This window comes from Diaporthe citri, assembly GCF_014595645.1.
Source record: "Diaporthe citri strain NFHF-8-4 chromosome Unknown scaffold_4, whole genome shotgun sequence".
NCBI lineage: Eukaryota > Fungi > Ascomycota > Sordariomycetes > Diaporthales > Diaporthaceae > Diaporthe > Diaporthe citri.
The window spans coordinates 4254497-4533189 of NW_025064849.1; the positions used below are offsets into that span (position 1 = coordinate 4254497).

General features: G+C 48.9%; 64 protein-coding genes across 64 annotated transcripts; 37 read left to right on the forward strand and 27 right to left on the reverse strand.

The window, feature by feature from the left end:
* Positions 1-219: 219 nt before the first annotated feature.
* Positions 220-603, forward strand: INS49_010318 (uncharacterized protein; the record flags this gene model as incomplete). The annotated part of the gene is made up of 1 exon (XM_043171044.1): positions 220-603. One exon carries the CDS (start codon positions 220-222, stop codon positions 601-603), a length of 384 nt encoding a protein of 127 aa, XP_043025609.1.
* A 6513-nt stretch (positions 604-7116) lies between these two features.
* On the forward strand, positions 7117-11567 carry INS49_010319 (uncharacterized protein; the record flags this gene model as incomplete). The annotated part of the gene is made up of 6 exons (XM_043171045.1): positions 7117-7483; positions 7542-7699; positions 7769-9391; positions 9528-9726; positions 9885-11477; positions 11533-11567. The coding sequence occupies 6 exons, from the start codon at positions 7117-7119 to the stop codon at positions 11565-11567; spliced, it is 3975 nt and encodes a 1324-aa protein (XP_043025610.1).
* Positions 11568-13223: 1656 nt separating this feature from the next.
* Positions 13224-16530, forward strand: INS49_010320 (uncharacterized protein; the record flags this gene model as incomplete). Its single annotated transcript, XM_043171046.1, has 7 exons — positions 13224-13574; positions 13670-14176; positions 14262-14304; positions 14370-14917; positions 14979-15398; positions 15459-16070; positions 16126-16530. The coding sequence occupies 7 exons, from the start codon at positions 13224-13226 to the stop codon at positions 16528-16530; spliced, it is 2886 nt and encodes a 961-aa protein (XP_043025611.1).
* Positions 16531-17160: 630 nt separating this feature from the next.
* Positions 17161-17640, reverse strand: INS49_010321 (uncharacterized protein; the record flags this gene model as incomplete). The annotated part of the gene is made up of 1 exon (XM_043171047.1): positions 17161-17640. The coding sequence occupies one exon, from the start codon at positions 17638-17640 to the stop codon at positions 17161-17163; it is 480 nt and encodes a 159-aa protein (XP_043025612.1).
* A 26179-nt stretch (positions 17641-43819) lies between these two features.
* On the forward strand, positions 43820-45423 carry INS49_010322 (uncharacterized protein; the record flags this gene model as incomplete). The annotated part of the gene is made up of 5 exons (XM_043171048.1): positions 43820-44065; positions 44147-44212; positions 44310-44906; positions 45003-45232; positions 45291-45423. 5 exons carry the CDS (start codon positions 43820-43822, stop codon positions 45421-45423), a joined length of 1272 nt encoding a protein of 423 aa, XP_043025613.1.
* A 3848-nt stretch (positions 45424-49271) lies between these two features.
* On the forward strand, positions 49272-53352 carry INS49_010323 (uncharacterized protein; the record flags this gene model as incomplete). Its single annotated transcript, XM_043171049.1, has 2 exons — positions 49272-52108; positions 52167-53352. 2 exons carry the CDS (start codon positions 49272-49274, stop codon positions 53350-53352), a joined length of 4023 nt encoding a protein of 1340 aa, XP_043025614.1.
* A 5333-nt stretch (positions 53353-58685) lies between these two features.
* Positions 58686-60098, forward strand: INS49_010324 (uncharacterized protein; the record flags this gene model as incomplete). The annotated part of the gene is made up of 2 exons (XM_043171050.1): positions 58686-59993; positions 60051-60098. The coding sequence occupies 2 exons, from the start codon at positions 58686-58688 to the stop codon at positions 60096-60098; spliced, it is 1356 nt and encodes a 451-aa protein (XP_043025615.1).
* A 2264-nt stretch (positions 60099-62362) lies between these two features.
* INS49_010325 (uncharacterized protein) lies at positions 62363-66972 on the forward strand (the record flags this gene model as incomplete). The annotated part of the gene is made up of 2 exons (XM_043171051.1): positions 62363-66219; positions 66285-66972. 2 exons carry the CDS (start codon positions 62363-62365, stop codon positions 66970-66972), a joined length of 4545 nt encoding a protein of 1514 aa, XP_043025616.1.
* A 6202-nt stretch (positions 66973-73174) lies between these two features.
* Positions 73175-74385, forward strand: INS49_010326 (uncharacterized protein; the record flags this gene model as incomplete). The annotated part of the gene is made up of 5 exons (XM_043171052.1): positions 73175-73280; positions 73499-73570; positions 73685-74004; positions 74069-74231; positions 74294-74385. The coding sequence occupies 5 exons, from the start codon at positions 73175-73177 to the stop codon at positions 74383-74385; spliced, it is 753 nt and encodes a 250-aa protein (XP_043025617.1).
* A 5504-nt stretch (positions 74386-79889) lies between these two features.
* Positions 79890-85165, forward strand: INS49_010327 (uncharacterized protein; the record flags this gene model as incomplete). Its single annotated transcript, XM_043171053.1, has 2 exons — positions 79890-81062; positions 83603-85165. 2 exons carry the CDS (start codon positions 79890-79892, stop codon positions 85163-85165), a joined length of 2736 nt encoding a protein of 911 aa, XP_043025618.1.
* A 942-nt stretch (positions 85166-86107) lies between these two features.
* INS49_010328 (uncharacterized protein) lies at positions 86108-90710 on the reverse strand (the record flags this gene model as incomplete). The annotated part of the gene is made up of 9 exons (XM_043171054.1): positions 86108-86487; positions 86560-86716; positions 86786-86917; positions 86976-87446; positions 87506-88972; positions 89037-89083; positions 89158-89332; positions 89397-89405; positions 89655-90710. The coding sequence occupies 9 exons, from the start codon at positions 90708-90710 to the stop codon at positions 86108-86110; spliced, it is 3894 nt and encodes a 1297-aa protein (XP_043025619.1).
* A 1003-nt stretch (positions 90711-91713) lies between these two features.
* On the forward strand, positions 91714-93131 carry INS49_010329 (uncharacterized protein; the record flags this gene model as incomplete). Its single annotated transcript, XM_043171055.1, has 2 exons — positions 91714-92268; positions 92322-93131. The coding sequence occupies 2 exons, from the start codon at positions 91714-91716 to the stop codon at positions 93129-93131; spliced, it is 1365 nt and encodes a 454-aa protein (XP_043025620.1).
* Positions 93132-94245: 1114 nt separating this feature from the next.
* Positions 94246-95678, forward strand: INS49_010330 (uncharacterized protein; the record flags this gene model as incomplete). Its single annotated transcript, XM_043171056.1, has 3 exons — positions 94246-94311; positions 94408-94727; positions 94811-95678. The coding sequence occupies 3 exons, from the start codon at positions 94246-94248 to the stop codon at positions 95676-95678; spliced, it is 1254 nt and encodes a 417-aa protein (XP_043025621.1).
* Positions 95679-96213: 535 nt separating this feature from the next.
* Positions 96214-97433, reverse strand: INS49_010331 (uncharacterized protein; the record flags this gene model as incomplete). Its single annotated transcript, XM_043171057.1, has 3 exons — positions 96214-96614; positions 96686-97188; positions 97255-97433. 3 exons carry the CDS (start codon positions 97431-97433, stop codon positions 96214-96216), a joined length of 1083 nt encoding a protein of 360 aa, XP_043025622.1.
* A 2609-nt stretch (positions 97434-100042) lies between these two features.
* INS49_010332 (uncharacterized protein) lies at positions 100043-101145 on the reverse strand (the record flags this gene model as incomplete). Its single annotated transcript, XM_043171058.1, has 2 exons — positions 100043-100049; positions 100145-101145. 2 exons carry the CDS (start codon positions 101143-101145, stop codon positions 100043-100045), a joined length of 1008 nt encoding a protein of 335 aa, XP_043025623.1.
* A 3779-nt stretch (positions 101146-104924) lies between these two features.
* INS49_010333 (uncharacterized protein) lies at positions 104925-108769 on the forward strand (the record flags this gene model as incomplete). Its single annotated transcript, XM_043171059.1, has 7 exons — positions 104925-105329; positions 106374-106488; positions 106618-106672; positions 106796-106814; positions 106888-107216; positions 107273-108496; positions 108550-108769. The coding sequence occupies 7 exons, from the start codon at positions 104925-104927 to the stop codon at positions 108767-108769; spliced, it is 2367 nt and encodes a 788-aa protein (XP_043025624.1).
* A 772-nt stretch (positions 108770-109541) lies between these two features.
* On the reverse strand, positions 109542-110663 carry INS49_010334 (uncharacterized protein; the record flags this gene model as incomplete). Its single annotated transcript, XM_043171060.1, has 3 exons — positions 109542-109906; positions 109978-110391; positions 110435-110663. The coding sequence occupies 3 exons, from the start codon at positions 110661-110663 to the stop codon at positions 109542-109544; spliced, it is 1008 nt and encodes a 335-aa protein (XP_043025625.1).
* Positions 110664-111386: 723 nt separating this feature from the next.
* On the reverse strand, positions 111387-112902 carry INS49_010335 (uncharacterized protein; the record flags this gene model as incomplete). The annotated part of the gene is made up of 2 exons (XM_043171061.1): positions 111387-112597; positions 112641-112902. 2 exons carry the CDS (start codon positions 112900-112902, stop codon positions 111387-111389), a joined length of 1473 nt encoding a protein of 490 aa, XP_043025626.1.
* Positions 112903-113304: 402 nt separating this feature from the next.
* On the forward strand, positions 113305-114689 carry INS49_010336 (uncharacterized protein; the record flags this gene model as incomplete). Its single annotated transcript, XM_043171062.1, has 3 exons — positions 113305-114205; positions 114327-114484; positions 114546-114689. 3 exons carry the CDS (start codon positions 113305-113307, stop codon positions 114687-114689), a joined length of 1203 nt encoding a protein of 400 aa, XP_043025627.1.
* A 237-nt stretch (positions 114690-114926) lies between these two features.
* INS49_010337 (uncharacterized protein) lies at positions 114927-117106 on the reverse strand (the record flags this gene model as incomplete). Its single annotated transcript, XM_043171063.1, has 4 exons — positions 114927-115364; positions 115478-115925; positions 116097-116855; positions 117084-117106. The coding sequence occupies 4 exons, from the start codon at positions 117104-117106 to the stop codon at positions 114927-114929; spliced, it is 1668 nt and encodes a 555-aa protein (XP_043025628.1).
* A 771-nt stretch (positions 117107-117877) lies between these two features.
* INS49_010338 (uncharacterized protein) lies at positions 117878-119445 on the forward strand (the record flags this gene model as incomplete). Its single annotated transcript, XM_043171064.1, has 4 exons — positions 117878-118153; positions 118327-118492; positions 118587-118637; positions 118709-119445. The coding sequence occupies 4 exons, from the start codon at positions 117878-117880 to the stop codon at positions 119443-119445; spliced, it is 1230 nt and encodes a 409-aa protein (XP_043025629.1).
* A 478-nt stretch (positions 119446-119923) lies between these two features.
* Positions 119924-120870, reverse strand: INS49_010339 (uncharacterized protein; the record flags this gene model as incomplete). The annotated part of the gene is made up of 4 exons (XM_043171065.1): positions 119924-120041; positions 120109-120238; positions 120512-120695; positions 120775-120870. 4 exons carry the CDS (start codon positions 120868-120870, stop codon positions 119924-119926), a joined length of 528 nt encoding a protein of 175 aa, XP_043025630.1.
* A 996-nt stretch (positions 120871-121866) lies between these two features.
* On the forward strand, positions 121867-122544 carry INS49_010340 (uncharacterized protein; the record flags this gene model as incomplete). Its single annotated transcript, XM_043171066.1, has 3 exons — positions 121867-121898; positions 121972-122041; positions 122110-122544. The coding sequence occupies 3 exons, from the start codon at positions 121867-121869 to the stop codon at positions 122542-122544; spliced, it is 537 nt and encodes a 178-aa protein (XP_043025631.1).
* A 186-nt stretch (positions 122545-122730) lies between these two features.
* INS49_010341 (uncharacterized protein) lies at positions 122731-123618 on the reverse strand (the record flags this gene model as incomplete). Its single annotated transcript, XM_043171067.1, has 3 exons — positions 122731-123158; positions 123249-123460; positions 123533-123618. 3 exons carry the CDS (start codon positions 123616-123618, stop codon positions 122731-122733), a joined length of 726 nt encoding a protein of 241 aa, XP_043025632.1.
* A 2613-nt stretch (positions 123619-126231) lies between these two features.
* On the reverse strand, positions 126232-129431 carry INS49_010342 (uncharacterized protein; the record flags this gene model as incomplete). The annotated part of the gene is made up of 8 exons (XM_043171068.1): positions 126232-126419; positions 126484-126578; positions 126656-127077; positions 127170-127246; positions 127344-127473; positions 127528-127658; positions 127759-128325; positions 129236-129431. The coding sequence occupies 8 exons, from the start codon at positions 129429-129431 to the stop codon at positions 126232-126234; spliced, it is 1806 nt and encodes a 601-aa protein (XP_043025633.1).
* A 1139-nt stretch (positions 129432-130570) lies between these two features.
* Positions 130571-132317, forward strand: INS49_010343 (uncharacterized protein; the record flags this gene model as incomplete). Its single annotated transcript, XM_043171069.1, has 6 exons — positions 130571-130747; positions 130811-130949; positions 131013-131234; positions 131295-131362; positions 131436-131752; positions 131825-132317. 6 exons carry the CDS (start codon positions 130571-130573, stop codon positions 132315-132317), a joined length of 1416 nt encoding a protein of 471 aa, XP_043025634.1.
* Positions 132318-132907: 590 nt separating this feature from the next.
* Positions 132908-135227, forward strand: INS49_010344 (uncharacterized protein; the record flags this gene model as incomplete). Its single annotated transcript, XM_043171070.1, has 8 exons — positions 132908-132974; positions 133065-133302; positions 133365-133876; positions 134051-134268; positions 134337-134513; positions 134566-134652; positions 134738-134827; positions 134889-135227. The coding sequence occupies 8 exons, from the start codon at positions 132908-132910 to the stop codon at positions 135225-135227; spliced, it is 1728 nt and encodes a 575-aa protein (XP_043025635.1).
* A 248-nt stretch (positions 135228-135475) lies between these two features.
* On the reverse strand, positions 135476-136504 carry INS49_010345 (uncharacterized protein; the record flags this gene model as incomplete). Its single annotated transcript, XM_043171071.1, has 2 exons — positions 135476-135755; positions 135801-136504. 2 exons carry the CDS (start codon positions 136502-136504, stop codon positions 135476-135478), a joined length of 984 nt encoding a protein of 327 aa, XP_043025636.1.
* A 913-nt stretch (positions 136505-137417) lies between these two features.
* INS49_010346 (uncharacterized protein) lies at positions 137418-138117 on the reverse strand (the record flags this gene model as incomplete). The annotated part of the gene is made up of 2 exons (XM_043171072.1): positions 137418-137773; positions 137829-138117. 2 exons carry the CDS (start codon positions 138115-138117, stop codon positions 137418-137420), a joined length of 645 nt encoding a protein of 214 aa, XP_043025637.1.
* A 940-nt stretch (positions 138118-139057) lies between these two features.
* Positions 139058-140447, reverse strand: INS49_010347 (uncharacterized protein; the record flags this gene model as incomplete). The annotated part of the gene is made up of 3 exons (XM_043171073.1): positions 139058-139538; positions 139605-139780; positions 140427-140447. 3 exons carry the CDS (start codon positions 140445-140447, stop codon positions 139058-139060), a joined length of 678 nt encoding a protein of 225 aa, XP_043025638.1.
* A 1657-nt stretch (positions 140448-142104) lies between these two features.
* Positions 142105-143007, forward strand: INS49_010348 (uncharacterized protein; the record flags this gene model as incomplete). The annotated part of the gene is made up of 3 exons (XM_043171074.1): positions 142105-142161; positions 142228-142674; positions 142747-143007. The coding sequence occupies 3 exons, from the start codon at positions 142105-142107 to the stop codon at positions 143005-143007; spliced, it is 765 nt and encodes a 254-aa protein (XP_043025639.1).
* A 674-nt stretch (positions 143008-143681) lies between these two features.
* INS49_010349 (uncharacterized protein) lies at positions 143682-145155 on the reverse strand (the record flags this gene model as incomplete). Its single annotated transcript, XM_043171075.1, has 3 exons — positions 143682-144299; positions 144355-144840; positions 144925-145155. 3 exons carry the CDS (start codon positions 145153-145155, stop codon positions 143682-143684), a joined length of 1335 nt encoding a protein of 444 aa, XP_043025640.1.
* A 557-nt stretch (positions 145156-145712) lies between these two features.
* INS49_010350 (uncharacterized protein) lies at positions 145713-145956 on the reverse strand (the record flags this gene model as incomplete). Its single annotated transcript, XM_043171076.1, has 2 exons — positions 145713-145833; positions 145892-145956. The coding sequence occupies 2 exons, from the start codon at positions 145954-145956 to the stop codon at positions 145713-145715; spliced, it is 186 nt and encodes a 61-aa protein (XP_043025641.1).
* A 664-nt stretch (positions 145957-146620) lies between these two features.
* INS49_010351 (uncharacterized protein) lies at positions 146621-147218 on the reverse strand (the record flags this gene model as incomplete). Its single annotated transcript, XM_043171077.1, has 2 exons — positions 146621-146929; positions 147048-147218. 2 exons carry the CDS (start codon positions 147216-147218, stop codon positions 146621-146623), a joined length of 480 nt encoding a protein of 159 aa, XP_043025642.1.
* Positions 147219-149316: 2098 nt separating this feature from the next.
* INS49_010352 (uncharacterized protein) lies at positions 149317-150143 on the forward strand (the record flags this gene model as incomplete). The annotated part of the gene is made up of 2 exons (XM_043171078.1): positions 149317-149764; positions 149824-150143. 2 exons carry the CDS (start codon positions 149317-149319, stop codon positions 150141-150143), a joined length of 768 nt encoding a protein of 255 aa, XP_043025643.1.
* Positions 150144-151411: 1268 nt separating this feature from the next.
* INS49_010353 (uncharacterized protein) lies at positions 151412-152867 on the forward strand (the record flags this gene model as incomplete). The annotated part of the gene is made up of 3 exons (XM_043171079.1): positions 151412-151582; positions 151674-152272; positions 152459-152867. 3 exons carry the CDS (start codon positions 151412-151414, stop codon positions 152865-152867), a joined length of 1179 nt encoding a protein of 392 aa, XP_043025644.1.
* A 1166-nt stretch (positions 152868-154033) lies between these two features.
* Positions 154034-155233, forward strand: INS49_010354 (uncharacterized protein; the record flags this gene model as incomplete). The annotated part of the gene is made up of 3 exons (XM_043171080.1): positions 154034-154394; positions 154448-154534; positions 154632-155233. The coding sequence occupies 3 exons, from the start codon at positions 154034-154036 to the stop codon at positions 155231-155233; spliced, it is 1050 nt and encodes a 349-aa protein (XP_043025645.1).
* A 2609-nt stretch (positions 155234-157842) lies between these two features.
* INS49_010355 (uncharacterized protein) lies at positions 157843-159928 on the forward strand (the record flags this gene model as incomplete). Its single annotated transcript, XM_043171081.1, has 3 exons — positions 157843-159268; positions 159369-159533; positions 159594-159928. The coding sequence occupies 3 exons, from the start codon at positions 157843-157845 to the stop codon at positions 159926-159928; spliced, it is 1926 nt and encodes a 641-aa protein (XP_043025646.1).
* Positions 159929-161475: 1547 nt separating this feature from the next.
* Positions 161476-164250, reverse strand: INS49_010356 (uncharacterized protein; the record flags this gene model as incomplete). Its single annotated transcript, XM_043171082.1, has 4 exons — positions 161476-163106; positions 163170-163719; positions 163775-163920; positions 163977-164250. 4 exons carry the CDS (start codon positions 164248-164250, stop codon positions 161476-161478), a joined length of 2601 nt encoding a protein of 866 aa, XP_043025647.1.
* Positions 164251-168015: 3765 nt separating this feature from the next.
* INS49_010357 (uncharacterized protein) lies at positions 168016-169662 on the forward strand (the record flags this gene model as incomplete). Its single annotated transcript, XM_043171083.1, has 3 exons — positions 168016-168591; positions 168669-169465; positions 169539-169662. The coding sequence occupies 3 exons, from the start codon at positions 168016-168018 to the stop codon at positions 169660-169662; spliced, it is 1497 nt and encodes a 498-aa protein (XP_043025648.1).
* Positions 169663-172122: 2460 nt separating this feature from the next.
* INS49_010358 (uncharacterized protein) lies at positions 172123-172716 on the forward strand (the record flags this gene model as incomplete). The annotated part of the gene is made up of 2 exons (XM_043171084.1): positions 172123-172362; positions 172420-172716. The coding sequence occupies 2 exons, from the start codon at positions 172123-172125 to the stop codon at positions 172714-172716; spliced, it is 537 nt and encodes a 178-aa protein (XP_043025649.1).
* Positions 172717-172905: 189 nt separating this feature from the next.
* INS49_010359 (uncharacterized protein) lies at positions 172906-174638 on the reverse strand (the record flags this gene model as incomplete). The annotated part of the gene is made up of 3 exons (XM_043171085.1): positions 172906-173181; positions 173320-174375; positions 174438-174638. The coding sequence occupies 3 exons, from the start codon at positions 174636-174638 to the stop codon at positions 172906-172908; spliced, it is 1533 nt and encodes a 510-aa protein (XP_043025650.1).
* Positions 174639-176355: 1717 nt separating this feature from the next.
* Positions 176356-177073, forward strand: INS49_010360 (uncharacterized protein; the record flags this gene model as incomplete). Its single annotated transcript, XM_043171086.1, has 2 exons — positions 176356-176720; positions 176788-177073. The coding sequence occupies 2 exons, from the start codon at positions 176356-176358 to the stop codon at positions 177071-177073; spliced, it is 651 nt and encodes a 216-aa protein (XP_043025651.1).
* A 1951-nt stretch (positions 177074-179024) lies between these two features.
* INS49_010361 (uncharacterized protein) lies at positions 179025-179938 on the reverse strand (the record flags this gene model as incomplete). Its single annotated transcript, XM_043171087.1, has 2 exons — positions 179025-179509; positions 179743-179938. 2 exons carry the CDS (start codon positions 179936-179938, stop codon positions 179025-179027), a joined length of 681 nt encoding a protein of 226 aa, XP_043025652.1.
* Positions 179939-181450: 1512 nt separating this feature from the next.
* INS49_010362 (uncharacterized protein) lies at positions 181451-183649 on the reverse strand (the record flags this gene model as incomplete). The annotated part of the gene is made up of 5 exons (XM_043171088.1): positions 181451-181985; positions 182066-182594; positions 182694-182919; positions 183078-183506; positions 183572-183649. 5 exons carry the CDS (start codon positions 183647-183649, stop codon positions 181451-181453), a joined length of 1797 nt encoding a protein of 598 aa, XP_043025653.1.
* Positions 183650-189408: 5759 nt separating this feature from the next.
* Positions 189409-189886, forward strand: INS49_010363 (uncharacterized protein; the record flags this gene model as incomplete). Its single annotated transcript, XM_043171089.1, has 2 exons — positions 189409-189621; positions 189701-189886. The coding sequence occupies 2 exons, from the start codon at positions 189409-189411 to the stop codon at positions 189884-189886; spliced, it is 399 nt and encodes a 132-aa protein (XP_043025654.1).
* A 257-nt stretch (positions 189887-190143) lies between these two features.
* On the reverse strand, positions 190144-191943 carry INS49_010364 (uncharacterized protein; the record flags this gene model as incomplete). The annotated part of the gene is made up of 1 exon (XM_043171090.1): positions 190144-191943. The coding sequence occupies one exon, from the start codon at positions 191941-191943 to the stop codon at positions 190144-190146; it is 1800 nt and encodes a 599-aa protein (XP_043025655.1).
* A 524-nt stretch (positions 191944-192467) lies between these two features.
* On the reverse strand, positions 192468-193354 carry INS49_010365 (uncharacterized protein; the record flags this gene model as incomplete). The annotated part of the gene is made up of 3 exons (XM_043171091.1): positions 192468-192981; positions 193039-193144; positions 193207-193354. The coding sequence occupies 3 exons, from the start codon at positions 193352-193354 to the stop codon at positions 192468-192470; spliced, it is 768 nt and encodes a 255-aa protein (XP_043025656.1).
* Positions 193355-194449: 1095 nt separating this feature from the next.
* INS49_010366 (uncharacterized protein) lies at positions 194450-196981 on the forward strand (the record flags this gene model as incomplete). Its single annotated transcript, XM_043171092.1, has 3 exons — positions 194450-195564; positions 195624-195920; positions 196006-196981. The coding sequence occupies 3 exons, from the start codon at positions 194450-194452 to the stop codon at positions 196979-196981; spliced, it is 2388 nt and encodes a 795-aa protein (XP_043025657.1).
* Positions 196982-197684: 703 nt separating this feature from the next.
* Positions 197685-198961, forward strand: INS49_010367 (uncharacterized protein; the record flags this gene model as incomplete). The annotated part of the gene is made up of 3 exons (XM_043171093.1): positions 197685-198081; positions 198145-198429; positions 198504-198961. 3 exons carry the CDS (start codon positions 197685-197687, stop codon positions 198959-198961), a joined length of 1140 nt encoding a protein of 379 aa, XP_043025658.1.
* Positions 198962-199461: 500 nt separating this feature from the next.
* On the reverse strand, positions 199462-204405 carry INS49_010368 (uncharacterized protein; the record flags this gene model as incomplete). Its single annotated transcript, XM_043171094.1, has 2 exons — positions 199462-203927; positions 204378-204405. 2 exons carry the CDS (start codon positions 204403-204405, stop codon positions 199462-199464), a joined length of 4494 nt encoding a protein of 1497 aa, XP_043025659.1.
* A 270-nt stretch (positions 204406-204675) lies between these two features.
* On the forward strand, positions 204676-205635 carry INS49_010369 (uncharacterized protein; the record flags this gene model as incomplete). Its single annotated transcript, XM_043171095.1, has 2 exons — positions 204676-204801; positions 204952-205635. 2 exons carry the CDS (start codon positions 204676-204678, stop codon positions 205633-205635), a joined length of 810 nt encoding a protein of 269 aa, XP_043025660.1.
* A 5696-nt stretch (positions 205636-211331) lies between these two features.
* On the reverse strand, positions 211332-211694 carry INS49_010370 (uncharacterized protein; the record flags this gene model as incomplete). Its single annotated transcript, XM_043171096.1, has 1 exon — positions 211332-211694. The coding sequence occupies one exon, from the start codon at positions 211692-211694 to the stop codon at positions 211332-211334; it is 363 nt and encodes a 120-aa protein (XP_043025661.1).
* A 6507-nt stretch (positions 211695-218201) lies between these two features.
* Positions 218202-220036, forward strand: INS49_010371 (uncharacterized protein; the record flags this gene model as incomplete). The annotated part of the gene is made up of 4 exons (XM_043171097.1): positions 218202-218274; positions 218330-218347; positions 218435-219342; positions 219425-220036. The coding sequence occupies 4 exons, from the start codon at positions 218202-218204 to the stop codon at positions 220034-220036; spliced, it is 1611 nt and encodes a 536-aa protein (XP_043025662.1).
* A 1796-nt stretch (positions 220037-221832) lies between these two features.
* On the forward strand, positions 221833-223062 carry INS49_010372 (uncharacterized protein; the record flags this gene model as incomplete). Its single annotated transcript, XM_043171098.1, has 1 exon — positions 221833-223062. The coding sequence occupies one exon, from the start codon at positions 221833-221835 to the stop codon at positions 223060-223062; it is 1230 nt and encodes a 409-aa protein (XP_043025663.1).
* A 1246-nt stretch (positions 223063-224308) lies between these two features.
* Positions 224309-226999, forward strand: INS49_010373 (uncharacterized protein; the record flags this gene model as incomplete). Its single annotated transcript, XM_043171099.1, has 3 exons — positions 224309-225642; positions 225694-226191; positions 226267-226999. The coding sequence occupies 3 exons, from the start codon at positions 224309-224311 to the stop codon at positions 226997-226999; spliced, it is 2565 nt and encodes an 854-aa protein (XP_043025664.1).
* A 2175-nt stretch (positions 227000-229174) lies between these two features.
* Positions 229175-229975, forward strand: INS49_010374 (uncharacterized protein; the record flags this gene model as incomplete). Its single annotated transcript, XM_043171100.1, has 2 exons — positions 229175-229515; positions 229576-229975. 2 exons carry the CDS (start codon positions 229175-229177, stop codon positions 229973-229975), a joined length of 741 nt encoding a protein of 246 aa, XP_043025665.1.
* A 2898-nt stretch (positions 229976-232873) lies between these two features.
* INS49_010375 (uncharacterized protein) lies at positions 232874-234596 on the reverse strand (the record flags this gene model as incomplete). The annotated part of the gene is made up of 4 exons (XM_043171101.1): positions 232874-233097; positions 233179-233512; positions 233589-234436; positions 234527-234596. 4 exons carry the CDS (start codon positions 234594-234596, stop codon positions 232874-232876), a joined length of 1476 nt encoding a protein of 491 aa, XP_043025666.1.
* Positions 234597-240301: 5705 nt separating this feature from the next.
* INS49_010376 (uncharacterized protein) lies at positions 240302-242381 on the forward strand (the record flags this gene model as incomplete). The annotated part of the gene is made up of 6 exons (XM_043171102.1): positions 240302-241340; positions 241400-241488; positions 241574-241646; positions 241732-241775; positions 241835-242149; positions 242178-242381. 6 exons carry the CDS (start codon positions 240302-240304, stop codon positions 242379-242381), a joined length of 1764 nt encoding a protein of 587 aa, XP_043025667.1.
* Positions 242382-242960: 579 nt separating this feature from the next.
* Positions 242961-243403, forward strand: INS49_010377 (uncharacterized protein; the record flags this gene model as incomplete). The annotated part of the gene is made up of 2 exons (XM_043171103.1): positions 242961-243231; positions 243372-243403. 2 exons carry the CDS (start codon positions 242961-242963, stop codon positions 243401-243403), a joined length of 303 nt encoding a protein of 100 aa, XP_043025668.1.
* A 245-nt stretch (positions 243404-243648) lies between these two features.
* Positions 243649-244121, reverse strand: INS49_010378 (uncharacterized protein; the record flags this gene model as incomplete). Its single annotated transcript, XM_043171104.1, has 2 exons — positions 243649-243988; positions 244084-244121. 2 exons carry the CDS (start codon positions 244119-244121, stop codon positions 243649-243651), a joined length of 378 nt encoding a protein of 125 aa, XP_043025669.1.
* Positions 244122-245371: 1250 nt separating this feature from the next.
* INS49_010379 (uncharacterized protein) lies at positions 245372-247600 on the forward strand (the record flags this gene model as incomplete). The annotated part of the gene is made up of 3 exons (XM_043171105.1): positions 245372-245423; positions 245660-245977; positions 246036-247600. 3 exons carry the CDS (start codon positions 245372-245374, stop codon positions 247598-247600), a joined length of 1935 nt encoding a protein of 644 aa, XP_043025670.1.
* A 1340-nt stretch (positions 247601-248940) lies between these two features.
* Positions 248941-250001, reverse strand: INS49_010380 (uncharacterized protein; the record flags this gene model as incomplete). The annotated part of the gene is made up of 3 exons (XM_043171106.1): positions 248941-249375; positions 249440-249607; positions 249693-250001. The coding sequence occupies 3 exons, from the start codon at positions 249999-250001 to the stop codon at positions 248941-248943; spliced, it is 912 nt and encodes a 303-aa protein (XP_043025671.1).
* A 1287-nt stretch (positions 250002-251288) lies between these two features.
* Positions 251289-252594, forward strand: INS49_010381 (uncharacterized protein; the record flags this gene model as incomplete). Its single annotated transcript, XM_043171107.1, has 3 exons — positions 251289-251911; positions 252013-252247; positions 252316-252594. 3 exons carry the CDS (start codon positions 251289-251291, stop codon positions 252592-252594), a joined length of 1137 nt encoding a protein of 378 aa, XP_043025672.1.
* Between the last annotated feature and the right edge of the window lie 26099 nt (positions 252595-278693).

Sequence of the window (278693 nt, forward strand, 5' to 3'; positions counted from 1 at the left end):
ATTACGCCCAGAGGGCAGTGCCTCTGGTGTTTTGGGCTGCAACGCTGCTTATGTAAGCAGCTGCCTGCCCGCTATCTACGGATCCACAAGGCTACGTGCCCCATAGGGGATAACTAAAGTAGCTGTGCAAAGGCAAGGGTCGTACTTGCCAACAAGAGCAATACTTATATGTTGTTCTACGGCAAAGCTGGTCCCGACGTGGCTGTTCAAGAGCGAGAAATGGACGAGGTACATTTCGACAGCGTCACCTCCCTTGAGCGCCGCGATGCGCAGATGCTTGGCGGCCTGTTCAAGCAAGGAGCAAGAGTCCCGAAGGCCTTTGAGTATGGCGACGACGACGAAGAGGACGAGGATGAAAATGAACTACTGAAACAACGGAAAAGAAAATCTGACATAATTCGGAAGATCAGGAAGAGGTCCCAGTCAATGGCAGAGGAAGAAGGTCTCCCAGCACAAGGGACGTCCGGGGAGTCGTCCGTCACAGAGGACCCAATGAAGAAGGAGCCGCTCCCGGCGGCCAAGAAGTCTAAACAGAGCTTCAAGGAAGGCCAAAGGACCCCAAAGCGCAAGGCTAGCGCAGAGAATGATATTGTATCAACTTAGGGAGGCGGGTCGCCATCGCGGAGGGATTGAATTCGTGTTAGACTCCTCAGCCTTAGTATCTAATGCACAAGCCAATACTCATGAGACCCGAAAGTAATTCCCGCGTTGTTGTATAACCGCATTCTTCTATGATGGTTTGCACTAACATCTAGCTTTCTCTTCTATATCAACGGTAATTCCTAGTATAGACTTAAAACGAGACACTCTGTTGACTTCCAGATAGGTTAGTAGGCAGTAGACACCTATTGTAAAAGAGTATTAGATCGTCTCCCAAGCTAGGAGTCTGGCCGTTTGTGGCCACGCTTGCATACATCAGTCATGTCCACTGACAACCGAGCCATGCCTCTAGTATGCGACATAGTCTCAAGTACTTCCTCGTTTGAATAAATCTCTACCCAAAACGAGGGAACGAAAATAAAGGGCCCTCAATATCTTACAAGTTTGGTAGACCTGGGGAGCACTATATGGTAATGATGAGTCTCCACCTCCGAACACAACTCTGGAACTGAACTTTAAGATATTGTGATACCTTGCTTCTTCTGCTACTCATACGAGGCCGACAAGCAGACTGTCTCGGGAGTCCCTTGCCTAAAGCCTTGGGTAGCTAATGAGACGAAGCCTACTTCATGTTCAGGCTCTGCGCCAGTGCGAAGCATAAAAGGTCACCGAGGTCCCATTACTAGTATCAAGTCTTGGCGTCGGAGGACGTTCACACGTCGCTGCACCTGTTCCCTCGTCACACGTACAAGTCACTACGATTTCAGGAGACCCCCAAGCTCTGAGGCTGTGAATCTCAGCGCAGGCGGGCTTGCGCTTCGACCATGCGACGCCAGCCATTCCTTGGGCGGTGGCGGCCAACGAGAAAAAAAAATACGACGGCAGCCAGTGCAGCATGACGTAGGTCCAGGAAGCTTGCTCCCACCCGGATCCTTCGAGGAGCGAACAGAGCATCAAGCCAGCACAGAGTGCAGCTCCGTTGCATATTACCTAAATCCTAGCAGTCACAGACCAGCCACATGGGCGTGCAGTAGTGTGCGCCAAATCCTGATGCCGGTGACCGACGTATACAGACAGGTATGCTGGCGTCGTGGGGGGAGCGTGCGAGGCGGTCGCCAGAGCTGACGAGCTAGGCAAGGCAGGCAGGCTGGTAGCTCTGCAGGGCGGTCGGAAGCCCGGTCTGGACAAGGTCGAGGTCGGCGGCCGGGAGAGACAGGGACACACATAGACTAAGCAGCTCCCCCTGGTGGGATCGGCCGAGTGTGGGATCGGACGGGCACCATCGAGTTCCCTCGAATCTCATAAATGCGGGTGCTACCAGGCTGTGCAGAGATGATGGGCATTTGACACTTGGCTGTCTATCAGACCTGTCTGGACTGTCTAGGCTGTCTGACTGACTGTCAGGATACGCCATTTGCGTACCCGCGATGGGAAGAGGCGTCGTAATGAGCAAGGCCGTGCCAGCATGCCGATTTTGTGATCAAATCTCGCCGGGCCACGCGCCTCGGGAGATCCCAAGCAGAAGGGATCAACTACTTGTGGGGGGCGGGTCTAATGAGGAAGCACACGCGTTACAGGGCTGTGTGTAGTACATGACTTTGGTGGTCGGCGGCAGCAAAATGACCCTGGACGAGGTGGAACGTCAAGGTCCGGCGGCGGCAGCGGCATGGTTGTGAGCTCTTCCCAGACGGGCGAGACCTTGTTGTTTCTCCGGGGCGGTGAATTCTGGGAGCGACGCCAGGCGTCCCGAAGTGCAATATGACCATGCGGCGGCGTGTGACGGCGGCGTGGACTGGTCAATGCATTGGAGCAATATGTGATGGCTGGTATTGACGAGCCAGACCGGGGTGGACGTTCATTCCGAAAACAGTCATGTGAGCCCCAGGGCAGGAGGGAGACGGGAGATTCAGGTCCGCAGGCCCCGAGATGGCTGCCGGAAAGGCCGGGACGGTCATCTCTGATCAATATTGACTATTGGGTAAGATGAACAAAAGGGCCAAGAGGATCGGTCCTTGGTGCTGAGAATGAGATCGCATTCCAGCTGCCAGTCTGGCAGTCTGCCTTTGGTGGCCCAACATCGGACACGGCCACACAGGTGTCGTCAGAGTAGCCCACCAGGTTGACGCAGCGGCGGTGAGGAGCGAGTGAAGGTGGTAATAATTGAATGAAATGAACATGATGTCGAGGTTGAATTGCAGGGAGGACCCACCTGGCGAGGTCAACGCCAAGCTTTTCCTACCGGGGCCCAACGGCTTGGGACCGCGAGTGTGGGGTCTTGTCAAGGACGAGTGCCGTCCCCAGCAGCATCACCCTGTTGTTGTTTCTTGCTCAGTCATGAGCAGTAGATCGCAGGCCAAGGCGCCTTGGACGGGCCTTGGACGGGCCTTGGCGTAATGGCACGTCTTGAGAGCAAGCACAAGGAGACACTTGACGCCGAGCTTGGACAGGCTGTTTGGCATGCTCGACTGGCATTGATCTGTCAATACCCAACGGCATGCCGAGTGGATACCGAGGGGCCGGAAAGCGGCTTCTCGACCTGGGCCGAAGTCTTGGGAGCGGCCAAACTCCGAGAGCTGGGAGCGGGTTTGCTGGGAGGGTGGTTTCATTCTCTCTCTTCTCCTCTGAAACGACTTGATATGTGTTAGCCTCGTCACCCTCACCGAAGACGCTGATTCTGCCGTGTATCGCGTGTTGCCAAGACCGCAGGGCAAGCCTCAGCCACAGGAGAACAGGCCCAGCGGGGAGAAAGAAAAAAAAAAAAGGACCTTTGCCCAGACCCGAGAGAAGGACGCACAGTAGCAGCCTCTTGGATGACTACTGCGAAGATCGCCGCTAATGCGGCGGACGGGGCAGGTACGAGGTGGCAGGTGCATAAAGGATGCGCCCAGCTACCCTTGGGGGTGCACTACCTTCATCCGAACCTGCCGCAGGTCCAGGAGCATGTCAGTGGCGGGTAATCAGCTAGTCTATCTCGTCAGCAGGAGAAGACGGTGATGCTGTGCAGTATTCCACAGACACACAGCACGGCGGCACAGCGATCTGGTGGAGACTGTGAGCAGCTGAGCGCCTGCAGGGCGGGACTGCTCCACAATGCCTACAGAATAGGCAGCTTTTGCACGCATCTACAGTAGCCTGAACCGTATATCCAGTACCTAGGTAGTCTACACAGTAATCCTGTCATGTGCCCAGGGCCTCGAGGGCCTTCCGTTCATCCAGCCAGCGTGCTGTCGACGATGCTCATCAGGGTCCTGGGGACCTCGGGGCTGGGGTGGGGCGACACCAGCTCGGGAGGGGAGAAACACACCTTGGGCTTACTGGCGTATTGCCCCGTGTCCCACGGATTTCGTATCCGTACCTGCGTTTGAGCTGTGCCTTTTTGCCATAGCTGGCTGGATATGCCTTTGCGACCCCCCGACCTCCACCCTGTCAGTGAGGAGGAGGCCCGGGAACCAACCATCCCGTCCAGACTTGGGAGCCAGCCCCCCCGCCAATGCACCCGCTGCGCTTCGCTTTGCTTCACTCGCAAGCACGGCGCTTCTTGTGACTTGACCCCAAGCGCAGCCACACAGAAGCACACAAATACATGGCCCGGCAGCCCTGGGTGGCGGGCGGTCAGGCGTGACCAAGCCCAAGACAGCCACGCCCCAGCAGGTGACCCGGGTGCAGGCGGACGGTGCAGACGGCACGGGCGGGTACTTGGGTGCACGGCAACGACGGCATCAACAATGACAGCCATTTCGGTATGTAGCGCGGCCAGGCTACTGCGTGCGTGCAGTACTCGCGCGTTCCAAGCTCACCTAGCCTCGACCAAGTGTACCCGGAGCCACCTCCACCTGGGCGGCTCGCCTAACTCTTCTCTGTGGGCGTGCGAAATCACAGGCCGGTGACCCGCCGACTAGTGCCGCAGAGGACTGCGCTCGAGAGGCGGCAAGCAGGGCGAGGGGGCCAAAACACGCGACGACAACGACACCGAAGAAGACGACGAATGCTGGGGAAAATCTTACTTGAACACCCCCCGGACAAGGTTGCTGCCAATCGAGATGCCTGACCTGCCGGCGTGGGCAGGATCCGTGACCTGAGGACGCCCTGCTATACCTTCATCTTCATTACCACGCCTCATGCTTCAGGCGTGCCAAGCGGTCGTGCTCGTCGGCACTCCTGGTCTGGAAACCTTATCACCACACACATGAAAGGAGTCAAGCAGAATTGGGACACAGAGAAAATGCCATGTAGACCTCGGATCCCTGGGCTCTGGGTTGCTAGGCCTTCGAGGCCCAGAGCATGCGGATCATAGACTAATAAACCAAGGTGCCTACCTAGGCAAGGTAGGCAAGGTAGGCATTTGGAATGGGCCGAATGCTCAGGGAGGCACAAAAACAAGAAAGGACGGCGAGGGGGCCAAGCCTTCTTTTATCCTGCTAGAATCGATCCGATGCCAAATCGACATGGCTGCCGGCCCCTGGCCTGCAGCAGCGCAGCAGCTTCACACGCCTCCCAGCGGCGCCTCGCCTGTTTCTGCAAAGCAGCCAAAAGCTATTAATTGTAACGAGGTCGCCTTCCACGGGCATCCCACCCCGGCTGGTCTAGATCCCGTCCTGGAAGCCAGCCTCTCAACACTCTTCTTCCTCTCCTTCGCCCTCGCCTTCTCTGTTTTCGCGGGATTGCGGTCTCGGGAAGCTACCTACCCATACCATACCCACCCAGCTGGACGGCGCAACCGCTATCCTCGGTCTCGGGCAGTAACGTCACCACTCGCGCCCGCGCACCTCGCCAGACACTGTTGACCACTGTACTGAACTGACTCGTCCTGGCCTTGCCTTGCCTTGCCTGGCATACAACTCCTCTCTTATACCTTGCCATTCGCTCTGCCGTACCTGCTTGCTGCACTTATTACTGACTGCGTCCAACGTCCACCTCACCATCGTCACTGGGTTGTCCTGGCAAGCTTACGCACACAGGCGCGCAGAGACTGGCAACGGTGTCGCCGTCGACGGCCAACCATTGGGATTGTCCCAGCCCCCCCCTTGTACACAGAGCTGGGCGGCGATCTGGAACCCACTCGTTTGCTGCTCCTGCCCTACAATACGACCAAGGCAGATGGCACATGTGCATGCACAGGTCACGGCACTGCTTGACTTGTCTTAGGACACGACCATCTTGATACCAACACGACCAAAACAGCAACAGCAGCAGCACATCACGGGGCTGAACTGAGATCTGCGACCTCTCTGCCGGCGGATTAGACGCCACATGCCATTTTACCTCGAGACGAAACCTGGATGCCAGATGGAGCCGCGCAAGAGCAGCAGCAAGTTGGTGACCTGACGTATGAGTGCCCAGACCCTTGTCGCGCGGATCACGTACGTCTCTTGCATCAATAATCCGTGCAAGTTCACACCTTCAGCGTCTCCTGCAACTCCGAACCTTCTCTCCTTCGCCTCGCCTCCTTTTCACCCTCTTTTGAAACCAGGCGCTACCCGTGCCAAAACCTCGCCTACGTCCCCGACCGTCGATTCGCACCGGCCGGCCTTGCTGAGCGCTGCACCGAGCGAGTTTGCGCCGCAGCACCACGACCGTTGTCGCTCGACGTCAAGCTGCACGCACGGTTTCTCGCAGGAGCGTCACCGAGCGTCTGAACAAGCAGCACCTCTCGTTCACTCTGTGTGAGGCCGTCTCTCACTAAGCGTCGTTGGCACACCAGCCTGTGAGAAAAATCTTTCCTTTTTCCATACCTTTGGTCTCAAATCACATGAATTGGGGAGTCGGTGAGAAGTGAGAACGGAGCCTTTGTCCCACGGCGCAGCAGACACAGAAGACAGCGCCGTGCTATCCGGAGCAGTCTTTGACCACAGAGCAAGACAGCTATTTCGAGGCCAAAACTCATCCAGCAACAGCACACAGCCCGCCCTTGACGTATTCGCCCGCTGATTGTCTGGCGCCTCCCGTCCCAGTTATTGCCTTTTTCTGGCACGGCCGAGACCCCTTCCAGCCCAGAGACATTCGGGCGGCTGGCTGGCTGACACCACTCCCATTTTTAGGGGGAGCGTGAAGGAAAAGGGCGACGCGCAATTAAGGGATCTCTGGGGAGGACAAAAATGGGTCGAAGTCGCGGTAGGGCTCCTCCATCTCCATTTCCCCTTGCCCTTTTCGACCACCCTTTGCGCGCAACTGCTTCACTAGCCTCGCCTCGCCTCCGCCCCCAGTCTCGCTCTCCTTCGCCCTCAACCAACAACCCAGAATCCCCCCCATGAATTCGCATGCTGCACCGCATGATAGCCTGACACATCGCCGCGCATCCTGTCAACCCCCCACCCTTACCACTGCACCAGAACGCACTTGCACCCACCTCAACCCCATACGCCAAATTTCCCAGTCACTCTAGGCGCCCCCCGCCGGTCAACTTACTGCTGCACTGCGGCCGCCCTGCGGGACGATCTGTCGGCGCCCCCTGTCCTGTTTAATCTTCCTTCTTAATCAGTGCTGATGGTTCGCAAATAATCACCAGTCCTCTCGTTTATGTCCCAGTTGTCTGGGCATAGCAGACAAAACTCACATAGTTCGACGCCCAACTCATCGCCTCCCCACGACGGCCCCAACCCGCTGCGTGCGCCGAACCCACACCGCAACTCGACACCTATACAGCCCTCGTCCCCGATCCACCCCTCGTCGCCCGTAGACACGCCCGCGACAAGCAACCCCCGGGGCAGGAATCGCAGTAACTCTGGCCGCCCCTTGTCCATGGTACAGACCTTCCAGCCGCCCCTCATGGACGTCGGCGACGATACGCCCCCGGAGCTGCAGCCCATCTTCACCTTCCTGAACAGCCATTCCAACAAGCTATACCAGGAGGGCTACTTCCTGAAGCTTGACGATCAGAACACACGTAGGTTCATGTCGCCAGTCCGCCCCTCGATCCTGGCTCTAACAATGCCCTCCTGCAGATGGGCGGCCCAACCCAGACCGAACATGGACGGAATGCTTTGCGCAGCTCGTGGGGACGGTCCTGTCGCTGTGGGACGCCGCAGAACTCGATGCGGCCGGTGAGGATGGCGAGGTGCTGCCAAAGTTCATCAACCTGACAGATGCCTCGATAAAAATGGTAATTGACAGCTAGCGAAGCGCGGAAATAAGTGCATACATATATATTAGGCACTAACGAGTGTTGCAGATCGAATCATTACCCACGAGATCCAATGGCGAGCAACCACTGCAAAATATCCTAAGCATATCGACGGCGGGGAGGAATCGATACCTGCTTCATTTCAACTCGCACCATTCCTTACTGCAATGGACAGCAGGCATCCGGTTGGCCATGTTCGAGCATTCGACCTTGCAAGAAGCGTACACGGGCGCATTGATTGCCGGTAAGGGCAAGCACGTGAACAACATCAACCTCATTATGGAGAGGGCAAGATTCAAGACAGAGGCATGGGTGCGCGTGCGGTTTGGTGCTGGAGTCCCGTGGCGACGCTGTTGGTGTGTCATATCACCGCCGGACGAGAAGGAGTTCCAGCGGCACATGAAGGAGATGAAGAAGAGGTCACCGTACGACCATTCGAAACCACCCGTGCTCAAAGGCGACGTCAAGTTCTACGACACCAAAAAGGACGGAAAGAAACAGAAGAAAACCAAGCCGATCGCCTCCATAACGGACGCCTTCTCCTGTTACGCAATCTACCCCCAGGCCAAGTCCCTAATCGACGCCTCGACCCTGATCAAGATCGAGTGCAACATCACCATTCACTCCGATCCGCCCTCGTCGACCGAAGGTTTCGTCTTCATCATGCCTGAAGTGCCCCCAGCCGTCAATGGGTTCGAGATGCTGCTCAGATTCATGTTCCCGACTTGGGATACTTTTGGCTTGTACGGCCGCCCTGGGCGTCTGGTGGCGAGTGTCCTGGACTCGAGATCGCTCATGTTCGCCATGCCGAAACACAGAAGATACGGCTACTTGGAGATACTCGACGTGACGAATCTGATTCTCACCGAAGGCAGTGGCTCATGGTCGGAGCGGGAATGGAAGAAGAAGCTGAAAGAGCTGACGGGTCAGAGGATGAACGCCGTGGATGACACGCCAGCGGCGGCCCGCAGTGACAGCCGCAGGAGCAAGCGCCTCAGTATCGGCCCTTCTATGCCAGGTGCTGCGAGGTCTAGAGGCGTGGGTTTTGCGGACGATGGGCCTTCTGTGCGAACTTCTCGCTCTTTCTCTGCCTCGACCCCTGGCCAGCGCAATGACTCAGCTCCGCCCGGCGACAGGGCTCGTGCACCCAACTCCATGGCTGGAGTGACTGGCCATCAGCGCAACAGCTCAGACACCCAAATACGGGGCCCAACCAGTCTGGAAGGCTTCGCGCCACATCTCCATGACGAACGGCAAGGCCCAACGCCGCCGCGTGGCCACACGCCCGTACGCTTCGCAAATGACCTTGCTTCGACACCAGAACGTGTCAGTTCGGAGGATGACCAGCCAGAGATGGCCCCGCCAGTGCGAGATCTGGAGGGGCTACACAACATGAGCACTCCGGAACCTGTTCAGGCACCACCATCCTTTCAACATGCGGCTACAGCTCGTCCACAGAGGGCATATCATTCCCCAGAGCTCCGGAGAGCCACGAGCCGTTTGTCGAGCGCGACCCTGCAGCAGTTGGGCGTTGCGCTCCAGACTGGCACAGATCCTGCACTGATGGAAGGCGGCGGAGAGAGGTACAGTGATGAGCAGAGCGCGTCATCCACGTCTGGGCAAGCAGACCCTCGGGGCTTAGCGGTACATACCAACGCTTATGCTAACTCGGTAGGAATGTCTGCTAATGAGAACCGATCTCGTGAAGGACTGAGTGTCCCGGGCGGTAACCCCACTCCGCCGCGGTCTCCGGGCATGCCACCACCGCAGATGAGTCTGGAACAGAAGAGGTCCAGATCACCTCTAGCACCGGGTGCTCATGGGGATGGACAGAGACGGCCGTCTCCCGGACCAGGCCCAGGGCAAGGGCCGGGGCCCGGACCAGGTCACTACCCGCCGAATCAAGGTGGCAGGGGCCAATATCCTCCTGGCCCAGGGCCACCAGGGTCACGCGGGCCTCCGCCTCCGCCTCATGGTGGCCGAGGCCGTGGAATGCCACCACCTGGGTATTCACAAGACAACAGGGGGCCACCACCTGGGATGATGGGGCCACCTGGACCGCATCAACATTACCAGAATCCTGGGGCTGGCGGCCCTCCGCCTAATAGTCGAAGGACGCCACCACCCGGAGCTCAGCGGAGGCCACTTCCACCGTTGCAGACAGTCGGATCTCCGCCCATCCACCGGAAGCCTCTGCCCGCACGGACGGATAGTCTTCAGTCCAAGGCAGCATCTTCACGCCAAGGCTCCTCGCGAAGCAACACGGGCGACGTGACGCCTGTTTCCCCGTCGACTAACAGCAGTCTGCGCAACCACATCCTAGACGAAGCTGCGTTCCAACTGGTCAACTCCCCCGAGGCGCACCCCCGTGATCATGACCAGCAGGATGTCATGCGGCAAAGGCAGCGTCAGGGAACCATGAGGAGCGAGGCTAGTAGCAACTACGATGACACCGCATCGACGGATAGCCCTGACTATGCTAGCACCCGGAAGTCGACTGAGACGCAAGAATCCAGGGAGAGATCCCGTGCCGGTGTGTTGAAAACGGTTGGAGACACAGCAGCGTCGGACTCCGGTTCTGGCAGATCACGGGTCGACATGCCGGACATCAACTTTGGCCCTACGCTCAATCTTGCCCATGGCGCCGAGCGGACTGTTCCCGGTGGGCCTTGGGTCCCACCCAACCCGCCCGCAGCCCAGCCTCCGAGGTCATTTTCTCCTGGACCGAGGAAGACACCCATTCCCACGACACCTAGTGCCAACATCACCCCTTTCACAGCTGAGATCAGCCACGCACGTAACGAGTCCGAGGATACGCTCAAGCGTCGAAGCATTGCCTGGCAGCCTGGTGTAGCTGTAGGCGGGGGAAGCGGCAGGGACGGAGCTCTCTCTCCTGAGGAGTTTGTAGCGCAACGAGCGGCAGCGGCGACAACCCCACAGTACGCTCACCAGCGCACTCCCTCGGGCAACGCGTTGGCAAACATGGCGCCTTCTCCGCCAATGAGGCGCAGCGCAAGTCAGGATCATCTCAGCAAACGGCACTCGAGGTCAGGCAGCGCGGATCTGCTACAGCGCCCTTCCTCCCGAGGGTCAGGTAATATCCTGGGGATGAGCGGCAGCGGAGGAGCCAGCACGACTCTGTCAGCACGCGAGCAAGAGCATCTAGCCCGGACTACGGGAACGCCATTGATCAGCATGGCTACCAACAGCAGCCCGGCACAGGCCCAGGGGCCAGGTCTCGTGGGAGCAATTGATGCGCGTGAGAGAGAAAAGGCTCAGATGAAGCAGGGCTATCAATCTCAGACCGTCCAGAACGCCATCCACCAGCGCCAGCAGCAGCAACACGCGCAGCAGCAACAGCAGCAGTACGCTCAGCAGCAGCAATACTCGCAACAGCAGCAGCAATATGCCCAGCAGCAGATGTACGGAGCGGCGTCAAACATGAGCATGGGCAACGTGAGCAACATGGGCATGAGCCCGATGAATGCTCAAGCCCCGTCAATGTATGGTGGCGGCATGGGAATGCAGAGTAACATGGGTTACAACGCGGGTGTGGGTCGTGGAGGATACCCTGGACAGCAACCCGGCCCGCCACGGTCAGCCACTCTGTCTCCTCCCCCTGTTGGGATAGGCATGCCTGTGAGCCCCATCAGCCCACGCTCAATGAGCCCAGGGCCCCGCTACGCCATGAGCCCTCCACCTCTGCAGCCAGGTGGTCCTCAGTACGGCCACCCTCAGGGTGGGTACGGGAATCCTGGTATGCAGCCGCCGATGCGCATGAACAGCCCCGGCCCCGGACAGGGGCCGATGAGAATGGGCTCTCCAGGCCCTGGTCAAGGTCCGATGAGGATGGCTTCTCCAGGTCCCGGACAAGGTCCAATGCGGATGAACAGTCCGGGCCCGGGTGCAGGACCGATGAGGATGCAGAGTCCAGGCCCAGGCCAGATGCGGAAAGCATCTCCTGGCCCAGGGGGCTTCAGCCGACCCATGATGATGCCTCCTCCAGGACAGTTCGTGCCGCAGGGTCCTCGTACTCCAGGCACCCCAGGCACACCGAGAGGGCCTATGCCGCCGCATCATCAAGGACATGCCTTTTGATGAGGTGAGAGTATCGCAATCGATGAACCCGGTCTCAACAAGCAAACCGTAAATGGCGGCGTTGAGATGGGGTGTCATCGACTACGGGCTAAAGCTTGAACAAGATAGATCGGAAGAGCGGGTGTAACACATATACATACACACACACACACACACACACACACGCACACAATATGTGCATATTGGAGGGGCGGGAGAAGGCCGGGGGTTTTCTTGACAGCAAAGAGAGCGTTTAGCATAGCATGACACCGCATGGCTTGGAGTGAAGCGGCTTTTGGTATACCGGGCGAATGATGACCTCCTTTGTGCATCATCAGATTTTTGCTGTTTTCACTGTATATTCAACGGCCTCAGCTAGGCGTACAAAAAGCGAAATTCGTCTCTTTTTACCATGTGTCTCTCCGGCTGAGTTCTCGGGGTGTAGTCTCGAGCATTAGTGCCAGGCCAGTTGATTTGGTCTATCTTCGTGCAACCCCGTGGTGCATTGATGACGTCTTATACGTCTCCCACGGTGATACGGCAACGGGGCTTGCATATGTCCGCATCTCTAGATTTACTCACCAAGCGTAGCGGAGTGACCTGAGCCCTGCGACAGACATCTCTGATGCGCCTCCCAAGAAAGTATTCAGTAATCCAAGTACCTACCTGCTCCATGGGTCTTGGGGTCAAATTTGTATCTTGGTGCTGTACATATAGACTATGTGAGTCCACACAGAGCTTGTTTTATTCACACCTCAGGTGACATAGCCCACATTTGAACCAGACGTAGAGATCGAGACGCTACGTAACTACTGCACGCTCGAGCTTGTCTGGCCAGGTTAGGAAGACCCCCTCATGACCTGCGACAACATACCGAGGCTAATTCCCCGTGGCCCCCAGGTCGTATGCTGGTTGCTGATTAAGAGTGCGAAGCTTAGCATCACTGCATCCAAGCCCTGGCCTATCAAGCTCGACGCTTAACATCGTGGGCCATGAGGCTCTGCCTCAGTGCCGGCGCGGAAGAGCGGAGATGGAGGGTGACGAGTACCGTCGGGTGAGGGCAGCTTCGCCAATTCGCCCGCAGTGGGTTGCTTCGGGATGCGAAGGTGCGTTAGTTTTGTTGTTCGAACTACTCCGGAATACGGCATGTTGGTGGTTTGTTTGCTTCACCTATGTATATCAACGTCATTTATGAGCTGAATCTCAAGCCACGCCTTGTCTTCACAACCTCTGGTCCGGTAGGTAACGCATCAATTTTAGGTAGAATTTGAACGGATAGAGAAACTTATAAAGACAAGTTCCATGGAGCCCCAGATGATTAGAACCCCGTTCAGCTCTCACCATGATGTATCGTGAGGGACATCCTATGCTCCCACTCATCATACAGTATCTTTGATAAAGTGCTCGACACCATATTGAACTAGCCATGGCCTGTCCCTACAAGAAAGAGCCAAACCTGAAGCCAGACAATGTCGTCGAGCCCAGCATCGACGGCCCCGGGGAGCCGATCCCTCACCCGCCCGAGAAGTGGCTGATCGGAAACGCGGGCGAGATCGACCCGACCTTCTTCATCTCGTCGGTGTGGCGCCTCGCCGACATCTACGGGCCAATATTCAGCCTCAAGCTCTTCGGCAGGACCGTCGTCGTCGTCTCGAGTTACGAACTGGTCAACGAGGTCTGCGACGAGTCCCGCTTTGAGAAGACGACCAAGGGAAACCTCGAGACGCTGCGGGCCCTGGTCGGGGGCGGGCTGTTCACTGCCTACTCGGATGAACATGTGAGTGCTTCCTGCCAGGATTGAATGAAGCACTCTTCGCTGCTTCCCTCCCCCACGGCACCAAACCTATTTCTCACTGTGCTGCCCTACCCCAGGACTGGTACGTCGGTCACCGCATCCTGATCCCGGCGATGGGCCCCATCGCGGTGCGGCGCATGTTCGACCAGATGGTCGACTGCGTGTCGCAGATGGTCCTCAAGTGGGACCGGCTGGGGCCGGACCACGAGGTCTCCGGGCCCGATGACTTCTCGCGGCTCACGTTCGACATCATCGTCCTGTGCGCCATGAACTACCGCTTCAACTGCTTCTACGCCGAGGAGCCGCCGCGCTTCATGACGGCCATGGCCGAGGCGCTGGTAGAGGCGGGCAAGGCGACCAACCGCGTGGCCGTCGAGAACGCGCTGCGGTACTTCTCGCGGAGGAGGATGGCGGAGAACATTGAGTATATGCATAGCGTCTGTGACGGTGTCATTGCCGAGAGGAAAGCGAGCCCGCGGCCGGAGCTGAATGATCTTTTGAATGTCATGATGTTCGGGAAGGATCCTGTTTCTGGGGAGTCGATGTCTGATGAGCTGATTTCGCATGAGTTCCTGACATTCCTGGTGAGTGTGTTGCCTCGACCAAACACAGCCTTGTGTTTGAGTGACTTCTGGGTTTGGATTTGATATTAGCTGACACGCTGAACAGATAGCTGGCCACGAGACGACCAGTGGCACTATGAATTTCATGAGTAAGTGTCGTCGTCTCAGAGGCAACCATCCACCATCCAGACATATCCACTTACAAACAATACAGTGTACAACCTCTTGAAGCATCCAGACAAGCTGCAAAAATGCTACCAAGAAGTCGACGAGGTCCTAGGCGACAACGCCATAGAGCTCGAGCACATTCCGCGGCTGAAATATCTCTGGGCAACTATGCGCGAAACACTGCGCTACCTGGGCCCCATCTCGTCCATCCAACGCCACAGGAAGCGCGAGACGGTCATCGGCGGCAAGTATAGGATCCAGCCGGACTGGGCCGTCATGCTCAATTTCCGGGGCCTGCACCACGACACGAGCGTCTACGGCGCCGACGCCGGCGAGTTCCGGCCGGAGCGCTTCCTCGAGGGCGGTTGGGAGCAGAACCCGCAGAACGCGTGGAAGGCCTTCGGGACCGGGGCGAGGGGCTGTCCGGGCAAGGCCATCGCCGAGCAGGAGATGATCTTGGCCTGGGCGCTGGTCTTCCAGCGCTTCAACATCGAGCTGGCTGACCCAGAGTACCAGCTCAAGATCAAGCCGACGCTGACCATCAAGCCTGATGATTTCAAGTTCAAGGTCCGACGACGTCAGGGCAAGGACAGGGTGGGTAGACCGAGGGAATCCTGTACGACTTGGAACATCTGCTGATAATGGAGTGCTACAGATGGTCGGTCTGGCTGGAGCACCGCATAAGGACAAGGTGTATCCCGCGGCTGGCCAGAGAAAGACAGCCAAGCACGATGCTTCCAAGGGATCGGATGTCGACAGGAGGGCCGACCTGAAGCCGCTGTCCATCTTCTTCGGTGGCATCAGTAACACGTGCAAGACTTATGGGGGGGACTTCCAGCACGACGCACCGAGCTTTGGTTTCCAAGTTCCAGACGGGGTTCGCAACCTCGACGAGGCCGTCGAAAACCTGCCCAAGGACAAGCCTGTCCTGATCATCACCTCCTCGTACGAGGGTCAACCCCCTGACAACGCAAAGGGCTTCGTCGCATGGCTCGAGACCCGGGCTGCCGCCGGGGACGACAGCCTGCTGAAGGGTGTGAGCTACGCCGTCTTTGGGGCCGGCAACAAGGACTGGGTGAGGACATTTCATCGCGGTCACGGGGACCTCGAAGGAGTACCTGACCGGCTTTGTAAGTTTCTGTGTCTTTTTGTTCTCACCAAGTTCCTGCGAGTCGTTGCTCACAAGAGACGACAACAGCAAGATGAGCACATGACCGCCTACGAGCTCATCGGCACCCGCGTCGAACTCGCCACGCCGGCATCCCAGCGCCAGATCGCCACGCTGGCCACGAAGCTGCCCGGCTCTGAGGAGCTCAAGACCCTCGCGTCGGACGCAACCGCCTATCGCAGCAACGTCCTGGAGAAACGCGTCTCGGTCCTAGACCTTCTCGAAGAATTCCCCAGCTGCGACCTGTCCTTCGCCGAGTACCTCGCGATGCTGCAGCCCCTAGCGCCGAGGCAGTACTCCATCTCGTCGTCGCCTCTTGCCTATCCCCCGGTGCCGAGCACCGCCTCCTTCCCTGGACATACGGCGGCGGACGACGACAGCACCACCTGCCTGACGTGCTCCATCATCTACGACGTGCTCGACGGCGCCCCTGCCCTGTCCGGCCGCGGGTCCTTCACCGGCGTCGCCAGCTCATACCTCTCGAACCTTCCTCCCGGATCACGCCTCCGCTGCTCAGTCCGCGGCACCGCCTCGTCCAAATTCCGCCTGCCGCCTGACCCAAAGACCCCTGTGGTCATGGTCGCAGCCGGCACGGGCATAGCGCCGATGCGAGCCTTCGTCCAAGAGCGGGCAGCGGTCGCGGGCGCGCGGGGGAGGACCCGCCGCCCTTGGCCCCGCTGTGCTGTTCTACGGCTGCAGGGACCACGAAGAAGACTTCTTGTACGGGGACGAGCTGGCGGCGTGGGAGGCCGCCGGGGCCGTGAGGGTTCGGCCGGCGTTCTCGAGGCGCGCGCCGCAGGAGCAGGCGACGGCCCACGTGGACGAGGTCGTATGGGCGGAGAGGGAGGAGGTGAGGGACCTGTTCAAGGCCGGGGCGCGGGTCCTCGTCTGCGGGAGCGCGAGCAGGCTCGGCCGGAGTACTCATGATGTGTGCGTGCGCATCTACCGCGAGGGTCACCCGGAGGTGTCTGCCGAGGAGGCCGAGGAGTGGATGTTGAAGCAGAAGGAGGATCGTTATTTGAGTGATGTTTTCGGGTAGAGTTTGTCTTTGGCTGACTGCTTGTCCATTAGGACTGGCGCTGTGCCGACACCGGGTTGTAGGCATCTTGTCCTTGGTCGCTGCGACGGTTCTGTACCATCGCTTGCTGTCAATTCGTATTCAACATAGGGCCGCACAATTCTCAGCGTGTGACATAAACCCTGCTGTCCAGGAAAAAGGCAAGGAGAGCGCACGCAGATGAATGGTAAAATCAGACCTTGAGAATTGCTAGCCTAGCATGCTCGACCCACAAGACCTGAACCATTTGAGTCCCTGGGGCAAGACGTTCTTGTACTCAATCTACCATTTCGTGCGTATGAATCCCCAGAAACGCTGAACAGTGACTTCTTCTAAACACGCTTTTCGACACCGTGTGCTAGTACTCGCTCGATGTGCAACCTCCTGTAATGCCTTCTTACTAAGGCATTCCTGGTAGGGCACCGTTGTGTCCATCAAATTCATAAACGGTCCTCCGGTGATGGTGTTTCAATATCAAGTCTCCAAACGTCTCCTCGCAGACGTCACAGGGAAGAAGAAGCTGAATTGGGTATTTAGTCAGTAAGATAATCAGAAAGCTTCGGTCGAAGGCAATCAGGTAGGTCCAAGAAGCCTACACATACCCTTGGACGGTTATTTGACAAGTCCGCCGCCTTGGCCACCAGTCAGATTCGTGCGAACAATGTAGAAGCCCATCAGGCCCTCCGAGTCGTCTCCAAGGTTTGAACCAGAGGTGTACTCCAATACCTCCTGTCTGAGCTCTTCAAACCCTCGCGGCACGGGCTCTGGGAGGATGGCGGTCGTGATGAGAAGCTGAGAATGAACGAAGGCGTAACTGTATGTCACGAAGACCCAGGACGATGTTTGGGACATGACAAACGGGACGACCACGAAGATGCCGCTGCTGTCTTTGGCGTCGCCTCTCATGGCGACCAACCTTTTGCGGAGTACATTCGAGGCCTTGTCTGAGGGGGCCCCCCTGTCGTCAAAAGGGTATTGTGGAGGAGTTGTACCGATGTCCGACCCCTTGTAGTCGCCTTTCTCTGCGAGGTAGTTGTCGAGGGTCTCCGGACGGACTCTGAAGCCCCGGAGAGCCGTGATCATGACAGACATGATGTGGTTTGTACCGGGTGTGCTGTGTGACGTATATGGACTAATTGTATGGTGAGTATGAAGCAGAGTATGAGTTGATTGCGAGCGATGTTCTGTCAGAGCTTGTGCGCGTTTCTGTCTTTTGAAAATGTTGATCTTTGGTGGAAGACGGTGGAATGCGTGGCTAGCACAGGTAGCCTCAATGCATCTTGCTGTACGTGAGAAGGCGCGGCTGCCGAATCTGCCATTCTGATATTTTCAGCAGGTTGTAGGTCAAGCCTGCCTTTCCGAAAAGGCCCCCCATGGTGTTGGACCACCCTGCTTGGAGTATACCTGATGACCTCAGAGTTGGAAAGGCTAACTATTAGTAGGTCTCTCGTACGTATGATAATCGTATGGGAAGCAATCATATATTAGTATTGTTCTGTTTAAGTTCTAAAAGGCTATATACCTTAAAAGGGATAATTAAAGTAGCCTTTTAAGTATAAGGGTTATACTTATTAATATTTATAGTTTTTCTCTTCTTTTAATAAGTATATATAATTCTTATTATAATTAATTTAAAATTATAATTTATTATATATTATATATATATAATCTTTATTATAAGAAAGCATTATTAAAAAGGCTTAAAATTATAATTTATAAGTTTTAAAGTAAATTTTAATAATTTTTATTATTATATTATTTTTTAAACTTATAATCTTTATTATTATATTATTCTTTAAATATTATATTTATTATTTTTAATATTTAGCTTTTAAGATTGCTTTTTTATAAAGATTATTAACTTTTATATAAAAGCCTTAATTTTAAATTTTTTTTTATAAGGAAAGTTAATATTTATAAAGTTAATATTAAATCTTTTAGCTTATATTTATTTTTATTATATATCTTTATAATATAAATATTATTATTTTTATTTTTATTTTTATTATTAAAATGTACTTAATATTGCTTTAAATTAATTTTTTTAGCTATTTTTTATTTTCTTAAAATTAAGCATTATAAGTAGCTTAATTATTTATTAAGTTCTTTTTTTACTTTTTATTATTTTTTTTAATTTTCTTAATAATTATCTTTTACTTAAATTACTTAAATAATAATATATATTTCTTAATAAATCCTTTTATATATAAGCCTTATATATGCTTATTAATAATTTAATGCAAAAAGTTTTAAACTTAAGTTAATATAATAATTTAATTCTTTAATAGCTAAATTTTTTTAGTTTAATATATATAAAAAATATTTAAAATTAAAATTCCTATTAAGTTATTTATTGCAAAAATTATAATAATTTAATATTTAAGATAATAATTACTTTAATAGTTTTTATTATTAAAAATGCTATATAGTTTTATATTAAAAGTTTTAATGCTTTTAATATAAATATATAGCTTTTTAATTATATTATTAAAAGATATTTACTTATTTTAATATTAAAAGTTATTAATAATTTAAATAATAATTATTATAATAATATTATTTAAGAAAAGTATTTTAGCTTAAGTTATAGCTATAGCCTTTAGCTTATTAATTTTAATAATTTTATAAAAGTTAACTTTAATAAGTAGCTTATTTTTTTTAATGCTTAATATAAAAGTAAAGTTAAAGGCAATCTTTATAATCTTTATTAAAATTTTATTAGCTTACTTTTAATTATCTTTATTATTAATAATAATTAAATTATTATTAATATTAAGTAAATAAAAGTTATTATTATTAATATTTTTATTAATATTTATTAAATAAGTAAGTAAATAAAAGTTATTATTATTAATATCTTTATTAATATTTATTAAATAAGTGTTATTAATAATAATTTTATTATAAGAATTAATAAAATTAATAAGCTTATCTTTATTTTTATTAATTAAGGTAATTTTAGCTCTTTTTATAGCCTTAATAATAATTCTAATTTTTATTTTATTGCTTATTAGGAATATAGTTATAATGTTTGTTTTATTAATTAAGGTTATAATTATGATGTTTATTTTATTAATTGGGGTTGTAATTATAATATTTATAAGGGAATTTTAATTTTATTTAAGGGTTGCAGTAGGGCTACTTTTAATAGTAATTATATTAATGGTAATTATGGCAATAATTGTATTAAGTATATCCTTAACGTGGGTAGTAAATATAATGTTTGCTGGATAATTTTGCTTATTATTATTATTTTTATAAGGCATGTTAATAAAAGTATTAAATAACTTTTATAAGTTATTATTAATATTCTTTATTATAATAAAAAGAAAAAGATTTTATAGGAATTTAATAATTAAAATAAATATTTATAATATAAAACTTTATAATTATTATATAATAATTATTAGTTTATTCTTTAGTTATAAGAAAAGTTAATAAGTTATAAATAAATTTAATAAAAGTTAATTTTAATATTATTATTAATAAATAGTAGTAAAAGGTAATAATAATAATAAGATTAACTTTAAAATAATGATTATTAATAATATTAATAATTATAAGGTTATCTTTATATATAATAAGGTATTAAGAAGGTTTTAATTAAAGTATGGAAGGTTAAAGTTTATATTAAGGGTTTGAGTTTGGTATAAGGTTTTGCAGCTAGCAATGGCGAGGTTAAAAGGAAAAGGTGCTAGCAGTAAGTTGCTCCTTTCTTAGCAAAAAGGGGTTACTTTAAGTTTTTTAATTAACTTATTTATTTATATATAAAGCTTATTATTATTAATAAGCTTTTATAATGCAATGTTTAAAGTTAGTTTTATTATTATATTAGCAAGGTTATTTTTCCTATTTATTTACCTTACTTTAATAATTTCTCTTATTTTATATAACTTTTATAATAATATAATATTAATTATAAGGCATTTTTTCTTTATTATTCTTAGCTTTATAAGGTATTTATATAAGTTATATAAGTTTATATAAATAATTAAAGGTATATTTAATAATAAGAGTTATTTTATAGCTATTTTAATTATTATAATTAGGAAGATTTTAATATTTACTTTATTTATTATATTATAAATTTTGCTTATTAATATATTTTAAATAATATATTTATACTTTATTAATAATTAATAGAGAATATTACTTATTATTATAAATTCTTTGGTTTTTTTATAAGTTTTATTTATAAGGATGATAATATATTTAAGTTAAGATATTAAATCTTAGTTATTTGCGAATAATTTATTTATAAATATAAAAAGTTTTATTATTTTAAGATTTAAGGGTATATATTTAATTCCTTGCATAGCATTATTTATTTATTATAATAATTATATATTTAAGCTTTTATAATTTTCTACCTTTAAGTTTTATATTTATATAGCTATTAAAAAATTATATAAAGCTTTTAATTAATAAATTAAAGCTATATATGCTTTATAAGCTTTTTATTTAAGGTATTTTTAAGGAGTATTTTTAATTATTATATTAATAATTGCAAGTTTATTAATTTATTTTTTTTAATAAATAGTAATTAAGCTAATGGTATTTATAATTATATAAGCTTTATTATAATTTATTAAGTTTTTAAGTATTAGCTTTTATTTTAATTTTCCTTGCAATTTTATAACTTTTATCTTAATTTCCTCCTTATTTTAAAATTTTAATATAAATAAAATTAATATATTATTTATTTGCATGCTTATTATTTTAAAAAATTATATGGGCTTTATAATTATTAAGTAAGAATTATATATAAAGTAGTTTATTTTAAGCTTTTATTAATAATATTTTTAATATATATTAAATTAATAAATATTAAATTTTGCTATGTTATATAAAGGTTAAATGATATAAATGATTATATTTAAAGGGTATTTATTTTTTAATTTTTTTAATAGCTTTATAAGAATTATTTTATATAGTTTTAACTTTGCTTAAGGGTAGGCTTAAGTAATATCTTAAAGTATAAGAATTATGCCTTTTTTTTAAATTAATAAAGGGGTAAATATAAGGATTATTTATTAACTTATTTTTTAAATAATTAAGCTTTATATTAGGATTAATTCCTTTTTATTATTATTATAACCTTAAATAATAAATTAAGATTTTTTATATAGTTTTATGGTTTTGCCTTTTATCTTTTATATTATGTAAAACTTAAAAAAATGATATTTATTATATTGTTTTGTTAATTATTTCTTAATTTAAAAGATATTTTTAATAATAAAGTTATTAATTTTTATTTTATTAAACTCTTTAAATAGTAAGCTTAATATTATAATAATTCCGTTTTATCTTAATTTAATTACTAAGTTATAATTTTTATTTTCTTTTTTTAAAATATATAATATAATAATGCAATCTTTTATTTTTAATAATAATAGTTGCATAATAAATTATATTTAAGGTTTTATAATTAGGTTTTTTGCTTATAAGGGTTGTATTTCCTTATTATTATTTTAATAGTATGATTAAATAATTGTTAATTTAAATATTACGGCTTTATTTAATATATTTAAGGTTATATTATAGCTATTTATAATAATAACCTTATATAAATTTTTTTATCCTTTTCTTTCTCTTTATATGCAAACTTTGCATTATAGTAAATATTTTATGCTAAAAATAAGTTTAACCTTAGTATTTAATATATTTTATACTTATTATTTAGCTATAGTTTTTTATAACATCTTTATAATTTTTAAAATAACCTTTGCTTACTTTTATATTAATAATAATAATAATAATTTATATAATACTTATAAGTAAGCATTAAAAACTAAGAGCATAAAGATTAATTTATTTAGTTTAATAATATTATTAATAGCTTTTATAATTATTTATAAAATAATATTATTATTTATATTATTATATAATTTAATATATAGAATTTTATATATTTATTTAAGGGCTTAATAATATTTCTTAACTTTCTTAATAAATTAATATATCTTTATGGGAACTTATTTACATTTAATTTTCATTATTTATGCCTTTAAATGAAATTTTAAGGATATAAAGTTTATTTCTATATTATATTTAATGATATTTAATAATTCTTAGTATATATTAATTTAAAGCATTTGCAGTATTTATTATGTAATCTTTATAAATATAAATTTTAAGAATTTCGCTCCTTAAAAAATAATAGCTTAGTTTATAATGTAAAGAACTAAGCGTTTGCTTAAATATATTATATTAATTAAGATTTCATAATTAAATTTATAATTATTATATAATATAAACTTAAAACGCCTAAGCATAAATTTATTTATTTAATAATAATAATATATCTTCTTAATCTTTATTATTGCTTATTTATTAATATTTAAATTACCGGCTTTTTTAAGCATTTAGCATAATTAATTTATTAATAAGTATTTAAAGCAATAATAAAGTCTCCTTATTTTTATCTTTAAAAAGAAATATATAGCATTAATAATTTAGTTTAAGAAAAACTATAAGTAATTTTATTTTTTAAATATTAATATAATAATTATATCGTTAAAGGAAACCATTTTATTTATAATATTATTATAATATACTAAAAACGAGCCACCCAAACAATGGGGAATAGGTTCTACTAAACCCTCTTAAGGGTAACTTAAGAAGGAGCTTTAATATAATAAAGAGGGAAGATAAAAATAAAAGGGAACTAAAGAAAGAAAAAAGATAAATATTTTAAAAATTCTTAAAAATAAGAAAAGCTTAATTAAAGCACTAAATATATATAAAAAGAAAAGAGTTAATTTCTTAAAAGAATGTTTAAAATAAGCATAAAAGCTAGCTTTTTATAATTAATTAAAATTTAATATAATATTATTTCTTACGTAATTCCTTATATTTATTAACATACCCCTTTTTAAGTACTTTATAATAAGTATTGCAAAGATTATTAAAATAAAACTTTATTATTTTTAATTAAGCTTATAGGTTTTAAAATTTATTTCGCTATAATCCTAATTATTATTGCTATTTTTAATTCCTTACTTATTTATCTTATTATAGCTTTTATTCTTTTATAAAAGCTTTAAATATTCTTAAAACCTACTTAATAATATATTTGCTAATTATATTTTCTTAATTATTAAAGTTTACTTTAATAGCTAATATTAACATAGTTATTAAAAATTTAAATACCTTTATAAAATAAAAAGTAAATTTTTTTTTTTTTTAATTATTGCATTAAGCATAGCATATTAGCTTTACTAACTTTTGCTTTTACTTTTTGCAAAGCTTTCGCTTTTGCTTTTACTTTTTATAATATTTTTACTTTTAATATTTATGCTTTGCATTTAATTACTTAATTAGCTTACTTATAAGCCTTTTAAATTATTTTTAAGTAAACTTTATTATTATTTTAATTATTTTAAATTAATTAATATACTTTAAGTTTTATTTATATTTATTATTAAAATAAATAAGTAAAAAAGATTTTTATATATATTAAAATAAGCATTTCTTATTAATTTTAAAATATTTTATAATATAATATTTAAGCTAAAGGCTTATTTAATTAAAGTTATGCTTAGCTAATTTTAAGCTATTTAAAAGTTTATATCTTGCTATATATTAAACATTTAAAATTAAGTTATTAAATTAATTTATATTAAAGATATTATTTCCTTTATGCCCTTTTTATAATTAATAGCAATCTTAATATATTATAATTTAAATAGCTGCTGCTAAATAATATCCCTTTATAATAAAAGCCTACTTCTTGCTTTAATTACTTTTATACTATTAATCTTAATAAAGGGAATTAATATAGGTATTTAAATAGCTTTACTAATCCTGTTAAGCTTTAATTAAATAGCAAATATTTAAGTGGTAATGCTAATAATAGCTTTAGGCATTTTATAATATATAATTTTAATTAAAAAAGCCTTAACTTAATCCTATACCTTTTAATTATTCTTTTCTTAATTTTCCTTAAAGTAATTTTTAATAAACTTAGCAATATACTATTTATAAAATACTTTATTAATTTATTTTAATCTTAATATAAACTTTTTATTAAAATCTTATATTTTATCTTTTAAGGTAATTATTAAATATTTATAAATAAATGCTTTAACATCCTTATTTATTTTACTCTTTTTATTTCTTAATATAAAACTATTTTATAATAAGTAGTAATTTTTTATTTTATTAAAAATTACTATTATTTAATAATTAAATATATAAATAAATATAATAATAAATTTATAATCTTTTATTAATTTATATTATTAATATTTCTTAAGTAAGGTATTATTATAATATAAAGGTTTTTTAAGTAAGAATATAATATTTTAAAAGTTAAAAAGTTATTAAATTATAAGGGCTATAATATACTAAGTTTTTAATTCTTTATATTTATAAAGCATTCCTTTTATATTAAAGAAATTAAGGGTAAGGAAGGCTTAATATTATTTTATTAAATTTATTAACTTAGCTAATTTTCTTAGCTTAAGGTAAAGATTAATGCTTAGGAAATATTCTTATATTATCTTTATAAGCTTATTATTAAATGCTATTTATTTTATATTAAAGAATAATAGTTAATTAAGGGTTTAGGATTGCTAAATATTATTTAAGCAAACCTTATTTATAATAATTTTTATTTTAAAGAAATCTTTAAAAAAATTAATATTTACTTTTTAAGCAAAATTTTATTAATTTTAAATATTTATAATATTTAGAAATTATAATGCTTTGCTAAGTAAGTTTTTAAAGTTATTAAAGTAAGGAAGTTTTAAAATTGTTAATATTAAATTATTCTTTTTTAAATTAATAAGCTTAATTATTAAAATTAAGGCATTAAGATTTTAAGGTATTTTATAATATAAGGGTAATTAAAAGCGCTTTTTTACCTTATCTTTTTAATTAAAAGATATCTTAGCTTTTAATTATAAAGAAAAAAGGTAAAGAAAATAAATAATAAAATAAAGAATAAATAATAAAAGTTAAGTAATAAAAAGAGAAAGTATAGCAATAAAAAAAGCCTTGCACCCTTAAGGATTATTATATAGGTAATTAAGGTAAAGAGGGTTAGAAATAAGAAAGAAATGTAATTAATATTTAGCTATAACTTAAAGTAGCTTTTATAAATAACTATTATTTATCCTTAAATAAAAATTAAGTAAGGGAAAAGATTAATATATTAAAAATATATTATTATTAAAATAATTAAATAATAACCAACCTTTAACTTTTAATTAATAATAATATAAAGATAAAAAAAAGAAAAAGAAGAAAGAAAAAGAAAGAGAGCTTAGCTATAAATAAATAAGTATAGCAGTATATATAAGCTAAAATAATAAAAGCTAATAACTTATTACCTTTAAATTAAATAATTACATTAATTAAAAGAAAGAAGCAATAAAAAGGCTTATAAGTTATTATTAAAAGCTATTAATTTATTATTTTATTAATAATTAAAATAAAAGGGTATATAATCTTTTATTTTTTTTAAATAATAGCTAATTATAAAGTACTCCCCTTTTAATTTATAAATTTATTAAATATAAATTAAAATAAATTACTTAGCTAAAATTTCTTTATAATAAAAAAATAAACAACTTTTTTATAAGCAAGGAATTAAAAATAAATAATTCCTTTTTAGTAAAAAATTAACCTTAATTAAAAGCAAAGTAATAAATCACTTTTTTTAATAATAAGGTAGTTTATTATTAACATTGCTTACCTTCTCTTATTATAGTAACTTTATATATATAAATTTCCTTTTCTCCCTTAAGTTTTTTCTTTTTCCTTTCTTTTTTTAATATTTTCTTAACTTTAATTAGCTTTTAAATTAAGCTAAAATTAAAATAAAATACCATAATCCTCTTATCTTTAAATATCTTTTTATAATAACATTTTTATTATTAAACCCTTCTTAATTAAAGTTAAGAAGTTTAATATAAAAGGATTTCCTTTTTTCTTTTTAAGCTATTTATTATAACCTATAAGCTAAGCAAATTTTAATTAAGGGCATTTATACTTCCTTTAAGCTAAAAGGCATCTTTAATAAAGATTAATTTATTAAGACTATCCTTTATAATGCTTTTATAAAAAGCATTTATATATATAAGATTATTAATATTAAATAAAATTAATATCTTACTTAGCAATTTACTAATTTTACCTTTAAAAAAGTAATTAAGGAATTATTTAATAAATTTCTTAATAAGCTATAAAAAGAATAGTTTTTAAATAATATTAAGAATTTAATTAAAAGCTATATAAATATTATTATTATTAAGAAAAGTAATAAGGCTTTTTATAAAAAGTATATAATAGCAATATATAATTACTTTAATTACTATCATTAAATAGCTCTGCTTATAGCCTTTTATAGCCATTAAAACGCTTCTCCTTATAAGTATTACCTAAAGCGCATAAATTATAACTTTTCTTTAATTATAAATAAAAACATTTTTATTATAATTCTCTTCTTTAATTACCACTTTTTATATAATTTTTATAATAATGCTTATATTAACTATATTTATTATATTAATAAATTTAATTATACCTTTAATAAATATAATAATATAAAAAAAGTATAAAAGGCTATAATAGTTAAGTAAGTAAAGTTTAAGGATATGCTTAGCTTTATAATTACTATTAATAAGATAGCATAGCTTAAAGAAATAATTAGCTTTAATATTATTTAAAATAAGGAGGCTAGCATTATTTAAAATTAATAATTATAACCCTATAATATAAAATTCTTATTATATTAATTATAAAAGTAAGCTTTTAATAAGATATAAATAATAATTAAGATAAAAGGAAAAAGGGAAAAATAAATTAAGTTATTAAAAGAAAAAGAAAGTTTTTAATCTTAGCAAGAAAATAATAAATAAGTATATAATAAATTTTATAATGCGTTTTTTAAAAATATAATATTTTATATTTAAACCTAAGGCTAAATTTAATTAAGTAAATAAATATATATAAAAAAAAAAATTCCATATTATAATAAATATATGTATATATATATATAAGAAAAGATAACCCCCCCCCCCTTAAATAAATACTTAAGCTAAGATTTAAAAGTATCGCTAAGCTAGTTATATTAAGAATATTAAGGGTTATTTAATTAAAGCAAAGGAATATTAATAAATTATAAAGGCTTATTTCTTAAGTTTCTTTATTTTATATATAAGCATATTATAAGTTTAACATTTTAAATATTAAAGTTTAAAAAATTTAATAAATTTAAGGTTATAAATAATTAATATACTTAGGTAATAAATAAAGATATATTTAATTAATCTTAATAATAATTAAAGTTAAGGTTATTTAAGATAAAGTTAAATAAATTAAAATTTATTAAAATATTTAAAAAGGGGTTATTATTTATAATATCCATAAGGTTGGTTTCCTAAAGCAAATAAGATTTAGGTTCTTATATCTTAAAATAGTTAATAAATCTTTTTAATTATTTTAGTAAAAATATACCTAAAAGGTAAATATTATTAAGTATTTAAAGTTTATAAATATTATTATAATAAATCTTATAAATAATAAAAGAATTAAATTAATAATAAGTTAATTTTTAAAATAAGGAATAATTAGCTTTTCTTTACTTATTAATAAGCAAAACTAAGTTATTTTTTTTAAAGAAATAAGTTAAGGAAAACCATAATATATATCTTATTATATAACTTTCTTTTTATAGTTTAAAATTAATTTAATTATTGCTTTTATATCCTATAAGAAATTAAAGAGTAATTAAAGCTAAAAATTAAAAGCATTTTAAGTAAATATATTTAAAGTTTAGGTTTAAATATATTATATAAGAATAATAATCTTAATTAAAATAATTAATTTAAAGCTATAAAAAAGATAAAAGGGACTTTTTTTATAAAATTTCTTAAGTAAAGTTTAATTAATAAAAAGGGCATAAAGTAAGATTTATACTTAGCCTTTAATCCCTTTATTAAGCATTTTCCTAATAGTAATAATAATAATAAAATATTTATATTTAATAATATTATTAGCATAAGGGTTATATATTAAGATTATAATCTTCTTAACTTTAATTATTAAGAAATATTAAGCAAATTAACTTATATTTTCTTATTCCTTATTTATTATTACCTTTATTAAAAGCCCTTATTTAAAAAGGAATTTTTAAATAAAGAACTTTTTAATACTTTTTAAGTTAGCTACCTTAAAAAGCATAGCTTTAACTTATTTTATTAAATTATATTATCCTTTAATTAGCTTATTATATTCTTAATTAAAAGGTAAATATTAAATATTAATATAAATCTTAATAAATAGTTAATTTAGCATAATTAAAATAATTTTATTATTATAAATTTAAATATTTTATTTATTATAATAAGAATAGTTAGCAATAGCCTTTTTAATATTAATATATATTTCTTTTTAATAATATATAGCTTAAATTTAAAAATAAGTAATATCCCTTTTATAATGCTTAAAAAGAGCATAATAGTTCTTAATAATTTCCTATCTTTAATTAAAATTATTAATAACTTATTATTATAATAAATCCTTTTTAAGTTATTTTTAAAAAGTTTTTTTATAAATAAAAAAATAATAAGCCTTTTTATAAAAGAATAATTATTGCTATAATATTAGGTTTTTAAAATAAATTTTATAATAAAGGTATTAAGCAATCTTAAGTAATTCTTTTAATTAAAAATAACTATTAAGTAATAATAATTCTTAATTAAATAATTAAAGTTAAGATAATTAATTAAGGAAAGCATTATATTAATTCTTAATATCTCCTTTAAATTTATAATTTACTTTATTTAATAGCCCTAGTGGCTTTTTAAAAAGTATATTTATAATAATATTCTTAAAATCTTTAATATAATAAATAATGAAATTATATATCTTAATTATAGCTAGCTACCTTATAATATAAGTACTTAATATATTTAAAGCAAATCCCTTTAATTATTAAACTAAGATATTTAAATTTATCTTTAAGATAAAATAAATACTATAAATATAAAAGCATAAATACTTAATTATATATAAGATAGCTTTACATTTTTATTTTATTATATTATATAGCTTTTTAGCTTTTATTTAAATATTACTTTTATATTAAACTAGGTATTATAATTTATTTTTAATTTATATAAAGTATATACCTTATTTCTTAAGATTTATATTTATTATAAAAATAATTTCATTATTAAAATAGTTAATATTAACTAAGTATGGCTTTAAAGTAATTATAGCTTTAAGAGCATTTATAGCTTTTTAATAATTTAAAGTTTATTAATAAGGCATACTTTTCTTTAAAAGGTTAAATAATAGCTTAATAATAATTTTATAAAAAGGCATTTATGCTTTATAAAAGTTTAATATGCTTAAAAAGGATTTAAGCTTAATTATATTCTTATAAATATTCTATTTATTGATTTTAATAATCTTCTTATTTAATAAAAATTAATTAAGTATTTTATAAGTATAGCTAATAATATTAACTTATTACTTATATTATTTTAATTTAATAGCATTAATTACCTCTTTAGCTAGCTTAAAATTATAAAGAATATTATTAAGATTCTTAATATACTTAGCTATATATTTTTAAACCTTTAATAAGGTAAATACTTCTTTATTTTTATAGTTTATTTTTAAACCCTTAATTATAATATTATTAAGAAAGGGTTTGCATATTATAAGAATTAAGTTATAAAAGATTTAAATTATATATTATATAAATTAAGCAATAAAATTCATAGCTTTTATAAATAAGCTATATTATTAAAATAATTTAATTAAAGTAAAAAAAATTATAATATCTTAACTTTTCTTATTTAGCTTAATTTAATTATATCTTAAGAAAAAGTTAAAAAGGAATAATATTTTATATATTATAAACTTCTTAGCAAACTTATTTATTAATAGCGGGATAAAGGCATCTTTAATTATAACTTTATTAACTTTTAAGATATTATTAATAAATTAATAACTAAAGTCCTTTTTTTCCATAAGAAATTATTAATTCTTATAAGCAATATAAAATTCCTTAATAACTTTATTAGCTTATTAATCCTTAAGCATTTTAATAGCTATTTCCCTTAAGGCTTTTAAAAGTTAAATTATCTTTACTTAATATGCTTTATAAGAAATTATTTAAATAAATTATAATGGCGCTATATTAATATTAATTTAAGTAATATAAGATTAATTCTATATTAAAAATTTCTCTTAATTAAAGAGTAAATAAGTAAATATTTCTTTTTCTTACTTTAAAAAAGAGTTATAATTTTTTTATAAAAGAATATTTAATTAATTAGGCATTAATTTTAATTCCTTATTAATTAAAGAGAACTTAGGCTAAATTTAAGCATTATATTTACTTTTATAATTCTTATTTATAGTTAATTTTATTTCTTTTTTATAAGTAGGTTTTTAGTTAATTATGCCCTTAGAAATAATATTATTAAAAGGATAATTATTTATAAAATGGACTTTAATGCCTACTTGCTTATAAAGAGTCTTAATTAAAGGTTAAATAGTTTTATTAATTAATTTAATAGTAATTAAAGCAAAAGGAATCTTATTAACTTATTTTTTAATATATATAGCTCTTTTCTATAAATAAGCATTATAAATATAAGTTAATATTTATTAACCTTCCTTTTTAGCTTAATAAATCTTTTAAACCTTAGCTTAAAAATCTTTTATAAATATAGAAATTAAACTTCTTATATCCTTATTTAAAAGGGTGCTTAAAACCTTTTTATTTTTTTTTATCTTAATATTAAAATAAGTTAATATAATTAATATATTAATTAATATTAAGCTTTAATTAAGGCTTAAAGAAAGTAAAGAAATGCTTTTAAAAGTTAATAAGTACTTTTAAGGAACCTAAGCTTCCTTAAGTAAAGTTACTTTAAAGGGCTTTTAATTCTTTCATTTTAAATTATATATTACCTTAATATTACTAAGGGTAAGATGGGTATAAAGATATTTCTTTAATTATTTAAATATTAAGTTTATATTTAGGAAAAAGGGCATTTTTAAAAGGATATAATATAAGGTATTAAAGGTTTTATTATTAATAATAAAGAATATAGCTTTAATTTTATTTAAATTAATATAAATTCATTCTTTTATAACTTTAATTAAAAATAAGAAATCCCTATTATATATTATTAAGTTTATATTATTAAGCAAAGCATATAAAAGTTTATTATATTTATAATATAATAAGAGCAAAAGATTTATCTTAGCTTTAATATTTAAAAAAGCAGGCTATAAAGAATAACTATTTACCCTTATATGGATTATTAAGTAAGCTAAATTAAAACATCCTTAATTAATTATATTTATAGTAAATATAGTAATAAAGTTAACTTAGTATTAAATAATTTGTAATAAATTAATTAAAGTATTAGCCTTAATATTATCTTTTAAGAAAGCAATTACGCTAACTTTAAAAAATAAGTCTTTAATATAATTCCCAAGATGCACTAACTTAAAAGATACCTTTAATAAAATATACGCTCTAAATTATACTGCTAATAAGTACTTAATTAGGGTTAAATTAATATTACTAAGCATTAAGATATTTATGGCACTTATTTTAATGGTTATGGTTAAAATTACTTGGATTGCTTTTTCTTTAAGTAATAAGGGTTATATAATATGCTTTTTTAATTTTAGGTTTATTATATTTGCTAAGCTTGCTCTTATTATAAAAAACTTAGCGTTTTTCTTTTAAGTTTAATTTTAATTAATAAATAAGTTTTTTCTTTCCTTTATCTTTTTTTTATTCCTTAATTATAACTTATTATTAATAATTTAAAATTAATTATTTTTCGCCTCTTTAAAGTTTTTAAATTAAGCATAATTAGCCTTTATAATTTTTATAACTTTATCTTAATCTTTAATATTCTTAGCTATATGCTTTTTCTTAATTATAGCAATATTTATTTAAGAAAGCTTATTATTATTTATAATTATAAGCTCTTTTTTAATATAAATTATATAATTTATAAAATTTATAATTACTAAGATTAAGCTAACTTTCTTTTAATTATTAAGCTTTTAAATTACTTTTAAGGCTCTTAATAAGGCTTTTTCTTTAAATAAAGGATTTATTTTAATAAGCTTGCAATATTTAATTATATAAGATAAATTAAACCTTTTTTTTTTAAATAAGAACTTTAATTAGCTATAAATATATCTTTTTAAATTATAGTTATTTTAATTATAATATAATTAAATATAAGTAGGGTTTAAATACTTTAAAAGGCTAGCTTAAATATCTTTAGGTAAGCTAAAGAATATTAATAATTTCTTTAGCTTAGGAGTTATTAATAAGCTATTTAAAGAAAGTTATTTAAGCTTATTATATTAATATATATTATGGTTTTAAGAAGTATAGTTATAGTAAACTTTAAATAACTTATTTTTTTTAAAAAAAAGCGTTAAAATTATAGCTTATACCTTATTATTATTAAGGTTATTTTAATTAAGTCTTGCTAAAGGCTATTAAATAAAATTTATAACCCTTAACTTAATTATTTTAAAATTGCTTTGCTATTTATTATAAAAAAAAGCTTTAATATTTTATTAAAATAACTTAAATTTATCTTTAAACTTAATTAAGTTAAGTTTTAACTTTATAAATCTTTTAATAAATTTATTTATATTTTATAAATTCTAATTATGTTTTTTAATAATATTAATATAATTAAATTTAAATAAAAATTATTAAGCTTATAAGTTTTTATTTTAAAGGTAATTTAAAAAATTAAAATTATTTTAACTTTCTTAAAAAAAATTTAGCCTTTTTAAATTAAATAAATTTTAATTAAAATTATTTCATATAAATAAATACTTATCTTACTTAAAATACTTAAGTTCTTAATTAATAACTTTTAATAAAGCATACTTAAAGTTTAGCTAAAGAATATTCCTTGCTAACTTATAAATAATTCCTTTCCTTGCTAACTATTTTTTTAAATATAATAAAAGCATCTTATAAAAGAGCTAAGTTATAATAAAAAAAATATTATTTATATTATTAAGTTTTTAATTATATTTTATAATCTTTTCTTTTTATGCTTTTAAATTATTATAAGGGTTATTATAAATAATATCTTTAATAATTATAATTAAGTCTGCATAATAAGTTTAATTATTAAATTTATAAAAAGTAAAAAGCTTTTTCTTTTAGTTTTTTTAAATAAATTATTTAGCAATAATGCTTTTAATTACTTTTACTAAATTTAAAATAATATAATATTGCTTAAATAATTTTAAGATTTAATTATTTAAGTAGGAAAATTAATAAGCAATAATCTTAAGGCTATTTAAAACCTTAATAATATTAATTTTATTAAACTTTAAAGTATTTAAATTATAAATTATAAATAAAGCTACTTATAACAAAATCATTGCATTAATAAAAAGTAAAACTTTTAAAATATTAATTTAAATCTTTAACCTATTATTAATAATAAACTATAAAGTTTAATTAAAGCAAGGCTAATGCTTTAATTAATAATAAATAAAATTAAATCTCTCTTTTCCCTTAATAAATTTCTTAAGATTCCTTTCTTAGCTTTAAGTAAAAAAAGATAAATAGTTTTTAAGGTTTAGAAATACTTTTAAAATAAAAGTAAATTTAAAAAAACTTTAAGCTTAAAAATATAATATATATACTATAATAATTCTTATTAAGATAATAATAAGATAAAGAAACTTAAAAGTAATAATATCTTTAATTAAAGCAATTGCTTTTAAGGAATTTATTTTTAATATTATTATAAAATATTTAAATTAAAATTTAAAGGATAAAGGTATTAATAAATATAATAAATAAAATAAACTTAATAAAAAAATATTTTATTAAGAAATAAGAATTATAAAGTTATAATAAAGAAAGCCCTTTAAATTTATATTTAATGCCTTATTTATTAATATTATATTAAACCCTTAGTAAATTAAATTTAAGTTTAATTAAAACTTAAATAAAGTTATACTTTAAGTTTAAATCTTTTATATAATTTAATTAATATAAAAATGCATAATATAATGCTATTTATTAAATCTATAAGTAAGCAAGGTAAGTATCTTAATTTTATATTATAGCTTTCTTTATTTTAAACTTAAGGTTATAATAGCAATAATAAATATTAATTAAGAGTTTAAAGCACTTTTAATTAATATTAAGTAATATTTATAAAGTTTAAATTTATTATTTTAATCTTAAGTTTATATTATTGCTATATTTTAAGCATAATCTTTAATAAAAAACTTAAAATAAGTTTAAAGCTTAATAATATATTAGCATAAAATTAAGATAATATTCCATTTAAATATTAAAAGCATAAAAGATACCCTAAGATTAAAAAATAATCCTAAGGTACTTATAATATTATTATAAGTTTAATTATACCTAACTCTTCTTTATAATAAGTTAAAGATAAACGCAAGCTTTAATTAAAGCTTTAAGTTAAAATATAAAATAATTTAGCAATATTTAATATAAAAATAAAAAAAAAAGAATTAATAAATAATTAACTTATAGCTAACTTCCTGTTTTTCTTATTATTAATTAAAAATATATAAAACTAAAATTAGCCTAAGCTAAATTACTAATAAAAACAAGCTACTTAAATAATGAAAAATAGGTTTTGCTAAATCCTCTTAAGAATAATTTAAAAAGAAGCTTTAATATAATAAAAAGGGAAGATAAAAATAAAAGAAAACCAAAGAAAGAGAAAAGATAAATATTTTAAAAATTCTTAAAAATAAGAAAAGCTTAATTAAAGCACTAAATATATATAAAAAGAGAAGAGTTAATTTCTTAAAAGAATATTTAGAATAAGCGTAAAAGCTAGCTTTTTATAGCCAGCCGGAATTTAGCGCAATACCATTTCTTACGTAATTCCCTGCACCCGCCAACAATACTTAAAGCTTATTTATATTTATTAAATAAAGTAAAAATAAGGTTTATATTTAAATAATATGGAAATTAATATAATTAATTAAAGTAGAAACTTTAATTATGCTAAATAAATTAATAGTTATTTTATTACTAAATTTAACTTTAGCTTTTCTTATAATAATTATATTAATTTAATACTTTAAGTTTTTTTATTATAGTATAGGGAATTGCTTATATTTAACTATGGATATTAATAATGCTCTTATATTTAGCAAGATTCCTTAAAAATAAGTTTAATTATATTTATTCTTTAAGATAAATTGGCTGGCTATAATAATTATCTTTATTTAAAAGATATTATCTTTAATAATTTAATATATAAACGCTTTATTAACCAAGAAATTAATATTTATATAATGAATTTCTTTATTAAATCCTACCTTTATAATATAAGTATTATCATTATAATTATTATTTTAATCTTATTTATCTTTATATTTATAAAATTTATCTTTATTATTTATCTTATATTCCTTAAACTTACTTAAAAAAGTATTAAAGTTATTATTATAACCTTTATATTTATATTATATTAAATAGCTTTTTCTTATTAAATATTGCTTATTAGCTAAATATTTAGTTAATTAACATTCTTTCTTTTTATAAATATAATATCTTTTCTTTTAAAATTATCCTCTTTTTTCTTCTTTATAAGCATTATTACTTTAAGCTTTATAGCCAATGCTATAAAATCTTAGCTATTTAAAGCTTAAATAACTTAAATTTAATTATCTAAATCTTTAATTTCCTTAAAATGCTTAAGATTATAATTATCATCCTTTCCTTAGCTTTTAGCTGTTATTATTGGCAAATATAACCCTTGTACTTAAAAGGCTACTTTAGTTATCCCTTCCAAGGCACATAGCCTTTTAAAACTTAAATAGAAAAACATTAATATATAATTGCTTTTTATATAATTATTATATATATAAGAGATTTATTAATATTAATTAATAATTATAGGTATTATAAATTAATAAGGTAAAAAAGATAACTTTATAAGGATTTCCTTAATTTAAAAATTATATCTTCCTTATTAATAAGTATTATATAGTAATAATTACTTCTTTAAGCCTTTTTATATTATTAAACTCTTTAAGTAAATATTATAAAGATTAAATAAATTAAGTAGCATTTCTTATAATATTTATATATATATTTATTACTATTTAAAAAATATATATTTATTATATATAAAACTTTATTAAAAATAAACTTATTTTTAACTTTTCTTTAAAACTTAGCAGAATTTAATAAAAACCCTGTTTTATTAATAAATAAAGCTTGCAATTATTGTAACTGCAAAGCTATTGCAATTGCAGAGCTAATGCAATATTACATTATAAATAAGCGTAAGTTATACATTATGTTTTTAGTTAATGTAAAAGGATTTAATAATAAAAGAAAGCCTTAGCTTTTAAGGCCTAAAGAAATTAATAACTTCTTTTTTTTAATAATTATAACTTGCTTTTAAATATTATTTACTTTATTAATTTTATTTTTTATAATATTTATTATAAAAACTTATAAGTATAATTAATAATGCTAAAAAGCTATTAATTTTTATTAAAAAGTATATAATTAATAAAATATTTATTTAAATTTTAATTAACTTAGCTTATTATAAATATATTAACTTAAAATTATAATTTATAACCCTTATATAAAAAGTATTAATAAAATACTTAATTACTTATTTAATAAATATTTTAATAAATTATATATAATAAAATCTTTATAATAATAATTTATTTATTATTTATTATAAGAATTATATAATATAAATATAAGTAATATTTAAAGTATTATTAAATTTTTATTATAAGCTAGCCTTGGGTTTTCTATTGTAAGGTATTTAAATAGGGTTTATATTTAAAGTGTAAAGGAAAAGATTTACTTTCCATTTATACCCACGTTAAAGCTTATTTTTATAAGGCCAAAGCCTATTAATTAATTATAATAAGCAAAGCCTAAATCATAATATATCCTCCTTTTTTAAGTTCTTATAGCAAGCCTTAAAGGGCAGCTATATAATAAAAAATAAAAAACATTATAATTTAATTATAAATTAAACATTACTCTTTACCTAGCTATTTAATTATACCTTAGTGCCTTTTAATTATACTAAAGGCTTAACTTATTATTTATAATTAACACACCTTAATCTTTATAATTTAATATATTAATTAAAGTAAGTTAATAAAAAATGATTATTTAAGTATAAGCTAATAGCTAAATTAATAGCATTTTTATAATTCTTTAATATAAGCTTTTTATATAAGCTTTTTTATTTAAAACTTTAAGATTATAAATTTATTATATAATTTATAATTAATTAATGCTTAATTATAAGTAATTTACTTTATTAATAGAAATTTCTTAAATTTTAAGTATTTTTATAGCGCTAAACTAGCTAATATATAGTTAATTTATTTTAAGCTTAAGTTAATATTAAGTTAATATTATTTTTAAGCCTTACCTTATAAAAAAAATTTTATACCCCCTTAAATAAACTCTTTTTCTTTATTAACTTTAATTAATAAAAGCTATATTTTTATTTTTTTATAATAATTAAGATAATTATACTTATAATGGCTAAGTTAGCTATATATAAAATACTTAACTTTGCTTATTAAAATTATTATAATATTAATATTTATTGCTTTATTATTTTAAGGTTAAGTATTATTCTTTTTTGTTATAATGCTAAAAATACCCTTATATTATTATAAGGCAAAGTAAAAGGCCTTAAATATATTTAACTATTCTTTATAATTAAGTTAAGCTTTTATTATAAAGGTTAAGTTATTAATTATTAATAATATTTTATATTTATTTAATTAACTTTAAGCCTTTATTATATAAGTTAATTAATTAAATTAAGTAAAAAATTCTGCTATTCTCTCTTTATAACGCTATTATAATATAATTAAGCTAAGCTTAATATGCCTTTGCTTAAAAAAGTCTTTAAGCGTAAAGCAAATCTTCTTTAAGAAGCTCTTTAATTGCCTTTTAAATATTTTTATAAAATTAATATAAGGTAAAAATTAATTATAAAAAGTTCTTAGCTAATTAAATATATAAAAAAATTAAGCTCTTTTAATATTAATTACTTTTTTATTTATTATAAATTTAGCCCTTATCTTTATTAATTAAGTTGCTAAATATTCTTAAAATAAAAGTTTTTTTAAATAAGAAAGGGTTTAATAAGCTGCCATTATTCTTTTTAAGTCTTATTATATTAAGTTTTATATAATTATATTATAAGTTTATAATGCAAAAGAACTTTAAATATATATTATAAGCTAACCTTAAGTTATTTACCATAAAGTATTTAAATAAGATTTATATTTAAAGTATAAAAAAAAAGGTTTACTTTCCGTTTATATTTATATTAAAGCTTATTTTTATAAGGCTAAAGCTTATTAATTAATTATAATAAATAAAGCTTAAATTATAACAATTTTTATTAATAATATTTAAAAGTTTTTTTTTAAATATAAAATATTTATATAAAATATAATAATTAATTTATAATATTATAATTAATTATTATAATTTAAGTTAAGAAAAAATTAAAATAAATTAATAATAAGCTTTATAATATTTTATTAATCTTAAAATTAAATATAAATAAATATTATATATAATTTTAAAAATAATAATTATAAATATAATCTTTATAAAAATTATAAATAAATTTTAAATAATAATAATTATTAAAAGAATAATTTTTAAAATAATTTTTATTATTATTATTAACTTTAAATATATAATTATAAAACTTAAATTTAATAATATAATTTATTAAAAATTAATATAATTAATAAAGTTTATTATTATTAATAAAAAAATAAAAATAAAGCTTATATTAAATATATATATTATATTTAATATAATTTTAAGTTATTTTAAAAATATCTTTATTAAATAAAAAGTATAATTTATATAAAATTTTTTTTTATAATATATTTTTAATAAATATTTAAATTTAATAAAATTAATATAATTTATAAAAATTTTTAATAATTTTTATAAATATATTAAAAATTTATATAATTTATTAAATAATAAAATAAAAATATTTTTTAATATTTATTATTATATTAAAATTTAATTAAATTAATTTTTTATAATTTTTTTTTTAAATATTTAAAAATTAAATTAAAATTTATTATTTTTATTTTATAAATTAAATTTAATATATTTATAATAATATATTTTAAAATTAAAATATATTTTAATATAAATTTTAATTATTAATATTATTATATAAATTAAATAATAATAATATTTATAAAAATAAAAATATAAAATTTAAATAAAAATTTATATAAAATTTTATATTTAATATTTAATAAATTATAATTTTATTAATAAATATTAAATTAAAATTATATTTAAAAAATAATATAAAAATAATAATAATTAAAGCTTATAAAAAAAATTTTAAATTAAAAATAACTTTTTTTAAGTTAGCTTAATTATATAAAAAATTATTTTTAAACTTAAAACTTATAATAAAAATATAATTTAATTATATAATTATAATTTATATTATAAATAAAGTTTTAAATTAATATTATATTAATTATAAATATAATAAATAAAAGTTAAAAAAAAAATAATAATTATAATCTTAAGTATTTTAAGGAAATTAAAGATTTAATTAATTAAATTTAAGCTATTTAAGCTTTAAATAATTAAAATTTTATAGCATTAATTATAAAGCTTAAAGTAATAATGCTTATAAAAAAAGAAAAAAAAGATAATTTTTAAAAAAATATATTATATTTATAAAAAGAAAAAATATTAATAATTAAATATTTAATTAATAAGCAATATTTAATAAAAAAAAAGCTATTTAATATAATATAAATATAAAGGTTATAATAATAACTTTATATTTTTTTAAGTAAGTTTAAGGAATAATATAATAATAAAAATTATAAGTTTAAAAAATAATATAATAATAAAAATTATTAAAACTTACTTTAAAACTTATAAATTATAATTTTAAGCTTTTTTAATAATATTTTCTTATAATAAAATTATATATATATAATATATAATAAATTATAATTTTAAATTAATTATAATAAAGATTATATATATTTATTAAAAAAAGAGAAAAATTATAAATATTAATAAATATAATTTTTATACTTAAAAAGTTACTTTAATTATCTCTTTTAAAGTATATAACCTTTTAAAACTTAAATAAAAAAATATTAATATATAATTATATTTATAATTAATATAATATTAATTTAAAATTTTATTTATAATATAAATTATAATTATATAATTAAGTTATATTTTTATTATAAATTTTAAGTATAAAAATAATTTTTTATATAATTAAATTAATTTAAAAAAAGTTATTTTTAATTTAAAAACTTTTTTATAAGCTTTAATTATTATTATTTTTAAATTATTTTTTTAATATAATTTTAATTTAATATTTATTAATAAAATTATAATTTATTAAATATTAAATATAAAATTTTATATAAAATTTTATTTAAATTTTATATTTTTATTTTTATAAATATTATTATTATTTAATTTATATAATAATATTAATAATTAAAATTTATATTAAAATATATTTTAATTTTAAAATATATTATTATAAATATATTAATTTAATTTATAAAATAAAAATAATAAGCCTTAATTTAATCTTTAAATATTTAAAAAAAATTATATAAAATTAACTTAATTAAATTTTAATATAATAATAAATATTAAAAATATTTTTATTTTATTATTTAATAAATTATATAAATTTTTAATATATTTATAAAAATTATTAAAAGTTTTTATAAATTATATTAACTTTATTAAATTTAAATATTTATTAAAAATATATTATAAAAAAAAATTTTATATAAATTATACTTTTTATTTAATAAAAATATTTTTAAAATAACTTAAAATTATATTAAATATAATATATATTTTTAATATAAGCTTTATTTTTATTTTTTTATTAATAATAATAAATTTTATTAATTATATTAATTTTTAATAAATTATATTATTAAATTTAAATTTTATAATTATATATTTAAAGTTAATAATAATAATAAAAATTATTTTAAGAATTATTTTTTTAATAATTATTATTATTTAAAGCTTATTTATAATTTTTATAAAAATTATATTTATAATTATTATTTTTAAAATTATATATAATATTTATTTATATTTAATTTTAAAATTAATAAAATATTATAAAGCTTATTATTAATTTATTTTAATTTTTCTTTAATTTAAATTATAATAATTAATTATAATATTATAAATTAATTATTATATTTTATATAAATACTTTATATTTAAAGAAAAACTTTTAAGTATTATTAATAAAAATTTAATAATATTTTAAATATTATTTATATTTATATTATATAATTTTTATAATAATAATAAAAAATTATTATTATTATAAAAATTTTATTATATATAATTTATTAAAATATTTATTAAATAAATAATTAAGTATTTTATTAATATTTTTTATATAAGAATTATAAATTATAATTTTAAGTTAATATATTTATAATAAATTAAGTTAATTAAAGTTTAAGTAAGCATTTTATTAATTATATATTTTTTAATAAAAATTAATAACTTTTTAATATTATTAATTATATTTATAAATTTTTATAATAAATATTATAAGAAATAAAATTAATAAAATAAAGAAATATTAATAAAATAAATAATGCTTAAAAGTAAATTAATAATAATAATTTAATAATAAGTAAGTTATAATTATTAAAAAAAAAAGTTATTAATTTTTTTAAGCTTTAAAAGTTAAGGCTTTCTTTTATTATTAAGTCTTTTTATATTAGCTAAAAGTATAATGCATAACTTATATTTACTTATAATATAGCATTATATTAACTTTAATAATTATAATAATTATAAGCTTTATTTATTAATAAAATAAAGCTTTATTAAGTTTTATTAAGTTTTAAAAAAGAATTAAAAATAAGTTTATAATAAGTTTATTTTTAATAAAGTTTTATATATAATAAATATATATTTCTTAAATAATAATAAATATATATATAAATATTATAAGGAATATTATTTAATTTATTTAATTTTTATAATATTTACTTAAGGAATTTAATAATATAAGGAGGCTTAAAGAAGCAATTATTATTATATAATGCTTATTAATAAAAAGAATATAATTTTTAAGTTAAGGAAATCTTTATAAAGTTGCCTTTTTTACTTTATTAATTTATAATGCTTATAATTATTAATTAATATTAATAAGTTTCTTATATATATAATAATTATATGGGAAGTAATTATATATTAATATTATTTTATTTAAATTCTAAGAGGCTATATGCCCCGGAGGGGATAACTAAAGTAGCCTTTTAAGTGCGAGGGTCGTACTTGCCAACACTAACCCCCTCGTGCTTGCTCTGTCGATCATTGAGGTGTGAGCCATCATCGCTCATGCCTGCTGTAATGACTACCAAAAGATGTATGCAGTGAGTAGGTTCCAAAGCAAAAGCAGATATAAAAAGTGTATCGTAATTGGACATCTGCTAATTCTGAGGGTTGTAGAGATTACCTGGTTCCCCTCGATCCAGACGAAACCCCATCCGAAATGATGAGAATAACATGTGATAATGCATTGTATTTGGAGATGCCTATAAAAGAGTAACAGAGAGCCACGAGGGCTTCGCTGAAGACATGAGGGACGAAGATGCAGGAACTACCGAGTGATACGCCCTGATCCATAAGTCAAGTGGAGACCATGACCAGAGGTAAGTTCTACTCGAGTGTGATGAGTGAGAAGAGAAGATGGTCATAGACCGCAGAGGCATCATGTGCCAACTCAACGCTTAAGGTGCTACCCATTTTGGATAACAGTTCTTTGCTTTCTGAATACTGTCTCACCAAAAGCAGAATCGATGATATACTAATATGTATCTTGTGACACTGTCGTTGGTGTGCATCACTGCTGTTCTTGAGACATGCTCTGGACGTTGCTCACACACTGCTCATGTGTCCTGAACCATGGTCCGTCCCTCTCGAGGCGACATGAAATCCCCACGAGGACATTCAACCATATCCACTCCTGCGTCCCTTAGAATTGAACAGACAAATCTTCCATTATCGGTTGAGCTCACGACATAGCAACCTGAAAGCCTCACATCTCGAAGTGTTGCGGTTTGATAGGGGTTCCAATGATGCAAGCGCATGAGCGTTGAAGATTTCAAACACTGACTTGATGGTTCCTGTAGTTCGACCGTATGCGATGTCTACGAAACCATGGCTGCAGACTCACCGAGTATCAGTCCGACGGTACACTCAGAAGACGGACACCGCGGCGACGACCGGCCATTGATGCCACACGGTACCGAGTGGAACGGGAAGGACCTTCTTGGGCTGGTCCGTGATGACAGCAGCCCCTTTGCCAACATCTGGGACGTCAGGATTCTGCTTGAAGAGGTTGAGACACAAGTCCAAGCTCAAGTAGTTGACATCCCAGAAGTCCACGCTGGCGCGAACAACTACGTGCGTGCTGTAACGACTGACCTGGCCAGCGGCACTCCTGTGCGATCTGCTGCTTGATGCTAACCATGAGAATGGGGACAGGGTTTCCACCTCGGGCTCTCTGATGATAGAGATGTGATGGCGCGTGTCGCGAGGGCTGATGTGCTCGTGAACATGCCGAACTATGACGGCTTTCCTCTGACCTGGCTACACAACTGAGTGGCTGCGAGATTTGAAACGTTGCTGACTTAGAACTTTGGCAAAGAGGTCACTCCTCACCCAAGCAGCCAGGAGTCGCTCAGCCTTGTTGAACAAGCCATTGCCGGCCGCCTTCGTCGCCACATGGCTTTTCTGGGCGAACTTCCAGCCCGTGGAGTGGATGCCCAAGATGTTCCCGCTGCACCCTGCTGGCAACCGAGACTTCTGCATCGCCATGCTTGAGGCAAAATTTGAAGGCTTGATCGGCAATCAAGGTGACAGGATCGGGTGGGAGGAAGATAAGCTGACTGTCGGCCCACTAGCATCCGCTGCAAAACAATCACTTCTCCGCCTCATACCCCTGATCCTCCCAGAGGGCGACGACGAGGTCCTGTACCGGCTTGTGCTCCAGCACGACGACTTTGGCCTCCACAGTATTTCGGTCGACGTGGACGAGGCAGGGGAGCTCAGCCTGACTTCAGTGTATGACTGGGAGACGGGCTGTATCATCCCAGTCATCCTTAGCGAAATCGAGTTCTCGATCGCTGGGTGCCGCCTGATCGTCGACGAGAAGGGCGAGCCGTCGGTCCATCTACGGTCGGACCAGGAGCGTGAGCCGGAGCGGAGCGCCCAGAATCAACGATACTCTGCTGATTTCCTGAACGTGAGTCCAGCCCCCTTTCTCTGGTCCTGTGTCATAACCCATCTGCTCCTACCACACCTTCCTTCGTAAGCTGACATGTGTGCGGGAGGATCACAGGCAATCTACGAGTGCTCACCTTACCTCAAGAGGGTCCTGCGCGCCGGCAACGATGCTCGGCGGCTGTGGTCCACTCTGAAGCGGTGGAAAGGAGACAGCCCTGAAGAATTCTTTGGCCAGCTTGGGTCATGGGCTGAGGCACGGATGGGCGAGATGGGAGCAGAGATCCCTGCCGCTCACCAACCGGACCTGACTGAACAAGCAGGACCCAAAGTAGAAAAGAATGCATTGTATGTGTAATGTACAGAACTCGCAGTCAGTAGACAGGCGTCTGATACACTATGGCAGCCAGAATTCAAGATTTGAGTGTACCAGCTCGCTACAGGACATGACTCTCGGGTTCAGAGCGTTGGCAACCTATGTGCTTGTTTTGACCTTCCACCTGCTGAATATCATCACCGCCGAGAATTTTTCTCCTTGAGTTGACAGCGACCTTCTAGGTGTAAGAGAAGAGGCTGTTCCCATGGCGTTGCCCGTCGTCGAAGCGTGTGAGGCTGGAACCGACGGCTCAGCAACCCACTGTCCGTGCCCCGGATGAGCGAGTGATGCGCAGTAGATCGCCTTGCCCGTCCGATATCACGTGGTGAGAAGTGATGAATCAGACACAAAATTCTCACAGGTCCATGAAAGTATACTGTATACCAGGGGTGCATCGCCTTCAGAGTGGAGTGAGGGCTGTTCTGGTTTGTGGGGGCTTACACCAGGCGGTCTGTCCATCATCGGATCCCAATACCACGGCCCTTTGTCATGAGAGCAGACCCCTGTTCAATCGAAGCCGCCATGCCGTTCTCCGGGAAATAGGGCGTCTACCCGAGAGCAGCCCCTGAATATCTCTCCGAAATAAGGCGCACCCTCTTGTCTGTCAGTAAACAGGTCTACCCGTCCTCACCTCGCCTCCGAGGAGGGGCAGACCTGGGGCCATGATTGAATGATGATGGTGTTTCGAAATGAACAAATTAGATTTCGCCCTTCGCGCATGCCGAAACCCAATCGCTCTGAATCAGGTCACAGGGCGGGATGGATGGGATGTGCGGTGCGGTGCAGTGCAGTGCAGACACCTGCGATCATCGGACCCGAGAGCCAAAATGCCACCCACCCCTATGCGAGCATACGTGTAGGTACGTATTAACAGTAGTCTGTTCTAATAGTGTATACTAGGGAACGGGAAGGAGACATCTAGATCGAATTCCCATGTGCGATTGCGGTACGGTGGACATGGGCCCAGGAACCGCTCACGGACGGCTTTTTCTGGCTGGGCCAAGCCAAAAAAATAGATAAAAAAGTTGGTTTGATCTACGGTGCATGCACAACACAACTCCTCCAGATTGCAACATGGCGGCTGCCGCGATACCACCGATACCACAGTACCGGCCCCGCCCAGCCGTACGCGAAACACGATTCGCAGGGACGAGCTGGACCCAGTGCTCGATCGATTACCGAGCAGGACTCCCAAGGACTCAAGGAGCGCGCCCGTCCGGGCTACGAAAGAGCATCTTGTTGTCGTGGACGGCAGCAAGATTAGGAGCCGTCTGTGCAATAGATCTATCACACCTATAGTACACAAAACCAGTGGACTAAGGCAGCCTCATCGTGTGCTATGCTAGACCACATGCGAGTAACAATAATACTCGAGGCGTCGGTGGCTTGCAGAATGCTGCTGGGTGCATGTCCCACCAGCAGGCGGACAGCACAGTAAGAAAATCCCGGCGGATCCAAAGTCGTCCCAGGCTCCCCCTTGTCACTCCCTTTGCCATCTTTTTTCACTTGGTATTCCTCGCCTCGCTGTGGATGGAAATAGAACAGAAGAGGAGGAACCCCCGGCGAACAATCTACGCGACAAACTTGAAGTCCCCAATTTTATTTTAGCACATGCAAATTTACCCGTATTCCGGTCCACCAGATGTTACAGTAGCTGCCGGTCCTCCTTTTCAATTTTTTTGACAAGCGGAAAAGGCTCTCTGACAGGGCGCCTATCGCGTGCTACTGTCACGGCTTTACAACGTGCCCGTTGCCCGTGCCCTATTCCCGCCTGACCGCCTGTCTCTTTTCCTCACAGCCAAAGTGGGCGAGTGGTGAGTCCATGTTGAACCTAGGACAGACGGACGGACGGACAGACAAGCACGAGACCAAACACACGAGCGACACGGGCACAGGCACAACACGCGCGCACAACCACACCACAGCCCGTGTGCGCTCTGTGTGGCGCGCGCTCCCGTGGTGTGCGGTGATGCCCGTGCCACAGTCATTCAACAACATGGCCCGTCCGGGCCATTCTCGAGAGTTGCAGGCAGACAATGAATGAATGCTACAGTAGCCCACCGACAACCCCCCTCCTCATCCCAAGAGAACAAACGACATTAGGGGGCAATGTATGTATGTGTGTGCTCGAATAATAGTCTGGGAATATCCGTGCTGCATCAGAAACCCTCGCCAAGGCCACAAGGCGCCCAGCCTACTGCCGTACACACACAATTTGTCGCCCGGTGGACGTCGGGGGCCCTGGGCGCTGCTGTTGGTCTAGTTCAGGTCAATGATCGTCGAGGCCAAATCCCCGCGCCGGATCGGGACACTCTCTCGAAGGAAGAGACGGCGGACAGGGCGACCGCGAATGACTGGACAGCCAGCAGCGGCACAGAGGCAGGCGGGCTCGTGTCGGTCGTCGATCAGCTGCAAATAGCCCAGCTGGGCCACCACCACCACCTCCTCCTCAGCTGAGTCCTTCGTTGGCAGAGCAAGGCACAGCGGCAAGGCAACGCTGCAGCATATTGGGGGCTTGCATTGCGTTCCCGCGTAGAACTATTCACTCCCGTGCGAGCGACTCACTCACTCTACATACACGCACATGCAAGGCCAGCAGGCCGTATTGACTGACTAAATGACAAAATGATTGAGTGCTTGACTGACCGACCGACCGTTCTGTTCATTTCCTCTGCGTCCGGACGGCCCGCTAATCACCCATCGATACTCGGCTCCGCACAACCCCTCCCCCTTCTCTCCTCTCGTCTCCTCTCCCCGTTGTGCGTGCGTTGCGACTGACCCCTGTGCCGCTTTGTTGTTGCTGTTGGAACTTGTACCAGAATTTCAAGTTTTCGATCGACTCCCTGGCCCTATCCTATCGCGCGAGGCGGATTTCTGCAATAGCCCTCTCGTCTTATACCCCAAGAAATCCATGTCCACGCTGCCTGTTAGACTTTCCCTGCTTACCCCAAAAACCACAATCAACAACCCCCCCCCCAATTGCCACTCAAGTTGTAGACTACCTACATACCTAGTCTCCCCCGTCACCCGTCACCCACTCAGCCACTACGTCAACCCATCTCTCTATCCGGCACTTGGGTGATCGCATGGGGGAAGCATGCCTGGCTAGCACGGCCTCATAAGTTGAATTTGCAACCCTTCCCTGCAGAGCCGAGAGAGCCACTGCCCGCACTCCCTGCGCGGTGAAGTCACATCATACCACCGACAGTCGAAACGCCAATCTCCAGCAGTCCGGTTTGTTTCGTGACAGAGACCCCCCTGGGCCCTGGACTGGGGGGGCCTGGCTGTGGCGTGTCCGTGTCTTGGATCCACCCACCAAGCGCTTCCGAGCGACTGAGCGAGACATAGAGAGATAGAGAGGGACGGTGTTCGTTTTCGGGCTGTCGGGGCAAACCAATCAATCCCACCTCAGAACTTCCACACTACCTAGCCTACTCCTTCCAAGCCTCCACCCGCACAACGCACATCGTATTCCCTCGTCCCTCAACCGCCGCCCCCCGAAGTCTTTGATCAGACCTCTCGAACAGCCTCCTCCCCCGCCACCAAGCACCGTTTGCCAGCTACTCCGGAACGAGCCACCAAGATCGCTGCTCGGACAGCCTGCCACTCTCCTGCGGCGGCGCCATTGTACAACTAGCGTACCGCTTGATCGGAGACGAGATTACACTGTGTTCGCCTCGCCCGCCCTCTGCCGGCCAGAGCCCGAACAGACTCACTGCGACGCTCCGGTACGAGGCCACGAGGTGAACGGGCGGTGGCCTCTCTTGTACCCTTTTTTTTCGACGGCGGCAAACAAGACCAATCCTATCCCATCATCACTACAGCCGCGGGCCTGTCTCCATCAGCTCCTCTTATCCCCCCCCCCCCCTCCAGCCTCGGCTGTTGAACCGAGACCCCGACCTGCTTCGTTCGAGGAGAGCTGTCCTGTCAGTTGATCCAGTGCGCGAGTGTCTTGCGTTTTGATTAAGATCCACCCGGCTGCTTGACAGCTTCCATGACTTTGGCAATGAGATGAACGGATCAACGCTGACGACGGCCGCTCCGGCTGTCAAGCCCAGCGCGATCCACCGCTCTCATTCCTCGCCAGACCTCTTTCTCGATGCAGCCCCGCTGACAAAGTCCTCGCTGAGTATCAGCTCCCCAAACGAGTTCGACCACGGTTTCAGCGAAGCCGCCACCGCCCAGGGTGACTCCCAGTCCGAGCCGGCCACTCGAAGCTTCGAGGTGCCTTCTTTCGATTTCGGCTCAGACGTCGAGACACATCTGCCTTTCGAGTCGAAACTGTCTAAACCGCAGGTCGTCAAGCCGGATGACAAGGCAGTAAGCCCGCGCTGGCCAAGCAAGCTTCTGGAGCCTATGGCTGTTCCGAAGGCCGCCACGACCAAGTCGAGCCGGTCCAAGTCGATCGCCGACCGCCCACGGTCATGGTTACCCAGCAAGTCAGCAGACGGAACCGAGAAGGCCTCGGTGCTGAAGAAGGCGAGGAAGCCGGACGATAATGAGAGGGCAAAGGACGACAAAGACGCTGGCAAAACCACCGAAAAGACCGAGAAACCCGAGAAAACCGAGACGCCAAAGTTTCTTACAACTAGGGACAGGTCGTCCTCGTTCGCCGATTTCGCCCGCAAATCCTGGATCGCATCATCCAGATCGCCGTCGCCCAAAGCAGATGGAGAAAGAAAGGCATCGTCGAGGGGTGATGATGCGGCAGTGGAAGCCGAGGCGCCAAAGAAAGACGCGTCACTCTTATCGCCCAACAAGCTCGGCCGACGCCGTCTCACAGCCAGCAGCCCCAGCGGCAGCGAGAGGAGCAAGTCGTCAGATTCGCTGAGTGGCACCAGCCGAGCCCTGAATAGGGCCAGCGTTTACTTTGGGAAAATAAAGCAGAAACCACCACAGGACATACCGAAAGACGGTACCCACCTAGTAGTGCCCTCCCAAGGGTCACCATCGAAGAATGAGGCCGTTTCTCCAGCGACATCTTTAGGGACACCCGAAAAATTAAATCCGCGGCTCTCGTCGCAGACCGCTCTGTCCTCGACATCGGATACCAGCAGCGGTGGTACGGGCAGCACCGGCATAACGGAACCCTCGCAAAATTCGGAGACGATGGCACAGAGGTCACAACCGCCGCGCGATCCTTTGTGGGCGGCCTTCCGGCGGCTCGACTCGGAATTCTCCATATTCCTGGGCAAGTCGTCTACGGCTCAGAGGGTCCTTGTTGCCAGGAACACGCTGATACCATTCTTACGGAACCACGGCAACCACACCTCCAATAAGGACAATAACTTGCTGTCCCCCGAAGACATCGACAGGCGGGCGACGATCTTGCACAAGTGGTGGAACGGCTTGCTCGACCTGCTTGACGGCTCTGCTATCAAGAATGCTGGTGCTCCTGCCATGAGCTTCGCGGCCATCCAGGCGAATAGCTCAAGTGCCGCCATGCAGCCCGTGGCGGGGGTCGACCGGCCCGGACTGCTCGAACTCATAACTTTAATCATGATGCGCCCTGAGTGGAGGCTGAGTACGCCCGGCTTCCGCCCTCTCAAGGATCGCTCTCCGCGCGAGGTTGTACGCGGCCGCGCCGACACCAAGGACTCGATTGATTTCATTGCCGAGTCTGCTGAGCACAACGTCCGGACCATGTTCGTCAACAATCTGCTGACGCAAATGTCAATCGTCGTTGAGAAGATGTCCAGCAGGCATGCTCCCGTCTCGCTGGTAACTTTCTGTGGCAAGGCTTGTGCATATGCGTTTTTCTTCATCCCTGGGATTGCCGAGGTGCTTGTCCGCCTGTGGGGCCTAACGCCAGATTTATTGAGACGAGTCGCGGACGAGTTCAGTTTGCCCAGGAGGAGCAAAGGTGAAAGCGAAGACATTGTCTCTCTGTTTCCTTCGACGTTACACAAGCTGGGCTGGACCTCCGTCAAGACAATGACGGATAATTTGCGATTGACGACCAAGCTGTCTTTGGTAGCCGCCAAAATCCCTTGGCATGGTCCATGGATCTCCAGATGGCGCGGCGGCGACACGGATCTCTTCTTCATCTTCTGCAAGTACTATTACATTCTTGCAGAGGACTTTATGCCGATGGATTTGCCGTTGTTTGAGAAGGCACGCGCGCCGGCGTACGCGCTCATACACGCACAGCTCCTGAGCGTGCTGGATACGACCATCCACCACCGCCAGGCGGCATTCGACAACATGATGGCACCGAACGTGCTGGACTCGGCGAATGGCGCGGACGCCATGGCCGCCGCTCTGGCTCAGTTGCCACCCAGCAACCTCCTAAGGGGCATGGACGAGAACCGGCTGATCGTCCTGCTAAAGGACATGCTTGGAGACAACTCGGTCGGGGGCCTGGAATCCGGCGCCAGGCAGACTTTTGCCACGGCGTTCATGGGCATCCTGAAAGCGGCGACTAAGAAGACACCGGTCTTCAAGCAGGCCCCAGTCCTCGTGCTTGTCGACTTTTTACAAGAAGTTCTGCAGGCATTCGACACATATGCTGGGTATAGCGATCCCAGTATCAAAGGCCGGCCAGAGGAGGCGGCCGTCGCCATGGACCATATAGATTGGAATTTCTGGCTCGACGTCTTCCACAAAATCCTCTTTGAATCCAACAGCACCATGTCGGAGATCCGGATCCTGTCGTTTTTGTACTCGGCATGGGATGTCCTTGCCGCCGACCCCTCCAGGAAAGAGAAGCTGTGCACTGGTTGGTTACTTACCGAGGAAGTTTTTGACAAATTCTTCAACAACTACACGCCTATGGTGCGCGCTTACTTTATGCGCCTGCTATGTTGGAGGATATGTCGCGACCAAGGCAGCGCTAATGAGTTGGATATGTGAGTTGATCTCGTGCCCATCCTGCGAAAGAGTACCGAACTAATGACCCTTGTGCAGGAAAATATTTATGCTTGTTTCTGAGCGGCTCAAGAAAGTATGGTCGCACTATCTCTGGCTGAAGCAGGACGCCGAATCGTCGAATAAGTTGCTCCCTTCGACAGCGCCAGCCCACCCACAGCCTGGCAAACGGTTTATGATCATCCGCATGGAAATGACACCTCCTCAGACTGGCTTGTTGCAGGCTGGTTTCGACACAATGAATGGCACTTTAGGCTTCGGAGGCGTCGACTACAGCAGCCCCGGGTCGGGTGACAGCGGCGACAACTCGAACGAGCCAGGCGAGGGGACGTACAAGAAGAGGTGGTCCATTTTCGGCAAGATGTTGAGCTTCGCCTCGACAAGTGCTCCTGGAGGCTCTGCGACTGCGAATGCGCCCAGGCGAAACAACTCAGCGGACGAACTCGAAATCGCACGGCGTGCCACAGCAACAGCACGGTCCGGCCCTCCAACTCCGCCCAAGGGCTCGCTGCCTGAATCTGATGCGTCTTCGACTGGATCCAGCCCGGTGTATGAATCGACGCAGTTTGTCTTCAAGTTCACTCTAGGCGCTCTCCCGTGGAATCCTGCGCCAGACATGATGGGGCATGCCGGCAGCTTACTGTCGATGCTCCCGCGCGAGCGCGTGCTGACGAGGCCGCGCCTTCCAGCCCCAGCTCAGGCAAGAGTCAGCGCACGAGCGGCGTCGACTGGCGGGCGAAGCGACAGCCCGCCACCGCCAGCTGCGGGCATGCCCCGTCCCGAGAGGATGCACTCGGGGCTTTCTCAGGGGGGCTTGGTAAACGAGGCCCGCAATGCTGCGACCCTCAATGCGGAGAACGAAGCTGCGGATACGAAAGACAGCAGCAGCTTTTCCGTCGCTCCCAACCTGCCACCGATCGAGCGGGTGACGAGCGTCGAATCCAATCATGACGGGTCAATGAAGAGCGCGACATCCGATGAGAGCAACCGACTCGAGATCCCGCGCGGCAGATCCGAGGTCGAACGACAGGTCGTGCAGCCTGTGGAACCCACTGGATTCTTGCGCCAGCGAGCGACATACACTGGGCGTGCGCTGGCGGAGTGGGGCATCGTCGTGAACGAGTGCAACTCGTTCGTGGAGAGGCGCCGCGACGAGGGCGTGTGTGGGCTGCAAGAGGTCGAGGTGCCCAGTCTGGGGGTCGAAAACCTGCGGCGCATGGGTTAGAAGCCCTCTGCGCATGACGGGTCTCGACACCAGGGGCCCTCACGGCCCGAGAATGAAGACGACATCTACGATAAGCTTCGGAGCTGGATTGCGAAGAAGCGGTCCATAAGCATATATGTTCGACCTTCTGAGAAAGCGAACAGGCAACTGAGTTGGCCAGGCTTGCCACGGCCTGGGGCCAGAAGGAGGAGCGACGCGTGACGTTTGCACCTGCAGCTTTTTACCTTGCATTGCACCACACATTGGCTCCTTCCGACATCCACAAAAGGGAGCGACGAATGGGTATTAATGTGTAGCGGCCAAAGCTCGATCTGCGACTTGGTATTTTGCATTCATCCCTTCCTTTGGGAGCAAACACCGCATTGTATTTTGGAAGATATCATTGCTGTTGGGTTGGAGTTCTTCCCTGCATTATCTGGCGTTCCATGGATCTGTTTTTATGGGGTGTCTACGAACACGGCATTTTAGAAGGGTCGGGGGCGGGGACGGTGGAGGCCTTTCTCTTTTTGTGCGCAGAGCAGCGAAGTCCTGAAATTGGCATTGTCACGTCTTTGGAAGGCTGTCGGGTCTCTTTCTGTCTACGAAGGGATTCGTGTATCAAATAAACACCTGTGTGGGACAGGCATTCTGCGGCACATCCGAACTCAAGTGAAATCATGAGCTACCCACCCACTGGTACTTACATGCACCTACCTTCTCGTGCTACCTAGGCTGTCACAGCAATTTTGCCTCTGCCCTCTTTACCATCCACATGATTTCGTCCTGGGCGACATCGTGCAGCGGGACCTACCAAAACGAGTAACGCTCGAAGACGGATTCCACGAGGAGTTACCAGAGTGGCCCCAGACGCAAGAGAACACACAAGCACTCGCTTGTCGAGGTCCACGGGGACGGACTCATACTCGCTCGGTAGGTAGGCATTGACCACGAAGATGACACCTGAGCATTCTGGCAGGTCATACATCGTCGAACATATTGTCCGAGCACGATGTGCTGCCTGGCCTGAGGATACTGCCGAGGTCTCAGCCCTGTGACCTGGATAGCGCGGGCTCCCAGCACCACGATCATGGCCCAAAACCTGCACTTGCAGAGCTCCTGCTCCTCGTCCCACACCCAAATCGACAAGCCAAACCAGTCTGGCCAGCCGGTCAGCGCGGCAAGTCAATCGTCGAACCGAACGCTCACGATCTCTGACACTGACTCGTTACCGTGCGCGGAGATCAGAAGCAGATGAGGTCGATCGTACGACGCTTGGATCAGACCCGCGGTGGCACGGTGGCACGAGACAGTAGCCGCACAGCTCCTTTGTGGTCGAACGACGACCTGATAGCGCCTCGCCCACGCCGCACAGGGTGCGGGGGCAGCCGTGGACGATGCAAGGCATGTGGCTCTCGAGTCCCCCAGGACGCTGCACCGCAGGGTCCAAGAACCGGACGGCACGCCCATATAGAAAAGCCTCGCCCTCCGCACTCTTCCACTCAAGCCTCTCCACACGAATGCCGGGCGGGCGGCGGGATGGCGATCGCAGGAGGGCGATCGCAGGGCGAGACAGGCGGCATTCCAGCATATGCGTCTCGAAGCTGCACCGCCATGTTTCTAGTCGTGGCCCATTCCAGAGCTAGACATAGTCTGGCCCGGGCGAGAGGTCCATGTGGCATCGCCGGGGGTGCCAGGCTGTGCACACGCGTCACTGGCATTCTTTTGCGCCGGGGTGGCCACATTCCGGGGGCCGGCCATGCAGTAGCCCCAGGCTCTGCCCTTCCGTGCGGGTGGTCCGGCGGGATGGGTGTTTCGAGGCCGCGGCGGGAGACGGCAACTACGTGCCAAGCGCAATTGGATTCTCCGGGGGTGCCGCCGCCGCTGAGAGGAGTCTGGGGGAAATGGAGCTAGCAGCCCAGGAGCTGATTTCTCGACGCCATGAGACTCTGAATTTCCCTATCTGCTCGGTGCCGTCGCACAGAATGGCAATGAGGCGTCATCTTGGCGCTGGTCATGTTCGGCTTCACACTTGGAAAACGTAGGTAGTCGTTTCTCAGCAGGTTTCTAGAAGTGCGCACGTACGGTATTATTAGCCCCCAGCGTTGCATCTCGTGTGGTTGGTTGCTGGGTACCTCCCGTATGCTCAGCTCCTCGGCAGCGTATTCACACACACTCCAGGGCCGGGCGAGGCGAGGATAGCCATGCTTGTTGAGATGAACCCCGATCGGTCTCAGCCGAGGGCGGAAACAGATTGTGACTGATACCGGAGGTCGAGATGGCCAAATGGTAATAAGTAATACACAATACCTAGGCAGGTATGAAAGACCGCGCGTACATTGCTTACGGCTGCCAGCCAGATCCAGCTATCTGCTTCGGTTGTTGCGTTGCTGGGGAGGAGGAATCGATTGCGACTGCTTGAGAGGGGAGAAAAGTGAATGCCCTAAAAGAGAAGGAAGCCGACCCGGCGGGTCCACATCGCCGGGCTCATCACGGTAGCAGAAGTCTAACGGTTGGCAACGCAAATGAAAGCCTTGGGTGAACATACGACCAGAGCCGATGATCAGCATCAGTTATTGCCTGTTTCATAATTGAGGGCATTTCTTGTTTGGGAATCATGCGCTGTTGATGCAGCCAGGACGAGACTCGCCAACGTCGCCTCGGTGGTCGAGGTGGACACTCAATATTGGGAATTGCGAGCAGCGGAAATGAGGACCAGGAGGCTTGCTGAATCCTGGGGCCGCGGATATCAACTCTCCACCTCCGTGACGACGGCAGAGAGCATCAGCCAGCGGCCAACGCCCAAAAGAGATGGTGCGATACTCGCGCGGCCTTGGGCCATCGCAATGAGTTGGCAGATTAGGGACGTCAACTAGGAGAATTATTGGCCTTCATTTCGTCGATCAGATCGCGGGGAGGGCCTATGGATGGATGGCCTGTCAGGCCTGCCCCCCTCCTCTCCCCCCCCAAGAGGGGCGGCGGTCCTCGGTTGTGTCCCCAGAGTCTGTGCATACACAAAAACCTTGATGTGGTACATTGCATGGCTTTACGTACGTACATAGATAGACAGATAGATAGATTGGGCGCAGGTAACCGTGCGGCCGGACCAGGGCCAGGGCACTGAGAGAATAATGATACGGCAACGGCAGAACGGGTGATGTCTTTCTGTCATGACCAGGACAAGATCCGAACCAAGCTGCAGGGTTGCCACTCGACAGAAGCCAATTAGAACCAGTCCTTGATGCTCCAAGTGTTCTAAAGCCTTATGACGTTGCTGAGGAACTTTGCATCAATGGGAATTTTAAAATTGGGTTTCTTTTCTTGGATGCCCAGGCGAGCTGGCGGTTGTGAACAGGGCTGAGCCGGTTCGGCAACAGCCTGTGATGTGCTGTTTGGGAGGTCGGCACGGCGGCTGGACGGCCAGCGCAGATGAAGAGATGCAAATTGCGCCTCCCCCGTGGCTGCGAGTCCAACCTGTCAGCCTGCCAACCAGGACGCCAAGAGGCACGACATCAACAACTGGGCCGCCGGTGCTGCGGCGTGGTCTCCTTCCAGATGCAGGCTACGATGGTAGCCAATGTTTAGGACCACGAAATCGAGCATCCAGCCCCTCCACGATGGCACTGGCCGGCCGGGTCAGGTGCAGCCCGACCAATACCAGCCGCCCTTCCAAATGCTTGGCTTAGCCTGGGAAATTTGGGGTTCCCAAAGGGGACTAAGTCAGGTACAGGGCCAGAAGCCGGGGTCGAGGTGGTGTGGCCCCATGGAAAGGTTTGTGTCGATCTGAGCAAGGGAGGGGTCAGCCGACATCAATCTCAACCAAGGGAGAGAGATGACAACACACGACCAACCACCATCAACACCCGCGATATGGCGAGATGGCAGAGGCGGCTGAGATTGACGATGGGTCAAAAGGACAAAGCACTGTTGCCCACTGGCTCCAGCCATCGCGGCAGCCGTAGGCACGTCCTTCAACGCGGCAACTGATCGTCCAACAAAGAACATCTGCCACCGTGGAGATCCTCATCATGGCTGCCACCGCCGCCCTGTATGCTCGCTCTCGCTTTATCCCTTCCTCCTCACTCTCTAGCCAAAGTGTGCAACGACCGCATAACGACCGAGTGTCTATGATCGTCTGTCAGTCCCCGCATTTTTATTAAGAGTAGAACCGAGCATCATCAGTGCTCCACGTCGTCCTCCTTGAGTCCCCGAAGTATACAGAGAGCCCCCTTTCGCAACATCACAGTCTAGCTGCGCCTCCTTCCAGGAGTCCTCTCTGCGACCATACCCAAGCCCTTTTTAGGTCTCTGAGCCGGTGAGTCCCATCCTGATTGCGCTGGTGCAGGCCGGATCTGCACTCTGGCCCTCGCCGGCATCCTGGGCTCGACGGCACCGTCACATTCGTATGGCCGTGTCGCCGGGCAGAGGGGGGTTTGCCCGCAGAGGCTTGGCCCTCGTGTCGTGCGTCTGTTCTCGTGCGTTGCAGTCGTTGCAGCCGGGCCCTGCTGCTAAAAGTCAATCGGCGTCGCCCATCTCCTAGTCTGGTCTGACCCTCCCCTGGGCTAATTTAATCTCGCGTGCAACAGGGCCCACCCCATATCCCATCCCGTTGACAGCCACGAGACCCCTGGCCGTCGAGCTCTGGATAATCTCCCGTCCTGGCTCCATCTCTCATTTCCAGCTTTGCTCCTTCGCCCACACGCACCACGCGCCCGCACGCCCTCACGCCCACACGGCACCCCAGGCCACGCTGCCGCTCCCTCTTTTGCGCCTCTCCCCTTTCCCGACCCCTGTCCCTCCCACAGGTTCCGCTCATAATCCTCGCCGGTCCCTCTCGTTCAAGTGCCCACTGTCCTCCTCGCGAGACTCCTCACCCTTCTGGTCCCACGGCATCGCGTCGCTTCCTCCGTCCAACAGAGAGTCGTTGCTCTCTACCACATTCTTTTGGAACTCGCGAACAACCTCGACACTACGTCTAGTCTCGTCGTCCGTTCGTTCGTTAATTCCCAGCATCTCGTCCTGCTCGATCCATCTCGAACAGGTACCCGGATTCGCAACCTCATTAAACGTCGTTCATCTAAACAAAAAAAAATGTGAGCCAGTCCCTGCCCATTTTGTGTGTATCTCGAGAGAGCGATACATGGTCGAGACTGGAAGGCCCTCGCTACTGTGCTCTGGAGTGACTTTGCCGGGGCCCGCAATCCTCGTCTATCATTTTGGCACTATCCCACAGTGCAATTGCGGTCCTGTCGCAGGGACCATGTCGATGTTCAGGACGCATACTGACATGGCTGTTTAGCTCTCACACACCAAAGTAGTATCAGACATCTTCAGGAAAATCTGACCCAGAACTCAAAATGAAGGGAGCTCTTAACATTGCCATTGCAGCATCTCTGGCTGCCGGTGTTACCGCCCAGCCTCACGCGCACCATCACCGACACCAGCACGCCAAGAAGCACGACCAGGCCCCTCATGTGGTCCAGCTTAAGCAGCGCGGACCCTCCCCCGTCCTGAACGAGCGGGATGTGGTCGTGGTCTACGAGACCCCCCTCGAGACGGCTTACGTGCTGGGCGGCGAGTCAATCACTCCCGAGGAGGCGGAGGATTGTCTGAGGGACAAGCTGTGCGAAATCGTTGGAGAGTCGGAGCCCACCTTTGTCACCCCAACGCCGACGCCGACACCGACCCCGAGCCAGCCGTCCACCTCGGCTGCCAAGTCAACTTCCGCGGCCGCTGGCGAATTCTTCGAGGCCAAGGTCAACAAGGTCGCCACTCCCTCGAGCAGCTCCGCCGAGCCCGCCTCGTCTTCGCCTGCTCCCAAGGCCACTTCGAGCTCGTCCTCCTCGGGCGCATCCGGCATCGACGCGGACTTCCCCGACGGAGAGATCGACTGCAGCACGCTGCCCACCGAGTACGGCGCCGTTGCTGTCACCCAGGTTAATCACTCTGGATGGGGTGGTCTTCTGAACGTTGGCACTGGTGCCTTCACCGTGGGCTCCACCAAGGCCATCTCCAGCTACTCGGCCCCTGACGGTGGTCTGGAGCCCGGCATGTTCGGCACCTACCAGTGCCCTGAGGGCTACGACATGGCTCAGTGGCCTGAGGGCGCCCAGGGCGCCACCGGCCAGTCCATTGGTGGCCTCTGGTGCGGCCTCGACAACAAGCTCTACCTCACCCGCCCTGACAGCACCAAGAAGCTCTGCCAGAAAGGTGCAGGCAACGTCAAGGTCGTCAACAAGCTGAGCGACAAGGTGTCCCTGTGCAAGACCTCTTACCCCGGTAAGGAGGATATGATCCTGTCAAACGTTGTCGAGGGTGGTGCCACCTACAACCTCTACAACCCCTACCAGAACCAGTCGTACGTGTGGGGTGGAGCTTCTACCTCTGCTCAGTACTACGTCAACCTGAAGGGCCTCGACAAGGACATTGCTTGCCAGTGGACCAGCCCCAAACCTTACTCCAACAATGCTGGCAACTGGGCCGGTGTCAACCTGGGCACCAGCGTGAACGACGATGGCACGACCTTCCTGTCCATCTTCCACAACACGCCCACCAGCAACACTCCCCTGGACTTCAACATCGAGCTGAGCGGCGACGTCAGCCAGAAGTGCACGTACTCGTACTCGTCCAACTCCTTCAGCCCTAGCAACGGCAACGGCTGCACGGTATGTCACTTTTCCCTCTGACCGTGGTTACGCCGGACTTGACTAACTCTGTGACAGGTCGCTGCGCAAGCCGGTGGCACCATCTTCGTGACTCTTTCCAACTAAGCGCCATGTCATGATGATACGCCTTCTCGCGATTTCCTGTTCAGCGTCATTTTCTACTTGATACCTCGAGAGACGGCGGATTCCGCAGTCTCAGTCCCGGCCTGATTCCCCACCACTGGGGGGTTCTTGGCTAGCACCTGAGGCCCGGAACGCCTACTATACTTATATGTGCACATAATTGCTATTGTATTATTTCTAAAAGGAAACGGTGTCGACAGCCCTGCCGTCCAGTCGCACTCGGGACAAAACTCGCGTCTCGACCAACAGGGTTGGAAATCCTGTGCGGATCCAACCCTTTGAAGCAACCCTGCATACGACTGGACGACGAGCGGCAGTGCAACATGTCGATTGGGGCTCCGCAGATCATTTCGACCAATCCACTGTGGCCATCTCGTCAGACAACATGGGTATATGTGGAGGGCTTTATTTATTCAAATTCTTTGGCGATCTGGTTGTCATGTTTGGATACATTGATGATGATGGGCGGAGCGAGTCTGGCCTGCCAGGCCTTTCAAAACCGGGCAGGAACAGCCTCAAGTCGTCGACCTCGGGGGGATTGGGGTTGGCAGGAGTTGGGGAGAAGGGTGTGTCTGATTGATGGCAGGATATGTCGGATGCAAAGAGAAGATGAAAGGCGCCAAGGGGCTGAACTTGCATCTGCGAAGGAGGCCGTTCTCTCCGGGGGGCCAGATTCTGATCTTGACCAAGCCCACTTAGCCTACATTGCCAGAGCGGAAATCAAGATGTCAATTCTTTCTTTTTCCTTTGTACAGCTTTGGGGCCAAGACGCCTGCCTGCCGGTCCAATTCACCGCTGTCGACGCCGTTTCTTGAGGGAGAACAAAACTACCTTAAATGCGTCTCATTATATACACACAACATTTGGATCGGAACTTTGACCAAGGCGTTTGTGATCAGTGAGATGTGTTGTGTCTACAAGCTGTCCTATGTCAGATTCTCTCCTGTGCCATGAGCTACCTGGCTATGTAGTTGTACCACTCATTGTAGATCTCCATCCGATGTCATACATGCTTGCGTAGACAAGGTGTCGTCGAAGGCGTTGTTAAATGTGAGGTGAGGCTCAAAGTCCCTGATGGCGTGGGGGAGCCGGGTTCTCTGCTCCGGAGACTCGGGACATTTCCAGGGTGTGACATCAGGAAACTCCACCGCACAGGGAAAGGCGCCGTTGAAACTTGATGCTCGCGGTTGAAACAAACTCGCACTGCGGCCTACCAACGTGGGCCTAAAACCTTTGGCTCTGGCTCTCGCAGTGCTGCTTGCTGCCCACCACCTCGCTCTCCCGAGCTTATCCACGCGTCAGGCAGCCAGTTGCATGAAGCTTGGAAGTCGTCCACTGAGCCTGGCCGGAAGAACTGGTCACACGTGCCTGCATCTAGCTGTAATCGACTTTGGAGTACACAGTTGTCAATATGTGAAGGTTGGAGTTAGTTTCCCGCCCGCTCATGGAGAATGCCCCCAAAGGCCCCTACCCTGCCTGACGCAGCTACGGTGGAGCCAGCGTGGCTCTAGTGACGAGGAGTGTTTCAAGCTCCTGAGGTCTGGAAGCTTGTGCGCCGAATCAGGCTGGAGCCACTCGGAGCTGTGAGCGAGGGCTATCTCACGCTAGGCCTACACCGTCGTGTTGAGGGGACGCCCTCTCCTGGTGCAGCAGAGCGCGGGAGGACCCACACTGTCTGACTGGGCGAGGCAGGCTGGCAGGCACAGGCAGGCACAGGGCAGGGCCAAGGCCAAGGCGCCTACGGCCCACGGCCCACGGCTAGGGGAGCTGTGCTGTCAGTTGCGTACCTCTCTATTCTTAGCTTGGTTTGCACAGTACCTAGGTACCAGGCACGGACAACATACGCCTGCGGTTTGCCCGTACCTATGCCGTATGCCTCAGAACTCGGGCGCCCTGAGACGAGACGACGCCACCCATGCCATCCATCGCCTGGGTTAGCATAAGCAGACCCATCCTTTGACAGGACCTGACCTGCCTTCGACGACGACGACGACACTTCATCGTTTTCCCACTATTCGTACAGAACCATTATCGCAAAGCCCCTCCCGCATCGCCATTTGTACTGCTTGCCTTTCTGACCGCGCATCGTGTCCACTCAGCGCCCTCCTCTCATCGACCCGCGACTTAGCCAGCTCGAAGCACCAGCTCGGACCCTCCTCCTCCCCGATCGACACGCAGACAGACAGACACACACCTCTCTCCCCAATCCCCTCCTTCATGATTACCACAACGCTCCGGCCGACACGATGAAGGCCTGGGGAGCTTACAAGGCTGTCGCCTTGCTGCTGACTGCCCTCTGTACGACGCCACTGGCTGTCCAAGCCAAGGACGACCCAAACATCGCCGTCAAGGAATTCCCACACTACCCTCAGAACCTCAACTACTTCGACCAGTCCGATATAATCCTCTTCCAAGACATCAGCGACCAGAATGTATACCAGTCCAATGACGGCGGCAAGACATGGGACCGCGTGTCCGATGTCCCCGAGGGCAAGGCCTTTGCCCTCGTCATGCACGAGTTCAGCAAAGAGCGGGCCTACATCCTGACCGAGGGCGTGACACACTACATGACCCTCGACCGTGGCAAGACCTGGAAGACATTCTTCACCGATGCCGAGATGAGCATATTCCGAGGCGAGATCTTCAACTTCCACGCCAGCGACCCCGACCGCATTATATTCAATGGCATGGACTGCCAGAGCATCTTCTGTGACGAGATAGCAATGTACACGACAGATGGCTTCAGGAGCGACGCCAAGTTCCTCCGCGGCAATACCGCAGGGTGCTGGTGGGCAAAGTCCTCGGATCTGTTCACAACAGGCCAGGAGGATCTGGACAAGCAGCGCATCCTGTGCGCCGTGAGGGACTCCTTCTCCCCGCTGAGATCAGATACCCGCCTGCTCATCTCGGACAACTTCTTCTCTGCCAAGGACTCCAAGGGCGCGATACAGGAATTCGAGCCGAACCTGGACACCAACAGGCCCGTACAGGGCATTGTGAATGTCGCTGCCGTCAAGAAGTTCCTCCTGGTCGCCACAACTTCCCTCAACACGGACGAGATGGCATTGTTTGTCACCGACGACACGCTCAAGTGGCACCGGGCCATGTTCCCTACAGACCACCGCATCGATCAAGAGGCGTATACCGTGTTGGAGAGCACAAATTACAGCATCCAGGTTGATGTCATGACCACGCGCCCGTCCAACCCCATGGGTGTCATGTTCACGAGCAACTCCAACGGCACGTTCTTCACTCGCAACATTGAGCACACAAATCGTAACATGATGGGCCATGTCGACTTTGAGAAGATCGCCGGTATACAGGGAATATTCTTGGTCAACAAGGTGGACAACTACGATGAGGTGGAGAAGAGCTTCTTGGCCGAGAAGAAGATCATTTCGGAGATTACCCATGACGATGGGCGAACCTTTGATTACGTCCAGACGCACGACGCTGGCGACAGGATCCATCTGCACTCCGTAACGCAGCTGATCAACGTTGGCAGGGTCTTCTCAAGTCCGGCCCCTGGGTTGATCATGGCCAATGGCAATCCCGGAGACTACCTGAAGCCTTATTCCGAAGCAAAGCTGTACATCTCCGACGATGCCGGCATGCATTGGTTGGAGGGACCTTTCGGGCCACACAAGTACGAGTTCGGTGATCAGGGTAACATTTTGGTGGCAATCCACGACTCTAACAAGGATGACGTCGGTGAATTCAAGTACTCGCTTAACCACGGAAAGGACTGGAAGACCGTCGACCTACCGAACGGTCTCAAGATCAAGCCCTGGGTTCTGACAACGACCCCTGATTCCACGAGTCTCAAATTCATCCTCACTGGTCAGACTGGCGACGATGATAATCCCAAGTTCCACGTTATTTCCATCGACTTTGAGGGTCTGCACGAGCGTACCTGTGAGAAAGGGGATATGGAGGACTGGTGGGCTAGGGTGGATAAAGATGGCAAGCCTACGTGTCTCATGGGCCACACGCAGAAGTACACGCGCAGAAAGAAGGACGCCGACTGCTTTATGAAACAGGAATTCCACCTGGTCACGGTCGAGACGACCGACTGTGACTGCACCGATGACGACTTTGAATGCGACTACAACTTCCGCAGGAAGGATGGGCAGTGTGAGGCCGCCGGCCCGGTCATCGCACCAGATGGCGCTTGCAAGAATGCAGGCCCGGACGATACCTTCAAGGGCTCGTCGGGGTGGCGTTTGATCCCCGGAAATACGTGCAAGAGGACGTCTGGCAAGCAGAAGGACGACCCGGTGGAGCGCAAGTGTGGCGAATCGCAGTCTCCGCCCAAGGCTCCCGGCAGCGGCAAGGTCGAGGCGTCACAGTACGTCTTCAAGAACTCCAGAGATGTCGAGAAGCTTTATCTTGAGCGCGGCGAGTCGAGCTCTTCGGACGACGAGACCATCATCGCAAGAGCTGACGGAAAGATCATGATTACTCATGACGCCGGCAAGACCTGGAAGGAGCCCGATGCCTTGAAAAGCCAGTACTGGAGGATCGTTCCGCATACATTCTTCAAGGATATGGCCTTTTTCATCAAGACAGATGGAAAGGTTACCTACACGATTAACAGAGGTAGTACCTTCGATGAATTCGAGGCGCCCACGAAGCCCAACCCGAAGTCTCGGTACTCGCCACTTTCGTTCCACCCCGACAAGAGAGACTGGATCATCTGGGTCGGCCAAAAGTGCACATCCGACGGCGACAACTGCTACGATGAGGCCTCGCTCTCCAAGGATCGTGGTGATAACTGGAAGACCATCATGCGCTATGTTAACCGGTGCGAGTTCACCGGATCCAGCGCTTTCAGATTCCGCAAGAACGACCAGATCATCTGCAGGGCCAGGCAGCGGGAAGACAGCGACGTTAACGACAATCCCTGGGTCCTTGTTGGCAGCAACGACTTCTTCGATACCAAGAAGGTGCTCCAAGATGATGTCAAGGACTTCGCGACCATGTCGGAGTTTATCGTTGTGGCAACCCAGAACACCACCAAGAACACCCTCCGGGCTCTCACCAGTCTCGACGGCGAAACATATGCCGAGGCACACTTCCCCTACAACTTCGAGGTCCCTCACCAGCACGCATACACCGTTCTCGACAGCTCCACTCACGCCATCAACCTGTTTGTGGCCACCGAGACGTCAGATGACGTACAACACGGAGACATCATGAAGAGTAACTCGAACGGCACCTCTTACGTCATGTCCATCTCGGGTGTCAATTGTGACAAGAATTACTTTGTGGACTTTGAGAAGATGCTGGGCCTCGAGGGCGTCACGATGGTCAACATCTACGCAAATCGGGACAAGAAGAATGAGCCAAAGAAGCTTCGCACTCAGATCAGTCATAACGATGGCGCTGAGTGGGCTTACCTGCCGCCTCCTGACAGGGATTCTGAGGACAAGAAGTTTGACTGCAGTGGTAAGGGCGATGAGAAGTGTGCTCTGCACATCCATGGCTACACCGAACGCAGGGACCACCGCAAGACATTCTCATCCGCTGGAGCCGTTGGCCTCATGTTTGGCTGGGGCAATGTTGGTCCGTACCTGGGCAAGCTCGAGGAGTCCGACACGTACATGACCACCGACGCCGGCATCAGCTGGAAACAAGTCAGGAAAGGCCGCTGGCTTTGGCAGTATGGAGACCAGGGCTCTACTATTGTAATAGTGCCACTGGAGAAGAAGACGAAAACTGCATCGTACACCATGGACGAGGGTAAGACGTGGACCGACTTCGAGTTTGCTCAAGATGAGAGGAAGGTCATCGATTTCACCACACAAGCATCTGGCGTCTCGCGGAAGTTCGTTGTGTGGACAGAGGACGGCGACGACACCCAAGCTACGACCCTCGACTTCACGGGATTGGCTGATCGGCCGTGCGAGCAAAAGGACGACCCTGCAGAGTCCGACTACCGCATCTGGTCGCCCAACCACCCACTCCAGGGCGACGACTGCCTCTTCGGGCATGTGACGCAGTACATGCGCAAGAAAGTAGACAAGCAGTGTTACAACGGGTACAGGATACAGCACGTCTACAACGTCCAGAACTGCACCTGCAGTCGACGGGACTACGAATGGTCAGTCGCTAGCATCCTCCACCCTGCCGCCGCATGCGTGACCCACTTACTAACGTCACCAACAGCGACTACAATTACGAGCTTGACAACCACGGCTCGTGCCAACTGGTCAAGGGCCTCCAGCCAGTTGACCATATCCAGTGGTGCAAGGATGACCCGTCCCGAGAAGTATACTATGAACCAACAGGCTATCGCAAGATCCCCCTGTCGACGTGCCAAGACGGCATGGAATTTGACAAGCAGGCCCCCCAGCACATCTGCCCAGGAAAAGAGGACGAGTATGCAAAGAAGCACCGCATCTCAGGCGTGGGGCTGTTCTTCGCCATCACGGTCCCCTTCGCGGTGGCCGCGGCGGCCGGGTGGTACGTGTACACCAACTATAGCCACAAATTCGGCCAGATCAGGCTGGGCGAGCCGTCCAACGCTTCCCCGGCGGGGTTCGGCGGCGGGGCATTCGACTCGGACTCGCCCTGGGTGCGGTACCCAGTCGTTGCGGTCAGCGCGGCGGCTGCTGTGGCAGGCGCGGTGCCGCTGGTCGTCGTGGCGGTGTGGAGGGCCGGCGTCGCGGCCTTCGACAGGTGGCGTTATGGAAGCGGCGTCGGCGGTGGCTGGAGCAGTCTCAACGGCGGCGGCGGCGGTAGGAACAGGCCATTCACGACCCGGGACAGCTTCGCGCGCGGGAGGGGCGACTACGCCCACGTCGACGACGACGAGGGGGAGTTACTTGGGGAGGACAGTGATGAGGAGGTATAGATGGTGTGTCGTTGCAGGCGGCTAGGGCTTGTCGCCAGCAGGGAAGGTTGGTGGGCAGAGGGAAGGGCAAGAGGAGGGAGAGTCTTGGGTGGTGGTGTTGGGTAAACTGGGCCGGCCGGTGTGAGTGATGGGTGTGGGGGCTGGCTGGGTGGAACGGATGGTTCAAGCGGTGTGGGGGGCACATTGTCTAGGCATAAGGCGCTGGGGAAATCGATTATTATTCTTGTTTGTTGTCGTGTCTGCTACAGGTTGGAACAGTGAATGGACGTCCGTCGTCTGTCTTGTGCCTCACTTTATGTCGAGAAGAATACGGTGAGGTGTCTGTGCAACGTCCAAGGCCCGCTTGATGTTTGAGAATGGGATGGAAAAGACTGAGGGAAGAGACAACAACGCTACTGGCCCGAAAGGATGGTCACCCTCAGAAACATGAGAGAGTGAACCGTGGCCTGCGGGCAGAGGAGGCAGAGCAAGTCTCCATACAGACTCCTGGGGCTAGCGCGCGTCTGCTCGTGATGACTGACGGGGACAAGGCATCGAAGAAGGCTGTCTATGTGGGTACAAGTCGTGTGCGCGGCTCGTGGGCACAGCCTGGACACTCTGTGGGCCGAGTTTGTGAGCACCCAGGGAACAGTGGACGCCAGATGCAAGTGCATTATATGTTGCTCTGTGGGCTATGCTGCCGCTGTGCCTCGCCTGGCAAGCACGATGAGTCCGCCGTACTGTCGTCTCGGTCCCGCAAGCTCCCGCCAACGAATCCACCCCTCCCCCTTTTCTTTTTCTTTTCTTTTCTCTGTCTCTCTTCCCCCCTCCCCTCTCCCCACCTCTCTCTTTCCAGTCAAAGCTTCTTCTGGGCGGGAACGTGAAGAGAGTATGCGAGACTGTGATGATGGAGGGGGGGAGTGGTCTGTGACATCACGCTCGAGGGAGGGTGTTTTGTCTCATTGTGCCTGCAAAGGACAGCGTCTAGCTTGGACTGGATTCCTGGTCCCATTGATGTTGTCTGTGGATGGGTGAGGACCTGTGTGGGCGGGCTGGCTGGCCTGCCCATCCATGTGAAGCTCACCTTGACTCCCTCTGGCTTTCTGACCGGATCTCCTGACTGGATACCTGACCGACTGGCTGACTGATCTACTACAGCTGGAACCTGAAGAACGTCTGGGTTGGTTGAGGTCATGTTTAACCGGCGTCTCTGAGTTCATCATTGGTGTTGACCGGTCCAGAAGTTCCAAGGACTGACATCGCCGCAGGGGTGGAAGATCGCTCTTCCTGCCGCCGCTCGTTTCGACGTGTCATCTCGCCAGAGCGCCGTGCTGCAACCAGCGGCAGAGATTGCTCAGAGCACCGTAGGGGAGCGAGGCAGGCAGGGAGAGCACGAGGAAGAGCCCCGTCAGGCAAGAGCTCAACACTCGCAGTCGCTACTCCTCAAAGGCGGATGGCTTCCTTGTCCTTGGCTGTGGAACGCGGGTACGCTGCCCGCTTGCCAGTCGTCACTGGTGACGGAAGAATTCTGGAAGACGTGGGCTCCCGCGACAAGCATGAGGCTGGGCGGAACGGTGCTCCCGCGGCAGCACATTCCGGGGCGGCCACCCTCGCGTCGATTGGCTGCTTGCATGCGAGAGACGAGTCACTTAATTCTCGCTGTAATTAAGTGACTTGTTGCTCGCTGTAGGATGGCAGCATATCGCAAATTTCGGTCCTTTTCCACAGACGCACAAGCACGGCGCGATCGGAGGAAGAACACTCGACTGCAAGGAGTAGGCGCATGATATACTGTCGTTTGGTTGGTCTGATCCGGGTGGATTCATCAGGATGTGCCTTCTTCGCACACAGAGATGTTTCTCGGGACCGGAGGTTGAACCACAGAGACTTGGTCACAAAAGTAGCCCGCGCATTTGTCGTCTGCTGTCAAAACGAGAGGGCTCAACTGGTATGGTGTACCAGGATGGTGTGCTTGTCACTCAACCAATGTCCAGACGCAAGCTGCATGCAGGTGACTCTATGCATGCAGCTAACAAGCGCGCCCGTGATCCTCTCCAGGCGTGCGTCAGACGGAAACCAAAAATTGACAGCGCATCCCAATCGGACCGTAACCCAGCAGCCAAGGACTTGGGGCGATGTCGACGTCTGATCTGTGCGACTTCTGCCTGTGTGTCTGCCTGGCAGAGCCGCACGTTGGGAGGCCATTCTTATCTATGATTGCCCCTTTCTCCCACGAGAAATAGGGCCAAGCCATTCGTTGAGACTGATCCTTCGGCCCGCGCCGTGAAACAGACTCATGCCTGTACGCTGCCCTACGCGAAGTGCGTCTCACATCGTTCCAAAAGTAAGGGGGTGTGTGGGGGGAGGGGGAGGGGGTTCAGTCGAATTGTCAGACCTTGGTGTAGCCCGAGAATTGGCATGGGATGTTGCACACAACGCATGCAGTCCAGTGATCCTTGTCACAGCCTTAAAAGGACCCCATAGCCAGAGGGTCCGGGGCTGAAGACCAACAGAACTGACCCAAGGCTCTGGGCCGATGGAGCAATAGTTGCAGCAAGCAGGCATTACAATGATATGCAGGGCTCTTTTGCAGGATCTGACTGATATCGTGTCTGTTGGGACAGCGCGACAGTCCTCGGAGTAAAGTTTGTTCGCGAAGCGACGGTTGTGATGCTGACTTGCGCCTTGCAATTGGACCGCTAGAGTCGCTGCAAGACGGGCTGAGCGTTGCAGAGTGTGGACAGACTAATATTTTTTGGGTATAGAATCTGTATGGGCATTCTTGTTGCATCAAATCAAGTCTTGTACCAGACCGTCGGTTCAGAGCACCGACCACAAGACTCGCTGCGGATGAACCGGAGGCAACCAGTCGCGACGCAACTTGGGACCGCCCTGGCCTGATTCGCCGAGGACCGAACTTCCTTCATCTCGTTTCGCAATGCTTGCGGTCATCCTCATGGCAACCAAGGATAGATCAACCGTCTCCAGCCCGATGCAGACGACCGGTCGCACTCGCCAATACCGGCGGAGCTTCATCAAGCCGACCGCCCGCCCGCCCTTCCCCGGGGTTAAGTGGTCCTCGGTATGGATGAATAAAGTTTGCAAAGTATTCCTTCAGTCTCTCCAATGCAGTCGGCACGGTTCCTTTGATCCATCCATAAGCATTGGCAGGGTGAGGTTGAGGTTGGAGTCATCCACCGGGTCGTAGAGGATTCAACTCAAATTCATGCGTACACACAACCCATATTTTGCACAATCCCTGAACCTTGCAGAGTCTTATTATGATGATAGCCTCTTATCATGAGAGGGAATTTGGGGGCAAAATGATCGAGATGGATCAACAGACGCGGAGTGTTTGCAACTGACCCGGCGCGATACCTATCGCTGCGTGTCTCCCGTCCATGCATGGGAGATTGGATTCCAGTCCGAACGTTCTCTTCTCGTCAAATGATACGCGGATACCTGCGAGTCTACGGTACGATGCAAGGCAAATGCTCGCCCACAGGTAGCCCTCACTGTGATAGAAACGCGAAGCTTCATCTCGAGAATTGAGCTATCACAGTTTTGGACAGCGTGACAAATACAGTCACAATTAGATTAACCTCTCAAGGATACTGACGAATCATAGGCAAGTTTGCTTGACCAGAAGACCAGAATAGACGCTTGACAGTTCGCAGGAGGTGGTGTCCAGCCGTCCAGGCATTGTTCTGACACTCGCACACAGCACGGGTTTAACGATGTCATCTATCCGCGTTGAATTGTTGTTACGGACGTAGCAGAGTTCTCTCTTTCTCGATGCGAGAGTTTTACCCAACATGAACACAGGTGAGGCTGATCTGGACATTATACCCAAGAAAATTATTGGTTGGAGCTGGCTCCGAGACTGAGGTTGTGTGACTCTGCCATGTCGTACGACGGGACTGAGACATCGGTAGGCGAGGGAGGACACCCGTCCTCGTGTTTCTCAAATTATTCGATGAGGATTCAGAGCGCGCGGCCGAGACATTCTAGAAGCCGGAGGCAGCTCGGGCGAGGTCGCGGGTCTCAAAACACGACCACTGCTCGACACAGCATAGCTATACATGACCTGCGCCTGCATTCGAACTATTCCTTCCTTATTAACTTGGAACAGCCAAAGACGGGTCCTTGCAAAATAATGCAGACCAGACCATCACAACGGCTCGGTGCAGCCTAGGCCGGCACAATGTCCAACATGGACAGCACCGCCCCAAGGCAGAAGCTTCATATCAGGCAGCGAGCCAGCCCACAAACAACTAGCCTGAACACAAATGTGGAGAACAGAGGGTCGATAGAAAGGAGAAGAAGAAGAGTTCGACAGCCTCCCTCACCGGGTGCGCGCACATTGCGAGCATTCTCCGACTCACAACCGCGGGTAGCCAATGCAGATGCAACCTCGGTAGAGGGCCACAGCATCTGAAGCCAACGGCTGCGCAGCGGGTGATCATGTTGTTGGCAATAGTTTGCAGTGATTCTCGGCTCTCATTTGTCGTCCTCGCGGTGAAGACCAGCCGTAGGCCTTGTCCAGGTGCGCGATGTGCCACACCACCTCGTCCCCGAAATGGGCTCCGCATGCAGTGGCCCAACGCGCCGGTAGCCTGTTGAAATCAACTTGGCCATTTCAGGGGGGAAGAGATACCTCCGTGCTATCCAATCCGTCTCTGCGTTGTATTGGGGGCTCGTTCTGATGGAAAGATGTTGGGTCTTTCGGGAGGGTACGCCGTGCGTTGGGACACTGGGCGCTCTGTTCATGTGATGGACAGCGGGAGATGATGGGAAGTATAAAGGGGGCCTAAGCCTCATGAGATGCCTTCAGGTTCTCAACTCGTATACTGAACTTGTGGTAGCACACCTAGGGAGTTTCATTGCTCGTTCTTACTCGGTTTCTTTGGAGTCACATCTCCTTCCCGACACGCACCCGCAAACTTCAAGTTCGCCCCGCGTACGACTATTGAAAGTGTCAATAGCAGTTTGTTGAGTCTCACCCATAGTTTCCAATTGGTATTGACGTCCGCGTCATCAGCTTCTTCACCTGCCTCTACGTTGGTACTCCACAAGCCTATATTCGGCCCGCTGGTTGCTGACCACCACTCAGGTTTTGTCTCACTACGACCTCGCAATCCTTCTGCCCATAATACCCAGTGTTCCAAGTCAGATATTTTTGGACACATAGGCAAAAACGCAATATATCTATCGCTCTGTTCCCTGCCTTGACACTGCGGACTTGGTTCGTGAGGGACGGACAAGTTCGCCCTCACTCTCACTCGCGCCCGCTCCCCTCCCTCGAGCCACAATACCTTTCGCGAGGTACTGCAAGACATCAACCTGCTTCTCGCTCACCCAAGCAAGTTACTCCTGGTATTCAAACTTCAATTGATTCACGCTGCATACGTTCAAATCCTCGAACAGCGCGAATATTTGAAGCCTTTCAACACAGAACAGAACCCAGTCCTTGGGGGTGCCACTCACCTGAAATACAACTCGACTCCTTGAAATTGTCTTGAAAGCACAAATAAGCACAGAAACGACAGAAAGATGTCCACAGCTACCAGATTCATGCTCTCGAGAGCTCTTAGGAGATCCCTCCCACACCACAAACTGCTGCTTCCTCAACAGCGAGGCCTGGCTACCTATGTTGACGACAAAACCGCCCGCCCAGGTCATGAGTACCCAGCAAATGGATTCCTGAAGAACGCATCTTTCAATAATCATCACCCTGTCTCGACGGCTGTTTCCTGGGGTGAAGAGTTCTGGCGCAACGTTCCTGTGTACAGAGATGTGTCCAGCAAAGACTTCCTTTCGTACAGCTGGAGTGTGAGTGACTTCCCAAACGCGCCGATGGTTCTCATTTTCCACTCTCCTGTGTAGTGCCTTCGGCTAATTTAAATCTTGTGAAACAGACCAAAAACACTATTGATAGCCATCACAGGCTCAACCACTTCCTGAACTCCGTGGTACCTGATGAGATCCCAGACGGTGCAGGAACCCAGTCCAAGGAGGAATTCATGGAGGATGTGCATGATGGCATCAAAGTATCTACAATGTCCCTACGCATCACGCAAGTCAACCATTCCTAGTCATTCCTATTCTGGTCTCAAGAATCATACTAATATTGAATCACAGACCCTATCTACTCAGCCGCATCAACTGGCAGGACCCCAGAAATGACCCAATCTTCCGTCAATTCATCCCCTTGCAATCTTTGATGGTTCCAGACCATCCGAAACTATCACTGGACTCCTTGCACGAAGATGCCGACTCGGTGGTCAAAGGTCTGGTTCACAGATATCCAGACAAGGCGTTGTTCCTCGGTGAGTAAAGAAACGTCTACACTGGTTCCACATTGGCGTGCAGCTTACGCGATTTGGCAGCGGTGTCCGTGTGCCCTACGTATTGCACTTTTTGCACTCGGTCGTATGCCGTTGGAGCCGACACCGAGTCCGTCACAAAGCACAGCTTCAAACCCGGACGCCGTCGATGGGACGAGGTCTTCGCCTACATCGAGGCTAACCCACACTGCAAGACATAGTGATTTCAGGGGGAGACTCGTTCTATATCCAACCCGAACACATTCGCACTATCGGGGACCGCCTAATCAACAGTAAGTGATCTGGCTAAGAGTTTGTTCACGTCGGATGTCTAGGCGACAGTCCACACTGCACCTGTTCTTCCAAGGCCAAAAGTTCGAACAGATGGTCACTGACACTTGCTCCAGTCCCCCACATCCGCCGCTTCCGCTTCGCCTCCAAGGGACTTGCGGTCGCGCCCATGCGGTTTGTTGACCCGGTAGACGACTGGACCAACGCGCTCATCGGCGTGTCACAGAAGGCGAGGAATGCCGGCAAGTCAATGGCTCTACACACGCATTTCAACCACCCGAATGAGTTCTCGTGGGTCACGGAAGCCGCGGCACAGAAGCTTTACGCGGCAGGTGTGACAGTCCGGAACCAGACTGTGCTGCTAAAGGGCGTCAACGACGACGTCCATACCATGTCGACGCTTATCAGGAAGCTGGCGGACAACAATGTCACGCCGGTGAGTGGCCCATCACGTCGTACCATTTTTGTGACATATTTATTGATCCATTTCACCCTCACAGTACTATGTCTACATCTGCGACATGGTCCCGAACGCCGAGCACTACCGCACGCCGCTCCAGACCCTGCTCGACCTCGAGGCCCAGATTCGGGGCTCCATCGCAGGCTTCATGACGCCGCAGTTCATTGTTGACCTGCCAGGCGGCGGCGAAAGCGCCTCGCTTCGTCCTACCTGTTCTACGACCGCGAAACCGGCGTGTCGAGGTTCGAGGCCCCGGCGGTCACAGCCGCGGCCGATGCTCACGGCGGGAGGGATAAGGCGGAGGTGTTTGAATACTACGACCCCATCGGTCAGGACGCTCGCGTAATTCTGGATTAGCAGGGCCGATTTAGCTCCTACTGACGGTTGGCGAGGGTGCAGCAAGTCGAGGAGAGGTTCTCATTGTACTTATCACATGTCATCGCCACTCAGCACTTGCTTCATTTTGGTTCTGCTTCGCTTCAAAGCGACCATGTCCAGGTGGTGGAGAGTTCTTGGGAGACTGGATCACTTGTTACTTAGGTTTCCAAATTCTAATCTTGTTCTAACAAGTATACAGTATTGCTGGTAGTGAAGCAACAGTAAGATACTCCAAGTCTGGCCGTTGACGATTGATAGTGCGGTGGTGTATGGCTTGGGCTGTACATCCCTGTCAATCGGTGTAAGACGATTGGCTGGTGTCCTGAGTCTGCCAAGCCAGGACCCCTGTCCCCCAAGGCTTGACAGCTGGCCTGCCATGGACAGATTTGGGACAGGAACCTCAGCTGCTCCTCTACAAAATGAACCAGATAGATGAGCCCAGCAGCCCATCTTCCCCATGGGCGTCGTGCAGGATTGAACCCTTGGACAGGCGTTGATCCCTTGACAGGCGTAGATCCCTCCTGCTCGTGCAATCTCGCCAAAGTGTGCGTGCTGCAGCCCCCGGCCGGTCCGAGGGCCAATGCTGTTTGAGTAAGCTGGCGTCCCATCCGCAGATGTTCTGCTCACATGACCTGTTGTAGACGCGGGCGTGGGTGACGCGGCAGAGAGAGGCATTTTCTAGCGCTTGCGTGAGAGTTGATATCTCATCATCCCAAGAGCCGGGCTGTGGGCGGGGACACCGTCGGGACCGCAATCCCGAGGGAATGGATGGGGGGGATGAGAATGGCATGATGGGGGAGAACATGTGAGTCCCTGCACTCCACCCAAAATTGGCCCTATGGGTCCTTCCATACCGAGAATAGATTTACGCTGCATTTTCTCGCGTCTGTGTGTTCGCGATCGATGAATGCCTTTGCCACCTCCCTCGATCGTAACGCCGGAGACCCGCTCCGAGGCCGACCCTGTGGGGGCCATCTCCCTCCGGCCATCCAGACATTGCGATAAATATCGCATGGTAATTGGGGAGCAGGCGGAGAGATGCCGTCAAGGTTCTCGTCAGGGACTCGAGCCTCCTGTTTACATCTCGTGCCAGTGTCTTCATCAGGTGTCAATCTCCCCTGTCCCTACCCACGTCTTCTCCGAAGGTGCTTTCCTTGCTCGGCTTTGCCCGGATGGGCTCGTTCTGATTAGCAGTATTTTGGACGCCTCTCAGAGAGATTTGTCGCAGGCATCGACCTCGACTCATCTGACGCCAGCATATGACCCGGTTTGTGAGGGGTTTTCTAGATGATGTTCTATTCCGATGAGCTGGTCCACCGCGGGCGAGAAGTTGTTCGCTGTTGCAGTGTGCGGTTTCAGCAGTAATGTGATTAGCATGGAGTACCAGACTCTGTACTCAAGGAGTGTTAGCAAGAGATCAGAGTTTGAATGTCTCGGGTAAGGTCGGCGGCGACTCCTGCTGGGCTTCAAATGTTGTGGATCAGAGTCACCTTTGTTAATGACCAAGCTTCCATTGTAGTACCAGACAATATGCGATCACTGACTTGCTTTGGCGCCTGTGACACCAATAAGATCCGTCACACGGTCATCAGCAGGTGACAACTTACAGTTTCTCCATGTCTTTGGGGCGCTCACGTACTTCGAGCAGCACATCTTGAACACGTGAATTCGTCCCAGCCGGGCGGATGAAGAGGAATGGAAGCATGAATTCTGCGTAAATAATGTTCACCGCAGCATAAAGTAAGAGGGCATATGCACAAGATTAGCAGGACTCAGCGGTCCACGTCGATCCGCCTCCCGGCAGAGCTGAAATGTAAAACTGCTCATTACGAACAGCACTGAAATGAACCGGTGTGTTTCAGATATGCCTTGAGCCGTACACCTTGTTATCAAATTCTACGACTGTACGAAAGTATCGCGCAAGATTTAAGCTTATTTGTGCGTGGGAACACTCTTGGCTGCGATCCCACGAAAGGACGTATTTATTAGGCCTCCCAATGAGACAGGAAGTCTGCCAGTGCCGGCTGAATCCTGAGCTGAAGATGCCACGAATAAGGTTCAACCCAGCTCTCGACGAAGAGGCTCTTGCCTCCGGGCCGGGTTCCCGCCCGGGGGGGGGGGGCGTTTACCGGTGGCTCAAGCCATGAATACCAATGCCTGGCTCCGGCTGAAGATTCTCAACAGTTCTGAGCGCTATTGTACTGAGCAGTAGAACACGCGCTAGGCAGGACGCACCGGACTGCGCGAACCACCCTGGCGACGAGCGACCTGTTTCCAACGCCCTTCGAAGGGGGGCAGGCAGCAGAGAATGTGACAAGTCACGACAGCGACTATGGCAGGCCCGACGCCCACGTCTCAGGTGCCTGCGCCTGGGTAAGCAACAGGGCTCGAGGTGGGAAATTCCCCGACGGTTTCGCCTTCCAAGGAACATTCGCGCCCTGGGGGGGGGGGTCCTGTCACAGAGGGCGTTGGACAAACATCACACCGCTTCAGAGCAGAGGAAGCCAAGATTCCTGCAGGCAGCCAGCCGGGCGAACATTTGGGGGAGGGCCCGAGCTTGTTGTTGGTGATGTGTTGGTGTTCCATCAGCTGAGGAGAACAAAAGCATGCGCGACATCGATTTTTAATTTCCACCACCGCTGCTCGTGGTGGCGTGTGGAGAAGCCAGTCCTGGAGCCCCGGGGTCTCTGCAGGCGCTCAAACGTCACGATACGAACACAGGTGCGACCCCAGATTCACAGGTCCCTTTCCTTTTTGTCCAATTCTTCTCCCCTTTCCATAATCCTTGGGCTGATCTACGACCGGATGGGCGAGGGAGCGAAAGCAAGATGTGCTGTCATGCGGGGCCAGTGAGGAGCCTGAGGCTGCTGTTGGCGGGCACGCGACTCGTGGCCCAGGTACCATGCCGCAGTGGTGCAGGATTCGGCGTGGTCCTTCTGTGTCAATCCATCTTGGCCCTTGCAGCGGCGCCCTCTAGCACCGAGTCAATCGACGACACATGTCGTTGCCTCACCATCCTCATGTGGGTGCACACACACACAACACATGCGCATACACCTACCCAAGTAGAGCTTGCTGCTTTTGGCGCGAGCTCGGCCTGCTTGACTAACAGTAAGGCGTCACACTTGGGCGGGGCCTGTTGCCACCAGCAGCGTCCAGGCGCATCGCCCACCCGGGACCGGAACAGGCACAATGCAGGAACCAGAGGCTCTTTTTTGCAGGGACTTGGCTGGCTGTCACCACGTGCGCTCCCGAGACGAGCACATCTTTCGAGAACAATCAGTCACGTAGTTCCCGGACACGTGGACGGTTTCGCCTGAACCAGCCTCATCGCCACTTTTTGCTCACTCACTTACTCACTGACTAGTCGTGGCTCGTCGTAACCATCACCAGCCACCCCGTCCCTCGGCCAACTGCCCATGAGCTGGACGGGACAGTACCAGATTCAATAGTTCGCGGGCGACACTCGCGATACGGCCACATCGGGGCCGCACGAAGCTCAAGTGCCCACCGCAGTATCCTCTAACGCCGCCAGCGAGACGCCGGACCGTCCCAAAGGGTCCATCATCCCCACACAGCTGCGGCGTCTTGCGCGTGCAGTCTCTTCAGCACCAAAAGGACTTTCTTTCCTTTTGCAGGCGTGCCGAGGGTCAGTCCCTCAACCGGGTGGGTGCTGGGCTGACTGGCCGACCACTGGGGCCATCACGGCAGATACCGTAGCATCTATCTATCCGTATGCACGACTTTTTCCCGTGAGCCCCTTCGTGACGGCCCATCGCCTGCCCGCCCAGCTCCCAGCAGATTGAGGCTCCATCAAATCGTGCTTAGCGCTCGTCGGTGGAGCTTCTAGGCGCTAGCTCCGACCACGAATCTCCGCCTCTGTTCGGCCATTTGAGGAGGGCTGAGGTAATGAAGGGAAGTGCAAGAAGGGACCGCCTGGTTCGCTGGTGCTGACCCAAGCCACCAGCGCGCTCGTTGGACCGACATGGGGAGGAGCCAGCATCAGTGTGCTGAGCGCTGGCCTCGTAGAATCACCAGCATCGTCACATTCTTCGTCAACGTCGACCGGGACTGTTGATCTGCCAGAATGCCAGATTCCGTACACAGTAGTGCCAAACTTTGTGCGTCGCGCGCCGATCGAGAATGTTGTGCATAGGCGGCTATAGCAGCGACATGGGGGGGCTATATGTCTGCTCGGCGAATGTGTCTGCTATGGCGCGGTGCACAGACTGGGCCGGCCGGCCGTGCCCAGTCCATTGTCGTTTGTTTCTTCTTTCAATCACGATTGCACGGTAGCCACATGTTCCTCATGCGTGCGAGAGGGTGGCAGCACGGGAATGGGAGAAGAGGGTGAGAGAGGGTGAGAGAGAGCGCCCGGCGTCGGACACAGGAGTTGTACGGGATGGTCTAGACGAGATGAAAAGCAGCAGATCCGTGCGCCTCGGGAGGTGTGCTTGTGCTGCGGGTGACACAGCAGAGCACAAGTTGTGAAACTGTTGATCCTGTGCAGCGGCACCACGTTCCTCTGCAGGCGGCCAATGGCCAACCTCCCGGAGCGGAGTACGAGCAGAGCGTAAGACGCCTTCGTGATGTGATATGGGCTTTTGGACGTGCCTCGACTGTTCTGTCTGCCCGCCCACAACAGACTCGCTCCCAGGCAAGCCATGCCAGCCAACCGGGACCGAGGCATCGAGGCGATTGGTAGGTGGCTTGCTGAAACTCGAGGAGGATTGTCTTGGGGTGGCGCTGCACTAGAGCAGCCCGACCCACACCTGACAAGAGCAGAAACAACAGGTTCAGACGACGAGCTGCGGCGTCAAGCTCCTCCGGCCCTGTTGCCAGAGACCTGCCATCCAGCCGAGGCCGTGCCAGCTGCCAGGGGTGCCCATGCCCAGCGAAGCTCCAACGTCGGCCGGCGGTGATCAGCAAGCTTTGGTCCTGCTGGGAACTGTCCAGTCGAATCGCCGTCTGCAGGGACAGGATCTTGGGACGAGGCGTGGGCTCTAACAGTTGTAACCGCAGGCGCCAGAGTCTGAGCGCCGGCTGTTTTCTTCTGCGTCCCGACTTTTTATATACTGCTCAGTGGCCCGTCAGTAGACGACGAGACGTTTGGCAGCAAAGGGGATTCGACTCACTCTCGAGAACCACTCGACTCAACTCACGGGAGAGCCGGCGTGGTTCGTGTGTTCAGGCCAGCCAGACGGGACAGACCCACCTCTGGACGTGCTTCTCTTCCCTTTTACTTTTTTTTTTTGGTTTCCCACCCGGCGGCGACAGAAGGAAGCGGTCCCTTGGATGGATGTACCTTGCAGGCTCGGGGTCGCAGCAAGCCATCACATGCAGCTGCCGGCTCGCAGGTGGAGCCGGGCAACCCACATGAGGGCCTGCAGCTTGGGCAAATTGCAACCCCCAACCAAATTATCACTGTGCTAAGAAAGAGTAGCGAAGCAGCCCCCCTGCAAGCCCAGCCCACAGCTAGCGAAATGGGCAGCCTCCCTCTCGAAGATCCCGAGCCGCTCACTGCACGCGCGGTGCAAGGGGTCGACGAAGCAGTCGGCACGGGTATTGCCCAATCTGGGGTTCCCACGGATGCCACATCACGTACCAGCCTCGATGCTCCGACTTCGTTTACCGGTACCGTGGAGGATTTAGGGCGTGATGAGCCGGCACAGCCAGAAGAAAACAACCCCCAGCGCCCTCCATATCTTCTAATAAGCACTGGCCCCGGCCCGCCCTCACTGTCCCCTTCCTCCATCAACAGCGGCGTCTTCCAAGAAGGCCTGAACCGACTACACTCCTTCCAGGACCTCGCCAGACTCCGCCTGAAGCACGCGACCCAGATCGAGTGCTACGAGACGACCGTCCTCCAGCTGCCAGAGACGAGCGACAGTGAACTTTACGACCTCCGGGACCGCCGGTGGGCCCATCTGGATCTCACAGAGTACGAGGGCGGGGACGACTTAGGGGCTGGCTTAAGCGCAACGGACTCCCCTTTATCGAGCTCACCATCCACCTCGACCTCGACATCGACCTTCCTCGACAGTCCCTCACTCGCAGAACGCCGCCCGTTCTCGTTTGAGGCCTTCTTCGACGCCTCGCCAGAGAGCCCTGAGGGCTCTCCGACCCTGCCGCGCCGCAACGACTCCCGCCACACCACCATCACCTACCGCCACATGCCTCCCAAGACGATGCCTGAGCTGTCCGGGCTCGGCGACGGCGGCGGAGGGTCGGGCTTCCTGTCGTCGACGTGGGCGTCCTCCAGCGGGGGGAGCGCGACGGGCCCTCACCACCACCACAGCAGCGCTCACCTGAGGCCACGCTCGGCACCGAAGAACCTCTCGCGCACGTCGAACCCATTCACCGGGCTCTGGGGCAGGAAAGGGCAGCAGCAGCAGCACCAGGTGCAGCAAGATGACGTTCCCGTGGGGAGGCTGGGCGAGGCCGGCATGGACTCGGGCATGCCCTGGAAGCGAATCAGCGACGACGGGACGGCGGTCGAGGTCCACGAGGGCAGGACGACACCGCCGCGGTCTGCTTCCGGGGCGCCAAATGGCTGGAAGGATGCGAAGGAGCCGGCCAACGCATCGGAGGGCGGAGGACCACCACCACTGACGCGCGAGGAGTTTGAGGCGCTACCCTTGGCGATACAGCGAAAGGTACGTTGGTTGGAGATTCATCAAAACACACAAAACAACAAAGAACATGGGTCACGGTCGTTTCTCACCTTTTTGTTCTTCTTTCTTACTCTTGACCCCTGCGTGCCCACCCGCTCTCCCCAGCCGAAACGTCGTCGCGCGGCACCGCAAATGCAATGGGGCCCGATTCCTCAGCTGCCGGGTTTCGAACGGCCCTTCCATCGCGCCAGCGCGTCAGCACTTGCTGGACTTTCCCCCGTCCCGACATTCCAGTGGCCCGCGGGCGGTGCATTCCGGCCCCATTGGTCCTATGGTTGCCCGTCTCCTCCCTCCCTCTCCCTTTTCCCTTGTCCCTCCCCAGCAGGCATTTTTGGTTTCAAGGAAAGACGTGCACCCAATTGGGAGGCGGCGAAGTCGCGCCGCATGATTGTTTATCAACCCGTCACCTGCGCGGCCCAATGGCACGTCGCGGAGGCACGCATGGTGCCCTGTCCAATAACGCATGCAGCCACTTGTTCATCCGGCTGCATATTTCAGGGGCGGGGGCCATGGCAGTGTGTATGTTTGAGTGTCACGATGATCCACAGCAGGGCACTGCACGACACAGAACAGGCATGACGAGGGGCCACGGCATCTGCACTGATACTACGGAAGTCGGTTGTTCAGATGACAGGCGGGAGAAAAGCCAAGCCCGGGGGCAGACACCGGAATTGTTCCCCCTGACCGCGAAGGCAAGGCCCCCGGGTCGGGGTGGTCAATTCGGCGTTTGAGGTCGTGGAAGACTAGGGCTTTCAAGGCTTAGGTGCCAGCGACCGTTGGATCGGAGTGACAGAGAGGCGCAAGGCCGCCTGAGCCTGTGCGCAAACGAGCCGCAATGTCGGGCTCTGGAAGGTAGTGAGGCGGCGGTTTCTATTCTGAAGCAGCCTCGTCACGCCTTCACCATCCGACCGCAATCACAAGGCTCGTCATGACCAGCAGTGCTCTGCTTCCTGCCTCTTCCTTCTGTCTCCTTCCCTCTCCTGGTTATTGTGGGCCGGGGCCCTTAGCTATGACGACTGGCCTCCCCATCGGTACCGGGAAAAGAAAGGGGGACCAGATGGAGGTTTCCGTGGGCCTGCAGATGCCCCTGGCCCTGGGCCCTGGGCTCTGGGTGCTGGGGTCCCGGCTCGCAGGGTTGCTTGGGGTTCCTGAGCCTCTGAGCCTTCCTTCCTTGCCAGTGCGTGGCTGAATTGGGAAGGGATCCAACAGACGGCCCAATTGCGACAGGTCCCAACTCTGCCATGATCGCCAGTGCTCTTCAATCTGCTTTCCCATTCCATCGCACCGCATGAACTCTCGGTTATTTGCCTTGCCCAGCACTTGCTCAACCCCGGGGTTTTTTTTTTTGTGGTTTGCGGAAACGCGCCTTGTTGGTCCCTTATTTGTTTTCTGAAAACTAAACTCTGTTTCCCTCCCCCCTCTCTCTGTTCGTTCGATATTCTCGTCTGTGCTCGATTGAACTCGATCAATTCTGCCCAAGAGGAGCGTTTCTTTTATGTTGCCTTCTTACACAAGCTCTCACGCATACACACACCTCCATTCTCACCCCCCACCCACACCTTCTGCGGGCGTGTTCCTCGAGGATCGATAGGGTTCGACAGTTCCTGGGGCCGACCAAGCTCGAGCCAGTCGCAAAGTGGTGAGCCAAGCCCCGAGCTGTGCGTTGCTGCGCGTCTGGCTGTACCTTGTCACAGCTGGCAGCTCTCATCACCACCGCCTTCGCTTCACAACCAATGCACGCACCACATTCCTGCCTTTTTGTTATTTTGTATCCGTTCATTCAGCCTCCAGGTTGCAGTATTCCCGCCATCATTCTCCGGGCGCGAGTCGCGCTCCGCTTCCGCCCCCCCCCCCCCCCCATCCCCCCCGCGCTGCGTGCCCAGTTGGTTCCGCAGCAGTGGATGGCGGAACTTGCCATGCCCTGCCACGCCCCTGCCATGCAGAGCTAGGCGGAGAGAGAAATACATGTGCAATTCGAGGATTAGGAAGCTCGTGTTTGTTCGTCACCGGTTGGGGGGACCGGTGGGCCTTTCCTTTCCTCGACTCGCATTTGCAGGATGGGGTCGCCCGCCTCGCCGGCGTATAGTAACTGCAGGAGCCAGGGCGCTTGGGCACCCAGCACACCCCAGAGCATGCCGGATGCCCCGTACACATACATCCCTGCTCCCATGCAATGCTCCTGCATGCCTCGATAGCCCCGTCCCACTCGAGCACTGCAGCAACTGCGCAAGCGAAGCTCTGGCCCGCTGTTCCTGTCCGCTGGCCCCTCCGTTCCTGTTGGAGCTACCAGACTTCACCTTCTCGCACGAGTCGTGCCCCATGTCCCCAAGGCGTCAACAACCTCTGTGCCTTTTTATACTCCTCCTCCTCGTCTTGTGTCTTTCCTGTGTACCGTCCCGATTCCATCTTCACTCCCATGTTCTGCCTGCACATCAATGATGCCACTCGTGTCCGCCCAAGGCTAACATTCACCTCTCCTGCTTCAGTACTTCTCCACACTTGAACGTCTTCGTTTTGCACAGGAATCCACCGACGTAGACGACATCTACAACCATTACGACGATATCACAACCCAAAAGAACAAGCGCCGGAAACACAACTCCAAGCGCAGCGCTCCAGATCCATACGCCATCCGCGACTCACCATCAACAGCCGTATCAGACTCTTCCTGGTTCTTGAATCACCCAGACAAGGCCAGGAAGACACAGCTGTCGAGGCAGGAGCAGTGTGAGCTGGTCAAGCACCTGCGTGCTAGTGTCATCCTCGACGCTGCGGACGAGGCAATATACAAGCTCCGCCACAAGACCAGCAACCTGACCCTGACGCCCACCCCAGAAATTGACTGCTCCACGAGCACGCTGTCAACGAGGCGTGGAAGTTTCGATTCGCTCACAGACGCAATGGCTCAGTCCCAGGCCGCTAGCCGGGAGGACCCCGCCAGAGAGAGCCTGTACGAGAGCTTCCGGTGGCTGGACGAGGAAGAAGACCTGGACCTCCGGCTCTTCCTGGATGACTACCATGCGAACCTGCGGGAGGAGCTCCCACACGCGACCAAGAGCAGGCGGCCGTCTTTCCGACGCCACCTGTCAATATCCAAGCGCCCCTTTGGCCAACCGACGGTGTCCGGCAGCCAGTCGGATACGAGGGACAGTGACACAGCGCCAACGTCTCCGTCCTACAACACAGGTCTTCCACAGCAGCAGCCCAATGGTACACAACATGCACAACGGTTATCTCGCACGCTGTCACTAATGAACCCGAGGCAGCAGCATGTGCGGTCAGAATCCCTTACAGGCATAGACCCTGGCGCGGCCCACTACCAAGATCCCGAGGCCCGGCTGAAGCTCCGGGTGTACCTGGCATCCCCACAAAAGTTCGACGAGGCCATTGAGTTCGGCTTCCCGGCAACAGACTCCGTCCAAGCACCCTCAACCCTGTCGAACCGGCGTTCCATGGTCAGGAAACGGCAATCACGGCTGCAGCTGAAGGACGACTCGGCTGACCACATGCGGTCGTTCCTGGACGACGGCGACGACGAGGACCTGAGCGATGATGACGACGACGACGACGACGACGCAAGCAGCATCTCGGACCCGGACTCGCCCAGGACGCCCCACCTAGGCGGCCTGACGCCTCCCCCGGGCCACCACCGCCCGACAAGGGTGCTAACCGACCCGCTCCAGGCAGCTCAGCGCGGCGGCCTGGCGGTGCGGGAGCCCAACGACGCATATGCGCAGATCCCAGCCAACTCGCGGGAGATGACCCTGCGGATGACGCTGACAAGGCCGGACCTGAGGGCGGACGACGAGCAGATCTACGGATGGCAGGCCGCGCAGCAGGCGGCCTACGCGCCACCCGCGGGGAGGAAGAGCCAGCAGTCCAACGCCGCGAGGGGCGACGAGCTGTCACCGCCGAGCTTGCCCTCGTCGCAGCAGCAGGGCCCGAGCTACATGTCCCAGGGCCGGACGCCCAAGGAGAGCATCGAGGCGATCCTGACAGGCACCGACCACTGGAGCCCCGAGGTGGCAGCCAGCGGCGACAAAGGTTTCATGAAGAGGATCTTCAACCGCGTTAGGAGGGCTTAGTGGACTCTTCGCCTGCGGTGTCCCGAGGTGGGGCACATTTACCCTCGATCTCGGTTCTCGAAGGACTTGAGCCGTCCTGAGTAATGGAGTGCTCCCTTCTGTCTTACCGCACGCGACGGCTGCGGTATCAGGAGGTGGCCGGACGAGAGGATCCGGCAGATGTGGCGAAACGGGAAGTTTTTGGAGGTCATAGAGAGGAGACATTTTGCGGATCAGCCGGCTCTCGAGTGTCATGAAACACCATCACCCATGGCATACAAAAACACAATCGTTATCATTATCCCAAAAGGCATTCTCATCATATCTCGGCGAAGGGTTTCTGGGTCAAATCAAATGGAATTGGAAGAGGCGCAGTTCGTTCATATTGAGTCCTTGTTTCGTATTTCCTTATGTGCGTTGAGCGAAAGAAGCCTTGCTTTATTGTACTGTATTTATGTAGCCCATTACTGCAAAACTCAAGTGCTGAGTATTGCCAGTAAACTAGTTCATCGATGCGCTATTTTGAAAGGATCTCTTTGGTGAACGTATAGACAGGCATTGATTGGATCAACGACAGTGTTCCGCGCCAATTCCCTTTGCAATTCCACAGTCAATCATATAGCCAGCCTCTGAGGCCGAGTCAAGATGAAGCCGCGACACCGCCCCTGACACTCCCCTGGTGCCTTCACACCACGCAATCCCATCAGGGCTGGCTATAGTGAACACAACGCATTGGCTTGGCGCTCAAGGGGCGTCAGGCCGATCAGGACGTATCCGGTCATATCACAGGGACAACGGGAGTCAAAGCGTGCAGGATCCAGAGCCGCCTGTGGGACAATAGATCCGCCGGCCATGTCATGCCATCCATCCCGCCTGCCCACCCACATGAATAGCATAAGGGTGTATCTAAGAACCCAGGAACCGAGGCAGCCAGCGCCTCCGATTCGCCCTGGCACCTCGGGCCTAGACACCACCACGCCCACTACTCCCTCCTCGCGACATCCCACGCCTCCGACTCTGCCGCGGGCCGGGCCCAGCACCCCCAAACGGACCCCCAACTGCCGGCGCCCCCTTCCTCCTCACGCCGTCGCGGACCTCGCTCTCCTCCAACCGCTGGCGCCTCATCGCCTCGCGCACCGCGTGCTTCATGTCCCTGACGGCCCCGCCCGCGCGCGCCCGCAGCCTCCTGCTGCTCCACCCGCTGCCCAGCCAGAGGCGGTACAGCGGCGCGGCGGTGACGGCGCGGGCGGCGGCGTACCGCAGGGCCGAGGAGGCGGCCGCGCGCGCAAAGGGGCTGAAGGCCGGGATGATCACCGCCAGGACGGCGCCGAAGGAGACGGTGACTGGATGCATGCGTGCGTCAGCTATGCATTTCTTTTCTCATTTTCCGTCAGGACATATGGGGTAAGACGTACACATTATCAGGATCTGCCTCTTGAAGGTTATGGGCCAGAAGGACGCGATCTCGTCGGGCACCGGCCGCGAGTCGTCGCCCGCGCCCGGTGATGGGTCCTCGCCTGTGAGCTCCACGGCGTTCATCCCGAAGAGGCTGCTCATGAACGACAGCGGCAGCTGGCATTTTTGTTAGCTTGCGTTCTCTGACGTGAGAGAAGAGCTTAATTGGTGGGTGGTGCTCCATACGAAAAGGATCGTCATGACCGTAAAGACCATGATGGCCTTGCCCTGGCGCACCGTCTCCTCCCCTTGCTTCATAGCCTCGTAAGCCTGAACCACACTTGCTTGCTGCTGCTTCAAGCCGAGGAGGTCGTTCACCTGGGTTACGGTCAGTCTGAGTGAGGTCGATGAGGCAAATAGAAAGAACTTGACCCACATTCTCCGCCGTGCTGAGCGCGCTGGCCTTCAACCCCTCAAGCTCTTTGATTCTGTCCTCGACCTCGGAAAGCAGATCCGCCTTGCGAGACTCAAACGACTTGATCTGATCCGCCACAATGCTCTGCACGTCGACGGGCGTAGCGGAGCCGATCTGCCTCGGGAGGTTCGCGGGATTCACACTGAGCACGTCCTCGGCGAACCTGACGAACCGCTTGATCACCTCCTGCTGCTGCCCCACGACATGAAGCATAATGTCCAGCTCGTCGATTATGTCGCGGATCTCGCGCTGGAGCTCGGCCTCTGGGGTCACGTCGAGGAGAGCCAGCATGATCCTAGGGTCGACTTTGTCTTCGGCCTCGGATTGGTAGATGCTTGGGTCGACCTTGTCCTCGACTCCACTCTGGTAGATCGCTGTGAGGCGCTCTGAGAGGCTCCACAGATGTTTGAAGGCAACGGCTTGTTTGTGAGTCTGTCATGGCGTTAGTGTATCATGCTGTGTCAGTAAGGCAAGGCTGGTGCGTAACATACAACACGGCCAATGCTCTCGGCGAACATGTCCATGACTTGAGGTCTTTTGTCGGCCGTCCGGGCCCTGTTAAAGAAGGTATTGAAACACTCGTCCAGTATGATCAGGGCAAGGTCGAAGACAGATCGGACATGATTGTCCGGGTTACTGCGCGTCTTCACTCTTGTCCGGATGGACTGATGCACTCCAGAGTCGTCCTTGTAGGACACTCCATATCTCTGAGGAAAGCACGTAAGTATTGTATCCTTGTCCAACACCCACATCCACAACTGGTCAACCATGATTGCTCGCGGTACTTTGCGAATGTCTGCGTCGCACTGCGCGCACCCGTAGGCTTGTTCGAATTCGCCGTGGCGACTCCACTGCCAGTTCTCCGAGTCTGTCGTGTCGGCCTGGTCACTGATAGGACGGGTCTGATTGTTCACCGATGACGGCGTCTTCTTGTCGCATATGTGAGCTGTGTCTTGCGGTCGAAACTTATGCGCGAACTCCGCGTTGGTGTGCCGATAGACGACTTGGTCCCGGTCTCGACTTCGTGTTGTACGCAGTCTCCAAAAATACGCTTGGTCTAGGGTCCGTCGGGGGTGAAGAGGAGGATCGGAGAAAAGGTCCTTCTCCATGATTCTCTGGTCGGGGTATGTCATGATTTGTTCGTAGAGCCTTGCGGCCTTGATCAATACTTTGGCGAGCTTCTTTCTAGGTTGGGGACACCCGTATTCATCGACCTTGATTCCCTGGAATATCGTTGTGGGTGATTTGAAGATTTGTCCTAGGGATCCGTTCATGCCTGGACCTGCGCTGTGGGACTGAAGGTTGGCTGCCCCTTCGCCTTGGAACTCTTCTGGGTCTTGGTCATTCTCGTCTTCAAGCCCTCTTCTGCGGTCAGCTATTTCCCTGGCCTTCTTGATCTGTTCCCAAAAGATGTCGTCCAGGGCGTGTGGAGTCGGATAGCCCTTCCCAGCTTCCTTAATCCTCCATAGAGCGTTGTCCCAGTCAAATGCCAGCTGCTCTTTTTGATCAATGGCCTGGTCCGGGACGAACTTTTGGAGTATCTGAGGGATTTCCTGGGCACGTGCTTTCTCTAGTAGAGCATTTTTCAAGGCCTTGACCAAGATGTCTTCGAAGCACTCGTCCCGAATTCTCTGCCATAGGGTGTGTGGGAGACCTGAGGGCATTGTTGCGGTGCTGTCTTTTCGAATCTTCTCCCACAAAATCTTGGCCAGGGCTTGCAGTATCTCGTCCCTGTCTGTCCCTCGTGTCCTGTAATAGTTCGGTTCTTTATGACCCGTAGCTGTCGGAGCAGGACGGTGCTGGGCTAATTTGAGCAGACCCCTTCGATCGTCTTTCCGGATTTCCTTCCACATCTGGGCAGTCTCTCTCAAATCCAGTTCGTGCTCATCTGCGAGTCTTTCAATCAGGTTTGCAGCCTGATTTCGTCTTCTGTCTGTTTCCCAGTGGAGAAATGGCATCTGGATGATTCGTGGATGATTCGTTAAAGAAGTGGGATTGAGAATTGTCAACAGTCAGACTTACAAACAGGACGAGGCTGTTCTCTCCTTTGCGGTAAGCATCATCGGCATCTGGGGGCCACGGTGAGCATTGTGTCCCCGCTGAGGCATTTTTTACAGTATCTTCGGCGCGAACGTAGACGTACCTGTTGATATTTTCTCGCACATTGGACGCAAGTGGCGGTTATGAACCATCGAGTGCGGCTCATTACCATGCTCTTGGCCCCTCCAGCAGTCATCTCGCAAGACTAGTTTGGTTGAGGGATAAAAGTCGTGCCCTGGCTCGGGATAAGGCTCGTCAAAGTAGCTTGCAATAGCTTGCTGAGACCGAGTTAGAGTTCTGCACTGCTAGGTCTCTCACTCAAGAGTGGTCAGATGTTCGTACCTCAGCCCACTGTGAAGTCTCGTCAGTTTCATATTGTTGTGCCAGAAGACACTGTCTTGCAGGGGGTAACTAGAGGTTTGGGGGAGCGGAGGATTGATTTTGGTGGAGGCATCTGTTTGAGGTACTGGTTCACTACGGTTACGACCATACTCTACGCCCAGTGACACCATTTCTCCTTTTTCGACGCCCAAATTGTGTTGGCAGATGCTCAAAGGGGTGGTGATAATTGTTCAAAGGAAGGAGAGGATACCGACTTACCTGCATATTGTTGACAGGAATATGATAGTATCTCAGCTTGCTAGGGCAAAGTTCATCCTCTGTAGTCGACTTGACGGTCCTTTCGAATTTACCCCTATTGAACTTTCCTCCCTTCAATACCCCGTTCAAGAGGTGAAACATGGAAAGCTGTTGGTCAGGAAATCGGCCCTTGAAAATCTCATCTCCGACGTCTTCCCAGTCGGGCTCCATGACGTTGCCCATGACTGACGCTGCTCTCGAACCCGAGGTCCTCGGGCGCTCAAGTAGAATCAGCTGTGCTTTGACATCTCTTTTGAGTTCATAGGACGTCATGGGGTCGTCCTCTGGCATGGCTTCCTTGCTCTTTTCACGCTCGTCGTCGACGATTTTCTTCAGCATTCGCGAGAAGTCGTCGTGTTCTGTGAGGCTGCCCTGGGTCAGGTTCGTGTTACGGCGCCGTTCTTTGGTCAATGGAGGACCGGGATCCTGAGCTGAACCGGGTGCAACACCTCGGCCCTCTGGTTGGCGCGGGCTCCCAGGTGTCCCAGGGGGCACCATCAGGCGGAAGTGGGTCGTATCGATTCTAAGTCTTTCGACATTGCTGATGTTCTTTTTGTTCTCCTCTCTCCACGCCACAAGGCTACGCTGAACCTCGCGTACCAGACCCCTAAGAGCCGGGGTCCTGCGCAGAACGGATATCCTTTTCAGTTCCGCCTGCAGGCTCAAGGCCGTGACATATCTCATTCCTGGCTGGTACTCATCTGGATCTACGAAGCCCACAGGCGGCGTTTTCGAGTTGTTCTTCTGAACCGGTTCGGTGTCTTTGGTCTCCAGGGCCTCGGCTTGTGCCCAGATAGGATCTCTAGGGTTAGACAAGACTTGAAGCCGCCTGTTGATTCCGAGGCAGCCAAAGAAATGACATCGTAGGTCGCGGATATCCCGTAAGTCATGTGGCTCGACTGATAGGCAAGGGCTTTGCAAGTCGTTCGTTGACAGCAGTTTCTCCAAAGACTCCCGCGCGGTCGCGTAAATCGCAGGGTCATCTTCCTCGGGCGACCGAAAGGGTTGGGCAGACATGATGTCGCATGAGTCTGGATGGCACTGGATCCATTGACACACATCCACACACAATCTGGTCCTTGAGTTGGGGATTGGATCCTATTTACGACCATTCAGCCAGAATTGATGAGGCTGGCAAGAAGCCGGGGCGTGGTTTCTGTTAGCATCCAAAAGAGGATGGATCGCTGTGGGATCGCAGCATTAGAGCGGCGTCACGCATGCGACTCGCTTCCTCCAGGCAGATGCAATGTAACCTGGAAGGCAATTGTATTCCTTCCGCGACTTAGCCTCGGACCAGCCCGCAGCCTCGTAGGTGGGAGTGCATCCATTGTTGAAATTGACCACTCTGGTTTTCCGAGGACAAGGCCTGTCGACTGGTTCGAGTGATTTGCGACGGTCTGTTCAGCTCATGCAGCCACACCACGCTTTAAAGCTCACGTCGGCTCCGCACGTTGTTGTGCTTCATCTTCGTCCTCCGATGGGGACGACCCCTTGTTTTCCAACACCGGAAAGGTTCGTGCAGGTGGTGTCAGACGGAATGTCCATTGGGCAGCAGCACATGTCGAAGTACTCAGACACAGCAGTGGGCACGCCCCTGGTTGTGTGCGACGGAACAGGGACCTCAACCACTTACTTTTGATTGCGTCTTGACTCATATTGAGTGATGCTATGGAATTTTTGGTGGAATAGTGACCAGAACCCTTTTAGAGGCCCGCCAGCAATATTTGCAATATTCCGTGGCCCCCAGCGACGTTCGACCGGGGTTAGACCCTTAGAGGCCCTTGGCTTCGACTGGCTCTACCCGGACCCCCTTAACTCGGCGGACGGCACTACGGCACTCAAGGGATACGGGCCAAGACGATCGCCATGACGAAGGACCCCCTGGGTTTTGTTTGTCAATAATCAATCTTGAGCAATGCACTGACACTCAGCAATGGGAGCTTTACTCGTTCTCTATCGTTTCTTCGCCCTGCCTCCCTAGGCCGGCCTACCCCTCGATCGACCGACAACAACCATTAACATGTTCCCGCGCGTCGCGGGCCCCCAGCGCCTGGCGTTGGTGGCGGTTCTCGTCCTCCTGGTCTGGTGCGCGATCGCGTGGATGTTCCTGCCCTACGACAGCCCCTTCTTCTCTTTCTGGCGACTCACGTCATCAAAGGTTTCTGGGACCTTTCGCTCCTCGAATGCCGACGAACGCCTACTGCTCGAGCTGCCCGGCCAGTTCCCCTTCACGGACGAGGAGGTCGCGTACATCGTGAAGACGGGCTACGGCACCCAGGATCGAGTCCCGGCGCTGCTCGAGGCGTCAGGGGCCCTCAAGGCAGGGAGCGAATACGGAGACAACATATTAGTCGTAGGGGACTATGCTACAAAACTCGAGTTGAAAGGGAGGACCGTTATCATACACGACGTGGTTGCAGCGGCGATCGAGCACGAGGCTGTCGCCAGGACAGAGATCCAGAGCACAGAACGTATATACAAATACGGGAATATGACATTGGCGATACAACAAGGCCGGAAGGAAGATGCGGAACAGTCGTCCAAGGCCGTGGGGTGGGAGTTGGATGCTCTCAAGGTACGGGGCCTGCAAATTGGTGCCCGATTATCCAGCTGACCATGATAACCCAGTTCATACCCAGTCTTGAATTGGCGTGGAAAACCATGCCTGGAAAGAAATGGTACATCATGCAGGATGACGATACCTTCATTATTCGACCGTCGCTCTACCGATTCCTCGAGCACCTCGACGCTTCAAAGGGGATGTATCTCGGCAACGCCATCGGTGACTACAAGACCAGGTTTGCGCACGGGGGCTCGAGCTTCATCCTCTCTCACGAGACCATGAGAAGCTTGTTCGACGACAACCCCGAAGTCGTCTCGGAGGCTTACGTCGCATCTGTCGACGAGACGTGGGGCGACAAGCTGATTGCGACGACGTTGAACAAGATCGGGGTCTATATTAGCGAGAGGTACGGTCACTTCTTCAACGGGGAGAGGCCGTTGATCACAAAAGCGTCCGCAGATCGGTTCTGCTCGCCGGTCGTCTCCTTCCACGGATTGGCACAGCCGGCGCAGATGAAAGATGTCGGCAAGACGTTTGCCCAGATCGAGGAGCCGGTGTTCTGGAAGGACCTGTGGGAAATATACGGGCAGCCGGACCTGGATGCGCTCGGCAAGAACCCAATACGGTCTGGTCAGGACCATGTTGGCAGGCAGGACGATATCACCATGATCAACCACGCAGGCTCGGTGGACAAGTGTCTGAGCTCCTGCGTGAGCCAGCCCAAGAAGTGCCTGGCATGGGCGTGGGATAAGACGACGGAGCTGTGCATTTTGAGCCCATGGGTCGTTGTTGGGGAGGACAAGCCTCCGGAGCGTTACTCTGGGCTCAACGTAGACCAGGTGAAGAAGCTGGTGAGCCAGTGTGGCAAATACTAAAGGTGGTACGCACGGCACGCCCTCCTGGCCAGTGTCCTTCATATGCCATGACCGATCTGATCTGCCTTGTTACTGCGGAGTTTGGGGCTTTTGGGAAAGCCAAAGTGGAACTTTGATACCCTGCGCACGTGTTTTCTGCCGAGCCTGTTGACCATGTTTTTCTCATTCGTATATTGAAAATAATAATACCAAAAGCGAGCAGTTTACATAGACACACGAGTACGAGTGCTAGCCATCAGGCACTAATACCAGTAAAATCTATCAAGATCCCGGTAATGCCAGGGTCCCAGGCCGGAGATAAGATGCGTCAGCCGCGCTTAGCCATCCCAGAGCTGTGCGTGTGGCTTGTTCGGATGACGAAAGCGAGTGCAGGAAGGTGTGTGTCTGGGCTGGACTATAGCTTCCCATGCAGCCCCGCGAATCGTACTGACGTCAGGCGACAGAGGCCCCAAGCTCGGCCGATGGAACACGCACCGCGAGGATGAGTGCGAGCACCTGGGAGGCGGAGGGCCACCTGCGCCAGACCTCAACGAACCTCGCGAGAGCATGCTAAAATTACCTGCCACACTATCCCGTGAGCTGAGATGAGCTTGGCCTAGGCAGGGGCGGGCTGGCCTGATGACGGGAGGATTTGCCTTCCCAAGGGAGCGTCTTTTCCTTTGACAACACAACTAGGCCACGACACAATCCAAACATCTCGCCCCACTTGCTTGCTTCTTGTGTCTTCGAAAACCTGTGAACCACCTTGTTGCCGATACACAGTTGTTCTTGAGCCACCGTAGCGGGACGTGCTATTGGGGCTTGGTCGCTCCTGTCCCACCTCGCAAAGCCAAACTCTCATAAATTGTCACAGAACGCCTCCAGGTGAAGGTACGATCCGGAACCCCACTTACCCACTCCCACACCTGACCTTATTGTCGCTTGCCGATCTCGCCTAGCAAAGACCCTCCCGAGGGCCTCAGGGGGCAAACTGGACCTACTGGACCTGCCTTCCGTACTCGAGTGCTGACACTGTCACTTACACTGCGGGCAGACATTCGGCAGCATAGACCAAGAAACCCGGACTCATCCCAAGACATCCCGGCCTGAACCACACTGCACACAGACATTCAACATGGCCGACACCGCACAGCAAAATGCGCAGGCGGCCCAGAGCGGCAGCTGGTCCGCCTTTCTCAAGGTATGTCGGCGCACCCCGACCCCCCAAGGCGGTTGGTACACGCCCATGGGCAGCAAAGGACTCGACACTGACCTCGGTGGCTCCCCGGGCCTATAGTCCATCGCCTCCTTCAACGGCGACCTGTCCAGCCTCACCGCACCGCCCTTCATCCTCTCCGGGACCAGCTTGACCGAGTTCAGCTCCTACTGGTGCGAACACCCATCAATATTCGTCGCCCCCGCCAAGGAGGCCGACCCTGAGAAGCGGGCACTGCTGGTGCTCAAGTGGTTCTTGACCACCCTAAAGCAGCAGTACGCCAGCAGGAGCGAGCAATATGGCAACGAGAAGAAACCCCTCAACCCCTTCCTCGGGGAGCTGTTCCTGGGGAAATGGGAGGACGAGGCCGGCACCACAGAGCTCATCAGCGAGCAGGTCAGGTAGGAAGACCCATGCGGCGCCTTGCTTGTGCATACTCGACCCCTGGTGCACGACTCGGGCTAACTCCTGCGCTTCCATACAGCCACCACCCACCCGCCACAGCCTACAGCATCACCAACCTGCCCACGGGCGTCCACCTTGAAGGATTCAACGCACAAAAGGCAAGCTTCAGCAAGACGATCAACATCAAGCAGATCGGCCATGCCATTCTCACGGTGCCCATCCCCGACAAGGAAGGCGAGAAGGAGACGTTCCTCATCTCGCTCCCCAGCCTGCACGTCGAGGGCCTGATCTTCGGTTCGCCCTTTATCGAGCTCGATGGCGCGTCCTACATCACGTCCTCGTCAGGCTACACGGCCAAGATCGACTACAGCGGCAAGGGGTGGCTCTCGGGCAAGAAGAACAGCTTCACGGCGGCGCTGTACCCAACGGGCAAGGAGAAGGACGTGGTGTACAGCGTGACGGGCCAGTGGACCAAGGCCTTCGAGATCCACTCTGGCCCCGCTAAGCACGCATCCTCGTCCAACCTGGTCGACAGCTACGACGCCGTGGCCGCCAAGTCGACGCCGTTGTCCGTCGCCCCCATCGAGGCCCAGCACCCGCTCGAGTCGCGGCGCGCCTGGCAGAAGGTCGCGGCCGGCATCCTCAAGGGCGATATGGACGCCGTCGGCCGCGAGAAGGGCAAGATCGAGACGGCCCAGCGCGAGCTGCGCGCCAAGGAGAAGGCAGAGGGCCGCATGTGGCAGCGCCGCTACTTTACCGTCCGCACCGACCCGGACCCCATCCTCGCCGACCTCGCCAAGTACGTCGGCGTCCCCGACCACGGCGACGGTGACAAGACCGGCGGCGTGTGGCGATTCGACGCCGCGAAGGCGGACAAGGTCAGGGCCGAGCCCCCGCTGGACGAGGAGGCCATCGCCGCCTTCGCGCAGGCGCACCTGGGCCAGTGAGCCGGCTGGGCGTGACCGTGTGGACACTGCGTGTGGGGGGGGGGGGGGAGATGTGTATATTCTTTCTAGGTTAGGCGGGCATCTTCGGGATAGGAAACAGTAGCCAATATCAGATTTGATGGTTTGTAAGGAAGGCGTGGCGGTCTGTCGATTTTGCATGTGTATATGCTCAAGCCAGGGACTACAACACCGCACTAGCCAAACCAGTCCCCAGGCGTGGCAGAATCGGGACACATCATATAGTACAGGAGCAATAAGGAAGTTGTTTGTAATGTCACTCATGATTCAAAGGAAAGTCTCGTTACATCAGGTAGTGAAAGATCATGCTCAGGTATTGATTATTTCTTTTTCATTTTGAGGTATCACCAATGGAGGTCTTTTTCCAGGTCAACTTCCTAGATGCAGCAAACCAACCGCCACCATTCCTATTTATGCTCCTAACCGCCCGGCTTCAACGCTCATGTCATCTCATTCAGCTTCATAAAGCATTCCCGTAGATACTATAGCCAGACCAGACACGTAACAAATACCCAGTTTACAGCTTGTTCTCGGTGTTGAAGTCGTTGAGGGCGACCTCGAGACGCTTGGTCATGGTCTTCTCACCCTCGCGCACCCAGACACGGGGGTCGAAGTACTTCTTGTTGGGCTTGTCGGCGCCGTCGGGGTTGCCGACGGTGGTCAGGAGGTAGTCCTTCTTGTTGAGGACGTAGTCCCGGATTCCGGACAGGTAGGCGAACTGCATGTCGGTGTCCAGGTTGACCTTGACCACGCCCAGCTTGATGGCCTGCAGGTACTCGTCCTTGCTGGAGCCGGAGCCGCCGTGGAAGACGAAGAAGACGGGCTTGTCCTCCTTCTTGGACAGCTGCTCCTTGACGTACGCCTGGTGCTTGCCCAGGAGCTCGGGGTGCAGCTTGACGTTGCCAGGCTTGTACACACCTGGGGAGTGACGTATTAGTGACTGCATCGCATGCTGGTGAGTGGGGCAAACGCAGAGGGGGTGTGCTCACCGTGGACGTTGCCGAAGCCAGCGGCAATGGAGAAGTAGGGGCTGATGGGCTCGAGGGCCTTGACGATGGCCAGGATGTCCTCGGGCTGGGTGTACAGCGAGTTGTTGTCAACGTCCTCGTTGTTCACACCGTCCTCCTCACCACCAGTGATGCCGATCTCCATCTCCAGCCACTGCTTCATGGGGGCAGCGCGCTTCAGGTAGGCGGCGGTGGTCTGGATGTTGTAGTCGACGGGCTCCTCGGACAGGTCGATCATGTGAGAGGAGAAGAGGGGCTCGCCGTGCTCCTTGAAGTACTTCTCGTCGGCGTCGAGCAGACCGTCGAGCCATGGCAGAAGCTTCTTGGCGCAGTGGTCGGTGTGCAGGACGACGGGGATGCCGTATGTGGGAGCAATGGCTCGGATGAAGTGTGCTGCTGCGATGCCACCGGCAATGGAGGCAGTCTGGTCCTTGTTGTCAACGCCCTTACCGGCGAAGTAGGCGGCACCACCCTGGGATGTTTGCCTTGACAGGAGCCGTTAGCCGCCGCGGGCGGGGACATGTCTGGGGCCTGAGGGGTAGAAAACTCACAGGATGATGGGGGACTTGGCGTCACGAGCACCCTCGAGAGCAGAGACGACAGTCGAGCTGGAGGTCACGTTGATGGCGGGGATGGCGAACTGGTGCTCCCGAGCATACTTGAAGAGGGCGAGCACATCGTCACCGACGATGACACCGGACTTGCGGGACAAAACGTCTTGGGCACCCATTTTGTTGAGGCTTGGTGGGGTTGCTTTCAAGGTGGGATAGAAGAGGTCGTGAGTAGGAGCGTTGTTCTGATGGCAGAGTAGAGTAGAGCAAGATGGTCTCGGTCACGGCTGAGGTGAAAAACGTAGGGGAGAGCTAGTTATAAACAGATGGAGTGAACCTGGTGGCGTGTCAGTGGGGCTGAGGAGACTGAGTCGCAGAAATTGTAATGCGATGAGGTGTTTCTTATGAAGTGAGCGATAAATTCTCCTGGCCGGTACGACCTAGGTATGACACAAATGGGTGGGAGCTTCCGAGTGGGCTTGGAGGGGTACGTGGGTAGGGGACGTTCTCTGGGCCTGTGTCTGGGTGTCTGGGTCTGCAGCTGCCAGGAGCCGGAGCCAGGAGCAGCCCACCTTGGACTCGCTGCCCAGGTGGGCGGAACATGGCAGATGCTTGCTTGTGGACTGTGAAAGTGGACTCCGGACGGGCCTGAGCACGGTGAGGCTGATGCGCCGTCCTCTGCGGCCTCTTCCCACCTACAGTCCACTTTTACAAACAGGCTTGACATCATTTGCACATCCCCAGACCGGGGCTCCAGGATGACTTCATGGCCTGACGGTATATGAAGTGAGCGTTGGCGATGGTCGACCAAGCACTGGCCTCCCTATCCACGGCCGTCCCGGGCGAGAGGATCGAGCGAAGCGACGAACCTTCGAGACGTGCCGGTGCAGAGGCGAGGCGAGGGGAGTGGTGTCATGGCGGGGTAACAAAGCTCGTTTTCTCGAGGCGTTTTTGTCCAACAGGAGAAAGGCTGTCTGGGAGCTTGGGGGGTCTTGACTCACAGGATAGGATATAGAGGCGCTATGTTCAATCGCACTTGACACACAATACCTGAAGGAATCTTGAGTCAATTGGGAGAACGAGCTTGTCAATTTCAACACAGCCAAGGTGGGGTCTGCCCGATGTTTAAATCATCGTCATAGCTCCCCCTCCCCCTTGGCCCTTTCCCTCTCGTCTTTCCCGAGCTGCCAGCTACCCCGCCGAAACTCGGCAGCGGCACTCCCCCTAACGGAATCAAACGGAAGTAGCGGCAGAAAGACGAAAACGGGCCCTGGCATAATATGCACATGCCGCCTGCTTAGCATGTGGCATATGGACATTGGGACATTTACCTATGAGATGCGATCAGGGGGTGTTCTGCGGTACAAAGACCAGGACTCGTCCCGGGTTTGCAGTTCTGACTGAGTCTCACTCCAGCATCCCACCTCGGGAATCCACCGCCGTCGACCTGGCCCAGGGGCCCGAGACCAGCCGGCACCACCGAACAATAGCAGCACGATCCCAACATCCAACTACCGACTGATCTATAAGATACATATACGTTCTGTTTGGCTTGCCATTTTGAGTGTTCCTATCGGACCGTCGCCGAAATGTAGCGAGAATTTGCTGTCTGGCGCCAGTTCCCGACGGGCCCTTGGGCGGCTTATGTCCATGACAGGCCAAGAGTCAGACCATTCCTCTCATGACTACGGAGATGAGTGGTGAGCAGTTAACATGGATTGTACGCCCCTCCGTGCAGTTGCTTCAGCCGCATCCACAGCCTTCCTCTGAAAGAATTCTCCTCGCCTGGGAGCCTCGGGAGTGTCATGTGCAAGACGAATGGAAGTCTGAAGGACGTCTTACTTTGTGAACAAGATTGACAAGAACACTGCACGTTCGCGTCGACCGAGATCGATGTAACCATCCATGGTGGTTCAGACCATCTGCCTGTCATGCCCGAACGTCTGATTGTCGCACAAGACCGGGCTTACATGCAGCATTGCTGCTCAGACACCGCTCAAATACAGATGTGCATCCTGAGCATCGTCTGGCATTCATCCTGGCCGGTTGCTTGAGCGTGGACGTCGGGAATTCAGGTGAGAGCACCCGTGAACTGAGACGTGGGCCAGACCTGCCCTATCACATGCCTCGAGCACAAGGAGCATGCTGCTGCAAGACCGCCTGCCTTGTTCGCGCATGAAATGCCCACGAGATGAATGAGCATCTTGTGTCTCGCAAAAGACCTCAGGCCTTGCATTCTTCGCCTCCTGGGAATGCAGCCTAGTGCGGCATCCCCACTTGATCTCACACCTGGTCTCTGATGATGGGCCGGGCCTGGAACAGCGCCTTTCAGGTCCAACAGCCGAACCACGAATTCTGCTCTAAACTTCTGTACCACAGGATAGCCCTCTGATTCTGGACAGCAACGTACGACCGCATTCACAAAGGTTGAGAACCAGACAAAATGTGCGTCAAAGATACAGAATGCCTCGCGGAGACTAGCCATGGCAAGTGAAGATGGCGATATGAGTGACCAAGCACGCCCGAGGGCAGCCCTGGGATTGACGGGCTCTAGAACAACCACTGCATGAGGTGATACACCACGAGTGGTAGCCAAACCACTTGCAGACCGAGATTTCCATAGCTTGCACGCCCTTCAACGCCATTTCCAGCCGGCAAGATCCGTCCTTGACAAGTGTAATCGCCAGAGAACACGCCACGGGATCGCAGACCGTCAAGCCCGGAGCAGTCAAACGAGGAGACGGTAGACTGAACTTCAAAGTTCCCGGTGACATCAAGCCTAAGCGTTTCATTGCCTGTAAGGCCATCGCTAGAGGGTTATGATGAGTTTGGTCAGTATCCGTCGCAATTGAGACGGGACTTCTTAAGTTTCGCACATTTTGATACTCACAAGAATGATGTTTCGAATTGCCCACGAAAGACCATCTCAGAGATATTCCCCGAAGGCCATATCCACAACGAGGAAGAGGACGAAAGAGACTCATTTCTCAGTACCAACTTGGGGTTATCCACAATCCGAATGACATCCATTTTCCAACTCGTCATATCCGCCGACATACTTAAATTCTCCAAATCTGCATTGTCGTGTATTTCCAACACTTTCAATGCTTGTATTGCCGGTACACTCATTTCCGTCATGTTGTTGTTTGCTGCGATGAACGTGTCCATGGCTAGACCCGAGTTGATGTTGTAGGGGCCACGATATGAACTCATGTCCCGCAGGCCAGTGATGTTCAGGAGACCAACAGAGGAAACGTCACTGTCGCTGTATTGGAGCGGCTCAGCGAAATCCAGGGACAAACCGCCACTTCCATGGCCCTCCAGCTCACCAGTGTGCAGTATACCAAGGCTGAGTTGGTACATTGATGGATTGTTGCTGAAAGACATGCGGCTGATGTTGTGGGCGCCGGCGAAGATATCTGTGAGGCCTGTGAGATTGGTGTTCGAGATCTGGACCTGGGTCTCCGGGATATCTGGCGACGGCCTGAATGCCGACATGACCTGAAAGTCTGCACGCGACAAGAGCGCGGTGTCCAGGATGATGATCGAGTTCACGGAGGTCAATGATTGGAAGGAGATGCTCCTCAACGAAGGAAGGTCGCTGAGCTCGACGACCTTGGCAACCGCAAGATTGGGAAGTGAGAGCTCAGCGAGACTGGCCAGACCTGACAGAGTGAAGTTTCCTGTGTTGTAGAGTTCGAAGCCACCGTTCATCGCAAGGTGCAATGAGTCCATAGACACGTTCATCAGGTTGGGCAAGTCTACAAGAGATATTGAATGAGCGCCCTGTAGTTTCGGGAAGACGATCTCGGTGAAGGTCGTCAGATTCTCAAAAATGACATTCTCGCCGACTTCCCAAGAGGTCCGGACTGGAGAAGGTTGCAAGTCCATCGCAGGCAGTTGACGGGCACGGCGCGAGTTGCAGGCTGCCAGTGATGTCGGATACTCCATTTAGAGTGATTTGGCCAGCTGCACTCCCACTTATAAGCAAATCTCCCGTTACTGTGCCACAGTCATTGAAACCATCAGCGTCTTCTTGGCTTGTGATTTGGACGTTCGCGCAACGAGATGGGTCAGTATTCATGATTTCTGGCCAAATCCGCAACTTGTGTTTTGGGTGAGACCGCGAATGGCGATGACGTGAAGAGCCTTTGCTGCTGAGTTGAACCGTCCAGTATTGACAAGTTCACAAGAGGGTTTCGTAATACCTGTGACCGAGAAAGTCCAGCTGCGGTCCGTGTGCGGTCTCTCGGAAGGCCACACACTAATCAATTCTATACACATGAATGCGTAACATCGTGCAGGCAGAATGTCCTGGAGTTGGGGTTCGGTGGCGCCGGTCATTTAAGAACCAACTCGCAAGGAGAGAGTCGCAATGCCAAGAAGCAACTGCTGGGCTTTGAGCAGTGCTTCCGAGGCAGCATGCGATAGTGCGTTCTTAATATTCTGGCTGTGCCGCTCAATACTAGTACACCGCCGCTTCTATGGAGCCATTCATGGATCCCTACAAGTAAAACCTCTCGTTTATTCGTGTCTCTAGGGTCAAGAAGTTCCAGTCTCGCATCAGATATCTGGAATAGCTGGAATAAGATGAGACGAAATGGAACGGCTAGCTTCTGGTTCGTTCTCTTCACAAATCCAGACAATCTTGAGCTCGGTAAAAGCTCAAGCCCGAAATTGTAAGGTATAAATCTGAGTTGAGGGAGATTCAGGGTATTGTTGAATAGTACAGATACAACTACGAAGTCAAACGACTTGTCAGGCTGGGATGACCGGGCCGTGGTACAAGAGACAAGTATGTTGACATTGTAGCATTCTTTGGCAATGGACAGTTCCTCCACCCCATGTACGACGGTGTCCGCGAAGAGTTCAAAAGGGACACAGACGAATATCTCAGAAAGAGGTTGCTGTCTGCTTCTCTCGTCGCCTCGAAGCACTACCTCGTATGTGGGTGATACCCCTCTTGCGGTGACTCCGAGTCGCTAGCCTCCTGTGTCATCGTCGACGATATCATTTACTCACTGGAGAACCCGGCCAGGGCCATAATGGCTACGGAGTCGGCTTCCCCGATGTCTATTCCGAAGCGCTGAGCGATGACGACTTCCGACCCCTGACGACAGCTAGTGTCAGCATAGCAGATCTGGTCAGAGGCTCGCGCAACTGCCCGGACAAGTTTAACAGCTATGATCCGGTTCCGAATAATTTTGTGCCAGATGTTACTCAGGCAGCGGAGGACACGTGTTTGTACACCCTCCCCATATTTCATGTCAACGTGAGAGACGTGGGGCCGCAGTACAAAACGGTTCCGAGGATGCCAACACCTTGCAAGATTCGAGTCGAAAACCCAGACAATACTCCATCAACGCCACAGGCGGGAAGTCGTTACCTTCCCGGACGATTGGCTAGTATCTTCGCGTCGGACTTTTTCCAATCGAAGTGCACGCTGAGCCCGAGAGTTTGTAACGGAAATCGATTCAGTCCACCAGTGAATGTGACCGAGACGGCTTGACTTTCCCTTTCATTCACCCCCTTCGCTTCATCTTGATCATTTTGTAGGAAGTCTAGATGTTTGGTTTCGATGTTACAATGTGTATTCAACCTATCAAAGCACATTCCGGGGGGATCGGGCTTGGCCTGCTGATCAGCAGGACGCCTAATTTCTCCATCGAAGGGTCTCCGTTCCACAGCATATGCAACGCGTCAGCGGTGAACACCCTCTTGACACGCCCACAAAGGTCATGTGGATTTTCAGCACCGTCCGAAAGACAGTCGTGCGTAAACAATGCAGAGAATCGTGAAGATGGGTTACTTCTCGTAGGGATGCCAGGTAATGCGTGTGAGTTATTGTTTCGTGTCAGGTAGCTAGGGCAAAACTATACAGAATCCTTCGATTTAAGCTTCCTGATCAGCCTCATCGGGCCGCTCTTCTTTTCTCGACGGCTTCCATCGGAGCTGCATGCGCAGTGTTACCTCAGTATTGCCTAACATGGGCACTTTCAAACATGTACAATGCAAGATATGAGATCGTGGAACGATCGCGATGACCCAATCGCAAGTGTCCGGTCAAGACAGGTGCACGACAGCTTTGAAACTCAGCGAATGAGACTCGAGATCGCATCCCGACCCGTGGGATATCTGCGCGGTTCCGGACACACGGCAGGCGTACCCGTCGTCCATGTCCAACCATGACAAATTCTGCTTGGAAAATCCCCGGAAAAGCACGTTGGTTCCAAGATATGGATGGGTTCGCGAGAGATTGGGTGGGTCCCCGTCTCAGCCTCACCCGCCGCGTACCCATTGGGTATGGACTATGCAGAAGACCACGAAAAAGCAACGCGGCCCAGCTGACAGCAGTTCCATCACCCTTGCATCACCACCCTGAGTCTCGTTGTCATGACAGACTGACCAATCTGCACGCTGAGCTATGACATGGGGTGAGAGCCTAATGAACATAAGAATATTGACAAGGTGTGAATACACGCTATGCGGGCGTGCATGAACTAATACTATGACCAAGAGGGCTGAGCAACGGGTCTCAAGTCTGCCATGATTTGCTGAAGAGACCATAATTTCCTTGAAGACGTGCCGAAAATTCGGATGGAGGCACTTGAGAGGTCTGGCCGATATCCTGACGGTGGCTGGCCAAGGGCGTCCGATCGAGGAGAGACGTGCATGCCACGCTCATTCGTCGATCCACACACTCTCACCGTCGCGTGAATCTATGCGCAGAGGTCTGGATTGCCAATGGTGTGTGCCGTCTCTGGATGGGCAAGCAGGGGTCCGACGGAATCATCGCCGGCGACACTCCAGGCTCCTTCGACCTTCTTATACCCTCTGTTCCGCTGCCACAGGTTTCACTTATATCACACATTTCCTGACACCCAGATCATAAAATGGACGTGAGCGACCGCGTGTTAAAAATCGGCGATGCTTCTTTTCATTGGGAGGACGAATCCCCTATGAGAAAGAGAAATCGACTAGCACAAAGGGAATATCGCAAAAGTGCGTCGCTTTGAAATCCTCAACTGTAGCGGAAGTACTTTTGTTGACCCGGTTTCGGAACAGGGAAGAGACATTCTGTCCGCCATGGGGCCAAAGACCTGGATTCTGCGACCGAGTCTCCTTCATCGACGGGACCGATTCTTGAGAGTGTTGATACGGGACCGGATCTCTCTTCCACCGTGCAACCGTCCGGGCCCGTTGGTAACGGCCAAGTGTCAGTGCTAAGAGAAATTCAGGCCCTGACAGATCGTTATCAACTAACACTCATCAGTTTCTTAACGCATTCAGACCAAGCCAGCCCGATCGAAGGTCTGCACACTGGCCAGTTTTACCATGATACTATGAACATCGGAAGTGCCTACCCCTACGAGGGAGGACCGTCTTACTTGCCGGTCGCAGGTAGTCCTGGTATCTTACACGTGCAAAGCCCTGTCGATGGCCGCCTTGAAGTTGGACATCTCGACGTGGTGACAACGGGATATTTCTGGTCGAACGAACAAGTTCTGCCCACACCGGCGACAGAGGAATGCGCTGATCTACAAGCAATCGTCAGCTTTCCAGGTGGGGTTATGAGTCCACCAACAAGTGATCCTTCTCGTCTTTCCACATGTTCCCCAACTGGTTTCGTTGGGTCGAGGGACGATTTGATGAGAGGACGTGACGGCGGCATGGGACAATCTCCCATGGATCACCTCGCCACCACTCCAGCGAATCTCGAAGACCGCTTTGAGATGATTCTCGACGCGTGCAAAGCAGCGGGGTACCACAGCATAGACTCAATGGCAACGGAGTACTATAACGCCTCGTTTTCTCCCAACAGCTACTTGGCAGCTACGCAGAGTCGCAGCAGGTCTCAGGACCTGCCAGAGCTGCTCGACAACCTTTACGCGGCTTCCTCGCCTTGTGGTCCCGAGATGCAGAACTCGTGGGCCTTCAACGAGTCGGAAAAGTTCCGGGAGAAAATATTAAGGCTCGCCACGAATATACTCATCGACGAAGTGGGTCAGATGGACAGAGTACAGGATCAAGCCGCAAGGGTGGCCTCGCCCGCAGCTGAGGAGAATGATTGTCAAGTGAGTCCTGGTGGTATATCTACAGAGTGTCAACGGCGTGTATAAGAAACGTGAGTTCTAAAAGAAGGAGACCACTCTCTACCTGCTGGCTAACCGACTGTAACGTGAAGGTGTCCGAGACATGGTCTTTGCTGTCGCAACTGCTGAGGCATCCTGGGGAGCTTCAATCGCTGGCACCTCGCTAGTATATGCATGTGTGCGGGAGTCCCATCTTCTAGACTGTGGTCATGTGTGGGCGATAAGATCCGACTGATACATTACCAGTGAGAGGGAATTTCGAGATTAGCGCATGAAGTTGTGCCCATAAGTGAGCATATGATCTTTGAAGACGACTTCATTTGCATTAGAAACAACCAAGCCGCTGTCTGCAATGTTGACACCTTGCCAGCTTACATAATCTTTCAATGGCCATCGCTGGGCATGTATGATACTTAACCTTATTTGGTGGATGCACAGAGACATAGATACACCATACTGCAGCTTGCAGGGGTCTTGAGGGTTGGAAGGTACTCAACACATGGGAAGAGCAGAGGGGCGGATCAGACAGAGCCTATTTAGGTACGATCTTGAAGGTTATCCTCAAAGACATAGATATTTTCCGTAAGACCCATCGCAGTAAATCATTCCGCGGGAGCTTAATCAATTGGACGTCCTGAGGAGCATGTCCTGCAGAGAGAGAGAGAGTGTGTGTATTGGTCAAGACGTAGCGAAAGTTTCTGAGATCACTGTGACCTGTATTTCATTTGGCCCAGTGTGCACCCAGACCAGACACGTTTGGCTGGGCAGTCAAGGCGCAGTCAATTGTCTGCAACGTGCTATATTTACCATGCCTTCCATCCTATGAATCATCACTCGAATCGGAATCAAGTTGGAAGACGTTTGAGGCGGCGGCACGTGATCCTGTAGTCGGCATTGCCTCGGCAAATCAACTTGAATAAGCCGATTGTGATTGGCTCCTTGCTCAACGTTCCGGCTCTGCCCAGTGCGACCTTTCTCGCAACATCATCCATTCTTCCATGCTGAACCTGTACACACGACTTGCAGGGCGAGTTTCTTGTCTACTGGAACGCACCTCTGCCTCGTTTGCACCCTCACATCGGATCCCGTTTCGACCATGGCCCCAACAATGGCTATGAGGAGGCTTCTTTCGACGCCGGCTGTAAGCTTCGCTCCCACTCTGCGCCTGTGCCTGTCGCCGGCCACATGCGCGCGCTCCGTCTTGCTTGTCTCGAGTCCTGCGACGTCCCACCTGTTCAACAACAGACAGCTAACACAGGACCACACACAGGTGTCTCGCCTTGCGAGAAGCCAATCGAGGGCATTTTCTTCCACTCCAGCAGCTGGTATGTTTTAATCTACCACCCGTTGCCTCGAAGCTCGGATCTTCCGAAACTGATATGATCGTCGACAGCCAAAATATTCGCGAACCGACCTCTGCGAGCCCAAGAGGCTTCACCCTTCGTCAGCACCAAGTACCCAGTGATCGTGCGTCTCCTCGACAGTTCCTGCCATATTCCTCCGCCCACACACGCGCCCGCTGACATGGAGACTTACAAAGGACCACGAATACGATGCCGTCGTCGTCGGTGCCGGTGGCTCCGGCCTGCGAGCCGCCTTTGGTCTCGCCGAGGCAGGTTTCAACACCGCATGTATATCGAAGCTGTTCCCCACGAGAAGTCACACTGTCGCCGCACAAGGAGGTATCAACGCAGCACTGGGAAACATGCACGAGGATGACTGGAGGTGGCACATGTACGACACTGTGAAGGGCTCAGATTGGCTTGGAGACCAGGATGCTATCCACTACATGACACGAGAGGCACCCGCCTCCATCATTGAGCTCGAGAACTACGGTTGCCCTTTCTCCCGAACGGAGGATGGAAAGATGTAAGCTCGCACCGGAGACAAACGTGGAGAGAGATAGTGTCTGACTTTGGTCACAGCTACCAGCGTGCCTTTGGTGGCCAGTCCCAGAAATACGGCAAGGGCGGACAAGCCTACAGATGCTGTGCTGCCGCTGATCGAACCGGCCACGCCCTTCTGCATACCCTGTACGGTCAGTCCCTGCGACACAACACCAACTACTTCATCGAATACTTCGTCGTCGACCTGATCATGGAGGATGGCGAGTGCCGCGGTGTCCTGGCCTACAACCAGGAGGATGGTACTCTGCACCGATTCCTCTCGAACAACACGGTTCTGGCCACCGGTGGCTACGGCCGAGCATACTTCAGCTGTACCTCTGCACACACGTGTACCGGTGACGGTATGGCCATGGTTGCCCGTGCTGGCCTGCCAAACCAGGATCTCGAGTTCGTCCAATTCCACCCGACTGGTATCTACGGAGCTGGCTGCCTGATCACCGAGGGTGCCCGTGGCGAGGGTGGCTACCTGCTGAACGGCCAGGGTGAGCGTTTCATGGAGCGTTACGCACCAACCGCTAAGGATCTTGCCTCTCGCGACGTTGTCTCCCGGTCCATGACCATGGAGATCCGTGATGGCCGCGGTGTTGGCCCCGAGAAGGACCACATCTACCTCCAGCTTAGCCACCTGCCCCCAGAGGTCCTCCACGAGCGTCTGCCCGGTATCTCCGAGACAGCCAGCATTTTCTCCGGTGTCGACGTCACGAAGCAACCGATTCCTGTCCTGCCTACCGTCCACTACAACATGGGCGGTATCCCAACTCGTTACACTGGAGAGGTGCTCACTGTCGATGAGAGCGGCAACGACAAGGTCGTCCCCGGCCTGTTCGCCTGCGGTGAAGCTGCCTGCGTGTCCGTCCACGGTGCCAACCGCCTGGGAGCCAACTCCCTCTTGGATCTGGTCGTCTTTGGCCGTGCTGTTTCACACACTATCCGCGATAACTTCACACCTGGCACCAAGCACAAGCCTCTCAGCGCTGATGCCGGTGCCAAGTCGATCGAGATGCTCGACCAGATCCGGACGTCCGACGGACCAAAGAGCACGGCTGAGATCCGCCTGGCCATGCAGAAGACGATGCAGACGGATGTCAGCGTCTTCAGGACGCAAGAGTCCCTGGACCAGGGTGTCGAGAAGATTACCGAGGTTGACGGGATGTTCAAGGATGTTGGCATCAAGGACCGCAGCATGATCTGGAACTCTGACCTCGTCGAGACTCTGGAGCTGAGGAACCTGCTGACCTGCGCGTGAGTAACAATGGGGTGAAACTTTTTTGTGATCATATACTGACGAGCTACAGTACTCAAACCGCCACCTCTGCCGCCAACCGAAAGGAGTCTCGTGGTGCCCACGCCCGTGAAGACTACCCCGACCGTGACGACGTGAACTGGATGAAGCACACCCTGTCTTTCCAGAAGGAGCCCCACGGCAAGGTCGACCTGTCCTACCGCAAGGTCATCGGCCACACGCTTGACGAGGCCGAGTGCAAGGCTGTTCCTCCATTCAAGCGTGTGTACTAAAAATGTTAAACGAGAGAAATTGCGATAGCGGGAGCATAGACTTCGTTTCAGATTCATCGCATGGTCTGGGATATGTGACATGATAGGCAAGCACGGTGGCGGATGGCGCATCGAGTGTACGATTTGGGCCACAGACAATAAGGTCGGTTACGTGCCCGTACATGACGGTTGACCGTGGGGATGGTGGACAAGGAAGCAGATGGAGAGAAGATACTTTTTTATAATGCTATTCTAGGCATATGTATATGGGAGTCAGGCCAACGTGCGAGAGCAAGACTTGCTAGGATTGTACGGAGTTTATAAGCGTCTTCGTTTACCTGACCCACGGCTCGAAGTGATTCTCTCACTTGTAGTGAGTGTTCTCCTAGTTGGGGCCGTAGTCAGGGGCCCACCCAGTACAAGTGGCGATGTCATCACCGCGCCGCGCGGTACACTCGCATGCCTCAACTTCGGCCGCTGTGAGCTTCAGAGTAGACTTCGTAAACAGAGCCAATCATACTCTCAAGCAGGGCTTTGAAGATTGGTCGTGGTAATAATCTCTCAACTTTCTGTTCAGGTAAGCTGCCAAGAATGTTTCGGCCGGAAGAAAGGGGGCTATCGCTCAATCGATCTCAGGCTTGTGAGCTGTCGCAAGGGGGAAAACTGAAAGAGCTTTGCCAAAGAGTTGTCACCTCAGAGTGCGTCTTGTTGCTTGTTCTCGAGACACTGGTATTATTATACAGGGATGGATCAGACGAGGCTACCCAGCATACGAGCCTCCAGATATCTACGATCATGAGGCTGCCGATATCGTGCCCTTCATGTTGACTGTACCATTTTTCGCAACGACAATGTCCCAGCTCTTCCCGCCTTCAACATCCTTGATCGACTCTGTACGAACCGCGTACTCATCTCCCGAGTAGAGGGGTGAGAGTGCGCGGTAACTAATGTCACCCGCCTCCTTCCCCGGGCCATGGACATCTCGCCAGTAATCCATCATCCCGATGAGATTCAGCGGCCCGTGCACAACAGTGGCTGGGTGCCCTTCAACGTTCCTCGTCCAGCTCTCGTTGTAGTGGATCATGTGTCCGTTGAACGTCAGCGCTGAGAACCGGAACAAAGCCACCGGCGACCACTGGAACTTGCGCTGCGGTATGTCTGTATCCACAGTCAGCAGTCATTCCACAAAGAAAGCTTCAGCTCCCAGAGCCTCAACATCACCAACTCACCAGAACCCTCTACGAGCACATCCTCCACCGTCGAGTGCCGCCCAACAGCACCGGGCACAACACCCGCCACCTGCGCGTCCGACCGGGCCAGGGCCTCCCTGGGCGGCGGCCTGAACACCCACGCCCTGCGGTCCACGAGCGCCAGCCCCTCCGGGCCCCAGAACTCCTTCTCGACGTCGACGAGGACCATCTCGGACCCGCCGCGGCTCTTCTTGGCCGCCGCGCCCACGAACCTCGTCCGCTCCTCGGCCTCGTCTCCCACCCGCAGCGGCGCCGCCCCGGGGGTCCAGGTCATCCGCCCGCCTGCCCACATGCGGCGCGAGAACGGGCCCGGCGCGTTGAACGTCCTGTCCGTGCCGTCGGCCCCGAGCTCCGACTCCACGCTCGCCGGCGAGAAGTACACGAGGTGGTACCCTGGGGGTAGCGGGGTCCCTTTCGGGGGCGGCCCGCGCGTCACGTCCAGCCCCGGGGTGCAGATGCGGCCGGTTGAGGGTCAGGCTGAGCTTCTGCAGCTGGTGCCCGTCCAGGACCTGCCGCTGGACCCTGGTCTGGCCCTCGAAGGCGTGCAGCATCTGCTGGGCTGCCTCTGCGGCTGTCATCAGCGTCCTCCTGCTGCCGCCGCCGCCGCCACCCCGGCGGGCGTGTCTGAGCAGACGGGGCGTGGAGGGGGCGAAAAGTGTTGCCATGGCGCGTCAGTTGGTGGTCCTAGGTGGACTGAAGGTTCTCATTGATTTTCACCAGTTTTCGAAACCTCTGTTGAGACGGTGTCCGAACCCCTCTCTTCTGGGTGGTCGACCAATTCGAACGGAGTATTGAACGATAGTCAGGAGTTGGCCCGCTGTGCAATGAGTTCCTAACTACCAGCCTCCAGCGCGGAACGGGACGAAGTAGAACTGAACACCAGCCTTAACACCTCCTGACCTCTTACCTAGACGTTGATGAGTATTGTCTCGGGCCAAGAACGGCGCATCCGGCCTGCTTGGAACGGAACGGTCCGGGGGCGGGGGGGGGGACCTAACCGGGCCTCGGCTATATGCTTTGGAGTTGCCATTCCAGGGGCTGATCTCCATCCTGCAAGACGCATATTATCCATGTCTACAATTACGACTATAGATGTTAGTCAACTATGTGTCAACAACCAAAGGCACTTTGATAATCATTACTAGTCAAGTGGTTCTTGAGCTCCATGTAGTGAGAAGATGGAAGAAGAGAGTAATGCAATCGGAGACGTGGGCGACAACTCGTGCAACGAACTTTGCACAACAAAACACTAAAACACTAAATCCAAGCAATGTGATGGGCAGTCAAGTGCAATTCTCTTCTCCATGTCTGGTATTCAAGCTCAATGGTATTTCTAGCCCATCCATGCGCGTACAAATACGCTGCCAGCCTACCAAGTGCAACACCTTCTAAGCCTGTTGCTCCAAGCCAAGTTCAGCCGATATCTTCTCATTGTGCTCACCCAGAGCAGGCACAGCATCCATCCTGGCGTCCTCGACCGCCCCAAACCCAGGCGGTATCAGGGCCGGGACCTGCCCTCCCGGAGTCTCGATCTGGGTCCACCGCCCGCGGGCCCTCAGCTGCGGGTGCTCCCAGACGCCCTGCATGTCGTTGAGCTTGGCGTTCGCGATGCCGGCGCGCTCCAGCCTCTCTAGGAGCTCCTGCGCCGTCAGCCGCGAGAAGGCCTCGTAGATGATCTCCCTCAGCTCGTCGCGGTTCTCGACCCTGAGCGTGTTGGAGTCGAACCTCGGGTCAGACGCCAGCTGTGCGTCCTCGAGCACGTCGCTGCAGAGCTTGGCCCACTCCCTCTCGTTCTGCAGCCCCAACATGACCGATCCGCCGTCGCCGGTTGAAAATGGCCCGTAGGGGTATATCGTGGAGTGCGCGGCCCCGACTCTCTTCGGCGGCGGCTGGCCCTGGTAGGTGTAATACAGGGGGAAGCTCATCCACTCCGCCATGGTCTCCAGCATCGATATGTCGATGCGCTTTCCCTTCCCGGTCCTTCCCCTCTCGATAACCGCGCCGAGAATGTTCGTCAGCGCGTACATCCCCGCCGAGATGTCAGCGATAGAGATCCCAACCTTGGCAGGCTCGTCTTCCGTCCCCGTCACCGACAGCAGGCCCGCCTCGGACTGCACGAGGAGGTCGTAAGCCTTCTTGTCCCGGTAGGGCCCGTCCGACCCATACCCGCTGATATCACAGACGATAAGCCCCGGGTGCTCCTCCCTGAGCGCGTCCCAAGACAGGCCCAGCCGCCGGCTCGCCCCCGGCGCGAGGTTCTGCACCAGCACGTCCGCGCGGCCCACCAGCGCCTTGAGGACGCCCAGGTCCCCGGGCTTCTTCAGGTCGAGCGCGAGGCTCTCCTTGGAGCGGTTCGCCCAGACAAAATGCGACGCCTGCCCGTTCACCCGTCCGTCATATGCCCGCGCAAAGTCGCCTACCCCGGGCCGCTCCACCTTGATCACCCTCGCTCCCAGGTCCGCAAGCTGCCTCGTGCAGAAGGGCGCAGCGATTGCGTGCTCTAGGCTCACGACCGTGATGCCTTGCAAGGGGAGGGACTTCCCGGCTGGAGAGGGAGGGGTGCTGCTGCTGACATGGCGCCTACTTGTTGTTGAGAACGCTGTGGGGGGTTTTGTCAGGTTCCATGATTGAAAGGACTTGACAAGCTGTGCCCGAGACATATCGAGTGCTCGGGATCGGCTTGTTGGGTACGTCGAGGAGCTTGTAGGCTTTTTCCTGGTCTGATTTGCAGCGGTTCATAGCAAGGCCCGGCCTTGGCTGGTTCTTATAACTCATGGATGCAAGTCCATCGTCCTTTCCCACTTGCTTCGTGAACATGGCCTCCACGAGTTGGAGAAGGTGCAGGGGTGGTGTAAGTGCAGTTGCAAACGTATCTTCGGTGGACACACCTAAGATTCTGGCCATCTTTGGACAGTCCAAGCGAGAATGTGAATAGCCGACTAAGCCAAGTAACCGAGAGCCACCACCCCTCACTCCATCTTCACGGATGAACGATGTAGAGACGTCTTGCCCATCTTTGGAGGCGTGCATGATGTCTTCGAGACTAACCGAATAATTGGTCGCCTGAGCTGAAAAGCCCAGTTGCAGTCAGTATTTAGAGTTTATAAGTCACTTCTTCTACTTTGCTGGTATCTGAGAGAATCCATTGCAGACGGTAGGCCATTACCACCAGCCATGTCTCGAGTGCTCTCAAGGCACGCGTGCCGTCTAAGTCGTCGCCCTACGTCGGGCATCAGACTGATCAACCCAGTCCATGACACGACACGCAGCAATGGCTTCTCGACCACAACGACAAGACAGAGCCTGATGGAGACGACCGGCTTCACAGAAAACCAGCTCACGGTCCGAGAGGCGGTAGGCGCCGTGTGCGCCCAGTTCCCAAACACGTACTGGCAGGAAAAGGACCAGCGGGAGGAGGACCCGGCCGAGTTCCACGCGGCGCTCGCGAGGGACGGCTGGCTGGGCATCGCGCTGCCAGAGGGGCTGGGCGGGGCCGGGCTGGGGATCTCGGAGGCGACCATGATGATGCAGACCATCACCGAGAGCGGGGCCGGCATGGCGGGCGCGCAGGCAATCCACGCCAACGTGTACGCGACGCAGCCGCTCGCGCGGTTCGGCACGCAGGCGCAGCTCGAGAGCGTCATCCCGCACATCGTGTCGGGCAGGTGGCGGACGTGCTTCGGCGTCACGGAGCCCAACTCGGGCCTCGACACGCTGCGCCTGGGCACGGCGGCGAGGCGGCAGCCGGATGGGTCGTACCGCGTCACGGGGCAGAAGATCTGGATCACCTGCGCCCAGGTCGCGCGCAAGATGATGCTCCTCGCCAGGACGACGGCGCTGGGCGAGGTGAGCAAGCCGAGTGAGGGGCTGTCCATGTTCTGCATCGACCTCGACCGTGAGCAGCCCGGGTTGGACATCAGGAAGATTAAGAAGATGGGCGGCCGGGCTGTCGACGCCAACGAGGTGTACTTTGATAACTATGCCATCCCGCCGGAGTCGCTCATCGGTGAGGAGGGGAAAGGCTTCAAGATGATCCTGCACGGGATGAACGCCGAGCGCTGCCTGCTTGCCGGTGAAGCACTGGGGCTTGGCTACGCAGCCTTGACTAGAGCTGCCGAGTACGCCAAAGACAGGACGGTCTTCCAGCGCCCGATAGGGATGAACCAGGGTATCTCTCACCCACTGGCAGATGCCTTCATGAAGCTAGGTATGGGTTTTATCCGTAGAATGAGTTGTGAGACTGGATGAAGGCGAGCGTCCTCGACGGAATTGACCAGTCTCTTCCCGATTCTCTTGATCTGTATCTTGCTGACTCCAGTCTCAAATAGAGGGCGCCAAGTTGGCAACGTACCACGCGGCGAGGCTCTTCGATGCCAGCAGGAACGACACTTCAATACGGCCAGACCAGATTGGGGTTGCCTGCAACAGTGCCAAATACATGGCTGCTGAGGCGGCGTTCACGGCTTGTGAGAGAGCCATCCTGACAGTGAGTTTCCTGCCTTGGTTGAAACGTTCCGTGGATCTCAGGCTGATCTATCCGACAACAGCACGGAGGCATGGGGTACGCCGCAGAGTATGATGTTGAGAGGTGGTTCCGCGAGTGTCTGGTCCCGAGGATTGCTCCCGTGAGCCGGGAGATGATTCTGAATTACATCAGCGAGAAGGTTCTCCAGCTACCTAGAAGCTATTAGACTTCGATAGACTCATGTCGTCTGGATGGCTGTGATATAGAAGCCACGTACTAGGGCCCAGATCCTTCAAGGCCATACATATACCTCAGCATATAGAAGCGGTCGATGAGCTGGCAAATCTGAGCCACACATAACCTGTATACAGATTGTGTAATTTCAACCGCTCCAAGGCAATGTATCTGACAGTATCAACTGTACTGCAGAGGGTTCGAAACCAGATAATCTGCACCCGAAATATTACAACCACCTTTCCAGGAAGTTCAGCCCATTGACCTGCATCGGCCCTCCAGGAGACTGTGTCTGGATAGATGTGCCTAGTATGTAACCGAGGTCGTCGATGGCGTTGTCTCCTTCCCAGTTGGTCTGCAGCAGATTAAAATAGTGGTCTTCAAAGGTGTTCGTATCGGGCATCCCGGCTGTTATCTCCTGGGCCGGTGGGTCGGAGTTTACGAGGCCTGCACTGCTCCCCTCTCTGGACACGACAGCCGAGGCTCCCTCGTCCCGGCTGGTGTCGCCGTCGCCCCTGAGTCGCTTTGCAATGGATTCGTCAAGGTATTGGAGGAATAGGTCGAGGACTGTGTTGTTTATGCGCCAGAACTTTTGAACTTCCTTCAGCCCGAGGAGGCAAATCTGAGCCCTGTTCTCTGCTAACCTCCTCCCGATCCCGTCTGCCGTCTTTAAATTGATGGCATGAATACATAATGCAGCAAAGAGGCTGGTTATTAAGTGCATTTGACCGTACTGTTGAATCCCATCAGCGACGAAGGTCTTGGGAGGTGGTGACTTACCTGAAGTGTCTTCCGTTCCAGCATGTCTTCAGCAATCCGGCTGATCTGGTTTGCTGCGCCAAGTGCGGCTTTGGTGTCGTTTTCGTGCTTGCGCAAGAAGCCACTTCGGTAGATCAATATCCTTAGATGGTTGTAGGCCAGATGAAGCAGACACATCCATACGGACGGACTGTCCTCGTCTGATATTCTCTGCAGGCTGATTGGCAAGCTGTCCCTCCACCCTTCAAGCGAAGACTGCAGGTGCATGATTTCTTCCTGCGCAGTTGGTGTTTTTCCGGGTATGAAATGGATGTCTATAATGTTACCGAGGAGTCTGGCCAGGTCAACCATCTTGATAGGGTAAACCAGATGCTCCGGCGTGGGAGAGCCCAGAGCCGTGAGCGAGCTGTTATCAACGTCGTTGCCTAGATCTTCCGTGGTCAGGAGCTCGATATCGCAGTCCTGGTCCCTGATCCTCATCGGAAGGCCTAGCGATGCGGCTGATTGTCTCTCACGCGTATAAATAGACCACCAAGTCCTTCTGCGAATCCTGGCTACCTGCGGGTCTCGCGTGGTGAGCTTTGTCGACCGGTGCAGGCCACACGTCTCGGACAAAGTTATAGCCGCGCCAAGCCAGTACCTCACATCCCGTACGTCCGATGACTCGCCGCGCCAGAAGCTCATCAGGAAGAGGCTCTGGATGAGTGTGATCTGGTCCTTCTCCCAGTCCGCGTGGAACAGCAGTCGAGCTCGGGTATAAAGCAATGACTTTGCCTCTGAACGATCGCGAAACCCCATGGACACTATTGCCCCCTCGTCACAATAAGTGGCACCGATGAAGAGCATAGCCTGGAAGAGGAGGGGTGAGATGTCCATAGAAACCAGTTGTCGGGCTATGCTTGGGCGGTCCAGTAATGGGAAGCATGGGTGAAACCACTTGAAGTAGGCCTGTATGACAGGTAGGCATGTCTGGAGGCTTGGGAAGGTGAGCGCACCCTCCTCCCTCAGGTATCTCTCGGTGCCCTGGCTGAGATGGATGACATTGGTCGAAGGAGAAGCGTCGCTATGTGACTGAGGCGTTGAAGCAGCCTTGATGGAAAATGACATTCTCCCGTTGTGAGGTTCCTCGTTATCTGGGACACCTGGACGTTTTGACGGCACAAGGGTGAGGAAGTTGGACTCCCCAAAGAAGAGATTGCTGCCCCCTGAAGCAGCTGCAACTGACTTCCCTGGCATCACATTTGATCCGGTAGGCATTGCTGCGGCGGCATAGTCGCCTGATGTGCTCGCCTGTTTTCTTGACGACGCCGGGCTTCCGCTTGGCTCACCAAGGGACTCGACCCCCTCGGACGACCTTGAGCCATCTTTGACGCTCGTCTGACGAGGTTTACGGGGATACCTAGTTCTCTGTTAGCACAGTTGTGTCCTTGCACGGCGTCCTCACTTGTCCTTCTCTCTTCTCTATGCATCATCCTTCACACGTGTAAAATGGTCTCTTTGAGGCCCTCAGTATACTCAATCGGTTGAGAAAGAGGAAGAACTCACCGACCCCTTCTCGAAGGCAGAATGACGCAGGTCTCCTGGGCGGACTGGCAATTGCTGCATGGATGCTTCTGCACCACATCACACCGGACCCTTCGGAGGTTGCATTCTTTGCATGCGTGTTTGGCCCTGGCCTTTTTGTTGACCCCGCTCATCTCGTCAGAGTCGTCGAGGGCGTCTCATGTATGAGTGTGTTTTGTCCCGGACTCTGGCCTTCTTTGACGGACCCGAGAGCCAGTCTGGTTGTGCTGGTCTTCTTGCTGGATGCAAGCAAAAGTCTCAAATGAAAAGGGCAATATCCTTTGATTTCCCATGAGAACCCTCAGCGTGATGTCCTAGTTGCGCCCTGATAGACCTGCTCCACGAGGCGTGCGGCAGCGAGGATGCGCATAGGGCCTTTGGGGCATGTTCTGTGTGAGCGGGTCGGCTTCTTTCTGTTCTTGATGAGTCGTTCGTAATCTGGGGTGGTCGAGACCCACCTTCAAGACGGGGAGGGCAAATCCCACATACTAGGTTACTCGGTGCCGAGGAATTAACAAGAAGAAGTTATCGTGAGTTCCGGAGAAGGCAGCCAGAGACTGTTGCATGCCTTGATCAGCGTTGGGGTACCGCTGGGTACATCTGTCGGTCCTTTGATAAGGAGTCGGCCTGTAGCTGAGGGTCTAACCCAGCGGGCCAGCACTACCCGCATCCTGTGCCTAGGTATCCCCACACTCTGCACTGCCGGCTCCCAAGCTCCCACCCGCCGGGGCCGGAGCGTCGGATCCAGGCTCGGAGACCCCAATTCCTCGGCAGCACGCGCCTCAGGTCAGGGACTCCCTTCTCAATAATAAGCAGCAGCAGCAGCAGCAGCAGCAGCAGCAGCAGGGTGAGAGGAAGATGAACGGCACCACGGAGCAACTGCCGAACGGGCACCACGTCCCCAATCAAGAACAGCACGACGACACCGCCACGCCCACTGAGGCCGAGGTCCAGACGATCGTCCAGAGCATCAAAGACGCATCCGCTGTGCCAGTTGCGCCTACGTCATCGCGTTCACCAGAACCACAATCACCTCGAGACCAGAGCATTTCACAACCACCACAACCTGCAGAGTTCGACGTCGGCGAATACTGGGATCTTTCAAGCATGGCGCCGTTGAATCAAGTGTCACGGGTCAGTACATGAGCAGCTGGCGTAGGCACAGGCACGGGCGAAGAAAGGCACATTGATACAAGCCGAAAACACACATCCCCCCCTCACCTGCCCAGTCCGATCTCTCCTCCTGGCCGTGCAAAGCCAATCCTTCGTCTCCCGTCATGAACAGGATAGTGGTGACAAGAACAAAGGCCGCCATCGCGCGCCTGCGCGCATACAAGCCCCCGCCGTTCCCGCTGTGGGACAAGCTGCCTCTCAGCCGGAGGGCGGCCGTGCTCATCCTGCTGTACGCGGACCGCCAGGGTGACTTGCGCGTCGTGCTCACCATGCGTGCGGCGAGCCTGAGGAGCTTCTCTGGTCCGTCACGATCTTCCGATCGCTTCCTTCCTTCCCTCTCATCCTCCCATCGTGAGCGACGACGGGCTGACCAGGAATCCATTGCGCGACGCAGGCCACGCAGCCTTCCCAGGAGGCAAGGCAGATAGCTTAGAAGAGACGCCCTGTATGTTCAACCGGCGATTTACTTCTCACTTCCACAGCTACAGCTGACACGTCCACTTCTCACCCGCCCAGACCAAATAGCACGCCGCGAGGCCTGGGAGGAGATCGGCCTCCCCATCGACGACAGCAAGATCCCCAAGCCCTTTCGCATCGAGCACTTATGCTGCCTCCCGCACAGCCTGGCCAAGACGGAGCTGGCGGTACGGCCGTGCGTGGCGCTGCTGCACTCTGGCGACGACGACGAGTCCGACCACCCCGCCGGCCCGCCGTCCCCGACCGTCGACGAGAGCCTGATGCCGCGCCTGGATGCCAAGGAGGTGGCGGCCGTGTTCTCGGGCCCGCTGCACAACTTCCTCCTTGCCTCGGACGAGGTGCTGCCCGGTGAGGGCGAGGACCGGCGGAGGAAGTTGCTGCCCAAGGGGAAGTGGTACGAGGGCCGGTGGGCCGAGTTCCACGAGGCGCCATGGCGGGTGCACTACTTCTACGTGCCCGTCAACCACCAGCGCGTGACCAAGCCCCGGGTGCGCGAGGGGGGGCTGGCGGCCATCGCGGAGCAGCTCGAGGAGGAGGAGGAGGAGGAGGACGCGGGCAGGTACATGGTGTGGGGCATGACCGGCCGGATGCTGGTGGACGCGGCGCGGGTCGCGTATGCGCGGGAGCCCGAGTTCGAGCACAACAAGCACTTTGGCGACGAGGCCATCATCGAGCGGCTGGCCGGCGCGGGCAGGCTCCAGGAGAAGAAGAGGCCGGCCGCAGTGGACCTTGCGCAGCAGGAGGCGAAGAAGGCCAAGGAGGGGAGTAAGATGTGATGGGTGCGTCAGTCGATTATAAACTAGAACATAGATGCTTTTGTGTGTTTTTTTTTTTTCGTAGTGATACACAGTTGTAAGCGTTACAATGAGACAGCAGCTCGTTTCTGTTGTTCTTCCCTCGTATATTCTCGAGTCAGGTTAGCAGAGTCACTGTCATGATGTGGCAAGTCTTTGATTTGAGCTCATAGCCATCTTGAGATGGGCTGTATAGTTCCACGAAACCACCTCCTCAAAGGTGGCCAAGCCAGTCTGCTCCGAACTCTCTGGAAACGCATGTCGCCGCATGCTATGCTAGGAGGGTATTGTTGCTTGTGTTCTGGATGGATGCTAGGCAAGAAAATGCTGTAACAATGCGCACGTTGCTGGAAAAGCCGCCGAAGCGAAATCAAACTTGAAGCAAGACACCGGCTGATTACCACATATTCGTGTTGATGCAATTTCCGTCAGGTGTCACACGCCCAATCTCGCCTCTGCCTCAATGACATTGTGTCTCCTTGTTGACAGGCGTGTGTGCTCCGAATACCAGGTAGCCGAAGAAGGCGCCCAGGGTAACAGCGACCATGACCCAGCCGTTGTAAGTCATGAAAATCAACCTGAGGCAGGGACCGAACCTGTCAGCATGACGTTCGATGGTTGCGCCCCCGGGGCAGAATAACTCACATCAACATGAAGGCATAAAAGGTCTGCACCGCGTACAGAACCGCCTTGAGCAAGTGCGTCCTCTGGTTCACCTGCGCCTTGTTCTGCCCTGTCGCCCACGCCAGCGGCGTAGTCTCAGTAATGATGTCACCTCGAAGGTCCAAGGTAAGCGCATGGCATGGCAACATGTTTGTTCTGGTCATTTGGAACTCAAAGCGCAGAGAGACATAAAAGGGACCGTTTTGAAGACGGAATATTGTCCATTGCGAACCTTGAATCAGAAGAGAGAATGATTGGGTGGTGGGAGGGGGGTCGCCGGGCTTTGGTGGAGGGGGAGATTGTATGGCAATTCCCCTCTCCCCTTGCCTTTGCTTTCACTTCCAAGAACCTTCTACACCTTGTATAACGAGAGGGGGAGACTCACTCGGGGTGGAATCTAACCTCCGCGCCATTATGACCTCGTACCGGCGCGTGCCTGCGCGCAGGGCCTCGTAGCCCATTCCGATGAGGACGACGGCGATGAGACTGAAAAGCAGGCCGGGGGTGGTTCGGATGTGCCATTGCTTGAAGACGATGCAGAGGTTGTTCGTGTCCCAGGTGAAGAGCATCTGATCCCCGGAAACAGAACATGGTCAGCCTGGAGTGTACGATAGAGTGTGGCGCCGCGGTGTCCTGCCCAGTGCTTACGCTCATGCTGCACACGTCCCCGTGCGAGGGCATGTCGTGGCCGCCGTGACCGGGCATGTCGCCCATATTGCCGTGGTCCATGTGGGAGTGATCCATTGTCTTGGATTGGGGGTTGCGGTCGGTCGGGTTTATCGAGAGTCAAAAAGGCCAAGGTTGGCGCTAGGGGCTAATCGGGCGGGCCGTTGGAAGGTTGATGCGGTTCGGATGTTCGTTTCGACGTTAAGGCACGCTGTGCTTGGAGGGATGGAAGAGGAGAGAGCGGATGAAAGTGGGGGGACTATCTGGGAATAAAGCAACTGGTGTAAAAGGACGAGCCGGGTTCAAAAGCAAAGTGGCTTCAGCCGCGTAAGGACAGGATGGGACAGGATGGGACAGGACGGTCGAGCAGCTGACTGGTAATTTGCTCAAACTTGCGCAATTCCTCTGGGAGCTGCACGCCACGCCAAGGATGATGCGCCTGTCGCAGGCGGGTGGTTTCAACCGACCGACTGCTGTCTCTAACAACCGAAAGGGTGTACCCTACTGGAGCTGCGTCGGCAGATGAGCATTTCAGGGCGGCACGGCAGCAAGCGCAATCCAGCACGGGGTACAGTGGCCGCATGGATCATGGGGCCAGGGGGGCGGACCCCTGGGAACTGGAGTGAACTGATTCACATGCTCTACGGCACCCAGGCAGCAGATTGGACCCTGAATAGCGGGGTGCTCAGCAGATCCATGCGCCGGTTTTGACAGAGGCAATTCTCCATGACAGACATCCCGCCGTTTTTGGGGGGCAGCTCGGTGAGCTTGTTGTTGAATTACTGAAGACGAATTGGATGACTCTATGACCCTTTCCAGATGCACTCCGAGACAGCCGCACACTGCCAACGTTGACGAGTAGATACGTAGACTATTCAGTGCCTAACTAGTTACACAATTGATTCTCGGTCTCAATCTCAATCTCAGTCTCAGCCCTGGCCTGGACGGTCCTGACGTGCAACCGTTGAGGTGCTGAAACCCGTGTAAAGACCCAGCCGGAAAACTCCAAACACTTTAGTGTCGCGCTAGATTCCCCCAGTCCTCTCTGTACCGCATACTGTAGCCACCACCAAGATGCTCTCCACGCCGGTCAACCTGCCCAAGTGGTGAGTCCTCTTTTTCCAACGGCAGCCCGAGTCATTTCGAGGTCTGAGCTGACCCGCGCGGCGAGCTACTCAGGCTCGAGGAGAGCTCTCACCTCCTGCAGCCTCCTATCAACAACTACTGCGTATACAATGAAGGCTTCACGGTCATGGCATGTGGAAAACCTGAATGATCCCCCCATGCCCACCCACACATGACTAACCACCCACCCAGATCGTCGGCGGGCCCAACGCCCGCACGGACTACCACATCAACGAGACGCCCGAGTGGTTCTACCAGCACAAGGGCGCGATGATGCTCAAGGTCGTCGACGACGGCGAGTTCCGCGACATCATCATCCGCGAGGGCGACATGTTCCTGCTGCCCGGAAACACCCCCCACAACCCCGTGCGCTTCGCCAACACCGTCGGCGTCGTGCTCGAGCAGCGCAGGCCCGAGGCGTCGGTCGACCGCATGCGCTGGTACTGCGCCGCCTGCCGTGCCGTCGTCCACGAGGCCGCCTTCCACTGCACCGACCTCGGCACCCAGATCAAGGCTGCTGTTGAGGCATTCAAGGCCAGCGTGGACGACAGGACGTGTAAGGCCTGTGGCGAGGTGGCTGAGGCGGCGCCGAAGCCTGGGTCGATCAAGGACCCGAACCTGGAGTAGGCGACGGTCTTCTGAGGACGGATGGGACGGTGGTTGTTGGTGGCGTTGCTGCATGATTTGCGTGCACTGCGTGTATGGAGTCTGTATTGGTTTTTGATAGTACATGTATGCACCCAATACAAAAATGTACCACCGCTCTCTCCCGCCCCTCGTGACTCCTCCCAACGCCCCCTCGATCCGGACCGCTCACGTCTCCTGGTAGACGTATGCGCCCTTGCTCTCCTCCACGGCGACCTCCAAGGCGGCCTCCTCGAGCTCCTTTCCGTCGACGCGGATGCCGCCGGTCATGACATCGCCTGGGACGACGGGGCCGACGCCCTTGGGCGTGCCCGTGATGACGATGTCGCCCTTCTCGAGGGTGACGACGCGCGAGATCTCGCTCAGCACGCGGGGGATCTGGAACAGAAACAGCTCCGTCGAGTCCTCCTGCTTCGTCTCACCGTTGACCTTGAGCCACAGCTCGACCCGGTGCGGATCCGGGATCTTGGCCTTGGGGATCAGCCGGCTGATGGGCAGGAATGTGTCGAATCCCTTGGAGATGTCCCACGGCAGGCCCTTCTTCTTGGCCTCGTTCTGGATGTTGCGCGCCGTCATGTCGATTGACAGGGCGTAGCCTTTTTGCGGTCTTGGTCAGTTGCTGGGGAGGAAGGAGGAGGGAGGGGAGGTGCTGAGGGTGGTTGCTGTGAGATGACTAGTAGACTCACTCTCAATGGCGTCAATGGCGCCTTGCTCATCGTCAGGCGCCAGGTCCTTGACCTTCTTGCCCATGATGAGCGCCAGCTCAATCTCATAGTGCAGGTCGACGCCCTTGGGCCTGATGACCGGGCCCTCACCGGGCTGCAGCACACAAGTTGGGGGCTTGAAGAAGAAGAAAGGCTGCTTCGGCCTTGCGCTGTTGAGCTCCTTGACATGGTCCCTGAGGAGCGCAGTTGTGAGCTGGCATGCAACCTTTCGACTGACGGGGTTGGCCACGAGGGCAAAAACTCACGCGTAGTTGCGGCCAATGCAGACGATCTTGCTCGGGGGGGTCTTGAGAGATGCCATTGTCGTCAAGCCTCGTCGGAATGTGTTCATCTTGGGCAGGGCTACAACAGCGCGCGGTCGGTCAGCGAATCCCAGGGACGAGTTTAAGTATCAGCCTCTCTCCTTGAGCCGGCAAGCCTTCTCGGGTCTGCCACGGTGAGGGGCGCTCGGTTCCGTCGTACTTCCGCCGGGAGCCAAGCTCGGCTTGTAGAACACGACCCCGACTTTGACCCGCCCCCTCGGATTTTCCGGCAGTCTGGAAGGGGGTCCCGTCACATCCCGCGGCGGCGTACGTATTCAGGGGACGAACTTGCCTTAAAAGAAGTATTCCACTCAGAGCTTGGGTTGCGTGTGTTGTCTTTTCCCTGTTGGCAAGTCGCAAGACACCCAATGCATCACGAACAGCTCCACCACAACCCGTTAGCTCAGGCACGGCGGCCGGGTTCGGCATGCCCTAGTGGGTCTCACTCTACAGATTGCCGGAGCTCTCAGTGAGCACGTGTGGACCCCTGCACCATGGGCTTGCGGTTTACAATCTCGCCTCCTTTGGTGTCTTTCTCATTCTGCTTTTGAGTGGATATTTCAAGTAAACTGTGCGTGGTGATCTCCCGTTATATTGTATGTTATCGCCTGACCAGGCATATTAAGCACGGTGCATAGTTGATATGACACAGTATTTAATGGGCCTATGATGGGGCCATAGCTGCCGGCACTTGCTGCTTGGAACCGGCCCGGATATTCCGATTGATTCAAAGTTGCTCGAGTATCATACATTTAGGCGTCGTTATATATTACTAGTGTCTCATTCTATAATCCACGTCTCTATGAGACTAGCCTCTTCCACGTCGTGTACTGTCATTTTCGGTGGCCCTGGAGTAAAAGATACACGTGAGGCTGCTGCACTGAAGCTTAGGGACAAGTGATGAAGACCACTCAACATGAATTTTTTTTAGATCTGCCCGGAAGACAGACGGGAAGATATGAAGAGATTTACACTTTCTGCCGAACTGGTTCCAATTCTACAAGCAACGTTCCGGTCCTTTCTCTTTTTTGCATACATGGCGCCAATTTTCAAAGTGCGGTACTTAGGCTGAAACTGAAACGAGGCAAAGGCATTCACGAGAGCCGGTTTAGGACGAAAGATTGTCTTGTGAATTTGATAAGAATTGACAAGTGGTTCCATCCAGAACCTCCCAGAGCAATTTCAAGTTAAACATCCAGAGATCCAACATTCTCCCATTGACGTATGCAAATGCTGTGCAACGCGCAAAGGTGCAAGTACACCGTCGAAATTCCAGCGTTGTCCCGTTGCCAGCTTGACATCAGCTCCGAGGGATTGCTTTGAAACACAGGATACGCAGAGCTTTGATACATGCAGAGAACGGCGGCGCCAAACCCCATGTTACAGCGACTACGGCTTAGGCCCCGATATCACCTGCTCGTCGTCATTTGTGGATTTTCTGGGGACCAAACACAAACGGTCAGTAAACTAAGTACTAACGTGTGGGCGATAGCTTACATGTTGGGCAGGACGGCTTGGGCAAGAGCCTTGAGATTGTGGACGATGATGGGGGCACGCGAAGAGGGATTGGGCCAAGTGGCGCTCTGCAGGTGCTTGATGAACTCACCGATCTTGTGGGTGTGTATGTGGAAGGGGGGTGTGGGATGGGAAGAGGCATCGAAGGAGACGGGGTTGAGAACATTTCTATCGGACAATGTAACGGTCACCACCGCTTCTGTGGTTGCTTCGGATGGAATCCAAAGATCATGGCGCAGGGTTCTGAAGGTCGCTGGCCAGCTGTGGGAGGGACTACGAGAAGGTTGAGTCAAGCTGCATCAGATCTCACTTGTATAGCTAACTGCATGAGTCTAGTGGACTCATGTGTTAATTTTGTGTAACTAGTACCGACCCAAAGGCATGTGTATATGCGGTTGAAAGTTTGAATTAATCGAAACCCTTGCATCGCCCCAGTCTTATCCAACCAAGAGCCTGGCCAAGTGCGCGATGATCTAGTTGAGCTGAAAAGACTATACGCATCGTGAATTTGCGCATTTACAGGATGAAATAAAGCAATCGCGGGCATGCGAGCTACAGCCGAGCCTAGAAGTTCGAGTCAGTCCAACATGTTTGGCCCGGGGGCTTTCCCGAGGACCATTCCGAGGCTGGTTCCGTTCCTTGTTCTGTTCAGGAAGACAATTATTACGCAGTAGAATATAGATCAATTCAGCAATAGTGCGAGGAAGCACTTCTTTTCTTCGATTTGATCAAGAGATAACCTGATAGATTGCTTCTTTCGGTTGTGTTTGGCCGCACCGGCAAGATGGCCTGATTCCCAATCCGCTTTCCAACATATGTTCAGTAATTAATCAGGCCTAATTAGCGCTTACACAATTCGACAAGGCATATATATCCCTTAGAACCAAAGCGGTCTCAACAAACTGGGAGCAACTCAAAAGCCTTTTCGTGTATAGTAAGAGCAAATTTTGCTTGAGGATACGAGATGTGCAACAGTGTTGTGACAGAAGAAAACAACTGACTACCCCCTCAACTCACAAAGCAATCACTGGGCAGTCAAGGATGCATGGGTAAGCGGCAGAATGTAGTAAAGGATGGCAGTAACCAAAGGACTTCGGATCACTCAGGGTCACGCAATGCAAATACATCTAAACCCTTGGCGAGAAGACCAAGTCCAGTGCAGGCGTGGCAAGCGTGAAGTTGTCCCGCAGGCCGCCCAGGAACGCCTCCTTGGTCTGTCCCGGCGCCATCGCGACGTCGTACTTGTGCGCGATCAGGGTTGTCACCCGGCGGACCTCCATCAGGCCGAGCTGCTTGCCCACGCACGAGAAGCGGCCTGGAGGGTTTAGCATGCATGTCACCTAGTTGTCGAGGAGCGTCAGGGGGATGGGATTGCTCACCGACTGAGAAGGGCACGTTGACGGCAGCGTCCCTGACGAGCTCGGGCTGCGTGGTCCAACGCTCCGGGATGAACTCATCACCGCGCGGGAAGGCCCTGGGGTCTTATAGGCTTGTGTCAGCACCTTTCCAGGGGCTACCTTTGTCCTCCCAGGAATTGACCCACCTCTACACATAGTGTAAGTTGGGGTTTGGACAATGGTGTTGCCTGGGATGAACCGCTCGCCGATCTGGACACCCTGCGGGGGCGTTTGTCTCTGGAGGCCGGACATGACGGGCGGGAAGAGCCGGAGGGACTCGTCAATGCACGCCTGGAGGTATCGGAGCCTCCCCAGGGCACCGGTGTCGAAGTCGCTGCCTGTCACCTCGGCCGCGAAGAACTCGTCGACCTCCTTCTGTAGGGTCTCGTACGCTTCCGGGTGCGTCGCAAAATTGTAGAACAAGCAGGTGAGTGTTGCGGCCGTCGTGTCGCTGCCGGCAACTACGATGAGACTTGCGTCTCCTACCAGGTCTTCAGTTTCTTGCCAGCTCGGGTTTGGGGTTTGGTTGTATTCTTTCAATATCCAGTGGAATACATCCGGAACGTGTGGCTCATTCTACGCCAGGAGTCAACTTGGTGAGTCAAAAAGAGCGCTGTCGTCATTCAGGGACACATTCATATGTAAGCTCAAGATATTGGGATGCTTACGTCTATTCGCCTCTTTGTCGTAGACCGAACAAAACGCTGAAACCTGTGGTATTCGCGGTTCAAGATAGGAATGGCCTCTGGTGATTTATTAACAAACTGGACGGACTCGAAAAGCCATAGCTCAAGAAATTCTCAAAGAGTTGAAAGAGTCAACAAGGCTGAGATTATACGAACTGTATATGGGGAACAGCCACACGACACGGCTGAACAGACCAATCAAGGTCATATTAAGATGCGTCGTCGTGAAAAAATAGTGGTCAATACCGTCTCTCATCATGTTGAAGGATCTCCCAAAGGCGAGATCCTCGTGGCAGGTCAGTGGATATGAGCGCTAAACCTTGACGGTGGAAGAACTCACCCCCATAATGTCGAAGGAGTAATAGTTGAAGTACTTTGAGGCATTAAAGGGCTTCCCCTTTGCTTTTGTGTCCAGGTTCTCAAGGAGCTCGTCCGTGTACCCGGCCACACGGCCCTCATAATCTTTCAAAGCTATTGAGCTGTGTCAGTGAGGTGTCGTCCACCCCGACAGAGACCACTAGTATCTCGCGAGGCGACCTGAGGCGTTCAGCCGGCTACCTGCCTTTGCTACTAAAAGCCCTGTCCCAGGCCTTTCGACGGCGAGCATGTTCCTTGCGGTCGCGCACCATCTGTAACGAGACGGTCGGGTTCAAAATCTCGTACCACGGGCCCCTCTCGCATTGCGATGTGGCCGAGTGGATGGCGGCAAAGGCAGCCGGGTCCGCGATGGAGACCTCTGTGGGCCCAACCCGGACGTAGTCGCCGTACTTGGTGTGGAGAGCCCTGACGTCCTCATAGACCTGCCCACGCCTCCCGCTCAGCCAGGTCATGTAGAAAGTAGACAGGCGGGCCGGGAAGGGCCCCGGGAAGCCACGCAGCCGGTGGAAGAAGGCCCGGTACAGGATCATGCTGGCGTATATTCCGGCGATGGCCGCGACGGTCCAACAAAGCGCATGGTGGAAGGCATCGACCGGGGGCTCGGAAAAGCAAACATGGACAAAGAGGCTCAGGAGCGTCTCGACCGTGGCGGCTCCCACGATGAGCTTGAAGCTATAGTTGTCCCATTCTCCATGGCGGAGGAGCGCCTGTTGCAGGCCGGCGCCCACCGCGAACGAAGCAGCGAGTTCTTCTTTGGTGACTTGGAAATTGGTCATTCTCACGATCTTGAAACCACCCGGATGTCGAGGGCATTCCACGACCAGACGCCAGCACGACGCGTCGGCTAAGTGGCCCACGGATGGGTTTTATGCGCTTCACCCGTCGCAATGCTCTGGCACTTACTCCGCACACTGAGGTGCTTCACCCGACGACCAGCGTCAAGATACCGAGGCTGTCTCCAACTCCTCTCGCGGCGGTTTCAACGTGCCGCCATGGTCTGCGTTTAAGCTCCGTGGCGACGTCACACGCCAGTGTCCCTCGCCCGTAGTTCCTGCGGATCACCTGCAGACCCGGCCGAGACAGAGTCACGTAGTACCAAACGGTGCACGAGTGTCATGGTGGGTTGTGCTTGTGCGTGCCCCGTAGTCTGCTGTAGACGAGGACGAGGCCCGTGCATGGACATTGATTGCCCACAAGGGGCACACTGTCGTGAAACCTGTCAAGGTATGATCCCTGACGGCCATGGACTTTGTGGGGACGGCTGCTGCAGACGAAAACAATCTCCGCACCCTTTTCAGTAGGATAGCCGACTTGGTCCCCACATGCCGAGCAAAACATTTCTTCCCTCACCAGCCCGCTGCGGCCCTTTCCAGCCTGCCACCCTGTCTCGCCAACGGCTTCTTGGCTCAGCGGACTCCCCCGTCTGGCATATGCTGAGGGTATCCCAGGTATTGCCGGTCGCCGTTCCTCCATCATCAGTCCATTGTGTGTGCAGATATCTCCATCCTGCACAATAATCTGTGGCCCGCTCGCTACGAATCAACTGCCTTATCTGCTGCCAAGCTCCATCGGCCTGCGAGCAATGGACCCGGATCGATGAATACGATCATTGGCCCACCTCTGCAAAATTCGACCGAGAAGTCAATTTCTCTGGAACAGCCTCAGTGGACCATTCCCACGTGCCGACGCCGTCGTCGTCGTCGTCTTCTCCTCCTCCTCCTCCTCCTCCTCCTCCTCCCTCTCCTCCTCTTCTCTTGCTCCGCGGCTCCTGGACCCGCAGTCCGTGTTCCAAGGGAGGGGCTCCTTGCCAGTGGCGAGGGTTCCGAATTTGCCAAAATATGGGGCCCTGCGCAGCCGAGGCCCCATTTGCTTGACGGCACAATGCGACGTGTTTGCCTGGCAGGATGCCGAAAGCAGCAGGCGAGGTTGCTCTCCCCGTGGCTGACAGGTCATATTAGAGATCTGGCCTGCTCCTTGGTCATAACAATCAGGCCCGGCGATATCACCGCTATTTCGTGTCAACCTGTCAAAACTGCCAGATGGTTTCCTTGGCCAAAAGGCCTGCGTGAGGAGAGGCGGTTTATTAAATATCCGATAGGCCAGGTCTGGATGTCTTCAGAGGGCCTCCACCACGATTATTACCTTCTTGCTTCGGTGCTAGAGCCAGGTGCCAGTTTCACGGGTTAAAGGGAAATCTCCTAGTCTACCATGCTGGACACTAGTCTAGTGTCCTCCTTCACGTCAAGTCCTGGGACGGGGCAAGTAGCGCAACGGCCCGGCCGTGACGGTCTGACAAGTATTCAGAGACGTTGTGTCACACAATAGTCTGTCTGTTCAATGTTGCAGTCCCCTCCGGCCCAATGCTCTCCGTACACGCATATATTTTTATGCTGCAATACCGAAGATTTTACAGTTCCCGCGCATCTCGGCCCGGTCATCCAATACAGGAGTCGAGCCAATTGTGAAATTGCTGCGTTGCAACGGGCCCTTACCTCGCGTACGGCGGCGCAGGGATCCCCAAGAGGCCGGCCCTTGTATCCCGAAGTTCGTCCCCTTTCGACTGCCACCACCCATGCCGAAGCTCATCCTTCCCTTCAAGGTTCTCCTATTTGGCCCAACTCGTCCGAGTCGGCCCTGGTACGGTACGATGTCAAGTACCAGACGGGCAACGCACACGATGCGGGGCTCTCTCCCAGTCCCAGCCCCGGTCGTCGCGTGGGCCCCGTTGTGTGAGCGTGGGAGTGTTCCCGGCCGATTTCCTCTCAGCACGAGGAGGGCTCCACTGCCAGGCTCGCGCCCTCTTTCCTCCTGGGCACGCGAGCGGCGAACGCTCACGCTTCTCGAACGTCTTGGCCGTGCGTGGGAGATCTGAGATCCGGTTTATCATTTTTGTTTGGGTTGCATGGGCAGCCCCTTCTTTCCCTCCCTCTCACACTCCGAATGGGCAACTGTCAGATCCGAACCACCACCAACAGACACCTGATGTGCGCTGAGTGCAACCAGTCATGCATCTACTCCTCCAGGCCGTGAGGTTTTCCGCCTCCCTGGCGATCTGTGCCGCGCTGCTCCCCTCGGTTCTTGCCGAGCCGCTCGCCGCCAGCTCCGGCTTGACTCGAAGCCGCTCCCAACTCACTACCCAACTGCCCCAGTGTTCGGTACGGATCGATCTCTTCCTTCTGGTGGTGTGGGGGTGCGATATGGTGTGTGTCTACCGGGCGACCGCTGACGTGAGGGTCACTCCATAGGTATCATGCTTCGAATCCGCCGTCAACAACTCGACCTGCTCTGCCTCGGACCTGTCATGTATCTGCCAGAACCAGAGCCAGTTGCTCAAGAAGTCGGCGTCCTGTGCCCTCTCCAACTGCACGATAGCAGAGGAACTGAGTGAGTCTTCTCGCTTCTCAACCTTGGACCTCGACTCCCGTGAAACTGACCGCGCATGAGCAGAGACGGAAAAGGTCATCAAGACGGCTTGTGGAGAACCAACTCGCAATGATGGCAACAAGGACCGGGCCATATTTTGGAGCCTCTTCGCCGTCACCATGGTCTCCTTTGGCTGTCGCATGCTCGCCCGCACGGATCGCTTCGGCGGGACTATGTGGTGGGATGATTATTTCATCGTGGCTTCTTCCGCTGTGGCCTTTGCAGTGACGATCGGGGCCGAGATAAGTGAGTTTGGGTCCGACAGCACGCTGGTGGGATGTGTTGGCTGACGATTGATGCCAACAGTGGTCATCTTCGGGCTCGGCCAAGAGATCTGGATGCTCAGCCCAACGCAAATCACGGTCGTCCTGGTGGTGAGTTCTACGTCTACCCGTGCTTGAAGCACACGGTGTCGACCGACCGACTGTGTGCTGACCGCCGTCACAGCTCTTCTACATCGCCGAGTTCGCATACGTTATCGAGTCCTCGCTCACCAAGATCTCGATCGTCTGCCTCTATCTCAGGATCTTCCCCAAGAAGGGCTTCCGGCACATGTGTTTCGCCTTGCTGGCCCTCATCTCGTGCTTCTGTCTCGTTTTCGTTGTGTCGCTGTTGTGTTACTGCCAGCCGTTCAGCTACGTGTGGACGCGGTGGGACGGGCGCATGCACGGCAAATGCATCGACATGACGGCCCAGACCTGGGTCTGCGCCGCTATGAACATTGTTCTCGACGTCTTCATCTTCCTCCTGCCAATTCCGCAGCTGTGAGTCCTTCATGATACCCGCGAACGAGGTTCAAGTCGCCCTCGAGAGTTATGACTGACCCGTGATTGCAGATTGAAACTTGAAACGAACTGGAAAACGAAGATCGGCGTCATCCTTGTCTTCCTCCTCGGCCTTTTTGTCACCATCTGCTCCATCGCCCGCCTGAGGTTCCTCTCCTCGTGGGCCTCGTCCCCGAACCCGACCTACGACTACTCCGATCTCGCCTTGTGGTCTCTCATCGAGCTGTACGCTGGGGTGATCTGCGCCTGTCTGCCCGGAATGACCAGCCTGTTCCGCCGGATCAAGCACCAGCACACGGAGAAGAAGAAGTCGTCCGCGGCCAACAGCATGGGGGGCTCACGGATGTTTACGGGGGCCAGCAGCGGCCTGCGGTCGTTCGCCAAGAACGAAGTAGGAATTGTCAAGACCACCAACATATCTGTCTCGTATGGGCAGAGGTCGGCGGATTCGCTCAGTGACGAGGTTGAGCTCATGGATCGCGAGATGGGGACGAGCACAAATCCACGATCGAATCCGCCACCGCAATACACGCCAAGCTACTAGCGATTTGATCTTCCTTACAAAAGTACTTACAATTAGATATATTCCTGTGTAAATACCAAGAGCCTAATCAACGCCTAGTATGAGGCAAATCGGATCGATCACTCCTGAAGTCGCGAGCGGTGGGTGGGAGTTGTACGCCCGTTGAGCTGTCACGGTGTAAGCGAGTGCAATGCAACTAAACAAGCGCCGCCCGGCGCCTTTCCTTCAGGGGCAACACGTCAGAACCCCTCCCAGCGCTCAGATGGCGGCACGGAACGTGGCTTAGTTACCCAGCGCACCGGTTTTGTGCCGGTCCTGCCGTTGGTCATGACTCGGCCGCACCCCAGCCTTTGGTTCCTTTGCCATCTCGCCTGCGACAGTTGGACGTGAGGTTGTGACACATCACCGCGAGCAGAGAGCTTCTATAGGTGCAAGCCGAAAGTTTACGCGAGAGGGGGACCCTGAGTCGTGGGACCTCTACTCACTGAAGTAGGACTGCCTCGCAAACAGTGCGAGCCGACCGCGAACGATCCGCGATGGCAGCTGCCGGGCACGTGTAGGTCGTTCCACTCTTGGGCCCGAGGGGTCCGAAAGAGGAAGCTGATTTGATAATGCCGGTGCTGATCATGTATGCATACTACATCAGGAACATGATGGACGACGTCCTCATCTCGAATTGTGAGCTTCAATGTCCTGGAGATGCACATTGTGCTTCATCATCCAATCCGGAAGAAAATCAACAGTCTCACCTCATTCCCGTGTGACCAGTGCCCCCTGTCCTCCTCAGATCGGCCTTGAGGACGCTCATCTCACAAGGAGCCGCGGCCCAGCGCCCCTTCGTCGAGCACATCCGTACACAGCTACTCGAGTCACCGCCGGCCTTCACCGATGCGACCGTCCTGTTCCCCCCGGGGAATGATGGCCTCGTCACGCAGGAATGCGTGCGGTACATCGCCTCGACACGGTGCCTCTTCTCGAGCAAGCTCGCCAAGGCCGCACTGCCATAGTGAGCCCTGTCACTTTGATGGACCAGTAGAGTAGTAGCGCGAGGCTGATCATCCAATACAGCCTGGCCCATTTTGTGAATTGCTTGCGGGAGGCAAGAGCACGGTGGGTACCTGGGGATGACCTCGACAGAGTTCTCGGCCAAGTCTCGGGCGATATCGTGCAGGCCATCCAGGCACTCAAAGAGTCCAGGCCTGAGGCGACGTCCGCTCTGTTTGATGACCTACAAGGTCTTCTGACTGGCTTTGAGGCTATCTCCAGCTACTGCTCCAGCGCCACCCCCCAAGCCCTGGGATATCCATTCACCAGGGCAGAGAGGCAGGTCCGAGATGTCATCAGCTTTCTGCACCCGGAAGCCGCGACTTCGCCTCCGTCTTCCCGAGCAACGAACATCATCAGCGTACGCGCCGAGAAGCGACGTGTGGATATAGAGACGTTCCAGCTCGGGCCGCATTGCATGCCACGTGTGTTCAACGGGCTCTGGCAGCTCTCCTCTCCCGCATGGGGCAGCGCAAGCGTAGAGAGCCAGGAAGCGGCCCTTGCTGAGCTCGTAGAGCTTGGCCTAAGTACTGCTGGTGAGTGGATCCGGCAGCCGTGCGTCTCTCGTGGTGGTGGTCTGGACCGAATGGCTACGTTGTGACACACGCCTGCAACTAGGGCCATCCTGCGAACACCTCACGGCCAACCTCTAACCGGTCGTCCTCTATCGACGAAAAGTGGGAACTCTTTACTAACAGAACCATCCCAAGACATGGCAGATCATTACGGCGACGCCGAGCTGATCTATGGGGATTTCCGCAGCCGGCTACCAGCTGACATGCGCGATGCGGTCCACGCGGCGACGAAGTGGTGCGTCTTTGGTCCTAGCGGCCAGCCGGTGACCACGCAATATGTCCTGCAGGCTGTCAAGGAGAGATCGCGACGGCTCGGTGGCCGGGTTGAGCTCCTGCAGTTCCATTGGCACGATGTGAGTGTTGATGAGCCGCGTCTCTGCCGATGGCCCCCATTAGATTTGGAGGCTGATACCATGCGCAGTACTCTTCAAAGGAGTACCTGGATATTCTCGTCGAACTCGTGAGAATAACGCAGACGCACCCTGAACTCGTCTCAGCCATCGGGCTGTGCAACTTCGACGCCCGGCACACGGAGGAGGCCTGCAAGTACCTCGTAGAGAAGACAGGACTAGTCGGGCTTGTATCAAATCAAGTCCAAGTATGCGACTATAGCTGCGTAGTGGGGACCCGAGCTGACAAGGGATTTACAGTTCTCGCTTGTTGACTCGCGCCCTCTGCAGCACGTGTCTGCTGTGTGTGAGAAGTATGGCGTCAAGCTTCTTACCTACGGGTCTCTTGTGAGTTGATGTAACTGCGAAGTTGCCATGGGCACCGGGATATACCTGAAATTGAGAGCACTCATTGATTGGGAATAATTTGAAGTGCGGCGGCTTCATCTCGCCAAAATGGCTTGGCCAACCCGCACCAGAACTCTATTCAGAGACGAGCCGGCTCACACCCTCGCAACGAAAGGTCAGCACAACCGCTCCAGCCTCGAAGTGCCGGAAGACTTGGATGCTTATCAAAACCACAGTATTTCGACATGGTCCAGACCTGGGGCAGCTGGCCTGAATTCCAGGCGCTCTTGGGGACGCTCTCCTCTGTGGCGGAGAAACACGGTGAGGGAATCTCACTTACGAACGTCGCCTCGCGCTGGGTACTTCAGCAGCTTGCTGTCGGTGCTGTAATCGTGGGAAATAGGCTAGGCGTGTCGAGCCATGCGGTTGAGAACCTCAACATCTTCAGGTTCAAGCTGGGTCAGGATGACATGGCGGCCATCAACAAGGTCGCCTTGGGTGAGGGCGGGCACAAGACACGGGCCGTGCTCGAGAATCTAGGGGACTGTGGCAATGAATACCGGGCTATGCACTAGATGCTCAGGCTATGGGAATTATCATCAGACCAAGTATGCCTGCTCGGGACGATACTAGGGCTCGGACATGTTTTAAAACTGCAAAAACAGAGGGCCTTGCTTGCCACTGACAGGCTGTGGGCTGCATAGAGACGGATCCAGTTTACACGAAGAAATCACGGGGCTGAAACTGTGAAGTTAAAGTACGACAAACTTTGATTACAGTACGCAGACTTGAAGTGGTGCTGGAATGTGCCTCCCAGTGATCCTCACCTGAATCGGAAATCAAATGCACGCAATCTTCCTCGTCGGATGCGAACCTGTAGGCATGCCATCTCGTTCTGGGGACAGTCACAGTTCTTCTCGCTAGCCATGGCGCCCTCATTCTGGTAGCCGTTCTTGCACACCGTTGTAAAGCAGTACCACTCCCGCGGTGCCTCGACGAGGTACTCCTCGAACCTCTCCCGTCTCTTTGCGATGTTGGCCATTCTTGCGAAGCTCAGGAAGAGTGTCTGGAGCGAGCAATACTCCTGACTCTCATCGAAGATGCTGGGCTCCAGTGATCGCAGGAATTCCAGCGCAGATTCATCTTACAGAAATCTTGATTTTCCCAGCTCCATGAAGTCGAGGAGTTCCAGCCATCCTGGATGTTGTTCGTCTTCGGAACCCGTCAGCGGGCCAGCACGGGGTGCCTCCCGCCCTATGTCTGCTGCCGCCTCGTCTCGATCACTTATCAACTGTCCAACAGACTCTCTAAGACGACTGTGTCTGATTTTGAGATTGGCTTCCCCTATCGCGAGCTCGAGTTCATTTACGGTCATTGCACAGAGGTCGGAGGGCTTGGACGAGGCTCGAGACTCGTCAATGGTGGGGGCCATGTACGCGATGACCTCGTTCGTGTGGCTCCGCTTAGCTAGAATCTCCGCAAGGATCTGCCAAAGCTTCTGTCCTCCAGCCGTCGAAGGATCCGAACGGGTGATCCAGCCAGTTCTGTGATGCGACTCAACTACGACACTCGCACCCTGCCAGGTGTTGCTGTTCATGGGCCGGACATTTACTGGCATGTTGTTGGCGTCGTGGACATCAACCACCGCCGTGTTGTCCTGTGATTTCATGGTCTTTTGGCGACGTTGGCCATCAGGGTCGATCTCTGCTTGGCGCTGTCTTCCAGCAACTTGCTTTTCTTTCTGGTGGCTGACATCGGCTTCCCTGGAGGGGACGATTTGTACCGCATCCTGTCGATTCTGTTGATAGGACGCGCCTTCGCCCTCGGGGCAAGCTTTGCTCTTGAGTGTCATGCTCGTTTGAAGGCCAGCACGATGTCCGTCGTTTTGATCCTGAAACGGCCAAGTTGTCAGTTTGGTAATCAGAAAGTCTATGGAATGCTTTGAGGCTCCTTTTGAAAGGCGGGTAGCGTCTTACAATGTATGTTGTCGTTGTGTTGTTCAAGGAGGGAATATCTTTGTGAGTTGGGCTACCGGGCCATCGGTGGCTGAATTGCGGCTGCTGAGGGGAGAGAGAGATAGAAGGGAAGCCAATGTGCCTTCAATCTGAGCTTTAAGTACTCGTCGGAGTGGTCTGTGACTGAAGGTCCGGTCAATGCCATCATTCAATCGACCCTAAATACATGTAGGGGCTGGCCTTGCGAAGGGAAGCTTTTGGTGGTCTTCACTGGGTCTTTGTGGGGCTCAAGCTCCAAAAAGTACGGGATGGACTTTTGGCTAACTCAGCTCCTGTGTATCTTTCAAGGTTTGCAGCGGTTTGCTCGGGTATCCATCTGTCTGCGCGTACACCTTATGTGTGCAGATGGCCGCTCGGAGGCCTTGGCTATAGCTCCCTTCCTAAGAACCGCTTCAGATCCACTCAGAATGGCCATGCAGTTCTCTGTTGGCCTATTCCATCAACTGTATTTTCGCATAGATTTCGACCTACGCTGGCTGACCTAGGTCTGGTGCGTCTCGATAGAGGACGTCCTTAGCGCATCTAGGTCAATACACAGCAGCTCAACGAACACTGGAAGATATGGACTTTAGGACATGGGGTAAATGGATTAGTAATTCCCTACATAACTAGCATGCTTTCTTGTGGGTCATCTCCCACGGATCTGACTTGCGTTCCATACAGCTGAGTGTTTGATCGCTCAGAAAAGTGATCGAGTGCGGAGCCCTGCGTTCTTCTTGTCGACGAATTCATCGATTGTGTCGAGGGTGGCTACTTCTGGCCAACTTTCGGGTTCTCATTACCACGCAGTTGGCCGAATGTATCCTTAAGCTCCTTGATATCGAGAAGCGTCTGGGCCTTGAGGTCTTGGATCTCTTTGAGGTGCGCGGCAGTCAGCTCCTGTGTCTGACGCCTGTGTCGTTCCTCGAGACCGGAGCAGCAAGTAGTCTTTGCCTTCTCCTTCTCGGCCCTCTCAGCCCTTTCTTTTGCTTGCTGGTCCTTTTTCTCCTTGCTTTGTATCTCCCGGATATGTTCGGGGGCCCGTGGACCTTCTGTATCCTCGTCGGTGTCCGCCAACTTGATGGGAAATGGAGGGACGTCCTGGAAGGCGATATCGCATTGGTCATCTGTGGAATATCTTTAGCAAGCACGTTACCACAGCAAGCAGTATGAATAGCTTACGACAGCATATGAACCACATCCTCCGCAATATGTGCTGAATGTAGAACTCCGTGGAGACAAGCTTCATTGTTCCATTAGGCCCCACTGCGGTGTGCTCCCGCATCACTGAAAGCCGGGTCTTCTCAAGAGCCTCGCTCCGTGCGATATCGATGAGTTCATCTGCGTTGTCGTGGTCTCGAAGTCTGTCCTCATATTGGCCCCTCACGAAGATTTCCATGGCGCTCACTTTTCGTTTGGTTATGTTCGACACGAGGTCGAAGGACTCTCCGTAACGCGATCGAAGCGCCATTCTCTGCTCGATTGGACGACTCAAACCAGTTTGTTTGCTGTGTTTGGCTTTATCTTTTGGTCGTTGTCGTCGTTGCTGCTATTCAGATGTCGAAATGGAGACAGACAAGGAGAACGTGTGGTGGTGTCTAAAGCTGACGGGGTGGACGCTCGATTATTGTTCTAAAAAACTAGGCCCCATTTCTGAAATGATTTTTGTGCATTCACCTAACCGTATGAATTGAGTTGGGTTGTCATGGTGACAAATGCGGCCAGCAGTTACAGGTACCGCTGCAAACACAAGACTCGAAGCTCTGCCTAGGATAAATTTACAGGGCTCAAGTACGAGACACCATCAAAGTCTGGATATTATTCCAAACGGGTCTTCAATATCCTCTACGACAGAGAATTCCTTGTTATGTGGCTACCCACTTAGCTGTCAGAGATATAAGCTCAGATCCAGTCAAGTCAACAATACAAGATTGCTCAAACAGCCAAGTTTTAAAAATTGTAACATGTCTCTCACCCGTGAGACAGTAAGCCAGCCTGGAGCCTAGTTTGTAGCTCCTGTAGAAAAATATGCGAAGCCCTAGGTCTATCACGATGGATCCATTTTCCTGTAGACCAGCCTGGCCGGAAAGAAGAGAGCTTGGTGCCAACATACTCAAAGGGCCGAAGGAGATTGGGAGACGATGATGGTTTTTGAACAGCTTCGGATTGGCGTTGTGCATACTTACGAAGCAATTCTGTCTTCTCCCAAAAATGTAACAGCAACCATGTTCACTTTTTCTACCCCCAGCAACCAAGCCCCAATTCAAAGCACAAAGAAAAGGAAACGCCTCCCAAAACCAAACGTAGTAGAATCGCCTCGGCGGCTCACTCGGCATCCAAGCACCCCTGAACCCGCCTCAAAGCTCTTGTTCACTCTCAACTGCCCCAATCTGTGGCACATGAACCGCCATCTAGCAATTGGCGAGCAAGTAGACGCCAGCACCCTTTTCTGCGCTTCCCAAGAAACCAACACTCGCATTACGGGGATCGGTGTTGGGTATCTCAAACAAGAATTGCAGAGTACCATCTTCGCCGGCCTGTGGGCAAGCTCTTGAGTTGATGGTCACTCCATATTCACCGGGGTTGACACCAACGGTACCGAAGGGTGTCAATGTCACGGAGACCCCATCGCCCTTGTCGTGGGTCTTCTGAGAATTACCTTTGGTGGAGTGATCGTCCGTGCCGTCCTGAGCCCTCATGGCGTTCGTCATCGATTGCCAGGTTGCGAAAGGCGAGTCCTCAGGTGTGCCGACCTTGGAGCCCTTGGGCTTGGAGTGAGAATGAAGGGAGGAAGCATTGTAGGAAGCACTGTACACGTCGAGGCTGATGGCGGACGAGCCGGAGGTACCAAACCTGGAGGCGGAAGACATTTTCAAGGCGGCAGCAGATGGCCTATTTCATTTGGTCAGCCGCATCGCCCTCCCAGGGCAAGGTTTTGCCGACAGCAGATATACATACCAAGAGACCATGAGCTGACAATCCCAGGAGCCACTGGCGATGTTGTCGAAGACGACGTACTGGTGGATCCGGTCGAACTTGACGTTGTCGGCAAAGGAGACGGACTGGGCGACATGGAAAGCCTTTGTGTCCTTGGCCGTGTTGGCCTTCTTGACGCCCGGCGCAGATTCATCGAGCTGTCGTAGGACAGAAGGGTAATAAGTGGTGCAGGTAGACGGTGCAACATGGGTCGGAGCCGCCGTGGAAGTGGACGTGGTGACCGGGTGGGAGCGGAGAGGGAGACGCCTAGAAGGCCGAAGATGGTGAGGACTGAGAAAGCTGTGTGATGCATTCTGGCTCTTGGATGTCGAGGGTTCTTGAGACAGTAGTGAAGTGCTTGATAAGAGAGTCACGGTGATGCTTTCTAGAATGTTGTCTCTGGCTCTGATGAGTTGAATTATTTGCGTGTGTGGATGGATGGATGATTGATGTCGCTCGCTGTCCTCCAGATTCTCGGGCAGACTGGCTCCTCTATATATCATCGAGGCGGCATGTTTTGATCGTCGCTTCCCCTTCTCGAAAACATGCATTCATCATACATGGTCGGTTGCAACAAGAGACATGCTTCTCAGCTGTGCCTTCCGGAAGACATCCTCAGCCAAGCAGAAGCTGATGGGTGGTCGATTATTCGCCCGGGCAGGACCGAGACAGGATGGCTCCCTCCTGAAGGAGAGCCCCAGCCACCCAACCTGGAGAGCTCATCATGAGGGAGACAGTCTTGATAGTCCGGTGTTCTAAGTCGTTGATGCTTGACGGGAGACAATCTCATACTGCGACGCCTACCCACAAAGGCGAAGAAGCCATATTGAAACGGTGGCTGAGAAGACCGGATAAGCACTAGGAGCGAACATGATCAAAACTGTTCCCAGGGACACATCACTTAGTCTGTCAAGCTCGACCAGCGTCTGTGTTGCACAGCAAGTTCACGATATGACTGTCGGGAGTAAGTGGCGGTGACAGCCATCTCGACAGCAAACAAGGCCAACGAGCAACAAGTCCACAGCCAAGTGGAAGCTGTAGCACTCACTGCACAAATGATAGAGGAGTAGGAGTGCGCCGAAAGGGGTGGTCCACACAGGTACGAACCTGTACGTATGGGTAGGGCCAGGCAGGTTGGACGCAGTGGTGCTGTGCCGTGTACTGTTAGGTGTAACAAGTGCTGGGTAGGGGGAAGGTACTTGGGCACATGTAGTCCCTGGCCGTTTAAACCATGTGTCTGTACCTGGACTACTGGGCCGGTACCTGTCTAGGTACCTAGGTAGCCTTGCATCCCCGCAACTTCCCGGTCGGGTGGGACTTGGACCAGGGCAGGGCCGAAGAAGAGTTCTAGAAGACGACTTCCAGAACCGCTGCACACAGCTTCAGGCCACCCCATTCGCTGCCAATCCCGTCTCTCGGTCCGGGTGGTGGTGCCCCGAGCTGCCTGCCTGCCTGCCTGCCTGCCTGCCTGCAAATGCAGTGAAACCGGCCCCGGCCATCGGCACACCCAAGAAGGAACCGCCGGACAGCGGGTCCTGCTCTTATCTGAGCTGATCTGAGCTGCCTTGGTCCGATCCGATCCGACCTGGGTGAGGACGATGCCGTCTCGACTTCCCCTTCCCTTTGGTGCTCTGCTTTCTGCCCGTCCCGCTCGGGACGTGTACAGACAGGTGCATGCGCATGTGTGCATACACAAGTGCGTGTGCCAATGGCAATGTCCATGCCCACGCCCAATGCCCACCGAACCACCTGATTCTGACATGCCTGCATCGGGGCGTCAAGGTCATGGTCGCTTAGCTCCCCGCCCTCTCCAGGTGCAATGCTACAGTACGTTCGGGCGTGCGGGGGAATGGGGAATGGCCTGCACTTGCACCGCGGACCGTGCCACCAACACAGTCAACCCAACCCAACCCAACCCAACCCAATCCAATCGAATCCCACTCAGCCCACCTCATCTTCAAACCAAACCCCCACCCGCGCGTGCCCTCCTGTGTTCGGCGTTGTGCTCCCTATTCTCTCGCCTCGGATCACTTCTTCCCATCGCTGCTGCCGGCCAGGTCTCCAGGTAGGTCTCCTTCCACAGCATCGTGGCCCCGGGCTGCATGCAGGCAGGCACATGTGGCCAGCCGCCACCTCTGCCCCTCCTTCACCCTCCCCAGTCACATTCGTCGCCCCGACGCCCAAGTGCGCCGTCTCCTCGGGGATCTCTTCTCCGTCACTGCTTTCGCAGACTATTACCTACAGGATGCTAACATATCTTTCTAAGCATCTGTACTTATCTTCCCTCTTCTTCCTCCTCCTCCTCCTCCCCAGTCACGTGGGCCGACTTTGGCCAGATCAATTCCTTCCTGGCCGTGTAGGAAGGCTTCAGTAGAGCAACGGACCCTTTCGCACTTTGCCGGCTCTCCTACTTGTGACCCTGCACCCAGCTTGCCTCCTAGCCACCTCCAGATATTCACCCACTGCGACCCTCTACAACAGCATGGGCTCTACGGACAAGTCCCAGGACGAAATAACCATCCTGGTCACGGGGTTTGGTGTAAGTCTGCTCCACCAATGCCTGATATGGCCCGCCTGGCCGCTGTTGCTGACCGCCCACATGCAGCCATTCAAGGATCAGTACCCTCGGAATCCCAGCTGGGACATTGCCTCCTCGCTACCCGAGTACCTCCCTCCCCTGAATGCTAAGTCCTCGACCGCCGTTCGGGGCGGGTCTCTGCCCTTACCTCCGGTGCGGATCGTAGTCCATCCTGAGCCAGTGCGCGTCACGTACTCGGCCGTCCGGAATCTCATTCCAAAGTTGTGGCAGCCCGACTTCGAAGGAGTCCCAAAGATCGACTACGTGCTACACATTGGTATGGCATCCACTAAGAAGCAGTACGTGCTGGAACGACTCGGCCACAGGGACGACTACAAACTGCTCGACCTGGATGAGAGGCTGCCCAACCAGAATCCTTCCTCTGACGATTACCCCTGGCACGGCATACCTGCTCAGTTGACGACCGATCTTGACGTGGCAGACATCAAGAGGAGATGGGAGACGTACTTACCGGTGAGTGCGGTCAGGCCGCCGTGCCAACGGTGTGTACTGGGCAACGATAAGTCTAATTTGGGCAATTCACAGGGCAATCTTACGCTCAAAACCTCAGAAGATGCCGGCCATTTTCTTTGCGACTACATATACTTCAACAGCCTGGCCAACTGTCACCGGGCAGAGCAGTGGAAGAGAGTCTTATTCATGCATGTCCCGGCCGTGCGACCTGAACCCGCAGATTTGTATCGCGAGTCGATCGACCTGGGCCGAGAGATTGCCATACAGCTTTTGCGATCACTCGTCGAGAGCGAGCTCGATAGTTCACGAGAAGGCGCGGAGGCTGAGTTGTGAGGGCGCATGTATCTACTGCATCCGAAGGCGTTCCTCAACTGAAAGGCGTGACTAGCATTCTGGCTCAAGCACCCGGTGTGTCTGTGTTGAGCCATCGCAGGATTCATCAATGTGTAGATCGAGCGAGCAAGGGCGTTTGGTGGACCGGGAACAAGCGGGCGACAATTCAGGGTCCGAGAATGATTGAATTCCTCTTGCAACAGCCCCTTGAGGCTGCTGTGCTGCTCTTTGTTCAGTGCGCCAGTGTGGAATAGGCTTGAAAAAAGTCGACCGACTTTGACCGTGAAACAAGGTTGGCACCGTCCTGCGCGGGGAGGAGATGGGCATAAAGATGTGGTCCTAACTCGGGTGTCCAAGGAGCCTAACGTGGGCGAGTCAGTCTCTCGACCTACATGCAAGCTTTGACGCCAGGTAGGGAATGTGACCCCAAAGGACTAGACATGCCACGAAGCTCCCCGATGCTTCAAGGAATACCCAGCCCAGCTCCGACATTCGAGTGCCAAACCAGTACTGAATTCCGATCACTCGGTGCCTTGCTTGATAGATGCTTGGTCCCTCACATGCAGGCTCATCACCTTTGCGGCACAAGGGGGGTGATTCTCGAACTATGAATGTGGTGCTCGTATCGGAAGACATCCCACTCCCGTCTCCTAGAAGCCGGAGACTCGCAACCTCTAAACCTTCTGGTTTTCTGGCCACCCAGCTCGACCGTACTGGTTTGCCCACTTGACCTTGACACCCAAGTGCTGCGCCGTCCTCAAGACGAATTCCGGTTCCCTCAGGAACTGCCTTGCAACGATGACCACATCCGCTTTGGACTTGTCCTCGCACTTCTCGGCCACGGCAACATAATCCATTGCACCCTTTTCCGGGTCCTCGCCAACCGTGTACAAGCACTCGCTTTGTACGATGTCCCTCGCCATCTCCGCGGTCGTGATGAGACCAACCGCGCCGATCAGCAGCTTCTTACCTGCCTCTTTCAAGCTCTGCCGGATCTCCCCGGCCGGATCAATTTGGTAGAAGGGGTTGAGGTTTATCTTTTGTAGGTGGTTGTTGCCGCCCGAACTGCAATCGAGGAGGTCAACACCGAGCTCGGGGAGCATGTGAGCCAGTTTGATGCTCTGCTTGAGATCCCAGCTGTAATCCTTGCTATGCCATTCCATCCATTCCGTCATGGAAATACGGAGGAAGAGCGGCATCGTCTCGGGGATGGCGCCGCGGACTGCCTTGATGATCTCAATGAGGAACCGGATGCGGTTCTCGAAGGAGCCGCCCCACTCGTCGGTTCGTGTCTGCGAAATCATCAGCTAAGCATCACGCTCTAGGAGGCTAGAAGGAGCTACTCACGTTGCTGAGTGGCGACGTGAACTGGTTGATGAGATACCCATGGGCGCCGTGGATTTCAACAACGTCAAAGCCCGCCTGGACAGCCCTCTTCGATGCCGTAGCAAACGCCTCGACGGTCTCCTTGATCTGGTCCGCCGTCATCTCCTTCACTTGCGGGTAGGTGTCGGAGAAAGGTATGGAGCTTGGCGCCCACACATTATCCGGCCACCCACCGAGCTCCTCGGTAGCGACGTGCCCCTCGCCGACCTTCGCCCGGTGCCACGGCGACAAGGTGCTGGCCTTGCGCCCGGCGTGGGCCAGCTGGCAGCCGACCTTGTGGCCCTGCGAGTGCACAAAGTCGGTGATGCGCTTCAGGGGCGCTATCTGGCTGTCCTTCCAGATGCCAGCGTCCTCCGGGGAGATGCGCCCGTTTGGGAGCACCGAGCATGCTTCAGTTATGGTCAGGCCGGCCCCTCGCACGGCGAAGGCGCCGATATGAACAAGATGCTTTGCCCTTTGTTAGTCAAGGGCTGTTCCTTCTAGAGGACCCGAGTGGGGCCGGGATGGGAACTGCAAGCTGCGAGTACCAACCCAGTCTGTGAGGTGGCCGTCATCTGCGCTGTACTGGCACATGGGCGAGACGACAAAGCGGTTCGCCAGTGTGACACCCCGGATGGTCAGGGGATGGAAGATGGTGGGTGTCTTGGACGGGTGCTCAGGGTCAAAGTCGAGGGCTGTGCCGGCTGGGGGTTCCTGAGCAGGAGTATAAAAGGGGACACCTTGAGCAGGCTTGCTGGCGGTCTTCTTGTTGAGCGTGGCCATGGTGGATGGTGGGGCTTGGTCCGCAAGGTCGAGGTAGAGTTAACGTCTAGATCCAAGCTCAAGTGCAGGCATAAGTTCAGGATGCTGTGGTGGACTGTGTCTGGACTTCGAATGGCGGAGGAACATCTCGTTCAAAGGGACTTATAGACATTCCTGGACCAGCACGCGATATGTCAGTCATGCATCATTGGACGAGGGACTCCGACTTACACAGGGCCCGCCCCACATCGCCGCAGGCTCGACATGATCCCCGCATTTGACCCTGTCTCATGCAAGTGACATAGTAAGCATTTTCTAGTGTCGGCCTCCTGTCGTCATCCACGTTCACACCCCCGGCAGGGTCTCCCGTTTCGGCAGGAATAGGCACAGAGCGCGGAACGGCGGATCTGGATCTCCCAGCGAATGTCAGGGCTGCCGTGAACTTCAGCCTGGTCACGAGCAATTGTCACCATGCAAACTCGGAGCCACACCCCAAGGCATCCTTCAGCGGGCAAATGAAGGAGCCCCCTCACAAGAGCCTCAGCACAGGTCAATGGTTCGTTCATTGACGTCGTTCATCATGACAGCACCTGCCGAGGGGCATGACTCGGAATTCGGCCGGGGATGCGGCCCGGTCCGTCGGGGAAGACGGCGGCAATGATCCACAACTTCGTGATGCTCCACCTTCCCGTCTCGGTGCTGGAACATGTCAGTATCAGTAAGCAATGCAGTAACGCGGCATTTACTTCAGTCTCACCAGCCCATTCTCTGGCTGATTGTCTCTTGCTCTAGGCCCCAAGCAGAGCTTAGATTCCAGGCCATAGTGTCACCTTGCCCGGGCCAAGTCGCTTCTGCATTGTCTCCGGGCTCCTGGTGAGTAGACAATACGTCCAGTCCTATTGGGTTTTTGTTTATTCCTCCATAGTGAACATTCCACAGGTTGGTCCAAATTTATCTGGCTACTTTTTCCGGTCCTTCGTAACACTATAGACTTACCCAGGCATTCTTTATGTTACCTTGGATCACCTGCGTGGCGATGTGAGATTCGATTGTCCATATGTATGCTGAAGATGCACTAGACGTGGTTGTATGGAAAGCCATACAGTTGGCAGAATAGCAAAATATATAGGAGCTCGTTATCCTGTCTGTGTAATAAGGTTTCTAACTAAGTACTTTAGCATTGAAGTCTAAAATTACGTCAGAGGGCAGTATGTAGACGTAGACTGATAAAACATTGAATCTCTCCCATCACGGGTCACTACATAGTAGAGAGGAAGTGACTGACACAGGCAGGCTTATTGTCACATTGGTAACTACGGACTTGTATTGGCGTTGGTCTGTAATAAGAGAAGCAAAAAATACACGCATTTTACCATTTTACCTCAACAGTGTATACTATGGAGGTGCTCTTGTGCACAAAAGAACGGAAGCATGTCTCCATCCTGAATGGAGCATGTATAAAACTTCTTGGCCCTGTTATTGTGCCCTAGGGACCCAGTCCTCTCGACCTACAATCTTCCACCAGCGTCTTCATCGCTTCGTTCCCTGCCGCTGCCAGCCGCTCAAATTCGGCCATGTGCTCTCTCACCCATTCAGCGTCCTGACCGGCCTCTGGACGGAGGAACCCGTTTTCCTCGCCGGCAACGAGACTACCATGCACCGAGATGAGGTCGAGCGGCGTTGTCGGCAAGACCGTTTCCCAGGAACCGCGGAGCTGGCGGCACAATTCATCGTATGATGAGCGAGGGCGCGAAGGGCCAGAGCGGACGTGCGCTTGAATGGCGTTTACAAGTTTCTGTGAGACAGATTTGGGGACTGTAAGCATCGGGCCTTATCCGGCTCAAGGTGATGACCATTGTCTCTAGACTTGTATTTGTGAGGTGAGGAGGCCGGGACGCGTTGGGCCGACTTACGCGTTTGCCTCCGACATAATGATGTACGCTGGACCCATCTTCGAATCTGACGTTGACAAAGAGAGACGGGGTGGTGAACAGGTTTGTGTGGACCTTGGTGATGGCACTAGCGAGTTCATCGCGCTCCGAGGGGCCGATGGGATCCCGGAGGGACACGACATACCATGGCATCGTGTATGAGCTGAGGCACGGTGATGCTGACTGAAAGTTCAAAGTGAATATGCTGGGCGATGTTAAGTTGATGGGATGTCCTATCAGGGCTCTTCGGACTTGCAAGAAGAGTAAGGGTATACGAGCGTGGAGGGCTCTTATATGTGGCGGCCATCCCGACTTCGGGGCGGACCGGTGCGGAGCGGAGGTGAACCAAGTGTTCGTTATGTTTCTTTCATCGGCAGTGAGAATCCCAATGTTTACTCATCAGCGGGGTGGTAAGTGCGAGGTTATGCAACACACACCATTAGGCGTGTTCAACGCATGTGACAAAATTGCATGGAGGACTGGGAGGATGTACCCTAAACTTGGCATCATGTCTAGCAAAGCACAGCAGCGCCTGAGTAACTCAAAGGACAAGGGGCTACTAGTCAAGGCAAATTTGTAGACCATTTGTACATAGCGTTCCTTCAGTTGCTCGCATTTAATTACTGAAATGCATGCCATCCAAGAGTGGATACACAATACAGGTCCAGCTGAGCGAGAGGGCAAATCGTCTCTGAGCCTGTTGGAACTTTTAATGCTTGGTCGAACTTGGGGATCTTACAGAGCCGGATATTGGGGCATGTGCTCAGACGAGCTAGACTATATCCTCCCAGGCCGATTCTTCCGGTATTTTGCCATGGCTTCGCCTGGGACAAGGGCTAGCGACATGTGTTGGAGTGCTACAGGCGCACAGACACACAAAAGAAGGGCAGTCTGTAGTGGTGTCGCATATATGAGAGAGCAACGAGCCTCGATACCTCTGGTGGGAGCTGCAAACCGTGAGCGCCCCCGAGGACGAGCAAGTGGCACAACTGATCGCCCATGGACTCGGTGAGGTAATTTGGCTCCCGAGGGCAAGACTACATACCATCTCGTCGATGCTCAACATCAGGTCTTTGCCGGCAAATAAGGGGAGCACTGGCTGGGAATGCGAAATCCACCATGCCAGCACCCAGAAGCGGCACGGAGAGATTAGAAGCCCTGACATGTCTCAGCCGACGAGGAAAAGCAGCCCCGGCTGGCTGGTCTAAATGGGCAGACGGGGAGCAGAAGGCAGAGAACAGAAGGGCAGAACAGAAGAATGAGAGGCTCGCGCCGACCCTAGGCAGGACCCTCGATTGCAAGGTAGTCGGGTGCAGACTGAGCAGCTGGCTGCGAGAACATCGACGGTTTGGAGAGGTCTGGAAATCGCGGCACTGACACGACTGAGACGAAACGCAAGAGGCGGCACCTTGCAGGGTCAGGAGAGGTTCCGAGGCTGAGATCGGCAGTAGCAGTGGTGGAAACAGCAGTAGCTTTCGTAGGTCCAGGGTGCAAGCGCAGGCGCAGGTGCAAAACGCCAAGCTGCAGCTGCGCGGCTCGCCGTTGCAGCATTTCTCCACTCATCCATCCCGCCCGCCGGTGCCTCCCTTCTTTCCCGCTGCACTGCGTTGCTTTTGCAGGCGGCAGCAGCAGCTTACTTATAGTCCACCGAGGCGGACTAGACTGCATCCTGGGAGCTGGGGGAGATGGGATCGCAGTCCGGCCTACCGAGTCAATAGTGTGTACTTGCAAGTTGGAATTTCCAAACACGAGCCGCTGCCGATCAGCTCTGCACGGGACAAGACAGGACATGACAAACCAATCTGATCATCAACCGAGAACCACTTCATCTTGCCACCTACAACCTGCGAAGCCCCCGTCGTCTCAACCCGAACAGCCCAGCCCGGCGGCATCCACCAAGCTCGTCTGCACACGAACCGACAACACCCCATTCCGTCCTACGTCAGCCTGACACTCTCGCCGACGCGACCTCCATCCAGGCTCCCTTCCCGCTCACGCCTGAACACAGTACGGTCACGGCTGGCCTGACGTTCGAGACAAGCGACACGGAAGCCGACAGCCAGGCCGTACCGGCGCCAGCTTTGGCCACATTTCCTAGCCACTTGTGAGAACAACACTGGGGGCAACAACCGACAAATCACCAGCGCCGTCCCCAGAACACCCTGTTCGATACCATCAATTGTCAGATCTACTTCTAGGGACAACAAGAAGGACAAAAATACAGGGACGAACCATGCCTTCGGCACGGCGGATGCGCCTGCTCCTCGTAGGTGTAATCGCCATTGTTGTGATGACCTTGGTCTACACCTCCCAGCTACGGGCGTCGCAGAACCCAGACGTGAGGACTTTCGGCGACTTCTACGATCGAACCAAGAGTGAGCTGGAGCGAGCACGTGGCGGCCAGAAGAAGCAGCAGCAGTCGGTCCTGGACTCCAAGGGCGGAAACGGCAAGGATGACGATGCCCAGCTGGCCAAGGAAATGTCAGACCGACTCAAGGCTGCCGAACAGAAAGCAAAGGACTCAGCCAATGCGAAGGCGCCGAGGCCTGATGCGCCGGACAAGGTCATCGGCGTAGGCAATTCGGCCGCCGGACAGGACAAGTCCAAAGACAAGGCCGGCAACCAGCTCACAGAGAAGGAAACCGACGAGGACCATGAGGTCGAGACCATTATCAACGACATTCTCAAGAAATCCCCAGGTATGAGCCTGCCGAATCTGTACCTGGCTTGCGCCACTGTACGCTGACACTGCCTACAGTTATAATCTTCTCCAAGACCTACTGCCAGTTCTCCAAGAGGGCAAAGGCACTCCTCCTCGACAAGTATTCCATCACGCCTGAGCCCTACGTTGTCGAACTGGACGTGCATCAGCTCGGCAAGCCAATACAGGACAGGTTAGCAAAGATGACAGGCCGGAGGACCGTCCCAAACATCATGATCAATGGCAAGAGCATTGGCGGCGCCGACGACATCGCAGAGTTAGATGACGGCGGCGAGCTCGTTGAGAAAATTCGATCGCTCGGCAGCGTGGGCGGCAAGACCGTCGAGGTCAAGGAGCGACATGGAAAGCAAAAATAGCCTCCTCTCCTGACCTTGAGAAGACGGACGGGTCCGGGTTCGCACGAAGCCTGCTTAGACCATGGCATTTGTGCCGGGAGTCTGACGTGGATTGGATACTTCCAGAAACCCCGCTCAGAGAACCGTTGCTCATTGCGCAGCAGCGCTCGTCCGGGCACAGGGGATGAAACTTCCATGATGGCCTGCACAATGGACACCGTAGTGTCCCACTCTATTTTTTCGGCATTCAACAGGGCGGGAGGAGGCTCAAGTTGAAAAGTAGTTGCTACGCCACAATCGTTCTCAAATGCTTCAGCCAACCATTGCTCTAACCCCTGCGTCAGATCTCAGTAATCCATATCGAACGGCTTTCCGCCATTGTCAGGTCTAAAGGAGGGGCTTGGATTGCACCAAACGAAAAGCCGGTCGTGCGCCGATGAGTCGTGTTTGACTAAATGCAACGAGCGACGGCGTCCCAGGGCGGCCGTACGACTTGTACGCTACTAGGTCAACAATGACGGCTTCGACCCGCGTGTCAGGTAAAGCCAGACTTCGGAAAAGAAGACGTCAACCAAAAATATCAACAATTTTCGCAATTCAATTCAACGGGACGGGCCTCGTCAGGGTGTACTGTGAACGCAGCCCGCAGAGGGTTGAACAGAGCTTACGACTCGGGCACCTCCTTCTTCAGTCAAATCTTCTGGAGCCGGATTTGACAATTGAGTTGTGATCTTTTACTCCTCCGATTTTCCCTTGATCCCTGAGCTCCATAATGTCCCTCTTGAAGCCTGACAGTCAAGACCACACGGCGGTTAAAGCGTTGATTCGGGTGAAAACTTCGGACCGCGACAATCTACTATTGTCTGTGGTGTGAATAGGGTCGTGGGCCTGGCAAAACAAAGTCCGAATGCAAGTGAAGAGCTCCAAAAAAGGCTCTATGTCACGAGGAGACAATTGTTCCGGGTCTTCCTTCCATTCACCAGGTACGGCGGCAAAACAATGGCCATTGCGACCTATTCACTGCAGGAAGGGAGCGGCTGCGTCACTGGAAGCCGTGAGTGACCATCAAGGTTCACAAAATGGGTCTCGACGTGAACACCTTCATGGCCTCTCTGCCGCTACCCATAAAAGATACAGCACCATAAAGGTTCAACCGGCGCCCGTTTCTGGACTCTAGTTATTCGCTTCTCACCTTTAGTCAACGCAAAGCATTAGATCGTCTTGCGACCACTGCATCGCTATACTGCATCGCTTCTGTGATATTTTAGCAGTCGCCATCGCTCCTCACCATGACGAGCTACCGAGTCAGTCCGGAGTTGATCCTCGACATCGCCGACCACTGCGACCGAGCGACGCTGAGGACGCTGATGCAAGCCAGCAAGGCAAGTCATTACCCAACCCATCCGCACACCAACCATCATTTAGCCCCGCCAGTCCGGCCGGGGCCGGGTATCGCGTCGGTAATACCACATTTGCACTAGGAGACCTCCTAGGCATAGCCTTGGATTGCTGCGCATTTCTGAGTGAGTACTCATGCTAACGTTCGAGCAGCACATCAATGCCTTGATCTCGAACAATGAGCGCAGCATCGCCGCGGCCAAACTCAAGACGTTCCTGCTACCGCCCTTGGGTGAGGTCCTGTCTTCTGAGGACGAGAGGCGATGTCGAATCACGGGAAAGTACTCCTTTGCCACCATTCAGGAGATGGATTTGCGCGAGCGACGGATGAGTTCCATCCTTGACAACAGCGGATTTCTCCTCACCGACGACATCAAGCCACTGGGTATGACTGATGATTCACTCGCGAGGTTCAAGGCCGGGCTCAAGCGCGGTCTCTACATCACCGACCGGCTCGCCGATCTTGAAACACGGCCAGAAGTCCGGCATGTCCAGAACAACATTACCTTGCGGCTGTCCTCATTGCAAGTCGGCGGTGATAGTGTTGGCGGCGCCGTCAATGAGAATGACCTTGATAAGATCGAGTCATTTGACGACGAGGTCATGCTACAACACGACGCAGAGATCGAGGCTCAGCACTCGGCCGTCATGGTCCACCGAAACCTTCAATTCGAGATGATTCATGAGCTGGCGACGCTCGACCTTGCCTGGCTGCTCACCTTGGGCGAGGGAGCAATCAAGGGCTGTACGCGGTAAGCATTTTCAAACAAATTTCCTTGGGGGGCAAATGTGAGGGCAGTCTGGAGAGGAGTGTGGCATATACAGGCATGATGTGACCACGTCGACTGCTCTCTTGGTAGTTGCTGGAAATGGCTTTTTTTTTTTTTTTTTTTTTTTTTTTTTTTTTTTTTTTTTTTTTTTGGCTGACAAAGTCCTAGGTATTTCGAGAAGATGTTCTTGTCGGACCCTGCGGGAACCCAGTACAAAGTAGTAGCCTTTAAGGAAGAGCTGTTACGCAAGGGTTCCTTCATCCTGTGGGCATTTGTCCGCGGCGTCGGTTCAATGGATGCGTTCGCCAAGAACTCCCTTAAACAAACTGGTGAGGAGATCATGGGCTTCGAGATCGGGCAGCACCAGAACTGCGGGCTGTCTTTGGTTGTTCACCAGGAGATGAGACAGCGGGTTCTCGAGGAAATTCGGCGCAAGGACCCCCTTTTCGTCGACGATGACGAGGAAGAGCTCAGCCCCGCGAGAGTCATGGCGGAGGCGCATCGCATGATCGGCGAGGAGATCGGCCGCAAGAACTGGCACGGGTACAGCAGCATTGTGTACCCGCCTGTGGAGTGAGTCGCCAAGGGGCCATTGGTTGGGTCAGGATATGGCTCAGGACGGGGCCGTGCTGTTGATACTGCACTCACTCCCCGGAGCTGATCGTTGTGTTCGGTTTTCTTTATGACTGCTTTTCGGGTTCGGTGGATGGCATGGCGGTGCATAGGTCCGGAACGGCGCATACAGGGCGCAGGGAAAGCGTTTGGGAGGCAGGCAAGGTGTCAGGCGTCGCAGGTCTGGTTAGCGATAGAGGTCCTGGTATCGCCGGGGTCAAGAATGATGGAGTTGAGTCGGTGCTTTTGTCAATGTTTGTGGACTGTCTCTGCTATACCATACGCAATGAGAAAAGAGACCGGCCAGATGGTGGTCAAGGTGCGGTGGCTACACACACGCTCCGTTTCTGAAACTTGCAAGACGAGAGGAACATGACTCCGAGATGAGCCAGTCTTTTGATTTTGTGGGTAGCTGGCAATCACGAGGTGCGTGAGTGTGCGTCCCACCTGTGCAGACCGCACCATCGTCCTGCTGGCTCGCTGTGCTTGTCTCGCAACCTTCCACGTGCCTCGAGTCGCTTTCCGTGATCCGGGTGGCTGTTTCAACGGGACAGTCGATGGCAGACGCGAGACCTTGGTTACGACATCGGAAGCTTCCCGCCAGGACCGTCAATTACACAAACAGGGGCCCAGGGGTCATGGTGTCAGCAGAGACCCATAGGGGATCCGAGTACGTCGGTGCCTGGACCACAGGAGCGGGAGAGAAAAGGAATACCTCGCTCTCCGCTTACGGCAAACAGGCTAGTTTGCTGCACACGCACCCCGGCTGCCGGCCTGGGTTCATCTGGGATAGATTGAAGGGTGCGTTTCGTTCCGCCAACAACAATGTTTCCTGTTTCTGCATGCGCCCGGGGCGGCTGGCGGGTTGATATACATGGGATCAGCGATGGGGCCGGATGGCGTGGGCAGCAGGTCCACATGCTCGAATGCTCGCTCCCGGACGTTGGAAAGGGGTCTTGGAAGTGTGTCTTAAAAAAGTGAGAAGAGCCGCTGTCCAGCCTGGCGGAGGAGGAGGAGTTCTTCACTGCTGTAACAAAGCTGCGTTGATTGTTATTACTTCTTTGATACCAATGTAAATATTCTTTCTTGTCCATACTACTTGTCATCGTCGCTCTTTCACCAACAATCAGTATGCTCGCTCGTTATCTCCCGTTCATCACGGCCGCCTCAGCCGCCCTCACCTACAAAGGTGTCGATTGGTCCTCGGTCAAGGTTGAGGAGGACTCGGGCGTCTCTTATTCCACGGCCAGCGGCACTGGGGAGTCCCTCGAGAAGATCCTGTCCTCTTCGGGTGTTAACACCGTTCGCCAACGTATCTGGGTCAACCCTTCTGACGGCAATTACGACCTCGAGTACAATCTCGCCCTTGCGAAGAGGGCAGATGCTGCCGGGCTAGGCGTCTACCTTGACCTGCACTTCAGTGACACGTGGGCGGACACCGGCAACCAGGCAATTCCCTCGGGATGGCCTACGGACCTGAACGACCTGACCTGTACGCACCTGAAGCCCTTTCCCGGCCCATCTTGATCGCTGACTTCCTGACAGACAAGCTGTACAACTACACCAATGACTTGTCCAACCAGTTTGCCTCGGCGGGGATCACGCCGAAGATAATTTCCATCGGCAATGAGAGTGAGTATCTCTGGTCATTCTCCTTAACAACGTGACGTGTTTTGATCTTCAACCACAACCGTGGGAACACGATGCTGACATGAGACCAACCCACTAGTCGGCATGGGACTGCTCTTTCCAACGGGCAAGTACAGCGACGAGGCTTCTTTCAGCAGCATTGCCTCTCTCCTCCACAGCGCCGCATGGGGAATCAAGGACTCGAACCTGGAGACCGCTCCCCAGATCATGATCCACATTGCGAACGGCTGGGACTGGGACACGGTCGAATGGTACTATTCGGGGATCCTGGGGGCAGGCGAGCTCGAGACGTCGGACTTCGACATCATCGGCCTGTCGTACTACCCCTTCTACAACGCCGAGGCCACGCTGGCCAACCTCAAGACGTCGCTCAGCAACGCCGCCACCAAGTGGGGCAAGGGCCTGGTCGTCGCCGAGACGAACTGGCCGACCTCGTGCCCCAGCCCGGAGTACACGTTCCCGTCCGACACGACCGACATCCCATTCTCGGCCGAGGGCCAGTCGACGTGGCTCAAGGACGTCGCCGAGGTGGTGGCGGGGGTCAAGAGTGGCCTCGGGCTGTTCTACTGGGAGCCGGCGTGGCTCGACAACGCCGCGCTGGGAAGCTCGTGCGAGTACAACACCATGTTCTCTGCGTCCGGCGAGGCTCTCTCGAGCCTGTCGACGTTTTCTAGCCTGTAGATATTTAGCGGCGCGGATGGGGGATATACTTGTTGTATTATAATGCGTGGGAGGACTTGGGCACACCGGCGGCAAGCCTGTATCTCTACCCAGATACTCACCGCTGGCTAGGTAGAATGAAAGTGTGTGTGTGCCGAGGCAGATTGCTCTGAAAAACGAATGAATCTTCCGCCCTCGAAGCAAACTGCCAGCCTGGAGAAGTACCGGTTCTGATAGAAGCCGCAAACATGCCTGCATTTGTGATCAGCCGACGAGTAGAGCCATTCGGCTATGTGATTAGATGATTGTAATGCCGGGCTGTATCGGCAGCTGTTGAGGGAGAGAGGGATTGGGGTGCACGCAGCAGCTGGACAGTGGGTCCATTGCGACACAGCCACTCCAGCCACCTCATCGTGGTAGTCCATGCCCCATGCATCCATGCTGACGCTGGTGGTGAGATTCGCTGGCTGCGCACTCAGGCAAGCTTGGTGATTATTGATCTGCCTATCTGCCCATGCAATGATGTTAGTAACAACCTTGGAAGACTAGCTAACCGGCAGAGGCCAGACTAGGCAGACGGCAGACTTGCAGACCGATACCAGTGCACACCCGCACATTAGAGACTGCCTACTAGTACCTACCGAGGCACTGGTCTAGCTGTTCTAGTCGATACCGGGAGACCAACTCGCCAGATGTGGCCTGCCTGGGCGAGCTGGGTACTTTGCGTGCTGTTCAGTAAGAACCGCAGGTAGGGGTGGGCTGACCAGGCTTGTCCGAATATGACTTGAGACGGGCTTGGCGCAGCGGCACCCAGGGCAGCTAGGGGCAGGTCCCTGCCTCTTTCGGCCAGCAGGCGACAGGGTCGGAGCAGTTGCCCCTCTCGAGGAACCCCGACGCGGCCTAGCGCCCCTGGGGTCTTTCCCTCCTGGCCTGGAGAAACGATATGTCACCGTGTTATACACGGCCAGAGCTGTGTGTGACGATGCTGCGTCCTGGGGAGACCCAGGCAAACACAGACACGAACGCAGCCCCAGTGACCGTGACCGCGCTCGATGAGGGCCGACGAGGACCGATCAGGCCGTGATCCATCCATCCCAGTCCAGGTGCCCTGCCAAGACGTGACTTCCTGTTTCTGCGTACGAACTGTTGCTGCAGAGCCACATGTGTACTTGTATACCCGGCCTAGGCAGGTAGACAGACCTATAGATCCCAGGCACAGTAAGCACTCCCAAGGCTCCCCCAGATCGATCCAGGACAACTGTGCCTGAGTACCGAGAAAAGAGTGAATTAAAGTCCATGCAGTCTAGTCTAGGCTATCAAGGCTATCCAGTACCATGGTACACCTCCAGTCTGCCAGTTTGCCAGTCAGCGACGGCACTCCAGGCGGGTGCTCGTCATTTGTCGCCTCTCCTCGACAAACTGCTGCCGCTATCAGCGCTGATCTTGCCGCCGTTCCCTGACCTCCCCCCCCCCCCTCCTGACCGACCGCCCGCCCCCCTGCCACCTCTGTCTGTGCTACTAGGTGCGCAGGAAATGTGTGGTAGGTAGGCTAGGTAAGTGACTATATACGCCCACGCTGGCAAGTACCGATCGTCCTGCCTGGGTGGGTGGGTAGGCATTGTGCACCAACCAGTACCTCGGTACGCAAGTAGCTCTCGCCCACCCGTCCACCCGTCCACTGTCCCGGCCACCTGGGCCTGCACCGCCTGCCCGCCTTGCCTGGGAGGTGTGTGTGTGTGTGTGTCTGTCCCGACTAGTACCTACGGTACCTTCTAGTAGAATTGTCAGTCAGCCAGCCAGCCAGCCAGTCTTCGCCGTCCAAGGGTCGGCCCTTCCAAATTCTTTGGTCAGCTTTGCCTCTGGAACGGCTTTGGCATTGAAAGTTTGCACTCCTGCTTGTGTGAGGCTTGACCTTTCACCTCAACAACCACACACACGCTCGCACACTGATATTCTCTCTCGCTCTCACAACAACACGACCCCTTTCTCTTGTGCAGCCAATCGTCCCTGTAGTCTCGTCTCCCGAGTTCTCTTATCTTCGACTGCACCCCAAGCAGGAAGCAAACAACCAACCAAACCCCAAGTCACATCGGAAACAATACAAGCAGTCCAGCCCGGCCCGGCCCAGTGGGACCTCTTTACGCTCGGCCACCTCGACCTTTATTACGCAACTAACCACCGAGCACAGTCGCTCAATCTGTACTGTACGCGGTCCACTGTCTGTTTCATACAAGGGAGAGAGAGAGGGAAAGGGAAAAAAAGAATTACGGAGCCGCATCCGCGTTCCCACCAGACAGGGCCGGGTCCTCACACTCAGCCCCAATCTCTCTGGTCGCCCAAACCACAAATACCCAGACTGCCTTGGGCCACCTGGGCAGAGCTCGCGCCACGATCCCCAGAGTCGCGCCACGCCACACTCACAGCCTCGCTATTCCGTCACTTCCACCATCACCCTCCCGGAGCCGCTTTCACCCTCGCTTCGCTTCCGCGCCAGCCTTATTAGATATGCGCATGCCCATGCGCATCCAGTCGCGGTAGACGCCAACGCCGGGTGCGCCCTGTTAATAGTCCCCCGTCCCCGCCCTGCAATCGCACCTGCTCGCCCAAGAATTTGCCCCAAATACTGCCTCATGGCACCGGACAACGGGCCCATCGCGACAGCTCTCCCCTCCATCACCGCCGCCGCCGCCGCCGCCGCCGCATCACCATCACCGCCACCACCATCACCCACCCCGCAGCAGGAACAGCGGCGACAACCCGCCACAGCCCCACCCCCGACCGCGTCTCCAGATCCCAGCGCCGGTGATACCAATCATTCATCCCTCAAGAGGCCACGCGACGAATCGCCCTCCTCGCCCATCTCTCCCGCCACTGGCCGGCCGGCCCGCGAATATTCACCGGCCAAAGTCGCCCGCCTTGGCCTCTCAGCGCAGGTATCTGCGCCGCTCCAGCTGACCGGCGTCGCTGCGCTCGAGGAGGAGCGACGCCGCAAGGAGGAGGACAAGAGGCGCAACCCGCCGGGCGTCAGCGAGAACCCGAATCACAGGACTTTGAATGAACTCTTGTCGGGTGGAAACATGGCCATAAGTCGCCCGCAAGACGCGCCAGCAAACATGGAGGAGATGGCCCTCGCTGCCGAAGCCACCAAGGCCCTCGGTGGTCCCGTCACAATACCACAACCCAACGTGTCGGATGCGAGGACAGACATCAGCCCCCATAGCGCAGCAGGCCCTACCGGTGCCGCCGGAAACCAGCACGTCCTGAGCAGCCCGGCGCCGATGGAGGTTGACTCCCGGAACGAGCGCCCACTCGTCCTGCCGCAGCCCGAGGCGCAAATGGAGGACAAGACACCGACCTCGCTTTCTTTCCCGGGGGTCCTGCAGTCCGGTGCCTCAATGGGCGCCCCAGCCCCGCCAGAGCGCCACTACAGCCTGCCAAACAACGGAGAACCTGCCTCGACGTCAAATAAGAAGCACAAGTGCCCGTACTGCGATACTGAGTTTACGCGCCACCACAACCTGAAGAGCCACCTGTTGACGCACAGCCAGGAGAAGCCCTACCTGTGCCAGACCTGCAACCTGAGGTTTCGTCGCCTGCATGACCTGAAACGGCATGGGAAGCTTCACACGGGCGAGAAGCCTCACGTGTGTCCGAAATGCGATCGCAAGTTTGCGCGTGGTGATGCGCTGGCCCGCCACAGCAAGGGGGCAGGCGGATGCGCCGGACGGAGGGCTTCTGTGGGGAGCTATGGCGACCAGGGCGAATACGACGGAGCGCCCCGGACCGAAGGTGACGATGCATCAATGGCTCTCTACGAAGGCAACGGCGATGTGGAAATGGCCGACGGAGACCACCGGCGGATCAGCCTGCCAGCAATGAAGGCGCAACCTCCTACCGGCTCCCCTGAACCACACATGGGACCACATTCTCGCACATATCCTCCTGTTGGGCCCAGAACAGGGCCTCCAGGGGTACTGTACCCTCCGGCCGGCGAGCGCGGCGCCATCAACGCTGGCTCAAGCACGACTCAATCAAGTCTAGTCAACAGCATTGCGGGTAGGTTCATCATTTTTCCGCTTTCGCTCTCCGCACCCCCTCTGTTACACCCATACCAGCACCAGTCAGCCGCGAGGATGCTTATAGTTGAATTTTCAAGGCATTACCGAGAGCCCCAAGCCTCTCAGCCCTGCTGTACACGATCAAAACGCCATAATTCGACAGCACTCCCCAGGCTCCACTGGTCAGTATCAACAGCAACCATACGCCCGGCGTGTATCTGACAGGGAGACGGCTCCCGGAGCACCGCTACCTCCGCCGCAAGGTGAGTCACCACGACCGAAGCCGTTGACCTGTATCGAGCACGGATCTGACCCAGCTCAAGGCCAGCAAACACCTGTTGGACCAGCGGCGCACGACCACGGCCATGCGAGAGTGTCGACCGGACCATCGAACCACGTCAACAGTGGCGATGGCTCCGCAAATTTGTTCGCGCAGGGCGAGCAGGGTATGTGGACCTACATACAACAGCTCGAGGACAAGGTCAAGGACCAGCACGAGTGGCGTGTGACCGCGGAGGCACACTCCAAAGACCTCAGTTTGCGGCTGGCGAGAGTTGAGAGACACAATGCCGAGCTAGCGGATGAAGTCAGTAGTCTGCGTCGGGCGATCGAGTTGTCTGGGGCCCGGCCAAGTAATGGCGGAGCAGCGCCCGCCTGACGCGTGAGTCTTCGTGCTTCTTTCTCATCGCGCTTTTGCCCGTTGCCTTTGTTCGCGTGATTCAAACCTTCAAAGGCCAGCTGGTGTTCCCAGTCGACTAAATCTCTCATTATTAGCAATGCCGCTCGGTCCCAAACGTGCCTGGCCAACAGCACCGTGTCAGCACAAATGTTTCAATGACAAAAACCGGCGTAAATCTCGAAAACAACAGAGCCACTATCTCGAATGACTTACCCATCATCTGATTATCACGTAAATTCATCTCAGTACCATTCACGAGGACCAAGGTTCGAACCCAAGCACGATGCACCATGCTGTCATCGTCGACGCTCACCGAGGCATAACCACAACATTCATATGGCGCAGAGGCATCCCATTGACCCTGGTGCTTCTGCCAAACAAACAACAGCACATGACCAGCAGCTAGACAACTTTCTTACGCTCTCGCTAGCTTCTATTTGCGACATACCTCATCATGCATTCACAGGCGTGGAGTTTTCATGGACCGGGACTCTGACTCCTTCGATGCTAATGCCCCCTTTAATACTGCCTATTGGGGTATACGCCTCTCGCACTTGTCTCTTTCTTACCATCGTTGTTGCATTATATCCGTTGACCCTTTGCGTACCGTCGACAAGGGGCTCATCCAAAACTCTGGGGGATGTGGAATTGGTGGAGGATACAGGCGTTCAGGGTGGGCATAACCCAGTCCAGTTGTTCAATGGACTGGGAATTTCGGCGATTTCTTGACAATCTTTCAACGAGACTAAAACTTCGGGGAGTGTGGAGGAGAGCTGTAGGAGGCAATGAAAAAGAGTTTCACCCTAGTTGCGTTCTGATTGACCGGCATATGCGTCGCGGGAGATCCCAGCACCGAATCCCCCATCCTGAGCCTCTGCAACGACTCGACCTTTTGCCATTGCGCGTCCGCTACTCTTGTCCGTGTCGTGAAGAGCTCTGTGTTGGAACTCATCGTGAGAAAAGGCCGGACATGGAACAGAAACCCTGTTGACGTGTACACGATGAGGGAAGCATGTATGCTGCTCGAAAGACCAAATCGTCCAATCTAGATGGTGCTCCCAGACCCCTTTAAGTAAATACCCTTCATGGTTACCAGGGGTCCCAAATAATTCAAGTCAAGCATATTGGGATGTGTGGAAGCTGGGGATTTGGAATGAAATAATTAATATGTACCTGATGGATCTAAGCAAAAATACAAGCGTCAAATCCGAAAATAACCCAACATTGCGGCAAGGGGATATCATAAGTAGACAAGTCCACCCCGGCGGGAAACCACCATTTTCAACTCTAAATGGGCCCTGCCTGCACGACTATACACCGAGTTCTCATTTCAAATTCGTCTTCCAACCACGATTCTTCGTCAATTCATTGTACCGCGGCTGACGCCGGGTCTCTCACAGGCCACGGTGCTCGCTGGGACGGGCTTCACCCGTGCGAGGCTCCTCAACGTAGTCAATACCGCCGTGCAGCGATGGCTAACATGTAAGACTGTCGTGAGGTATCCTCCCGGCGACTGAAAAAACAACCTAGAGGTCCTTGCCTGTCTCGCCAGCCCCGCTGCCCGTCGACCTCCTCGGTGCACCGGAGCTCCTAGCTTCGATGTTCGTGATGGCACTCTGCAGTGCACTCGTCAGGTCGACGTGGAATAGCGGCCGGTTGAGGCCGTGTACGGCGACCGCCCTCCGCTGCCTCAGGCCGGGCGACTTGCTCGCCGTCGCCCGGAAGCCCTTGAGCTCCTCATCCTGCGAGCTGCCCACGCTGGCACTGCCCGTCTCGGCCACTTCGATGCCGTCTTGCGCGCCGGCGCCGCGGGTGCCGCGCAGGCCACCCTCGACGTCGTGCTCCGAGGCCTCGCGCTCCCTGACCGTCTTTTCATTCAGCCGCGCCTCCTCCGCCGCGGCGGCCGAGTCCTCGCCGCCCATCTCGGCGACGGAGAAGATGCTCTGCCATCGGTGGTGCAGGCCGTCGGGCCGCTCGGTGGGGTAGCCGAAGCCGGCGGCGACGAGGGCGCGCTTGGTCCAGCGGTTGTTGATGCAGGCGATGTGCCAGTCGACGTACTCGGGGGCCGTGTACCGGTCGAGCTGGTTGCGCACGTCGATGAGTTGCTGGACCGAGGTGATGTCGACGAAGTTGACGGAGCTGAAGTCGAGGATGACCGCCTTGAGCGTGGGGCGCTTCTCCTCGTCGGCGTGGATGTTTACGTTGGCGGCCGCTGCCTTCTTGAGCGCGCGCTTGGACGGGCCCGGGTCGTTCCAGGGCCGGTCGCCGGGGCGCGCGAACTCCTGCATGTTGGTCTTGCGGGTCCGCTCGAAGATATAGTCGGTCATGTACTCGAGGGTGACGCTGGCGTTGGGGTAGCTGAAGCCTTCACTGAAGCGGTAGATGAACACGCCGGGGTAAGGCTGGTCAAGCTCTACGGCTGGGTTGGAGCCGTCGCCGTGGTCGATGGGGAGGAAGATGTTGCGCGTCTGTGGTTCCTCGTGGTGGGCGGACCTCTGGCCCGAGAAAGTGCCATACTCGCCAATCGCCCGGTTCGACTCGTTGCCGATGACCTGGTCGCCGAGCACGGAGTGGACCTTGATGCGTCCGAGGAAGCGGCCGCGGGTCCGAAGGATGCGGAACAGCAGCATCGCGGCTGAGATGCAGATGGTGCAGTAGATTCCATCCTCGATGGTTGTGAAGATGGTCACCAAGACACCCACGAAGAAGATGAAGACCTCGAAGGGAGAGACGCGCCAGAACTGGTACACAGTGTTGGGAGGGGTCACCAGGTCGCCGACAGCGTGGATGATCACAGCAGCCAGCGAGGGGCTGGGGATGTAGAAGAAGACCGCGGGGAGGGCATAGATGGCCAGGAGGACGACGATGGCCGAGATGACACCAGCAAACGGAGTCCGGACGCCGGCTCTGGCCTTGATGGCAGTGCGGCTGAAGGATCCCGTGGCAGGGTAGGCTCCCAGGAACGGCGCCAGCAGATTTGTGACTCCGATGGCAACCATCTCCTGCGACGGGTTGATCGCGTAGTTGTTCACCCGGCCGAAGGACTTGGAGATGGCAATATGCTCGATCAGAAGTACAATGCACGAGGCCGGGAGGTATGACACGAGGCCGCTGGCGAGCTCCTTGTCCAGCCTGGGGACCGCGGCGTTCTGGAAACCTGGATGATTTGACTGTCAGTGACATTGCCGCTTTCAGCACAGGGGTCGAAGTTTGAGCTCACCTCTGGGTACACTACCGAGGATCTTGAACGCGGGATCCGACCTGCGGTGCATGTTGACAAGCCAGCTGATCATGGTGTACAGCAAGATGACAAAGACGGTGCGCAACGTCGAGACGAAGAAAATCAACTTCTGGCGTCTCGGATACTTCTTGGCGGCGAACGAGCACGCAGTTCGAATGGCGTAGAGCATGACCAGCGCCGTCAAGCCCATCGCAGCGTCGAGTTTGGTCGTTGGGAGGTACTTCAGCGTGTTGATGATGACGCGGTATGTCGAGTCTCGAGTAGTCCAAGGCTTCGGGAATTTGATGCCCATCATGGTCGGGACTTGGCCAACGAGGATGTTGATTGCCGACCCGGTCATGAAGGCTGACAGAGCCACGAGGGGGATCATGTCAACGATCCAGCCAAGCCGGATTGCGCCGATGAAGAAGACGATGGCACCGCAGAGGATGGCAAGTGCTGAAGCAATAAAGTGTGATGGAAGGTCGGGGAACTCCTTGCCCAGGTCCGCAACGACATTGCCAGTCACTTGAGACATGACAGCGACAGGCTTGCAGGGTCAGTATCTTTTTCCTTCTCAAAGGGGGACCCGACTCGATACTTACTCCGATTGTGATATCCTTGGAAGTGGCAAAGAACCAGTAGATCAGGACACCCATAAAGGACGAATACAGCCCGAATTGAGGCTCGAGATTTGCGAGGGAGGCATAGCCCATACCCTGGGGGACCACGACGGCACCGATGGTGATACCTGTTTTTTCCTGTTAAAAACGTATGCTGCAGACCCAGGAAGGGCACAAGACTCACCTGCCACGAGATCACCGGCAAGCCATTGCATGTTATACTTCCCGATCCAGTACAGGAAGGGGAACAGGGACTTGAGGTACGAAAGAACTTCCTTTCCCGAGGGTGCGAGCTCCCGGAAGTACTCTCCAGCGGTCGGGGGCTGTTCAACAAAGGTGTCTGTCGAGTACACAGACTCGCCCCTTGTAACCTCATCCTCGTAGGGTTGAGGCTTCTGGAGCTCGATGTTGAAGAATTTGGCCAGCCCGTGGCCGACTTTTGTGCGCACGGAGGTCATCTCGATGTCTGGCGCTCCGAGGAGCTGGTAGGGGAGAAGGTATTGTCGTAGCCCTGTCGGCAGGTAGTGAGAGATGGCCCAGTCCTGCTGCAATAGACCACGGAATGCGGCCAGGTTGGGAACCCGGGTGTCGACTGTGATTTATATCCTGCAGGATTGTAATCCTTCCCGGGTAGGCCGACCCGCAGAGATGGGTTTCCGCGGAGGTAGGGCCACAAGAGAAGGAGGGAAATCACCGTGGGTGGCGAGTGGCTTGAAGTATCCCACACGGGTGACACACAGCGCAGCCTTCTATAGGCCACAAGGACAGAAAGCTGTCAAATCTGGCTGTGTAACGCAGTCGATAGATGCTCCAGCCGCGTGCTAGTCTTTTCAAACCCACACACTCGGGTCCCAGGATCGATGGGAGACGGCAAAGCTGATAGCGAAGTGAGGTAGTGAGTGGATCGGCCTCTTAAAAGGGAACACAGGCCGGAGTGTGACACGGGCTGATTGGGTGCGAGGGCTGTGCTAGGTGATATCCCACACGAGGGCTGAAGATGGCCTCAAGATGGCGAGTGTCGCTGGTGTATGTCGCAATTCGTCTAAATAACACCGAAGCCCAATTTGATCTGGTCCGGCTCCTTCCAAAGTCCAAGGGGAAAGCAGCGCCGGGAAAAGTCCCGAACGTCAAGGGGCGCCGCGGGTGTGGCAAGTGCTTCGGCCGCTGATCTGAGGGAGACGGGGGCACGGTCTCGTCAGGGTGGAAGCGGTATCCCACGCGAGTATATCCCCTGGCGTGGCTCAGGGTGAGGGTGATTGGGCAAGGCAAGGGAGGGAGGTAAGGACGGTGGAAGGGGGCGCTCAGAGTGATGGAGGCGGGATCTGGTGAGGGAAGCCTCTTAAGCCGGAGCATTGTGACATTATGAAATATGGAATATCAAAAGGAGGAGCGGCCGTGATGGGATACCCCGGGGGTGGCTGACAGGATCTGAATTGCGTGATCGAGGAACCTTGCCAGTCCAAGACTAGCAGCTGCAGAGAGCCCTCTGCTGAGGAGCACGGATATATGCAGCTATGTCGAGGCAGACGCACCGTACCGAACTTGGGCCCTCTTACCCTTGCGTACTATGCAATGCGACAGCGACAGAAGACAGCAAGGTACTGGGACTGGGCAGGGGCGGGCAGCAGGGGAGCCGGGCTGACGGTTGAAGGGTGAGGAGTGGATATCTTGGTAATAACACACAGGCACCAGATGGACGGAGCGGCGCATGGGGACGTCGTGGACCGGTCGTCGACTCGACTCACAACCGGTACAGATCTCTGAAGCTGTGGAGCGTGTGGGTATCAAGTTCAGGGTCCCCCATCCGGGATCAAGGCACAGAAAGAGAGACGCCGAGAGGAGGAACGAAAACAGGCGCGGATATTCCCCCCCAAGACAGGCTGGATTCTCACAAATCCCATTTCAGGGCGACATGGGCATGACTAGCAGCAACTTGTGTTTTGTATGCATGCATAGTCCATGTACCATCGTCGACCTGCTTTCCGCTGGCTCGCCAGCTGGATGGGCCGGGCACGAGATGCCCCATGACCGGGCAAGTACTACTTGTCTGCACAGGGCTGGGGTAGAAGCAGCTCTACTCGCAGGAGGGGAGAGGTAGAGCAGACAGACAGGAGGGAGCCCCCGCCTCTGCTGTCAGCAGCCCGGAAGGTTGGTCACAAGGACATACTGTGTGATACCAACATGTCTCCAGAGGAGCTGGGCATGCACATCAAGAGAAAGTTTTACCAAACTGACGAGCGTGGACGGCGAGGTGAAATCTCAACGCCCACCCGTCCGAGATCTGAGCCTGCTTGTGGTGCGGTGGTGTGCGCCTAGCGATACGACAAGCGACCCAGGCGCAATGGGCAGGATCTGGCGGGCCACATAGATAGACGACGTGCGGCTGACAGGCAAGATGAGATGAGATGGGTGAGAGTGAAGCGATTTGGACCGAGTGAGGTACGGCACCAAGCGATGGACAATAGCGAACGTGTAAAGTTGAAAGCATGCCAAGCTGCAGTCCCGATAGTGTGGGGATATGCTCCAGGGATTTGGGGCAGAGGGGCCAATCACATCCCGGGCAAAGCTATTGCACCATTCTTAGTGCCCTGATGCCATTGTCCTGCTGCGCGAATTGGTCACGGAGGACGGAGGCGAGTCGACGACGCATCACTTGTCCCGTCCGGTCTTCTGGCCGCCCAGCACTCGGGACTGCCATTTGCAGGCTGGCGCGGCTCAGGGTGTCGGTTCAAGGCAAGACCAAGACCCAAGACAAGCCGTCGAAGCTTTCCTTGGAAACTCTTGTCCCGCGAGAGCTTCAGCGAAAAGGCCAGAGGCCAAGGACCTAGCAGAGCATCCGCGACGCCCCTCGAAGGCTTGAACAGACGTCAAGCCTTGAACAGACGTCAAGCCTTGAGCTGGCTGACGACACGGCACGACAGCCGGCGGTTGCGAGGAGCCCGCATGTGTCTACGGAGTACATAGTGACCAGCTATCAAGCGCAGACTGGACCGGGCTGGCCTGGGCTGGTCTGCCTTGATGCGCAGAGATGGAGATCGGAAAAGGGGCAAGGGGAGTTGATAACACTGTAATGTAGTTCAATGTCTGTGTGGGATAAGGAACGGCCGAGGGGGATTGGCTCCCCTGACCCTGTCATGTCCCGTCCCTGATGCTGATCTACAGGTCACCACAAAAAGAAACGTCATGAACGCGTCGTCGGCCCTTAGGACGCAAGGCCTCGACGTGAGAACGATTCCGGCCGGGGCCACTGGAGACTGGACTGGGGTTGAGGCTCGGGGTCCGGAAATGGAATGGGCTCCCAAGTGGGTTCTGGGTGGGCAGAGATGAGGTAAACGGCGGGGCGCTGAGGAGAAAAGCACGGAGGTCAGTACACCGCACAGCACCAGACAGCACCAAACAGCCCGACAAGCCAGACCACCGCAGCCCGGCAGTGTGCCCTGATGCACGTACCATCTGTCCATCTGTCAATGTGAAGCGGCTGAGGGGGAGCGGGAGAGGTGAGGGTGAGGTCAGGGCACAGGCAAGGGCGAGACCCGCCTGCCTGGGTCGAGGCCCATCAGGGTATAGCGGCCGAACGAGGCGAATACGTCGGCAAGGAATTTGCTGGCTGACGGAAGGCGACATGGCACACAGCAGCGATGGCAGGCTATATGCTAGAAAAAATACGTCGAGGGCCTCCTATACGCAAATTCTGTAAGTTCGTGTACGTAGCATGTGCAGAGATCGACATACATCATACAATACCATCCACATGTGTGCCATAGGGCTTGGTTTCGACCCAAGATCGGGACAGCCACGGCAGCTGAGCAGCTGGGTCGGCCCTGACAGTTTCAGATGGCCCGATCGATGCGTGTGCCGACGGATGTGGCGATGTGGGTGTGGATGTGGATGGGATGTGGGGACGTAGGAGCGGAAGTGGGAGTGGACGTGAAACATGGAAGAAAGGGTTGGGGTTTTGACAGACGATTCGTCAATCTGCACCAAGCACGGACCGTAGTAATGCAGCGTCGCGAGAATGACGCGGGACAGAGAGCACTCCCCAAGCTCCCCCGCGCCCCCCCCCTATGCCCACAATCCAACCCGAACCCCCATCCCCCAGCCACCCGGGCGCCATACACGGGAACCCTCAGTCGCGATACAGAGACACATTGCAGTGGAGCAGAGCACGCACGCACACCACGGCACGGTACCGTACAGTACACTTTGGCCACGATACTGTCAACATGCCTAGCCCGACTAATCAGGATCACTCAACCTCACTCCCGCTGGGATCCACACAGTCCGCCTCGGGACCCAGCAGCCTTCCTCACCCGCCACCGCCATCCTCGCCTGGCACTCCGCGATCCCTGAGGAAGCTGGCTTCTGCTCATAGCCTCGCAGCCCACCCGGCTCCATTCTCCGGCTCTGTTACGAATCTCAGGGCCTCGACGACAGCGACGAACCCACCTTCCCTCATCGCCCAGCAACGCCTGGCCGTGCGGCAACAAGACCAACACCACCACCGCGGTCTCCCTTCCCCGAGGAGACATGCCAGCACCACCTTCAACACTTCCTCCCCGCGAGCCAGAGCCAACAGCGACGCTCCAGTTGCCCTTCAATTGAACGCTGCCGCTGCAGCAATGTCCTCCCAGGCCCTGCGCAACAGCGGAGCTTTGGCCGGCCGCACCCTGGCCCACGATGCCCTGTCGCTCGAGAGGCTCATCCGGGATGGCCCCCCCGACGGCGACTTCGAGAGTGCCCTGGAATCAGCCAGGATCAAGGTCTTGAAGCAAGAAATCAAGAGCGACGGTGATGGCATGGTGAGCTGTTCAGCAATTGATTGCCCCTCTGCGCCTTTGTGACGCTGACTGACACCCTGTGCGTCCTCCCATTGCAGTCTAAGTTACGCATATACGTCTGGCTCATCATGCTCGACGCCCCGGTCCTCAGCACCGATGAGTACCTCAGCTTCGTACACCGCGGCGCGTCGCCCGCCTACTCCAAGATCCGCAACGATACCTTCCGCACCCTGACCACCGACCCTCTGTTCCGCCGCCGCGTGAGCGAGGCCAGTCTCATCCGCCTCCTCAACGCCATTGCCTGGAAGCTCCACGACTCCAAGCCACAGAACCCCCTCGCAACCACCCGCCAGTCTCTGCCCGCCTCCCATGAGACTCCCTCCTCCCACGGCGCACACGGCGGCCACGCGTCTCACAGCTCCAGCCCGGCAGCCAAGAACCGCGCCCGCGCGCTGACGCTCACCACCGAAGGGTCCGAGAGCAGCGTGGCGCCTGAGGCGGGCACCTACGTCCAGGGCATGAACGTCCTTGCCGCGCCGTTCCTGTACGCAGCTCGCAGCGAGGCTGAGGCCTTCGTGGCCTTTCACCAGCTGCTCACCAGGGAGTGCCCAGGGTACATCCGCGGCGCCATGGACGGCGTCCACCGGGGCCTGAAGCTGGTCGACAAGGTGCTCGGGATAGTCGACGCCAAGCTGAGCATGTTCCTGACGTCCAAGGGCATGCAGGCCGAGCTCTACGCGTTCCCGAGCGTGATGACGCTATGTGCGTGCACGCCGCCGCTGCCCGAGGTGCTGCGGCTGTGGGACTTCCTATTTGCCTACGGGCCGCACTTGAACATCGTTTGTATTGCCGCGCAGCTGGTCATACACCGCGACGAGCTCATGGCCTCACCCAAGTAAGTTGCCACTCAGAACCATCCCCGAGACAGATGTCTTCAGTTCAGTGGCTTACGGATGCGTACAATGTAGCCCCAGTCATTTCCTGCGGACATTCCCGGCCTTGAATGCGGAGAAGGTCCAGGCTATGACCCTGGCCCTTCTGGCGAAGCTACCGGACGATGTGTACGCCGAGATCATCTCGCACGCTATGTGATGTGAGTAACACACAGGGTGAGACGGGGGCCGACACCCCCCCCCCCCGGCCACCAAGCGGGTAGACGGCGTACATTGCAGATCGAGCGCTTGAAAGGGGCCTCAACACGACAGCAGGAAGACAGTATGCATCGGCCCCGGCGGCGAGCACGCCAAGTCTCGAAGAATTTGCATGAGCTTGCGGCGAATTGCCCGAGGCTGGGTTGGCTCAAGAACAAGAACTTGGATTTGACCGGCGGCACGGTCAAACGAATCGAACAACACTGTACGATAACGACTCGACGATTAATGATACGAATCACGACACGACATGGCTGGGGAAGCACAGTCGACATGGAATGAGGTGTGATCCTGACCAGGTGCCAGTCAGGGTGTTCATTCAAGGAGGTAAACATGTATCATGAACGCGAACGGTGCGAGAAGGTTGCCGCGGGGCATACTTCATGGACCACTGCGCCGATGTACGAATAGATAGTCTATAAGACGTTCTGTATGAGTGGGATGGTCACGATATCATGAGACAGGGGCATGGCCGCCCAAAGCTGCCATTGGCATAATTTGTACAGGCAGTTTTCGGTCTGCTTATGCATGCAACAATGAATGTCCCGTCCGACATATGATGGCATGTTGTCCGCCTTGAGACGCTATCTTCTGCTCTGCGGCGACCCCCATCGTCCCAAGTTTGGAGGATACAAGATGACGACGTGCAGCCCGCCTTGGCCCTCCCACCAGTTGACGCTCACGCCGCTGGGGATCAGACGAAACATGTCCCGCGTCGCCCACAACCCTGGAACGACAGCCGCAGGCCATGCAGTGTATGTGTGTTGCTGATCTGTGCATGCGTGCCTGCACCAGCCCGCGTGTGCCGCCGCCTGGATCTGCGGTTGCACGCACATGCTGTGCGACGGGTTTGTACGTGTACGGCCAGTCGGCACAGCACCAAGACATGGCTTGACCCTGCTTCCGCATGAGCTGGATCTACGACGCCAAGAATCCGAGGGATGGGGGGAGGGGTGGTCAACCCAACGGCGGCCAACAATCGGGGCTGATCAGCCGGGACTCCAGCATCCTGCGACGGTCAAAACCTCCCCAAAATTAGCCAGCCACTCTAGGTGCCAACAGCTGAATTCTGCACTTGACATTCAAAACGGGAAAGGAAAGTGTGAGGTTTTGCCGGGCGGGTCGGACAAGGTTCGGCAGCTTCCTGGGCAACGCATTGAGTCGGTGTTTCGTCCGAGCAACAGCCCAAGAGGCTGGTGACGTGCGAGCCCTTTCGGGGAAACGCAGGGGTATGTTTTTTTCCTGCCTCTATCTGAAAGGTGCCAAATATACAACACGGCAAGCACGCAAGCACGCCAGCATATTAACTTAATTAAGCCTTGGGAGGTGAGACGGGAGCACACAATTCTGGTTGCCTGCCTTGCTTACTGCTGTATGCCTGCCTGCGACCCCGGTCCGAGCTGCCGCTGCTGCAGCGCCTACAGTAGTAACCCGTCTGTACCTAGGGGCCCGGGGCCATAATAGTAACACTGCGGCCCTAGCCTTGGCCTCTCTCTTCGTGCGCCGCCGCCGCCTCCTGCTGCTGCTTGCGGCCCCTTGCAGCTGCGACCGTTGGTTGGGGCGTTGGGCTGGCCCGCAGCGCATGCGACCCTGTTCTTAGCTGTTTGTGCTGCCTTGGATGTTGTGCGTCGTCGTGGTGGGAGAGAGGGAAAGAGCGAGCGTTGGATGCGACGTCGCGACGTCTTAGGTCCGGCAGGATCCACCCATCTGGGACTTCGTCCGGCCGATAGATTGAACCGTTGACGTCGTGCCTTTTTTTTTCTTCTTCTCTCTCTCTCTCTGTTGCTCAGTCGCTCGGCCTTGTCCGGCGGCCTGCAAGTGCCTCACCTTGGTTTTTTCCCACTGCTTATCTTGTATCATCAGCAGCTCGTTTCCAGCCTTTCTATCCGTTCATCCATTCTCATCCATCTTTTCCCAATTCCTCGAGGGATTCAGCGTGTCGGTCTGTCAGCCAGACAGTCTTTGTTAGACAGTCTATCGGGCAGCAAGGCACGGCCCACGGTCGCATCGCAGCACGAGGCAACCTTGCTGACTCCCATCGCTGCCCTCAGCAGAGGTCGCTCGTTTCACCCTTCAAACATTGGACAAACTGTCACAGTGGGCCAAGCCGTTGCAACTCATCGGGAGCCTGCTATCGATCTTGCCTGTTCTAATTACCCTTCTCATCGGTTCGAATTGGAACAGAAAAGACACCGTCTTGTCTAGCTTTTATCTCTATCATCTATCTTTTGTGAGCCGTCTACCGCCGCACGCCAATGCATCCGCTTCTGAAGCTCCGCCTACAATAAGCTTTGAGGCTGGGTCTGATTCTTGGACATCCCCGTCCGTCGTCATCCCCAACCACCTCCCCCGAGCCTCGACCGCCGCGTCCGCCTCGCTTTTGGGGTCGCCCGATTACACCATGGTCCCATCATCGGCCCTTCGAGAAACCATTGTCCTCGTCATCTTCGGCATCGTCCTCGTGCCAATAGCTGCAAAGCGTGCTCAGGATGCACCCGGCTACTGGAAGGCTTTCGCCGCCAACGCACAGCAGTCTTTGATCTACCACGACGACCGGCAATCGCCGAACTCAGCCTTCATGCTGACGACAACCTGCGACGACGCTGTATCCCCCCGTCTCCCCACAGAGCCGTACACAATGGTAGGCCCAGCAAATAAGCTCCAGAGATGCAATTCTCATTCGCTGACGCGGCCGCAGCAAAATGAAACCGCGTCGGTGGATTCGGTGGCTACAGAGAGTCGCCCAGCATCCAAAGGACCGTTAACGATTCGGTTCCGAATGTCGAAGTCTGAAACAGCAGCCCATGCTACCGTGACGGAGATCGGTGTAAATACGGAGGCCGCCAAGGTACCAATGAGGGCAGTGCCAACCGAGGTGGACGTGGCTATGTCGCCTACCGCTACCACGACCTCCGCTGCCAACAGAGAGCGCTGGACGCTGATCTGGATGGGCACTGCGATCGCGGCTGTCGCGCTCTTCATGTCCTCCTGCTGAGGCCATGGTGTCGGGGGAGAGTTGTAGCCGGGAGATGTGGCGTTTGTGCTTTCCTGTGTGGGTCGGGGGGAGGTGTCTCGGCGTTCGGACGTTTGCTAGACAGGATACCCCATGCGGTTCATGTTAAGATACCCCAGACCTTGGCCATGCCCAAGATCATGCAATAATTCAAACCATCGTTATTAATCATCAGTATGCGGGGCAGCCACCCTCGGCGCGCCTGAATGCCTGTGCAAAGAACTCTTGCATGGCAGTGTAATGGAACAGGATCCCACCCAGGACCGCGCAGTGCCATAGGTTGTGGGATCCGCCAAAATAATCGAACATCCCCGGGAACCACCTTTCGGGCACCTTGCTCGCGTACACGAAAGCACCCGCGACGTACACCAAGATGCTCTTGCCGATGGGTGAGTAAAACTCAGAGACGAACTCGGTACCGCGCGACATGGATAGTTGCAGAATCGGCTGAGAGCCTTGTTAGCAATTTTTTCCCATATATCATAAGTGAAAGGGCAGGCTTTGGTTGTTGGAGGGGGGGGTCGCATCAAGTTGTGTACGGAAAACGCCAGCCTCCATGGTGCTCAGGGGCCAGGACCCACTTACCAAGAAACCTGTGGCACCAAGAAAGACGAAGAATGCCACCCGGGCCCACGCCATGTCTGCCCTGTTAAAGGTCGGGTTCCAGGGGAGTATGACGCCTCCAACCCCCAGAAGCCCTGTGACGACCATGTATATCCACCGGCTGACAGGCTCACAGTAGAAGGCCGTATATTCGGTGGTCATAATGCTCGCAGCAATCAGGAGGGAAATGCCCGTGTAGTCGACGCATGCAAACGTCGAGATCAGGTTGACATCCGTAATGGCGTTCATGGTGTGCCAGATCGTACTGCAGACAAGACACTGGCAGGCCGCAAAGAAGAACAGCGCGGCGATGAGGACGTCCGCGTTGGTGCTGAGGTGGAAGTTGATACTCGTGGGGTAGAAGTAGAATGCCAGGGCGAGGACGAGGACGAGGCCGATGGCATGAGACCAAATGTTGACAAGCTCGTTCGAAATGCCAAATGCTGAGCGGATGCAGCCGGAGTAGGTTTCATTGAACCGGTACCCCCGGACAATGTGAGGATTGACCCTCCACGGCACGGGGAGGTCTTCGTAGCTGATCAGGCCATGCTCTTTAGCGCGCAGCATTGCCTTTTGGATCTTCTCCTCGAGGCTCTCGGCGGCATGCTTTGCGCCACGGAGACCCTCCTCGACCACGCCGCGGGCCGTGTGCAGACCCTTGTCCAGGACGTGTCGACCCTCGCCGATGACGATCTCCGCGGCGTCCGTCATATTCTGCAGCCCACGCTGGCGGAGCTTGTGTGCTCTCATCTCGACGTCGGACAGCATCGAGTCAAGCAGCTCGATGCTTACGCGGGCCTTGTCGCTCATGGAGTCGGCGGCTGCCAGTGCGTCGTGGTATCTGTACTCCATGGTCTCCATCATGACGTGAAAGCGCCTCCGGCCCTCGCCGATAACCTCCTCCGAAACCTGGTTACATCGTGACCGGACTGTCTGCAGTGTGTTGTAGGCCCTCGACAGAGTCGAATCTACTGTGAGGTCAGTGTAGTTTTCCAGGAACTCCAGCCTGCGCTCGAGCTCCGACAGAAACAAGTCGACCTAGAAAAGTGATGGTCAGCAAGTTGTCTGTCGGCTAGTGTGGCGCCAGAGAAGCAACGGACCTTGAGGATGACGGCCTCTTCGCCCTCCATGATGGAAGAGACTATAGATTTCCGCCGGCGCGGGATGAAGTGGCTGTGACGTCTTCGGCGGATTTCTGGTCGAGTGTCGGCGCCGGTAGACTGCACAATATCTGGGCTGCTGTCGTTCGCGCGAGCAGCGAAAGGCGTGCAAGAAGTCATGGCCAGAGAGGGAGCGTCCATGATGACGGTAGGGATTTTAAGGGTCCAAAGATATTTTGGGTTGAGTTAGGAGTGAAGACGGAGGGGTAAGGCGACCGAACGAGCAGTCTAATCTAGGAAGTAGACCAAGGACGGAGCACCGGCCAAGGTCGTCTTCACATGCGGGAAAGGCACGAGCCGCTGGCGACGGTATTTATTGGCTGTTGTGGCGCTGACCAACGAGTCAACGGCCGTCATGCACGGGGCTGTTGGGCGACGAGGAGGCGAGGCGGGAGCCGAGAGGGAATGAAAGAATGCACCCCTCGCGCTATAACTCTTGGGGCTGCAGTGCAGTGTGATTGCGCCCCGATTCGGGTGGGCTGGACTGGGGCGGCGAACTATGGCAAGGGATCGGCCTTCTTTTTCTCGACAGCGCGCAGATCTCCGCGAGGGGTTCTTGTTGTGATTGGCCAATGTGAGGGCGGAAAGGATGTCTTCGTGTGGGCGCGTAGTCTCGTGCGACAGACGGGTACCGAGGGGACGGGCCAAAGGCTGAAAGGGTCGGGTCGTGTTGGGGGCAGAAACGTTTGGAGAATGGACCAGGGAGGGAGAAGCTGATGGGATGCCGGAAGTCAACAACAATATATCAGACTGGAGACACTGCAACTACTGAGACTGAGACAATGCGGGCAAAGCGCGAGGCGAGGTACGGGAGTCGACGGCTTGCGAAACAAGGTGAATTTCCGCCTTTTTTATGAGAGGTGGAGCAGGGCTGCAGGCCTAGACTGCATTGTACGGCAGGGAATGGGGACGCCTTTCGGGACGTTCTGTCGAGGACTGAGCGAGCCGTGTACAGGAATAGGACCCGTGTGCAGGTGCATTCAGCTCATGTGCTTGTACGGCACGCCCACGTCCTCGGGGTTCGGGCTCGTTGACGCTGTAAACAATCGAGAGTGCGTTGCTTTCCTGCTGCTTGTTACCGGGTAGTTGCTTGGATGCTTGGAGGCTTGCTTGGGCCTATGACGAACAATCCACCCGCGCCTCGCGAGCCCAGCCGTCATCGGCATTGGCATTGACGACTTTGATTTCCGACACCGGGCTGACACCGTCACCAACAGTCAGTTTGGGTGTGAAGCTTGACCTCGAACCTGCACCACTCGGTCCAGTCGAATCAGCAGGCACTCACTACACATGCCGTGGCATCTCTCATGCTGAGGCAACTAGCGGGCATCCAAGACAGTTACGGTGCCTCTTGATATCGAGATTGAGTGACCAGGACTGCCAGAGAAGACTTGTGAATATCCATCGGGACTTCAGTTCCAGGACCCCTACCAAAGTGGACCACAGAATAACTCTAGTGTCTACCATACCTACATACCTACCTTGTCGGTAGTCCACCTCCGCAGTAGACGCGCACGCCAAACGGCAGGTGGGCACCTTGGCGGCGACGGTCCCACCTGTTAATAGCCCCACTTGGGCAGCAGCTCGGAATCCCTTGCTCTAACAGCACCCGCCCACCGCCCACGCCCATGCTGTTAGGGAGCTATCCGATCAGCCATCAGACATGGACCACCCTCTTCAACCACTTGCAGGCGGGCTGGAGAAGGCTTCAGCTCTTCAAGCCTCCCCAGCTTCAGCCTTGCCTGACGACGAGTCGCCGCGCCCTCGCCCTCAGCCCCGTCCCCGTCCCCGTCCCCGTCGCCGTCGGCCTACTCGCAGCGTCTCCTCCCTCTCGACCCTCCCGATCCCCCACGTCACAATGACCATCGACTCCATCGTCACCGATCCGGCCCTCCGCTCCTTCCTCCAGACCTCGCAGCATGCCCGCGAGCAGGCCCTCGGCCTGGCCGACCGCCTGGCTGCAATCTCCGCCGCCAGCGCGAACGCAAACGCGCCCCTGGCCACCGACGAGCAGATCAGCCTCTCCAAGGAGCAAAAGCTGCTCAACACAAACCTGTCGCATCTTCGTGGCCTGCACCGCGCCGCCTACCTCGCCGCACGCGACACCAAATCACAAACTGCCGACGCCCGCCACGAGGTCGACGTCCTCCACCTGCAGCTGCAGAACCTTTACTACGAGCAGCGCCACTTGCAGGGCGAGATCGCCGCCTGCGAAACCCACGAGTAAGCTATCTTTGCGCCTCTGCGCGCGGTTTCTCCCTTCAGCCTGCTGACATCGCTTCTTTACAAGTCACGAGTACCAGAAACTCCCATTGGCCCCTGTCGAAGAGTTTCTCGCAAAGCACCCCGAACACGCCGAATCGGACGAGAACGCACTCATGATCGCCAGGATAGAGGACGAGCGCGCCGAGCGGGAGGCCCTCGAGCAGCAGCGCCAGGAGCTGCTCAAGAGGAAACAGAAGCTCATCGCCGAGAACAAGAAGCGCAGGGAGGACCTGGCCAACCTGGACAACGACCTGGAGAAGTTCATCGATGCCGCCAAGCCCATCCAGAAGACGTTCGAGAAGGTGGTATGAGGGCCCCGCAGAGGCAGGCGCGAAGTTGATGCAGACAGACACGCAAGTCTTGCCGGCAATGCTGTGTCGTCCATGCGAGCGCTACGGCGTTCACTGAACCCTGTTCTACACGCGAAGTAAACTCCCGAGTTGACAGTCTAAGATTCCCACGGTGACGACCTCGGCGCAAAAAATCGGAGGTGCGGCCTGGGCCCCCTGGGCACTGCTATACATGGTTGACAAGTGGTCGTGCTACTCGAGTGTATGTGCCGAGCAGTCACCCAAGAGAGCAGCACAGCGATCTCCGCGGAGAAAATAGGGTGTAACTCTCGGTTTTCAGTCACGGAAAGGACACGGGGGCGAGCCGAGTGAGTGCATCTTGCCCGTAGAGAAGCAGTGGCCCGTCTCGGAATAGGGCTCTCAAGCGGCACTGAATGACTCTTTCCATGGGCTCCGATTTAGAGACAGGTATATCATGTCACGGGTGGCCTGCTGTTGCGGTATACATTCATTGCCGACGTAATGGGGCAGAATGTGTTGTGGGGCTGGTTTGTGGCTCCCTCGATGGACCGTCACCTACCTGACGTGGCTGTGGTGGACTGCATCATGCCCCGGCACGCCAGCCTGACCAGTGCTAGATACCGATTCTAAGGTCTCAATACCTTTCTACTTCCGTTCTGGATTCATAGGCCTCTCTCGCGACCATCAACATGAAAGCCCGCTTCGGGGTGATGGCTCTCGGGTCGCTGGACTGGTTTTTGTCGAACGGACATGGCCGGACAGTCACGGCCTGTTTATCGTCCGTAGCAACGGAATGGAACAAGTTCGTGCCCAAAGATGCAAATTAGTGGCTTGAGCACCGCTTTCAAACAGATCTCAGTGACATGGGTCCTTCATTTGCAGTTACGCTCTCGTCAAACTGTGACTGGGTCAAAACGAGTGCTTCTCCGTGAAGGCTCTGATTGAGGCTGGCTTGATTGTCATCGGTTTCTTTGGTGACATTGGTGTGTTGGCCAGCAGAATACTTTTCTATAAATAAGTCGTCCTTCTTCCCACAGGGACCACCATTCTCTTCTCCATCCGACAACCAAAAACTCATCACAACGAACAAGACAAAACATCAGTCAATAATCAAGTATTCATCATCAACCACATTCCTCATTCTCCTCTCAAGGACATATCAGTCAAGATGTCAGGCTCAGGATATCAACCGTAAGTTGGTCCCGCGGCAGCTTCCTCCACGCATTCAAGCCTTGTCAAATGCTAACTTTTATCGCCAGTCCTACCGTCCAGGACACCACCGACGAAGAGTATAAGAAGTAATCTTGTCTCTACATGGATGGGTACGGGGTCTATTCGTCGGGGTCCGGTATTCCACAAGGTCCTAGGTAGTTCAATGTAGCTAATCAAATTACGACGTCTAAAACATGCCTTTTTCCCATTGTGACAAAGCTGCGACTCGTTCCATGCTCGTGTAAAAGTCTGCTATTCATAGCATCTCGGAACATTCCTATCAAAATGTGACTGTTGATATATCTCTATTTTGCAAAGTTGATCGAGAGGTTTAAGCTAATGTATTTGTTACGTGAACCTCTGTCACATGGCAGCTATCGCGTGTTCAACCTAATCTTCCGTAATACTGTATGGAGAAAGAGTAGACAAATGGTCCACAGGAGTGATGACGGCAGCGTAAAATGCTTCCAAGAGGATATCGAAACAGACACCCCCCGGCAATCATTACAACAGAAGTAATAGTGGCATAGCTTGACATATTCACCATTTCAAGAGAGACAGAAACTATTGCATCATTCGCCAACTGTTTTTGCCCATATGACCGTCCAGCTGACAGATCATCTCCCCTCCAAGACAACGCCAGGCCAACCACTCACAGGGCCTTCGAGTTCGCTCTGCCCACCCAGTTCGGCAAAGCATGCCTTGTAGGCTGCCATAGTACACCCACGGGATACGCGCCCTATTTATCCGAGTAGAGCTGCGGCCGGTCCCCAACCTCGGCCAGCCCACACGCAAACTCAGCAACCGGGCTGGGGAAACGGCCGCTCTCCCGGACGTAGGCAGCGACCAGGTCGTTGCCGTTGGTGACGCCGCCGCTGCTCCAGAAGTTGCCGTCCCTCACCCACCTGAGCTTCTCGCCCACAAACTCCGCCTTGGGGTACTTCTCCCTCAGCTCGGTCTGGAAGCCCCTCGGCCCGCACGCCTTCCGCCCGTCCACCAGCCCCGCCGCGGCACAGAGGTAGATGCCGGTGCAGACGCTGAGGATGTCCGTGCCGGGGGCCGCGCCCTGCTGGCGCAGCCACGAGAGGGCGTCCTCGTCCCAGGTGGTCCAGGGGTCCGGGCCCGGCACGAGGACGACATCTAGCTTCCCGGGGGCGACCTCCGCATCGGAGAAGTGGTTGCTGAGCTCGATCTTCATGCTTGCAGTGAGCCCGATCAGGGAGCCTGTTCGCATCCCAGGGTTAGTCGCTAGGGCCTGGGGATTGACGTGCGGAGCGAGTACCGTCAGGATGGCTTCCTCTAAGTACCACCTTGGGAGCAGTAGATTAGGAGAAAGGGGCAGTGGAGAATCTGGGGTTGACAAATACATTGACGGCATCTTAAATGTGGAAGTGATGTTATGGGTTGGGGGGGGGAGGAGAGGGGTGTTCAGTAAACCCAGACATCCAGAAACTCACCTGATTTCTGGCTGCCAATATACGAGATCTTCACCTCGGGTGCCAGAGACGATAGATCCTTGGGCACAATAGACAGCGCTGAGAGGTATTCATAAGAAGCAACACCGAACACGTCGATACATGCGGTATCGAGGAGCTGCGCTCCCGAAGGCGAGGGGATGAAGACCCCAATGTGGAGGTTTTGGCGGGCACTCATGGCGGTAGTCTGTCTTTGCTTCCAACCTTGATAGTTGAAGTGGAGTGTGTGAATCGCTGTTCCTGTCGTTGTGATGGAGATGATTCCAAATGCCAGGTGTGAGGGTGCTCTGCTGCTGACCACGACATATATACTCATTCTTGACCAGCCTAACCAACCAAGCCCGGCAATTCAGCCCCCGGGATCTCCTGAACATGTGCCATATGCAGCCGGAGCTTTCATGCTGTCTCGGGCCTGGTCTTCGGTGCCCCGTGGTGTCGCGGAAGAAGTGTTGAGCTATGATTGGACAATTGGATTGACAACCTCCGTACCCACCCGGCACTTACACACGGCCGCCGGCGGTCAGACCATCAGCAGCTCTGACAGGAATAAGCAGAACCCTTGACCACGTCTTCCAATGCACAGCACACTCGACTGCAAGCGGTTATCGTCCGAGCTAGATACTCGTTTTCTCCTTGTGACGGAGAGCCTAGAGTCGGCACACTGTCAAGCCAGGATGGTTACAGAATGAGCCATGTTGGTGCATCGACAACATGCCCGCTCATTGTTTTGACCTGTCATGAAAATCATAACTTCATGAACTGTGTCCAGTACACGCAGTAGTTGACTATCACATCGAGCGGACGCGGGAAACATGAGCATTGAGCGAGTGGCTTCTTTCATTGATTCATTCCATCCATCATATATATAGTCGCGTGTTGGTGGTGGGTCGCCACAACTGTTCATGGTCGGCCCAGCAGGTGCCGTAGCTTTCTGTCTTGATCATGATACAAAGTATTCCGTACAATCCCCATGCCTCTGCATGGTGAAGCCGCCGTCGCCGCTTCTCTGATGGGCATGTCTTCTCCGTCATCAGTCAGACCTTGTCATGTCAGGACACCTCTAGTGCGCCCCCGCCTGCTCACCACCGTACATGAAGAATTAGATATTACCGGGCTAGATTTGATTATTCCTGGGGTCGTTTCGCCTCCTCTGCGTGGAGGCGCCCAGGTTCTCCGCTGCCCGGTGGAGCTAGCCCTGCCCTCCCATCCCGGGCAGCTGAGGTCGCAAGCCCAACCCCGGGCCGGAGAGAGGCCGGAGTCGTGTCTTGAAGCCTTCCGCGAGTGGATTGGACCGGCGACCTGTCTCGTCTCTCTGTGTAGCGAACGTCTGCGGCGAAGCAGTATACCTCTTTCCCATACCGTTGCCGCGATTGCTCCCAAACTCCTGGAGAGCCCCCACTGTGGTAGTTGGCCCCCCAATCTAGATGCCGAATGCCAATGCCATGCAAAACATCATGATGCCCTCTATTTACACAGGTGCTCAGAAAGCCGTGTCTTCCAAATTCGCGCCAAAAAGGAATCTTCCTGGTCTCCAAAGCTGTGCACAGAATCGAAAGTGTAAATGAGTCACGGCGCGGATCTCGTCGTCGACGTGCGGGATCAGGTTCCAGGCCGGTAGAAGAAGGGTAGGTAAAGGTGGGGTTGAAATTATTGTCCGGTAGAAGCGAATGAAGGGGTCGTGATCGTGTCGTTATGCCAGCGTGGCTGCCGCCATGGACCGTGATCTTTGCCGTGTGACCTTTTTGCTGACCGTGTACACAAGATCGAGCGTCCAGAAGTGGCAGACCTGAGCCTGCGCGCAGGGAACGGCACCGAACAGAGGGGCGACGATAGGAACCATGCAGTAGTCCTTCCAGTTCTTGCTCACGTGGCGGTGGGAGAAGTTCATGCCCTTGGCCAGGCCTGCGTCGCTCATTTCCTTCTCGCGAGTCTGCACACAGATCCTGTGGAAGCTCTCGTACAGGAACAGCAGGAATGCAATCTCCATGAAGCCAGCAGTCCTCAGGACGTTGCACGCGTCGAAAATCCAGTTGATCCCATGCACGTCCGGCTTGCCCTCCGTGGCCCAAACGTACAGAGTTGAAGCAATGATGAGGATGGTGGTTTGCAGGGGCAGGAAGTGGGCTTCGAACAGGCGGTGGAAAAGGTAGATGATGCGCTCCCAGTTGGGTCCCTTGAGAGTGTCGTGTGTCACGTCGAGAAGATACCGTTCTCGGCAGGCGGCGCTTCAGGGTCGAGGTTCTGGTTGTGCGGGACATAGACGTCCGTGGTGTCCTGGAGAGTGCTGTGGATAGGGCGGAAAGACCGAGAGGTGTGCTTCCTCTCCTGCCAGAGCTCGACGACCTTGCGGATGGCGTAACCGGAGTCGAGAGCTCCCCACATGTGCCGGATGGCCTGCTTGTATCGGGCCTTGATATCGGCGACCATGCCCTTGAGCCCGCCACCTGCACCGCCGGTGACGTTGCTCTGGCTGACTGGGCTGACGATAGTACGGACGGTCAGGTTTCCGTTGAGCGCAAAGAAACACTTCAGGTACATGTGCAGATCCTCGCCAATCGCCTCGGGGTCACAGTCCCAGCCGCCGACGCGGTCGACCAGCTCGAGAGGCACGGAATAGACAGAAGTTGGTGGGGCAATGGTTGAGCCGCGGTAGAGGCCAGACATGCCAGCTGACGCCCAGAGGATGTCGCCGACGCGGACGAGGGCTGTGACGCTGTGCGAGTTGCGGTCGAAGATGATTGGCGCGGCGTACATGGTCGTCTTAGCGGTCTCGGGGTAGGACAAGTGCATGGACGTAAGATGAGCGAAGTAGTTGGACGAGAGGTGGCTGTCAGCTGCAGGCACAAAATGTTAGTGTATGGTGTGGGTGATGTGCATCAATCAGAAGCGCGCTCTGCAGTCAAACAATGAGGCAGCACCAAAAAAAGACGTACCATCAATGCCTGTGACGATGACATCCTTGCGGGCTTCCATAGAGTATTTCTCGCTCAACTTGCGAACAGCCCAGGCCATGTTGCTGCCCTTGCCAGCGCTCTCGCCAGGAATGTCAGACGGGTGGATCGTGAAGTCGATGGAGCGGAACTTCTTGATGAACTCCTGAACAAGCCCCATGGCTTTGAGCTCCACGTTGTTCTCACGAGATTCCATGGCCAGGTAAACCTGCATTCGAGACTGTCAGCTTGGTCTTGCTCTCTCAAAGTCACAGGCCAACGGGTAGGTGCCGAGGAGACGCCTCAACACGCGGTGGTCTCCTGAACCAAACCGTGGACCTCCACCCGAAAATGGTGCCCGAAGCGATCTGGGAGCTCAACACTCACGTCGTAGCTGTTGCGGGCTTGGGGGTGGCAGCCCAAGACCTCCAATGTCTCCCTCAGGGTGTCCAGCTCCTCCTTGTAGTTCGGGATAACGATAGCGTGGACGACGCTATCGGGCTCGGCATCGCCATCGGTGTAGAGCTCGGGCTCCAGGTCGCCAGCTTCGCTGCTCGCGGAGGATCCATGGGACGAGGTCAGGGTCTCGGAGCTTGACAGAGAGGTGGAGGAGCCCCGACGGCGGTGGGCAAACTTGAGGCTCTGGAGGGCCTTGCTGTGGGCGGCTCTCTTCAAGCTGCGGGTGAGGTCCCACATGGCCCAGCAGGAGCGAAGAGGGAAGGCGGCGACGAGAACATGGATGAAGAGGCAGTAGTAGGCGAATATGACGGTCCACAAGCCGGCGCCCTCAGCGGTGTGGGCGACTGAGGGATGGGGCTAAGGATGTCTCTCTGTTGATGCTTGAAGAGATCGTTGTGCGATACAATGGCCTCCTTGCTAACAACCCAGTAGGAGAGGGCCAGAGCTGCGAGCATGGCCAGCCCTCCGCACCGGCGGGTGCACCAGGTGAAGAGCGACATGTTGACGACGAGAGATGCCGGTTCCCTATGAGGTGCCGATAAGGGAGGATACCGCGATGTCTGGACCGTGAGGGGGATTGAGCCGGTGCCGAGGAGGTGGTAGGGGAGGGGAAGGGAAGGGAAGGCGAGACAAGAGGAGGCGCGTCTCGTCGAGGACCGTGGCTGGTAGAAGGACGGGGCAAGGCAGGGCAGAAGAGAACAGTTTTATTATGGATGCGTTTTTTAAAACGGGAGGGGAAAAAAATGCAGCGCAGACGAGGGTACAGTTGAAAAGGGGACACTGGGGCTCGTTCACCTGGGCTGGATGGAGCTGGACAGGGCAGGGCAGGGCAGGGCAGGACAGGGCAGGGCAGGATAGGACAATAGCGCCCGCGGGTCCAAGTCAGAGTGCGAAGGGTGCAGGATGCAGCCGGGTGGAGATTGTATGGGGTTTGAGAGAAATGAGGACAGGCGGAAGCGAGGCCAGGTATCCAGGTATCGAGGTATCCAGGTTGCCAGGTTCCTAGGGCGGGAGCCAGAGCGAGTGAGCGCCAGTGCCACACAGTTCCTTCGGGGGCTGCGAGTGGTACAAAATGGCCCGAAGTAGCCTTGAAAGTGGGAATGAGGTTTCCAGGATCGGTTGGTACAGGCACGCCGTTGGCCTCCCAAGAGGCAGAGGCTCCTAGGCTCTCCCACAGCTCACCCACAAGCTGAGTGGATGGATGGGGGGAGGAGGGGCGAGGATTGCACGCGTGCACGGAGAACCGCAACCGACCGCCACGACGCACACGCCAAACAACCGGCTGTGTGGACTACCTAGGTTAGTGTGGAGTATATGGGTGTTGCCGTCGCTTGCAGCTTGCCCGTGACGACCTGCCAGTCCGTCGGACAGCATGCAGGAGGTGCTGCGGGCTGCGGGATGCAGAGTACTATTAGAAGAGGCTACTTGGCAGGTATCGATCGTGTCCTGCTGCTGCATGCAGAAATGAAATGGCTGCCTCTGGGGTTCTGGGTTGCGTTTGGAAACAATGATTGTCATTTCAAATTTGGCAGCAACGCACTAACAAAGGAAGGCGCTGGCTTAGCGGCGCGATTGGCACTAATCTGGACGCATGTACCTTGAGCTGTGTGCTGCGCCGTGGTGCCACAGTACGCTTGACGGTGGAGGCGACGGCCGACGTGACAGGGAACCGGGGGCTGATGCGTAGCGCGAATAGAAGTGCGCAGATTCCTGCCCATACCCTCCGTTCCCTTCCAGCGTCTCGAAACGGCCGCCCCCAACAGCCGGTATGATTGGGCAACGCTGCTGTTTGCCATCCCACATCGCCCCGCACATGGCCCAAGCTCTCAAGCCGTCGAAGCGGACAAAGGTCGGCACCAGCAAGAACGCGCAAATGTGCAGTATGCCCCTAGTAAGAATACTTGCGTGCAGCACAGGGTAGGAGCTTGCCAGACAAACCTGCCTGGACCTGCCCGCCTACCTGCCACCTGCCACCCGCCACGCGTGGTTCCAGCCCAGAATGGCCCAGACCAGCCAGATCGTTGGGCCACTCAGGAGGTGAGAGATCTGGGCGTGCCGCGGTTTTGAAGTTGTCAGGCCGTTCAGAAGCAAGACGACCCAAAGACTCGCATCGGGTGTCGTCCACGAGATGCACCGACTCCGACGGACCGCATGCGAAACAGCCAATGCCAGCGGACGGACGGTGTGGCAGCTCCAGCAAGAACTGGGGACGGTCAGTGTCGCGACTGCACTACGTACGAGCCGGCGCACTGCCTCGTCGTCTTTCGCAGACCAAGCCTCCTCCTCCCGAGTCTTGCTCTGGGCTGGTCGCTGCTGCTGGTCGCTTGAAAGAAAGTCTCATTGGCATCCAATGACCTTGTGGCCTCGAGGTGCCGTCATTGGATGACCCAGCATGGAGGATGATCAGGCACTTCGAGGCTCTTCGAGACACAGCACGGCTTGTTCCAAATCCTCCGCCTGCAAGTCAGACTCCCTCTCAGCCACCACTGCGCACCTAAAACGCGCAGCCCGTTACGTCCTCCCCACATCTCAATCCTCCTGCTTCTCTGGGCTGTCCTGGCTGGCAGTTGATTGTGGCTTGGTGCGTATGCACGACACGATTCCAACTCAGGCGTGGGTCCCCACAGTCAGCCATGAGATCATCTCACTTCCTTCACTTTGCGGCGGCAAAGATAGATAATAATAAAGCCCAGCCCAGCAAGGCGGTCAGCGCACCGCGCAACTCTTTTCCACTTACCGCTGCAACCAGATACACGCGCAACACAGGTATCATGGCGGAATTCCCGCCAAGGCAGGTCGGCAGGCCTCATCTGCCGCCCCCGCGTCGCGTTATCTGGGTGCTCGGCCAGGAAAGAGATGACGACTGCCGAGACACGCACGTCCTGAACCCAAGAGCGTATCATTAACAGTTTTCTTGGTGGATGGGGGGCGGTGTGGGGGTGGAAGTCCAGTGCACGTTGCTTGGTAGCTGCGTTATGCCCTGCGTTTGTCATGTTACGGTGAGAGCCTCACGTTTTGAGCTCGTTGAATCGAGCCAAGTACAGTAAGTACACGCTCTCGCAGCACCGTACACGTGTACGTATTTTGAACCTGAAACTGGACCCGTGCCCCCAACCATCACATCAGTACTGTGGTACATGACGATGGTTCCTGGACCAAATCTACCAAGTAATAACCTTGCCTTGCCCTTCGGAATCCCGTCCCCACCCGCCGCCCGGCATGGTGTCAAACCTTATAATCTTATCAAAATCTTGCGTGGGCAATTTTCGCTAACGACAGCCCAGGCACGACTCTGTGCCGGATCAAGCTGGCTCCATCGCGGGGCACAGTCCCAGCCCAATATCATCGAGTAGCACCCGGATCCTCTCGTTCTCAGCTTCACCAGGGCTGGCTTGCGGCACAGCTTTCATCAGCAGCTTTCTTTAGCTCGACTCGAGATCCTCCAACTCCCCTTCGACGTCTCCCCTGACAGCTCCTGATGATCCTTCCCACATTTATGCTCCTGAGCCCCAGGTGGCGCACATGGGGCAATGAATCTGATGCAAATCATGATCTGCCTCGCGGCCCTCGCTGACACCCCAGACTGCCCACCGACAATGGGCGTCTTAGCCCGAAGGCGGCCTTGCAGGAGCAAGGCTGCCAGACTTGGGACGAAACGGAAATTGACTCCAAGATTCCCGATGTCACCCACCTGCTCTTGCAACAGAACACAATCTGACGTTTCGAGGACTTTGAGGTGCAGGCCTCTCCCGACCTCGGCTCCTGCCTTCCGCTTCGGCAGTACAGTTTGTACTGTACAGTTGCCATACAGCTTGTCATCCTTCTCGGGTGTCGGCGATCGCGAGGCTGCTGCCTTGCACCTTGCGAACGATCAGAGGCACTGTGAGTCTGGGACCGACAGATGAAAATGGGGGTCTGGGATGCGTTCCTGACAATCCCAAATCTTGCTTGCTTCCCTATGCGGCTAGTCCTGACTTGCCTGGTTCCTTTTTGCCAACGCCTGGGCCCATCTTTGCATCCAACTACCGCCCTCTGATTCGCCAATTGCTCTCGACAGACCCGATCCGCAATTTCGGCTGTGGAGAGGCCCTCCACATGTTTCCCCAGCAATAGCACAAACCCTCATTAGGCGCATTATGCATCACCTACCGCAATCATGAAGACCAGGCGACCTGCGTGGCCTCGTATATACCTGACATGCTGTTTTGGCTTGGACGACAGATCACCTTTACACTGTCGTCGTCGGGCAAGGGCCGACAAGATGCAAACAGCCGGAGAGCCACTTGACCTCTGATATTCAAGCAAGACCCGGAGCTGAGACGCCCGTCAGTCGTCAAGTCATGGCCTACTGAGTAGAGGTCCTGCTGCATGCTACAGAGCGAAAGGCTGGGCCTGTGACCAGGCGGCTGGAGAAGGTGGTTGCTCATCGTCAGCGCCATGATTCCCCAAGCCTATCATGCAACGACAAGTCCAACAATGCGATGCTTCTCGGTGGGTGCCGAATTACTGTGAAAAACAAACAAGCACCAGGCTGGTGGCTTGCGTTTGTTGAGATCCCCGTCGGCGCAGTGGCCATTGTAATTACGCCAGGCGCTGTGGCTGGCCTGCTGGGTAGCGGCGTGCGACACACACTGCGGTTGTCTGCCTCGTTATTGGCATGCAGCGTCGAAGCTACCGTCTACTGTGTACGCAGTAAACCCTTGAGCAGCTGCGCCGGTGCTGGTCAAGAGCTGGACGCTAGCAGCCAAGGGAACGCCCATCTCCCGTTGATGAACGCTAATCTGGCGTTAGTGGCCTCGACCCAGAAGCAATACCGTGTGTCGGAAACGGTCCGACTTTCAGCGCCCAAGGGCTCGCCGAATCCGTGCGAGTACGCCCCTGGCCGTCTGCGCTTTTCCGTATAGAAGGGTTTGTCGTACACGAATCTACAGCAGTAAAACGAATGGCCACTTATGATTCGCGCCTCGTTATCCACGCACGACAAGGCTACCGAGCCTGCAACGTCGGTCCAGCTTGCGGATATGCTACGAGTGTAACCCATTCTGCGGTCTTTAATTTCGCGTCGTATTGGCAATCTGGGGCCCCATCGGACGCCAGTCGAGTGACAACCGCAACCCTCACGTGGTCGCGCATCAGAATACTATCGCAGAAACACGTCATCTCATTTATTTGCATCAAGGAACTGTGGGATACAAAAGGTGTCAGCAAAGGCAGGCACAGCGTCGCCGCAGTCCTTGTTTGCTGGAAGTAACGGGTGTGGTCCCATTCATCTCAGAAGTCAGATGTCCCAGGCTTCCTTGACCGTTGCTTGCCCGACATTCAACAGAAGTCAGCATATGAGGCAATTGAGGTGGGCGGTGTACAAGTGCAGCGGTCTATGGTATAGACAACTCACTCCTCAGAGCCATCTTGTCAGCAAATCTGACGGTTAAAAGGAGGTCTGGCCCAATAGAAGATTTCCTGTCACCTGATCATTGTGAGTGAGCGAGCCGTCCCAGTGTCCGAGTGTCTTTCGACCGTAGCCTGTGTGGTGTTCCACATTCCAGGAAAGATGTGTGCGGCCTACAGAAGATACATCGACAAAATGTATGTTTGAGAAATCAAAGAACGGTGTCTCATAAGCATTCGCGTGAGGATCTTGCATGCAGAACCGAAAGACCAGTCGACCCACCAGCGTGCATGGAACGGCCGGGGCTGTTTGTCGTTTGTATAGCTGCAAATGTTGAGACTCTATATTGACTTCCATATTCTGGTTTTGTATGTCAACCTCTGCGCCATGAAACTTTTGTGGTTAATAGAGTTCAGAGCTTCCTTTGGAGGTCCAAGTAAAGCCGTCTTTCTCTTTTTTGATTGATATAATTCGACAGGAATACAGAGCTACATGGCCGGAGTTCCAACATACGGTCTCAGTTCTGCTGAGACGTCTGTTTGGTGAGCTGGGTAACTGCAGTAGCCGCAGGCACCTGCGACTAAAGCGATCAAGTCTTTGTGTGCGCGAAGAGCCATGGGGCCCATACGGCTTTTGCGGCCTAAGGCAACCTCACGTCCGCTGTTTGCACGCCAGAGAGTAAACACATATAAGCCCCCATGGACTTCTGGATCTCCACTTCGAACCGCTTCACATGGAGCTTCACTGGGCAGTGATGTCCAGAAGAAGTTGAACAACACCTTCCCTGAGTGCAGATTGGCACTTGGATCTTCATAATTCATCCAGTGGCACCCACCAAGACAGAGGCACCTCCAGCAAGGGCCGTCAATCATGTTGACCCCAGCCACCCTCCAGACGACCCTCCCGCTCCGGCCCCGTGGCGTGGCCCAGGGACCAGTGCAGCCCAGTAAAGTCAAGGGCATTGCGGCAAAGTGGCACGACTACATCAGCAAGAGTGACAACGACCTGGACAAGTGGAAGCAACTTTGCAGTGACCTTGGCAAGCCGTCCGACACTTTCACCAGCAAGACGCAGTGCCGAAAGGTGAGTGTGGCCCCTTGATTCCACAGCTTGATGCGTTACTCCGTGGGCAAAACACGCTGATGCGCCAGATTACGTACAGGCACTCAGGGGCGTCTGGGTCAACATCCACGACTTCCTCGCTGCCGAGAACAAGCCCAAGGACGTCCGTTTCTTCAAGAGCGAGCGTGCCCTGGCGGCATACACGCGGAAGACGCACAAGGTCTTCCCACGCCGCGACATCAAGCAAGGAGACCCGCTGCGTGACCTCTTGGCTCACATCTTGTGATCTCCGAGGTGGCAAAAATGAGGGCAGACATGAGATGGCGGGGATCTTCGTTTGTGGTTGACGGAATGGGGGACGGTGGGACCTGTTCTTGGCCCCTTCATACAGATGAGTGAGCGCTGTCAACGAGAAATGGGGGGATTAGGTACCCGGTGCGAATACGGCCGCGACTTGATGGATGGATGATGACTGTTGGATTATCGACACCTACGGTATAGGCTGTATGGAGAGCCTAGCGCTGACAACACTCGTCCTCGCCCCTAATTCCTGATCTCCCACATCCTGATCTTGCCAACGTCGTTGCCTACTGCCAGCACATCAGTGTCCTTCGACTTCCCGAATGTGACCGCCGTGACCCTGCCCATGGGCGTTTGCTCAGTCGGCCAATTCCTGTAGACCGTGCAGCTCGGGAGGTGCACGAGCTTGAACGCATCCTTTTTGTGCTGGCTGGAAAACGCGAGCAGCTGCCCATCCGGACTGAACGTGGTAACCGTTATCGGCGTGGTCAGCTGCTCGAAGCTGCGCGTGGGCGTCGGCAGAGGCTTGATCTCGATGGCGTCCCCTTGAGCCTTGGAGATGAGCTCGCTCCGGTCGTAGATGTTCAACACGCCGCTGGTCGAGCCCAGAGCGACCCACCTGTCCCCGCCGACTCCCTGCGGGCCATCGCGTCCGCCCAGGGCCATCACCGTGCCACCGATAGAGCCCTCGTCCCTCCAGATGCCCAGCGTCCGCCTTGTCGCGAGCGACCACTCGGCAACCTGGCCGTCCCTGCCGAGGATGGTAATTCCCTGGCCATCCCTCCACCAGGCGAAGTCCGCGATACCACCACGGCTATCCAGCCTCGCCTGCGCAACCCACTGCATGCTGCTCACGCTGACAATGTTCAGCATGCCACCGCCCTTCCGACTCGTCGCGATGAGGCCCATGTGCTTCCCGTCGGGGCTGAGCCGGAACCTCTCCATGGTCTTCTGCTCTTCCTGGTGGCCTTGGATCTTGGTGACCTTCTTGACGAGGCCCGTAGACAGGTTCCAGCTGTGGAAGAACCGCCGCCGCCCTGCGAAGATGATCTCGCCGCCGTCGGGATGCAGAAACGCGGAGCGCCGGATGGGCACGGATTTGACTTGCACGGAAGTGAGTTGTGGGTTTGGCGTGGGGTGTGCGCTGGGGTCGATGTGGTGGAGATACAGGATTGATGATTTTGACGAGGAAAGGAGGACCGGATGCTGAGGGTGGAAGGAGATTGACTCGACGGGGCCCTTGTGCGCGTCGGGGATGTCGCGCGTGCGCTGGATGTCGATGACTTCGGGCCGGAGCTTGCGCTTCTTCCTCCTCCCGCCCTCGCCCTGGAGAGCGCCCGCATCGCGAAGGAACCGCTCCAGTGGCAGGGCGGCGATGTCCTCCTCGTCACCGCTGAGTTCAGAACCCGACGACGAACCTGAGCCCGACGAGGCAGCAGATGATCTCCGCCGCCTCTTCGTCTTGCGCTCTGAAGAATCCTTGGCCCATGATGGAAGCGGGTTGAGCCGTAGGTAGTACTGCCGCAGGCGCCTGGTATACTCTGTCCCGTTGACCAGGTCATCAGCCTCGGACTCCCGCAGCTTCCGCAGCTGCTTGACACCGGCGAGTGAGACGGCTAGCCTCTCGTCGTCGCTGTCGACCCAAGCAGGCTGAGGTACGTCGTCCCTAGCCACATGCTTGACCGTTTCGGTGAGCTGCTTCCCATCGGCAGGCGCCGAGCCAGTATCGAACATGAAAAGGGCCGAGTCATCCAGGTCCTCGTGGCCGGTGGTTCCAGGTGCTTGTCCGTCACCATCCAGTCTCAGACCCCTCAGGGCCTCATCTTCATCCGAGTCTGCTGCATTTCTGAAGAGATTCTCCCGGAAACCTGCTTTGTTTCCGAGAACGAGTCGCTCGAGTTCGTCCTCGTCTGAGTCGGCATCATCGACATCCATCTGATCGGTGGAATTCACTGGAGTGTCCTCATCTTCAAAAGCGGAGAATTCATCCTCACTTTCCGATGAGCTCTCATCATGCACCAAGTCCTGGGCTTTCCGCGACATTTTGACGGTGTGTTTGTTGATGTGTGATGGCGAGGAAGTCGCTATCCATTCCCAAAGAGTGGCGGAAAGTTCAAGGGCCTTCAGAAAATTTAGGTTCAGCCTTGCAGTAGTGGAGCTTATCGGCCGTTGGCGACTGGCTGCTCTTATCTCGGCCCACCTGTGCGGTTCAGCCGTGCCTGATCGTCGCCTTGGAACCCCCCGGTGCCCGAGCTGCTCTTTGAACCAAGTCATAGAGATCTCGGATAGGTACTCAAAGGTCAAGTCTGTGTTGGGCTTACTGATAAGACGAACTCCACTCCTACAGCTTGCAGACAGATCTGCCTACTTTGAGAAGTTGCTCCATTTGGCGCGATCACATCTTCAATCACAAAATGGCAGAAATGTCGATGTCGGGACAGCATTTCTATTGTATGAATCCGAGGGCTACAGACTATACACAGCGCGAATGAGAAAGAGCCAAACGGGGTATCTTTGAATTTATCCGTTGCTGAAATTGGTCCAACGCCTTCTCTCCCTGTCACCCTTTAGAGAGCAAAGGCCATGGCGAAGGTGACCAGACAGAGCCATTCGGCGCCGCTCCTCCAGCTCAGCATCCCAGCACCTCCGAGGCCCTGGCCGCTCTCCGTCTTGTCCAGCTTTACCTGCACCACCTGCGAGTCCCCGGGGGCGAACAGGACGCCGACACTGTTGGCGGCCGAGGCGTTGATCTGCTCCGGCGTCAGCAACGGGTTGTTGAGAGCGTCGCACTGGGCCCGGCTTATCGAGTCCGGGATGCTGTTCGTCACGGCGATGGGGACGTCGAAGATGGTGTAGAAGTTGGTGTTGTTCATGACAAAGTTCTGCCTGATGGAGATGTTGTAGTTGCCCCGGTCGCTGTCAGTAGTTGTCGGTTTGCCGTCGCCGGCCAAGCACGCCGGCCAGGTCCATTTGACGTGCTTGACCGTGCTGCCGGGCTCCTGCGCCATGATTTCTCCCAAGCTGGCGTTGTTTGACGACGCCGTGCCGTTGGAGACGGTAAAGTTGCGGCCTGTGTCGAAGCTGTACATGAAGATGATCTTAGCCAAGTCTACATGATCAATACTGGTCAGAACTTACCTGTACATAAATATGGTGATGTTGTTTATTCGGCTGGGGCTGTCAGCGGCGACGTCGAGCGGGAGGATGCCATTTGCTGTGACATCCAAAGCGATCTCAATCGTGTCTATGTCGTGTCAGCCGGGTATTGTGCAGAGAGAAGTGTAGCCAGGTAGGCGTGAGCCATACCGCCGCCCATTGGCGTGCCTGGCTGCGGGGAGTCAAGGACCGCAAAGCCAGGCGTGAATACCTGGCCATTAGAGATGGTAAAGTTTTGGCATAGGGCTGGAGTGACGAACAGCGGCAGCAGGGCTGTTGTGATTAATGGTGAATGCATTGCTTGGGTCGACGGCGTTCGACGCACAACGGTGGATTCAGATGCCGGGAGTGAGAGGTGTAGATGGGGACGAAAACAAGGACCTTCAACGCTACCAGGCGGGAACGTCAACTACATATGCAGGTGGCAAGCAGCGAAAGCACGGTGACATCAAGTACTTTGCTGCAGGGGAAAAGACAAGTCCAGGATGTGATGGGATGGAGGAAAACCAACACCTGGCGAAGAGACGTGGGTGAGGGGAGAGAGAACAGGGCCGGCCAACGGCATGGACGACAATGGACAACGCACGCCTGAAATGATGAGGTCTTCCTCCGAGGTGTGTGTCGCTCTGCCCACCGCTCACCCATGACAAGCTTCAAATTCGCCCGGCAGGGGGCTAGTCCACCAACACAAGACTTGGGATATTACCGAAATCCGCTGGCTCGGATAATCAAGAGAAACCGTTCCGCAGCGGGCCGTTGGTTCGTCCTCGCGTGGACGCGTGCCCAGGACGACAAGCGTGGCGGGCCGACAACTCGATCGGACCTGTCATGCTGTACACAGACTACAAAGGTGCATGCGGTAGTCTAGACTTGTTAGCGAACAGCATCAATGGCTTCGCCCTGATCGACGTGACAGCGTGAGATGATGGGAAAGGGTTGTCTGATGCGGTGCGGTGATGCAACCAAGGTTTCAAAGACAGTGGGCAACGGCGGATCCCTCAGCACCCTTGTCATCCTGCCTTGAGAGACACTAGGCCCAAGGACCCACTGCAGGGGCATCCCCCATCGGGAAGTCGGAGAGGGCCCCGCAGGCCGGTGGCCGGTGACTCGATCGGCCAGCTCCGAACAGTAGACATAGCTCCGGCTGCGACAGCACAACACACTCGACGCCCAGGTTCACGATAGTTGCTTACCCGGGTTCATGTCGACTAGTCTGATCCGAGACACATATAAGACTGGCTCTGGAACCAGACTGGTAAAGAGGGCAAGTGTCTTGTCAGGATGCAGGTCTGACCGAGTGACGCTCGAGCATTGAAAAGTTACTCGTACGGAAGACCTTACCGGCTCCAGGATCATCTGTGAGGCACAAAAGAGCCCGTCGCAGACCACAACCATGGTTCTGCTCAGAGAGTCGGTACGGCGTCCATGCCTCCAGCGCCTGCCAAATGCCCTCCGGGCTGGGCTATCGCCCAAGTTCACCTCCCCACCGCAGCTGCAGACACACCAGAGGCTGCACCTCAGCTCTGCAAGCTCCGCGTCGCGCGACCTGGCCAGGTTCCTCAAGGTGTCGGACGAGGTCCAGGATGCCATCGCAACAAAGAAACCGGTGGTGGCGCTCGAGACGACGATATACACCCACGGCGCCCTGGGCAGAGACCTCCCCGAGGTCCTCGAGTCTGTCGTCCGTGAGAACGGTGCGGTGCCTGCCACCATAGGCGTGCTCGATGGTCTGGCCAGGGTCGGTATGAACCCCGCCGAGGTCGACCGCATGGTCCAGGAGGGCGCCACGAAGCTCTCGAGGAGGGACCTCGCCTACATCGTCGGCACGGGCATGACAGGCCGGAAACTGCACGGGGGAACGACCATCGCCGGGACAATGCTGCTCGCCCAGGCGGCCGGGATCCGCATCTTTGGCACCGGCGGTCTTGGGGGCGTGCACCGCGGCGGCGAGAACTCACTCGACATCTCTGCGGACTTGACAGAGCTGGGCCGCACCAGGGTCGCTGTCATCAGCAGCGGGCCCAAGGGCTTCCTGGACATCCCGCGGACGCTCGAGTATCTCGAGACACAGGGCGTCCTCGTCGCCACTTTTTCCGACGGCCGCAGCGGGGATGTCGATCTCCCTGCGTTCTGGGCCCGGGAGAGCGGCATCAGGAGCCCCTTCACGGTGCATGATGAGCAGCAGGCGGCTGCCATCATGCTGGCACAGGAGCGACTGGGGGTTGAAAGCGGGATGCTGTTGGCGAACCCGATCCCCGCAGAGCATGAGATACCAAGGGAGGTGCTGGAGAAGATCATTGACACAGCTGTGCGCGAGGCGGACGAGCAGGGCTTCAGGGGGAACGCGAACACCCCCTTCATCCTCAAGAGGATCAGGGAGCTGAGTAACAACCAGAGTGCGCCTGCAAACTTGCATCTTGTACAATCCAACGTGGCCCGGGCAGCGAGGGTTGCTCACGAGCTCTACAAGCTTGAGGCGGGAGACGGGGCTGCAAGGTCGCATTACCAGTAAGAAGCCCCGTGTATACCATGAGCAACCACGAATATAGGGCTGAAATACACTTCAGACCAGCCCCACCGGTACTACGCGCGTATCAGCAGGACGGTCATGAGCTTCCAGAGGTGAAGGATAGCCCATCTAAAGCAGACATCTTGGTCGCTGGGTCGGTTGCTCTCGACCTCAATTGCAATTTCCACAACGACGGGCACCCTGACCCCAAGCCCGTCTCACCCGTGCTGTACACGTCAAACCCTGCGGGAATCACCCAGTCCATTGGGGGCGTCGGCCACAATGTCGCACTGGCTGCCCAGAGCGTACACCGCGCCCTCAAGGTCAAGCTGTGCAGCATGATTGGGAGCGACATGTAAGCCAACCACCCTGCCCCTGAAGGAAGAGGGAGCACAAGCAAAAGCACAAGCACATGCACATTACCTGACAGTACATCATAGCGCCGGCGCAACGATCCTCACGAGCATGGAGAAGAACGGGCTGGACACCAGCTACATCCGCCAGCTGGGGCCCGAGTACGCATCCGCGCGGACAGCCCAGTACGTGGCAGTCAACGACGCCGAGAAGAGCCTGTTCACAGCCATGGCGGACATGGCCATCTTGACGGCGCACTGCTTCCCCACGTACTGGGCTTCCATCATCAAGGCGACCAAGCCCAAGTGGCTGGTGGTGGACGGCAACTGGTCGCCCAAGGACATCCACCACTGGATCAAGACCGGAGGCCAGGGTGGCGCCAAGGTCGCGTACGAGCCCGTGTCCAGCGTCAAGGCGGCGGGACTGTTCCCCAAGGGCCACACGCTGCCTCTCTTCCCGCATGCCGCCCTCAGCATCGCGACGCCGAACCAGTACGAGCTGGCGGCCATGTACACGGCTGCCAAGGACAACGGCTACCTGGACAGCATGCCGTGGTTCGAGGTGGTCGACGCCTTCGGGATGCACGGCGGCGCGAGGGACAGGTTCGTCAGGCTCACGTCGACGGAGATCACGGACGCGGGGCTCCCCGTGCAGAGCATCCAGCTGTTGCCGTACATACCGACCATCATCACCAAGATGGGGGACAAGGGCGCCCTGCTCACGACGATCCTGGGGCCCAACGACCCGCGCCTGCTGGACCCGGAGCACGAGCGGTACATCCTCGCCCGCGCGACGCCGGGCCACCCGTCCGTCGGGGCCGTCTACATGAGGCTCTACCCGGCCGTGGAGCGGGTCGGCACGCCCATCTCGGTCAACGGCATGGGCGACACCTTCCTCGGGACGCTGGTCGCGGGCCTGGCGCTCGGGGGCAGGGCCGAGGACCTCGTGGACGTCGCGCAGAACGCGGCCGTCATGACGCTCAAGAGCCACCTGAGCGTCAGCCCGGATCTGGGGGCCCTGGGCCAGAAGCTCCTGGCTGCATGCGGGCGGGACAAGTTCTGAGTCTCACAGGATGAGAGGGAGAGACGATCAACACGGCGCGGTCGGCTTCCAAGCAGGTCAACTGAGTGATGGGTGCTGGCTCAACCCAAATCTCATCAGCGGAGTGAGAGAGAGGGGCATCAGTAGTCTACTGTCTGTACATGGCCCAAGGAGGCTGTCTATCCCGGCCACCTCGTCGCTAGGTCTGATTGGGACACTCAGAACACATGAGCTGCCCCTTTTGACTTCAATGACCTAGGTAGTCCCACCCCTGCGTCCTGGTGATGTGACGGTCTCCGACGTTGGTACTTGAAGTTAGCCTACTCGTTTCTCCACAACCCCAAGCGGCTGTGGCTTCCCGTCTTCCCCGCACTTTTTGTTCCTCGGCTGCGTTAGCACATGAAAGCTTCCAATGCCTTGGGACGGGCCACGTCGACACACACCTGAAGGGACCAGAGCGAGCTGCTGTAGCAACATGCATGAATCCGGTAATGTGTTCGTCAACTAGGGACCACCGCCACCACCATGGATGGAGCTCCTCCCTCGTCCAGAGACACCGAGGCTTCTCGTTTCAGCATCCGCCCGGTGTTTCTTTTCCCTTCTCCAAGTCCGAATTGTTGGCTCCGTGACATGGTACCACCAGCCTGCTCGTCCTCCTTCTAAATATTCGTAGAGTCAAACAAATCCTGTATCCTGTGAAGCGCATCAACGCACCTGGCCCAACATGCCGACGCACAACGGCCTCTTGCCCCGCGAGGGCTTCAAGGCAGACACGGTGATACGCATCCTTGGCAAGACAGCCTTCAACCCCGCCTTCACGCTGCCTCTCCTCCTGCTCGCGAGGTTCACCAAGAAGGGCGAGAACTATTCTATTCTTCACCAGAAAGCCTTCTCGCGTGTCAAGCTGCTCTTCTACCTGGGCCTCGTCCGCTGGCTAAGCACCTGGTACTCCAAGGGGGTCGTCAACAACTGGCAGGACGACCAGTACGACTGGCGGGGGAGGGAGATTGTGCTCATCACCGGCGGGTCTGGGGGCATCGGGGGGCACGTGGTCAGGTTGCTGAGCGAGAAGGGGGTGAAGGTTGTAGTGCTGGACATCCAGCCATTGACCTTTGAAGCGTGTAAGTCCATCCGTGTGAAACCCCAGCAGATCAGAATGACCGGTGGTTGACACGTCTGGCCAGCATCCAACGTCCACTACTTCAAGTGCGACATCACGTCCCCAAAGGAGATCGCCGCCGTGGCCAAGGACATCCGCTCCAAGGTCGGCTATCCCACCGTCCTCATAAACAACGCCGGCGTGTGCAGAGGCAAGAGCATCCTCGACTCCTCCGAGAAGGACGTCCGCTTCACCTTTGACGTCAACTCGCTGGCGCACTACTGGATCATCAAGGAATTCCTCCCGAGCCTGGTCGAGAACAACCACGGCATGGTGGTGACCGTGGCCTCGATCGCAGCATGGATCACAGGTGAGTCTATGCCGTCCCGCCTACGTGCACACTTGTTCAACAACGTAACTGCTCAAGCTAACCATCTCTCACAGTCCCAAACATGGTCGACTACGCCGCCTCGAAGCACGCCGCCCTCGCGTTCCACGAGGGGCTCGCGGCCGAGCTCACCACCCGCTACAGGGCGCGCAAGGTGCGCACCGTCGTCGTCAACCAGGGGTACACGCGCACCCCGCTCTTCGAGGGCTACAGCAACGGCGCGCCCTTCCTGATGCCGGCCCTCGAGCCCGAGACCGTCGCTGAGGCCATCGTCAGGCAGGCCCTGAGCGGCAAGAGCGGCCAGATCGTCCGCCCGTCGTTTGCAAACTCGTTCATCCCCCTCGCGTCCATGCCGCATTGGTACCAGTACGGACTGCGCGCGGAGGGGCACAAGATCATGAAGAAGTGGGAGGGCCGGCAGGTGGTCTCGGACTTGGATAAGTTCTATGGCGAAAAGGACAAGAATGGCGAGGTGGAGGGTAGCACCGTCCTGGTTCCCCAGGAGTCGAGATGATCAAGTCCTCTCAGATAGTTCAGGGTCCGGGGAGAGCTGACTGGACGGGTTCTACTTGCGCCAGCACCTAATGATATGCTATCAAGTGACTGGCTTATGTTGGTTTGTGAACAGTTTTTATATATACACCATACCTTCCAGATCAGTGCTGAACTGAGGCTCGTCTATCGCAGTTGCCGCCACTGATGTGGGTGATCAATCAGGTGACTAGTTGTTATTTCGTAGAAATGTGATATGGAGATCGCCTTCAAAACACCTGAGGCTAAAAGCATAGCTTGCGAGCAATCTGAGCATCTACTAGGTCTTCAATGTGCATCATTTTCGCAGAATGGGCCTAAGCTGTCTTAATTTATCTCGTTCCATCATCCAAATACCCCATGCAATGAGCCGCAGTTGCTCCCTGTCCCTAGGTGCTTACGAGAATGTTCCCTGGCATAGCAATATGAAAGAATTCCATTGTGCCCCAATCGACGACTCGGCACTTCCAGCCTGGCACTCACTCAATTTCCACCCTCATACCTCGACATCTTGGGTCCATTCTCCATCAATTTGTTGCGTAGACGACCCAGCACAGCCTGCCTCTTCTGCATCTTGCCTCTGATAACGTCCTTGTCCTCGTCTGTGAACCCGCTGATCTTCTTCCGTGGCGACGGCCCCGGGGTGGCCCGCGCACTGCCGTTGAGCGAACCGACCGAGCTCATCAGGCTCTTGCGCGGTGAAGGTGTGAACTGGGTGGAAGAGCTCATGAGGAGAGACTGCCTCTTGTTAGAAGGCGGTGTCATGAATGGAGACCCTTCACGGCTTGGAGGCCCGACCGAGTTGTTGAACCGCAGCTTGCGCATCTGGCTCTCCAGCACGTCAAGATCGCCACTGCGCTTCTCGGCCGCCGAGGTCATCTTCGTGATGGTGCGCATGACGGCGTCAACCGTCGGCACGGCGGCGGGCTTGCCAGAGGAACCGCCCAGTGAGGCGAGTTTCGTCTTGAGCATGGTCAATGCGCCCTCGGCGTCGGTCACGAGCCTGATCAGCTGGGCGTATGACTGACGGAGCTCCGTCTGCTGCGCTGCCTGCTCGGCGTTCAGAGGCATGGATCGCTGTGCGGCGGCTTGGTCAGGATCGAGGACACTTCCCAGGATGCGCTTGACATCTTGGTGTTTCGCGCGGAGCTTGGGCATCTCCCGGAAGAGACCCTGGCACATGTCCCAGGTGTCGTCGACGTCTTGGAGACGGCCGTCTTCCAACTCAGGGCCCAGCTTCTCATCGAGAATGACGCTGAGATCTTCAGCCTCGCACAGGACCCAGTCGTCAGGGTTGGCGAGGTCATCCTTGGTCTTTTCGTCGCGGCGCTCTTCATGCCCCTTGATGAAGCCTTTCAGTGCTCGAGCGTTGAGGCCCAAGGTTACCAGCATGCCATTGATGTCGCGATACAATGCCTCTACCTGTGCAGCCACAGTCGACGCGTGGACGTCTGCCGTGACGCTGTTGAAGGCATTGAACTCGCCGATGTCCAGCGAAGGCGGAACCTCGGTGTGGAGCAGGTTCTGCACGTGTTCGAAATCGTCGTCGTCCAACCCCTGCACGTCTTGCTCGGCCTGCTTCTGCTTTGCCTGCCTTTGCAGCACAATGTTGGGGTCTTCCTGGGGCTGCAACCTTGTGCTGATCGTCTTGGCGCCGTGTCCGGAGCTCTGAGGCCGGGAGCCTCCCAAGATCTGTGACGCCATTCCAGGAGCACTGACTGACCGTGAGCCATCGGCCGGGAACATCCGCGGCGGGACTGCCCCCCTGACAGGGCTCGGGGAGCGTGGGCTGGTAGGAGCAGGCTTCGCAAATACCGGCGCACTCCGGTTGATTTCACCAAACAGGGAAGAGCGCTGCTGCTGTGACGCTTCCGTCCTAGAGACCATGGAGAACGTGCTCCCGCCCATACCTCCGAATGAGCTCTGAGGCGTGGTGCCCTGTTCCTGGCCCGCGCCTGTCGAGTTGGGGCTCAAGTCCTTTGCAACGTCGATACCACTGCCTTCGCTTTCACCTTCGCCCTCGTCGCCCTCATCCTCGCCTGCGGGCTCTTCAGCATCGCTCTGGCTTCCATCGTGCTGTGAACTGGACTCGGCACTATCAGCGCCGTCAGGAACCGCCGGTGCTTGTTTTGTACCAAATATGGATGCAGTAGCTTCAGGCTTGGACTTCGTAGGGAAGGGCGGTAGCGGCGCGTCCTCCACGACAGGAGTCCCTTGTTCTGACAGGGGCAGTGAGGACTCGTCGGTATCCTTTGATGTCTCCTTAGCCCCCGGTGAGGAATCAGGCGGTAGTGGAACGCCTTTGACTGATTCGGAGGCTTTGTCGCCGGCCTTCTTGTGACCTTCTGCAGATTTAGCGGAAGCTGTAGAAGAAGACGAGGAATCTCCAAATGGGTACACGGCCTTACTTGTTGATTCCGGCGGCAGAGGCGCATCTTCTGCGGCCTCTGGGGTTTCTGCCTTCTCGCTCTTCAGTGAGAAAGGGTTCGGTTTGCTTTGAGACGCCGACGCGAATGGGTTGGGTTTGTCGCTAGACATCGATGCAAAAGGATTGGGCGTTTGTTTTGGCTTGCTTGCGTCATTGTTGGATCCGAAGAGGCTGGGTTTGGCAGAAGCGGATCCAAAAGGACTGCTCGCGCTGGCTTGGCCAGAAAACGGGTTAGGTTTCGAGGCCGTGGAGTCGGTTGAGAAGAACTTTGATGGCGCGGGCGTCGACGTTGGTGTTGTGGATTCTTGAGACTGCCCGCCAAACAAGGTTTCTGATTTCTCTTTCGGTTGAGATCCCCCAAATAGAGAAGGTTTTGGCTTTTCTTGCTCAACCGGAGTGGTCTGCGCATCCATATCTTCGTCTTTAGACGAGTTGTTTGAATCAGCCGGTTTTGATGCAGCATCATCTAGTGACAACCCAAAGCCTCCAAGCCCAAATCCACCCTTTCCACTGGGTTTCTCATTGTCATTGGCAGAAGCAGTGTCTGCTTTGAAAGTCGTCCCCAGGACAAATGGCGTGGAGCCGAGACCAGAGCCTTCCTTGTGCGTCGAGCTCGAGGGAGGGAATGCGGTGTTGTTAGTCGTCTCCCTTGAGCCGAAGGTGCCTGAACCGCTCCCAAACGCACTCCCACCGCTACCAAAGACACTCTGGCCACTTGCGCTTGCACCAAACGGGCTTGGCGACGAGGAGGGCTTGGAAAAGATGCTGCCGCTGCCGCTATCCCCACCCAGAGTTCCAAAGCCACCCTTGCTGGCGAATGAAGCAAAACCACCGCCCGTTGAAGGATTGGCAGGGGCTGCACTACCAAAGACCTTGCCACCTGTAGAAGCCCCCGTCGCAGGCCCCGCGGGGCTGGAGAACCCAGGGGAACCAAAGGCCGGGGCAGCTCCACCCGCGGAAGCCTTAGCCCAGGGCGAGACCTTGGCTCCCAGCCCGCCAGATTGCCCGAATGCAGCAGCTGGCTGAGCTCCTAGCGCACTCGGTGCGCCAAACGATGGCGCTCCAAACGTAGGGGTTGAAGAAGCTGCCGCCGCTCCTCCGAAGGGATTGGACGCTCCGGCCGGTTGAGCCAGAGCAGGTGCGGTGGTGGCAAAGGCAGATGATCCGCCAAAAGGGGAGCCTGCTGGCTGCGATCCAAAGGCTGATGGCGTGGCGGCAGGTGCGGCTGGTTGTGCAGAAGTCTGACCTTCAGCCACGGCCATGCCGGGATATGTCTTGCCCTCTCGGATGGCATCGTTGTACACTACCCACCAAGCAGACAAAACACCGCTGTAGTTGAGCGCCCACAGCGCAGGAAGAGGTCCAGGGGATTGTTCGTACTCCTCATCTTGAGGTATCGGCCTGTACACGCTCTCCTTGCTCGACAGGTCTAGCGAAACTCCGATGGGATAGGTAGGAGTGTATTCTATGGGGTCCGAAGGCACCTCAGCCCTCTTGGAGTCATCGGTGAACTCGGTTGTCGTGAAAACGTTCGTGATGGCTTCTGCAGGCACGTCACTGGCCAACGGCGCCTTGGATCGTGTGAGCAGCCCAATTCCATCATGGGCCGTGGATGCGACAATGAGCATGTCTTGGATGTTTGGTGGGTAGTCTCGCAGGCGCAGGACGGTGTGGTGCGGCGCCTTCTCGTTTCCATAGGGAAGAACTGGGTCGACTAATTTCCGGGATGTGAAAGATGCTGACTGGCCTGGTGCCGTCTGCCGCGTGATGATGCAGTACTCCGAGGCGGGCGGTTCGCCTGTGTTCTCTGTGTAGATGACGAGGAAGACATGGTTCTCTAGCCAAGATATCGAGGACACATGTACGTCCCCGAACGCGCTCGGTTTGGGAATCTGTGCCTTTTCAGCTCCGTCAGGAGTCATCTGGACGACACTGCCATCAGACAATCCCGCGACCAGCTGTTTGCCCTTGGTGCTCCATGCGCCACACGCAACCTGGTTTCGAATGACTGGGCCGTTTGGACCGCTGACGAGTGACTTGTCCTTCAGGTTGGCTATTAGAAGGTTGCCGTTCGTGGTCACAACGGCGCATAATTCCGCCAGCTCGGGCATGGGATTTGGTATCAGGGCCCTGATGCTCTCCCCGCTAGTCGAGATCTCAAAGGTGGCCTGCGAAGATCCTTGTAGCAGCGCCTGCGTCTCGTAGACAGCCAGCCCGCCGCCCTGCTCGGCCGAAAGTATCAGGAATTGCTCGTCTGGGGTGAATGCGAGGTGTGATATCCGCATGGGCATGGGTATCTTGACTTGGGGCTCGAATGCCCTAAATTCGGTGTCCCCAGTCTTATCAGCCGAGAAGGCCTTCCGCGCCGACTCGGTTGAAGAGAGATATACGGCATCCGGACCGGCGGCAGCCACGAGGCCCTTTCGGGATGCAATGCTGAGGAGGGACGCTGTCGGGGTGGGTGGAGGGGACCATTCTGGAGTCAACTGGACCTTCGCGTCGCCGGCGATGGCGAGGAATCCTAGAGTCTATTGCATGTCAGGCCATGATGAGTGGGGTATCGAAGAAGGCTGTGCATGTTAAAAGATTCACCTCGGTCTGAATTACTTCAAGTGTCGCGCCCTCTTCCATCTTGTCGAGTGCCGTTTGGCCGTCGCGACGGATCCAGGCAAACGAGTCCCGTCTTAGGTTCTGAGCATGGATTTGCAGATGGGCAACAGAGGAAACTTCGCCGCAGGAGCGCTGCGAGTGGATTTCGGAAGACGCTGGGGGAAGCAATAGGCTGAATATGCAAAATGGGTGGGAAGGTAGGGAGAGGAATGGGCAGGGCAAAGGAAGACAAAGAAAATGGTTGTGGTTTGGTTGCAGGAGGTCGATTGTGACTTGAAGATCGCGACGCTGCCTGCCAAAAAAGAATCCCTGCCTGTTTCTCCAGAGCCCCCCCCCCCCCCCGAGCTTGGGCCAACCAGACCCAGCTGTTGTGACAGGGGTGGCTGCATTGCTTCGCAGTCTGGGGCGCTTGGAAGGCAGCTGGAAGGCAGCTTTTAGCCTCGTCATCCACCGCGGCAGGCCCCATCAGCTCTCTCTGCCTCGTCCATGCCAAACGACCGACCGCACGCTGCAGCTCCCCCCGATCACCTCCTTCCCACGCAAGCACGCACCCCATCAACTTCCATCTTCTGAGCCTCAACAACACCTCCCACTCACCCTGCAGCTCTTGTGATCCTCTTCAAAAACCGGTTCCGCAGCTGACACGAACTGCCGCCATCATGCCGGGCTTCGACTTCTCCAACTACAACCGCAACGCAGCGCTGCACGCGCGAGGCGTCCCACTGCCCAAGGCCACCAGCACAGGAACCACCATCGTGGGGTGCATATTTGATGGAGGTGTAGTGGTATGTACAGCTCAACTTCAGAGCTTCCGAGCCTCGTCGCCTTGATTTACCTGACGTGGCTTCCGCCATGCGCTGCGTCCGCCTGTCAAGCTACGTTGCCGTGATGCTCAGCCTAGTCGTCGTTCTTGAGGCTAACCTGCCAACAAACAGATCGCAGCCGATACTCGAGCGACCTCAGGCCCCATCGTGGCCGACAAGAACTGCGAGAAGCTGCACTACATCGCCCCTCAGATCTGGTGCGCCGGTGCCGGTACCGCGGCAGACACCGAGTTCACAACTGCCATCATCTCCTCGAACCTGGAACTGCACTCCCTCTCCACCGGTCGCAAGCCGCGTGTTGTGACCTGCATGACCATGCTGAAGCAGCACCTCTTCCGATACCAAGGCTACATCGGCGCCTATCTCGTCGTGGCGGGCGTCGACCCCACCGGCACCCACCTGTTCACCGTGCACGCGCACGGCAGCACCGACAAGCTACCCTACGTGACCATGGGTTCTGGCTCGCTGGCGGCCATGAGCGTGTTTGAGAGCTCGTGGAAGGCCAGCTTGACCAAGGAGGAGGCTATGGAGCTGTGCAGCCAGGCCATCCAGGCTGGTATCTTCAACGACCTGGGATCAGGAAGCAATGTCGATGTTGCGGTAATCACAGCGGACAAGACCACGCTGCACCGAGGCTACGTGAAGCCCAACGAGAGGAGCCAGAAGCTTAAGTCGTACAAGTTCCCCAAGGGCACAACAGCGGTGCTGAACGAGAAGATCATCAAGAAGGACGAGATCTTGAAGTTTGTAGACGTGCATGAGGTGTCTGCCGAGAAGATGGATGTGGACACATAGAGATGCGATGGGTGCACGACTCGGGGCAAGACGATGACACTAGATGGGTTGAGTGAATCACGACCGCTGGTCTGTACCAACATATGAAATAGAGCATTGCATTTTGAGACGACACAGTCGCCGCCCGTCGCCGCGCTCCTCGGCCGGAGTGATTTGCGATTCATCAAGAGACAGCTTACGTGAGTTCTGTCACTGTTCCGTGATTCCTTGATATCGAGGGCCAGACGACGGCGGAAGACAACTCCCAGGGCAACTTGTGACCAACACGCCGGCACAGTATTTGGAGTGCCGAACCAGCTTCCAGAATACCTTTGTAGAGGAGCCATCTCAGATGATCGAGCATCTCTGTTTGGAGTCAAAGAGACTTCGGGTCCATCGTGGATTCTGCGTATCAAGCCATCCAGAAATACGCTTTCCGAGCCGAACCCGCGGCTTTGGCCTTGTCTGGACAAACAGAGCCTTGACCACAAAGGTAAACTGTAGGGTCTCCCGGGGTGCTCGGAACAAATTGAACCTGAAACATCCACGAGCGACCGTAGTGGCTGTACTGCAAAGCAATTGTGAGGAATGTTGTCTTCACACTTATTGTGCGCTCACGCGCACGGGGATCCGATATGCTCCGAGGGTTTAAGATCCATTCATAGGCAGAGGCGCGCAGATATCCGGCCGTGTTAGCTACCAAATCTTGTAGCTGTGGTGATTGACAAATTATATAATAACATCAGTCTTTCTTCTCAGTCAATTAAACGAGCCAAGGCCGAGTGCGAGCATGTGTCAAGATGACACTCTCAAAACATAATGCAGTAGCGATTGTCGAGTGTGTAGTGTTCGTAAAGGTATCGCTATCCTGCATGGTCTCGTTGATAGCCAACAGGCTCCTCAGTAGAGGAGGAAACCTTGCATGCTCCAATTATCGTCTAAGCGGCCATGTTGACCAACCTGCTTTGGCACCGTATAAGACTGGCCTCGATAGAGAAATCCCACTGACGACCAGTGCAAGTCTAGGTACAGAGAGTATTCTTCCCGCTCGATCAATTTGTCAGCGTCTCTTTTTCAGGTCACACTCTGTGGTGACGCTGCGAGCCTCTATCACGAAGCGAAAATGCATGGTCTCTTTTAAGGCTGCTATTTGCTCTTACATCGAAAACAATAACTGTATAGCTTGGTGTACAAACGTATGATAGAGAAGGCAACTCGGGGGCCTGATACTGTCATTTGTCCTGGCCGCCTAAGGACCTTGCTCTCTCTCTCTCTCTCTCTCTCTCTCTCTCTCTCTCTCTCTCTCTCTCTCTCTCTCTCTCTCTCTTTCTCTCTCTCTCTCTCTCGCGCGTCTCTTTGCCGTCATCACAAGCTCGTTGGGTTCTTCATTTCTGAGGCCTGGAAAGAAACAAGTGACCTCCGCAATAGAACTAAGCAAAACACTTTGTTGGTTCTGCTTCCGCTTCCTGCCAATCACTGAGCAAGGCAATGGAACATCTCCGCACCCAATCGGTGTGTTGGCTCTACTAACATATTCTTTCCCGAATAATTGGAAGGCTCAGGCAACATTTGCTAGCCAGAATCTTGAAAACTTTGAACGATTCTCGGCAGTCGTTGACGTTGCTGATCATTCAGTTCATGTTGTGGATTGAGCTGTTGAGCAGCTCTTCTATGACTGCCGCATTTTGAAAATGAATGCGAGCAGTGTACCGAATACCGAAGTCGTATGTAAGTCTTTTCTGAGGGTGAGGACGAAATTGTTTGCTTTTCTTTTATATTCGACCCATGAAAAACAGAGCTCGAGTATCAAAAAGTGTGTCGTGCTCTGAGTATGAATGGCGGAAACATCAACTGGCAGTTCATATTAGATCCATGTCTCTAGGGGCAATTCTAAAACTGGTCTGTGATAGCCGCATTTTGTTGTAAATTCTTTGCCACAGATGTAACTACATGTCTATGTGAGCACAATCGTCAACCTTGATTAAGTCATAGGCAACTGCCAATGTGTAAAATGCGCCGATTCCACCGAGATACCAGCCCCTTAACATGCCTCACACATGATGTGAGGAGGCCATCATAGGCCTGGCAGGTCCCGGTACGGCGATGAATCTCAATTGGACGCGTGAATGGTTCGTTTCAACGATGTCCTTGGCTGTAAGCGTACATCCATAGGGATAGATCGCTGTCTAGTAAGTGCCTGTCTATCGCACTACCGCTGCGACTAGTTTCGAGAGTGAGAGTGCGATTGTCTTGAATGATGGACGACGATGCTGTCCCTCCCTACCCATCAAACACTGGACAGCGTCCCCCTCAAAGACACCTCGCCCTAGCCAGGAATAGTAGCAGAAAGTTGGAGCGGCCAACGAGCTAGATCATGCAAGTTGTACCGCTGTTGCATTATGTGAAGATGATCACTGGGTGGCGGGCTGCCGGCGCTTGACTGTGACTCGTCCGAATAATCTTCATTTAGCAAGTCTATTCGACATGTTTGAATGGGCTGGTAGTAGAACCCAAAAGCGCATCGAGCGCATTGACGTATGGTAGGAAGAGAAACCTATGTGCCAGGCGTGCCGGTGTCGAAGCACGATTCATGAAACAAAACATTTGATATTTGCAACAACTCATACGGGCCTGACAAAGTATAAAAGCAAGAAACTTGCAGTATTCTCACGACGTTCCACCTAGGGCAGCGCCGCAATTGACTTCCACAGGCGGCGGAGAGCACAAATGGCCGTAGCTCCTCGTATTCCACTTGGATTGAGGGTTGACGAGGCTCTTTGATACACTCACGGACGTTCAAAGCAAGCCGGTATCCGTGGTACTGGCGACCGAAATCCTCAATTTTGATGCCTCGTCATGAATCGTGTTCGCCGGCGGCCAGTGGGAATTCGGAGGATCCGGCGCAGCGTATCCTGTGCAGGGTCATCTCCACCGATTGACCCTCCCGGAGACCCTTGACGATATGCGATCGGCCATGCAATAAGCCCGTGGGTCCGCACCACGATGGGGCTCTCGTGCGAAGAGCCTCATGCGGACATCGCCTCCGGGCAAAACGCCCGGCAATCCAAACGTGCGAAAGGGACGCCGGGGTCGGTCGTGCCCGTGCGTGAGCCCGCCCGCTCCGCCGCCCGCGCCGCCGCCCGCGGCCCAGCCAGCCAGTCCTGGCTCTGAGGGTTCGGGGCTGGCCCAGCAGCCCAGCAGCAGGTCCAGACGTGCCCAGGGGAGGGGAATCCGTATGCACTGGGATCTCAGCGGATGAGATTCCGAACATACGACGCCCAGCTTGTCCTTCAGGAGACGAGCTCGCTTGCGCACGTCGATGCAAGGAACGAGGGCTAATGCGAGATGCAGGAGGGCAGGTTGAAACATCAGTGGTCAATGGCGCCAAGGAGATGCTGCAGTCAGCTGCAGTCAGGGACGATGTTCTCGGTGCGACGAGGGGATTCTCTCGTGTGGTGGTCAGCTTTGGGACGGGGAGCGAAGGTTGATCGAGGCCTGTTGTCGGCCGGTAGAAGTAGAGCCCGGCATTGCTGTCCCAAGGTTGAGCATTCAAAACCCCTCACCGGCACGAGATCCCTTTGATTCGGATCATATCCACGATCACACTGTCAGCCAACCCTCTGCTCCGTGTTCCCGCACAGCCGTGTTGGCGAGGCTCTCGGAGGAGCGCTGATCGAGATGCCGAGCTCCTCACAAAGAGCCAGAAGGGCATTCTGTGGGACCCATGGGGCCATCTGGCCCTGAAGCGATCCTCCCCCTCGTCTTGGCCAGAGCAGCGTCTCATTCGGACCGTCAAAATCATCCTTGCAAGTGTTCTGATAGAGACCCCACAAGCCGTCCACCCGCGAGCCGATTCCCGTAACAGTTAGCAATTCGCGTTCGGGATGCCTTCGTGATACTGCAGCAGGGCGCCCCGAGGGTCCAATCGAACCTTTTCACGCCCTCGAGGACCATCGGGTCTGTGGGGAGGCTCTCCGAAGCACCGCAGCTTTCCTGCATGATGGGACCAATATCCAATTTGCGGGTTAATGAAGTTACCAGTCTCTTGGGAAGCCATAGCATTCCTGACATGCAGATTGGAATGCCTCCTGCCTCAAGGGGCCCACCGCGTAACCTGCCAGAAAACTCCCGCGCGTCGGCGCCGAAATGCCCGCGGCCTGGTCTCCGGCAGAATGCCTCCTGAGGGTTTGGCCGGGTACCTGGGCATGCAGCAGATACAATAGCTGTCACACTGCATTGAGCCGAACCTTTCTATGGCTTCAACTGAACCTGGTCGAGCACAATGTCAATACCCACCACCGCACAGAAATCTTCGAAAACAGAGTCTTTGAGCCGGCTCCGACACCATACGTGCGGGAATGCAGCAGAGAAGTATCCGCCCGAGCTGATATTCTGCTGTATGCGCCTGTGGATGTGCTGGACGGAGTCCAATGAGCAGGGCGGACCTCAACCTCGTTCCTAGGCCCCGGTAATGCTGACAGTATGCAATGCGACGACTTTCAGTATCACTGTACTGGTCAGACATGCCGTTTGCTCTAGGCTGGCCTCGTGAAAATCGAGAAGTGGAGGACGCTGGTACTATGTGCAGATCCAAGTAATTGAGCCCTAGGATGCATCGTCATGGTTCCGCGGTTATGGAGCCTTTAGGAACACCTGTTGCAAAGGATCCATCGAAGGCCAGCCCTTCAGGGAATAGTGGCATCCCTCGCTCTTACTACGCCCGCAGAAGTCGCTAGACATATCCGGGTCTGGAACAGTGTCTTGCGTGGCGTCTGGGCGAAACCAAGCCTATCTTGAACCTGATGAGCTCTGAGAAAGCTTTGCTAGCATTCTCTCTTTGGTTTCAAAATAGAATTTGGGCTGGAGAATGGTAGACGGCGTCGTTTAGGGCCGCCCTATGTGACAGCTTGTCTCGTCTATCAACTGAGTAATCTCCACTGGAGCCTGGCGCGGCGACGATCGACATTCCTTCAAGTCACCATGTCCTTGCTCGGCACTGCGATTGACTAGTGTACATAGCATAGGCTCATCGTTCGATGCCATAGATGGAGTCCACTGACCCGGCTGATGTCAGATTCAGGAGCCACCGCAGTCTGAGCATAGTCGCAGCCGGATCGGAACGTGTAACTTGCGCCAAGGTCGCGCGCGAATTTTGGAACATACATCTCCATGGTCTATTTTCTGCTGCTACAGAGCAAAGCTCTCGAGGGTTTGTCGTCACCAAACACTCATCCTGCGTCTGTGCTGATTCCAAGTGGATGGTGCGAGTGATAAAAGTGGCCCAGGACCTTGACACTCGCACACATTGGGAGATCTAACCGGGTGAGGCTAGATCACCCGGCCCCAGTCATTGCGGAGGCAGGCATTGACCCACCTGCTCGGGGCAACCTGGGATGGATCGACCCATTCGAACGACGTCTGAAGGGGACTCCGTCGAGATGCTGTCTCGGCAGACCCTCGCGAGCCTCGTTGTCTCTGACAATACAATAAGCAAAGACGTTTGAAACTACCTAATGAGGTCTAGACTGACTGACTGTGCCGTTTCCGATGGCAGCTGTCAATGGCCATGGCGGCTTTGTCTCAGATCCTGCGATGCTGTGGCTGCTGCCGTCGACTCCGATTGTGAAAGGGAGTGAGTGACAGGCCGGGTTTTGCTAGTCTATGACCGTCGCGTCCTCCCGAGCCTTCGTCTGAGACGAACCGTAGCATGTCAAACATCATGCATACCTCCCAGACAAACCGACCAACGCACGCATGTCGTGTACAGCAGCAAAACCCAGAGGGCCGCCCGAGTCCCTTGGCAACGCTGGACAGTTGGCGCGGATGGTCCTCGCAGCAGAGCCGTCTGGTGCTAATGCATCGTCAGACACGGCGGCGCGGACTTTTGAGACAAGTTCAGCGGAGGCAACGCAGCCTGTGGGGTCTGTCTCATTCACCCCGTCCTCGCCAAGAGCCGGCGAAGGGTCCTGGCAGAGGGGGCCTAGAAGCTCCAGTTTGTCCACGTACGAAGGCTTGACTGCGCGATGCCCCGCAACGGAAGGTAGCACATCGGCCGTCCCTTTGCCACGGGTTATCGCCATGACAGATTGCTTTCGCGGTTGCGTCAGCAAGGGCCGCAGAAGGCTGAAAACGATGTAACCCATGCCTTTCGCTCCCGGCGACCCTGGTGGGTGCACAGTACTTTATGGTTGCAAGTTGGTCCTAGTAGCCTGAGAGGAGGCCGGCATTTCTGCATGTCCAGTCCATGGGCAGTGGCCCCCTAACGCGCTTGGGGCGTAAAAGTGGACAAGCAATTCCGCGCAGAAGTAGCAGTTCACATCGCCGCTGAAGATATGGCACGTTCTCCGACAAATGATAAGGACTTCCGAGGATGGCGTGATAGACGAGAGCGACAGATAGCAAGAAAGGCCGCATAATCGTTCAGGCTGAAATAAATGAAGCTGGCTTGGCGATGTGCAGGTACGACGATGAGAAGCGCCGCGCCGACGCCACGCAGATGGCAATGCGTTTTCTCCGGGAGTGAGACAACGTTGCCTGCAGCATCTGCTGAGAAACCCCAGGGTGAAAACCGAACTGTCGATTGCGATGCATTGCAAATACACCTCTGAAGAACTCATGGGCACCCAATCGTCAACGTGCGCCACATTGCGTTCGGAATACGGATACACAGTACTGCAAAGGCGGGCGGCCGTGGGCATGCGTGCATCGGAGCTCGGTGCCGTAAGGAGCAAGTGAAAGCAGAGGCCGTCTACCCAATGCGGTCATGCCGTTCCTGTGTACTTTTCTTTGTACTCCCAGGGCCGGGAGCGCGGCCGTGGACCAGATTGTGAACCCGCGGCCTTGGATCATCCTTTGGCTTCTAGAGGTCTTCTGGAAGGCGTTCGAACTCGAAGTAACCCACGGGCCACGGCCCAGGCAATCCGGCCCCCAACACAAGGAGGTTGCTTCGGCGTTGCCGTGTTTCTCATGTTTTGGCTGTGCCGCACACCGGTAGCTAATCAAGTACGCTATCAGAGGTCGGGAAGGATCGACATGTCTTGCTTGCAGTGCTTGTTGAAACGTGTGCAATCAGGCGTCACCTAAGATTTCCTTTCGTGGGAGCGGGAAAGGCGAAGATTGGCCAGAGTCCAGAGTGACCATCGAGAAGGCTGGAAGGATTCCAGGCTGTCGACACATGATCTCTCCTCATCATTTCTCCTCGCAGGATGCCTTGTGAAACAGAAACCCACAGCTGAAAATAGCAGAACCATGTTCGATGCGAGCAAAACGTGCCGTGAAATCGAGACTCGGCGCAAGAAGAAGAACACTGTCTCATGTGGGGTTATAGAACCATTCTTACCTGCCTAGGAGATGGGCGATTTGCTGCACACTGCTTCGTCCGCACTGTTTCAAGAACGCCTCCGATGCATCACAGTTGCGTTGCCTCGAGTTGACACAGGATGATCCAGCGAATCCCATTGTCAGCGTTCCTTGAGGCAACCTCAGTTGAAGCCTGGGCTTATATGGCGAGGGAAAGCCCGGTTCGGACATCGGGTGGGGGTGCTGAGTGGCATTCAGCACTACGCAAGAAGTGGCGCCTCCTTCAGTGAGCTGTTCAGCACAACGCCATTTCTGGAGGTGGCCCGTGGCTCACCCAAAGGCGGCGACAGAGGCTGTTTCGCGCCGTGCCGCGAGAACCAGACTCTATTGATTTTGAGCTTCCAAGGATCCGGTTCGCTTGCTGGCAATGCCCAGACACAACTGATCGGTGGCTCTTGAAGACCTTGGTCGCAGCACGGGCCGAGTGGCTTATTGCAGGGCCATGCGCAGGAATGTCTGACAGACTCTCGGTAAAGGCGTGTGGCAACACTACGAGCTGACAGACATGAGCACGCAGCGCCTCTCGCTGGACCTAGAGCTGCGCCGTCACAGGCCTGGGTCATGTACTAGGTGCGTTTTGGTCGAGGGCGGGAGACGCTGTCTGCGTCACGGGTTGTACACAACCAAATCTTATCGTTAGATAGCCTAGAGTTCCAATCGAATAAGCGCCGAAGTGTGTGATGAGGCGTGGCCGGCCCAGCAAGCAATTTCCTGCCAGTAGAGCAAGCATGCTCTCATAGGTCAAGGGCGCTCGAAAACACGAGCAAGTTAATGAGCAACAGTGCCCTGCAATTGCTCAGTGCTCAAGGCGCTTGGTCTGGACACGGATGGTCTTGGCATCCGTAGGCTCCTCTGGGCGACCAAGAGAATTCCCAATGACGTTCGCGGGGGCCGTACAAATGTGTAACAAGGCGCAATATTTGCCGTCCTCGAATGTGATTCAACAGGTGCATCGTGCACGTTGTGTGAACAGCCAGTGAAATGGCTTCGCCGGGCTTGGTCAACCTTGCGCTCCTACCTGTACGGCCGGCAAGGAGGCCAAGTGGCCAAGCAGACGCGACCTACGTTTGGGGGGACACGGGGAGAAGAAACCCAGTAGCGCAGCAATAATCCTAATAAGATTGAACACGAATTGAGTTTGATTTGGGGGCGGTCGTTAGACGGGAAGCTAGTTCACCGGAGGGAGAAGGGTCTCGTAATTAGCCTATCAAAGGTCACAGACGGCGTTGTTGATTCTGAGTGGTCGGCAGCTGTCACATCCAGGGCAGCGGATGCAAGGCGGAACGGATTGGCGGGCTGGTCCAAAGCTGGCTACGAGTCCGATTCGAGGACCCTCTCGACGGATCTACTCAAAGCCGGCGTGCAGAGAGTCAGTCAGTCAATCAGTCTGTTCAGTCTAGAGCTGGCTGGCAGTGGGACTCGACGAAGGACATGGCCCACCGTGATGCTTGGCGCACACCATGACCTACCTCTGAGTACCCGGTACCCGGTACCCGATCGGTGGGCAAAGTGCGTGGAAGATGCCGCGATTGAAACGAGGGCTGGCCCGGCTGCCTAGATGTTTGTAGGGCGCTGGAGATCGGGGCATGGCACGGCACCAGCACCCAAGGTCCTCGAAATCCACTGCAGTACTTGTGGAGCAGTAAGGGTTTGATACTGCCGCAGTAGTCTGGTCCGTGAATAGCAACGTTGAGCGGGATGTCCACCCCACTCTACTGTCCTGTGTACTGTCTTCCCGGGGGCCAACTGGCCGAGAAGATGACCTTGAATATGCCGTCGTGGTTGTGAGGACTTGATGTTGGAATAGAGTTATTGAAGGCTGAGACACTGTTGAGCAACGCACGTGGTGGGCGAGATTAACACACCCAACACTGTCTGGGCTGGGTTGGTCCTTGGGCTCGTTCTCTGGAACCGGGAAATGTGGAGGTCCCTCTAGGTCTATTGTGCATATGGTCTTTTGTTTCCATTGCTCGATTGGGATGAGGCACCTCGGAAGCGCAGATTTGCTGAGGTTGGGCCACTGGCAATGGTCAACCAAAACAACAGAACAAGGTTGTGAAATGAGGGCGGGGGTGTTTCTTTTTTTTTTCTTCTTCTTCGGCAGTGACAAAGGGGGACATGCTTGCCCACAACCCGATCGAGTTTGTCTGTGCGATTCCACACGTCTGGAAATTCAAAGCGACAGCCAACGGCGGTGAGGTCATGCGCGGAAAAAAAGGAGGGATGATCTCTGAAGGCATGAACACAGTTGGGACGGAAGGTTGGGGCAGAGCGAGTCGAGTCTGCGGAGAACCGAGGCATGCAAATGTCTGCGGAGCCTGTGAGACGGCTGCCGGTGGAATTATGCGCCTCATGGACGACAGCTGTGTCCAATATCAACCGCACACTAATAGTACGCTGACAAAGGGTCTCATGTGACGGCCGAGGGCTGCATCACCGAGGGTGAGGGTGAGGTGTCGGACAAGAACAGAGGCTACTCGGTCGAAGCTATCTTGCTATGTGCAGCACAGCACATGCAGCTATGCAATGGCCGATGACGACAGCCCTCGGCAGGAGCAGATGCACTGGGCTGGGATTTATTACAGGCGCAGACAGGGCAGACAGCCCTGATGATAGCAGCAGCGGACGATCTATGCGAGATGGAGGGTCCTCTTTTTGATCAGTGCCTGCGCGATGGACTGCGGAGGATTTCGCAAGTGGCAGACGGGTGTGGCTCAAGCGGAGTGGGGAGTGGGGAGAGGAGGAGCAGGAGGAGCAGCTTCAATTGTCAGGATGCCAGGATGTGAGGATGTCAGGCCTAGCGTGGGCCCGCCGGTGCACCAGGCAGAGTCAAGGCCAGCAGAGAGTGGTCCCTTGTGGAGACACACAGGAACGTGCCGTACGAAAGCTGCGGCATGGTGGACAGACGGCACCACAGAATTACACATTTGGCAGTGTTGGTCGAGTGGGCGGCCCCCCGAGCGAGTTGCGTACCTGACGTTCCTGCCGGGTGTGCACAGTACTTGTACGTGTAGATCGTGGACCTGGAGAAGGAACGAGCCACTCCTTCATCTTACCAACTACCAACTTGGCAGATCCTTCCTCCTGTGGTGCTAGGGGGAAGGATGGGGGACGGGTCGTCATTCCCGCTGGGCTGCTGCCGATTTGAGTTGTTGAGCCGAAGAGGAAAGAAACTTTTGTCGTCTGCTTGGTAGACGGGAGCACAGGCAGACAGGCTGGCCCTCGGGTCACCCAATCTAATAATTGGCCCCTACCGCGCAACAAGTGTGTGCTGCGCGTTCAACATCTAACAGCACACTACGTGTACTACGGCACCCTTTCTCCTTTTCACTGCCTTGAGCTGTCAGGAACATGGGTCGACAGTGCTGGTCGCTGCCGGGGCTCGTCTGGCTGGCGAACTGCCCTTTTCGTCACCCCTGCCGGCCTCGCATGATGGGTCCTTTCCCCACCAGATGCACGCGCCGCAGTACCCTCGACGTCCATCGTGGGTGGTTGTCCGCAGCACGCCGAGAGAGAGGGCTGGTACCGTGTACAAGTGCAAGGTATCTAGGGTCCTGCTCTTGCCTACTGCCCTTGCCTAGGACGTCCTAGCTCGCCCGGCCCAGCTGGTCTGCGATCCTCGTGGGCCTGTTGTGGCCGGTCCGGAGGCCCTAGAGCCTAAGCCTGGAGCCTCTATGCCACAACCAAGGCCGCTGGTTCTTTCTTGGTCCCCTCACCACCTGCATTTTCCAATCTGCTGTCGCTGGATTCTCTCGTGATGCGAGGCCAAGTCGTGGACGAGCACACATCCCCCCTGAAGGATCAATGCGCCCGTAACCTAGCGACCTGGTATAGGTATGCTGTGTGTGTGTAAGTGTGAGTGTGAGTGCGAGTATGATGTCTGTCCAAGACAAGACATCAGCACAGTGTTCGCCGTCTCAATCCTGGCATCCTGATGACACACTGTTACAGCGTACATATTTTACAACCAGCAGCCAGCATCCAGCAGCCAGTCGCAAGCACCAGCCAGCAGGTGAGAGAGGGCGGCGCAATCCTCGTCGGTGGGGTCCCCAGTGCCCTCGAGATAGGAGAGAGGGGCCCCCGGTCCACGGCACAGCCAGAGGCAGAGCCAGCCTTGCCTGTTTTGAACGAGCAGGCCCTGCTGGACATGTCGAATGGGTACGCGGGCGTGGCGGGATGCAGATTCTTTCCCGCTTGACCACCGGCTGCTACGCCAGCATCCTCGCTCTCGAGGCCTTGACAGGATCAGCGGGCCCACCGGGGCCATCACAACAAAGTTCCTCGCAAACCTCGCGGCACCCCGGTCGCTCCCGGGGCCCCTGGCCGCCCTAGCCTGGGGGCATGCAGGTCTTGGGAAACCTTGGGACGGCCATCTCCCTGCGCCTGCAGCTGCCGTACTGCGTCCGCGTCCGCCGCCCACCCACACCCGCGCCCATCCATCAGATCCTCCTTCGTAAATACCACCGCCCTGCCCTCCTCCCCGCCCTTCCACCGTCCGTCCATGATGGATTCGAGCTTCTTTCTCCTCCTTCTTCTTTCCAACCCTGCCACCCTCTCCTTAACGGCTCGGCTCACCTGAGATCGCGTTACGTCTCTGCCTGGACACGGACTCTTCTGGCACCGGCCGACTCCGCATGGTCATGCCACCCCCATAATCCATCCATCCATCTGCTCCAAAGTATCACTTCTGGTGTAAGCTATTCACGACCCACGACCCAACGACCCACGACCTACCTGCGCCTCTGAACTGTGCAGGTGCATGTGCAACGCTCCACGACCCAATCCATCCTTCTTGCCGTCATCTTTAAGCACCAAGTCGTGCGACCAGGCACTCCTGACCTCCGCAGCCTGATTAATTCCCCGGGACGGTCATTATGTGAAAGCCCTTGCTGCCGTATAATTCTATTTCTCTCACGGATACAGCACCAAGCCCGGCGCATCTCATCACGTCTTCATCCAGGAGGGTTCAACAAATCTGCAGTGTATAATACCGGCACCGCTGGGACTCAACGCGTGAACGCACGAGTGGAAATTGAAGACCTGCTGTTGTCGCGGAATACATCCAATACATACACAGCCTCTTTCTTGGGGGCAACTGGCCATAGCGTCCGGCAGAACGCCACGCCCGGGAGGACTCCCAACACCCGTCGACATTATTTGTCACGGGAAGTCGACGTGTTTCTCATCTGGCGATTCTACTTTGAGTTGGCACCAGGCCACCAGACAAAATGACTACCAACGTCAGCGAACTCGCGTGCCCCAGTGTTTTCCTCAATGAGTTGCAGTTTGGAGATGGCGGATGTACGCTGAACATGCCCTGCCATTTTGGAGACTCTTTGCTGACTTTTGCACACAGTCGTCGAGGGCCGGTTATGTATGAATCGGACTGGCTATTCATGCTGTCTACCATGTCCCATGACCGACTGGGCCTACCCGGACAGTTTCGATTCGATGAGCAAAGCGGCAAACTGGGTTGCAGTAGCTAGCACGGTCTGCTGCCTGTTCCTGCTGCTGTCGTGGGCCTTCCTACCCATCGAGAAGACGCACCGGCACTACCTCAGCATCTGCCTGACAGTAGCCGTCGTCTTTATGAATCTGGGCTTCGTCATCCCTCTCGCAGGAGAGCCAGAGCAGTGCTACGACGCCATTACGCCAAACGACATGCAGACGAGCTCAGTATGCGCCGCCTCGGGGACGTTCATCATAATCGGTGGCTGGGCTGCCGTGCTCTGGATCTTTCTCAGGGCACTCTCTCTTCATCTCCAAATTTGCTGGCAGGTTGTGGTCGGCCGGAATTTCATGTGGTTCTCTCAGGCTGCTGGATGGGGCCTCCCAGCGATCGGCATCATCCTGGCCTTGACATTGAGCGGTGTTTCGTTTCGTTTCGGAGCGACCTGCCACATCAACCACCAGAACAGTCTCGCAGATTTGTGGATTCCTTTGCTTGTCCTCGCCGGCGCCACAATCATCATCCAGTTCGCGACCTTCGGCTACTGCATCAAGGTGTATCTCGCATCCCTGGCTGACAACAATGCCACCACCGAAAACTCGGCCGGCCTGCCGTCCTACTCCAACAGCATCCGCACCATGACGCCGCGACAGGCGTATCGCCGGATTCGCCGTGTTATCCAGCTCCAGTGGCGCGGAATCGCTATCGTGCTGATCATCATTGCCGACGTCATCTTTTTCGCCGTGGTATTCGTGTTCCAGGACAATACGATTCAATCCGTCAAGCAGGATCCGTCGATCGCGCTGCCCTGGATTGCTTGCATCACGCTCAACGGTGGAGACAAGAACAAGTGCCTTGATCAGGCAGGCAGTATAGCCGTAGATATGGCTACTGTGGGAGCTGTTTTGATACTTTTGGCCGTACGTCCACTCCTGGGAACTTCAACCCCAAACCCCCTCCCTCCTCGTCCCTAGCCCACAGATAAGCTGACACTTGGGGCAGATGAACGGCTTTTGGCTTCTCATGTTGCTCGGGCGCTGGTCCATGGTGACCGCCTGGCTGGACCTGTTGGGCCGCCGCCCTGCCGCCAAGCGCGAATTTGTGTCAGTTGATGCAAGGCTAGACGACCTTAAGATGAATACAGACCCACGTTCGTACGAGATGCTATCCCGGGACTCCGGGAAGAATTACATGGACGAAATGGTAACACCGGACACAGTTCGAGAGGGTCCGATCTATCCTCCCATAAGAAGTTACCTCGCTTCGACCGCGAGCCCCACGATTGACAGCCCCGACATGAGCTCGGGCCGACGGACACCGGATTACTTTGGACCCCAGGCACGGTACCAGCCGCCTGTGAGGTCCTTCTCCAGCCCAAGACCACCGACGCGAGAAGGCCAGGGCTCGCAGGCAGGCTGGGACGCGAGCGCGGCAAGACAATACTCGCGAAGCCCACCGCCAACGGGCCAGTACTCACAGAGTCCCCCGCAAACGTACTCACAGAGTCCCCCGCAAACGTACTCACAGAGTCCCCCACAAACGGCGCACCAGCACCAACACCAACAAAGCTACGGCTCACAAGATATGAACCCCCTGGGGATGAACAGGATATGAGATGAGGGAAGAACGGTCGACGGCTGAAGACGAGACATACACGAAATAGCGTCATGTACATGACCTTCGTCTGGAAGCCTCGGCCGAGCTGGGCTGCTTTACAAAAGAGGATGCACTCACGTGCCTGTCGTTCCCGCAACTGCATCACACTTCTTTTCAGCCTTCACGGCCCCTGCGAGCTCGACGATACAAGAGAATCGCAGCTGCGGGCCCAGGTAGTTAATTACCCCCACACGTATGCACATACACCAAGCCATCACACACACACCACCACCAACATTTAGCACGGCGCATGCGGTGTTCTTGATTGACGGAGAATCTCTCTTCAGTCATGAATGAGTTCTCAGTCTGTTGGCGCAAATCAAAGCATTCATTTACGAGGGGGTTTGCCTTGACTCGGATGCTTCCTGCGGAGAGGCGTCGCTGAGGACCTGGCTATTGATCATATTGATTCCAACAACATATATTGAAAGGGTTTCGAAGGCTTTGATGGATGCAATGGTGGACGGAGAAGATGCTGGCAGAGACCTGACGGCCTACCTGCGGGCCAGTCGCCCAGGATAAGCTGCTTTGCCCTCTTTGGGATAATAAAGCGGGAAGACCGGGAGGAGCAACAGATCTGGGGATGCCCTCGGGTCGTTGGTATTGTGCGAGGGAACAGAAGGAGGCTATATGCTGCAATATGTGATGTGACTCAAACCCGGAGATGCCGGGGTGCTGAGCAATCCAGGTGGCAGTCGGGCTCGGGGTTGGTCGCGTGCTCCACGGGTTCCGAAGCGGCCGAGGGCACGTGAGATGGGTGGAGTGTGCAGCGAGCGAAGGAACTGCAGGAAAGGATACCCAATTTGAACTTTGTATATGTTCTGCCGTCGCCTTTGATACCTAAATCGACGGCATTGAGATAACGACTCGGTTGAAGGGGGTTGACGTGACTGAGAGTGAGCTTGCCTGCATCCCGCTTTTTGAGGTAGGTACATGCTGCTTACCGACGTGAACACTGCAGTAAGCCTGGCTTATACATCCGAGGGCGTCGCCGAAGTCGCCAAGGTGGAGGGAGCTATTCTCCGGGTGCAAGTCAAACTAAATAAACAAACAAACAAACAAACAAGGCAGAAACCGGACGAACGAAAGCAAGACTGGACAACAACCAATGTATATCGATCTGGATCTGCCATCCATCAGCCATTTCAAGGCTGGGCTGGACACACTCGCTTGCAGGGATTGGGCGTCCGAGCCTTGGGAGAGGTCCGAGAGATGATTAGGTAACCGATGCTGCTACACTGACGTTTGGTGCCAGCCTCGGGGCCCCGTCTCACCGACGTGCGATCCCGCTCTGGTTTCCAAGGCCTTCAACGACATTGATTGCCTGTTGTTCTACCGAGCCTTCCGTCGAGCCGCCTATGGTCTTGCAGAAAAAAATCTTGATCCTCCTGCCCCCACCCTGTTGTCCAGCCAGCTGGTTCTGCTGAGATTCGAGCATCCCTGCAGGCCTAGTTGCATGAAATCACGAGCATATAGCTCTTCCGCCTCACCCGCTCCCCGGCCAGCCGTGCTGCTCAGTAGTATAAGGCCGAGGGTCAGGACTGCTACCGCCGCCGTAAGCTGCCCCCGGACAGAGACATGGCACATACGCCCACTTCTTAAGACCCCCAAGACTCCAAGATCTCGTCTCTCCCAAGACGAGACTCCACAGCCCGTCGGGCACGGGCTCACCCATAGGAACCGTATCTAATCGTGAACCCGGCCAATCCAGCTCGATGAGGTCAGCAGGGTGTTTCGAAGCCAAACCCTCCCGAATGTTCCTCCTCCTCGCCGTCCTCCTGCTCGGGGGCTTCTTCCACTTCCTCTGGAAAGCGGAAGCATCCTCCAACGAGCCCTGGATACCCGACACGGGCGCCCGCCTCTTCGCACAGCAACCCCTCCTGCCGCCCGCGCCCGAGACGAGCATTACAACATACTCGCTGCCCCTCCGAACGAGGGGCCGTGACATCGTCGACACCAACGGCCGCCGCTTCCAGCTCGCCAGCGTCAACTGGTATGGCGCCTCCGACGAGCTCTTCATCCCCGGCGGCCTCGACGTCCAGCACCGCTCCGTCATCGCAAAGACAATACGTAAGCTTGGCTTCAACAGCGTGCGCATGCCCTACGCCGACGAGCTGGTGATCCGTAACCCCCTCATCTTGCCCCACCTGCTGACGGCGAACCCGGACCTGGTCGGCCTGCGCGCCATGGACATATTCGACGCGTGCGTGCGCGCCCTGACCGACGAGGGCATCGCCGTCATAATCAATAACCACATCACTCACGCCACCTGGTGCTGCGGGGCCGACCCGTGCGACGCGGGCTGGGCCAACGACCACCTCGGCCCGCTGTGCCGGATCAAGCAGACTGAGGAGGAGTGGATAGAGCACTGGGAGGCGGTGATGGCGCGCTTCCTGGACGACCCTTACGTGATCGGTGCCGACCTGCGGAACGAGGTGCGCGGTGTCTGGGGCACCATGTCGTGGGACCGGTGGGCGACGGCGGCCGAGCTGGCGGGCAACAGGCTGCTGAAGATGAAGTCGGACTGGCTGATAATCGTGGGCGGCACCGAGTCGGGCAACGACCTGTCCGGGGCGCGCGCGCGGCCCGTCAAGCTCGACGTTGCCGAAAGGGTGGTGTACAGCGCGCACGTGTACGCTTGGTCCGGGTGGGGCAGCATGGAGGGCCGCTTCTCGAAACGGGCATACCCGTCGTTCGTGAGGGCCATGCAGGCGAACTGGGCGTACCTGGTCGACGACGATGTCGCGCCCGTCTGGATCGGCGAGTTTGGCGCGCCGCAACACCCGGGCCAGGGCGACGCCAACTACTGGGGCAACCTGCTGCGCTACCTCAAGGAGATCAACGCCGACTTTGGCTACTGGGCCATCAACCCGCGCAAGCCAAAGGACGACAAGAAGGAGACGTACTCGCTCGTCGAGGACGACTGGGTGACGCCGGTGCTGGATTACCGGATGCGGGATATGACAGAGCTCATGCGGGCCTAGTGTGCCCGCGAGGTGCTGGGATTCACTGCGGCCGGTGGTCGAGAGGAGGGGTTGATCTGCTCAGCTGCTCATCAGGGCCATTGGCCTTGATGCTTTGATGTTGACATCAACACCTGCCAGCGATGAGAATGGGCCATGAATGAAGCCGGGCAGGGCAGGGCATGTATATCACTTGTTGCTACGGCTATGCATTGGTAAGTCGAGCTTTCCCGGAAATCGCCATCCTGTCAGCATGACTTTATGTTTTGCAAGGCGTTGGGTTTGTTTATTTGGGTACTGGGGAAATGCATGTATAGGAAGTCGTATCCTGTGGAAAAGGATGCAGAGAATTATGGAAATACCCATGATTAGCCGGTCATTCACGGGGTTAGACGGTAGAGAATTGAACCAGGGATAAATACACCGGGCGTAGCTTAGAGCCTTGTGGTGCTGCGTTCAGCCCTGTCGTGTCATGCCATGAGATGGCAATTGTCCACCGGTCCGGGATTGGAGACAATAGCTTTGGACTCGACCCGCAACGACAGGGATCTAGTGCGGTGTCGTTATTAGTGGGGGTCTTCTCGTGATAAAGCTCCCCTCCCCCAGAGGGGACAAACGGGCCCTCAACTCCAACCTTGTCACACTCATCCGTCTTCTCCATTTCATACAGTTCTTGAAGTGATACAACATACTTTTTTGTTTTCTATCAGACAGGAAGCCTGATCCGTTCACGTCCTTGCGACCGTCTTGCATGTCCACCCAGCAGCCTTGCCTGGCATAGCGTGCGCAAACGGATAAAAGCCTTCCGGCGTGACATGTGAGCCAAGCTCATGTTGCTGTTCGCCCAACGGAGACATGTTTCGTGAAGGATCCGACCACCAGGCGATCTTGGGAGACAAACTGCGGGACAGCTAGCAGATGGCGAAAGGAGGTGAGTAAACTGGCCTGGCCTAGAGGACGAATCTGTTCTTGCCTGACTTGGAGCCTTTGCTGCTCACTTTCCTGCCTGATATATTTGCCCAACGTAATTCATTTTGTCGTTCTCCACTAGTCTACCTCATGGATGCTTGTGTCCCTGGTATCTTCCCCTACCGAGAGCTTCTGTGTGGCTCTTTCCGCCCTGTTCGTGCCCAATTCGGCCTTGTCCCGCACTAGAAAGCACTCAGGTCTTATCTGTTGTCTCGCTAACTCTCTTGCCGCCCAGTCTGACCACCGACTTTCGTATCGAACCATAACCACATGTCATCACTCAGGCCTTTGCGACACGATGCGGGCTGCCAATACTCAGCCGGGCGCCTCCGGCAGGGGCTTCGTCCCAGGGTACACGGTGAAGTACCGCGGCTCGCAAAAAGCAGAGGATCGGTTCGGCGTCGGGTGCAGGGAAGACATCTCGGAAATGCTCCACGATCATGAAAATGAGCCGCTCGCTCAGGACTTCTCTGGCCAGTGGGAGGACTTTCCTCGGGTTGCAAGAGCACGCATGAACCTGACCGCACTTTCTCAGCATTATGACTTATATTTCGTGGCATACATGGGTTTTGTGCACGTTTACCGCCTCGGTCGTGGTATCAGGGTAGCGCTGGGGGAGCCAGAAGCGATACTCGACCCAAGAAACAGCAAGACTAATATGTCCAAATGCGTCTCCGCTGCCATCAACCCTAGCTGCCCGAACGCGATGAACCACATGGTCGTGGGCGAGTTGGGTGATCAGGAGATCCTCGTGGTCTGCAGGGACAATGGCGATGTTGAGGCTTGGTATACAGCGGCCATCGCGGAATACATTCAGAGAAACAAGCGCACGAGCAAAGACCGGGATCAGACGAAAGGCCGCGGACAGCAGGCAGACAGAATACCACGGCAATCACACCCAAGGCACTTCTTCGCAGACAACGTCGGCGAATCAGCATGGGGCCTGGCAGTCCACAAGAAGTCTCGCTTAATAGCGGTCTCTTCAAACGGGCATGAGGTGACCGTGTTCGCGTTCGCCCTGAACGGCGACAGTGAGGCTGCCAGCGGAGCATCGACGGACAGCGTCGATGTTCGTCCCAAGGACGTTGGCGACAGAGATAGAACTAAAAGTGACAGGGACACCAGTGGCGCACCGTCGCAGGGCGAAAAGGGCCGTGTCATAATGCAACTGCCGCAAACTAAGCCCAGTGTTCTTGCTGACAGGATGGACGAGCCTATCTCTAGGAGAACCAGGGCAAACAGGCAAGCCAATGTCGGACAAGCCCAGGCGACAGTGGAAGAAGCCGCAGAACAAATCGACATGCTGCAACAAAGGTTGCAAGCACGGCAGCGGACATGGCGGATCGTCCTGTCCTTTGGCGTGGATGCATCCAACATGCCAAGCATTGCAATATGCGACGATGCCGACGGAAATGGCAGCCGGATTGCTGCCATCGACATCAATGGCTATCTTTACGTTGCCGATATATGGCAGATCGCTCGGAAACCTATCAGGATCCCTCCCCACAACGTTCAGTTCCCGGGCGGAAGACGGTATAGGTTTGTTCGCGGCTGGAACGTGCTACCTGTCATGGATGCGCAGTTGCTACCAACCGACACGGTTCACGCAGCTGTGGGTCTGCACCCAGACAAGTGCGTCCATCGAGCAAAAACCTCCCGTGGTCCTTGGCGGGACATATCCAGATGCATGTCGGAGGTACGGTACGACGCTGCCTCAAGGAGGCATAAACACCGTATCGCCGCGTTTGAGTCTGAGGATTATAGCGAGGACACCGACGGTATCGCCAGGGATACCTTTTCCCTAGTTGATTTCGAGGAAACAGCCACTTTATCGCCGCATCTCTCGGATAAGATATGGCATCCGGTCTACGACCCCAACGACGGCATTGATCTCGACAGCCAAGGTCCTGTGCGGTTGGCCATGACAATAGTGCCCTTCTCGGGGAACCACTTCACCGACCTCGCGACGCCCCGGTCAGTGGTTGAGTTTGCGGGAATCAGGGGTGCGGCGAGGCGAGCACACGATCTGCGTGTGCCCCTCAACATCAGTCAGTTCCGGCAGAACGCTCAGCAGTGGGATGGGGAAGACCTGCTGCGAGACATAAGTTTCCTGCGGTTCAACGAGGAAGATGTGGAGATGCTCGCCCTTGGCGAGACAGACACTGGTGTTGTTTGCCATCAGTAAGTGTCGTGATGCCACGTGTCTTCCTGGCATTGATCCTTCTTGATGTGCCTGGCACTAATATCTAATCACAGTGTGCTGGACAACGTGAACACGAACAGTGCTGAGGCCCCATGGGACATGGGGCTTGGAAAGAGGTGCAGCATGCTCCTCACCATTCCGGAGCTTCACCTTGTGATCATGGGTTCAATGTGCGGACGCGTTGCACTCCTCACGCTCACGAGGCCGAAGCCGCCGCAAGCGGAGAACGCGCCCGGGCGTGCGTTCCGCGTTGACGCCGTCTTACCTTTCCAGTACGAAGAGGAGACTTCTGAACGCCCGTACGTCTGCTTGTTAGGTATAGCAGTCTCGCCGATGCCTGAGCCCCGCTCGCGAGGACTCGAACTGAGGCGGCGGCGGCGAGTGGGGAAGGGAGGCACGCGTTCTATTGAACCAGAGCCGCCGAGGAGGTGGAGGCTGATCCTCAACTACCAAGACCATACAATCATGCAGTACGACATCGTAAAACGAGACGAGGGCGAGACGGCCCTATGGGACGACTTTGCTGGGTCGAGGGTGCATTCCCGCAAGAGGTACAAGGCCGAGGACAGTGATACGGACGACGACGACTCGGACTCATGGGCTGACACCGAGGAGGACGAGGACATCACCGTTGGCATGGACCAGGACCCGCACGAGCACCTGGTCGCAGAGGATGTCATGGGCGCGATGCTGGACGACCTCAACCAGGGGGAGCTCGCGGCAGTCTTTGTGGGCGTGGGAGATGACGGCGAGGAGATTGACTTTCCGGACATGCAAATCGCCTGAGAAGGCTGCTGGACGGCCGTTTTGGTTCTGGATATGGTGTCCTCCAGCGTGTAATATACCATAATTGATTCAGGCATTCCGAATTTGGCTGGGTCGGGGAATCTGCAGCGGAGAAAGCATTGCTAGGGCTCAAGCCTTGGGACTCGGAGTCTATGGGTAATTGGAAGTCCCTTGATGTCGAACACGGATCAAGTGCAGCGATTGCGTCCTCGACTCTCCTTGACCGTAGGCACAGCTTGAGAGCTACCCGTGGGTGGCCTCAGGAACAGCTGCGCAAACACGCTCGCGATGATGCCTTTCCAGTCTCAATGTGGCCTCTGTATGTTGCGAAATCATCGACGGGCTGTAGGTTTTCTCGGTCATGTCCCAGGAGGTCGCTTGGAAGTAGAGGATCCAGGGGAATTTCGCACGACGTACCAGGCGCTGTGCCTTGAGGGCATGAAGCGACATGGAAATGGGCCAGACGTGGCAGATGTGGAACCTGCCTTGGGCGATCACCGAGGCCAGGTTGGCATGCACTTTGTATGCCCTACTCGTTATGCACGCTGTATGCGTCGCTCACTGGATGTGCCTATCCAGCGTCGAGTATGAGCCATGATATGCTCGGATGCGGTCCACATACCGTCGCAGCGCTACTCACCCCTTACCCATCGGCACACCCGAGAGACCCCCCCCCCCCCCCAGCGGAACTCGTTTCCCTCGGAGACATCGGCGATTGATGTTTGCTCGGCCGTTGACCAGATGACCGTGGCACGATGGCTACCAGAGCAAATAAAACGACCCTTGTCTGGCTGGCCCCCCGGGTATGATCCACTGGAAACCGAGTTGGCGGCTTTCGAGAACCGGCACAACAAGGTCGGCTCCAGCCAGGAGCCACAAGGCGTGGGCCAGCTACCTGACCAGTTCGCCCTGTACTGGGTTTTTGAAGGACAAGACTCGCTGCCGTGCCTCCGCCCTTCCTCCCTTATCCACGATTGAGTTGATGGTTGTCGATCAGGCCTGACGCATAGAGGAAGGATCCGCGCACTCATCGTGCATGTCCCAGGTCAGACGACGAAACATTTCCCACCATTGAGGCCGCGAGGCAAGCCTGGAATTACAGGGGACACAATGTGCCTCCCCCACAAGATGACGAGATGGGCCGTGTCCTTCCCACGCGTGTGGCCGACGATCATGGCCCGGAATGGCGTCACATCCGGCCGAGGCTGGTGGGGCTCGGGGGACAGGCGGGGTCCCCTGAACGGGGATTACAGGCGCCGGCAGTGTCTCGGGACTCGAGCTTCGACGAGCTTGTTTTTTTGTGTCTCCCGGTTGCCCCATCAGCCCCTTGGGGATATGGTCCCTTTCTGAGGGGCCTTCATCTCGAATGGCTCGGGAACTGACCACAACTCGGGTGGTGGAGGATTTATTGGCTCCCGGAGCACAGGGGTGGCAGAACACACGAGAGGAGGCACTGCGCATGACGCTGGGCATTATTTTTATACTTTTCAGCTGGAGAGGCTCAGCCTTTTTTGGTCCCAAGAAGGGCGACGGCCTGGGGACTTAGTCAAGGCCGTTGTAGCTACACGGGGGGATCCTGTCTGCAAACAGCAACGGATGAACAGCCTGACTCGGTCTTGGCGTTTCTTGATCTCCCAAACAAAGAATCTGGAGAAACACAGCAATAGGAGAGACAGGCGATACTGGCGTCGCTCGGTACATAGTTGTAGGCCGGGACCCGGTGCAAAGCGGGCAGATTCAACAGCAAACGTGCACAAAGCAGGCATGTTCCTTTTCGGACGTCAGGTGCCATCAAGACGAAGCAGCCTCACGTAGAATGGGCTGCCATTTCCCATCAATCGGGGCATGCGGCTCCGACGCAGTGAGCGGATTGGTGGGCCTTGTTTAATTTGCGTTCGCTCTGCTTGAAACACGCCTTGGGTCCCCGTGTGGATGCCGTCGAGTCGGGTCCAGCCGAACCACACTCAGGGGCCGGCTGCGTGTGGGGATCCCGTCGAGAATATAACCTCTCGAGGGCGATCGCTGCGATGCTTTTCCCGTAGGTCCTGCTTCCTCTTCAGCCTTGTCTGTCTACTCATCCACAGTCTTTTCGTTTCTAAGCCCTGGTGCTGCTGACCTTCACTCGTTCGAATCCAAAGTCAATATTTGTACAAACAACCTCCACGACAAGCCAAAATGAAGTTCACCGCTGAAATCGCCTCCATCGTGCTGGCCGCGACCTCGGTCACGGCTGCCCCCTCGGTCAAGAGGGCGACCGAGATCTCCTGCGACTCCTTCGGCTCCAAGGAGGCCGGCCCGTACACCATCTACCACAACAACTGGGGCGCGGCCCAGGCCACCTCTGGAAAGCAGTGCACCTCGTTCGACAGCATCGACGGAACCACCGTCGCCTGGGAGACCAACTGGAACTGGGAGGGCGGTTCCACCTCGGTCAAGTCCTACTCCAACGCCGCTCTTGAGAACGTCGGCAAGCAGCTGAGCGCTGTCAAGTCCATTCCTTCCACCTGGAAGTGGACGTGAGTTCTCCCCCATCCTCGAAATGCAACCAAGGCATCGCGGACTAACAAGGGCCACAGCTACTCCAACACCGACATCGTCGCCGACGTGTCGTACGACCTGTGGCTGGCCCCTACCCAGGGCGGCACCAACTCGTACGAGATCATGGTGTGGCTGGCCGCGTACGGCGGCGCGGGCCCCATCTCGTCGACGGGCTCTGCCATCGCCACGCCGACCATCGGGTCCACCTCTTTCAAGCTGTACGAGGGCCCCAACGGCGACACGACCGTCTACTCGTTCGTGGCGGACTCGCCCGTCGAGGACTTCTCGGGCGACATGATGGAGTTCCTCACCTACCTTGTCCAGAACCAGGGCGTCGCCGACAGCAACTGGATCACCAGCCTGCAGGCCGGTACCGAGCCCTTCACCGGCGCCGAGACCGTCTTCAAGACCACCGCCTACTCCCTGACCGTCGCCTAAGTTTTGATGAGCGATGGGTGGGGGAGAGTGTGGGAAAAAAAAAAAAAAAAAAAAAAAAAAAGGCGCGTGGCATCCTTTTTTTAGATTTCGGTTGTAAATAGTGAGATCAAAGGGTGGAAATACAAATCCTGATCAAGAAACTTGAATGTCCGGATATGAACAACACAAGAGGCACCACAAAACATCTCGAAGAGCCATGCCAACGTTTCGGTATCACGATGGCCGTCGGAACTGCGGCTGAACGGGGGGAGACAGTAAACCCTTTAGTATGGTGAAGAGGTGAAGAAGTGATCATTGGTGAGTGTTGACAAAAGAAACCGTAACCAGAACAGGCCTGATGCAGTGGAGGTAGGTTGAATGTTACCCGTACGTAATTAAGCGGCTCAAAATCGTGGCTCGCTTGGCTGCCGCGAAGCAGTGCAACCTAGAGATGTGGGTCGGATTGCGTGCGGGCCAGACTTGACGCGGGAGCGCCTGACTGACCCGACATTGTACAAGCAGTGGTTGGGAAGTCTCGTGGGGTCTCAGATGATAATGAGGAAATGTTTCTTAGGAATGGCCCTATCTTGGTCGAGTTGTCTTGCCCGTCTGGCGTAGCTGGGATCCGCGCAACACTCACAGTCTAGAGTTTCTGGACCATAGCGTCTGCTTCTCGTCCTTTTGAGAGTGGATATTGTTGGCTGGTGAGGATGAGGCTGTCGACCAGTTGGGGCTGCTGCAAAGACGTCCAGTACTCAGCCTCAAAGCACACAGCGGGAGACGCTCCTGCCCGTCACCCCGTTCCCAGCACATTGAGGCAGTCTCGAGCACCTACAACACTGACTCCCGTGCACCTATGTTCGATAAAGACCACGCACAGCGTGCACCTTTCAGCCCGGGCCCAGAGATGGGGTCAGCACACAATGGCCGCCAAGCCGGGACCCCCACCCACACGATTTATTCTCCACGATGATCCAGATGGTGTTGCTCGAGAGGCGTGTGGTAGGAGAGGGGGTGGGCCACGAGATGTCAAGGGTGTGAATGCATCAACCCACGCGAACCAGCAAGCCTCGCCCAGCAAAAAAGGGTCGACGCATGCCGTCCCGGCTCCTCGGAACCGCGTCGTGTACAGACCCAACGAAAGACAAGGCGCAAAGAAATGGGGCTGCAGATATACGGCAGCACATGCACACACGCACGCACGGCTGGGCATGCACGCACGGTACGTGTCGTGCCGCGGCCCCCACCATCCTGTGAATATGCCTGTGATGAGTGAGGCTGACCCCCGGGCGGCGTGGGGATGGTGAGATGGTGAGCAGGCCCAGATCGGGGCCAACCACCACCAGGGAAGCGCCACGGAGATCCCATCCCATGTCTTTGGGGGGTTCCCGACAGCCGGGTGCAGGCCAGTTCATGCAGACGCACATGTGTGCGCTGAGGGCGGCAGCGTGGGAGAAGGGTTAGGCATTTATTAGGCTGCTTGCTCTCCCTTATCTCTGCCCGCCCAGGCGCGAGGGTGAAGGCTGAGGTGGGCTAGCTAGTGGCACCCGGCTAGTGCGAGTCCGGTAGATAAGGAGAGAAGCTCCAGGTGACGACGATGTGGGCGGTGGAGATTGCATCGCCAGTACCGGCGCTCTGGATTTCAGATGCACGTAGTTAGTTGATCCCTTGGGGCTCTGACAGACAGATAGATCCAAACTCTGTGAGTGTGGGGTGCTGCATGCCGGTACTCTTGTGCGTGCGTGCATGCTCGCCCCCATGGGGAATCGAGCGGGCCGTATCTCACTGGGTTGTGTGATGATGCTATCCCGATAATCAATCATCGCAGTCGAAACACAGCCTCTTCCCTTCAAACTCCTCCCTGTGCCCATCGTTCTATGGGGAGCTGAGGGCTGTCGCAGGAGGTAACAATAACAACACCGTGGTCTGCCACCGAGCCCGATGACGATCGGGTGCCCAGGAGCCAGCAATCAGAAGCCGCCCGACCGCCCGCGAATGCAGTCGTCGGCACTACTGTCAGCTACCGCGGAACTGGGTCCCCTGTTTTGTCCCTTGTTCTTGCAGGGTTGTCCTCCCGAGATAAGGAAGTGTTGGCTCCTTGGCATACCGTGATTGTCCAGTATAATCGGGCGGGTTCATATGGTCGGTGGCGCCGGCCTGTCTGTGAACTGTTCGATATCTGTGGGGGACGGGGGGTTCGACACGACATGGACTTGACTGGCTTGCGGTCTATTTGCTCGATTGAGGCCGATGATGGCGGTTTCGAAGTTGGCCTTGGTATGCGTCGTGTGCGACTGATACGTCCATGGATGTTAGTAGGGCCATCGAGAAGGGAAAACCGTAGTGTGTTGGGATCTGTCCGCTGGTGGCTAGCCGACAGCTCCCCCCCCCCCCTTTTTTTTTTTTTTTTTTTTTTTGCGGTCTCAAACAGGTGGCTCACCTCGTAACACGCCTCGGCAGAATTGGCTTCATAGGATACTGGTTCTCCATACTTTGATTCCATCTGGCAGACTAAACCGCAGTCACGAGTGCAGTTGGTATCAGTTGGTATCACGAGTCTTAGAAAAAAGGCCTCAACAGTAATAAGTGTAAAGTGGGTATATTTCAAGATAATCGAGACAAAAGGCCAATCTGAACCAGTAACGACGTCACAAGTGGTTGCCCGAGAATGGTCCACACGCTCGAGTTGTAAGTAGATGACACCAGCCTGAAAGCACAAGCACCACTCGAACTTTTTGTACCCCAGTCCAGACGAGTCCGTAAAAAAACAAAACCCCCACGCCAATGCCAGTAAATCCCATCCCGTAGTGCTCTCTATCCTCAAGCACGCTGCTCGAAACCGAGTGACCGACCAATCTTCAAATATCATCTTGTATTATTAAAGCCGGAGAGAAAAGTAAAACACGCGACGCGGCCTTCTCATTGTGGCCTGTCGTTGCTGGCCCGGTCGTTGTTGGACCGGTCGGACGACCCGACAGCCCGCTTCTCCGCCTCTTCGCTGCCCCGGGAGGCGGTGCCGTTCGCCAGTATTTGGTGTTCCTCGATGCCGTGCTGGGGAACCAGGCCGACGCCGTCGATGCGTTGCTCCTGTTGGGCAGGGGTCCAGGCCAGGAAGTCTCGGCGGACCTCGACGTAGTCGTAGGCTGTGGGCACAGGCGGGTTAGCATAAAGAACACAAAGAACACTAGGTATCAAAGAAGCCTTTGGTGGAAATGAGTACATACCGAACTCGCCGTGCTGGTCGTCGTCCATACCCAGCAACTCAGCCTCCTCGCTGGCCCGGAGCTTCAGCCCGGGGATGAGATCGATGATCTTCGCAATGATGGCGGACACGACAAAGGCGTAGCCCGAGCACGCACAAATGTACGCAATCTGGATGTACAGCTGCTTGTAGTTGTGATCGAGCCAGCCGCCAGTGATCACGCCGGTGTTGACACCGTCCAGGCCGATGATGTAGCCTGCGCCGAAGAGCGCATTGAAGACGAGGCCGACAATACCGCCGATGCCGTGCTCGGCAAACACATCGAGGGAGTCGTCAATGCCGACCAGGAACTTGATCTTGGTGCCAAAGTTGCAGCAGATACCGGTGACCACACCGAGAATGACAGATGCCCAGGGTGGGATGAAACCAGACGCTGGGGGTGGCGGCCACGAGACCGGAAATGGTGCCGGAGCACCAGCCGACGAGGGACCATTTCTTGGCCAGACGGAAATCGAGAAGGCACCAGGTCATGGCCGCAAACATGGCGGTCAGGCACGAGTTCCAGCAGGCCATGGTGGCGCGGAGGTTGGCGCCGAACGCGGAGCCTCCGTTGAAGCCGAGCCAGCCGAACCACAGGAGGATGGTGCCCAGGAGGATGAGGGATATGTTGTGCGGGCGGAAGTTGAGCATCATCTTCTCGTTGCGGCGCCCGAGGACCCACGAGTAGGCGAGTGCCGACATGCCCGAGCCGATCTCGACGGGCCCGCCGCCGGCGTAGTCGAGGACGCCGTAGTTGAAGGCCCAGCCGTTGATGTTCCAGACCCAGCAGGCGATGGGGCAGTAGACGAGGGTGGCCCAGAAGAAGGTGAAGACCATGGCGGGGAGGACACGGCCGCGCTCGGCGGTGGCGCCGACGACGAGGGCGCCAGTGACGGCGCAGAACTGCATCTGGTAGAAGGAGTACAGGAGCTCGGGGATCAGGGGCGAGCCCGGCGAGGGCACGGCGAGGGTGTTCATGAGGCCGAAGTGGTGCAGGTCGCCGATGAAGCCGTTGGTGGCGACGGAGCTGAAGGCGAGCGAGTAGCCCCAGAAGTACCATTGGAAGATGATGACAGAGAAGGACATCATGACGACCCAGATCATCGAGAGGGCGGATTTTCTTCGAGCGAGGCCCGAATAGAGGAAGGCGATGCCGGGCATCATGATCAACACCATACACGAGGCCACAATGATGAAGGCCTGGTCACCGGATGAATACCATTGGTTCAGGTTCTCGGTGGCTAGGGAAGACTGTCAGCTACCACCACCGACTCATGACAATGAACAGCAGCATTGTGCTGCGTCCTTTTGGAGAAAGCTCTGCTACGCACCAGAATCACCACCGGTCTCCGCGTTGGTGCCATTGAAGACGGCCGGTGCTCCGATCCATGAGTACGACATGGTGCCGGAGTGAATGGGGCGTTGTTGGTGAAGCTGACGGTATCACCACCTTGTCGTGAGGAGGTCGGAGGGGTGGGTGGTGGGTGAGAGGAGGGGAGGTGAGGAGCGATGTAAGCTTCCCCTTCTGGAGCGTGCGGGTGCCGCGACTCAAAGCTGTCGAGGTGTAACGGCGTACGGCAGGAGGCCACTCGATAAATTCAAGAAGCAGAGAGCAAAAGTCGAGGAGGCGCCAAGGGGGGTGGAACGCGGGATAAGAGTAGTAATATATGAAAGCTAACAAGATGGACCAGGCATGCGTTCTTGGTGATCTCGGTGGATAGCAGTGGGCCAGGAAGGAGAGATGCGTGGGCGACTAACACAGGGGGCCCTGGTCTCGATGTCGATGCAGGTCGTGAGGCTTGATCTAGAAAGGCGAGAGGAAGAAAAGTCCCCGGGTTCTTTTCTGGGGGCGCCACACAAGCCAGCCCCCCCCCCCCAGCCAGTCCCTTGAGATTAGCCAGGCAAGCCGGTTCTTGCAGCCCGTCTGGCCGACCAACAACTGGGCTGGCTTGACTGTCGTTCTGGGGCGAGTTTTCCGGGTCGGCGTGGGCGACTCAGACTCAGATCTGGGTTGTGCGAGAGGCTAGAGGTTTAGAGCCTTTTGCTATCCGGACCGTTTTGTGTGCAGACCACCCTACTGCGGACGGTTTGGGCGTTCGCGTCTTCTGCTTTCGATGGGCCCGCCTGCCCATAGGCTGACAGTCCTTTGTGCCCTGGCCAGTTTGCACAGATGGTTACTGCTACGGCTAGTGCCTGAGGGGGGCTGCAGAACAGAGCAGAGCAGAGCAAAAGAATTGCAATTGTCAAGGCGCTGGCGGTGGTGCCGGGAAGTGTCTCCCAGTCGGTCGGATCGCCCGCCAGATGCTTCCACTCGTGGGGTTTTGGCAAGGGCCCCAGGGACCCCAGGCAGAAGAACAGTGACCCTCCAGTGAGAGGCGTTAGCAGGACGCCATAGAGGGGATGTGGCTGAAGAGTGACGGGGAAAGGGGACGTTATCGAGGGTACCCCACGCCGTGTTCATCCCGCGGAAGGGTGGATTTGCTGAAGCCATCAGCTCATGGCTACCAGTGATACGACGCCCTCCAGTTGTCGTGTGCCAGCCAGCACTGCGAGCACTGCGAGCACCGCCAGGGCTCGCCGACAGCCGTCGATCTGCTAGCCAGGAGGCGGTTCTTCGGCATGTGGCTTCTGCATCCGTGCCTTCCTTCCAGGTGGTAGGTACTATGCTAGGGCTTACTACTGCCACAGTAACTTCCAAAGTTGTTCTTGCACAAGCGCGCACACGCACACGCACACACGCACACACACAAGGGGCCGTGCCCAAGCAGATCTGCCAGCCGACAGCTGGCAGGATACGGAGAGTCCAGCTACCTGGTGGCTCCGTTCCGTAGTCGGCGGCCCAGGCACATCTACAGAGGCTCCAACGTCCAGTGTCCGCGGGCATCTGATCGTGAGGTGAAGAGCCTGAAGACGGACAAGGGGAGGGGGTCTTCTGGAATACAGATGGCGAACCGTGGGGATACGATACTGTAAATGGCAAACGGCTTCACTGCGCAGCAATCCAGACCCCTGCAGACGTCAGGTCCCGGGTCTGCTTCTGCCCCCCTTTGACAGCTCTGCCTCTCGCCCATTCAGCCTGGAGGAGATGAGCAAAAGCAGGACAAGTGTCCATCATGCAACGTGTCTGCTCTATTTGAATCATTTCTGGGTCAACTGGGGGTTGACGTGCAGGAGGAGCAAAAAGAAGAAAAGACGCGGCATCGACAACACTCGGGGCCTGTGGGGGCTCGGCGACAGGGGTGTTGAGTGCCGGATCGGGCAAGGTGAATGAATGCGTGGGCGTGGGTGTGGACGCGGGCGAACTGCAGCGGCAGAGATCGGATGCCCATCGGCCAGGCGGCCAGGCTGGATCGGCCTCAGGGTTGTCGATGATTTGAGTTCTGGGGATGCCACGCATGCTCATGACTTGCGCCGGGTTTGCTGGAGTGGTAGAGTTGTTTATGGTGTAATTGTGCAGGTCAAGCTGCGCCCATGTGAAGGACTCTCGGAGGGGCTGTTGACAGACAACCGCCTGGGCATTTTTTTGCTTCCTGGGCAGCCTGCCACTGACCGCATTGGCAGTTTTGTATCTACTACGTCTCACGGCGCGGTGCTCAACGTCTCCGGATGGCTCCGACAGCGGTGACCAGCACTTCAGTCGGTCCATCGCTTACACTTCGGCAGCCATCACCAGCAACATCCCCATGTGCCATGCCGTCCATGCCATGTCATGCAGGAGAGCACCCATTTTCAAGGGTCCAGGCCAGGTCCCGTCCACATCCATTGACGTCTCGGTCTGCCCCGGGTCCTAAAACTGGGGGCAGGGCTGAATCCGTTAGCAAACCATTTGTCCTTGGTGTTAGCAAGACACTCTTGAGGCTCACTTGAGGCGTGCCCACTTGTTTATCATATCTCCTCCTGCACTCGTATCTAACAACAGAGCATCCCGAAATGGTCCGCCACAAGCCCATCACCAGTTATCTATCAGCCACCAGGCCACCCGAGCAGATCAATCAGTGAACGTCGGCCCCGGACTTCCATGTCAGACAATTCAGTCATGCAGCGCCGGGCGTTGCACCCGCACTCGCCTCCCATCTCCGATGCCCGGCATCTCCCCAGCAGCGCAAAATTGTAAATTTCTTCAGGTATCCATGCTGATTCGACCTGCCCCATCCCAAGACGCTCGCATGGTCAGGTCCAAGAGGCTTGGCAAACCATCTGAGAGTGTCAGGATAGGGCTCCGGAATCACCGCCGTGCAGCCTGCGCTGTTTTTATTTTTAAGGTTGCTGTTGGGCTTCATCTCAAGCACCCACACGCACCCAAGACGGGGCGGGTGGCCTGATCAGTGAACCCAGTCGGGGGGCCGGGGAACCGCAGTCCTGCCCTGCTGCCTTGTGCCCAGACCCGGGTCAGGGCTGAGCAAAAGCATGTCTTTTGCCTCATGCACCCCAGCTTTGCCGCTCACCCTCGCGATTTCAAATTCCGCCAGGCAGGCCGGGCAGGAGGGATAAAGAAACCTGGAGTCCCACTCGTGCTTGCCCACTAGACGCTGCCGGTGTACAGATATGGGAGCAGGCCCCGGTCAAGTCGAAACAAGCTCTCGGGCTAATTGCAGAGGCGGGCCTTTGCCAAGAGATAAGGAAGACAGCGGCCGAGTCCAATGAGATGCCGTCAGATTTCTCAATGCCGTCTGTCACTCGCTTCAGGGGCGCCGTCCGGATCTGGCTTGGGGCCATGGGACCCATGGGCATGGGCTGGCAGGCTGGACGGACAGGCAGACAGGACGGGCCAGACGGGGGACCGGCACACGTGATGACGACTGGGGATCCAGGACTCTTCCACCAACGTCACTCCCTCCGAACTTCCAAACTCACGCTCCCGCGCGCTGATCGCTGATCGCTGATCTCGACGGAACTCGCTCTCGGCTCGAGCCTGATCGAGAGGTCCATGTCCGTTGCTCGCTCTCCGATGTCCGTTTGTGTTACCGTAAGCTTGAATTCGGGTGTTGCGGAGGAGGAGCCGGTGGCAGCCGGTGGGCGGCCTCTCAGTAGAGGTTGAATTGGGGCAAGCCTCACCTGTGGGAAGCTAGATTGGGAGCAAAAAACTAAGTGCTCTCTGCTGTAGTACAGCTCTCCATTGTGGGACGCTGGCCAGATTAGAGTTTATGTTGACAGACTGGTTCTGGCTCTGATTCTTTCGTTGTCTGAGACCACCATAGCTCGGCTTCCAGCTTGTGAGCAGTTCTGGTGCATCGATGGTCGTCCTATGCTGTATGCGGTCCAGCAATCCTGAGGCGGTTCACTAGGGCTACGGGTGGGCGTGCACATAGCAAATGGCAGCCCCCAACCCCTTTTCTCTCTGCATATGCGTATGCTGCTTGGCCACGGGACGGAACTGCCCCTGAACAAATGTGCCTGTCTTGGATTCAAGAGTTGATGCGCCCTGGCGGCGCTGGCGACGTCAGGGACATACCGAGCCCGCATGAGGCAGGTCACATACTGCAGCTTACAGAATCACCACATTTGCTTGGCCGGCAGCTGTGATCTCCTGCGATGTTACTTCTCCGCAGCATCCAACTCACCGCCTTCCGTTCGTTGACAAAGCGTCTAAGACAATTCGCAGGCTCATTCCCACGAGTTTCTTTGGTTGGCGGTGCGGCATGTCGGGGTACTGTTACTACGCCCGCCCTCACCGGCTTAACTATGGGAGAGCGGACGGGATCCCGTGTATTCCAATGGGTATGGTCGTACGTGATGGAACAACAAAAATGGCTCTTATGAATGAAGTATCATGAAAGAGTAGCATCATTCACTCATATGGTAGCATCTTTCTTTGTTCAAAAACTCATCCAGTCTGCGCGTTCAATGCTGGAAGCCCTGAATCCCAGCAAGAAGGACAGTGAGCATACAGTACCAAGGTTTTTGCCGTGCCATCTGCCTCCCGTACTTCTCGTCAACACATCTCCAGCCAGACGATCTTCGAGGTCTGCCTAAGCTGCAGTACAAGACCGCAGCCACCGTCTGAGTGCCCTCCAGGAACCCGCTCAATCCTCACAATCTGTGACTCCAAGTCTGGCGAAGGTACTCCCTCCAACTGCTTTATCCAACCGTGTTCCAAACATCAAAAGCTCTCAGCTTCGAGACATGCTAGATATCAGCAAGTGAGACTGCTCGCTCGCCTTCACTCTCTTCATACGCTCCGCTCACACCTCTCAGAATCGCCTGGCACGTCTCGACACCTTGGCATACAACGTCCTCTGCAACCTCCCGCTCCCAGCACAAGAAACAGCACCACAAAATTGGCCGAGATACCGTGCTTGCAGACCTTGTCTGCAGGTCCGTCTCTGCAGGTCTGGCAAGTTGCTTTTTCGCCCCGCACGCCCGCCACACGAGTTGTGCTTCGTCTGGTTGTCAAACGGGTGGCCCGGCGGCCTGGACCTTGTGGGAGCACTGCATGGCGGTGAAACGGGTTTGTGAGCGACCTGGCCGTCCTTGACTGTGTGAGCCTGTACGCAAGGCGCACTTGCGCCTAGTTGCTGCAGCCGTCCGGAACACAACGCGTGGATAGCGCGAAATATCCCGTCCCGTCCCGTCCCGGTGCCGTGCCGTGAACGCCGTGCTATTTTCCAGGAAATACCTCTTTTATGTCCGTCGGTGTCAACTGCAGTCGAGGAATAATCTCAACGGGTCCAGTCGCAGAGACCGCAGTGGCAGACCAGTCTTGTTTGATCTTCTCATTCTGCACAAACCGTCAAGAACGGTCGTCACGAGGTCACCTAGAATGTGGACATCGCCGTCTATCGGAACCCGCTGCCTAAACAGCAATGGTGCCCAGACTCACTCCACACGCGTGCCTTTGGAAGAGGAGACTGGTCTGTCTCGGAAAGCGTTAGCATGCAGATGAAAATCCTACACATTCCTACCCACGATGTTGAAGGTTGAGTGGGGACCAACAGGGGCCGAAGTAAATATAGCAACTGGCGGCCCGTGCGCTCGGGAGCTCCCTCTGACACGTCCCCACCTGCGTCTCCAACTCGACGTGCCCTGTGTGTGTGTGACGACTGCCATGTGAGGGACCCGAGCTCTCACTGCAATTTGACCGCTCTATCCACAAGACGACGTTGACGATGGTGCCCGCACCCCTGAAGCTGAAGCCCAAGGAGGCACAGGGCTACCAGCTGGTCCAGGGCCGAGAAGACTATGGCGAGGACGGGCCAGAGACGCCCCTGGAGCAGCCCCCGGCATACCAACCTCGGCCTCCCAGCCGCCTGCGCAATGTCAACCTCAGGGCTATCCTCATCACCATCATCTCCTGCCTGCTGGTCTTTGTGGCATTGCACCTCGCAATCAACCCCGGCGCCTTCGGCTTCCGTCCCCGCCCGGGCTCGGGCTGTGGCTGCCAGCCGACCCCAAAGGTCCCTCAGTACTTCCAGACCTCCCCGGAGCTGTGGGCTGGGCCTACCGCGACCGGGGCGCCGGCCTTCCTGGCTCAGACGTGGACTCTGAACCCCACGGCGACCTATGTGCCGAACCAGCCTCTTCAGACGGCCATCCCCATCGAGGGCATGTCGTCCAAGAATGAGAGCATCTTCCAGATGATGGGCTTCCTCTCGCCCTACACGCCGTCCCCCGGCTTTGGCGTCGACGAGTACCCCCTGCCGGCAGGAGCAGACATCGTCCAGGTGCAGATGCTGTCGCGCCACGGCTCACGTTACCCAACCGGAGGCACGGGCTCCAACGTGGTCACCTTTGGCGAGCGGATAGCTGCGGCCAGGACGGCCGGGTCCGGCTTCAAGGCCTCCGGCCCGCTCGAGTTCCTCAACGACTGGAGCTACGCCCTCGGCGCCGAGATCCTGGTGCCCAAGGGCAGGCAGGAGCTGTTCGACTCGGGCATCTTGCACTCGTACATGTACTCGTCACTGTACAACCCCAACAGCAGAATCATTGTGCGGACTACCACACAGGACCGCATGCTGAAGTCAGCCGAGTATTTTGTCGCCGGGTTCTTTGGCCTAGAGTGGACGAGGAACGCCACCATCGAGGTCATCATCGAGGAGAAAGGGTTCAATAACTCGCTGGCGGGTTACAAGAACTGCCCGAATGGGGAGTTTGACCATGGTGGGAGAAATGCCACAGTCGAGTGGGTGCAGATCTACCTGCAAAAGGGTACGATTTTCCTTTGATCGAGCCCCATGAGCGCTGGTCTGAGGCTGACTTTTCCACAGCAACTGCCCGCATCAGCAGCATGATTCAAGGGTACGATTGGACCATAGAAGATACGTACGCGGCACAGAATATGTGCCCATACGAAACAGTAAGTTTGCTTGGGTCTGGCTCTTTGGTCTCCCGCCACCTAGCAGCACCTTCTCAACAGATGACACTGACACGGTACTGCCCAGGTGGCCTATGGCTTCAGTCGTTTCTGCGATCTCTTCACGTATGAAGAGTGGATCCATTTTAGCTACTCAGTCGGTGCGTACTTCTTGAGCAGGCGGCTGAATTTGAGGCTTGCCTCCACTCGACCAGCGTCCATTTGATTGCTGACTAAGGAAAGCAGACCTCTTCTTCTCAGGAGATAGTGGTTTCCAGTCAAAGACCGGGGTAAGTTGAAGCAAGACGAGCTCTCAAATCGGAAAGTCAACTAACGCACCCACGCAAAGCGAGCCGTCGGAATCGGATACCAGCAAGAAGTGATGGCCAGGCTGCGGAACCACACCCTGGGTTACTCGGGCTCACAGATCAACACAACCCTCGACAGCAGCACCGAGACATTTCCGCTTAACCAGTCCCTCTACCTGGACTTCAGCCACGATACAAACATTATTTCGGTGCTGACCGCAATGGGTTTGACGCAGTTCCAGGACAACCCGCCCCTGTCGCCCAATGCGTACCCGGGCCAGCACAACTTCACCGTGTCACACCTGACACCCTTCGGCGCGAGGCTGGACATGGAGGTCATCAGGGCGCCCAGGCCCGTGAAGGCGGACAGGACCGGCTACCGAGGACGAGGGCGCGGGCGAGACCAAGTACATCCACTTCATTCTAAACCAGCGGACGGTGCCGCTAGGATGGAGCTTCCCCGAGTGCGACGCCAGCAGGGTCGACGGGTGGTGTGAGCTGGAGACTTTCCTGAAGGTGCAGGACGAGATGCCCAAGCTGGCGAATTTCGAGGAGACGTGCTTTGGTGGGGCCGATGTGGCTGAGTGAGTGAGTGAGTGAGTGAAGATATGTGGTGTGTGGTGTGTGGTGTGTGGTGTGTGGTGTGTGGTGTGTGGTGTTTGTACACAATTGCACTCTCAAGCATTCAAGGCACGGTACGGCGTTTGACATCGGATTGGCGGTTTGTACGTTGCTTTCTGCATAACAAATTATAGATATAGGCAGGGTTTGTTCAGTATGCATCTGCATGTCAGTCAGGATAGAATAGGTTAATATCGCCTATTCCTCGTGAGGCATTGGTTGCTCATCCGCCTCGGGCTTCTAAGACGTGACTTGACAAACGCCCCTCCTGCAAGATACCACCTACCAAGCCTCGTGGGATGGAAACCCCGACGAGTACCTCGAGCTACCTGCCTTGTAGCTACAAGACGCATCTTCACGTTCCGGCCCCCAATAACTACCCCGCAATCAAAGTCAATTGGAGGCTGCTGATTAAGCTTGCCATCACATATAAGTTGAGGGAAGATGTTTCATAGTCTCTGAATTAGTTCCGGACTTTGACGACTGACCACTTCGCATACACAATCACAACACTTGTAGACTTACTCACCAAGCTATATCACCATCATGCCTTCCGGTCACGCCAAAGCCACCGTCGGCGACACCGTACTCGCGGAGACGGACACATGGGAGGAGGTGGATGGGAATGTGTACTTCCCACCGGCATCTGTCAAAACCGACTACTTGTCCAAGACGGATCACTCGACCCACTGCCCCTGGAAGGGGGATGCAAGCTATTACAGCATCCATGCAGACGGCAAGAAGCTGGAGAATGCGGCGTGGTACTACCCGCAGACCAAGGAGAAGGCCGAGCACATCCGGGACCACGTGGCTTTCTGTAAGTCTGGAATGTTTCTACTTTTCTACTGGCTGGACCATGGCCCTTTCTGGCGGGCGAGGAGGCTGGGGTTACAAGACATCACCCGTCTGTGTCAGGTGCGGGAAGAGCTCTGGAGACCGGCTGACACTCTGCATCAGACAAGAGCAGGGTGACGGTCACGAAGTCTTGATTTGGGCTGCGCTTCATGGGGGCCCTGCTAGGGCTGGTGGGGCGTGTTGGGAGCCTGACTGTCACGACTCCTTCGCGTGACAGGGATACGCGGTGCTGCGCCTGGCGGAGTGGAAAGGTTCTGACGGGGCCTATTCTTAAACTCAGACGTGCAAGACAAGGCTTCTATTCCAGCTTTCCCAAAGCAATCCTCTCGGGGTGGAGCCGCGACATGTGACGTGACGTGGTTGTGTGGGGTGTTGTGAATCACCGGAACGGCCCAGCCTGCGGTTCGATCGGTCTGGACTCGAGCACATCGGCATCGAGCCTCTCCATGACCTCCAGGATGAGCGACAGGCTGTCCATGAAAGAGTTGACTGAGACCCGCAGCATCCGGTTTGTGGTGGCCTTGTATAGCACCCTCATGACGTTCTGTCCCGTGACATCATCATCACCACCGTCGACACCGCCAGCGCCGCCGGACGCGGACGCGCCGTTGACGGTAGAGAATTCTCGGCGGACCAGGGGTGACAGCTCCTTGTCGACGGTTATGGCCTTGATTGCGATCGAGGACAGGCGAGCGGTCGGGAAGGGCACGTCGATCTGGCTGTGGGCACACACACACGAGACAGGCATCTCTCAGCGAAGGAGTCCTAGGTCTGACAGCAGAAAAAAAAAAGGGAGAGAGTCATGCCGACTTACAGCGAGCAGGGGAAGTCTGGGTCGGCGTGAGTGGCCATGATGCGTGGGGAAAAGTCGGGACAGTCAGATCTGGAACGAACTTTTGAGGATTGTCTGTTGGGAATGGCACAGGGGCTCTGCAGCGGGAGGATTCCAATTGAGTGGTCTTATGTGCGCGCCGCCGTCGATCTGGTGGGGGAGCTGCTGTTCGAGGCTGTGAGATTGATCGAGAGCTGTGCAGGTGCAGGTGCAGGTGCAGGTGCAGACCTCGGGCCCGATAAGATAAGAGACCGCCCACACGCTGCTGCCACGCTGCTGCTGCTGCAACAACGATGGGCGGAAGGTCGAGCTGGTCGGGTGGGCGGGCAGAGACGGTGTGGGGTCAGACGAAGCTTGGAAGGAGGCTCATGCTCAGGCATGGGACTCAGCTGGGCGGGTCCCGGGGGCTTGGAAAACGGGCCTGGCCTGAACGCCGCAGGCCTGCAGTGCTACCCGCAGTGTGCACCTTGCAGTGTGCCATTTGCAGTGCAGTGCCCAGGTGCGTTGGCCCTTTGGTCCCGTCCCGAGTCCGTTGGTTGCTTGGACGACAGCAAGCGACGCCTAAAAAAGGACCCCGGACGGGCCCCCCGGCACGACATGGGCCGCCATTGGCCTGCAGTCGAGGCAACGGGGCCCAGCTCCAGGCAATAACAAACCAGCTCTCTATTATCATGCAACAGACTCTCTGGCCATGACAACATGCAGTTCCGTTTCTCTCCCACCTGCACACACCGCTGGGAAAACTCATATTTACGTCGTTGCCCGGCTTCATCCTGAGGGTTGCTGTTCCTTTTTTTTTTTCCCTCAAGCATCAATTTGGAACTCCTCTCCTCCTCCACCCCAATTCCCATCCCGCTCTCAATCTCACTGAGCCTGCGACTCGACTCGTCTGTGCTTACTGCATAGCGTGCGCTTGCTCCTGGCTGCTTAGCTCCTCACCTCCTCACCTCTCCGTCTCACACCTTGACATCCCCAGCCTCACCTTTTTGGGCGTGGGAATTGGCCACTCACTTTGTGTGTTCTGCGACCCAATTCATACAATTATTGCCTCACGATTGAGCCGCACGCACATGTGCACTCTCGTGTCTTGATATCCTGAGTGCAGAACTGCACCCCGCCCGCGAGGCGCTGCACACTTGTATCCATACGAGCTCCCTGCACCGCTCCTTGGCCGCACACTGCACACGGCAGCTGCAGCCGGCTCCTTCCTCGAGCTCGACATCACAACAGTATAGACCAAGCCACAGAGCCAGAGACGGCGTCAACGGCCATGGGTCCTTCCAAGAGCTCCAACCTCGGGCAGATTATCGAGTACATCCCAGGTACGTCACGTTCTGTCGAGCAACGGCGCCGAGCTGCGGTCCCACGCCTCACCTGCACACACTGTTTCGCAATTCTGCACCTGTTCCCATATTCTCAACAACATCCCACCGGACGATGATGAGAGTTTCTCTTGCTCCCAGCGCTGTCAATGATGGCCCAGGGGCGCCAATTTCTGCAGTCCCACTCGACTACCTGCTCCAGCCTTTTCCAGTAAACTTACTAACATTCTCTGAAGACCGCCTGTATCTCGCCTCGTATATCCACCCGCCAAACGAGGATACTCTCTTCCCTTACCCAGATGGGCCAGTGAAATCGCCCACCAAGAGGTCGCAAAGGGCTGGCAACGGGCCCCAGGCAGTCCCCAAGTCCCCTTACAAGCAGCCATACTACTTCACCGTAGACGACACTCTGCTATACAACAACTTCCACCATGACTTTGGCCCGCTTCACATTGGCCACCTCTACAGGTTTGCCCTCCAGTTCCATGAGATCCTGGGCGCAAAGGAGAACAAGGATCGCCCCGTCGTGTTCTGGAGCAGAGCGGACCCGAGGAGTACGTATTCCCGGCCCCGAGCTTGGTCAACCGTCTTTCGTGCTAACTGTTGCCCCAGGCCGCGCCAATGCATCGGCCCTGCTAGCTTGCTACATGGTCCTGATCCAGTCCTGGCCGCCACACTTGGCCCTGGCACCCATTGCCCAGGTCGATCCTCCATTGATGCCCTTTCGCGACGCTGGATATAGCCAGGCCGACTACGGCATCACTGTTCAGGATGTCGTCTATGGAGTGTGGAAGGCAAAGGAGGAGGGCGTGTGTGCCCTCGAGGACTTTGACCTGGATGAGTACGAGAGGTTCGAGAGAGTAGAGCACGGCGACTTCAACTGGATTACCCCCAGCTTCCTGGCCTTCGCCTCGCCACAGCAGGAGCCGGTTGCGAGAATACCAGAGAACTCCGAGCTCTGGGCAACCGTGCCCAAGACTCTGGACGCCGTCGATGCACACCCAACACTGCCACAACCGTTCAAGAACGTCCTCTCCCACTTTTCTGAGCGCAACATTGGCTTGGTGGTGCGATTGAACTCGGCATTGTACTCCCCATCCTACTTCGAAGGCCTGGGTATCCAGCACCTGGACATGATATTCGAAGACGGTACCTGCCCAGCGATGGGCACGGTGCGGAAGTTCATCAGACTGGCCCATGAGATGATCACCGTCAGGAAGAAGGGCATTGCCGTTCACTGCAAGGCAGGACTCGGCCGGACAGGATGCCTCATTGGGGCCTACCTTATCTACAGGTACGGCTTCACCGCCAACGAGGTCATTGCATACATGCGATTCATGCGACCTGGAATGGTTGTAGGTCCGCAACAGCACTGGCTCCACCTTAACCAGGGTACCTTCCGGGAGTGGTGGGTCGAGGAGCGCATCGAGAGGAAGTTGCGCAAGGAGATGGCCGCCGCCAACCCCCAGCCGAGCACACCCATCCGTGCCATGCAAAAGGCCAACATCGGCCGCAGCCCTAGCAAGACCTCGACGCCTCCCAACCGCAGCCCCTCGAATAGGACACCGTTGGGCGAGGTGGACAATGAGAGGACAAATGCTCCAGCAGACCAGGAGAACTACCTGCCCGCTCCCACCCCAGGGCAACCTCGAAAGACCCGCCACCACCCGTATAGCAGCCGCGGTGGTGTGTACCGGTCCTCGATCGAGGAGGAGAATGGCGGCATCCAGCAGCAGACCGAGGTGGTCTCTGTCCAACGGCAGTCACCGGCCGAGTCCGACGAGGAGCTGCACCTGCGTATGCGAGCATCACGCAAGGTGTCCAACTCCCCCAACTCTGCCAAGTCGCGTTCTGTTAGTCACACGACCACGACAACCTCCATCTACACCTCGGTCATCGACGACGCTTCCAACGACGCCGAAAACATCGGTAGCTCACTGGGCCGGGTCAAATCGGTCCAGACCTCGCCCATGCGCGCTACTTCCGCGTCGGGCGTGCTGACCAAGGTCCGCGGTGGCAGCGGTGGCAAGCGAACCGGTGACAGTCTTCGAGGTTACCCCAGCGGCAAGGAGCCGGCGGGCGTGCGCAAGACGAGTGGCCGGGTCGGCAGTATCCACAACCACAGCCCAACAACTGCGGCGGCAAACACGGCGAGGAAGATCTCTGGAGCGCTGTGAGGTGACAACCCCAGCCGATGTTGTCGCGGGCGGCAATTGCACCGTGTGCCCTTGACTGGGTCATGCGGTGTAGGAGCAATATCTGGATGACGAATTACGAACATTACGACTTCTCTCTCGTCTTCTACTGCATACATGCGACGGCGTTTAATGATGGATACCCCGGGACAATCTAATCATCCAAAGGAGGCAGGGGTCAACCGGTCGGTGTCGGCGACTGAGGGTGGCTTCACACACACACACTGAGGAAAGCACGTTGAGTCTGGCCTGGTGGTACATTCCTGGATCGAAGACGTGTTGAAAAAAAGACGGCTTGGATATACATCTACTTGGCTCGCCAAGTGTTGGTAGTTTCCCTTCTTGCATTTCCAAACTCGCGTAGATTTTGAGATAATTGCATAGGTGAGAGACTCGTGGTCAGTATACGGCAGGAGACAGGAGACGGAACGGGGAGCAAGCATTGTTTATTGTTTAATCTTCTTGCGGGTTGCAAACAAGGGAACGGTGGTTCGGTTGGTTTGTGTGTGTATAGCCTGCGTGTTCATTTTCCGGAATACATTTAAGGTCCACTTCCTAAAGTTGCAGCCTTCGCAGTCTCTACCAGTGATCCATACTCGACTGATGAGTCGTATGCATTGGGCGATCTTTGACTTTGCTGCTACGTGAATTGGTTTGAGCCTGCCTAGATGCCTCGAGCAGCAACATCGTCTTCTGCAGGCCACTGACGTGCTATTGAACACAATCCCGCAGGATGAAAACGCCCTCGGGAAATGTAGATGAGCTATAGTAGAGACATCCTGAGAAGTGGCACTTGAACATTCCCTTGACTGGAGGCCTTCGAGAGATCGTATGTGGCCACGGATCCGAAAGTGAATTCCTAGGACTGAGCAGTTGCTATGGTATCTACGTTTATATTTCATGAAAAGAAAGATCTGAGGGTTTTGGACTTTGCTTCTTTTTATCTTCTATCAAGAAAAGGCGGGGCCGAGGTCTGGTACAGCAAGCACGGCTTGGACTTTTCTGTCGTAAGCAGATCAGTTGGAGCTGATCGGCCTACTCCAGGCTCTAACTATTCCTGTCTAGTACGTGTGTGGTGCGCCGGAGCCCGTTCACTAGTCAGCCCATTGTTCATTGAATCTGTTGCCTAATTCCAACTGCAAAGCTCAGAGAATATAATCTTTGGGGCAGCTGTCTTTGAAGTTGTTTAGCGAATATAATACTTCGATCAACTTGCCACAGCAGTCTCTATTTACTCTTTTCTATCAATACGTGTATCCCAGCAACCTCGGGTCATGTTGAATGCAGATTTCAAGTAGCATCTCGTAGCAAGTTTCCTTCCCTCATACAGGTCCACTGCGACGCGCGATCCTCACCCTGATTTTATCATTGTAGACCATCCAGCGCCTCCTCAGCTCCCACTCATGCGCCGGCTCCTCCAGCTCGATGTCGTAGCGACGGAACAGCATGGCCGTGACCTTGAACAGGCTGGTGGTCGCCAGGAACCGGCCCAGGCATGTGCGGTTGCCGCCGCCCCAGACGAACGTGTTGAGATCATCCATCCGCCGCAGCCGCGCCGCATACTCGGGCCCGCCCTCGGCGTACCGCGGGAGCCAGCGCTCCGGGCGGAAGACGTCGGCGTCCGGCCCGTAGACGTTGCGGTCACGCGTCATCACGGACGGGTTGAGGCCGACGTTCACGCCGGCGGGGATGAAGCGGCCGTCTGGGAGGGTCAGGCCCGGCTCGGGGACTGAGGCGTGGAGGATTGTCAGTGAGTACTTGTCTGGTTTTGGTAGTAAAGTCTGCGGGCTGGGTGTCACCTAACGCTCAACAAAGGCCTACAGTAGGGTGCATGCGCAGGCCCTCCTTGATAACGGCATCAAGGTAAGGAAGCTTTCTGCTGTCATGTGCCTCTTCGTACTTGGGTGGATGGGACAAATCGGCTGCGTCCAGCTCTGCCCGCAGCCTGTCGAGAACGGACGGGTTGCGGAGCAGGTGGTAGATGATGGCCTTTTGGACGGTTGCTCTGGCTCTGCCGTGTGAGTATCGAGCGATGTAACACGACAGATGCAAAGGAGACGAGAAGATGACAAACTTCCCTGAAGCTGCCCCTAGCATTGTAAATGATTGGAATCAAGGCTGGGTCGTTGAGGGCAACTAGGTTAGGGCCAAGTCGAACCGCCACCCCATGCTTTGCGTGCAGTTTCTTTTGTGTTCCCGGCGATGTCAGGTGGATGTAGTCATGTACGCGCCACAGGTTGGTGAATTTGGCAAGAGACGGGCCTGGGATGTCTTTCAAGGGTGAGGCGAGATAACAAATGGCATAGTATACTAGCACCACGGCCACGAGCACGCCCGCTATCTGTGTCGCCACGAGCAGAGGAACCAGCGGGAACGCAGGCATCGTGAAGCTTTCAAACACGTATGTCTTCAGAAGTATGACAGACGTATCTTCTGGGTATTTCCACCGTTGATGAGGCTGCCGAGATGTTCTTTCAACCCCGTTTTCTTTTTCTTTTTCCGAGAGCCATCTGGTGCTTAAGTAGGCGAGCATCCAGTCCCAGGCATTTACAGCTCACCCGAGCTCTCCGGACTAAACTCATCCACCCAAGACACGAGTCGTCCATAGAACTTGAATCCCGCCCAGCCTTTCCAATGCTGTTACCTAGCCAAGAAGCCAGACTAGAGATCCTTGGGGGCTGAGCCGGAGTCCTAGACAGTTGTCTAGTCTTTCAGTCCGACACTGCACGTGAATTCATTACGAGGCCACAACACCATGTCCAAGGATGAGAATAAGTGGCCCAACATGTGATCCACACTCACTGGATTTTGTATGCACGCGGATAAGCCGCGGCCGCCAACGGTAGTATTTTGAATCCTGTCAGCAACCGGGGGTTTTGAAAAAACGTGTCAAGGTGAGTAGTGTGTGGGGGCAAGTGTGTAGACCTGACACCTATCGAGCCAAGGGAGGAAGAGGAACAGGAGTGCTAGACAGCCAGCGTGCCAGCGTGTAGGTGATCCTACAAGAGGTGTGCACTTAGGGTCGCTAGTTAGCACTTGAGCGACTTGCGCCGGTAAGCTGATCCAGTCACGCAGGATCCGATTCTCCCGGCTGAGTGGGCACCTTGGTCGGATTACCATGTCCAATGAGATGCTCTTAGATTTTCAGTGAGTCCTTTTGGTCGAAGTAGATAACTTGAGCCACGAGTTCAACGTTGATTCAAGCATAGGCAGGATTTCCTTCACAGTGGCAGCTGAGGCATCACGTTCTCGACATCCAGAGAGAAGTAGTGAATAGTGAGAAGAGTAACGAGGGATAACGGAAAGCTTTCAATCATCTTCTAAGCGGAATGGCTCCTGTGTTCTTATATCTCGCGGTTTTGGTGGTGGTTCTTCATTTTCTGGGGAAGGTCATCACCCCAAAGGTAGACCACCATGAACCACCGATTTTTAAGCCCCGTCTGCCACTCATCGGGCATATACTTGGCCTCATGAAATATGAGGCAAACTACTTCTCGATCCTCCGGTAAGGCGTAACACTGCCCATTGCGAACTTCCTTCCACACCCCCAGTGGGACTTACATGACTGACTATTGCTGCCAGGACGAGGACGACCAAGCCGGTGATAACGATGCCGCTGTTAAACAAGAAGAACTATATAATCTTCTCGCCCCACTTGATCCAGCAAGCGATGCGCCATCGGGATCTCGACTTCAACCTTGTGGGCCTGGCTTTCGCCAGACAGGTGGCCGACCTCAGCCACCAGGCGCTTGGGGAGCGCGTCAAGAAAGGTCCCAACACCTACACGGCTGAGACGGTGGCAGGCATCAAGTCCGGGCTGATGGGCCACGGGGTGAAGCGCATGACTGCAGCGATGCTAGCCCACGTCGGCTCGCAGCTCAACCCCATCGACGCCGGCCAGGGCCTGCACGTCCCGAGCCTCTGGGTCTGGATGCGCGACATGATGACCATGGCCACTGTGGAGGTATTTTACGGGCATGCGAACCCCTTTCGAGCCGACCCGGCTGGCCTGGATGCGCTCTGGGACCTTGACGAGGCCCTCGACTCCATGCTGTTCCTCCCGCCTGCCATGGCCCGCGCTGGTGCCCGCCACCGCGATCGCATCGTCAGCACGCTTCGGCCGTATTTCGATGAGCGGATGGACCTGAACGAGGACGTCTCAGAGTTTGTTGCGCTGCGCACTGCGGCTCCGGTCAAGCGCAATGTGCTGGGCGATGACCTTTGCAAGGGCGAGGTTATCAACATCTGGGTATCAACGGCGAACTCGATCCCGGCACTTTCCTGGACTCTGATGTAAGCATGTCTGACTGACGGTCTTCCTTCCGAGTCATCTGGCTTCAATATGGATATTCCCGATATTCCGCCGAGTGCTGACCAGAGCAAATACAACACAGTAACATCTTGTCGCGGCCCGATCTCGCTGGCAAGATCTGCAACGAGGTCCTCCCCTTGGTCACTTACTCAATCAAGGATGGACTGAGAAAAGCGACACTTAATCTTCGTCTTGTTGAAAAACAGTGCCCTCTGCTGCTCAGCTGCCAACGCGAGACTATGCGTGCGATCAACCATGCTGTGGCAAGGCGGGCCGTTACAAAGGACACCCAGCTGACGGACGAGGATGGCACTACGGTACAAACAAATACTCCCCAGTAACAACTCAGCATTCAGACCATTACTAACCCAATATCCGTCGGCAGTATGTTCTCAAGAAGGGCAACGACGTAATGTGGTCTTCCAAGGTAGCACATGAGATGACCGAGGTCTGGGGCCCGGACGCCCTTAAGATCGACCCGGAGCGCTTCGTGGGCTCCGCCGGCTCCTACGGCTCCTACGCGGACAAGGATCTCGAGAGGAAGCGCAGGGCAGCGTCCCATCTCAGCCATTTGTGCTCATTCTTTCTCTTCCTATGCTCCGTATGGCCCTCCTCTTGCAAGAAGGAGTTTAGTCCTTTGTCCATGTTGCCTCGGCCATACTAAGGAAGCTGTCGGAAGGAACCATCGATAGCGCATTCATGGTTAATTCACGGTCACCACCGTGGGGAATGCCTGAGGCACCGAAATCCATGGTTAAAACCAGCCCCTGCAGCAACCTTAAATAAGTAAACAGAGAAAATAAAACATTATCATGTTAACCATTAAAATTACTAATATAACATAAGGGTTTAATTATATAAAAAGTAAAAAATTTAATATATATATAATAAATTAAGTAAATTAATATTTCATTAATTTATATTTAAAATTATATTAATTACAAGGTTAAATTACTTATTAATAAGTTAAATATTATATATTACTTATCTTTATTTACTTTATTAATATTTCTTTTTAATAAATTATTTATTTAAATTTTTATAAAAGCTTATTTTAATTAAGATAAATATTTTAAAAAACTTTAATAATATATTTTTAATATTTTTTATAATAAAATTATTTAACTTTAAAAATAAATTAATAAAATTATATTTAAAGTTTATTATAATAATAAGCTATATATATAAATAAATAAATAAATAAATAAAAATATATATATATATATATATTAATAACTTATATTAATTATTTATATATTTTATTTATAACTTATAATTAAATATAAAAGTTATAATTTATTATATTTTAATTAACTTATATATATTTAAATATATAACTTAATTAATATTAATTTATAATTAAAAAAATAATTATAAATAATTAAGCATTAAAAAATAATTAATTATTTTATTATTTTATAATATAATTATAATTTATAAAAAATAATTATAATAATATTAATTTATATATTAATTAAATATATAATTTAAAAAAACTTAATATTATTATAATATAATTTATTATTAAATAATAAATATTATTTTATAATAAATCTTTATTAAATTTATTAATTTTAATTAACTTTAATATTTATTAAATATAAAGGAATTAATTTAATTTAATATTAATTAATATTAATTATTTCAAATTACTTATTTTTAATTAATTTAATTAATTTAAAGGGGGTAATATAAATGTAATATTAATTTAAATTAATTAACTTTTAATAACAAATGGCCGCGTGGCGTATTAGTTATGCGTTTGGCTTTTCTCCATAAAGGGCGTAGATTTAAACCCTGCCGCGGCCATTAAAACCTTTTTTAGGAATTTTCCCCTTAACTATATAAGTGCGAATCGCGGCCTGCCCATTTATAACCCCTCTTGCCAAAAGGGTTATATATAAAGTGCCTTAAAAAACTTTATTAAAGCTAATAAATAATAAGCTATAAGCTAGTATGTTTTAACTTAAAAGCATTAAATACCTTATTATAAGGGATAAAAAGAGATAAATTAATAAATAAGGCTTTAATATAACTTTATTTAGCTTATAATAAGGCTTTATATTAATAAAAGCAGCTTTATAATATTATATTAAAGCTATTATGGCCCCTTAAAAAAGGAACTAATAAGTCTTTATTAAGTAATTATAAAGGATTTACTTTTAAGAAGCGGCCTTTATAAAGGAGGTATTTATAAGAAATGAGAATAATGGGGATAAAGTAAAAATTAGCTTATTATTTAATTAAGAATATAAAGAAAATAGCTTTAAAATAAAGGAATATATAATGCATTAGTTTTTACTTAGCTTTTTTAAGGTATAATTCTTTTAACGTGGGCTATAAGTAAAGGAACTATATATTATATAGTTTTCTAGCTTTGAAAATAGCTTAAAATAACATAAATAAATTTTTTTTCTTTTTCTTCTTTTTTTAATAAAAAATATATATTTAATATTAAATAATATTAATTATTTTATTAAAAATAAGGTTTATTATAAATTATTAAAATATATTTTAATATTAATAATATCTTAAATTTTTATATTAATTTTATTTTAATTTAATTATATAAATATTTATTATATTAAAAATTAATATTATATTATATATTTTTATTAAAAGAAAATAAAATCCTCTTAATTATTTAAATAATTTAAAAGCCTTAAAAAATTATATAAAACCCTTAAAAGTAATTAAAATTATAAAAATCTTTTATATTTTTAAAATTATATTATATTATAAAATAAATTAATAATATTTTTATAACAAATTATATATTAATAAATAAAAACTTAATTAAATTAAAAATAAATATTTATTTAATAATATTTATTATAAATTTTTAATATAAAAATATAATTAATTTATTATAAATATTATAAAATATTAAATTTATTAATAAATATTAAGCTTAATATTTTATAAATTTATAATTTAAAATAAAAATTAAATTAAATTATTTTTATAATTATTAAAAATTAATTTAAGTTATTTTAAAGTATAATAATTAAGTATAAGATTATAATAAATAATTTATATAACTTTAATAAAATTTATTTTATAATAAGCTTAATTATTATATTAATAATTATTATATATATTAATAAATATAATATAAAATAAATTAATTTAATTTAATAATTAAAAATAAATTATAATTATTAAGTATATTAATATAATAAATAAATATATTTTATTATTTATAATTATTTAAAGTATTTATTATTTTATAAGTTAAGTTATAAAATTAATTTTTTAAAAAATTAAATTATTAAATTTATTTTAAATAAATAAGTATATAATAAAATTAATTTAAAATTAATTTAAAATAAATTTAATATTTTAATAAATATATTAAATAATAAATAAAAAATATATATTAAATATTATATTTTTATTAAATTTAATTAATATTATAAAAATAATAAAATTATTTTTATTATTATAAGCTTACTTTATGCTTTTAAAGTTAAAAATGCTTAAATAAAGTTTATATTTAAAGTATAAAGAAAAAGGTTTATTCTTTATTTATATTTATATTAAAGCTTATTTTTATAAAGCTAAAGCTTATTAATTAATTATAATAAGTAAAGCTTAAATTATAATATATACTTTTTAAGTTTTTATAATAAGCTTTAAAAAATAATTATATAATAAAAAATAAAGAATATTATAATTTAATTATAAATTAAATATTATTCTTTATTTAATTATTTAATTATATTTTAATGCTTTTTAAATATATTAAAGGCTTAACTTATTTTTTATAATTAATATATTTTTAATTTTTATAATTTAATATATTAATTAAAGTAAGTTAATAAAAAATAATTATTTAAATATAAATTAATAATTAAATTAATAATAATTTTATAATTATTTAATTTAATCCGTTTATATAAGCTTTTTTATTTAAAATCTTAAGGTTATAAATTTATTATATAATTTATAATTAATTAATGCTTAATTATAAATAATTTATTTTATTAATAAAAGTTTTTAAATTTTAAGCATTTTATAATATTAAATTAATTAATATGTAATTAACTTGCTTTAAGCTTAAGTTAACATTAAGCTAATAATGCTTTAAGCCTTATTTTATAAAAAAAATTTATATTTTTTTAAATAAACTTTTTTTCCTTATTAATTTTAATTAATTAAAATTATATTTTTATTTCTTTTAATAATTAAAATAATTATACTTATAATAATTAAGCTAATTATATATAAAATACTTAATTTTATTTATTAAAATTATTATAATATTAATATTTATTACTTTATTATTTTAAGATTAAATATTATTTTTTTTATTATAATATTAAAAATACCTTTTTATTATTATAAGGTAAAATAAAAAGCCTTAAATATATTTAATTACTTTTTATAATTAAGTTAAGATTTTATTATAAAAATTAAGTTATTAATTATTAATAATATTTTATATTTATTTAATAAAAAAAAGCCGGTTTTACTTAAAATCCGCCCTACTGCCCACGCAATACCTTAAAACTATATTTTAATGGTAAAATCCATCTTAGTGCAATTAATTTAACTTTATTATAATAGCTATAAACTCTTATAGCAATAGCGTGAAAGCGATTTTAATAATAATAAATAAAGGCAATGCTAATTTAGTATAAAGCCGCCATTATAAACATTATAAAGAAGGAGCTTATAATGCTAAAGCAAATAATTAATAAAATAAAAATAAGATTAATATAAAGTATTAAGTAAGGAAAATAAAATATAATAAAGTCCTTAATAAGCTTATACTTAAAATCTTTAAAAAGGGAACTTAAGATAATTTTAATAAAAATTAAGTAAAAACTTTTTATTAAGTTTTCATAATTATAATAATATATTATAATAATTAAGCAAAAAATTATAAGATAAAATACCTTAATAAACTAATTATATAAGCTAACTTATAAAAAAAGGTTATTAAGGCTATTTAAGTAATTCTTATTAGCAATTAAATTAATAGCCTTAAATATATAATAACCTTAAAAAAAGGCCTTAATAGCCCGTTAACTACCCCTTTAGTAAGAATTATCTTAATTAAATATTAAAGGTAAATTATAATTAAGACTAAATATTAATTTATTAAACTTTAAAAATAAAGTTTATTAAAGATAATTTAAGCAATTAATATATATATAAAGCAAACTTATAAAGTAATTATAGTAAGGATATATAAGAATAATGCTTATTTATTAATATTTAAAATAAGTAAAGAAAAAGATTAATATTTATAAAATATAAAATAGCTATAAGCTATTAAAAAAGAAGCTAAAATATTTTAAAAAACTTATATAATTATTCTTAAGGAAATCCTTATAGCCCTTGTAAAAAGAAACTTAATTAAAGTCTTTAAAAGATATTTAAAATAGGTAAATAAAGTAGCGATAATAAAAGTTTATATTTTTTCTTAATATAATGCCGCCATGGCATAAACCTACTGTATAATTACTAAAATTAAGCAACTAAATAATATTAAGAAGCTATGCAACCTTAAGGCGTTATAAAAAAAAATATATTTAATTATAAGCCCTTTAAAGATAACGTTAAGCCATAGCAATGCTTTAATTACTATAAATAAAAATATAAAGCAAAGTTTTATAAGGCATTATTAAAATATAATCACTATGCTAAAAAGAAGTACCTTAATAAAGAAGCAATATGCCCTGTTTATGCTAATAATACAGCATAAAAATATATTAACTGCGGAAAATAATATGCATCTTATAAATAAAAATAATACTTAAAAGTAAATAAGCAAATATATTATATAAAGCTTATATATTAAAGCAAACCTATAACTTTTATAAGTGCTAAAAGGTTAGCATAAAGAAGTATATTCTTTAATGTATTTAATTAAGTTAAGCCTACCTTCCCTTTAATTATCCTTAATAAGTAAGGCCGCAAACCCTAAGCACTTAATTTAAGAAATCAAAACATTTATAATATACTTTAAGCAATTACTTAATGCCTTAGCAGCAAAACTACTTAAATAATATAATAAAATTTAAAAGTTATCATTATACTCCTTACTTAATATTAAAAGTTATTATATAAAACCAATAAATAAAATATAAGAATATAATAAAAATATATCATTATATAAAGCGCTTTAATATTATTGCAACCCAGAAAATAGGTCTTAAAAAAGATGCAAAGGCCCTATATTATCTTAAAAGGGGATAATACTATATAGTATAATAAAAAGGGAGCAGAGCTGCGCTATATATTTTAAAATAAATATTAAAAGGAACTTAAAAGGCTAACATAAAAATAAATTAAGCTAGCATTACCCTTTAAAAAGGTAATTATAATATATTATTTTACTTTATTTATATTTTATAATAATATTATAATAAAAAGTAAAATACCTTAATTTATATCCTTTTATAAATACCCTTAAGCTAGGAAAAGAAGGTTTTTATAAATAATATAAACCTATACTCCCCTTTATAAAATAAATATAATAAAAGTTTAAAAGGAATAAAACTACTTTTTAAACTTACGGCAAGGTGGAATTTAAGTTTTTTAATATTAACTATAAAACTTATATAAGTATAAAAAGGGATATGGGCTAAGAGGAACTTTATTATAAACTATATATAGGTTTTAAAAAGGGTTATAATATAGTTTATAAGCTTCCTAAACCTTATAAAATTAAACTATTTCCCTTAAATAGCAAAGATCTTTTATTAATATTAATAAGAAAAGGGTAAAAACCCTTAAAGATATAATTAAAAAAAAACTAACTATGCAATGCTTATTAAAGCAATAAGAGAATTTTAATGCTTAACAAATATTAGCTTTACAACTTAATATAAAGCTAAATAAAATAGGTTTATTGCCTTTTTATATTAAGCTATAGCTAAAATAACTTTAAAAATAACTTAAAATATAAATAAAAAAGCAGCATAATAAATTAATAAGGTTTAAAAGGTAATATAAATAATATAAAGGGTAGAAAAATAATAATAATCTTATAAGTTTTAGCTTTATTATAATAAACTTAAGCAAGTAATAATAAAAAAAAAGAAAGTAATTTAAATTACTAAGGCATAAATATAGAAAAACGCTATAATTAAAGTAATTATAAAGCAAAGTTTCTTATAATTATTAAAAAGGTAAGCATAAATATATAATTACCACCTACTTAAGCTAGCAAAGATCCCTCCATTAATTAGCAATAATGGCTACTATATTAAAAATCATAAAGGGAAGGCAAATATTTTAGCTTAAAAATTCTTTTTATAAGTTATAGCTATAATACCTCTTAATAACTCCTTAATAAACCTTAAGGCAACCTAAGCTATAAATATAAGGGAAATTAATATAAGCTTTTAAAATATATATAAAGTTCTTTATAAAATAAGCAATAATAAAGCATTTAATAAAAACCTTTTAAGTATTTAATTTCTTAAAGCTTATAAAAAGCCTATTTATAAGTTTATAGCAACCCTTATCTAAGGTAACTTTAAAACTAAATACTTTTTAAAAGCTTTTAAAAAGAAAATAGCAATTATATTATAAAAGCTAAGGAAAATAATTATTAAAAGCTTATAAGCTAAAAGCTAAAAACCTATTACCTTTTTAAGCAGCTTAAAAAAAATAATAAAGGTAATTCTTATAAAGCAACTTATAGCCTTTATTAAAAACGCTAAAATACTCTTTAAGGAATAAATAAAAAATTAAAAAAACTATAATATAAAGCTTATTATAAAAGTAATTACCAACCTTATCTTAAATACTTAGCAATATTACAATATAGCCTTACTTTTATAACTTAATATATTAAGGGCTTTTAATAAGATATATTACTAAGTATTAATAAATATATTAAAGGATTGCTAAGTTTTAAAATAAATATAATAAATAATTTAATCTTATTTATTTAAAAAGTTATTATAAATAAGCTTTAATAGCAATATATTAAACCTCTTTAAAATTTAAGTTAAAATACCCTAAGGATCCCCTTTATTCCTTATACTCTTTATTATTTACATTATATTACTTTATTAAAAACTTTGCAATATTTAAGGATTAATAATAATTAAATTTACTAATAATATAAACCTTTTTGCCTTTAATAAGATATTATAGCAAACTTACAAAATACTTAAGGAGGCTTAAATAATATATAATATATAAATATAAAAAAAAGGGATAATATTTAATATAATAAAAAGCAAGCTAATATATTTTACTTGCTAACAGCAATCTTTTTACAAACTTATTACATTCTTAAGCAACCTTTTATTCCTAATAAAATTAATATAATTCCTAAAAATATAGCTAAATTAAAAGCTTTAATAATTTATGCATATTATTAATATTAAAATAAAAATAATAACTTAAATATATACCCTTATTAAAATTATTATAAAAATATAAAAATATAGCTTTAATTATATATAATAAGTTTATATTACTTATATTTATAATGTATTAACTTATAATGCATTAGCATAATATAAGATAATATTATAAGAAAGGAAACTTAAGGGGTTAATATAATGCTTTTAAGAAACTTAAAATAAATATATTAAAGTAATCACAAGTGCTTATAAGCAAATAGCTATTTACAACCTTAAAATAAAAATATAAATTCCCCTATTTAATCTTTATTTAAATAAGTAAATAGCTATATTTAAATAAAAACTTTTATAATTCTTAATATTAATTATTATTTAAAAAACTTAAATAAAGATTTAAAAGTAATTATAATAAATAAAAAAGGCTATTAAAAATATTTTTAAAAATATATAAAAATAATTAATTATAACTAAGGCTAAAGGATTTAGGAATAGCAAGGAAATTAATTAAGCTTGCAAAATATTATAATTAAGAATTAATAAATTTAATAAAAAAAGCAATTTTAAGCTTAAGGTAGCTATTTTAAAAAAGTATTATGCATAGCGGATTTTCTAACATTTAACTTTACTATAAAATTACTAAGATAATTATTAATTAAGGCAAAGATATCCTTATTAACTTAAATGCATATAAAGATAATTAAAGGCGTTTTTCTTTTAAGCTAAGGTTAATAAAATTAATATGCTTAAATATAAATGCAAAATATATAAAATAATATACTACTTAATAATTAGCTACTTAAGATCCTTGCCTTAGCTTTATACTATATACTTAAAAATTAAAAGCAATTAAGATTTATATAATGCTATTAGCAACTTTAAAAGAACCTTAAGGATAATATATTAGCTTTTTAGCCTTAATAAGCTATAAAAATATTACTTATATAAGTAAATTGCTTAAAAAAATAAGAATATAAGCATTAAAATCCTAATTAACACCCTTAAGGTAAAGTAAAAAAAAAAAGAAACCCTAAAAAAAAGCTGGCTTTAAAGTAATGGTAAATTAACTATTAATTAATAAAAAAGGTCCTTGGATTTCAAGGCCTTACAGCAATCCTCCTTAAGGGAGCATAATTAAGGTATATAGCTTAATAAAAGGTACTTAATGCTTATTATAAGCCCCTATTAATAAGCTATTGCCTAGAAACGAAGTTGCGGTAAAACCGTTAAGTATATAGGGAAATATTAAGAAATAAAAGGGAGAGGAAAATATAGCAACCTTAAATTAAAGGTTATAGAAATATTAATTTAAAGTTATATTAAATTTAGGGTAAAGCTTATAAAAGAAATTATTTAATTAGCTTAGCATATTAAGTTAATGTTATTATAAAAGTTTATAAAAATATATTTAAAGGAATTGCAAAAAAGATATAATAAATACTTAGCTATTTATTCTTAATTATAATAACCTTATTTAAATAAGCAATAATAAAAGCTAAAAACTTTATATTATAAGTTTTAAAAATATTATTATTTTCCTTAATATAAATAAACTTATTATAAACTTAATATAAATTATTAAAGAAACATAACTTATAATAAATATAGTTAAGGAAAATATAATTTTTTATAACCTTATTATAAATCTTTTTAATAGCATTAAGGACCTTTTAAAGGTTTAATTTATTAATATTTTTAAAGGCCATAAAGAGCTTATATATAACGGCTTAAAATATTTTAGCAATTATAAGCTTTACCTTATTAAATTTAAACTTATTAACTATATATAAATATTTATTAAGAAAAAAATAATAATAATTATTTAGCTATAAATATTAATTAAAATTATAAAAATAAAATAAAGAATACTTATAAAGGTTATAATGTTAATAATGCCATTAAAGCTTTTAATCTTAAAGATTAAATATAAAGCATAAATAATATTAAAGAAAGCTATATTAATCTTAAAAGTAAGGGCTTTAATATAAATTTATAAAGAAATTAAAGATAAATTATAAAAAAGTATTAAAGAGATTTTATAATAATATAATTTCTTTAATAATTTCCTTTATAATATTAATAATAACTTTTTACTTTTCTTCTTACTTAAATAATTAATAATAAAATTATAAAAAGAATATAATAAAGTTACAAAGATATACTTATAACTTAAGTATAAGGGGTTATAATAAAGTAGCTATAATTAATATAGCGCTTAATATAAATATAATAAAAATAAATATTATTTAAAATGCAACCTTAAGTAATAATAATAATGGGGAAATAGCTAAAGGTTGTAATAAACTTATTAAAAACTTATTTTAATATTTTAAAGATTTAAATATAAGTTAAAATATAGTTAAGCTTAATTATATTTATAAATATTACCTTAAAGGCCTTAAAAAAAATTATAATAAAGTTATTAATAATGTTTTTTATAATAGCTAAAGTAATACCCTTAAAGTTAAATTTCTTAAGGGTTATAATATTAATATAATAATGCTTTTAAAAAAATATTAAAACCTTTTAAAAATTATTATTATTATTATTAATTTTATTAAGGAACTTAATGAAATTGCTAAAGGTTATAAAGTAAAGATAAAGATATTAATTTAAGGCCTTAGCTATATTTTTAATATTATTTAATATAATAAAGGTTATAAATAGGTTATAAAAATTATAATAAGGATATAAAGCTAGGAATTATTAAGGAAAGGTTATAAAGAAGTTATAATGTTATTATAAAGTACTTAGATATTTTATAAGATTATTAATAACTAAGGACTTATTTAAAAAATAATATATTATTAAAGGAAAAAGGAAAAGAAATAAATAAAAGGTTGCAGCTATTTATACTCCCTAACTTAAATTTTATTACTTATATAAATAGTTTTTTATTACCTTTTTATTTAAAAAATAATAAATAGGTAAGTTAAAAACCTTATAAAAAGGTTATAAAGTAAAAAGAAATATTTCCCTTCCTAAAGATTTTTAAATATAAGTATAAAGCTTATATTACTTAATATAGCGTGAATAAGTAGCTATGTTATTATGGAGAGGTTATAATATAAGGGTTTTTTCTAGCCATTTAATATAGTTTTTCCTTATAAATAAATTGGTAAAGAGATTATATATTAAATGGTTTTTAGCTAATAATAGCTTAAAATAGCATAAATAAATTATTATTATTATTATTATTATTATTATATTTATTTAATTAACTTTAAGCCTTTATTATATAAGTTAATTAATTAAATTAAATAAAAAGTTTTATTATTTCTTTTTTATAATATTATTATAATATAATTAAGCTAAACTTAATATATCTTTATTTAAAAAAGTTTTTAAATATAAAATAAACCTTTTTTAAAAAGCTTTTTAATTATCCTTTAAATATTTTTATAAAATTAATATAAAGTAAAAATTAATTATAAAAAGTTTTTAATTAATTAAATATATAAAAGAATTAAGCCCTTTTAATATTAATTATTTCTTTATTTATTATAAACTTAGCCTTTATCTTTATTAATTAACTTATTAAGTATTCTTAAAATAAAAATTTCTTAAAATAAATGAAAACTTAATAAGTTTTTATTATTTTTTTAAAATTTTATTATATTATATTTTATATAATTATATTATAAATTTATAATATAAAAAAACTTTAAATATATATTATAAGCTAATATAATTTATTATTAAGTAACGAATATTATTAAATAGCAAAGTTTTTTAATTTTACTTAACTTTTATTAATTATAATATTATGTTAAAATAAATAAATTAATAATAATAATAATAATAATAATAATATTTTATTCATATAAAGCTATAATATATATATATATATATATATATTAAAAACGAGCCACTTAAATAATGGGGAATAGGTTTTGCTAAACCCTCTTAAGGGTAACTTAAGGAGGAGCTTTAATGTAATAAAAAGGAAAGATAAGAATAAAAGGGAATTAAAGAAAGGGAAAAGATAAATATTTTAGAAATTCTTAAAAATAAGAAAAGCTTAATTAAAGCACTAAATGTATATAAAAAGAAAAAAGTTAATTTTTTAAAAAAATATTTAAAATAAGTATAAAAGCTAGCTTTTTATAATTAGCTAAAATTTAGCATAGTATTATTTTTTATATAATTCCCTATATTTATTAATATATTCCTTTTTAAGTATTTTATAATAAGTATTATAAAGACTATTAAAATAAGACTTTATTATCTTTAATTAGGTTTATAAGTTTTAAAATTTACTTTGCTATAATCTTAATTATTATTATTATCTTTAATTCCTTACTTACTTATTTTATTATAACTTTTATTTTTTTATAAAAGCTTTAAATATTTTTAAAACCTGCTTAATAATATATTTGCTAATTATATTCTTTTAGCTATTAAAGTTTATTTTAATAATTAGCATTAATATAATTATTAAAGATTTAAATATCTTTATAAAATGAAAAGTAAATTTATTCTTCTTTTTAATTATTACATTAAGCATAGCATATTAGTTTTATTAATTTCTACTTTTGCTTTTTATAAAGCTTTTATTTTTACTTTTATTTTTTATAATACTTTCGCTTTTAATATTTATACCTTATATTTAATTACTTAGCTAGCTTATTTATAAGCCTTTTAAATTATTCTTAAATAAATTTTATTACTATTTTAATTATTTTAAATTAATTAATATACTTTAAATTTTATTTATATTTATTATTAAGATAAGTAAATAAAAAAGATCCTTATATATATTAAGGTAAGCATTTTTTATTAATTTTATAATATCTTATAATATAATGCTTAAGCTAAAGGCTTATTTAATTAAAGTTATACTTAGCTAATTTTAAGCTATTTAAAAGTTTATACTTTACTATATATTAAATATTTAAAATTTAAATTATTAAATTAATTTATATTAAAGGTATTATTTTCATTATGCCCTTTTTATAATTAATAGTAATTTTAATATATTGCAATTTAAATAGCTGCTATTAAATAATATTCCTTTATAATAAGAGCTTACTTCTTGCTTTAATTACTTTTATGCTATTAATTTTAATAAGGGGAATTAATATAAGTATTTAAATGGCTTTATTAATTTTATTAAGCTTTAATTAAATAATAAATATTTAAGTAATAATATTAATAATAACTTTAAGCATCTTATAATATATAATTTTAATTAAAGAAGCCTTAGCTTAGTTTTATATCTTTTAATTATTCTTTTCTTAATTTTCCTTAAAGTAGTTTTTAATAAACTTAATAATATATTATTTATAAAATACTTTATTAATTTATTTTAATCTTAATGCAAACTCCTTATTAAAATTTTATATTTTATTTTTTAAAGCAATTATTAAATATTTATAAATAAGCGCTTTAATATTCTTATTTATTTTATTCTTTCCATTTTTTAATATAAGATTATTTTATAATAAGCAATAATTCTTTATTTTATTAAAAATTGCTATTATTTAATGATTAAATATATAAATAAGTATAATAATAAATTTATAATTCTTTATTAATTTATATTATTAATATTTCTTAAGTAAGATATAATTATAATGCAAAGATTTTTTAAGCAAGAATATAATATTTTAAAAGTTAAAAAGTTGCTAAGTTATAAAAGCTATAATATATTAAGTTTTTAATTCTTTATATTTATAAAGCATTTCTTTTATATTAAAGAAATTAAGGGCAAGAAAGGCTTAATATTATTTTATTAAATTTATTAATTTAATTAATTTTCTTAGCTTAAGGTAAAAATTAATGCTTAAAAAATATTTTTATATTATCTTTATAAGCTTATTATTAAGTATTATTTATTTTATATTAAAGAATAGTAATTAATTAAGGGTTTAGGATTACTAAATACTATTTAAATAAACCTTATTTATAATAATTTTTATTTTAAAGGAATCTTTAAAAAAGTTAATATTTACTTTTTAAGTAAAGTTTTATTAATTTTAAATATTTATAATATTTAGAAATTATAATGCTTTACTAAGTAGGTTTTTAAAGTTATTAAAATAAGGAAGTTTTAAAATTATTAATGTTAAATTATTCTTTTTTAAATTAATAAGCTTAATTATTAAAATTAAGGCATTAAAGTTTTAAGGTATTTTATAATATAAAAATAATTAAAAGCGCTTTTTTACCTTATCTTTTTAGCTAAAAAATATCTTAGCTTTTAATTATAAAGAAAGGAAGTAAAAAAAATAAGTAGTAAAGTAAAAAGTAAATAATAAAAGTTAAATAATAAAAAGGAAAGGTATAATAATAAAAAGAGCCTTATATCTTTAGGAATTATTATATAAGTAATTAAGATAAAGAGGGTTAAAAATAAAAAAGAAATATAATTAATATTTAGTTATAGCTTAAGGTAGCTTTTATAAATAATTATTATTTATTTTTAAATAAGAATTAAGTAAAAAAAAAGATTAATATATTAAAAGCGCATTATTATTAAGATAGTTAAATAATAGCTAATCTTTAACTTTTAATTAATAATAATATAAAGATAAAAAGAAGAAAAAGAAAAAAGAAAGAAAAAAAAGGCTTAGCTATAAATATATAAATATAATAATATATATAAGCTAAAGTAATAAAAGTTAATAATTTATTACTCTTAAATTAAATAATTATATTAATTAAAAAAAAGAAGTAATAAAAAGGTTTATAAGTTATTATTAAAAGCTGTTAATTTATTATTTTATTAATAATTAAAGTAAAAAAATATATAATTTTTTATTTTTCTTAAATAATAATTAATTATAAAGTATTTTTCTTTTAATTTATAAGTTTATTAAGTATAAATTAAAATAAATTACTTAGTTAAAATTTCTTTATAATAAAAAGATAAATAATTTCTTTATAAGCAGGGAATTAAAGATAAGTAATTCCTTCTTAATAATAAATTAACCTTAATTAAAAGCAAAATAGTAAATTACTTCTTTTAATAATAAGGTAGCTTATTATTAGCATTACTTGCCTCCTTTTATTATAGCAACTTTATATATATAAATTTCCTTTCCTTCCTTAAGTTTTTTTTTCCTTCTTTCTTTTTTTAATATTTTTTTAACTTTAATTAACCTTTAAGTTAAGCTAAAATTAAAGCAAAATATTATAATTCTTTTATTTTTAAATATTTTTTTATAATAATATCTTTATTATTAAATCCTTTTTAATTAAGATTAAAAAGTTTAATGCAAAAGGATTTCTCTTTTCCTTTTTAAGCTATTTATTATAACTTATAAGTTAAATAAGTTTAATTAAGGGTATTTATATTTCCTTTAAGCTAAAAGGTATTTTTAATAAAAGTTAATTTATTAAGATTATTCTTTATAATGCTTTTATAAAAGGCATTTATATATATAAAATTATTAATATTAAATAAAATTAATACTTTGCTTAATAACTTATTAATTTTACTTTTAAAAAGGTAATTAAGAAACTATTTAATAGGTTTCTTAATAAACTATAAAAAGAATAATTTTTAAATAATATTAAGAATTTAATTAAAAGCTATATAAATATTATTATTATTAAAGGAAGTAATAAGGCTTTTTATAAAAAGTATATAATAGTAATATGCAATTATTTTAATTATTATTATTAAGCAGCTTTGCTTATAGCCTTTTATAGCTATTAAAATGCTTTCCCTTATAAATATTACTTAAAGTATATAAGTTATAACTTTTCCTTAATTATAAATAAAAATATTTTTATTATAATTCCCTTTTTTAATTATTACTTTTTATATAATTTTTATAATAATGCTTATATTAATTATATTTATTATATTAAGAAATTTAATTATATTTTTAATAAATATAATAATATAAAGAAGATATAAAAAGCTATAATAACTAAATAAATAAAGTTTAAAAGTATATTTAACTTTATAATTATTATTAGCAAAATAATATAGCTTAAAGAAATAATTAGCTTTAATATTATTTAAAATAAAAAGGCTAATATTATTTAAGGCTAATAATCGCAACCTTATAATATAAAATTTTTATTATATTAACCATAAGAATAAGCTTTTAATAAAGTATAAATAGTAATTAAGGCAAAAGGAAAAAGGGAAAAGTAAATTAAATTATTAAAAGAAAAAGAAAGTTTTTAATTTTAATAAGAAAATAATAAATAAGTATATAATAAATTTTGCAATGCGTTTTTTAAAAATATAATATTTTATATTTAAACCTAAGGCTAAATTTAATTAAGTAAATAAATGCATGCAAAAAAAAAAAAAAAAAGAAATTTTATATTATAATAAATATATATATATATATATGTAAAAGAAGATAACCCCTTCCCTTAAATAAATACTTAAGCTAAGATTTAAAAGTATTGCTAAGCTAGTTATATTAAGAATGTTAAGGGTTATTTAATTAAAATAAAGGAATATTAATAAATTATAAAGGCTTATTTCTTAAGTTTCTTTATTTTATATGTAAATATATTATAAGTTTAGCATTTTAAATATTAAAGTTTAAAGAATTTAATAAGTTTAAGATTATAAATAATTAATATACTTAAGCAATAAATAAAAATATATTTAATTAATTTTAATAATGATTAAAGTTAAGGTTATTTAAGATAAGGTTAAATAAATTAAAATTTATTAAAATATTTAAAAAGGGGTTATTATTTATAATACTTATAAGGTTAATTTTTTAAAGCAAATAAGGTTTAAATTTTTATATCTTAAAATAATTAATAAATCTTTTTAATTATTTTAATAAAAATATACTTAAAAGGTAAATATTATTAAGTATTTAAAGTTTATAAATGTTATTATAATAAATCTTATAAATAATAAAAGGATTAAATTAATAATAAATTAATTTTTAAAATAAGGAATAATTAACTTTTTTTTACTTATTAATAAGCAAAATTAAGTTATCCTTTTTTAAAAGAATAGGTTAAGAAAAATTATAATATATATTTTATTACATAGCTTTCTTCTTATAATTTAAAATTAATTTAATTACCGCCTTTATATTTTATAAGAAATTAAGGAATAATTAAAGCTAAAAATTAAAAGCACTTTAAATAAATATATTTAAAGTTTAGGTTTAAATATATTATATAAGAATAATGGTTTTAATTAAAATAATTAATTTAAAGCTATAAAAAAGATAAAAGGAACTCTTTTTATAAAATTTTCTAAGTAAAGTTTAATTAATAAAGAGGGCATAAGATAAAATTTATATTTAACCTTTAATTCTTTCATTAAGCATTTTCTTAATAGTAATAATAATAATAAAGTATTTATATTTAATAATATTATTAATATAAGGGTTATATATTAAAATTATAATCTTTTTAACTTTAATTATTAAGAAATATTAAGTAAATTAACTTATATTCTTTTATCCCTTATTTATTATTATCTTTATTAAAAGCCCTTATTTAAAAAGGAATTTTTAAATAAAGAACTTATTAATGCTTTTTAAATTAGCTATTTTAAGAGATATAGCTTTAACTTATTTTATTAAGTTATATTATCCTTTAATTAGCTTATTATATTTTTAATTAAAAGATAAATATTAAATATTAATATAAATCTTAATAAATAATTAATTTAATATAATTAAAATAATTTTATTATTATAAATTTAAATATCTTATTTATTATAATAAAGATAGCTAATAATAGCTTTTTTAATATTAATATATATTCCTTTTTAATAATATATAGCTTAAATTTAAAAATAAGTAATATTCTTTTTATAATACTTAAAAGGAGCATAATAATTCTTAATAATTTTTTATTTTTAATTAAGATTATTAATAACTTATTATTATAATAAATCCTTTTTAAGTTATTTTTAAAAAGTTTCTTTATAAATAAAGAAATAATAAACCTTTTTATAAAAGAATAATTATTGCTATAATATTAAGTTTTTAAAATAGGTTTTATAGCAAAGATATTAAGCAATCTTAAGTAATTTTTTTAATTAAAAATAATTATTAAGTAATAATAATTCTTAATTAAATAATTAAAGTTAAAATAATTAATTAAGGAAAGTATTATATTAATTCTTAATATTTTCTTTAAATTTATAATTTACCTTATTTAATAGCCTTAATAGCTTTTTAAAAAGTATATTTATAATAATATTCTTAAAACCTTTAATATAATAAATAATAAAATTATATATCTTAATTATAGCTAATTACCTTATAATATAAATACTTAATATATTTAAGGTAAATCCCTTTAATTATTAAATTAAGATATTTAAATTTATCTTTAAAGTAAAGTAAATGCTATAAATATAAAAGCATAAATACTTAATTATATATAGGATAACTTTATATTCTTATTTTATTATATTATATAGCTTTTTAGCTTTTATTTAAGTATTACTCTTATATTAAATTAAGTATTACAATTTATTTTTAATTTATATAAGGTATGCGCTTTATTCTTTAAGATTTACATTTATTATAAGAATAATTTTATTATTAAAATAATTAATATTAATTAAATATAACTTTAAAGTAATTATAGCTTTAAAAGCATTTATAGCTTTTTAATAATTTAAAGTTTATTAATAAGGTATATCCTTTTTTAAAAGGTTAAATAATAGCTTAATAATAATTTTATAAAAAGGTATTTATGCTTTATAAAAGTTTAATAAGCTTAAAAAGAATTTAAGCTTAATTATATTCTTATAAATATTTTACTTATTAATTTTAATAATCTTTTTATTTAATAAAGATTAATTAAGTATTTTATAAGTATAATTAATAATATTAGCTTATTATTTATATTATTTTAATTTAATAGCATTAATTACCTCTTTAGCTAATTTAAAATTATAAAAAATATTATTAAAATTCTTAATATACTTAGCTATATATTTTTAAACCCTTAATAAAGTAAATATTTCTTTATTTTTATAATTTATCTTTAAACCTTTAATTATAATATTATTAAAAAAGGATTTATATATTATAAGAATTAAGTTATAAAAGATTTAAATTATATATTATATAAATTAAGTAATAAAATTTATAACTTTTATAAATAAATTATATTATTAAAATAATTTAATTAAAATAAAAAAGGTTATAATATTTTAGCTTTTCTTATTTAGCTTAATTTAATTATATCTTAAAAAAAAGTTAAAAAGAAATAATATTTTATATATTGCAAACTCCTTAGCAAACTTATTTATTAATAATAAAATAAAGGTATTTTTAATTATAACTTTATTAACTTTTAAAATATTATTAATAAATTAATAATTAAAATCCTTCTTTTTTATAAGAAATTATTAATTTCTATAAGCAATATAGGATTTCTTAATAACTTTATTAATTTATTAATTCTTAAGCATTTTAATAACTATTTCCCTTAAAGCTTTTAAAAGCTAAATTATTTTTACTTAATATACTTTATAAGGAATTATTTAAATAAATTATAATAGCATTATATTAATATTAATTTAAGCAATATAAGATTAGTTTTATATTAAAAATTTCTCTTAATTAAAAAGTAAATAAATAAATATTTCTTTTTTTTACTTTAAAAAGAAGTTATAATTTTTTATAAAAAGTATTTAATTAATTAAGCATTAATTTTAATTCTTTATTAATTAAAAAAAACTTAAGCTAAATTTAAGTATTATATTTACTTTTATAATTCTTATTTATAATTAATTTTACTCCTTTTTTATAAGTAAGTTTTTAATTAATTATACTCTTAAAAATAATATTATTAAAAGAATAGTTATTTATAAAATAAACTTTAATGCTTATTTACTTATAAAAAGTCTTAATTAAAAATTAAATAGTTTTATTAATTAATTTAGTAATAATTAAAGTAAAAGGAATTTTATTAATTTATTTTTTTAATATATATAGCTCTTTTTTATAAATAAATATTATAAATATAAGTTAATATTTATTAACCTTCCCTTTTAGCTTAATAAATCTTTTAAATCTTAGCTTAAAAGTTTTTTATAAATATAGGAATTAAACTTTTTATATCCTTATTTAAAAAAGTACTTAAAATCTTTTTATCTTCTTTTATTTTAATATTAAAATAAATTAATATAATTAATATATTAATTAATATTAAGCTTTAATTAAGGTTTAAAGAAAGTAAAAAGATACTTTTAAAAGCTAATAAATACTTTTAAGAAACTTAAGCTTTCTTAAGTAAAGCTATTTTAAAGAGCTTTTAATTCTTTTATTTTAAATTATATATTATCTTAATATTGCTAAAAATAAAATAAATATAAAGGTATTTCTTTAATTATTTAAATATTAAGTTTATATTTAAGAAAAAGAGTATTTTTAAAAAGATATAATGTAAAGTATTAAAGGTTTTATTATTAATAATAAAAAATATAGCTTTAATTTTATTTAAATTAATATAAATTTATTTTTTTATAACTTTAATTAAAAATAAGGAATCCTTATTATATATTATTAAGTTTATATTATTAAGCAAAGTATATAAAAGTTTATTATATTTATAATATAATAAGGGTAAAAGATTTATTTTAACTTTAATATTTAAAAAAATAAGTTATAAAAAATAATTATTTACTTTTATATAAATTATTAAGTAAGCTAAATTAAAATATTTTTAATTAATTATATTTATAATAAATATAATAATAAAGTTAACTTAATATTAAATAATTTATAATAAATTAATTAAAGTATTAACCTTAATATTATTTCTTAAGAAAGTAATTATATTAACTTTAAAAAATAAGTTTTTAATATAATTCTTAAAATGCATTAGCTTAAAAAGTACCTTTAATAAAGTATATATTTTAAATTATATTATTAATAAATACTTAATTAAGGTTAAATTAATATTATTAAGCATTAAAATATTTATAATACTTATTTTAATAATTATAATTAAAATTACTTAAGTTACTTTTTCTTTAAGTAATAAGGGTTATATAATATGCTTTTTTAATTTTAAATTTATTATATTTATTAAGCTTACTTTTATTATAAGAAACTTAATATTTTCCTTTTAAGTTTAATTTTAATTAATAAATAAGTTTTTCCTTTTCTTTATTTTCTTTTTATTCCTTAATTATAACTTATTATTAATAATTTAAGATTAATTATTTTTTACTTTTTTAAAATTTTTAAATTAAGCATAATTAGCTTTTATAATTTTTATAACTTTATTTTAATCTTTAATATTCTTAGCTATATACTTCTTTTTAATTATAATAATATTTATTTAAGGAAGCTTATTATTATTTATAATTATAAGTTCTTTCTTAATATAAATTATATAATTTATAAGATTTATAATTATTAAGATTAAGCTAACTTTTTTTTAATTATTAAGCTTTTAAATTATTTTTAAAGCTTTTAATAAGGCCTTTCCTTTAAATAAAGAATTTACCTTAATAAGCTTATAATATTTAATTATATAAAGTAAATTAAATTTTCCTTTTTTAAATAAAAACTTTAATTAATTATAAATATATTTTTTTAAATTATAGCTACTTTAATTATAATATAATTAAATATAAATAAAATTTAAATACTTTAAAAAGTTAATTTAAGTATTTTTAAATAAGTTAAGGAATATTAATAATTCTTTTAGCTTAAAAGTTATTAATAAGCTATTTAAAAAAAGTTACTTAAGCTTATTATATTAATATATATTATAATTTTAAGAAGTATAGCTATAATAAACTTTAAATAACTTATTCTTTTTAAAGAAAAACATTAAAATTATAGCTTATACTTTATTATTATTAAAGTTACTTTAATTAAGATTTATTAAAAGCTATTAAATAAAATTTATAGCTTTTAGCTTAATTATTTTAAGATTACTTTATTATTTATTATAAGAAAAAGCTTTAATATTTTATTAAAATAATTTAAATTTATTTTTAAATTTAATTAAGTTAAGTTTTAACTTTATAAACTTTTTAATAAGTTTATTTATATTTTATAAATTTTAATTATATTTTTTAATAATATTAATATAATTAAATTTAAATAAAGATTATTAAGCTTATAAGTTTTTATTTTAAAGGCAATTTAAAGAATTAAAATTATTTTAGCTTTCTTAAAGAAAATTTAGCTTTTTTAAATTAAATAAATTTTAATTAAAATTATTTTATATAAATAAATATTTATCTTACTTAAAATATTTAAATTCTTAATTAATAACTTTTAATAAGGCATACTTAAAATTTAGCTAAAAAATATTCTTTATTAATTTATAAATAATTTCTTTCCTTATTAATTATTTTTTTAAATATAATAAAAGCATTTTATAAAAAAGCTAAATTATAATAAAAAAGATATTATTTATATTATTAAGTTCTTAATTATATTTTATAATCTTTCCTTTTTATATTTTTAAGTTATTATAAGAGTTATTATAAATAATATCTTTAATAATTATAATTAAGTTTATATAATAAATTTAATTATTAAACTTATAAAAGGTAAAAAGCTTTTCTTTTTAATTTTTTTAAATAAATTATTTAATAATAATACTTTTAATTATTTTTATTAAATTTAAAATAATATAATATTATTTAAATAATTTTAAAATTTAATTATTTAAATAAAAGAATTAATAAGTAATAATTTTAAAGCTATTTAAAACCTTAATAATATTAATTTTATTAAACTTTAAAGTATTTAAATTATAAATTATAAATAAAGCTATTTATAATAAAATTATTATATTAATAAATAATAAAACTTTTAAAATATTAATTTAAGTCCTTAACTTATTATTAATAATAAATTATAAAGTTTAATTAAAGCAAGGTTAATGCTTTAATTAATAATAAGCAAAATTAAATCTCCCTTTTTCCTTAATAAATTTCTTAAAATTCCTTTCTTAGCTTTAAATAAAAGAAAATAAATAGTTTTTAAGGTTTAAAGATATTTTTAAAATAAAAGTAAATTTAAAAGAACTTTAAGCTTAAAAGTATAATATATATATTATAATAATTCTTATTAAAATAATAATAAAATAAAGAAATTTAAAAATAATAATGTTTTTAATTAAAGTAATTACTTTTAAAGAATTTATTTTTAATATTATTATAAGATATTTAAATTAAAATTTAAAAAATAAAGGTATTAATAAATATAATAAATAAAATATACTTAATAAAAGAATATTTTATTAAGAAATAAAAATTATAAGGTTATAATAAAGAAAGTTTCTTAAATTTATATTTAATGCCTTATTTATTAATATTATATTAAATCCTTAGTAAATTAAATTTAAATTTAATTAAAGCTTAAGCAAAGTTATACTTTAAGTTTAAGTTTTTTATATAATTTAATTAATATAAAAATATATAATATAATATTATTTATTAAACTTATAAGTAAATAAGGTAAGTATCTTAATTTTATATTATAACCCTTTTTACTTTAAACTTAAAATTATAATAATAATAATAAATATTAATTAAAAATTTAAAGTATTTTTAATTAATATTAAATAATATTTATAAAGTTTAAATTTATTATTTTAATTTTAAGTTTATATTATTATTATATTTTAAGCATAATCTTTAGCAAGAAACTTAAAATAAATTTAAAGCTTAATAATATATTAATATAAAATTAAGATAATATTTTATTTAAATATTAAAAATATAAAAGGTATTTTAAAATTAAAAAATAATTTTAAAGTACTTATAATATTATTATAAATTTAATTATATTTAATTCTTTTTTATAATAAGTTAAAGATAAATATAAGCTTTAATTAAAGCTTTAAGCTAAGATATAAAATAATTTAATAATATTTAATATAAAAATAAAAAAAAAGAAAAAATTAATAAATAATTAACTTATAGCTAACTTTTTATTTTTCTTATTATTAATTAAAAATATATAAAATTAAAATTAGCTTAAGCTAAATTATTAATAAAAATAAGCTACTTAAATAATAAAGAATAAGTTTTGCTAAACCCTCTTAAAAGTAACTTAAAAAGGAGCTTTAATATAATAAAGAAAAAAGATAAAAATAAAAGAAAACTAAAGAAAGGGAAAAGATAAATATTTTAAAAATTCTTAAAAATAAGAAAAGCTTAATTAAAGTATTAAATATATATAAAAAGAGAAAAATTAATTTCTTAAAAGAATATTTAAAATAAGCGTGAAAGTTAGCTTTTTATAGCTAGCCGGAATTTAACGCGATACCATTTCTTACGTAATTCCCTACACTCGCTAATAATATATATATATAGCTTGCTAATTTAGCATATAGTTTCTTTATAAATTCACTTATATTAGAAAAACTATGCCTTAAAGCTAAATAAAAACTAATATGCCTTTTAATTCCTTTAATTAAGAGCTCCTTTCTTAACCTTTCCTAAGATTTATAAAGCCCTTCCTTACTCCTTTTTCTTAATAATCCTTTTTTTTAATTTTAATCTTAATAAGGGCTGCTTTTTATAAATAAATCCTTTATAATTATTTAATAAAGGGTTATTACTTTCTTATTAAGGGCTACAGCTGCTTTAATATAGGGTTATAAAGCTGCCTTTGCTAATATAAGGCTTTTAATAAAGCTAATTAAGGCTTATAATAAGGCTTATTTATTAATTAATTTAAAGGCCCTTTATAAAAGGGCCTTATTATAAGGTATATTTTAAAGCGTTATTAGCTTAAGATTTTAAGGGCTTAAAGCTTTCTTTAAGTGCTTATTTTTATTAGCTTTAATAAAGTTTTTAAGGCCTTAAGCATAGGCCCTTTTTTTAGCTAAGGGGGTTATAAGTAAGCAGGCTGCAATTTGCTATAGCGTAGTTAAGGGGAAAATTCTTAAAAAAGGTTTTAACGGCCATAGCAGGGTTTAAACCTACGCTTTTTATAAAGAGAAGCTAAGTGCATAACCAGTGCGCCACGCAACTAAATTAATAAAAAGTTAGCATTAATTAATATTAATTATATTTAATTTCTTATTTTTAATTAATTTTATGAATTTAAAAGCGTTAGCATAAATATAATATTAATTTAAATTAATTAACTTTTAATAAGAAATATACATTTAGCATTAATTAATGTTAATTATATTATTAAAAATGCAATTTGCTATAAATTAATAAAATAATTATATTTATATTAATTAATGTTAATTAAGCTGGATTTATTATAATATAATTGGAATTTAATTAATTAAACCCTTTTTTATCTTTTTTATAAGTTTTTACATTATGCTTAGTTTTATTATAATTGCTATAGCGTCTTTTAATTAATTCGCTATAAATTAACTTTTTTATTTTATTACTTATTTTACTAGTTAATTGCTTTGCCTTTTATTTCTCTTAAATAAAAGCTTAAGATTCCTTAATTATAAATACTTTTTAAAGCTATATTTAGGTTTTTTTAGCCCTTTAGCGTTTAATAAATATTATATTAATATCTTAAAGCATATAAATTTACTTACTTATTATAATAAGTAAGTATATTATTACTTATATTTTTTTTATTAATTAATTAATAGCCTTTATAATTAATATAAAGAAGCTTTCTTAATAAGTAAAGATCTTGCCCTTAATAAAACTTAATTATTAAATAATTTATTAAGCATTTAATAATATTTAAAGCTTTTATTTTTAAAGAAAAATAAAAAGGAATTATATTAAAGTTTATAAATAAATATTAAGCTTAGAAATTACAAAATTAAAGTTTTAAGGAAAAATTCCAGCTTCTTTAAATATAAACTTAATATTTTTTATATAAAAGTTTTATTATAAGTTGCTTTAAATATAAAAAAGAACTTAAACTTAGTAATATAATTAATTAAAGCTTAAATAAAGAAGTTAATTTTATTATTATATATATATTTTAAAAGTAAATATAATGTAATATTTAATAGCTAAAGTAAGTAAGATAAATATAATAATATATTAATAATAATAATCTTATTATCCTTGCAATATTAATTAAACTTAATTAATATATAGCTTTTATAATTATTTATAATTAATATTTAATAATTAATATTTTTTTTAGCTTAATATGCTTATTAAAATATTAAATTTATTTTAAATTAATTTTATTATTTATTTATTTATTAAGAATAAGCTTAATAATTTAATTATTTAAAAAACTTAATTTTATTATTTAATTAATAAGGTAATAAGCATTTTAAATAATTATAAATAATAAAATTTATAACTTATTTATATTAATGCATTTAATAATAATTGCTTATTCTTAATTATTAAGCTAAATTAACTTAACCTTTTTACGCTTATTAATATATATAATAATTATTAATAAGGTAATTATATTTATTATAAAGCTAGTTTTATTAAAGTTATAAAGATTATTATTAATAATTTAATATTTAGCTATTATATTATAAAAAAGCTTAAATTAATTTTTAATAATTTTTAAATCTTTATAAAGGGCTCTTTAATAATTA